Raw genomic sequence first — 288,358 nt, 5'->3', positions numbered from 1 at the left:
GGAATCTCATGCGGCTACGACTCAACTCGGAATCTACTGCGGCTACGACTCAACTCGAAATCTACTGCGGCTACGACTCAACTCGGAATCTACTGCGGCTACGTCTTAACTCGGAATCTACTGCGGCTACGACTCAACTCGGAATCTACTGCGCCTACGTCTTAACGCGGAATCTCCTGCGGCTACAACTCAACTCGGAATCTCCTGCGGCTACGTCTTAACTCGGAATCTCCTGCGGCTACGACTCAACTCGAAATCTACTGCGCCTACGTCTTAACTCGGAATCTCCTGCGGCTACAACTCAACTCGGAATCTCCTGCGGCTACGACTCAACTCGAAATCTACTGCGCCTACGTCTTAACGCGGAATCTCCTGCGGCTACGACTCAACTCGGAATCTCCTGCGGCTACGTCTTAACTCGGAATTTCCTGCGGCTACGACTCAACTCGGAATCTACTGCGCCTACGTCTTAACTCGGAATCTCCTGCGGCTACGACTCAACTCGGAATCTACTGTGGCTACGTCTTAACTCGGAATCTCCTGCGGCTACGACTCAACTCGGAATCTACTGCGGCTACGTCTTAACTCGGAATCTCCTGCGGCTACGACTCAACTCGGAATCTACTGCGCCTACGTCTTAACTCGGAATCTCCTGCGGCTACGACTCAACTCGGAATATCCTGTGGCTACGACTCAACTCGGAATCTACTGCGGCTACGACTCAACTCGGAATCTACTGCGGCTACGACTCAACTAGGAATCAACTGCGGCTACGACTCAACTCGGAATCTACTGCGGCTACGTCTTAACTCGGATTCTACTGCGGCTACGACTCAACTCGGATTCTACTGCGGCTACGACTCAACTCGGAATCTTCTGCGGCTACGACTCAACTCGGAATCTCCTGCGGCTACGACTCAACTCGGAATCTCCTGCAGCTATGTCTTAACTCGGAATCTCCTGCGGCTACGACTCAACTCGGAATCTACTGCGGCTACGTCTTAACTCGGAATCTCCTGCGGCTAGGACTCAACTCGGAATCTACTGCGGCTACGTCTTAACTCGGAATCTCCTGAGGCTAGGACTCAACTCGTAATCTACTGCGGCTACGTCTTAACTCGGAATCTCCTGCGGCTACGTCTCCACTCGGAATCTCCTGCGGCTACGACTCAACTCGGAATCTACTGCGGCTACGTCTTAACTCGGAATCTCCTGCGGCTACGACTCAACTCGGAATCTACTGCGCCTACGTCTTAACTCGGTATCTACTGCGGCTACGACTCAACTCGGTATCTCCTGCGGCTACGACTCAACTCGGAATCTCCTGCGGCTACGTCTTAACTCGGAATCTACTGCGGCTACGACTCAACTCGGAATCTACTGCGGCTACGACTCAACTCGGAATCTCCTGCGGCTACGACTCAACTCGGAATCTCCTGCGGCTACGACTCAACTCGGAATCTACTGCGGCTACGTCTCAACTCGGAATCACCTGCGGCTACGACTCAACTCGGAATCTACTGCGGCTACGACTCAACTCGGAATCTACTGCGGCTACGACTCAACTCGAAATCTACTGCGGCTACGACTCAACTCAGAATCTACTGCGGCTACGTCTTAACTCGGAATGTACTGCGGCTACGACTCAACTCGGAATCTACTGCGCCTACGTCTTAACTCGGAATCTCTTGCGGCTACGACTCAACTCGGAATCTACTGCGGCTACGTCTTAACTCGGAATCTCATGCGGCTACGACTCAACTCGGAATCTACTGCGGCTACGACTCAACTCGGAATCTACTGCGGCTACGACTCAACTCGAAATCTACTGCGGCTACGACTCAACTCGGAATCTACTGCGGCTACGTCTTAACTCGGAATCTACTGCGGCTACGACTCAACTCGGAATCTACTGCGCCTACGTCTTAACGCGGAATCTCCTGCGGCTACGACTCAACTCGGAATCTCCTGCGGCTACGTCTTAACTCGGAATCTCCTGCGGCTACGACTCAACTCGGAATCTACTGCGCCTACGTCTTAACTCGGAATCTCCTGCGGCTACGACTCAACTCGGAATCTACTGTGGCTACGTCTTAACTCGGAATCTTCTGCGGCTACGACTCAACTCAGAATCTACTGCGGCTACGTCTTAACTCGGAATCTACTGCGGCTACGACTCAACTCGGAATCTCCTGCGGCTACGACTCAACTCAAAATCTACTGCAGCTACGACTCAACTCGGAATCAACTGCGGCTACGACTCAACTCGGAATCTCCTGCGGCTACGACTCAACTCGGAATCTCCTGCGGCTACGACTCAACTCGGAATCTACTGCGGCTACGTCTTAACTCGGAATCACCTGCGGCTACGACTCAACTCGGAATCTCCTGCGGCTACGACTCAACTCGGAATCTACAGCAGCTACGACTCAACTCGGAATCAACTGCGGCTACGACTCAACTCGGAATCTACTGCGGCTAAGTCTTAACTCGGAATCTACTGCGGCTACGACTCAACTCAGAATCAACTGCGGCTACGACTCAACTCGGAATCTACTGCGGCTACGACTCAACTCGGAATCTCCTGCGGCTACGACTCAACTCGGAATCTCCTGCGGCTACGACTCAACTCGGAATTTCCTGCGGCTACGTCTCAACTCGGAATCTACTGCAGCTATGTCTTAACTCGGAATCTCCTGCGGCTACGACTCAACTCGGAATCTACTGCGGCTACGTCTTAACTCGGAATCTCCTGCGGCTACAACTCAACTCGGAATCTCCTGCGGCTACGACTCAACTCGAAATCTACTGCGCCTACGTATTAACGCGGAATCTCCTGCGGCTACGACTCAACTCGGAATCTCCTGCGGCTACGTCTTAACTCGGAATTTCCTGCGGCTACGACTCAACTCGGAATCTACTGCGCCTACGTCTTAACTCGGAATCTCCTGCGGCTACGACTCAACTCGGAATCTACTGTGGCTACGTCTTAACTCGGAATCTCCTGCGGCTACGACTCAACTCGGAATCTACTGCGGCTACGTCTTAACTCGGAATCTCCTGCGGCTACGACTCAACTCGGAATCTACTGCGCCTACGTCTTAACTCGGAATCTCCTGCGGCTACGACTCAACTCGGAATCTCCTGCGGCTACGACTCAACTCGGAATCTCCTGCGGCTACGACTCAACTCGGAATCTACTGCGGCTACGACTCAACTAGGAATCAACTGCGGCTACGACTCAACTCGGAATCTACTGCGGCTACGTCTTAACTCGGATTCTACTGCGGCTACGACTCAACTCGGATTCTACTGCGGCTACGACTCAACTCGGAATCTACTGCGGCTACGACTCAACTCGAAATCTACTGCGGCTACGACTCAACTCGGAATCTCCTGCGGCTACGTCTTAACTCGGAATCTACTGCGGCTACGACTCAACTCGGAATCTACTGCGGCTACGACTCAACTCGGAATCTCCTGCGGCTACGACTCCACTCGGAATCTCCTGCGGCTACGACTCAACTCGGAATCTACTGCGGCTACGTCTCAACTCGGAATCACCTGCGGCTACGACTCAACTCAGAATCTACTGCGGCTACGACTCAACTCGGAATCTACTGCGGCTACGACTCAACTCGAAATCTACTGCGGCTACGACTCAACTCAGAATCTACTGCGGCTACGTCTTAACTCGGAATGTACTGCGGCTACGACTCAACTCGGAATCTACTGCGCCTACGTCTTAACTCGGAATCTCTTGCGGCTACGACTCAACTCGGAATCTACTGCGGCTACGTCTTAACTCGGAATCTCATGCGGCTACGACTCAACTCGGAATCTACTGCGGCTACGACTCAACTCGGAATCTACTGCGGCTACGACTCAACTCGAAATCTACTGCGGCTACGACTCAACTCGGAATCTACTGCGGCTACGTCTTAACTCGGAATCTACTGCGGCTACGACTCAACTCGGAATCTACTGCGCCTACGTCTTAACGCGGAATCTCCTGCGGCTACGACTCAACTCGGAATCTCCTGCGGCTACGTCTTAACTCGGAATCTCCTGCGGCTACGACTCAACTCGAAATCTACTGCGCCTACGTCTTAACTCGGAATCTCCTGCGGCTACAACTCAACTCGGAATCTCCTGCGGCTACGACTCAACTCGAAATCTACTGCGCCTACGTCTTAACGCGGAATCTCCTGCGGCTACGACTCAACTCGGAATCTCCTGCGGCTACGTCTTAACTCGGAATTTCCTGCGGCTACGACTCAACTCGGAATCTACTGCGCCTACGTCTTAACTCGGAATCTCCTGCGGCTACAACTCAACTCGGAATCTACTGTGGCTACGTCTTAACTCGGAATCTCCTGCGGCTACGACTCAACTCGGAATCTACTGCGGCTACGTCTTAACTCGGAATCTCCTGCGGCTACGATTCAACTCGGAATCTACTGCGGCTACGTCTTAACTCGGAATCTCCTGCGGCTACGACTCAACTCGGAATCTACTGCGCCTACGTCTTAACTCGGTATCTACTGCGGCTACGACTCAACTCGGTATCTCCTGCGGCTACGACTCAACTCGGAATCTCCTGCGGCTACGTCTTAACTCGGAATCTACTGCGGCTACGACTCAAGTCGGAATCTACTGCGGCTACGACTCAACTCGGAATCTCCTGCGGCTACGACTCAACTCGGAATCTCCTGCGGCTAAGACTCAACTCGGAATCTACTGCGGCTACGTCTCAACTCGGAATCACCTGCGGCTACGACTCAACTCGGAATCTACTGCGGCTACGACTCAACTCGAAATCTACTGCGGCTACGACTCAACTCAGAATCTACTGCGGCTACGTCTTAACTCGGAATGTACTGCGGCTACGACTCAACTCGGAATCTACTGCGCCTACGTCTTAACTCGGAATCTCTTGCGGCTACGACTCAACTCGGAATCTACTGCGGCTACGTCTTAACTCGGAATCTCATGCGGCTACGACTCAACTCGGAATCTACTGCGGCTACGACTCAACTCGGAATCTACTGCGGCTACGACTCAACTCGAAATCTACTGCGGCTACGACTCAACTCGGAATATACTGCGGCTACGTCTTAACTCGGAATCTACTGCGGCTACGACTCAACTCGGAATCTACTGCGCCTACGTCTTAACGCGGAATCTCCTGCGGCTACGACTCAACTCGGAATCTCCTGCGGCTACGTCTTAACTCGGAATCTCCTGCGGCTACGACTCAACTCGAAATCTACTGCGCCTACGTCTTAACTCGGAATCTCCAGCGGCTACAACTCAACTCGGAATCTCCTGCGGCTACGACTCAACTCGAAATCTACTGCGCCTACGTCTTAACGCGGAATCTCCTGCGGCTACGACTCAACTCGGAATCTCCTGCGGCTACGTCTTAACTCGGAATTTCCTGCGGCTACGACTCAACTCGGAATCTACTGCGCCTACGTCTTAACTCGGAATCTCCTGCGGCTACGACTCAACTCGGAATCTACTGTGGCTACGTCTTAACTCGGAATCTCCTGCGGCTACGACTCAACTCGGAATCTACTGCGGCTACGTCTTAACTCGGAATCTCCTGCGGCTACGACTCAACTCGGAATCTACTGCGCCTACGTCTTAACTCGGAATCTCCTGCGGCTACGACTCAACTCGGAATCTCCTGTGGCTACGACTCAACTCGCAATCTCCTGCGGCTACGACTCAACTCGGAATCTACTGCGGCTACGACTCAACTAGGAATCAACTGCGGCTACGACTCAACTCGGAATCTACTGCGGCTACGTCTTAACTCGGATTCTACTGCGGCTACGACTCAACTCGGATTCTACTGCGGCTACGACTCAACTCGGAATCTTCTGCGGCTACGACTCAACTCGGAATCTCCTGCGGCTACGACTCAACTCGGAATCTCCTGCAGCTATGTCTTAACTCGGAATCTCCTGCGGCTACGACTCAACTCGGAATCTACTGCGGCTATGTCTTAACTCGGAATCTCCTGCGGCTAGGACTCAACTCGGAATCTACTGCGGCTACGTCTTAACTCGGAATCTCCTGAGGCTAGGACTCAACTCGTAATCTACTGCGGCTACGTCTTAACTCGGAATCTCCTGCGGCTACGTCTCCACTCGGAATCTCCTGCGGCTACGAATCAACTCGGAATCTACTGCGGCTACGTCTTAACTCGGAATCTCCTGCGGCTACGACTCAACTCGGAATCTACTGCGCCTACGTCTTAACTCGGTATCTACTGCGGCTACGACTCAACTCGGTATCTCCTGCGGCTACGACTCAACTCGGAATCTCCTGCGGCTACGTCTTAACTCGGAATCTACTGCGGCTACGACTCAACTCGGAATCTACTGCGGCTACGACTCAACTCGGAATCTCCTGCGGCTACGACTCAACTCGGAATCTCCTGCGGCTACGACTCAACTCGGAATCTACTGCGGCTACGTCTCAACTCGGAATCACCTGCGGCTACGACTCAACTCGGAATCTACTGCGGCTACGATTCAACTCGGAATCTACTGCGGCTACGACTCAACTCGAAATCTACTGCGGCTACGACTCAACTCAGAATCTACTGCGGCTACGTCTTAACTCGGAATGTACTGCGGCTACGACTCAACTCGGAATCTACTGCGCCTACGTCTTAACTCGGAATCTCTTGCGGCTACGACTCAACTCGGAATCTACTGCGGCTACGTCTTAACTCGGAATCTCATGCGGCTACGACTCAACTCGGAATCTACTGCGGCTACGACTCAACTCGGAATCTACTGCGGCTACGACTCAACTCGAAATCTACTGCGGCTACGACTCAACTCGGAATCTACTGCGGCTACGTCTTAACTCGGAATCTACTGCGGCTACGACTCAACTCGGAATCTACTGCGCCTACGTCTTAACGCGGAATCTCCTGCGGCTACGACTCAACTCGGAATCTCCTGCGGCTACGTCTTAACTCGGAATCTCCTGCGGCTAAGACTCAACTCGGAATCTACTGCGCCTACGTCTTAACTCGGAATCTCCTGCGGCTACGACTCAACTCGGAATCTACTGTGGCTACGTCTTAACTCGGAATCTCCTGCGGCTACGACTCAACTCGGAATCTACTGCGGCTACGTCTTAACTCGGAATCACCTGCGGCTACGACTCAACTCGGAATCTCCTGCGGCTACGACTCAACTCGGAATCTACTGCGGCTACGACTCAACTCGGAATCAACTGCGGCTACGACTCAACTCGGAATCTCCTGCGGCTACGACTCAACTCGGAATCTCCTGCGGCTACGACTCAACTCGGAATCTACTGCGGCTACGTCTTAACTCGGAATCACCTGCGGCTACGACTCAACTCGGAATCTCCTGCGGCTACGACTCAACTCGGAATCTACTGCAGCTACGACTCAACTCGGAATCAACTGCGGCTACGACTCAACTCGGAATCTACTGCGGCTAAGTCTTAACTCGGAATCTACTGCGGCTACGACTCAACTCAGAATCAACTGCGGCTACGACTCAACTCGGAATCTACTGCGGCTACGACTCAACTCGGAATCTCCTGCGGCTACGACTCAACTCGGAATCTCCTGCGGCTACGACTCAACTCGGAATTTCCTGCGGCTACGACTCAACTCGGAATCTACTGCAGCTATGTCTTAACTCGGAATCTCCTGCGGCTACGACTCAACTCGGAATCTACTGCGGCTACGTCTTAACTCGGAATCTCCTGCGGCTACAACTCAACTCGGAATCTCCTGCGGCTACGACTCAACTCGAAATCTACTGCGCCTACGTCTTAACGCGGAATCTCCTGCGGCTACGACTCAACTCGGAATCTCCTGCGGCTACGTCTTAACTCGGAATTTCCTGCGGCTACGACTCAACTCGGAATCTACTGCGCCTACGTCTTAACTCGGAATCTCCTGCGGCTACGACTCAACTCGGAATCTACTGTGGCTACGTCTTAACTCGGAATCTCCTGCGGCTACGACTCAACTCGGAATCTACTGCGGCTACGTCTTAACTCGGAATCTCCTGCGGCTACGACTCAACTCGGAATCTACTGCGCCTACGTCTTAACTCGGAATCTCCTGCGGCTACGACTCAACTCGGAATCTCCTGCGGCTACGACTCAACTCGGAATCTCCTGCGGCTACGACTCAACTCGGAATCTACTGCGGCTACGACTCAACTAGGAATCAACTGCGGCTACGACTCAACTCGGAATCTACTGCGGCTACGTCTTAACTCGGATTCTACTGCGGCTACGACTCAACTCGGATTCTACTGCGGCTACGACTCAACTCGGAATCTTCTGCGGCTACGACTCAACTCGGAATCTCCTGCGGCTACGACTCAACTCGGAATCTCCTGCGGCTACGACTCAACTCGGAATCTCCTGCGGCTACGACTCAACTCGGAATCTCCTGCGGCTACGTCTCAACTCGGAATCACCTGCGGCTACGACTCAACTCGGAATCTACTGCGGCTACGACTCAACTCGGAATCTACTGCGGCTACGACTCAACTCGTAATCTACTGCGGCTACGTCTTAACTCGGAATCTCCTGCGGCTACGTCTCCACTCGGAATCTCCTGCGGCTACGACTCAACTCGGAATCTACTGCGGCTACGTCTTAACTCGGAATCTCCTGCGGCTACGACTCAACTCGGAATCTACTGCGCCTACGTCTTAACTCGGTATCTACTGCGGCTACGACTCAACTCGGTATCTCCTGCGGCTACGACTCAACTCGGAATCTACTGCGGCTACGTCTTAACTCGGAATCTCATGCGGCTACGACTCAACTCGGAATCTACTGCGGCTACGACTCAACTCGGAATCTACTGCGGCTACGACTCAACTCGAAATCTACTGCGGCTACGACTCAACTCGGAATCTACTGCGGCTACGTCTTAACTCGGAATCTACTGCGGCTACGACTCAACTCGGAATCTACTGCGCCTACGTCTTAACGCGGAATCTCCTGCGGCTACGACTCAACTCGGAATCTCCTGCGGCTACGTCTTAACTCGGAATCTCCTGCGGCTACGACTCAACTCGAAATCTACTGCGCCTACGTCTTAACTCGGAATCTCCTGCGGCTACAACTCAACTCGGAATCTCCTGCGGCTACGACTCAACTCGAAATCTACTGCGCCTACGTCTTAACGCGGAATCTCCTGCGGCTACGACTCAACTCGGAATCTCCTGCGGCTACGTCTTAACTCGGAATTTCCTGCGGCTACGACTCAACTCGGAATCTACTGCGCCTACGTCTTAACTCGGAATCTCCTGCGGCTACAACTCAACTCGGAATCTACTGTGGCTACGTCTTAACTCGGAATCTCCTGCGGCTACGACTCAACTCGGAATCTACTGCGGCTACGTCTTAACTCGGAATCTCCTGCGGCTACGATTCAACTCGGAATCTACTGCGGCTACGTCTTAACTCGGAATCTCCTGCGGCTACGACTCAACTCGGAATCTACTGCGCCTACGTCTTAACTCGGTATCTACTGCGGCTACGACTCAACTCGGTATCTCCTGCGGCTACGACTCAACTCGGAATCTCCTGCGGCTACGTCTTAACTCGGAATCTACTGCGGCTACGACTCAAGTCGGAATCTACTGCGGCTACGACTCAACTCGGAATCTCCTGCGGCTACGACTCAACTCGGAATCTCCTGCGGCTACGACTCAACTCGGAATCTACTGCGGCTACGTCTCAACTCGGAATCACCTGCGGCTACGACTCAACTCGGAATCTACTGCGGCTACGACTCAACTCGAAATCTACTGCGGCTACGACTCAACTCAGAATCTACTGCGGCTACGTCTTAACTCGGAATGTACTGCGGCTACGACTCAACTCGGAATCTACTGCGGCTACGACTCAACTCGGAATCTACTGCGGCTACGACTCAACTCGAAATCTACTGCGGCTACGACTCAACTCGGAATATACTGCGGCTACGTCTTAACTCGGAATCTACTGCGGCTACGACTCAACTCGGAATCTACTGCGCCTACGTCTTAACGCGGAATCTCCTGCGGCTACGACTCAACTCGGAATCTCCTGCGGCTACGTCTTAACTCGGAATCTCCTGCGGCTACGACTCAACTCGAAATCTACTGCGCCTACGTCTTAACTCGGAATCTCCAGCGGCTACAACTCAACTCGGAATCTCCTGCGGCTACGACTCAACTCGAAATCTACTGCGCCTACGTCTTAACGCGGAATCTCCTGCGGCTACGACTCAACTCGGAATCTCCTGCGGCTACGTCTTAACTCGGAATTTCCTGCGGCTACGACTCAACTCGGAATCTACTGCGCCTACGTCTTAACTCGGAATCTCCTGCGGCTACGACTCAACTCGGAATCTACTGTGGCTACGTCTTAACTCGGAATCTCCTGCGGCTACGACTCAACTCGGAATCTACTGCGGCTACGTCTTAACTCGGAATCTCCTGCGGCTACGACTCAACTCGGAATCTACTGCGCCTACGTCTTAACTCGGAATCTCCTGCGGCTACGACTCAACTCGGAATCTCCTGTGGCTACGACTCAACTCGCAATCTCCTGCGGCTACGACTCAACTCGGAATCTACTGCGGCTACGACTCAACTAGGAATCAACTGCGGCTACGACTCAACTCGGAATCTACTGCGGCTACGTCTTAACTCGGATTCTACTGCGGCTACGACTCAACTCGGAATCTACTGCGGCTACGACTCAACTCGGAATCTTCTGCGGCTACGACTCAACTCGGAATCTCCTGCGGCTACGACTCAACTCGGAATCTCCTGCAGCTATGTCTTAACTCGGAATCTCCTGCGGCTACGACTCAACTCGGAATCTACTGCGGCTATGTCTTAACTCGGAATCTCCTGCGGCTAGGACTCAACTCGGAATCTACTGCGGCTACGTCTTAACTCGGAATCTCCTGAGGCTAGGACTCAACTCGTAATCTACTGCGGCTACGTCTTAACTCGGAATCTCCTGCGGCTACGTCACCACTCGGAATCTCCTGCGGCTACGAATCAACTCGGAATCTACTGCGGCTACGTCTTAACTCGGAATCTCCTGCGGCTACGACTCAACTCGGAATCTACTGCGCCTACGTCTTAACTCGGTATCTACTGCGGCTACGACTCAACTCGGTATCTCCTGCGGCTACGACTCAACTCGGAATCTCCTGCGGCTACGTCTTAACTCGGAATCTACTGCGGCTACGACTCAACTCGGAATCTACTGCGGCTACGACTCAACTCGGAATCTCCTGCGGCTACGACTCAACTCGGAATCTCCTGCGGCTACGACTCAACTCGGAATCTACTGCGGCTACGTCTCAACTCGGAATCACCTGCGGCTACGACTCAACTCGGAATCTACTGCGGCTACGATTCAACTCGGAATCTACTGCGGCTACGACTCAACTCGAAATCTACTGCGGCTACGACTCAATTCAGAATCTACTGCGGCTACGTCTTAACTCGGAATGTACTGCGGCTACGACTCAACTCGGAATCTACTGCGCCTACGTCTTAACTCGGAATCTCTTGCGGCTACGACTCAACTCGGAATCTACTGCGGCTACGTCTTAACTCGGAATCTCATGCGGCTACGACTCAACTCGGAATCTACTGCGGCTACGACTCAACTCGGAATCTACTGCGGCTACGACTCAACTCGAAATCTACTGCGGCTACGACTCAACTCGGAATCTACTGCGGCTACGTCTTAACTCGGAATCTACTGCGGCTACGACTCAACTCGGAATCTACTGCGCCTACGTCTTAACGCGGAATCTCCTGCGGCTACGACTCAACTCGGAATCTCCTGCGGCTACGTCTTAACTCGGAATCTCCTGCGGCTAAGACTCAACTCGGAATCTACTGCGCCTACGTCTTAACTCGGAATCTCCTGCGGCTACGACTCAACTCGGAATCTACTGTGGCTACGTCTTAACTCGGAATCTCCTGCGGCTACGACTCAACTCGGAATCTACTGCGGCTACGTCTTAACTCGGAATCACCTGCGGCTACGACTCAACTCGGAATCTCCTGCGGCTACGACTCAACTCGGAATCTACTGCGGCTACGACTCAACTCGGAATCAACTGCGGCTACGACTCAACTCGGAATCTCCTGCGGCTACGAATCAACTCGGAATCTCCTGCGGCTACGACTCAACTCGGAATCTACTGCGGCTACGTCTTAACTCGGAATCACCTGCGGCTACGACTCAACTCGGAATCTCCTGCGGCTACGACTCAACTCGGAATCTACTGCAGCTACGACTCAACTCGGAATCAACTGCGGCTACGACTCAACTCGGAATCTACTGCGGCTAAGTCTTAACTCGGAATCTACTGCGGCTACGACTCAACTCAGAATAAACTGCGGCTACGACTCAACTCGGAATCTACTGCGGCTACGACTCAACTCGGAATCTCCTGCGGCTACGACTCAACTCGGAATCTCCTGCGGCTACGACTCAACTCGGAATTTCCTGCGGCTACGTCTCAACTCGGAATCTACTGCAGCTATGTCTTAACTCGGAATCTCCTGCGGCTACGACTCAACTCGGAATCTCCTGCGGCTACGTCTTAACTCGGAATCTCCTGCGGCTACAACTCAACTCGGAATCTCCTGCGGCTACGACTCAACTCGAAATCTACTGCGCCTACGTCTTAACGCGGAATCTCCTGCGGCTACGACTCAACTCGGAATCTCCTGCGGCTACGTCTTAACTCGGAATTTCCTGCGGCTACGACTCAACTCGGAATCTAATGCGCCTACGTCTTAACTCGGAATCTCCTGCGGCTACGACTCAACTCGGAATCTACTGTGGCTACGTCTTAACTCGGAATCTCCTGCGGCTACGACTCAACTCGGAATCTACTGCGGCTACGTCTTAACTCGGAATCTCCTGCGGCTACGACTCAACTCGGAATCTACTGCGCCTACGTCTTAACTCGGAATCTCCTGCGGCTACGACTCAACTCGGAATCTCCTGCGGCTACGACTCAACTCGGAATCTCCTGCGGCTACGACTCAACTCGGAATCTACTGCGGCTACGACTCAACTAGGAATCAACTGCGGCTACGACTCAACTCGGAATCTACTGCGGCTACGTCTTAACTCGGATTCTACTGCGGCTACGACTCAACTCGGATTCTACTGCGGCTACGACTCAACTCGGAATCTTCTGCGGCTACGACTCAACTCGGAATCTCCTGCGGCTACGACTCAACTCGGAATCTCCTGCAGCTATGTCTTAACTCGGAATCTCCTGCGGCTACGACTCAACTTGGAATCTACTGCGGCTACGTCTTAACTCGGAATCTCCTGCGGCTAGGACTCAACTCGGAATCTACTGCGGCTACGTCTTAACTCGGAATCTCCTGAGGCTAGGAATCAACTCGTAATCTACTGCGGCTACGTCTTAACTCGGAATCTCCTGCGGCTACGTCTCCACTCGGAATCTCCTGCGGCTACGACTCAACTTGGAATCTACTGCGGCTACGTCTTAACTCGGAATCTCCTGCGGCTAGGACTCAACTCGGAATCTACTGCGGCTACGTCTTAACTCGGAATCTCCTGAGGCTAGGAATCAACTCGTAATCTACTGCGGCTACGTCTTAACTCGGAATCTCCTGCGGCTACGTCTCCACTCGGAATCTCCTGCGGCTACGACTCAACTCGGAATCTACTGCGGCTACGTCTTAACTCGGAATCTCCTGCGGCTACGACTCAACTCGGAATCTACTGCGCCTACGTCTTAACTCGGTATCTACTGCGGCTACGACTCAACTCGGTATCTCCTGCGGCTACGACTCAACTCGGAATCTCCTGCGCCTACGTCTTAACTCGGAATCTCCTGCGGCTACGACTCAACTCGGAATCTCCTGTGGCTACGACTCAACTCGCAATCTCCTGCGGCTACGACTCAACTCGGAATCTACTGCGGCTACGACTCAACTAGGAATCAACTGCGGCTACGACTCAACTCGGAATCTACTGCGGCTACGTCTTAACTCGGATTCTACTGCGGCTACGACTCAACTCGGAATCTACTGCGGCTACGACTCAACTCGGAATCTTCTGCGGCTACGACTCAACTCGGAATCTCCTGCGGCTACGACTCAACTCGGAATCTCCTGCAGCTATGTCTTAACTCGGAATCTCCTGCGGCTACGACTCAACTCGGAATCTACTGCGGCTATGTCTTAACTCGGAATCTCCTGCGGCTAGGACTCAACTCGGAATCTACTGCGGCTACGTCTTAACTCGGAATCTCCTGAGGCTAGGACTCAACTCGTAATCTACTGCGGCTACGTCTTAACTCGGAATCTCCTGCGGCTACGTCACCACTCGGAATCTCCTGCGGCTACGAATCAACTCGGAATCTACTGCGGCTACGTCTTAACTCGGAATCTCCTGCGGCTACGACTCAACTCGGAATCTACTGCGCCTACGTCTTAACTCGGTATCTACTGCGGCTACGACTCAACTCGGTATCTCCTGCGGCTACGACTCAACTCGGAATCTCCTGCGGCTACGTCTTAACTCGGAATCTACTGCGGCTACGACTCAACTCGGAATCTACTGCGGCTACGACTCAACTCGGAATCTCCTGCGGCTACGACTCAACTCGGAATCTCCTGCGGCTACGACTCAACTCGGAATCTACTGCGGCTACGTCTCAACTCGGAATCACCTGCGGCTACGACTCAACTCGGAATCTACTGCGGCTACGATTCAACTCGGAATCTACTGCGGCTACGACTCAACTCGAAATCTACTGCGGCTACGACTCAACTCAGAATCTACTGCGGCTACGTCTTAACTCGGAATGTACTGCGGCTACGACTCAACTCGGAATCTACTGCGCCTACGTCTTAACTCGGAATCTCTTGCGGCTACGACTCAACTCGGAATCTACTGCGGCTACGTCTTAACTCGGAATCTCATGCGGCTACGACTCAACTCGGAATCTACTGCGGCTACGACTCAACTCGGAATCTACTGCGGCTACGACTCAACTCGAAATCTACTGCGGCTACGACTCAACTCGGAATCTACTGCGGCTACGTCTTAACTCGGAATCTACTGCGGCTACGACTCAACTCGGAATCTACTGCGCCTACGTCTTAACGCGGAATCTCCTGCGGCTACGACTCAACTCGGAATCTCCTGCGGCTACGTCTTAACTCGGAATCTCCTGCGGCTAAGACTCAACTCGGAATCTACTGCGCCTACGTCTTAACTCGGAATCTCCTGCGGCTACGACTCAACTCGGAATCTACTGTGGCTACGTCTTAACTCGGAATCTCCTGCGGCTACGACTCAACTCGGAATCTACTGCGGCTACGTCTTAACTCGGAATCACCTGCGGCTACGACTCAACTCGGAATCTCCTGCGGCTACGACTCAACTCGGAATCTACTGCGGCTACGACTCAACTCGGAATCAACTGCGGCTACGACTCAACTCGGAATCTCCTGCGGCTACGAATCAACTCGGAATCTCCTGCGGCTACGACTCAACTCGGAATCTACTGCGGCTACGTCTTAACTCGGAATCACCTGCGGCTACGACTCAACTCGGAATCTCCTGCGGCTACGACTCAACTCGGAATCTACTGCAGCTACGACTCAACTCGGAATCAACTGCGGCTACGACTCAACTCGGAATCTACTGCGGCTAAGTCTTAACTCGGAATCTACTGCGGCTACGACTCAACTCAGAATAAACTGCGGCTACGACTCAACTCGGAATCTACTGCGGCTACGACTCAACTCGGAATCTCCTGCGGCTACGACTCAACTCGGAATCTCCTGCGGCTACGACTCAACTCGGAATTTCCTGCGGCTACGTCTCAACTCGGAATCTACTGCAGCTATGTCTTAACTCGGAATCTCCTGCGGCTACGACTCAACTCGGAATCTCCTGCGGCTACGTCTTAACTCGGAATCTCCTGCGGCTACAACTCAACTCGGAATCTCCTGCGGCTACGACTCAACTCGAAATCTACTGCGCCTACGTCTTAACGCGGAATCTCCTGCGGCTACGACTCAACTCGGAATCTCCTGCGGCTACGTCTTAACTCGGAATTTCCTGCGGCTACGACTCAACTCGGAATCTAATGCGCCTACGTCTTAACTCGGAATCTCCTGCGGCTACGACTCAACTCGGAATCTACTGTGGCTACGTCTTAACTCGGAATCTCCTGCGGCTACGACTCAACTCGGAATCTACTGCGGCTACGTCTTAACTCGGAATCTCCTGCGGCTACGACTCAACTCGGAATCTACTGCGCCTACGTCTTAACTCGGAATCTCCTGCGGCTACGACTCAACTCGGAATCTCCTGCGGCTACGACTCAACTCGGAATCTCCTGCGGCTACGACTCAACTCGGAATCTACTGCGGCTACGACTCAACTAGGAATCAACTGCGGCTACGACTCAACTCGGAATCTACTGCGGCTACGTCTTAACTCGGATTCTACTGCGGCTACGACTCAACTCGGATTCTACTGCGGCTACGACTCAACTCGGAATCTTCTGCGGCTACGACTCAACTCGGAATCTCCTGCGGCTACGACTCAACTCGGAATCTCCTGCAGCTATGTCTTAACTCGGAATCTCCTGCGGCTACGACTCAACTTGGAATCTACTGCGGCTACGTCTTAACTCGGAATCTCCTGCGGCTAGGACTCAACTCGGAATCTACTGCGGCTACGTCTTAACTCGGAATCTCCTGAGGCTAGGAATCAACTCGTAATCTACTGCGGCTACGTCTTAACTCGGAATCTCCTGCGGCTACGTCTCCACTCGGAATCTCCTGCGGCTACGACTCAACTCGGAATCTACTGCGGCTACGTCTTAACTCGGAATCTCCTGCGGCTACGACTCAACTCGGAATCTACTGCGCCTACGTCTTAACTCGGTATCTACTGCGGCTACGACTCAACTCGGTATCTCCTGCGGCTACGACTCAACTCGGAATCTCCTGCGGCTACGTCTTAACTCGGAATCTACTGCGGCTACGACTCAACTCGGAATCTACTGCGGCTACGACTCAACTCGGAATCTCCTGCGGCTACGACTCAACTCGGAATCTCCTGCGGCTACGACTCAACTCGGAATCTACTGCGGCTACGTCTCAACTCGGAATCACCTGCGGCTACGACTCAACTCGGAATCTACTGCGGCTACGACTCAACTCGGAATCTACTGCGGCTACGACTCAACTCGGAATCTACTGCGGCTACGACTCAACTCGAAATCTACTGCGGCTACGACTCAACTCAGAATCTACTTCGGCTACGTCTTAACTCGGAATGTACTGCGGCTACGACTCAACTCGGAATCTACTGCGCCTACGTCTTAACTCGGAATCTCTTGCGGCTACGACTCAACTCGGAATCTACTGCGGCTACGTCTTAACTCGGAATCTCATGCGGCTATGACTCAACTCGGAATCTACTGCGGCTACGACTCAACTCGGAATCTACTGCGGCTACGACTCAACTCGAAATCTACTGCGGCTACGACTCAACTCGGAATCTACTGCGGCTACGTCTTAACTCGGAATCTACTGCGGCTACGACTCAACTCGGAATCTACTGCGCCTACGTCTTAACGCGGAATCTCCTGCGGCTACGACTCAACTCGGAATCTCCTGCGGCTACGTCTTAACTCGGAATCTCCTGCGGCTACGACTCAACTCGGAATCTACTGCGCCTACGTCTTAACTCGGAATCTCCTGCGGCTACGACTCAACTCGGAATCTACTGTGGCTACGTCTTAACTCGGAATCTCCTGCGGCTACGACTCAACTCGGAATCTACTGCGGCTACGTCTTAACTCGGAATCTCCTGCGGCTACGACTCAACTCGGAATCTACTGCGCCTACGTCTTAACTCGGAATCTCCTGCGGCTACGACTCAAATCGGAATCTCCTGCGGCTACGACTCAACTCGGAATCTCCTGCGGCTACAACTCAACTCGGAATCTCCTGCGGCTACGACTCATCTCGTAATCTACTTCGGCTACGTCTTAACTCGGAATGACCTGCGGCTACGACTCAACTCGGAATCTCCTGCGGCTACGACTCAACTCGGAATCTACTGCGGCTACGACTCAACTAGGAATCAACTGCGGCTACGACTCAACTCGGAATCTACTGCGGCTACGTCTTAACTCGGATTCTACTGCGGCTACGACTCAACTCGGATTCTAGTGCGGCTACGACTCAACTCGGAATCTCCTGCGGCTACGACTCAACTCGGAATCTCCTGCGGCTACGACTCAAATCGGAATCTACTGCAGCTATGTCTTAACTCGGAATCTCCTGCGGCTACGACTCAACTCGGAATCTACTGCGGCTACGTCTTAACTCGGAATCTCCTGCGGCTAGGACTCAACTCGTAATCTACTGCGGCTACGTCTTAACTCGGAATCTCCTGCGGCTACGTCTCCACTCGGAATCTCCTGCGGCTACGACTCAACTCGGAATCTACTGCGGCTACGTCTTAACTCGGAATCTCCTGCGGCTACGACTCAACTCGGAATCTACTGCGCCTACGTCTTAAGTCGGTATCTACTGCGGCTACGACTCAACTCGGTATCTACTGCGGCTACGACTCAACTCGGAATCTCCTGCGGCTACGTCTTAACTCGGAATCTACTGCGGCTACGACTCAACTCGGAATCTACTGCGGCTACGACTCAACTCGGAATCTCCTGCGGCTACGACTCAACTCGGAATCTCCTGCGGCTACGACTCAACTCGGAATCTACTGCGGCTACGTATTAACTCGGAATCACCTGCGGCTACGACTCAACTCGGAATCTACTGCGGCTACGACTCAACTCGGAATCTACTGCGGCTACGAATCAACTCGAAATCTACTGCGGCTACGACTCAACTCAGAATCTACTGCGGCTACGTCTTAACTCGGAATGTACTGCGGCTACGACTCAACTCGGAATCTACTGCGCCTACGTCTTAACTCGGAATCTCCTGCGGCTACGACTCAACTCGGAATCTCATGCGGCTACGTCTTAACTCGGAATCTCATGCGGCTACGACTCAACTCGGAATCTCCTGCGGCTATGACTCAACTCGGAATCTACTGCGGCTACGTCTTAACTCGGAATCACCTGCGGCTACGACTCAACTCGGAATGTACTGCGGCTACGACTCAACTCGGAATCTACTGCGCCTACGTCTTAACTCGGAATCTCCTGCGGCTACGACTCAACTCGGAATCTACTGCGGCTACGTCTTAACTCGGAATCTCCTGCGGCTACGACTCAACTCGGAATCTACTGCGCCTACGTCTTAACTCGGAATCTACTGCGGCTACGTCTTAACTCGGAATCTCCTGCGGCTACGACTCAACTCGGAATCTACTGCGGCTCCGTCTTAACTCGTAATCTCCTGCGGCTACGACTCAACTCGGAACTACTGCGCCGACGTCTTAACTCGGTATCTACTGCGGCTACGACTCAACTCGGAATCTCCTGCGGCTACGTCTTAACTCGGAATCTACTGCGGCTACGACTCAACTCGGAATCTCCTGCAGCTACGACTGAACTCGGAATCTCCTGCGGCTACGACTCAACTCGGAATCTCCTGCGGCTACGACTCAACTCGGAATCTCCTGCGGCTACGACTCAACTCGGAATCTACTGCGACTACGTCTTAACTCGGAATCTACTGCGGCTACGACTCAACTCGGAATCTCCTGCGGCTACGACTCAACTCGGAATCTACTGCAGCTACGACTCAACTCGGAATCAACTGCGGCTACGACTCAACTCGGAATCTCCTGCGGCTACGACTCAACTCGGAATCTCCTGCGGCTACGACTCAACTCGGAATCTACTGCGGCTACGTCTTAACTCGGAATCACCTGCGGCTACGACTCAACTCGGAATCTCCTGCGGCTACGACTCAACTCGGAATCTACTGCAGCTACGACTCAACTCGGAATCAACTGCGGCTACGACTCAACTCGCAATCTACTGCGGCTACGACTCAACTCGGAATCTACTGCGGCTACAAATCAACTCGGAATCTCCTGCGGCTACGACTCAACTCGGAATCTCCTGCGGCTACGTCTTAACTCGGAATCTCCTGATGCTACGACTCAACTCGGAATCTACTGCGGCTACGACTCAACTCGGAATCTACTGCGGCTACGACTCAACTCGGAATCTCCTGCGGCTACGACTCAACTCGGAATCTCCTGCGGCTACGACTCAACTCGGAATCTACTGCGGCTACGACTCAACTAGGTATCAACTGCGGCTACGACTCAACTCGGAATCTACTGCGGCTACGTCTTAAGTCGGATTCTACTGCGGCTACGACTCAACTCGGATTCTACTGCGGCTACGACTCAACTCGGAATCTCCTGCGGCTACGACTCAACTCGGAATCTCCTGCGGCTACGACTCAACTCGGAATCTACTGCAGCTATGTCTTAACTCGGAATCTCCTGCGGCTACGACTCAACTCGGAATCTACTGCGGCTACGTCTTAACTCGGAATCTCCTGCGGCTAGGACTCAACTCGGAATCTACTGCGGCTACGTCTTAACTCGGAATCTCCTGCGGCTAGGACTCAACTCGTAATCTACTGCGGCTACGTCTTAACTCGGAATCTCCTGCGGCTACGTCTCCACTCGGAATCTCCTGCGGCTACGACTCAACTCGGAATCTACTGCGGCTACGTCTTAACTCGGAATCTCCTGCGGCTACGACTCAACTCGGAATCTACTGCGCCTACGTCTTAACTCGGTATCTACTGCGGCTACGACTCAACTCTGTATCTCCTGCGGCTACGACTCAACTCGGAATCTCCTGCGGCTACGTCTTAACTCGGAATCTACTGCGGCTACGACTCAACTCGGAATCTACTGCGGCTACGACTCAACTCGGAATCTCCTGCGGCTACGACTCAACTCGGAATCTCCTGCGGCTACGACTCAACTCAAAATCTACTGCGGCTACGTCTCAACTCGGAATCACCTGCGGCTACGACTCAACTCGGAATCTACTGCGGCTACGACTCAACTCGAAATCTACTGCGGCTACGACTCAACTCAGAATCTACTGCGGCTACGTCTTAACTCGGAATGTACTGCGGCTACGACTCAACTCGGAATCTACTGCGCCTACGTCTTAACTCGGAATCTCCTGCGGCTACGACTCAACTCGGAATCTACTGCGGCTACGTCTTAACTCGGAATCTCATGCGGCTACGACTCAACTCGGAATCTACTGCGGCTACGACTCAACTCGGAATCTACTGAGGCTACGACTCAACTCGAAATCTACTGCGGCTACGACTCAACTCGGAATCTCCTGCGGCTACGTCTTAACTCGGAATCTCCTGCGGCTACGACTCAACTCGGAATCTACTGCGCCTACGTCTTAACTCGGAATCTCCTGCGGCTACGACTCAACTCGGAATCTACTGTGGCTACGTCTTAACTCGGAATCTCCTGCGGCTACGACTCAACTCGGAATCTACTGCGGCTACGTCTTAACTCGGAATCTCCTGCGGCTACGACTCAACTCGGAATCTACTGCGCCTACGTCTTAACTCGGAATCTCCTGCGGCTACGACTCAACTCGGAATCTCCTGCGGCTACGACTCAACTCGGAATCTCCTGCGGCTACAACTCAACTCGGAATCTCCTGCGGCTACGACTCATCTCGTAATCTACTTCGGCTACGTCTTAACTCGGAATCACCTGCGGCTACGACTCAACTCGGAATCTACTGCGCCTACGACTCAACTCGGAATCTACTGCTGCTACGACTCAACTAGGAATCAACTGCGGCTACGACTCAACTCGGAATCTACTGCGGCTACGTCTTAACTCGGATTCTACTGCGGCTACGACTCAACTCGGATTCTACTGCGGCTACGACTCAACTCGGAATCTCCTGCGGCTACGACTCAACTCGGAATCTCCTGCGGCTACGACTCAACTCGGAATCTACTGCAGCTATGTCTTAACTCGGAATCTCCTGCGGCTACGACTCAACTCGGAATCTACTGCGGCTACGTCTTAACTCGGATTCTCCTGCGGCTACGACTCAACTCGGAATCTACTGCGGCTACGTCTTAACTCGGAATCTACTGCGGCTAGGACTCAACTCGTAATCTACTGCGGCTACGTCTTAACTCGGAATCTCCTGCGGTTACGTCTCCACTCGGAATCTCCTGCGGCTACGACTCAACTCGGAATCTACTGCGGCTACGTCTTAACTCGGAATCTCCTGCGGCTACGACTCAACTCGGAATCTACTGCGCCTACGTTATAACTCGGTATCTACTGCGGCTACGACTCAACTCGATATCTACTGCGGCTACGACTCAACTCGGAATCTCCTGCGGCTACGTCTTAACTCGGAATCTACTGCGGCTACGACTCAACTCGGAATCTACTGCGGCTACGACTCACTCGGAATCTCCTGCGGCTACGACTCAACTCGGAATCTCCTGCGGCGACGACTCAACTCGGAATCTACTGCGGCTACGTATTAACTCGGAATCACCTGCGGCTACGACTCAACTCGGAATCTACTGCGGCTACGACTCAACTCGGAATCTACTGCGGCTACGAATCAACTCGAAATCTACTGCGGCTACGACTCAACTCAGAATCTACTGCGGCTACGTCTTAACTCGGAATGACTGCGGCTACGACTCAACTCGGAATCTACTGCGCCTACGTCTTAACTCGGAATCTCCTGCGGCTACGACTCAACTCGGAATCTACTGCGCCTACGTCTTAACTCGGAATCTCATGCGGCTACGACTCGGAATCTACTGTGGCTACGACTCAACTCGAAATCTACTGCAGCTACGACTCAACTCGAAATCTACTGCGGCTACGACTCAACTCGGAATCTACTGCGGCTACGTCTTAACTCGGAATCTACTGCGGCTACGACTCAACTCGGAATCTACTGCGCCTACGTCTTAACTCGGAATCTCCTGCGGCTACGACTCAACTCGGAATCTACTGCGGCTACGTCTTAACTCGGAATCTCATGCGGCTACGACTCAACTCAGAATCTCCTGCGCCTACGTCTTAACTCGGAATCTCCTGCGGCTACGACTCAACTGGGAATCTACTGCGGCTACGACTCAACTCGGAATCTACTGCGGCTACGTCTTAACTCGGAATCACCTGCGGCTATGACTCAACTCGGAATCTCCTGCGGCTACGACTCAACTTGGAATCTACTGCGGCTACGACTCAACTCGGAATCAACTGCGGCTACGACTCAACTCGGAATCTACTGCGGCTACGTCTTAACTCGGAATCTACTGCGGCTACGACTCAGCTCGGAATCTCCTGCGGCTACGACTCAACTCGGAATCTCCTGCGGCTACGACTCAACTCGGAATCTACTGCAGCTATGTCTTAACTCGGAGTCTCCTGCGGCTACGACTCAACTCGGAATCTCCTGCGGCTACGACTCAACTCGGAATTTCCGGCGGCTACGACTCAACTCGGAATCTACTGCAGCTATGTCTTAACTCGGAATCTCCTGCGGCTACGACTCAACTCGGAATCTACTGCGGCTACGTCTTAACTCGGAATCTCCTGCGGCTACGTCTCAACTCGGAATCTCCTGCGGCTACGACTCAACTCGAAATCTACTGCGCTTATGTCTTAACTCGGAATCTCCTGCGGCTACGACTCAACTCGGAATCTCCTGCGGCTACGTCTTAACTCGGAATCTCCTGCGGCTACGACTCAACTCGGAATCTACTGCGCCTATGTCTTAACTCGGAATCTCCTGCGGCTACGACTCAACTCGGAATCTACTGTGGCTACGTCTTAACTCGGAATCTCCTGCGGCTACGACTCAACTCGGAATCTACAACGCCTACGTCTTAACTCGGAATCTCCTGCGGCTACGACTCAACTGGGAATCTACTGCGCCTACGTCTTAACTCGGAATCTCCTGCGGCTACGACTCAACTCGGAATCTCCTGCGGCTACGACTCAACTCGGAATCTACTGCGGCTACGTCTTAACTCAGAATCTCCTGCGGCTACAACTCAACTCGGAATCTCCTGCGGCTACGACTCAACTCGGAATCTCCTGCGGCTACGACTCAACTCGGAATCTCCTGCGGCGACGACTCAACTCGGAATCTACTGCGGCTACGTCTTAACTCGGAATCACCTGCGGCTACGACTCAACTCGGAATCTACTGCGGCTACGAGTCAACTCGGAATCTACTGCGGCTACGAATCAACTCGAAATCTACTGCGGCTACGACTCAACTCAGAATCTACTGCGGCTACGTCTTAACTCGGAATGACTGCGGCTACGACTCAACTCGGAATCTACTGCGCCTACGTCTTAACTCGGAATCTCCTGCGGCTACGACTCAACTCGGAATCTACTGCGCCTACGTCTTAACTCGGAATCTCATGCGGCTACGACTCGGAATCTACTGCGGCTACGACTCAACTCGGAATCTACTGCAGCTACGACTCAACTCGAAATCTACTGCGGCTACGACTCAACTCGGAATCTACTGCGGCTACGTCTTAACTCGGAATCTACTGCGGCTACGACTCAACTCGGAATCTACTGCGCCTACGTCTTAACTCGGAATCTCCTGCGGCTACGACTCAACTCGGAATCTACTGCGGCTACGTCTTAACTCGGAATGTCATGCGGCTACGACTCAACTCAGAATCTCCTGCGCCTACGTCTTAACTCGGAATCTCCTGCGGCTACGACTCAACTGGGAATCTACTGCGGCTACGACTCAACTCGGAATCTACTGCGGCTACGTCTTAACTCGGAATCACCTGCGGCTATGACTCAACTCGGAATCTCCTGCGGCTACGACTCAACTTGGAATCTACTGCGGCTACGACTCAACTCGGAATCAACTGCGGCTACGACTCAAGTCGGAATCTACTGCGGCTACGTCTTAACTCGGAATCTACTGCGGCTACGACTCAGCTCGGAATCTCCTGCGGCTACGACTCAACTCGGAATCTCCTGCGGCTACGACTCAACTCGGAATCTACTGCAGCTATGTCTTAACTCGGAGTCTCCTGCGGCTACGACTCAACTCGGAATCTCCTGCGGCTACGACTCAACTCGGAATTTCCGGCGGCTACGACTCAACTCGGAATCTACTGCAGCTATGTCTTAACTCGGAATCTCCTGCGGCTACGACTCAACTCGGAATCTACTGCGGCTACGTCTTAACTCGGAATCTCCTGCGGCTACGTCTCAACTCGGAATCTCCTGCGGCTACGACTCAACTCGAAATCTACTGCGCTTATGTCTTAACTCGGAATCTCCTGCGGCTACGACTCAACTCGGAATCTCCTGCGGCTACGTCTTAACTCGGAATCTCCTGCGGCTACGACTCAACTCGGAATCTACTGCGCCTATGTCTTAACTCGGAATATCCTGCGGCTACGACTCAACTCGGAATCTACTGTGGCTACGTCTTAACTCGGAATCTCCTGCGGCTACAACTCAACTCGGAATCTACAACGCCTACGTCTTAACTCGGAATCTCCTGCGGCTACGACTCAACTGGGAATCTACTGCGCCTACGTCTTAACTCGGAATCTCCTGCGGCTACGACTCAACTCGGAATCTACTGCGGCTACGTCTTAACTCAGAATCTCCTGCGGCTACGACTCAACTCGGAATCTCCTGCGGCTACGACTCAACTCGGACTCTACTGCGGCTACGACTCAACTCGGAATCTCCTGCGGCTCTGACACAACTCGGAATCTCCTGCGGCTACGACTCAACTCGGAATCTCCTGCGGCTACGACTCAACTCGTAATCTACTGCGGCTACGTCTTAACTCGGAATCTCCTGCGGCTACGTCTCCACTCGGAATCTCCTGTGGCTACGACTCAACTCGGAATCTACTGCGGCTACGTCTTAACTCGGAATCTCCTGCGGCTAAGACTCAACTCGGAATCTACTGCGCCTACGTCTTAACTCGGAATCTCCTGCGGCTACGACTCAACTCGGAATCTCCTGCGGCTACGACTAAACTCGAAATCTACTGCGGCTACGACTCAACTCAGAATCTACTGCGGCTACGTCTTAACTCGGAATGTACTGCGGCTACGACTCAACTCGGAATCTACTGCGCCTACGTCTTAACTCGGAATCTCCTGCGGCTACGACTCAACTCGGAATCTACTGTGGCTACGTCTTAACTCGGAATCTCATGCGGCTACGACTCAACTCGGAATCTACTGCGGCTACGACTCAACTCGGAATCTACTGAGGCTACGACTCAACTCGAAATCTACTGCGGCTACGACTCAACTCGGAATCTACTGCGGCTACGTCTTAACTCGGAATCTACTGCGGCTACGACTCAACTCGGAATCTACTGCGCCTACGTCTTAACGCGGAATCTCCTGCGGCTACGACTCAACTCGGAATCTCCTGCGGCTACATCTTAACTCGGAATCTCCTGCGGCTACGACTCAACTCGGAATCTACTGCGCCTACGTCTTAACTCGGAATCTCCTGCGGCTACGACTCAACTCGGAATCTACTGTGGCTACGTCTTAACTCGGAATCTCCTGCGGCTACGACTCAACTCGGAATCTACTGCGGCTACGTCTTAACTCGGAATCTCCTGCGGCTACGACTCAACTCGGAATCTACTGCGCCTACGTCTTAACTCGGAATCTCCTGCGGCTACGACTCAACTCGGAATCTCCTGCGGCTACGACTCAACTCGGAATCTCCTGCGGCTACAACTCAACTCGGAATCTCCTGCGGCTACGACTCATCTCGTAATCTACTTCGGCTACGTCTTAACTCGGAATCACCTGCGGCTACGACTCAACTCGGAATCTACTGCGGCTAAGTCTTAACTCGGATTCTACTGCGGCTACGACTCAACTCGGATTCTACTGCGGCTACGACTCAACTCGGAATCTCCTGCGGCTACGACTCAACTCGGAATCTACTGCAGCTATGTCTTAACTCGGAATCTCCTGCGGCTACGACTCAACTCGGAATCTACTGCGGCTACGTCTTAACTCGGATTCTCCTGCGGCTACGACTCAACTCGGAATCTACTGCGGCTACGTCTGAACTCGGAATCTCCTGCGGCTAGGACTCAACTCGTAATCTACTGCGGCTACGTCTTAACTCGGAATCTCCTGCGGTTACGTCTCCACTCGGAATCTCCTGCGGCTACGACTCAACTCGGAATCTCCTGCGGCGACGACTCAACTCGGAATCTACTGCGGCTACGTCTTAACTCGGAATCACCTGCGGCTACGACTCAACTCGGAATCTACTGCGGCTACGACTCAACTCGGAATCTACTGCGGCTACGAATCAACTCGAAATCTACTGCGGCTACGACTCAACTCAGAATCTACTGCGGCTACGTCTTAACTCGGAATGACTGCGGCTACGACTCAACTCGGAATCTACTGCGCCTACGTCTTAACTCGGAATCTCCTGCGGCTACGACTCAACTCGGAATCTACTGCGGCTACGTCTTAACTCGGAATCTCATGCGGCTACGACTCGGAATCTACTGCGGCTACGACTCAACTCGGAATCTACTGCAGCTACGACTCAACTCGAAATCTACTGCGGCTACGACTCAACTCGGAATCTACTGCGGCTACGTCTTAACTCGGAATCTACTGCGGCTACGACTCAACTCGGAATCTACTGCGCCTACGTCTTAACTCGGAATCTCCTGCGGCTACGACTCAACTCGGAATCTACTGCGGCTACGTCTTAACTCGGAATGTCATGCGGCTACGACTCAACTCAGAATCTCCTGCGCCTACGTCTTAACTCGGAATCTCCTGCGGCTACGACTCAACTGGGAATCTACTGCGGCTACGACTCAACTCGGAATCTACTGCGGCTACGTCTTAACTCGGAATCACCTGCGGCTATGACTCAACTCGGAATCTCCTGCGGCTACGACTCAACTTGGAATCTACTGCGGCTACGACTCAACTCGGAATCAACTGCGGCTACGACTCAACTCGGAATCTACTGCGGCTACGTCTTAACTCGGAATCTACTGCGGCTACGACTCAGCTCGGAATCTCCTGCGGCTACGACTCAACTCGGAATCTCCTGCGGCTACGACTCAACTCGGAATCTACTGCAGCTATGTCTTAACTCGGAGTCTCCTGCGGCTACGACTCAACTCGGAATCTCCTGCGGCTACGACTCAACTCGGAATTTCCGGCGGCTACGACTCAACTCGGAATCTACTGCAGCTATGTCTTAACTCGGAATCTCCTGCGGCTACGACTCAACTCGGAATCTACTGCGGCTACGTCTTAACTCGGAATCTCCTGCGGCTACGTCTCAACTCGGAATCTCCTGCGGCTACGACTCAACTCGAAATCTACTGCGCTTATGTCTTAACTCGGAATCTCCTGCGGCTACGACTCAACTCGGAATCTCCTGTGGCTACGTCTTAACTCGGAATCTCCTGCGGCTACGACTCAACTCGGAATCTACTGCGCCTATGTCTTAACTCGGAATCTCCTGCGGCTACGACTCAACTCGGAATCTACTGTGGCTACGTCTTAACTCGGAATCTCCCGCGGCTACGACTCAACTCGGAATCTACAACGCCTACGTCTTAACTCGGAATCTCCTGCGGCTACGACTCAACTGGGAATCTACTGCGCCTACGTCTTAACTCGGAATCTCCTGCGGCTACGACTCAACTCGGAATCTCCTGCGGCTACGACTCAACTCGGAATCTACTGCGGCTACGTCTTAACTCAGAATCTCCTGCGGCTACGACTCAACTCGGAATCTCCTGCGGCTACGACTCAACTCGGACTCTACTGCGGCTACGACTCAACTCGGAATCTCCTGCGGCTATGACACAACTCGGAATCTCCTGCGGCTACGACTCAACTCGGAATCTCCTGCGGCTACGACTCAACTCGTAATCTACTGCGGCTACGTCTTAACTCGGAATCTCCTGCGGCTACGTCTCCACTCGGAATCTCCTGTGGCTACGACTCAACTCGGAATCTACTGCGGCTACGTCTTAACTCGGAATCTCCTGCGGCTAAGACTCAACTCGGAATCTACTGCGCCTACGTCTTAACTCGGAATCTCCTGCGGCTACGACTCAACTCGGAATCTCCTGCGGCTACGACTAAACTCGGAATCTCCTGCGGCTACGTCTTAACTCAGAATCTCCTGCGGCTACGACTCAACTCGGAATCTCCTGCAGCTACTACTCAACACGGAATCACCTGCGGCTACGACTCAACTCGGAATCTCCTGCGGCTACGACTCAACTCGGAATCTCCTGCGGCTACGTCTTAACTCGGAATCTCCTGCGGCTACGACTCAACTCGGAATCTACTGCGCCTATGTCTTAACTCGGAATATCCTGCGGCTACGACTCAACTCGGAATCTACTGTGGCTACGTCTTAACTCGGAATCTCCTGCGGCTACAACTCAACTCGGAATCTACAACGCCTACGTCTTAACTCGGAATCTCCTGCGGCTACGACTCAACTGGGAATCTACTGCGCCTACGTCTTAACTCGGAATCTCCTGCGGCTAGGACTCAACTCGTAATCTACTGCGGCTACGTCTTAACTCGGAATCTCCTGCGGTTACGTCTCCACTCGGAATCTCCTGCGGCTACGACTCAACTCGGAATCTCCTGCGGCGACGACTCAACTCGGAATCTACTGCGGCTACGTCTTAACTCGGAATCACCTGCGGCTACGACTCAACTCGGAATCTACTGCGGCTACGACTCAACTCGGAATCTACTGCGGCTACGAATCAACTCGAAATCTACTGCGGCTACGACTCAACTCAGAATCTACTGCGGCTACGTCTTAACTCGGAATGACTGCGGCTACGACTCAACTCGGAATCTACTGCGCCTACGTCTTAACTCGGAATCTCCTGCGGCTACGACTCAACTCGGAATCTACTGCGGCTACGTCTTAACTCGGAATCTCATGCGGCTACGACTCGGAATCTACTGCGGCTACGACTCAACTCGGAATCTACTGCAGCTACGACTCAACTCGAAATCTACTGCGGCTACGACTCAACTCGGAATCTACTGCGGCTACGTCTTAACTCGGAATCTACTGCGGCTACGACTCAACTCGGAATCTACTGCGCCTACGTCTTAACTCGGAATCTCCTGCGGCTACGACTCAACTCGGAATCTACTGCGGCTACGTCTTAACTCGGAATGTCATGCGGCTACGACTCAACTCAGAATCTCCTGCGCCTACGTCTTAACTCGGAATCTCCTGCGGCTACGACTCAACTGGGAATCTACTGCGGCTACGACTCAACTCGGAATCTACTGCGGCTACGTCTTAACTCGGAATCACCTGCGGCTATGACTCAACTCGGAATCTCCTGCGGCTACGACTCAACTTGGAATCTACTGCGGCTACGACTCAACTCGGAATCAACTGCGGCTACGACTCAACTCGGAATCTACTGCGGCTACGTCTTAACTCGGAATCTACTGCGGCTACGACTCAGCTCGGAATCTCCTGCGGCTACGACTCAACTCGGAATCTCCTGCGGCTACGACTCAACTCGGAATCTACTGCAGCTATGTCTTAACTCGGAGTCTCCTGCGGCTACGACTCAACTCGGAATCTCCTGCGGCTACGACTCAACTCGGAATTTCCGGCGGCTACGACTCAACTCGGAATCTACTGCAGCTATGTCTTAACTCGGAATCTCCTGCGGCTACGACTCAACTCGGAATCTACTGCGGCTACGTCTTAACTCGGAATCTCCTGCGGCTACGTCTCAACTCGGAATCTCCTGCGGCTACGACTCAACTCGAAATCTACTGCGCTTATGTCTTAACTCGGAATCTCCTGCGGCTACGACTCAACTCGGAATCTCCTGTGGCTACGTCTTAACTCGGAATCTCCTGCGGCTACGACTCAACTCGGAATCTACTGCGCCTATGTCTTAACTCGGAATCTCCTGCGGCTACGACTCAACTCGGAATCTACTGTGGCTACGTCTTAACTCGGAATCTCCCGCGGCTACGACTCAACTCGGAATCTACAACGCCTACGTCTTAACTCGGAATCTCCTGCGGCTACGACTCAACTGGGAATCTACTGCGCCTACGTCTTAACTCGGAATCTCCTGCGGCTACGACTCAACTCGGAATCTCCTGCGGCTACGACTCAACTCGGAATCTACTGCGGCTACGTCTTAACTCAGAATCTCCTGCGGCTACGACTCAACTCGGAATCTCCTGCGGCTACGACTCAACTCGGACTCTACTGCGGCTACGACTCAACTCGGAATCTCCTGCGGCTATGACACAACTCGGAATCTCCTGCGGCTACGACTCAACTCGGAATCTCCTGCGGCTACGACTCAACTCGTAATCTACTGCGGCTACGTCTTAACTCGGAATCTCCTGCGGCTACGTCTCCACTCGGAATCTCCTGTGGCTACGACTCAACTCGGAATCTACTGCGGCTACGTCTTAACTCGGAATCTCCTGCGGCTAAGACTCAACTCGGAATCTACTGCGCCTACGTCTTAACTCGGAATCTCCTGCGGCTACGACTCAACTCGGAATCTCCTGCGGCTACGACTAAACTCGGAATCTCCTGCGGCTACGTCTTAACTCAGAATCTCCTGCGGCTACGACTCAACTCGGAATCTCCTGCAGCTACTACTCAACACGGAATCACCTGCGGCTACGACTCAACTCGGACTCTACTGCGGCTACGACTCAACTCGGAATCTACTGCGGCTACGTCTTAACTCGGAATCACCTGCGGCTACGACTCAACTCGGAATCTCCTGCGGCTACGACTCAACTCGGAATCTACTGCGGCTACGACTCAACTCGGAATCAACTGCGGCTACGACTCAACTCGGAATCTACAGCGGCTACGTCTTAACTCGGAATCTACTGCGGGTACGACTCAACACGTAATCTACTGCGGCTACGACTCAACTCGGAATCTCCTGCGGCTACGACTCAACTCGGAATCTACTGCAGCTATGTCTTAACTCGGAATCTCCTGCGGCTACGACTCAACTCGGAATCTACTGCGGCTACGTCTTAACTCGGAATCTCCTGCGGCTACAACTCAACTCGGAATCTACTGCGGCTACGTCTTAAATCGGAATCTACTGCGGCTACGACTCATCTCGGAATCTACTGCGCCTACGTCTTAACTCGGAATCTCCTGCGGCTACGACTCAACTCGGACTCTACTGCGGCTACGACTCAACTCGGAATCTACTGCGGCAACGTCTTAACTCGGAATCTCCTGCGGCTACGACTCAACTCGGAATCTCCTGCGGCTACGACTCAACTCGGAATCTACTGCGGCTACGACTCAACTCGAAATCTACTGCGGCTACGACTCAACTCGGAATCTCCTGCGGCTACGACTCAACTCGGAATCTACTGCGCCTACGTCTTAACTCGGAATCTACTGCGGCTACGACTCAACTCGGAATCTACTGCACCTACGTCTTAACTCGGAATCTCCTGCGGCTACGAATCAACTCGGAATCTACTGCGCCTACGTCTTAACTCGGAATCTCCTGCGGCTACGACTCAACTCGGAATCTACTGCGGCTACGACTCAACTCGGAATCTACTGCGGCTACGACTCAACTCGGAATCTCCTGCGGCTACGACTCAACTCGGAATCTCCTGCGGCTACGACTCAACTCGGAATCTACTGCAACTACGACTCAACTCGGAATCAACTGCGGCTACGACTCAACTCGGAATCTACGGCGGCTAAGTCTTAACTCGGAATCTACTGCGGCTACGACTCAACTCAGAATCAACTGCGGCTACGACTCAACTCGGAATCTCCTGCGGCTACGACTCAACTCGGAATCTCCTGCGGCTACGACTCAACTCGGAATTTCCTGCGGCTATGACTCAACTCGGAATCTACTGCAGCTATGTCTTAACTCGGAATCTCCTGCGGCTACGACTCAACTCGTAATCTACTGCAGCTATGTCTTAACTCGGAATCTCCTGCGGCTACGACTCAACTCGGAATCTACTGCGGCTACGTCTTAACTCGGAATCTCCTGCGGCTACAACTCAACTCGGAATCTACTGCGGCTACGTCTTAAATCGGAATCTACTGCGGCTACGTCTTAACTCGGAATCTCCTGCGGCTAAGACTCAACTCGGAATCTACTGCGCCTACGTCTTAACTCGGAATCTCCTGCGGCTACGACTCAACTCGGAATCTCCTGCGGCTACGACTAAACTCGGAATCTCCTGCGGCTACGTCTTAACTCAGAATCTCCTGCGGCTACGACTCAACTCGGAATCTCCTGCAGCTACTACTCAACACGGAATCACCTGCGGCTACGACTCAACTCGGACTCTACTGCGGCTACGACTCAACTCGGAATCTACTGCGGCTACGTCTTAACTCGGAATCACCTGCGGCTACGACTCAACTCGGAATCTCCTGCGGCTACGACTCAACTCGGAATCTACTGCGGCTACGACTCAACTCGGAATCAACTGCGGCTACGACTCAACTCGGAATCTACAGCGGCTACGTCTTAACTCGGAATCTACTGCGGGTACGACTCAACACGTAATCTACTGCGGCTACGACTCAACTCGGAATCTCCTGCGGCTACGACTCAACTCGGAATCTACTGCAGCTATGTCTTAACTCGGAATCTCCTGCGGCTACGACTCAACTCGGAATCTACTGCGGCTACGTCTTAACTCGGAATCTCCTGCGGCTACAACTCAACTCGGAATCTACTGCGGCTACGTCTTAAATCGGAATCTACTGCGGCTACGACTCATCTCGGAATCTACTGCGCCTACGTCTTAACTCGGAATCTCCTGCGGCTACGACTCAACTCGGACTCTACTGCGGCTACGACTCAACTCGGAATCTACTGCGGCAATGTCTTAACTCGGAATCTCCTGCGGCTACGACTCAACTCGGAATCTCCTGCGGCTACGACTCAACTCGGAATCTACTGCGGCTACGACTCAACTCGAAATCTACTGCGGCTACGACTCAACTCGGAATCTCCTGCGGCTACGACTCAACTCGGAATCTACTGCGCCTACGTCTTAACTCGGAATCTACTGCGGCTACGACTCAACTCGGAATCTACTGCACCTACGTCTTAACTCGGAATCTCCTGCGGCTACGAATCAACTCGGAATCTACTGCGCCTACGTCTTAACTCGGAATCTCCTGCGGCTACGACTCAACTCGGAATCTACTGCGGCTACGACTCAACTCGGAATCTACTGCGGCTACGACTCAACTCGCAATCTACTGCGGCTACGACTCAACTCGGAATCTCCTGCGGCTACGACTCAACTCGGAATCTCCTGCGGCTACGACTCAACTCGGAATCTACTGCAACTACGACTCAACTCGGAATCAACTGCGGCTACGACTCAACTCGGAATCTACTGCGGCTAAGTCTTAACTCGGAATCTACTGCGGCTACGACTCAACTCAGAATCAACTGCGGCTACGACTCAACTCGGAATCTACTGCGGCTACGACTCAACTCGGAATCTCCTGCGGCTACGACTCAACTCGGAATCTCCTGCGGCTACGACTCAACTCGGAATTTCCTGCGGCTATGACTCAACTCGGAATCTACTGCAGCTATGTCTTAACTCGGAATCTCCTGCGGCTACGACTCAACTCGGAATCTACTGCGGCTACGTCTTAACTCGGAATCTCCTGCGGCTACAACTCAACTCGGAATCTCCTGCGGCTACGACTCAACTCGAAATCTACTGCGCCTACGTCTTAACGCGGAATCTCCTGCGGCTACGACTCAACTCGGAATCTCCTGCGGCTACGTCTTAACTCGGAATTTCCTGCGGCTACGACTCAACTCGGAATCTACTGCGCCTACGTCTTAACTCGGAATCTCCTGCGGCTACGACTCAACTCGGAATCTACTGTGGCTACGTCTGAACTCGGAATCTCCTGCGGCTACGACTCAACTCGGAATCTACTGCGGCTACGTTTTAACTCGGAATCTCCTGCGGCTACGACTCAACTCGGAATCTACTGCGCCTACGTCTTAACTCGGAATCTCCTGCGGCTACGACTCAACTCGGAATCTCCTGCGGCTACGACTCAACTCGGAATCTCCTGCGGCTACGACTCAACTCGGAATCTACTGCAGCTACTACACAACTAGGAATCAACTGCGGCTACGACTCAACTCGGAATCTACTGCGGCTACGACTCAACTCGGAATCTTCTGCGGCTACGACTCAACTCGGTATCTCCTGCAGCTACGACTCAACTCGGAATCTACTGCAGCTATGTCTTAACTCGGAATCTCCTGCGGCTACGACTCAACTCGGAATCTACTGCGGCTACGTCTTAACTCGGAATCTCCTGCGGCTAGGACTCAACTCGGAATCTACTGCGGCTACGTCTTAACTCGGAATCTCCTGCGGCTAGGACTCAACTCGTAATCTACTGCGGCTACGTCTTAACTCGGAATCTCCTGCGGCTACGTCTCCACTCGGAATCTCCTGCGGCTACGACTCAACTCGGAATCTACTGCGGCTACGTCTTAACTCGGAATCTCCTGCGGCTACGACTCAACTCGGAATCTACTGCGCCTACGTCTTAACTCGGTATCTACTGCGGCTACGACTCAACTCGGTATCTCCTGCGGCTACGACTCAACTCGGAATCTACTGCGGCTACGTCTTAACTCGGAATCTCATGCGGCTACGACTCAACTCGGAATCTACTGCGGCTACGACTCAACTCGGAATCTACTGCGGCTACGACTCAACTCGAAATCTACTGCGGCTACGACTCAACTCGGAATCTACTGCGGCTACGTCTTAACTCGGAATCTACTGCGGCTACGACTCAACTCGGAATCTACTGCGCCTACGTCTTAACGCGGAATCTCCTGCGGCTACGACTCAACTCGGAATCTCCTGCGGCTACATCTTAACTCGGAATCTCCTGCGGCTACGACTCAACTCGGAATCTACTGCGCCTACGTCTTAACTCGGAATCTCCTGCGGCTACGACTCAACTCGGAATCTACTGTGGCTACGTCTTAACTCGGAATCTCCTGCGGCTACGACTCAACTCGGAATCTACTGCGGCTACGTCTTAACTCGGAATCTCCTGCGGCTACGACTCAACTCGGAATCTACTGCGCCTACGTCTTAACTCGGAATCTCCTGCGGCTACGACTCAACTCGGAATCTCCTGCGGCTACGACTCAACTCGGAATCTCCTGCGGCTACAACTCAACTCGGAATCTCCTGCGGCTACGACTCATCTCGTAATCTACTTCGGCTACGTCTTAACTCGGAATCACCTGCGGCTACGACTCAACTCGGACTCTCCTGCGGCTACGACTCAACTCGGAATCTACTGCGGCTACGACTCAACTAGGGATCAACTGCGGCTACGACTCAACTCGGAATCTACTGCGGCTACGTCTTAACTCGGATTCTACTGCGGCTACGACTCAACTCGGATTCTACTGCGGCTACGACTCAACTCGGAATCTCCTGCGGCTACGACTCAACTCGGAATCTCCTGCGGCTACGACTCAACTCGGAATCTACTGCAGCTACGTCTTAACTCGGAATCTCCTGCGGCTACGACTCAACTCGGAATCTGCTGCGGCTACGTCTTAACTCGGAATCTCCTGCGGCTAGGACTCAACTCGGAATCTACTGCGGCTACGTCTTAACTCGGAATCTCCTGCGGCTAGGACTCAACTCGTAATCTACTGCGGCTACGTCTTAACTCGGAATCTCCTGCGGCTACGTCTCCACTCGGAATCTCCTGCGGCTACGACTCAAATCGGAATCTACTGCGGCTACGTCTTAACTCGGAATCTCCTGCGGCTACGACTCAACTCGGAATCTACTGCGCCTACGTCTTAAGTCGGTATCTACTGCGGCTACGACTCAACTCGGTATCTACTGCGGCTACGACTCAACTCGGAATCTCCTGCGGCTACGTCTTAACTCGGAATCTACTGCGGCTATGACTCAACTCGGAATCTACTGCGGCTACGACTCAACTCGGAATCTCCTGCGGCTACGACTCAACTCGGAATCTACTGCGGCTACGTCTTAACTCGGAATCACCTGCGGCTACGACTCAACTCGGAATCTACTGCGGCTACGACTCAACTCGGAATCTACTGCGGCTACGAATCAACTCGAAATCTACTGCGGCTACGACTCAACTCAGAATCTACTGCGGCTACGTCTTAACTCGGAATGTACTGCGGCTACGACTCAACTCGGAATCTACTGCGCCTACGTCTTAACTCGGAATCTCCTGCGGCTACGACTCAACTCGGAATCTACTGCGGCTACGTCTTAACTCGGAATCTCATGCGGCTACGACTCAACTCGGAATCTACTGCGGCTACGACTCAACTCGAAATCTACTGCGGCTACGACTCAACTCGAAATCTACTGCGGCTACGACTCAACTCGGAATGTACTGCGGCTACGTCTTAACTCGGAATCTACTGCGGCTACGACTCAACTCGGAATATACTGCGCCTACGTCTTAACTCGGAATCTCCTGCGGCTACGACTCAACTCGGAATCTACTGCGGCTACGTCTTAACTCGGAATCTCATGCGGCTACGACTCAACTCGGAATCTACTGCGCCTACGTCTTAACTCGGAATCTCCTGCGGCTACGACTCAACTGGGAATCTACTGCGGCTACGACTCAACTCGGAATCTACTGCGGCTACGTCTTAACTCGGAATCACCTGCGGCTATGACTCAACTCGGAATCACCTGCGGCTACGACTCAACTCGGAATCTACTGCGGCTACGACTCAACTCGGAATCAACTGCGGCTACGACTCAACTCGGAATCTCCTGCGGCTACGTCTTAACTCGGAATCTCCTGATGCTACGACTCAACTCGGAATCTACTGCGGCTACGACTCAACTCGGAATCTACTGCGGCTACGACTCAACTCGGAATCTCCTGCGGCTACGACTCAACTCGGAATCTCCTGCGGCTACGACTCAACTCGGAATCTACTGCGGCTACGACTCAACTAGGAATCAACTGCGGCTACGACTCAACTCGGAATCTACTGCGGCTACGTCTTAACTCGGATTCTACTACGGCTACGACTCAACTCGGATTCTACTGCGGCTACGACTCAACTCGGAATCTCCTGCGGCTACGACTCAACTCGGAATCTCCTGCGGCTACGACTCAACTCGGAATCTACTGCAGCTATGTCTTAACTCAGAATCTCCTGCGGCTACGACTATACTCGGAATCTACTGCGGCTACGTCTTAACTCGGAATCTCCTGCGGCTAGGACTCAACTCGGAATCTACTGCGGCTACGTCTTAACTCGGAATCTCCTGCGGCTAGGACTCAACTCGTAATCTACTGCGGCTACGTCTTAACTCGGAATCTCCTGCGGCTACGTCTCCACTCGGAATCTCCTGCGGCTACGACTCAACTCGGAATCTACTGCGGCTACGTCTTAACTCGGAATCTCCTGCGGCTACGACTCAACTCGGAATCTACTGCGCCTACGTCTTAACTCGGTATCTACTGCGGCTACGACTCAACTCTGTATCTCCTGCGGCTACGACTAAACTCGGAATCTCCTGCGGCTACGTCTTAACTCGGAATCTACTGCGGCTACGACTCAACTCAGAATCTCCTGCGGCTACGACTCAACTCGGAATCTCCTGCGGCTACGACTCAACTCGGAATCTCCTGCGGCTACGACTCAACTCAGAATCTACTGCGGCTACGTCTCAACTCGGAATCACCTGCGGCTACGACTCAACTCGGAATCTACTGCGGCTACGACTCAACTCGAAATCTACTGCGGCTACGACTCAACTCAGAATCTACTGCGGCTACGTCTTAACTCGGAATGTACTGCGGCTACAACTCAACTCGGAATCTACTGCGCCTACGTCTTAACTCGGAATCTCCTGCGGCTACGACTCAACTCGGAATCTACTGCGGCTACGTCTTAACTCGGAATCTCATGCGGCTACGACTCAACTCGGAATCTACTGCGGCTACGACTCAACTCGAAATCTACTGCGGCTACGACTCAACTCGGAATCTACTGCGGCTACGTCTTAACTCGGAATCTACTGCGGCTACGACTCAACTCGGAATCTACTGCGCCTACGTCTTAACGCGGAATCTCCTGCGGCTACGACTCAACTCGGAATCTCCTGCGGCTACGTCTTAACTCGGAATCTCCTGCGGCTACGACTCAACTCGGAATCTACTGCGCCTACGTCTAAACTCGGAATCTCCTGCGGCTACGACTCAACTCGGAATCTACTGTGGCTACGTCTTAACTCGGAATCTCCTGCGGCTACGACTCAACTCGGAATCTACTGCGGCTACGTCTTAACTCGGAATCTCCTGCGGCTACGACTCAACTCGGAATCTACTGCGCCTAGGACTTAACTCGGAATCTCCTGCGGCTACGACTCAACTCGGAATCTCCTGCGGCTACGACTCAACTCGGAATCTCCTGCGGCTACAACTCAACTCGGAATCTCCTGCGGCTACGACTCATATCGTAATCTACTTCGGCTACGTCTTAACTCGGAATCACCTGCGGCTACGACTCAACTCGGAATCTCCTGCGGCTACGACTCAACTCGGAATCTACTGCGGCTACGACTCAACTAGGAATCAACTGCGGCTACGACTCAACTCGGAATCTACTGCGGCTACGTCTTAACTCGGAATCTCCTGCGGCTAGGACTCAACTCGGAATCTACTGCGGCTACGTCTTAACTCGGAATCTCCTGCGGCTAGGACTCAACTCGTAATCTACTGCGGCTACGTCTTAACTCGGAATCTCCTGCGGCTACGTCTCCACTCGGAATCTCCTGCGGCTACGACTCAACTCGGAATCTACTGCGGCTACGACTCAACTCGGAATCTACTGCGGCTACGAATCAACTCGAAATCTACTGCGGCTACGACTCAACTCAGAATCTACTGCGGCTACGTCTTAACTCGGAATGTACTGCGGCTACGACTCAACTCGGAATCTACTGCGCCTACGTCTTAACTCGGAATCTCCTGCGGCTACGACTCAACTCGGAATCTACTGCGGCTACGTCTTAACTCGGAATCTCATGCGGCTACGACTCAACTCGGAATCTACTGCGGCTACGACTCAACTCGAAATCTACTGCGGCTACGACTCAACTCGAAATCTACTGCGGCTACGACTCAACTCGGAATCTACTGCGCCTACGTCTTAACTCGGAATCTACTGCGGCTACGACTCAACTCGGAATATACTGCGCCTACGTCTTAACTCGGAATCTCCTGCGGCTACGACTCAACTCGGAATCTACTGCGGCTAAGTCTTAACTCGGAATCTCATGCGGCTACGACTCAACTCGGAATCTACTGCGCCTACGTCTTAACTCGGAATCTCCTGCGGCTACGACTCAACTGGGAATCTACTGCGGCTACGACTCAACTCGGAATCTACTGCGGCTACGTCTTAACTCGGAATCACCTGCGGCTATGACTCAACTCGGAATCTCCTGCGGCTACGACTCAACTCGGAATCTACTGCGGCTACGACTCAACTCGGAATCAACTGCGGCTACGACTCAACTCGGAATCTCCTGCGGCTACGTCTTAACTCGGAATCTCCTGATGCTACGACTCAACTCGGAATCTACTGCGGCTACGACTCAACTCGGAATCTACTGCGGCTACGACTCAACTCGGAATCTCCTGCGGCTACGACTCAACTCGGAATCTCCTGCGGCTACGACTCAACTCGGAATCTACTGCGGCTACGACTCAACTAGGAATCAACTGCGGCTACGACTCAACTCGGAATCTACTGCGGCTACGTCTTAACTCGGATTCTACTACGGCTACGACTCAACTCGGATTCTACTGCGGCTACGACTCAACTCGGAATCTCCTGCGGCTACGACTCAACTCGGAATCTCCTGCGGCTACGACTCAACTCGGAATCTACTGCAGCTATGTCTTAACTCAGAATCTCCTGCGGCTACGACTCAACTCGGAATCTACTGCGACTACGTCTTAACTCGGAATCTCCTGCGGCTAGGACTCAACTCGGAATCTACTGCGGCTACGTCTTAACTCGGAATCTCCTGCGGCTAGGACTCAACTCGTAATCTACTGCGGCTACGTCTTAACTCGGAATCTCCTGCGGCTACGTCTCCACTCGGAATCTCCTGCGGCTACGACTCAACTCGGAATCTACTGCGGCTACGTCTTAACTCGGAATCTCCTGCGGCTACGACTCAACTCGGAATCTACTGCGCCTACGTCTTAACTCGGTATCTACTGCGGCTACGACTCAACTCTGTATCTCCTGCGGCTACGACTAAACTCGGAATCTCCTGCGGCTACGTCTTAACTCGGAATCTCCTGCGGCTACGACTCAACTCGGAATCTCCTGCGGCTACGACTGAACTCGGAATCTCCTGCGGCTACGACTGAACTCGGAATCTCCTGCGGCTACGACTCAACTCAGAATCTACTGCGGCTACGTCTCAACTCGGAATCACCTGCGGCTACGACTCAACTCGGAATCTACTGCGGCTACGACTCAACTCGAAATCTACTGCGGCTACGACTCAACTCAGAATCTACTGCGGCTACGTCTTAACTCGGAATGTACTGCGGCTACAACTCAACTCGGAATCTACTGCGCCTACGTCTTAACTCGGAATCTCCTGCGGCTACGACTCAACTCGGAATCTACTGCGGCTACGTCTTAACTCGGAATCTCATGCGGCTACGACTCAACTCGGAATCTACTGCGGCTACGACTCAACTCGAAATCTACTGCGGCTACGACTCAACTCGGAATCTACTGCGGCTACGTCTTAACTCGGAATCTACTGCGGCTACGACTCAACTCGGAATCTACTGCGCCTACGTCTTAACGCGGAATCTCCTGCGGCTACGACTCAACTCGGAATCTCCTGCGGCTACGTCTTAACTCGGAATCTCCTGCGGCTACGACTCAACTCGGAATCTACTGCGCCTACGTCTAAACTCGGAATCTCCTGCGGCTACGACTCAACTCGGAATCTACTGTGGCTACGTCTTAACTCGGAATCTCCTGCGGCTACGACTCAACTCGGAATCTACTGCGGCTACGTCTTAACTCGGAATCTCCTGCGGCTACGACTCAACTCGGAATCTACTGCGCCTAGGTCTTAACTCGGAATCTCCTGCGGCTACGACTCAACTCGGAATCTCCTGCGGCTACGACTCAACTCGGAATCTCCTGCGGCTACAACTCAACTCGGAATCTCCTGCGGCTACGACTCATATCGTAATCTACTTCGGCTACGTCTTAACTCGGAATCACCTGCGGCTACGACTCAACTCGGAATCTCCTGCGGCTACGACTCAACTCGGAATCTACTGCGGCTACGACTCAACTAGGAATCAACTGCGGCTACGACTCAACTCGGAATCTACTGCGGCTACGTCTTAACTCGGAATCTCCTGCGGCTAGGACTCAACTCGGAATCTACTGCGGCTACGTCTTAACTCGGAATCTCCTGCGGCTAGGACTCAACTCGTAATCTACTGCGGCTACGTCTTAACTCGGAATCTCCTGCGGCTACGTCTCCACTCGGAATCTCCTGCGGCTACGACTCAACTCGGAATCTACTGCGGCTACGTCTTAACTCGGAATCTCCTGCGGCTACGACTCAACTCGGAATCTACTGCGCCTACGTCTTAACTCGGTATCTACTGCGGCTACGACTCAACTCGGTATCTCCTGCGGCTACGACTCAACTCGGAATCTACTGCGGCTACGTCTTAACTCGGAATCTCCTGCGGCTACAACTCAACTCGGAATCTACTGCGGCTACGTCTTAAATCGGAATCTACTGCGGCTACGACTCATCTCGGAATCTACTGCGCCTACGTCTTAACTCGGAATCTCCTGCGGCTACGACTCAACTCGGAATCTCCTGCGGCTACGACTCAACTCGGAATCTACTGCGCCTACGTCTTAACTCGGAATCTACTGCGGCTACGACTCAACTCGGAATCTACTGCACCTACGTCTTAACTCGGAATCTCCTGCGGCTACGAATCAACTCGGAATCTACTGCGCCTACGTCTTAACTCGGAATCTCCTGCGGCTACGACTCAACTCGGAATCTACTGCGGCTACGACTCAACTCGGAATCTACTGCGGCTACGACTCAACTCGGAATCTCCTGCGGCTACGACTCAACTCGGAATCTCCTGCGGCTACGACTCAACTCGGAATCTACTGCAACTACGACTCAACTCGGAATCAACTGCGGCTACGACTCAACTCGGAATCTACTGCGGCTAAGTCTTAACTCGGAATCTACTGCGGCTACGACTCAACTCAGAATCAACTGCGGCTACGACTCAACTCGGAATCTACTGCGGCTACGACTCAACTCGGAATCTCCTGCGGCTACGACTCAACTCGGAATCTCCTGCGGCTACGACTCAACTCGGAATTTCCTGCGGCTACGACTCAACTCGGAATCTACTGCAGCTATGTCTTAACTCGGAATCTCCTGCGGCTACAACTCAACTCGGAATCTCCTGCGGCTACGACTCAACTCGAAATCTACTGCGCCTACGTCTTAACGCGGAATCTCCTGCGGCTACAACTCAACTCGGAATCTCCTGCGGCTACGACTCAACTCGGAATCTACTGCGGCTACGACTCAACTCGGAATTTCCTGCGGCTACGACTCAACTCGGAATCTACTGCAGCTATGTCTTAACTCGGAATCTCCTGCGGCTACAACTCAACTCGGAATCTACTGCGGCTACGACTCAACTCGGAATCTACTGCAGCTACGTCTTAACTCGGAATCTCCTGCGGCTACAACTCAACTCGGAATCTCCTGCGGCTACGACTCAACTCGAAATCTACTGCGCCTACGTCTTAACGCGGAATCTCCTGCGGCTACGACTCAACTCGGAATCTCCTGCGGCTACGTCTTAACTCGGAATTTCCTGCGGCTACGACTCAACTCGGAATCTACTGCGCCTACGTCTTAACTCGGAATCTCCTGCGGCTACGACTCAACTCGGAATCTACTGTGGCTACGTCTGAACTCGGAATCTCCTGCGGCTACGACTCAACTCGGAATCTACTGCGGCTACGTCTTAACTCGGAATCTCCTGCGGCTACGACTCAACTCGGAATCTACTGCGCCTACGTCTTAACTCGGAATCTCCTGCGGCTACGACTCAACTCGGAATCTCCTGCGGCTACGACTCAACTCGGAATCTCCTGCGGCTACGACTCAACTCGGAATCTACTGCAGCTACTACTCAACTAGGAATCAACTGCGGCTACGACTCAACTCGGAATCTACTGCGGCTACGTCTTAACTCGGATTCTACTGCGGCTACGACTCAACTCGGATTCTACTGCGGCTACGACTCAACTCGGAATCTTCTGCGGCTACGACTCAACTCGGTATCTCCTGCGGCTACGACTCAACTCGGAATCTACTGCAGCTATGTCTTAACTCGGAATCTCCTGCGGCTACGACTCAACTCGGAATCTACTGCGGCTACGTCTTAACTCGGAATCTCCTGCGGCTAGGACTCAACTCGGAATCTACTGCGGCTACGTCTTAACTCGGAATCTCCTGCGGCTAGGACTCAACTCGTAATCTACTGCGGCTACGTCTTAACTCGGAATCACCTGCGGCTACGTCTCCACTCGGAATCTCCTGCGGCTACGACTCAACTCGGAATCTACTGCGGCTACGTCTTAACTCGGAATCTCCTGCGGCTACGACTCAACTCGGAATCTACTGCGCCTACGTCTTAACTCGGTATCTACTGCGGCTACGACTCAACTCGGTATCTCCTGCGGCTACGACTCAACTCGGAATCTACTGCGGCTACGTCTTAACTCGGAATCTCATGCGGCTACGACTCAACTTGGAATCTACTGCGGCTACGACTCAACTCTTAATCTACTGCGGCTACGACTCAACTCGAAATCTACTGCGGCTACGACTCAACTCGGAATCTACTGCGGCTACGTCTTAACTCGGAATCTACTGCGGCTACGACTCAACTCGGAATCTACTGCGCCTACGTCTTAACGCGGAATCTCCTGCGGCTACGACTCAACTCGGAATCTCCTGCGGCTACATCTTAACTCGGAATCTCCTGCGGCTACGACTCAACTCGGAATCTACTGCGCCTACGTCTTAACTCGGAATCTCCTGCGGCTACGACTCAACTCGGAATCTACTGTGGCTACGTCTTAACTCGGAATCTCCTGCGGCTACGACTCAACTCGGAATCTACTGCGGCTACGTCTTAACTCGGAATCTCCTGCGGCTACGACTCAACTCGGAATCTATTGCGCCTACGTCTTAACTCGGAATCTCCTGCGGCTACGACTCAACTCGGAATCTCCTGCGGCTACGACTCAACTCGGAATCTCCTGCGGCTACAACTCAACTCGGAATCTCCTGCGGCTACGACTCATCTCGTAATCTACTTCGGCTACGTCTTAACTCGGAATCACCTGCGGCTACGACTCAACTCGGAATCTCCTGCGGCTACGACTCAACTCGGAATCTACTGCGGCTACGACTCAACTAGGGATCAACTGCGGCTACGACTCAACTCGGAATCTACTGCGGCTACGTCTTAACTCGGATTCTACTGCGGCTACGACTCAACTCGGATTCTACTGCGGCTACGACTCAACTCGGAATCTCCTGCGGCTACGACTCAACTCGGAATCTCCTGCGGCTACGACTCAATTCGGAATCTACTGCAGCTATGTCTTAACTCGGAATCTCCTGCGGCTACGACTCAACTCGGAATCTGCTGCGGCTACGTCTTAACTCGGAATCTCCTGCGGCTAGGACTCAACTCGGAATCTACTGCGGCTACGTCTTAACTCGGAATCTCCTGCGGCTAGGACTCAACTCGTAATCTACTGCGGCTACGTCTTAACTCGGAATCTCCTGCGGCTACGTCTCCACTCGGAATCTCCTGCGGCTACGTCTTAACTCGGAATCTCATGCGGCTACGACTCAACTCGGAATCTCCTGCGGCTACGACTCAACTCGGAATCTACTGCGCCTACGTCTTAAGTCGGTATCTACTGCGGCTACGACTCAACTCGGTATCTACTGCGGCTACGACTCAACTCGGAATCTCCTGCGGCTACGTCTTAACTCGGAATCTACTGCGGCTACGACTCAACTCGGAATCTACTGCGGCTACGACTCAACTCGGAATCTCCTGCGGCTACGACTCAACTCGGAATCTACTGCGGCTATGTCTTAACTCGGAATCACCTGCGGCTACGACTCAACTCGGAATCTACTGCGGCTACGACTCAACTCGGAATCTACTGCGGCTACGAATCAACTCGAAATCTACTGCGGCTACGACTCAACTCAGAATCTACTGCGGCTACGTCTTAACTCGGAATGTACTGCGGCTACGACTCAACTCGGAATCTACTGCGCCTACGTCTTAACTCGGAATCTCCTGCGGCTACGACTCAACTCGGAATCTACTGCGGCTACGTCTTAACTCGGAATCTCATGCGGCTACGACTCAACTCGGAATCTACTGCGGCTACGACTCAACTCGAAATCTACTGCGGCTACGACTCAACTCGAAATCTACTGCGGCTACGACTCAACTCGGAATCTACTGCGGCTACGTCTTAACTCGGAATCTACTGCGGCTACGACTCAACTCGGAATATACTGCGCCTACGTCTTAACTCGGAATCTCCTGCGGCTACGACTCAACTCGGAATCTACTGCGGCTACGTCTTAACTCGGAATCTCATGCGGCTACGACTCAACTCGGAATCTACTGCGCCTACGTCTTAACTCGGAATCTCCTGCGGCTACGACTCAACTGGGAATCTACTGCGGCTACGACTCAACTCGGAATCTACTGCGGCTACGTCTTAACTCGGAATCACCTGCGGCTATGACTCAACTCGGAATCTCCTGCGGCTACGACTCAACTCGGAATCTACTGCGGCTACGACTCAACTCGGAATCAACTGCGGCTACGACTCAACTCGGAATCTCCTGCGGCTACGTCTTAACTCGGAATCTCCTGATGCTACGACTCAACTCGGAATCTACTGCGGCTACGACTCAACTCGGAATCTACTGCGGCTACGACTCAACTCGGAATCTCCTGCGGCTACGACTCAACTCGGAATCTCCTGCGGCTACGACTCAACTCGGAATCTACTGCGGCTACGACTCAACTAGGAATCAACTGCGGCTACGACTCAACTCGGAATCTACTGCGGCTACGTCTTAACTCGGATTCTACTGCGGCTACGACTCAACTCGGATTCTACTGCGGCTACGACTCAACTCGGAATCTCCTGCGGCTACGACTCAACTCGGAATCTCCTGCGGCTACGACTCAACTCGGAATCTACTGCAGCTATGTCTTAACTCGGAATCTCCTGCGGCTACGACTCAACTCGGAATCTACTGCGGCTACGTCTTAACTCGGAATCTCCTGCGGCTAGGACTCAACTCGGAATCTACTGCGGCTACGTCTTAACTCGGAATCTCCTGCGGCTAGGACTCAACTCGTAATCTACTGCGGCTACGTCTTAACTCGGAATCTCCTGCGGCTACGTCTCCACTCGGAATCTCCTGCGGCTACGACTCAACTCGGAATCTACTGCGGCTACGTCTTAACTCGGAATCTCCTGCGGCTACGACTCAACTCGGAATCTACTGCGCCTACGTCTTAACTCGGTATCTACTGCGGCTACGACTCAACTCTGTATCTCCTGCGGCTACGACTAAACTCAGAATCTCCTGCGGCTACGTCTTAACTCGGAATCTACTGCGGCTACGACTCAACTCGGAATCTCCTGCGGCTACGACTCAACTCGGAATCTCCTGCGGCTACGACTCAACTCGGAATCTCCTGCGGCTACGACTCAACTCAGAATCTACTGCGGCTACGTCTCAACTCGGAATCACCTGCGGCTACGACTCAACTCGGAATCTACTGCGGCTACGACTCAACTTGAAATCTACTGCGGCTACGACTCAACTCAGAATCTACTGCGGCTACGTCTTAACTCGGAATGTACTGCGGCTACAACTCAACTCGGAATCTACTGCGCCTACGTCTTAACTCGGAATCTCCTGCGGCTACGACTCAACTCGGAATCTACTGCGGCTACGTCTTAACTCGGAATCTCATGCGGCTACGACTCAACTCGGAATCTACTGCGGCTACGACTCAACTCGGAATCTACTGCGGCTACGACTCAACTCGAAATCTACTGCGGCTACGACTCAACTCGGAATCTACTGCGGCTACGTCTTAACTCGGAATCTACTGCGGCTACGACTCAACTCGGAATCTACTGCGCCTACGTCTTAACGCGGAATCTCCTGCGGCTACGACTCAACTCGGAATCTCCTGCGGCTACGTCTTAACTCGGAATCTCCTGCGGCTACGACTCAACTCGGAATCTACTGCGCCTACGTCTAAACTCGGAATCTCCTGCGGCTACGACTCAACTCGGAATCTACTGCGGCTACGTCTTAACTCGGAATCTCCTGCGGCTACGACTCAACTCGGAATCTACTGCGGCTACGTCTTAACTTGGAATCTCCTGCGGCTACGACTCAACTCGGAATCTACTGCGCCTAGGTCTTAACTCGGAATCTCCTGCGGCTACGACTCAACTCGGAATCTCCTGCGGCTACGACTCAACTCGGAATCTCCTGCGGCTACAACTCAACTCGGAATCTCCTGCGGCTACGACTCATATCGTAATCTACTTCGGCTACGTCTTAACTCGGAATCACCTGCGGCTACGACTCAACTCGGAATCTCCTGCGACTACGACTCAACTCGGAATCTACTGCGGCTACGACTCAACTAGGAATCAACTGCGGCTACGACTCAACTCGGAATCTACTGCGGCTACGTCTTAACTCGGAATCTCCTGCGGCTAGGACTCAACTCGGAATCTACTGCGGCTACGTCTTAACTCGGAATCTCCTGCGGCTAGGACTCAACTCGTAATCTACTGCGGCTACGTCTTAACTCGGAATCTCCTGCGGCTACGTCTCCACTCGGAATCTCCTGCGGCTACGACTCAACTCGGAATCTACTGCGGCTACGTCTTAACTCGGAATCTCCTGCGGCTACGACTCAACTCGGAATCTACTGCGCCTACGTCTTAACTCGGTATCTACTGCGGCTACGACTCAACTCGGTATCTCCTGCGGCTACGACTCAACTCGGAATCTACTGCGGCTACGTCTTAACTCGGAATCTCATGCGGCTACGACTCAACTCGGAATCTACTGCGGCTACGACTCAACTCGGAATCTACTGCGGCTACGACTCAACTCGAAATCTACTGCGGCTACGACTCAACTCGGAATCTACTGCGGCTACGTCTTAACTCGGAATCTACTGCGGCTACGACTCAACTCGGAATCTACTGCGCCTACGTCTTAACGCGGAATCTCCTGCGGCTACGACTCAACTCGGAATCTCCTGCGGCAACATCTTAACTCGGAATCTCCTGCGGCTACGACTCAACTCGGAATCTACTGCGCCTACGTCTTAACTCGGAATCTCCTGCGGCTACGACTCAACTCGGAATCTACTGTGGCTACGTCTTAACTCGGAATCTCCTGCGGCTACGACTCAACTCGGAATCTACTGCGGCTACGTCTTAACTCGGAATCTCCTGCGGCTACGACTCAACTCGGAATCTACTGCGCCTACGTCTTAACTCGGACTCTCCTGTGGCTACGACTCAACTCGGAATCTCCTGCGGCTACGACTCAACTCGGAATCTCCTGCGGCTACAACTCAACTCGGAATCTCCTGCGGCTACGACTCATCTCGTAATCTACTTCGGCTACGTCTTAACTCGGAATCACCTGCGGCTACGACTCAACTCGGAATCTCCTGCGGCTACGACTCAACTCGGAATCTACTGCGGCTACGTCTTAACTCGGAATCTCCTGCGGCTACGACTCAACTCGGAATCTATTGCGCCTACGTCTTAACTCGGAATCTCCTGCGGCTACGACTCAACTCGGAATCTCCTGCGGCTACGACTCAACTCGGAATCTCCTGCGGCTACAACTCAACTCGGAATCTCCTGCGGCTACGACTCATCTCGTAATCTACTGCAGCTATGTCTTAACTCGGAATCTCCTGCGGCTACGACTCAACTCGGAATCTACTGCGGCTACGTCTTAACTCGGAATCACCTGCGGCTACGACTCAACTCGGAATCTCCTGCGGCTACGACTCAACTCGGAATCTACTGCGGCTACGACTCAACTAGGAATCAACTGCGGCTACGACTCAACTCGGAATCTACTGCGGCTACGTCTTAACTCGGAATCTCCTGCGGCTACGACTCAACTCGGAATCTACTGCGCCTACGTCTTAACTCGGTATCTACTGCGGCTACGACTCAACTCGGTATCTCCTGCGGCTACGACTCAACTCGGAATCTACTGCGGCTACGTCTTAACTCGGAATCTCATGCGGCTACGACTCAACTCGGAATCTACTGCGGCTACGACTCAACTCGGAATCTACTGCGGCTACGACTCAACTCGAAATCTACTGCGGCTACGACTCAACTCGGAATCTACTGCGGCTACGTCTTAACTCGGAATCTACTGCGGCTACGACTCAACTCGGAATCTACTGCGCCTACGTCTTAACGCGGAATCTCCTGCGGCTACGACTCAACTCGGAATCTCCTGCGGCAACATCTTAACTCGGAATCTCCTGCGGCTACGACTCAACTCGGAATCTACTGCGCCTACGTCTTAACTCGGAATCTCCTGCGGCTACGACTCAACTCGGAATCTACTGTGGCTACGTCTTAACTCGGAATCTCCTGCGGCTACGACTCAACTCGGAATCTACTGCGGCTACGTCTTAACTCGGAATCTCCTGCGGCTACGACTCAACTCGGAATCTACTGCGCCTACGTCTTAACTCGGACTCTCCTGTGGCTACGACTCAACTCGGAATCTCCTGCGGCTACGACTCAACTCGGAATCTCCTGCGGCTACAACTCAACTCGGAATCTCCTGCGGCTACGACTCATCTCGTAATCTACTTCGGCTACGTCTTAACTCGGAATCACCTGCGGCTACGACTCAACTCGGAATCTCCTGCGGCTATGACTCAACTCGGAATCTACTGCGGCTACGTCTTAACTCGGAATCTCCTGCGGCTACGACTCAACTCGGAATCTATTGCGCCTACGTCTTAACTCGGAATCTCCTGCGGCTACGACTCAACTCGGAATCTCTTGCGGCTACGACTCAACTCGGAATCTCCTGCGGCTACAACTCAACTCGGAATCTCCTGCGGCTACGACTCATCTCGTAATCTACTGCAGCTATGTCTTAACTCGGAATCTCCTGCGGCTACGACTCAACTCGGAATCTACTGCGGCTACGTCTTAACTCGGAATCACCTGCGGCTACGACTCAACTCGGAATCTCCTGCGGCTACGACTCAACTCGGAATCTACTGCGGCTACGACTCAACTAGGAATCAACTGCGGCTACGACTCAACTCGGAATCTACTGCGGCTACGTCTTAACTCGGATTCTACTGCGGCTACGACTCAACATCGGATTCTACTGCGGCTACGACTCAACTCGGAATCTCCTGCGGCTACGACTCAACTCGGAATCTCCTGCGGCTACGACTCAACTCGGAATCTACTGCAGCTATGTCTTAACTCGGAATCTCCTGCGGCTACGACTCAACTCGGAATCTACTGCGGCTACGTCTTAACTCGGAATCTCCTGCGGCTAGGACTCAACTCGGAATCTACTACGGCTACGTCTTAACTCGTAATCTCCGGCGGCTAGGACTCAACTCGTAATCTACTGCGGCTACGTCTTAACTCGGAATCTCCTGCGGCTACGTCTCCACTCGGAATCTCCTGCGGCTACGACTCAAATCGGAATCTACTGCGGCTACGTCTTAACTCGGAATCTCCTGCGGATACGACTCAACTCGGAATCTACTGCGGCTACGACTCAACTCGGAATCTCCTCCGGCTACGACTCAACTCGGAATCTACTGCGGCTACGTCTTAACTCGGAATCACCTGCGGCTACGACTCAACTCGGAATCTACTGCGGCTACGACTCAACTCGGAATCTACTGCGGCTACGAATCAACTCGAAATCTACTGCGGCTACGACTCAACTCAGAATCTACTGCGGCTACGTCTTAACTCGGAATGTACTGCGGCTACGACTCAACTCGGAATCTACTGCGCCTACGTCTCAACTCGGAATCTCCTGCGGCTACGACTCAACTCGGAATCTACTGCGGCTACGTCTTTACTCGGAATCTCATGCGGCTACGACTCAACTCGGAATCTACTGCGCCTACGTCTTAACTCGGAATCTCCTGCGGCTACGACTCAACTGGGAATCTACTGCGGCTACGACTCAACTCGGAATCTACTGCGGCTACGTCTTAACTCGGAATCACCTGCGGCTATGACTCAACTCGGAATCTACTGCGGCTACGACTCAACTCGGAATCTACTGCGGCTACGACTCAACTCGGAATCAACTGCGTCTACGACTCAACTCGGAATCTCCTGCGGCTACGTCTTAACTCGGAATCTCCTGATGCTACGACTCAACTCGGAATCTACTGCGGCTACGACTCAACTCGGAATCTACTGCGGCCATGACTCAACTCGGAATCTCCTGCGGCTACGACTCAACTCGGAATCTCCTGCGGCTACGACTCAACTCGGAATCTACTGCGGCTACGACTCAACTAGGAATCAACTGCGGCTACGACTCAACTCGGAATCTACTGCGGCTACGTCTTAACTCGGATTCTACTGCGGCTACGACTCAACTCGGATTCTACTGCGGCTACGACTCAACTCGGAATCTCCTGCGGCTACGACTCAACTCGGAATCTCCTGCAGCTACGACTCAACTCGGAATCTACTGCAGCTATGTCTTAACTCGGAATCTCCTGCGGCTACGACTCAACTCGGAATCTACTGCGGCTACGTCTTAACTCGGAATCTCCTGCGGCTAGGACTCAACTCGTAATCTACTGCGGCTACGTCTTAACTCGGAATCTCCTGCGGCTACGTCTCCACTCGGAATCTCCTGCGGCTACGACTCAACTCGGAATCTACTGCGGCTACGTCTTAACTCGGAATCTCCTGCGGCTACGACTCAACTCGGAATCTACTGCGCCTACGTCTTAACTCGGTATCTACTGCGGCTACGACTCAACTCTGTATCTCCTGCGGCTACGACTAAACTCGGAATCTACTGCGGCTACGTCTTAACTCGGAATCTACGGCGGCTACGACTCAACTCGGAATCTCCTGCGGCTACGACTCAACTCGGAATCTCCTGCGGCTACGACTCAACTCGGAATCTCCTGCGGCTACGACTCAACTCAGAATCTACTGCGGCTACGTCTCAACTCGGAATCACCTGCGGCTACGACTCAACTCGGAATCTACTGCGGCTACGACTCAACTCGAAATCTACTGCGGCTACGACTCAACTCAGAATCTACTGCGGCTACGTCTTAACTCGGAATGTACTGCGGCTACGACTCAACTCGGAATCTACTGCGCCTACGTCTTAACTCGGAATCTCCTGCGGCTACGACTCAACTCGGAATCTACTGCGGCTACGTCTTAACTCGGAATCTCATGCGGCTACGACTCAACTCGGAATCTACTGCGGCTACGACTCAACTCGGAATCTACTGCGGCTACGACTCAACTCGAAATCTACTGCGGCTACGACTCAACTCGGAATCTACTGCGGCTACGTCTTAACTCGGAATCTACTGCGGCTACGACTCAACTCGGAATCTACTGCGGCTACGTCTTAACGCGGAATCTCCTGCGGCTACGACTCAACTCGGAATCTCCTGCGGCTACGTCTTAACTCGGAATCTCCTGCGGCTACGACTCAACTCGGAATCTACTGCGCCTACGTCTTAACTCGGAATCTCCTGCGGCTACGACTCAACTCGGAATCTACTGTGGCTACGTCTTAACTCGGAATCTCCTGCGGCTACGACTCAACTCGGAATCTACTGCGGCTACGTCTTAACTCGGAATCTCCTGCGGCTACGACTCAACTCGGAATCTACTGCGCCTAGGTCTTAACTCGGAATCTCTTGCGGCTACGACTCAACTCGGAATCTCCTGCGGCTACGACTCAACTCGGAATCTCCTGCGGCTACAACTCAACTCGGAATCTCCTGCGGCTACGACTCATCTCGTAATCTACTTCGGCTACGTCTTAACTCGGAATCACCTGCGGCTACGACTCAACTCGGAATCTCCTGCGGCTACGACTCAACTCGGAATCTACTGCGGCTACGACTCAACTAGGAATCAACTGCGGCTACGACTCAACTCGGAATCTACTGCGGCTACGTCTTAACTCGGATTCTACTGCGGCTACGACTCAACTCGGATTCTACTGCGGCTACGACTCAACTCGGAATCTACTGCGCCTACGTCTTAACTCGGAATCTCCTGCGGCTACGACTCAACTCGGAATCTCCTGCGGCTACGACTCAACTCGGAATCTCCTGCGGCTACGACTCAACTCGGAATCTACTGCAGCTATGTCTTAACTCGGAATCTCCTGCGGCTACGACTCAACTCGGAATCTACTGCGGCTACGTCTTAACTCGGATTCTCCTGCGGCTACGACTCAACTCGGAATCTACTGCGGCTACGTCTTAACTCGGAATCTCCTGCGGCTAGGACTCAACTCGTAATCTACTGCGGCTACGTCTTAACTCGGAATCTCCTGCGGTTACGTCTCCACTCGGAATCTCCTGCGGCTACGACTCAACTCGGAATCTACTGCGGCTACGTCTTAACTCGGAATCTCCTGCGGCTACGACTCAACTCGGAATCTACTGCGCCTATGTCTTAACTCAGTATCTACTGCGGCTACGACTCAACTCGATATCTACTGCGGCTACGACTCAACTCGGAATCTCCTGCGGCGACGTCTTAACTCGGAATCTACTGCGGCTACGACTCAACTCGGAATCTACTGCGGCTACGACTCAACTCGGAATCTCCTGCGGCTACGACTCAACTCGGAATCTCCTGCGGCGACGACTCAACTCGGAATCTACTGCGGCTACGTCTTAACTCGGAATCACCTGCGGCTACGACTCAACTCGGAATCTACTGCGGCTACGACTCAACTCGGAATCTACTGCGGCTACGAATCAACTCGAAATCTACTGCGGCTACGACTCAACTCAGAATCTACTGCGGCTACGACTTAACTCGGAATGTACTGCGGCTACGACTCAACTCGGAATCTACTGCGCCTAAGTCTTAACTCGGAATCTCCTGCGGCTACGACTCAACTCGGAATCTACTGCGGCTACGTCTTAACTCGGAATCTCATGCGGCTACGACTCGGAATCTACTGCGGCTACGACTCAACTCGGAATCTACTGCAGCTACGACTCAACTCGAAATCTACTGCGGCTACGACTCAACTCGGAATCTACTGCGGCTACGTCTTAACTCGGAATCTACTGCGGCTACGACTCAACTCGGAATCTACTGCGCCTACGTCTTAACTCGGAATCTCCTGCGGCTACGACTCAACTCGGAATCTACTGCTGCTACGTCTTAACTCGGAATCTCATGCGGCTACGACTCAACTCGGAATCTCCTGCGCCTACGTCTTAACTCGGAATCTCCTGCGGCTACGACTCAACTTGGAATCTACTGCGGCTACGACTCAACTCGGAATCAACTGCGGCTACGACTCAACTCGGAATCTACTGCGGCTACGTCTTAACTCGGAATCTACTGCGGCTACGACTCAACTCGGATTCTACTGCGGCTACGACTCAACTCGGAATCTACTGCGGCTACGACTCAGCTCGGAATCTCCTGCGGCTACGACTCAACTCGGAATCTCCTGCGGCTACGACTCAACTCGGAATCTACTGCAGCTATGTCTTAACTCGGAGTCTCCTGCGGCTACGACTCAACTCGGAATCTCCTGCGGCTACGACTCAACTCGGAATTTCCGGCGGCTACGACTCAACTCGGAATCTACTGCAGCTATGTCTTAACTCGGAATCTCTTGCGGCTACGACTCAACTCGGAATCTACTGCGGCTACGTCTTAACTCGGAATCTCCTGCGGCTACGTCTCAACTCGGAATCTCCTGCGGCTACGACTCAACTCGAAATCTACTGTGCTTATGTCTTAACTCGGAATCTCCTGCGGCTACGACTCAACTCGGAATCTCCTGCGGCTACGTCTTAACTCGGAATCTCCTGCGGCTACGACTCAACTCGGAATCTACTGTGGCTACGTCTTAACTCGGAATCTCCTGCGGCTACGACTCAACTCGGAATCTACAACGCCTACGTCTTAACTCGGAATCTCCTGCGGCTACGACTCAACTGGGAATCTACTGCGCCTACGTCTTAACTCGGAATCTCCTGCGGCTACGACTCAACTCGTAATCTCCTGCGGCTACGACTCAACTCGTAATCTCCTGCGGCTACGTCTTAACTCAGAATCTCCTGCAGCTACGACTCAACTCGGAATCTCCTGCGGCTACGACTCAACTCGGACTCTACTGCGGCTACGACTCAACTCGGAATCTCCTGCGGCTATGACACAACTCGGAATCTCCTGCGGCTACGACTCAACTCGGAATCTCCTGCGGCTACGACTCAACTCGTAATCTACTGCGGCTACGTCTTAACTCGGAATCTCCTGCGGCTACGTCTCCACTCGGAATCTCCTGTGGCTACGACTCAACTCGGAATCTACTGCGGCTACGTCTTAACTCGGAATCTCCTGCGGCTAAGACTCAACTCGGAATCTACTGCGCCTACGTCTTAACTCGGAATCTCCTGCGGCTACGACTCAACTCGGAATCTCCTGCGGCTACGACTAAACTAGGAATCTCCTGCGGCTACGTCTTAACTCAGAATCTCCTGCGGCTACGACTCAACTCGGAATCTCCTGCAGCTACTACTCAACACGGAATCTCCTGCGGCTACGACTCAACTCGGAATTTACTGCGGCTACGTCTTAACTCGGAATCACCTGCGGCTACGACTCAACTCGGACTCTACTGCGGCTACGACTCAACTCGGAATCTACTGCGGCTACGTCTTAACTCGGAATCACCTGCGGCTACGACTCAACTCGGAATCTCCTGCGGCTACGACTCAACTCGGAATCAACTGCGGCTACGACTCAACTCGGAATCTAGAGCGGCTACGTCTTAACTCGGAATCTACTGCGGGTACGACTCAACTCGGAATCTCCTGCGGCTACGACTCAACTCGGAATTTCCTGCGGCTACGACTCAACTCGGAATCTACTGCAGCTATGTCTTAACTCGGAATCTCCTGCGGCTACGACTCAACTCGGAATCTACTGCGGCTACGTCTTAACTCGGAATCTCCTGCGGCTACAACTCAACTCGGAATCTCCTGCGGCTACGACTCAACTCGAAATCTACTGCGCCTACGTCTTAACGCGGAATCTCCTGCGGCTACGACTCAACTCGGAATCTCCTGCGGCTACGTCTTAACTCGGAATTTCCTGCGGCTACGACTCAACTCGGAATCTACTGCGCCTACGTCTTAACTCGGAATCTCCTGCGGCTACGACTCAACTCGGAATCTACTGTGGCTACGTCTTAACTCGGAATCTCCTGCGGCTACGACTCAACTCGGAATCTACTGCGGCTACGTCTTAACTCGGAATCTCCTGCGGCTACGACTCAACTCGGAATCTACTGCGCCTACGTCTTAACTCGGAATCTCCTGCGGCTACGACTCAACTCGGAATCTCCTGCGGCTACGACTCAACTCGGAATCTCCTGCGGCTACGACTCAACTCGGAATCTACTGCGGCTACGACTCAACTAGGAATCAACTGCGGCTACGACTCAACTCGGAATCTACTGCGGCTACGTCTTAACTCGGATTCTACTGCGGCTACGACTCAACTCGGATTCTACTGCGGCTACGACGCAACTCGGAATCTTCTGCGGCTACGACTCAACTCGGTATCTCCTGCGGCTACGACTCAACTCGGAATCTACTGCAGCTATGTCTTAACTCGGAATCTCCTGCGGCTACGACTCAACTCGGAATCTACTGCGCCTACGTCTTAACTTGGAATCTCCTGCGGCTACGACTCAACTCGGAATCTACTGCGGCTACGACTCAACTCGGAATCTACTGCGGCTACGTCTTAACTCGGAATCACCTGCGGCTATGACTCAACTCGGAATCTACTGCGGCTACGACTCAACTCGGAATCTACTGCGGCTACGACTCAACTCGGAATCAACTGCGTCTACGACTCAACTCGGAATCTCCTGCGGCTACGTCTTAACTCGGAATCTCCTGATGCTACGACTCAACTCGGAATCTACTGCGGCTACGACTCAACTCGGAATCTACTGCGGCTACGACTCAACTCGGAATCTCCTGCGGCTACGACTCAACTCGGAATCTCCTGCGGCTAGGACTCAACTCGGAATCTACTGCGGCTACGTCTTAACTCGGAATCTCCTGCGGCTAGGACTCAACTCGTAATCTACTGCGGCTACGTCTTAACTCGGAATCTCCTGCGGCTACGACTCAACTCGGAATCTCCTGCGGCTACGACTCAACTCGGAATCTACTGCGGCTACGACTCAACTCGAAATCTCTTGCGGCTACGACTCAACTCGAAATCTACTGCGGCTACGACTCAACTCGGAATCTACTGCGGCTACGTCTTAAATCGGAATCTCCTGCGGCTACGACTCAACTCGGAATCTACTGCAGCTATGTCTTAACTCGGAATCTCCTGCGGCTACGACTCAACTCGGAATCTACTGCTGCTACGTCTTAACTCGGAATCTCATGCGGCTACGACTCAACTCGGAATCTCCTGCGCCTACGTCTTAACTCGGAATCTCCTGCGGCTACGACTCAACTTGGAATCTACTGCGGCTACGACTCAACTCGGAATCAACTGCGGCTACGACTCAACTCGGAATCTACTGCGGCTACGTCTTAACTCGGAATCTACTGCGGCTACGACTCAACTCGGATTCTACTGCGGCTACGACTCAACTCGGAATCTACTGCGGCTACGACTCAGCTCGGAATCTCCTGCGGCTACGACTCAACTCGGAATCTCCTGCGGCTACGACTCAACTCGGAATCTACTGCAGCTATGTCTTAACTCGGAGTCTCCTGCGGCTACGACTCAACTCGGAATCTCCTGCGGCTACGACTCAACTCGGAATTTCCGGCGGCTACGACTCAACTCGGAATCTACTGCAGCTATGTCTTAACTCGGAATCTCTTGCGGCTACGACTCAACTCGGAATCTACTGCGGCTACGTCTTAACTCGGAATCTCCTGCGGCTACGTCTCAACTCGGAATCTCCTGCGGCTACGACTCAACTCGAAATCTACTGTGCTTATGTCTTAACTCGGAATCTCCTGCGGCTACGACTCAACTCGGAATCTCCTGCGGCTACGTCTTAACTCGGAATCTCCTGCGGCTACGACTCAACTCGGAATCTACTGTGGCTACGTCTTAACTCGGAATCTCCTGCGGCTACGACTCAACTCGGAATCTACAACGCCTACGTCTTAACTCGGAATCTCCTGCGGCTACGACTCAACTGGGAATCTACTGCGCCTACGTCTTAACTCGGAATCTCCTGCGGCTACGACTCAACTCGTAATCTCCTGCGGCTACGACTCAACTCGTAATCTCCTGCGGCTACGTCTTAACTCAGAATCTCCTGCAGCTACGACTCAACTCGGAATCTCCTGCGGCTACGACTCAACTCGGACTCTACTGCGGCTACGACTCAACTCGGAATCTCCTGCGGCTATGACACAACTCGGAATCTCCTGCGGCTACGACTCAACTCGGAATCTCCTGCGGCTACGACTCAACTCGTAATCTACTGCGGCTACGTCTTAACTCGGAATCTCCTGCGGCTACGTCTCCACTCGGAATCTCCTGTGGCTACGACTCAACTCGGAATCTACTGCGGCTACGTCTTAACTCGGAATCTCCTGCGGCTAAGACTCAACTCGGAATCTACTGCGCCTACGTCTTAACTCGGAATCTCCTGCGGCTACGACTCAACTCGGAATCTCCTGCGGCTACGACTAAACTCGGAATCTCCTGCGGCTACGTCTTAACTCAGAATCTCCTGCGGCTACGACTCAACTCGGAATCTCCTGCAGCTACTACTCAACACGGAATCTCCTGCGGCTACGACTCAACTCGGAATTTACTGCGGCTACGTCTTAACTCGGAATCACCTGCGGCTACGACTCAACTCGGACTCTACTGCGGCTACGACTCAACTCGGAATCTACTGCGGCTACGTCTTAACTCGGAATCACCTGCGGCTACGACTCAACTCGGAATCTCCTGCGGCTACGACTCAACTCGGAATCAACTGCGGCTACGACTCAACTCGGAATCTAGAGCGGCTACGTCTTAACTCGGAATCTACTGCGGGTACGACTCAACTCGGAATCTCCTGCGGCTACGACTCAACTCGGAATTTCCTGCGGCTACGACTCAACTCGGAATCTACTGCAGCTATGTCTTAACTCGGAATCTCCTGCGGCTACGACTCAACTCGGAATCTACTGCGGCTACGTCTTAACTCGGAATCTCCTGCGGCTACAACTCAACTCGGAATCTCCTGCGGCTACGACTCAACTCGAAATCTACTGCGCCTACGTCTTAACGCGGAATCTCCTGCGGCTACGACTCAACTCGGAATCTCCTGCGGCTACGTCTTAACTCGGAATTTCCTGCGGCTACGACTCAACTCGGAATCTACTGCGCCTACGTCTTAACTCGGAATCTCCTGCGGCTACGACTCAACTCGGAATCTACTGTGGCTACGTCTTAACTCGGAATCTCCTGCGGCTACGACTCAACTCGGAATCTACTGCGGCTACGTCTTAACTCGGAATCTCCTGCGGCTACGACTCAACTCGGAATCTACTGCGCCTACGTCTTAACTCGGAATCTCCTGCGGCTACGACTCAACTCGGAATCTCCTGCGGCTACGACTCAACTCGGAATCTCCTGCGGCTACGACTCAACTCGGAATCTACTGCGGCTACGACTCAACTAGGAATCAACTGCGGCTACGACTCAACTCGGAATCTACTGCGGCTACGTCTTAACTCGGATTCTACTGCGGCTACGACTCAACTCGGATTCTACTGCGGCTACGACTCAACTCGGAATCTTCTGCGGCTACGACTCAACTCGGTATCTCCTGCGGCTACGACTCAACTCGGAATCTACTGCAGCTATGTCTTAACTCGGAATCTCCTGCGGCTACGACTCAACTCGGAATCTACTGCGCCTACGTCTTAACTCGGAATCTCCTGCGGCTACGACTCAACTCGGAATCTACTGCGGCTACGACTCAACTCGGAATCTACTGCGGCTACGTCTTAACTCGGAATCACCTGCGGCTATGACTCAACTCGGAATCTACTGCGGCTACGACTCAACTCGGAATCTACTGCGGCTACGACTCAACTCGGAATCAACTGCGTCTACGACTCAACTCGGAATCTCCTGCGGCTACGTCTTAACTCGGAATCTCCTGATGCTACGACTCAACTCGGAATCTACTGCGGCTACGACTCAACTCGGAATCTACTGCGGCTACGACTCAACTCGGAATCTCCTGCGGCTACGACTCAACTCGGAATCTCCTGCGGCTAGGACTCAACTCGGAATCTACTGCGGCTACGTCTTAACTCGGAATCTCCTGCGGCTAGGACTCAACTCGTAATCTACTGCGGCTACGTCTTAACTCGGAATCTCCTGCGGCTACGACTCAACTCGGAATCTCCTGCGGCTACGACTCAACTCGGAATCTACTGCGGCTACGACTCAACTCGAAATCTCCTGCGGCTACGACTCAACTCGAAATCTACTGCGGCTACGACTCAACTCGGAATCTACTGCGGCTACGTCTTAAATCGGAATCTACTGCGGCTACGACTCAACTCGGAATCTACTGCGCCTACGTCTTAACTCGGAATCTCCTGCGGCTACGACTCAACTCGGAATCTACTGCGGCTACGTCTTAAATCGGAATCTCATGCGGCTACGACTCAACTCGGAATCTACTGCGCCTACGTCTTAACTCGGAATCTCCTGCGGCTACGACTCAACTCGGAATCTACTGCGGCTACGACTCAACTCGGAATCTACTGCGGCTACGTCTTAACTCGGAATCACCTGCGGCTATGACTCAACTCGGAATCTACTGCGGCTACGACTCAACTCGGAATCTACTGCGGCTACGACTCAACTCGGAATCAACTGCGTCTACGACTCAACTCGGAATCTCCTGCGGCTACGTCTTAACTCGGAATCTCCTGATGCTACGACTCAACTCGGAATCTACTGCGGCTACGACTCAACTCGGAATCTACTGCGGCTACGACTCAACTCGGAATCTCCTGCGGCTACGACTCAACTCGAAATATACTGCGGCTACGACTCAACTCGGAATCTCCTGCGGCTACGTCTTAACTCGGAATTTCCTGCGGCTACGACTCAACTCGGAATCTACTGCGCCTACGTCTTAACTCGGAATCTCCTGCGGCTACGACTCAACTCGGAATCTACTGTGGCTACGTCTTAACTCGGAATCTCCTGCGGCTACGACTCAACTCGGAATCTACTGCGGCTACGTCTTAACTCGGAATCTCCTGCGGCTACGACTCAACTCGGAATCTACTGCGCCTACGTCTTAACTCGGAATCTCCTGCGGCTACGACTCAACTCGGAATCTCCTGCGGCTACGACTCAACTCGGAATCTCCTGCGGCTACGACTCAACTCGGAATCTACTGCGGCTACGACTCAACTAGGAATCAACTGCGGCTACGACTCAACTCGGAATCTACTGCAGCTATGTCTTAACTCGGAATCTCCTGCGGCTACGACTCAACTCGGAATCTACTGCGCCTACGTCTTAACTCGGAATCTCCTGCGGCTACGACTCAACTCGGAATCTACTGCGGCTACGACTCAACTCGGAATCTACTGAGGCTACGTCTTAACTCGGAATCACCTGCGGCTATGACTCAACACGGAATCTACTGCGGCTACGACTCAACTCGGAATCTACTGCGGCTACGACTCAACTCGGAATCAACTGCGTCTACGACTCAACTCGGAATCTCCTGCGGCTACGACTCAACTCGGAATCTCCTGATGCTACGACTCAACTCGGAATCTACTGCGGCTACGACTCAACTCGGAATCTACTGCGGCTACGACTCAACTCGGAATCTCCTGCGGCTACGACTCAACTCGGAATCTCCTGCGGCTAGGACTCAACTCGGAATCTACTGCGGCTACGTCTTAACTCGGAATCTCCTGCGGCTAGGACTCAACTCGTAATCTACTGCGGCTACGTCTTAACTCGGAATCTCCTGCGGCTACGACTCAACTCGGAATCTCCTGCGGCTACGACTCAACTCGGAATCTACTGCGGCTACGACTCAACTCGAAATCTCCTGCGGCTACGACTCAACTCGAAATCTACTGCGGCTACGACTCAACTCGGAATCTACTGCGGCTACGTCTTAAATCGGAATCTACTGCGGCTACGACTCAACTCGGAATCTACTGCGCCTACGTCTTAACTCGGAATCTCCTGCGGCTACGACTCAACTCGGAATCTACTGCGGCTACGTCTTAACTCGGAATCTCATGCGGCTACGACTCAACTCGGAATCTACTGCGCCTACGTCTTAACTCGGAATCTCCTGCGGCTACGACTCAACTGGGAATCTACTGCGGCTACGACTCAACTCGGAATCTACTGCGGCTACGTCTTAACTCGGAATCACCTGCGGCTATGACTCAACTCGGAATCTACTGCGGCTACGACTCAACTCGGAATCTACTGCGGCTACGACTCAACTCGGAATCAACTGCGTCTACGACTCAACTCGGAATCTCCTGCGGCTACGTCTTAACTCCGAATCTCCTGATGCTACGACTCAACTCGGAATATACTGCGGCTACGACTCAACTCGGAATCTACTGCGGCTACGACTCAACTCGGAATCTCCTGCGGCTACGACTCAACTCGGAATCTCCTGCGGCTACGACTCAACTCGGAATCTACTGCGGCTACGACTCAACTAGGAATCAACTGCGGCTACGACTCAACTCGGAATCTACTGCGGCTACGTCTTAACTCGGATTCTACTGCGGCTACGACTCAACTCGGATTCTACTGCGGCTACGACTCAACTCGGAATCTCCTGCGGCTACGACTCAACTCGGAATCTCCTGCGGCTACGACTCAACTCGGAATCTACTGCAGCTATGTCTTAACTCGGAATCTCCTGCGGCTACGACTCAACTCGGAATCTACTGCGGCTACGTCTTAACTCGGAATCTCCTGCGGCTAGGACTCAACTCGTAATCTACTGCGGCTACGTCTTAACTCGGAATCTCCTGCGGCTACGTCTCCACTCGGAATCTCCTGCGGCTACGACTCAACTCGGAATCTACTGCGGCTACGTCTTAACTCGGAATCTCCTGCGGCTACGACTCAACTCGGAATCTACTGCGCCTACGTCTTAACTCGGTATCTACTGCGGCTACGACTCAACTCTGTATCTCCTGCGGCTACGACTAAACTCGGAATCTACTGCGGCTACGTCTTAACTCGGAATCTACTGCGGCTACGACTCAACTCGGAATCTCCTGCGGCTACGACTCAACTCGGAATCTCCTGCGGCTACGACTCAACTCGGAATCTCCTGCGGCTACGACTCAACTCAGAATCTACTGCGGCTACGTCTCAACTCGGAATCACCTGCGGCTACGACTCAACTCGGAATCTACTGCGGCTACGACTCATCTCGAAATCTACTGCGGCTACGACTCAACTCAGAATCTACTGCGGCTACGTCTTAACTCGGAATGTACTGCGGCTACGACTCAACTCGGAATCTACTGCGCCTACGTCTTAACTCGGAATCTCCTGCGGCTACGACTGAACTCGGAATCTACTGCGGCTACGTCTTAACTCGGAATCTCATGCGGCTACGACTCAACTCGGAATCTACTGCGGCTACGACTCAACTCGGAATCTACTGCGGCTACGACTCAACTCGAAATCTACTGCGGCTACGACTCAACTCGGAATCTACTGCGGCTACGTCTTAACTCGGAATCTACTGCGGCTACGACTCAACTCGGAATCTACTGCGGCTACGTCTTAACGCGGAATCTCCTGCGGCTACGACTCAACTCGGAATCTCCTGCGGCTACGTCTTAACTCGGAATCTCCTGCGGCTACGACTCAACTCGGAATCTACTGCGCCTACGTCTTAACTCGGAATCTCCTGCGGCTACGACTCAACTCGGAATCTACTGCTGCTACGACTCAACTCGGAATCTACTGCGGCTACGTCTTAACTCGGAATCACCTGCGGCTATGACTCAACTCGGAATCTACTGCGGCTACGACTCAACTCGGAATCTACTGCGGCTACGACTCAACTCGGAATCAACTGCGTCTACGACTCAACTCGGAATCTCCTGCGGCTACGTCTTAACTCGGAATCTCCTGATGCTACGACTCAACTCGGAATCTACTGCGGCTACGACTCAACTCGGAATCTACTGCGGCTACGACTCAACTCGGAATCTCCTGCGGCTACGACTCAACTCGGAATCTCCTGCGGCTACGACTCAACTCGGAATCTACTGCGGCTACGATTCAACTAGGAATCAACTGCGGCTACGACTCAACTCGGAATCTACTGCGGCTACGTCTTAACTCGGATTCTACTGCGGCTACGACTCAACTCGGATTCTACTGCGGCTACGACTCAACTCGGAATCTACTGCGGCTACGACTCAACTCGGAATCTCCTGCGGCTACGACTCAACTCGGAATCTACTGCGCCTACGTCTTAACTCGGAATCACCTGCGGCTACGACTCAACTCGGAATCTCCTGCGGCTACGACTCAACTCGGAATCAACTGCGGCTACGACTCAACTCGGAATCTAGAGCGGCTACGTCTTAACTCGGAATCTACTGCGGGTACGACTCAACTCGGAATCTCCTGCGGCTACGACTCAACTCGGAATTTCCTGCGGCTACGACTCAACTCGGAATCTACTGCAGCTATGTCTTAACTCGGAATCTCCTGCGGCTACGACTCAACTCGGAATCTACTGCGGCTACGTCTTAACTCGGAATCTCCTGCGGCTACAACTCAACTCGGAATCTCCTGCGGCTACGACTCAACTCGAAATCTACTGCGCCTACGTCTTAACGCGGAATCTCCTGCGGCTACGACTCAACTCGGAATCTCCTGCGGCTACGTCTTAACTCGGAATTTCCTGCGGCTACGACTCAACTCGGAATCTACTGCGCCTACGTCTTAACTCGGAATCTCCTGCGGCTACGACTCAACTCGGAATCTACTGCGGCTACGTCTTAACTCGGAATCTCCTGCGGCTACGAATCAACTCGGAATCTACTGCGCCTACGTCTTAACTCGGAATCTCCTGCGGCTACGACTCAACTCGGAATCTCCTGCGGCTACGACTCAACTCGGAATCTCCTGCGGCTACGACTCAACTCGGAATCTACTGCGGCTACGACTCAACTAGGAATCAACTGCGGCTACGACTCAACTCGGAATCTACTGCGGCTACGTCTTAACTCGGATTCTACTGCGGCTACGACTCAACTCGGATTCTACTGCGGCTACGACTCAACTCGGAATCTTCTGCGGCTACGACTCAACTCGGTATCTCCTGCGGCTACGACTCAACTCGGAATCTACTGCAGCTATGTCTTAACTCGGAATCTCCTGCGGCTACGACTCAACTCGGAATCTACTGCGCCTACGTCTTAACTCGGAATCTCCTGCGGCTACGACTCAACTCGGAATCTACTGCGGCTACGACTCAACTCGGAATCTACTGCGGCTACGTCTTAACTCGGAATCACCTGCGGCTATGACTCAACTCGGAATCTACTGCGGCTACGACTCAACTCGGAATCTACTGCGGCTACGACTCAACTCGGAATCAACTGCGTCTACGACTCAACTCGGAATCTCCTGCGGCTACGTCTTAACTCGGAATCTCCTGATGCTACGACTCAACTCGGAATCTACTGCGGCTACGACTCAACTCGGAATCTACTGCGGCTACGACTCAACTCGGAATCTCCTGCGGCTACGACTCAACTCGGAATCTCCTGCGGCTAGGACTCAACTCGGAATCTACTGCGGCTACGTCTTAACTCGGAATCTCCTGCGGCTAGGACTCAACTCGTAATCTACTGCGGCTACGTCTTAACTCGGAATCTCCTGCGGCTACGACTCAACTCGGAATCTCCTGCGGCTACGACTCAACTCGGAATCTACTGCGGCTACGACTCAACTCGAAATCTCCTGCGGCTACGACTCAACTCAAAATCTACTGCGGCTACGACTCAACTCGGAATCTACTGCGGCTACGTCTTAAATCGGAATCTACTGCGGCTACGACTCAACTCGGAATCTACTGCGCCTACGTCTTAACTCGGAATCTCCTGCGGCTACGACTCAACTCGGAATCTACTGCGGCTACGTCTTAACTCGGAATCTCATGCGGCTACGACTCAACTCGGAATCTACTGCGCCTACGTCTTAACTCGGAATCTCCTGCGGCTACGACTCAACTGGGAATCTACTGCGGCTACGACTCAACTCGGAATCTACTGCGGCTACGTCTTAACTCGGAATCACCTGCGGCTATGACTCAACTCGGAATCTACTGCGGCTACGACTCAACTCGGAATCTACTGCGGCTACGACTCAACTCGGAATCAACTGCGTCTACGACTCAACTCGGAATCTCCTGCGGCTACGTCTTAACTCGGAATCTCCTGATGCTACGACTCAACTCGGAATCTACTGCGGCTACGACTCAACTCGGAATCTACTGCGGCTACGACTCAACTCGGAATTTCCTGCGGCTACGACTCAACTCGGAATCTACTGCAGCTATGTCTTAACTCGGAATCTCCTGCGGCTACGACTCAACTCGGAATCTACTGCGGCTACGTCTTAACTCGGAATCTCCTGCGGCTACAACTCAACTCGGAATCTCCTGCGGCTACGACTCAACTCGAAATCTACTGCGCCTACGTCTTAACGCGGAATCTCCTGCGGCTACGACTCAACTCGGAATCTCCTGCGGCTACGTCTTAACTCGGAATTTCCTGCGGCTACGACTCAACTCGGAATCTACTGCGCCTACGTCTTAACTCGGAATCTCCTGCGGCTACGACTCAACTCGGAATCTACTGCGGCTACGTCTTAACTCGGAATCTCCTGCGGCTACGAATCAACTCGGAATCTACTGCGCCTACGTCTTAACTCGGAATCTCCTGCGGCTACGACTCAACTCGGAATCTCCTGCGGCTACGACTCAACTCGGAATCTCCTGCGGCTACGACTCAACTCGGAATCTACTGCGGCTACGACTCAACTAGGAATCAACTGCGGCTACGACTCAACTCGGAATCTACTGCGGCTACGTCTTAACTCGGATTCTACTGCGGCTACGACTCAACTCGGATTCTACTGCGGCTACGACTCAACTCGGAATCTTCTGCGGCTACGACTCAACTCGGTATCTCCTGCGGCTACGACTCAACTCGGAATCTACTGCAGCTATGTCTTAACTCGGAATCTCCTGCGGCTACGACTCAACTCGGAATCTACTGCGCCTACGTCTTAACTCGGAATCTCCTGCGGCTACGACTCAACTCGGAATCTACTGCGGCTACGACTCAACTCGGAATCTACTGCGGCTACGTCTTAACTCGGAATCACCTGCGGCTATGACTCAACTCGGAATCTACTGCGGCTACGACTCAACTCGGAATCTACTGCGGCTACGACTCAACTCGGAATCAACTGCGTCTACGACTCAACTCGGAATCTCCTGCGGCTACGTCTTAACTCGGAATCTCCTGATGCTACGACTCAACTCGGAATCTACTGCGGCTACGACTCAACTCGGAATCTACTGCGGCTACGACTCAACTCGGAATCTCCTGCGGCTACGACTCAACTCGGAATCTCCTGCGGCTAGGACTCAACTCGGAATCTACTGCGGCTACGTCTTAACTCGGAATCTCCTGCGGCTAGGACTCAACTCGTAATCTACTGCGGCTACGTCTTAACTCGGAATCTCCTGCGGCTACGACTCAACTCGGAATCTCCTGCGGCTACGACTCAACTCGGAATCTACTGCGGCTACGACTCAACTCGAAATCTCCTGCGGCTACGACTCAACTCAAAATCTACTGCGGCTACGACTCAACTCGGAATCTACTGCGGCTACGTCTTAAATCGGAATCTACTGCGGCTACGACTCAACTCGGAATCTACTGCGCCTACGTCTTAACTCGGAATCTCCTGCGGCTACGACTCAACTCGGAATCTACTGCGGCTACGTCTTAACTCGGAATCTCATGCGGCTACGACTCAACTCGGAATCTACTGCGCCTACGTCTTAACTCGGAATCTCCTGCGGCTACGACTCAACTGGGAATCTACTGCGGCTACGACTCAACTCGGAATCTACTGCGGCTACGTCTTAACTCGGAATCACCTGCGGCTATGACTCAACTCGGAATCTACTGCGGCTACGACTCAACTCGGAATCTACTGCGGCTACGACTCAACTCGGAATCAACTGCGTCTACGACTCAACTCGGAATCTCCTGCGGCTACGTCTTAACTCGGAATCTCCTGATGCTACGACTCAACTCGGAATCTACTGCGGCTACGACTCAACTCGGAATCTACTGCGGCTACGACTCAACTCGGAATCTCCTGCGGCTACGACTCAACTCGGAATCTCCTGCGGCTACGACTCAACTCGGAATCTACTGCGGCTACGACTCAACTAGGAATCAACTGCGGCTACGACTCAACTCGGAATCTACTGCGGCTACGTCTTAACTCGGATTCTACTGCGGCTACGACTCAACTCGGATTCTACTGCGGCTACGACTCAACTCGGAATCTCCTGCGGCTACGACTCAACTCGGAATCTCCTGCGGCTACGACTCAACTCGGAATCTACTGCAGCTATGTCTTAACTCGGAATCTCCTGCGGCTACGACTCAACTCGGAATCTACTGCGGCTACGTCTTAACTCGGAATCTCCTGCGGCTAGGACTCAACTCGTAATCTACTGCGGCTACGTCTTAACTCGGAATCTCCTGCGGCTACGTCTCCACTCGGAATCTCCTGCGGCTACGACTCAACTCGGAATCTACTGCGGCTACGTCTTAACTCGGAATCTCCTGCGGCTACGACTCAACTCGGAATCTACTGCGCCTACGTCTTAACTCGGTATCTACTGCGGCTACGACTCAACTCTGTATCTCCTGCGGCTACGACTAAACTCGGAATCTACTGCGGCTACGTCTTAACTCGGAATCTACTGCGGCTACGACTCAACTCGGAATCTCCTGCGGCTACGACTCAACTCGGAATCTCCTGCGGCTACGACTCAACTCGGAATCTCCTGCGGCTACGACTCAACTCAGAATCTACTGCGGCTACGTCTCAACTCGGAATCACCTGCGGCTACGACTCAACTCGGAATCTACTGCGGCTACGACTCAACTCGAAATCTACTGCGGCTACGACTCAACTCAGAATCTACTGCGGCTACGTCTTAACTCGGAATCTCCTGCGGCTACGACTCAACTCGGAATCTACTGCGCCTACGTCTTAACTCGGAATCTCCTGCGGCTACGACTCAACTCGGAATCTACTGCGCCTACGTCTTAACTCGGAATCTCCTGCGGCTACGACTCAACTCGGAATCTACTGCGGCTACGTCTTAACTCGGAATCTCATGCGGCTACGACTCAACTCGGAATCTACTGCGGCTACGACTCAACTCGGAATCTACTGCGGCTACGACTCAACTCGAAATCTACTGCGGCTACGACTCAACTCGGAATCTACTGCGGCTACGTCTTAACTCGGAATCTACTGCGGCTACGACTCAACTCGGAATCTACTGCGGCTACGTCTTAACGCGGAATCTCCTGCGGCTACGACTCAACTCGGAATCTCCTGCGGCTACGTCTTAACTCGGAATCTCCTGCGGCTACGACTCAACTCGGAATCTACTGCGCCTACGTCTTAACTCGGAATCTCCTGCGGCTACGACTCAACTCGGAATCTACTGCGGCTACGACTCAACTCGGAATCTACTGCGGCTACGTCTTAACTCGGAATCACCTGCGGCTATGACTCAACTCGGAATCTACTGCGGCTACGACTCAACTCGGAATCTACTGCGGCTACGACTCAACTCGGAATCAACTGCGTCTACGACTCAACTCGGAATCTCCTGCGGCTACGTCTTAACTCGGAATCTCCTGATGCTACGACTCAACTCGGAATCTACTGCGGCTACGACTCAACTCGGAATCTACTGCGGCTACGACTCAACTCGGAATCTCCTGCGGCTACGACTCAACTCGGAATCTCCTGCGGCTACGACTCAACTCGGAATCTACTGCGGCTACGATTCAACTAGGAATCAACTGCGGCTACGACTCAACTCGGAATCTACTGCGGCTACGTCTTAACTCGGATTCTACTGCGGCTACGACTCAACTCGGATTCTACTGCGGCTACGACTCAACTCGGAATCTCCTGCGGCTACGACTCAACTCGGAATCTCCTGCGGCTACGACTCAACTCGGAATCTACTGCAGCTATGTCTTAACTCGGAATCTCCTGCGGCTACGACTCAAATCGGAATCTACTGCGGCTACGTCTTAACTCGGAATCTCCTGCGGCTACGACTCAACTCGGAATCTACTGCGCCTACGTCTTAAGTCGGTATCTACTGCGGCTACGACTCAACTCGGTATCTACTGCGGCTACGACTCAACTCGGAATCTCCTGCGGCTACGTCTTAACTCGGAATCTACTGCGGCTACGACTCAACTCGGAATCTACTGCGGCTACGACTCAACTCGGAATCTCCTGCGGCTACGACTCAACTCGGAATCTACTGCGGCTACGTCTTAACTCGGAATCACCTGCGGCTACGACTCAACTCGGAATCTACTGCGGCTACGACTCAACTCGGAATCTACTGCGGCTACGAATCAACTCGAAATCTACTGCGGCTACGACTCAACTCAGAATCTACTGCGGCTACGTCTTAACTCGGAATGTACTGCGGCTACGACTCAACTCGGAATCTACTGCGCCTACGTCTTAACTCGGAATCTCCTGCGGCTACGACTCAACTCGGAATCTACTGCGGCTACGTCTTAACTCGGAATCTCATGCGGCTACGACTCAACTCGGAATCTACTGCGGCTACGACTCAACTCGGAATCTACTGCGGCTACGACTCAACTCGAAATCTACTGCGGCTACGACTCAACTCGGAATCTACTGCGGCTACGTCTTAACTCGGAATCTCCTGCGGCTACGACTCAACTCGGAATCTCCTGCGGCTACGTCTTAACTCGGAATCTCATGCGGCTACGACTCAACTCGGAATCTACTGCGCCTACGTCTTAACTCGGAATCTCCTGCGGCTACGACTCAACTAGGAATCTACTGCGGCTACGACTCAACTCGGAATCTACTGCGGCTACGTCTGAACTCGGAATCACCTGCGGCTATGACTCAACTCGGAATCTCCTGAGGGCTACGACTCAACTCGGAATCTACTGCGGCTACGACTCAACTCGGAATCAACTGCGGCTACGACTCAACTCGGAATCTACTGCGGCTACGTCTTAACTCGGAATCTACTGCGGCTACGACTCAACTCGGATTCTACTGCGGCTACGACTCAACTCGGAATCTACTGCGGCTACGACTCAACTCGGAATCTCCTGCGGCTACGACTCAACTCGGAATCTCCTGCGGCTACGACTCAACTCGGAATCTACTGCAGCTATGTCTTAACTCGGAGTCTCCTGCGGCTACGACTCAACTCGGAATCTCCTGCGGCTACGACTCAACTCGGAATTTCCGGCGGCTACGACTCAACTCGGAATCTACTGCACCTATGTCTTAACTCGGAGTCTCCTGCGGCTACGTCTCCACTCGGAATCTCCTGCGGCTACGTCTTAACTCGGAATCTCATGCGGCTACGACTCAACTCGGAATCTACTGCGCCTACGTCTTAACTCGGAATCTCCTGCGGCTACGACTCAACTAGGAATCTACTGCGGCTACGATTCAACTAGGAATCAACTGCGGCTACGACTCAACTCGGAATCTACTGCGGCTACGTCTTAACTCGGATTCTACTGCGGCTACGACTCAACTCGGATTCTACTGCGGCTACGACTCAACTCGGAATCTCCTGCGGCTACGACTCAACTCGGAATCTCCTGCGGCTACGACTCAACTCGGAATCTACTGCAGCTATGTCTTAACTCGGAATCTCCTGCGGCTACGACTCAACTCGGAATCTACTGCGGCTACGTCTTAACTCGGAATCTCCTGCGGCTAGGACTCAACTCGGAATCTACTGCGGCTACGTCTTAACTCGGAATCTCCTGCGGCTAGGACTCAACTCGTAATCTACTGCGGCTACGTCTTAACTCGGAATCTCCTGCGGCTACGTCTTAACTCGGAATCTCCTGCGGCTACGACTCAAATCGGAATCTACTGCGGCTACGTCTTAACTCGGAATCTCCTGCGGCTACGACTCAACTCGGAATCTACTGCGCCTACGTCTTAAGTCGGTATCTACTGCGGCTACGACTCAACTCGGTATCTACTGCGGCTACGACTCAACTCGGAATCTCCTGCGGCTACGTCTTAACTCGGAATCTACTGCGGCTACGACTCAACTCGGAATCTACTGCGGCTACGACTCAACTCGGAATCTCCTGCGGCTACGACTCAACTCGGAATCTACTGCGGCTACGTCTTAACTCGGAATCACCTGCGGCTACGACTCAACTCGGAATCTACTGCGGCTACGACTCAACTCGGAATCTACTGCGGCTACGAATCAACTCGAAATCTACTGCGGCTACGACTCAACTCAGAATCTACTGCGGCTACGTCTTAACTCGGAATGTACTGCGGCTACGACTCAACTCGGAATCTACTGCGCCTACGTCTTAACTCGGAATCTCCTGCGGCTACGACTCAACTCGGAATCTACTGCGGCTACGTCTTAACTCGGAATCTCATGCGGCTACGACTCAACTCGGAATCTACTGCGGCTACGACTCAACTCGGAATCTACTGCGGCTACGACTCAACTCGAAATCTACTGCGGCTACGACTCAACTCGGAATCTACTGCGGCTACGTCTTAACTCGGAATCTCCTGCGGCTACGACTCAACTCGGAATCTCCTGCGGCTACGTCTTAACTCGGAATCTCATGCGGCTACGACTCAACTCGGAATCTACTGCGCCTACGTCTTAACTCGGAATCTCCTGCGGCTACGACTCAACTAGGAATCTACTGCGGCTACGACTCAACTCGGAATCTACTGCGGCTACGTCTGAACTCGGAATCACCTGCGGCTATGACTCAACTCGGAATCTCCTGAGGGCTACGACTCAACTCGGAATCTACTGCGGCTACGACTCAACTCGGAATCAACTGCGGCTACGACTCAACTCGGAATCTACTGCGGCTACGTCTTAACTCGGAATCTACTGCGGCTACGACTCAACTCGGATTCTACTGCGGCTACGACTCAACTCGGAATCTACTGCGGCTACGACTCAACTCGGAATCTCCTGCGGCTACGACTCAACTCGGAATCTCCTGCGGCTACGACTCAACTCGGAATCTACTGCAGCTATGTCTTAACTCGGAGTCTCCTGCGGCTACGACTCAACTCGGAATCTCCTGCGGCTACGACTCAACTCGGAATTTCCGGCGGCTACGACTCAACTCGGAATCTACTGCACCTATGTCTTAACTCGGAGTCTCCTGCGGCTACGTCTCCACTCGGAATCTCCTGCGGCTACGTCTTAACTCGGAATCTCATGCGGCTACGACTCAACTCGGAATCTACTGCGCCTACGTCTTAACTCGGAATCTCCTGCGGCTACGACTCAACTAGGAATCTACTGCGGCTACGACTCAACTCGGAATCTACTGCGGCTACGTCTTAACTCGGAATCACCTGCGGCTATGACTCAACTCGGAATCTCCTGCGGCTACGACTCAACTCGGAATCTACTGCGGCTACGACTCAACTCGGAATCAACTGCGGCTACGACTCAACTCGGAATCTCCTGCGGCTACGTCTTAACTCGGAATCTACTGCGGCTACGACTCAACTCGGATTCTACTGCGGCTACGACTCAACTCGGAATCTACTGCGGCTACGACTCAACTCGGAATCTCCTGCGGCTACGACTCAACTCGGAATCTCCTGCGGCTACGACTCAACTCGGAATCTACTGCAGCTATGTCTTAACTCGGAGTCTCCTGCGGCTACGACTCAACTCGGAATCTACTGCGGCTACGTCTTAACTCGGAATTTCCGGCGGCTACGACTCAACTCGGAATCTACTGCAGCTATGTCTTAACTCGGAGTCTCCTGCGGCTACGTCTCCACTCGGAATCTCCTGCGGCTACGTCTTAACTCGGAATCTACTGCGGCTACGACTCAACTCGGAATCTACTGCGGCTACGACTCAACTCGGAAACTCCTGCGGCTACGACTCAACTCGGAATCTCCTGCGGCTATGACTCAACTCGGAATCTACTGCGGCTACGTCTTAACTCGGAATCACCTGCGGCTACGACTCAACTCGGAATCTCCTGCGGCTACGTCTCAACTCGGAATCTACTGCGGCGACGACTCAACTCGAAATCTACTGCGGCTACGACTCAACTCGGAATCTACTGCGGCTACGTCTTAACTCGGAATCTACTGCGGCTAGGACTCAACTCGGAATCTACTGCGCCTACGTCTTAACTCGGAATCTCCTGCGGCTACGACTCAACTCGGAATCTACTGCGGCTACGTCTTAACTCGGAATCTCCTGCGGCTACGACTCAACTCGGAATCTACTGCGCCTACGTCTTAACTCGGAATCTACTGCGGCTACGTCTTAACTCGGAATCTCCTGCGGCTACGACTCAACTCGGAATCTACTGCGGCTACGTCTTAACTCGTAATCTCCTGCGGCTACGACTCAACTCGGAACTACTGCGCCTACGTCTTAACTCGGTATCTACTGCGGCTACGACTCAACTCGGAATCTCCTGCGGCTACGTCTTAACTCGGAATCTACTGCGGCTACCACTCAACTCGGAATCTCCTGCAGCTACGACTGAACTCGGAATCTCCTGCGGCTACGACTCAACTCGGAATCTCCTGCGGCTACGACTCAACTCGGAATCTCCTGCGGCTACGACTCAACTCGGAATCTACTGCGGCTACGTCTTAACTCGGAATCACCTGCGGCTACGACTCAACTCGGAATCTCCTGCGGCTACGACTCAACTCGGAATCTACTGCAGCTACAACTAAACTCGGAATCAACTGCGGCTAGGACTCAACTCGGAATCTCCTGCGGCTACGACTCAACTCGGAATCTACTGCGGCTACGACTCAACTCGGAATCTACTGCGGCTACGTCTTAACTCGGAATCTACTGCGGCTACGACTCAACTCAGAATCAACTGCGGCTACGACTCAACTCGGAATCTACTGCGGCTACGACTCAACTCGGAATCTCCTGCGGCTACGACTCAACTCGGAATCTCCTCCGGCTACGACTCAACTCGGAATTTCCTGCGGCTACGACTCAACTCGGAATCAACTGCAGCTATGTCTTAACTCGGAGTCTCCTGCGGCTACGACTCAACTCGGAATCTACTGCGGCTACGTCTTAACTCGGAATCTCCTGCGGCTACAACTCAACTCGGAATCTCCTGCGGCTACGACTCAACTCGAAATCTACTGCGCCTACGTCTTAACGCGGAATCTCCTGCGGCTACGACTCAACTCGGAATCTCCTGCGGCTACGTCTTAACTCGGAATTTCCTGCGGCTACGACTCAACTCGGAATCTACTGCAGCTACGTCTTAACTCGGAGTCTCCTGCGGCTACGACTCAACTCGGAATCTACTGCGGCTACGTCTTAACTCGGAATCTCCTGCGGCTACGACTCAACTCGGAATCTACTGCGCCTACGTCTTAACTCGGAATCTCCTGCGGCTACGACTCAACTCGGAATCTCCTGCGGCTACGACTCAACTCGGAATCTCCTGCGGCTACGACTCAACTCGGAATCTACTGCGGCTACGACTCAACTAGGAATCAACTGCGGCTACGACTCAACTCGGAATCTACTGCGGCTACGTCTTAACTCGGATTCTACTGCGGCTACGACTCAACTCGGATTCTACTGCGGCTACGACTCAACTCGGAATCTCCTGATGCTACGACTCAACTCGGAATCTCCTGCGGCTACGACTCAACTCGGAATCTACTGCAGCTATGTCTTAACTCGGAATCTCCTGCGGCTACGACTCAACTCGGAATCTACTGCGGCTACGTCTTAACTCGGAATCTCCTGCGGCTAGGACTCAACTCGGAATCTACTGCGGCTACGTCTTAACTCGGAATCTCCTGCGGCTAGGACTCAACTCGTAATCTACTGCGGCTACGTCTTAACTCGGAATCTCCTGCGGCTACGTCTCCACTCGGAATCTCCTGCGGCTACGACTCAACTCGGAATCTACTGCGGCTACGTCTTAACTCGGAATCTCCTGCGGCTACGACTCAACTCAGAATCTACTGCGCCTACGTCTTAACTCGGTATCTACTGCGGCTACGACTCAACTCGGTATCTCCTGCGGCTACGACTCAACTCGGAATCTCCTGCGGCTACGTCTTAACTCGGAATCTACTGCGGCTACGACTCAACTCGGAATCTACTGCGGCTACGACTCAACTCAGAATCTACTGCGCCTACGTCTTAACTCGGTATCTACTGCGGCTACGACTCAACTCGGTATCTCCTGCGGCTACGACTCAACTCGGAATTTCCTGCGGCTACGACTCAACTCGGAATCTACTGCAGCTACGTCTTAACTCGGAGTCTCCTGCGGCTACGACTCAACTCGGAATCTACTGCGGCTACGTCTTAACTCGGAATCTCCTGCGGCTACGACTCAACTCGGAATCTACTGCGCCTACGTCTTAACTCGGAATCTCCTGCGGCTACGACTCAACTCGGAATCTCCTGCGGCTACGACTCAACTCGGAATCTCCTGCGGCTACGACTCAACTCGGAATCTACTGCGGCTACGACTCAACTAGGAATCAACTGCGGCTACGACTCAACTCGGAATCTACTGCGGCTACGTCTTAACTCGGATTCTACTGCGGCTACGACTCAACTCGGAATCTACTGCGGCTACGACTCAACTCGGAATCTCCTGATGCTACGACTCAACTCGGAATCTCCTGCGGCTACGACTCAACTCGGAATCTACTGCAGCTATGTCTTAACTCGGAATCTCCTGCGGCTACGACTCAACTCGGAATCTACTGCGGCTACGTCTTAACTCGGAATCTCCTGCGGCTAGGACTCAACTCGGAATCTACTGCGGCTACGTCTTAACTCGGAATCTCCTGCGGCTAGGACTCAACTCGTAATCTACTGCGGCTACGTCTTAACTCGGAATCTCCTGCGGCTACGTCTCCACTCGGAATCTCCTGCGGCTACGACTCAACTCGGAATCTACTGCGGCTACGTCTTAACTCGGAATCTCCTGCGGCTACGACTCAACTCAGAATCTACTGCGCCTACGTCTTAACTCGGTATCTACTGCGGCTACGACTCAACTCGGTATCTCCTGCGGCTACGACTCAACTCGGAATCTCCTGCGGCTACGTCTTAACTCGGAATCTACTGCGGCTACGACTCAACTCGGAATCTACTGCGGCTACGACTCAACTCGGAATCTCCTGCGGCTACGACTCAACTCGGAATCTCCTGCGGCTACAACTCAACTCGGAATCTACTGCGGCTACGTCTCAACTCGGAATCAGCTGCGGCTACGACTCAACTCGGAATCTACTGCGGCTACGACTCAACTCGGAATCTACTGCGGCTACGACTCAACTCGAAATCTACTGCGGCTACGACTCAACTCAGAATCTACGGCGGCTACGTCTTAACTCGGAATGTACTGCGGCTACGACTCAACTCGGAATCTACTGCGCCTACGTCTTAACTCGGAATCTCCTGCGGCTACGACTCAACTCGGAATCTACTGCGGCTACGTCTTAACTCGGAATCTCATGCGGCTACGACTCAACTCGGAATCTACTGCGGCTACGACTCAACTCGGAATCTACTGCGGCTACGACTCAACTCGAAATCTACTGCGGCTACGACTCAACTCGGAATCTACTGCGGCTACGTCTTAACTCGGAATCTACTGCGGCTACGACTCAACTCGGAATCTACTGCGCCTACGTCTTAACGCGGAATCTCCTGCGGCTACGACTCAACTCGGAATCTCCTGCGGCTACGTCTTAACTCGGAATCTCCTGCGGCTACGTCTCCACTCGGAATCTCTTGTGGCTACGACTCAACTCGGAATCTCCTGCGGCTACGACTCAACTCGGAATCTACTGTGGCTACGTCTTAACTCGGAATCTCCTGCGGCTACGACTCAACTCGGAATCTACTGCGGCTACGTCTTAACTCGGAATCTCCTGCGGCTACGACTCAACTCGGAATCTACTGCGCCTACGTCTTAACTCGGAATCTCCTGCGGCTACGACTCAACTCGGAATCTCCTGCGGCTACGACTCAACTCGGAATCTCCTGCGGCTACAACTCAACTCGGAATCTCCTGCGGCTACGACTCATCTCGTAATCTACTTCGGCTACGTCTTAACTCGGAATCACCTGCGGCTACGACTCAACTCGGAATCTCCTGCGGCTACGACTCAACTCGGAATCTACTGCGGCTACGACTCAACTAGGAATCAACTGCGGCTACGACTCAACTCGGAATCTACTGCGGCTACGTCTTATATCGGATTCTACTGCGGCTACGACTCAACTCGGATTCTACTGCGGCTACGACTCAACTCGGAATCTCCTGCGGCTACGACTCAACTCGGAATCTCCTGCGGCTACGAGTCAACTCGGAATCTACTGCAGCTATGCCTTAACTCGGAATCTCCTGCGGCTACGACTCAACTCGGAATCTACTGCGGCTACGTCTTAACTCAGAATCTCCTGCGGCTACGACTCAACTCGGAATCTACTGCGGCTACGTCTTAACTCGGAATCTCCTGCGGCTAGGACTCAACTCGTAATCTACTGCGGCTACGTCTTAACTCGGAATCTCCTGCGGTTACGTCTCCACTCGGAATCTCCTGCGGATACGACTCAACTCGGAATCTACTGCGGCTACGTCTTAACTCGGAATCTCCTGCGGCTACGACTCAACTCGGAATCTACTGCGCCTACGTCTTAACTCGGTATCTACTGCGGCTACGACTCAACTCGATATCTACTGCGGCTACGACTCAACTCGGAATCTCCTGCGGCTACGTCTTAACTCGGAATCTACTGCGGCTACGACTCAACTCGGAATCTACTGCGGCTACGACTCAACTCGGAATCTCCTGCGGCTACGACTCAACTCGGAATCTCCTGCGGCTACGACTCAACTCGGAATCTACTGCGGCTACGTCTTAACTCGGAATCACCTGCGGCTACGAATCAACTCGGAATCTACAGCGGCTACGACTCAACTCGGAATCTACTGCGGCTACGAATCAACTCGAAATCTACTGCGGCTACGACTCAACTCAGAATCTACTGCGGCTACGTCTTAACTCGGAATGTACTGCGGCTACGACTCAACTCGGAATCTACTGCGCCTACGTCTTAACTCGGAATCTCCTGCGGCTACGACTCAACTCGGAATCTACTGCGGCTACGTTTTAACTCGGAATCTCATGCGGCTACGACTCGGAATCTACTGCGGCTACGACTCAACTCGGAATCTTCTGCGGCTACGACTCAACTCGAAATCTACTGCGGCTACGACTCAACTCGGAATCTACTGCAGCTACGTCTTAACTCGGAATCTACTGCGGCTACGACTCAACTCGGAATCTACTGCGCCTACGTCTTAACTCGGAATCTCCTGCGGCTATGACTCAACTCGGAATCTACTGCGGCTACGTCTTAACTCGGAATCTCATGCGGCTACGACTCCACTCGGAATCTCCTGCGCCTACGTCTTAACTCGGAATCTCCTGCGGCTACGACTCAACTGGGAATCTACTGCGGCTACGACTCAACTCGGAATCTACTGCGGCTACGTCTTAACTCGGAATCACCTGCGGCTATGACTCAACTCGGAATCTCCTGCGGCTACGACTCAACTCGGAATCTACTGCGGCTACGACTCAACTCGGAATCAACTGCGGCTACGACTCAACTCGGAATCTACTGCGGCTACGTGTTAACTCGGAATCTACTGCGGCTACGACTCAACTCGGATTCTACTGCGGCTACGACTCAACTCGGAATCTACTGCGGCTACGTCTTAACTCGGAATCACCTGCGGCTATGACTCAACTCGGAATCTCCTGCGGCTACGACTCAACTCGGAATCTACTGCAGCTATGTCTTAACTCGGAGTCTCATGCGGCTACGACTCAACTCGGAATCTCCTGCGGCTACGACTCAACTCAGAATTTCCGGCCTCTACGACTCAACTCGGAATCTACTGCAGCTATGTCTTAACTCGGAATCTCCTGCGGCTACGACTCAACTCGGAATCTACTGCGGCTACGTCTTAACTCGGAATCTCCTGCGGCTACGTCTCAACTCGGAATCTCCTGCGGCTACGACTCAACTCGAAATCTACTGCGCCTATGTCTTAACTCGGAATCTCCTGCGGCTACGACTCAACTCGGAATCTCCTGCGGCTACGTCTTAACTCGGAATCTCCTGTGGCTACGACTCAACTCGGAATCTACTGCGCCTATGTCTTAACTCGGAATCTCCTGCGGCTACGACTCAACTCGGAATCTACTGTGGCTACGTCTTAACTCGGAATCTCCTGCGGCTACGACTCAACTCGGAATCTACAACGCCTACGACTTAACTCGGAATCTCCTGCGGCTACGACTCAACTGGGAATCTCCTGCGCCTACGTCTTAACTTGGAATCTCCTGCGGCTACGACTCAACTCGGAATCTCCTGCGGCTACGACTCAACTCGGAATCTACTGCGGCTACGTCTTAACTCAGAATCACCTGCGGCTACGACTCAACTCGGAATCTCCTGCGGCTACGACTCAACTCGGACTCTACTGCGGCTACGACTCAACTCGGAATCTCCTGCGGCTATGACACAACTCGGAATCTCCTGCGGCTACGACTCAACTCGGAATCTCCTGCGGCTACGACTCAACTCGTAATCTACTGCGGCTACGTCTTAACTCGGAATCTCCTGCGGCTACGTCTCCACTCGGAATCTCCTGTGGCTACGACTCAACTCGGAATCTACTGCGGCTACGTCTTTACTTGGAATCACCTGCGGCTATGACTCAACTCGGAATCTCCTGCGGCTACGACTCAACTCGGAATCTACTGCGGCTACGACTCAACTCGTAATCTACTGCGGCTACGACTCAACTCGATATCTACTGCGGCTACGACTCAACTCGGAATCTCCTGCGGCTACGTCTTAACTCGGAATCTACTGCGGCTACGACTCAACTCGGAATCTACTGCGGCTACGACTCAACTCGGAATCTCCTGCGGCTACGACTCAACTCGGAATCTCCTGCGGCTACGACTCAACTCGGAATCTACTGCGGCTACGTCTTAACTCGGAATCACCTGCGGCTACGACTCAACTCGGAATCTACTGCGGCTACGACTCAACTCGGAATCTACTGCGGCTACGAATCAACTCGAAATCTACTGCGGCTACGACTCAACTCAGAATCTACTGCGGCTACGTCTTAACTCGGAATGTACTGCGGCTACGACTCAACTCGGAATCTACTGCGCCTACGTCTTAACTCGGAATCTCCTGCGGCTACGACTCAACTCGGAATCTACTGCGGCTACGTTTTAACTCGGAATCTCATGCGGCTACGACTCGGAATCTACTGCGGCTACGACTCAACTCGGAATCTTCTGCGGCTACGACTCAACTCGAAATCTACTGCGGCTACGACTCAACTCGGAATCTACTGCAGCTACGTCTTAACTCGGAATCTACTGCGGCTACGACTCAACTCGGAATCTACTGCGCCTACGTCTTAACTCGGAATCTCCTGCGGCTACGACTCAACTCGGAATCTACTGCGGCTACGTCTTAACTCGGAATCTCATGCGGCTACGACTCCACTCGGAATCTCCTGCGCCTACGTCTTAACTCGGAATCTCCTGCGGCTACGACTCAACTGGGAATCTACTGCGGCTACGACTCAACTCGGAATCTACTGCGGCTACGTCTTAACTCGGAATCACCTGCGGCTATGACTCAACTCGGAATCTCCTGCGGCTACGACTCAACTCGGAATCTACTGCGGCTACGACTCAACTCGGAATCAACTGCGGCTACGACTCAACTCGGAATCTACTGCGGCTACGTGTTAACTCGGAATCTACTGCGGCTACGACTCAACTCGGATTCTACTGCGGCTACGACTCAACTCGGAATCTACTGCGGCTACGTCTTAACTCGGAATCACCTGCGGCTATGACTCAACTCGGAATCTCCTGCGGCTACGACTCAACTCGGAATCTACTGCAGCTATGTCTTAACTCGGAGTCTCATGCGGCTACGACTCAACTCGGAATCTCCTGCGGCTACGACTCAACTCAGAATTTCCGGCCTCTACGACTCAACTCGGAATCTACTGCAGCTATGTCTTAACTCGGAATCTCCTGCGGCTACGACTCAACTCGGAATCTACTGCGGCTACGTCTTAACTCGGAATCTCCTGCGGCTACGTCTCAACTCGGAATCTCCTGCGGCTACGACTCAACTCGAAATCTACTGCGCCTATGTCTTAACTCGGAATCTCCTGCGGCTACGACTCAACTCGGAATCTCCTGCGGCTACGTCTTAACTCGGAATCTCCTGTGGCTACGACTCAACTCGGAATCTACTGCGCCTATGTCTTAACTCGGAATCTCCTGCGGCTACGACTCAACTCGGAATCTACTGTGGCTACGTCTTAACTCGGAATCTCCTGCGGCTACGACTCAACTCGGAATCTACAACGCCTACGACTTAACTCGGAATCTCCTGCGGCTACGACTCAACTGGGAATCTCCTGCGCCTACGTCTTAACTTGGAATCTCCTGCGGCTACGACTCAACTCGGAATCTCCTGCGGCTACGACTCAACTCGGAATCTACTGCGGCTACGTCTTAACTCAGAATCACCTGCGGCTACGACTCAACTCGGAATCTCCTGCGGCTACGACTCAACTCGGACTCTACTGCGGCTACGACTCAACTCGGAATCTCCTGCGGCTATGACACAACTCGGAATCTCCTGCGGCTACGACTCAACTCGGAATCTCCTGCGGCTACGACTCAACTCGTAATCTACTGCGGCTACGTCTTAACTCGGAATCTCCTGCGGCTACGTCTCCACTCGGAATCTCCTGTGGCTACGACTCAACTCGGAATCTACTGCGGCTACGTCTTTACTTGGAATCACCTGCGGCTATGACTCAACACGGAATCTCCTGCGGCTACGACTCAACTCGGAATCTACTGCGGCTACGACTCAACTCGTAATCTACTGCGGCTACGACTCAACTCGATATCTACTGCGGCTACGACTCAACTCGGAATCTCCTGCGGCTACGTCTTAACTCGGAATCTACTGCGGCTACGACTCAACTCGGAATCTACTGCGGCTACGACTCAACTCGGAATCTCCTGCGGCTACGACTCAACTCGGAATCTCCTGCGGCTACGACTCAACTCGGAATCTACTGCGGCTACGTCTTAACTCGGAATCACCTGCGGCTACGACTCAACTCGGAATCTACTGCGGCTACGACTCAACTCGGAATCTACTGCGGCTACGAATCAACTCGAAATCTACTGCGGCTACGACTCAACTCAGAATCTACTGCGGCTACGTCTTAACTCGGAATGTACTGCGGCTACGACTCAACTCGGAATCTACTGCGCCTACGTCTTAACTCGGAATCTCCTGCGGCTACGACTCAACTCGGAATCTACTGCGGCTACGTTTTAACTCGGAATCTCATGCGGCTACGACTCGGAATCTACTGCGGCTACGACTCAACTCGGAATCTTCTGCGGCTACGACTCAACTCGAAATCTACTGCGGCTACGACTCAACTCGGAATCTACTGCAGCTACGTCTTAACTCGGAATCTACTGCGGCTACGACTCAACTCGGAATCTACTGCGCCTACGTCTTAACTCGGAATCTCCTGCGGCTACGACTCAACTCGGAATCTACTGCGGCTACGTCTTAACTCGGAATCTCATGCGGCTACGACTCCACTCGGAATCTCCTGCGCCTACGTCTTAACTCGGAATCTCCTGCGGCTACGACTCAACTGGGAATCTACTGCGGCTACGACTCAACTCGGAATCTACTGCGGCTACGTCTTAACTCGGAATCACCTGCGGCTATGACTCAACTCGGAATCTCCTGCGGCTACGACTCAACTCGGAATCTACTGCGGCTACGACTCAACTCGGAATCAACTGCGGCTACGACTCAACACGGAATCTACTGCGGCTACGTGTTAACTCGGAATCTACTGCGGCTACGACTCAACTCGGATTCTACTGCGGCTACGACTCAACTCGGAATCTACTGCGGCTACGTCTTAACTCGGAATCACCTGCGGCTATGACTCAACTCGGAATCTCCTGCGGCTACGACTCAACTCGGAATCTACTGCAGCTATGTCTTAACTCGGAGTCTCATGCGGCTACGACTCAACTCGGAATCTCCTGCGGCTACGACTCAACTCAGAATTTCCGGCCTCTACGACTCAACTCGGAATCTACTGCAGCTATGTCTTAACTCGGAATCTCCTGCGGCTACGACTCAACTCGGAATCTACTGCGGCTACGTCTTAACTCGGAATCTCCTGCGGCTACGTCTCAACTCGGAATCTCCTGCGGCTACGACTCAACTCGAAATCTACTGCGCCTATGTCTTAACTCGGAATCTCCTGCGGCTACGACTCAACTCGGAATCTCCTGCGGCTACGTCTTAACTCGGAATCTCCTGTGGCTACGACTCAACTCGGAATCTACTGCGCCTATGTCTTAACTCGGAATCTCCTGCGGCTACGACTCAACTCGGAATCTACTGTGGCTACGTCTTAACTCGGAATCTCCTGCGGCTACGACTCAACTCGGAATCTACAACGCCTACGACTTAACTCGGAATCTCCTGCGGCTACGACTCAACTGGGAATCTCCTGCGCCTACGTCTTAACTCGGAATCTCCTGCGGCTACGACTCAACTCGGAATCTCCTGCGGCTACGACTCAACTCGGAATCTACTGCGGCTACGTCTTAACTCAGAATCACCTGCGGCTACGACTCAACTCGGAATCTCCTGCGGCTACGACTCAACTCGGACTCTACTGCGGCTACGACTCAACTCGGAATCTCCTGCGGCTATGACACAACTCGGAATCTCCTGCGGCTACGACTCAACTCGGAATCTCCTGCGGCTACGACTCAACTCGTAATCTACTGCGGCTACGTCTTAACTCGGAATCTCCTGCGGCTACGTCTCCACTCGGAATCTCCTGTGGCTACGACTCAACTCGGAATCTACTGCGGCTACGTCTTTACTTGGAATCACCTGCGGCTATGACTCAACTCGGAATCTCCTGCGGCTACGACTCAACTCGGAATCTACTGCGGCTACGACTCAACTCGGAATCAACTGCGGCTACGACTCAACTCGGAATCTACTGCGGCTACGTCTTAACTCGGAATCTACTGCGGCTACGACTCAACTCGGATTCTACTGCGGCTACGACTCAACTCGGAATCTACTGCGGCTACGACTCAACTCGGAATCTCCTGCTGCTACGACTCAACTCGGAATCTCCTGCGGCTACGACTCAACTCGGAATCTACTGCAGCTATGTCTTAACTCGGAGTCTCCTGCGGCTACGACTCAACTCGGAATCTCCTGCGGCTACGACTCAACTCAGAATTTCCGGCGGCTACGACTCAACTCGGAATCTACTGCAGCTATGTCTTAACTCGGAATCTCCTGCGGCTACGACTCAACTCGGAATCTACTGCGGCTACGTCTTAACTCGGAATCTCCTGCGGCTACATCTCAACTCGGAATCTCCTGCGGCTACGACTCAACTCGAAATCTACTGCGCCTATGTCTTAACTCGGAATCTCCTGCGGCTACGACTCAACTCGGAATCTCCTGCGGCTACGTCTTAACTCGGAATCTCCTGCGGCTACGACTCAACTCGGAATCTACTGCGGCTACGTCTTAACTCAGAATCTCCTGCGGCTACGACTCAACTCGGAATCTCCTGCGGCTACGACTCAACTCGGACTCTACTGCGGCTACGACTCAACTCGGAATCTCCTGCGGCTATGACACAACTCGGAATCTCCTGCGCCTACGACTCAACTCGGAATCTCCTGCGGCTACGACTCAACTCGTAATCTACTGCGGCTACGTCTTAACTTGGAATCTCCTGCGGCTACGTCTCCACTCGGAATCTCCTGTGGCTACGACTCAACTCGGAATCTACTGCGGCTACGTCTTAACTCGGAATCTCCTGCGGCTAAGACTCAACTCGGAATCTACTGCGCCTACGTCTTAACTCGGAATCTCCTGCGGCTACGACTCAACTCGGAATCTCCTGCGGCTACGACTAAACTCGGAATCTCCTGCGGCTACGTCTTAACTCAGAATCTCCTGCGGCTACGACTCAACTCGGAATCTCCTGCAGCTACTACTCAACACGGAATCTCCTGCGGCTACGACTCAACTCGGAATTTACTGCGGCTACGTCTTAACTCGGAATCACCTGCGGCTACGACTCAACTCGGACTCTACTGCGGCTACGACTCAACTCGGAATCTACTGCGGCTACGTCTTAACTCGGAATCACCTGCGGCTACGACTCAACTCGGAATCTACTGCGGCTACGTCTTAACTCGGAATCTCCTGCGGCTACATCTCAACTCGGAATCTCCTGCGGCTACGACTCAACTCGGAATCTCCTGCGGCTACGTCTTAACTCGGAATCTCCTGCGGCTACGACTCAACTCGGAATCTACTGCGGCTACGTCTTAACTCAGAATCTCCTGCGGCTACGACTCAACTCGGAATCTCCTGCGGCTACGACTCAACTCGGACTCTACTGCGGCTACGACTCAACTCGGAATCTACAACGCCTACGACTTAACTCGGAATCTCCTGCGGCTACGACTCAACTGGGAATCTCCTGCGCCTACGTCTTAACTTGGAATCTCCTGCGGCTACGACTCAACTCGGAATCTCCTGCGGCTACGACTCAACTCGGAATCTACTGCGGCTACGTCTTAACTCAGAATCACCTGCGGCTACGACTCAACTCGGAATCTCCTGCGGCTACGACTCAACTCGGACTCTACTGCGGCTACGACTCAACTCGGAATCTCCTGCGGCTATGACACAACTCGGAATCTCCTGCGGCTACGACTCAACTCGGAATCTCCTGCGGCTACGACTCAACTCGTAATCTACTGCGGCTACGTCTTAACTCGGAATCTCCTGCGGCTACGTCTCCACTCGGAATCTCCTGTGGCTACGACTCAACTCGGAATCTACTGCGGCTACGTCTTTACTTGGAATCACCTGCGGCTATGACTCAACTCGGAATCTCCTGCGGCTACGACTCAACTCGGAATCTACTGCGGCTACGACTCAACTCGTAATCTACTGCGGCTACGACTCAACTCGATATCTACTGCGGCTACGACTCAACTCGGAATCTCCTGCGGCTACGTCTTAACTCGGAATCTACTGCGGCTACGACTCAACTCGGAATCTACTGCGGCTACGACTCAACTCGGAATCTCCTGCGGCTACGACTCAACTCGGAATCTCCTGCGGCTACGACTCAACTCGGAATCTACTGCGGCTACGTCTTAACTCGGAATCACCTGCGGCTACGACTCAACTCGGAATCTACTGCGGCTACGACTCAACTCGGAATCTACTGCGGCTACGAATCAACTCGAAATCTACTGCGGCTACGACTCAACTCAGAATCTACTGCGGCTACGTCTTAACTCGGAATGTACTGCGGCTACGACTCAACTCGGAATCTACTGCGCCTACGTCTTAACTCGGAATCTCCTGCGGCTACGACTCAACTCGGAATCTACTGCGGCTACGTTTTAACTCGGAATCTCATGCGGCTACGACTCGGAATCTACTGCGGCTACGACTCAACTCGGAATCTTCTGCGGCTACGACTCAACTCGAAATCTACTGCGGCTACGACTCAACTCGGAATCTACTGCAGCTACGTCTTAACTCGGAATCTACTGCGGCTACGACTCAACTCGGAATCTACTGCGCCTACGTCTTAACTCGGAATCTCCTGCGGCTACGACTCAACTCGGAATCTACTGCGGCTACGTCTTAACTCGGAATCTCATGCGGCTACGACTCCACTCGGAATCTCCTGCGCCTACGTCTTAACTCGGAATCTCCTGCGGCTACGACTCAACTGGGAATCTACTGCGGCTACGACTCAACTCGGAATCTACTGCGGCTACGTCTTAACTCGGAATCACCTGCGGCTATGACTCAACTCGGAATCTCCTGCGGCTACGACTCAACTCGGAATCTACTGCGGCTACGACTCAACTCGGAATCAACTGCGGCTACGACTCAACTCGGAATCTACTGCGGCTACGTGTTAACTCGGAATCTACTGCGGCTACGACTCAACTCGGATTCTACTGCGGCTACGACTCAACTCGGAATCTACTGCGGCTACGTCTTAACTCGGAATCACCTGCGGCTATGACTCAACTCGGAATCTCCTGCGGCTACGACTCAACTCGGAATCTACTGCAGCTATGTCTTAACTCGGAGTCTCATGCGGCTACGACTCAACTCGGAATCTCCTGCGGCTACGACTCAACTCAGAATTTCCGGCCTCTACGACTCAACTCGGAATCTACTGCAGCTATGTCTTAACTCGGAATCTCCTGCGGCTACGACTCAACTCGGAATCTACTGCGGCTACGTCTTAACTCGGAATCTCCTGCGGCTACGTCTCAACTCGGAATCTCCTGCGGCTACGACTCAACTCGAAATCTACTGCGCCTATGTCTTAACTCGGAATCTCCTGCGGCTATGACTCAACTCGGAATCTCCTGCGGCTACGTCTTAACTCGGAATCTCCTGTGGCTACGACTCAACTCGGAATCTACTGCGCCTATGTCTTAACTCGGAATCTCCTGCGGCTACGACTCAACTCGGAATCTACTGTGGCTACGTCTTAACTCGGAATCTCCTGCGGCTACGACTCAACTCGGAATCTACAACGCCTACGACTTAACTCGGAATCTCCTGCGGCTACGACTCAACTGGGAATCTCCTGCGCCTACGTCTTAACTCGGAATCTCCTGCGGCTACGATTCAACTCGGAATCTCCTGCGGCTACGACTCAACTCGGAATCTACTGCGGCTACGTCTTAACTCAGAATCACCTGCGGCTACGACTCAACTCGGAATCTCCTGCGGCTACGACTCAACTCGGACTCTACTGCGGCTACGACTCAACTCGGAATCTCCTGCGGCTATGACACAACTCGGAATCTCCTGCGGCTACGACTCAACTCGGAATCTCCTGCGGCTACGACTCAACTCGTAATCTACTGCGGCTACGTCTTAACTCGGAATCTCCTGCGGCTACGTCTCCACTCGGAATCTCCTGTGGCTACGACTCAACTCGGAATCTACTGCGGCTACGTCTTTACTTGGAATCACCTGCGGCTATGACTCAACTCGGAATCTCCTGCGGCTACGACTCAACTCGGAATCTACTGCGGCTACGACTCAACTCGGAATCAACTGCGGCTACGACTCAACTCGGAATCTACTGCGGCTACATCTTAACTCGGAATCTACTGCGGCTACGACTCAACTCGGATTCTACTGCGGCTACGACTCAACTCGGAATCTACTGCGGCTACGACTCAACTCGGAATCTCCTGCTGCTACGACTCAACTCGGAATCTCCTGCGGCTACGACTCAACTCGGAATCTACTGCAGCTATGTCTTAACTATGAGTCTCCTGCGGCTACGACTCAACTCGGAATCTCCTGCGGCTACGACTCAACTCAGAATTTCCGGCGGCTACGACTCAACTCGGAATCTACTGCAGCTATGTCTTAACTCGGAATCTCCTGCGGCTACGACTCAACTCGGAATCTACTGCGGCTACGTCTTAACTCGGAATCTCCTGCGGCTACATCTCAACTCGGAATCTACTGCGGCTACGACTCAACTCGAAATCTACTGCGCCTATGTCTTAACTCGGAATCTCCTGCGGCTACGACTCAACTCGGAATCTCCTGCGGCTACGTCTTAACTCGGAATCTCCTGCGGCTACGACTCAACTCGGAATCTACTGCGGCTACGTCTTAACTCAGAATCTCCTGCGGCTACGACTCAACTCGGAATCTCCTGCGGCTACGACTCAACTCGGACTCTACTGCGGCTACGACTCAACTCGGAATCTCCTGCGGCTATGACACAACTCGGAATCTCCTGCGCCTACGACTCAACTCGGAATCTCCTGCGGCTACGACTCAACTCGTAATCTACTGCGGCTACGTCTTAACTTGGAATCTCCTGCGGCTACGTCTCCACTCGGAATCTCCTGTGGCTACGACTCAACTCGGAATCTACTGCGGCTACGTCTTAACTCGGAATCTCCTGCGGCTAAGACTCAACTCGGAATCTACTGCGCCTACGTCTTAACTCGGAATCTCCTGCGGCTACGACTCAACTCGGAATCTCCTGCGGCTACGACTAAACTCGGAATCTCCTGCGGCTACGTCTTAACTCAGAATCTCCTGCGGCTACGACTCAACTCGGAATCTCCTGCAGCTACTACTCAACACGGAATCTCCTGCGGCTACGACTCAACTCGGAATTTACTGCGGCTACGTCTTAACTCGGAATCACCTGCGGCTACGACTCAACTCGGACTCTACTGCGGCTACGACTCAACTCGGAATCTACTGCGGCTACGTCTTAACTCGGAATCACCTGCGGCTACGACTCAACTCGGAATCTCCTGCGGCTACGACTCAACTCGGAATCTACTGCGGCTACGACTCAACTCGGAATCAACTGCGGCTACGACTCAACTCGGAATCTACAGCGGCTACGTCTTAACTCGGAATCTACTGCGGGTACGACTCAACACGTAATCTACTGCGGCTACGACTCAACTCGGAATCTCCTGCGGCTACGACTCAACTCGGAATCTACTGCAGCTATGTCTTAACTCGGAATCTCCTGCGGCTACGACTCAACTCGGAATCTACTGCGGCTACGTCTTAACTCGGAATCTCCTGCGGCTACAACTCAACTCGGAATCTACTGCGGCTACGTCTTAAATCGGAATCTACTGCGGCTACGACTCATCTCGGAATCTACTGCGCCTACGTCTTAACTCGGAATCTCCTGCGGCTACGACTCAACTCGGAATCTCCTGCGGCTACGACTCAACTCGGAATCTACTGCGCCTACGTTTTAACTCGGAATCTACTGCGGCTACGACTCAACTCGGAATCTACTGCGCCTACGTCTTAACTCGGAATCTCCTGCGGCTACGAATCAACTCGGAATCTACTGCGCCTACGTCTTAACTCGGAATCTCCTGCGGCTACGACTCAACTCGGAATCTCCTGCGGCTACGACTCAACTCGGAATCTACTGCGGCTACGACTCAACTAGGAATCAACTGCGGCTACGACTCAACTCGGAATCTACTGCGGCTACGTCTTAACTCGGATTCTACTGCGGCTACGACTCAACTCGGATTCTACTGCGGCTACGACTCAACTCGGAATCTCCTGCGGCTACGACTCAACTCGGAATCTACTGCGGCTACGACTCAACTCGGAATCTACTGCGGCTACGTCTTAACTCTGAATCTCCTGATGCTACGACTCAACTCGGAATCTACTGCGGCTACGTCTTAACTCGGAATCTACTGCGCCTACGTCTTAACTCGGAATCTCCTGATGCTACGACTCAACTCGGAATCTACTGCGGCTACGTCTTAACTCGGAATCTCCTGCGGCTACGACTCAACTCGGAATCTCCTGCGGCTACGACTCAACTCGGAATCTCCTGCGGCTACGACTCAACTCGGAATCTACTGCGGCTACGTCTTAACTCGGAATCTACTGCGGCTACGTCTTAACTCGGAATCTCCTGCGGCTACGACTCAACTCGGAATCTACTGCGGCTACGACTCAACTCGGAATCTACTGCGGCTACGTCTTAACTCGGAATCTACTGCGGCTACGACTCAACTCGGAATCTACTGCGCCTACGTCTTAACTCGGAATCTCCTGCGGCTACGAATCAACTCGGAATCTACTGCGCCTACGTCTTAACTCGGAATCTCCTGCGGCTACGACTCAACTCGGAATCTACTGCGGCTACGACTCAACTCGGAATCTACTGCGGCTACGACTCAACTAGGAATCAACTGCGGCTACGACTCAACTCGGAATCTACTGCGGCTACGTCTTAACTCGGATTCTACTGCGGCTACGACTCAACTCGGATTCTACTGCGGCTACGACTCAACTCGGAATCTCCTGCGGCTACGACTCAACTCGGAATCTCCTGCGGCTACGACTCAACTCGGAATCTCCTGCGGCTACGACTCAACTCGGAATCTACTGCGGCTACGACTCAACTCGGAATCTACTGCGGCTACGTCTTAACTCTGAATCTCCTGATGCTACGACTCAACTCGGAATCTACTGCGGCTACGTCTTAACTCGGAATCTACTGCGCCTACGTCTTAACTCGGAATCTCCTGATGCTACGACTCAACTCGGAATCTACTGCGGCTACGTCTTAACTCGGAATCTCCTGCGGCTACGACTCAACTCGGAATCTCCTGCGGCTACGACTCAACTCGGAATCTCCTGCGGCTACGACTCAACTCGGAATCTACTGCGGCTACGTCTTAACTCGGAATCTACTGCGGCTACGTCTTAACTCGGAATCTCCTGCGGCTACGACTCAACTCGGAATCTCCTGCGGCTACGACTCAACTCGGAATCTACTGCGGCTACGTCTTAACTCGGAATCTCCTGCGGCTACGACTCAACTCGGAATCTCCTGCGGCTACGTCTTAACTCGGAATCTCCTGCGGCTACGACTGAACTCGGAATCTCCTGCGGCTACGACTCAACTCGGAATCTCCTGCGGCTACGACTCAACTCGGAATCTACTGCGGCTACGACTCAACTCGGAATCTACTGCGCCTACGTCTTAACTCGGAATCTCCTGATGCTACGACTCAACTCGGAATCTCCTGCGGCTACGACTCAACTCGGAATCTCCTGTGGCTACGACTCAACTCGGAATCTACTGCGGCTACGACTCAACTCGGAATCTACTGCGCCTACGTCTTAACTCGGAATCTCCTGATGCTACGACTCAACTCGGAATCTACTGCGGCTCTGTCTTAACTCGGAATCTCCTGCGGCTACGACTCAACTTGGAATCTACTGCGGCTACGTCTTAACTCGGAATCTCCTGCGGCTACGACTCAACTCGGAATCTACTGCGGCTACGGCTCAACTCGGAATCTCCTGCGGCTACGTCTTAACTCGGAATCTCCTGCGGCTACGTCTTAACTCGGAATCTCCTGCGGCTACGACTCAACTCGGAATCTACTGCGGCTACGACTCAACTCGGAATCTACTGCGGCTACGTCTTAACTCGGAATCTCCTGCGGCTACGACTCAACTCGGAATCTCCTGCGGCTACGTCTTAACTGAATCTCCTGCGGCTACGACTCAACTCGGAATCTCCTGCGGCTACAACTCAACTCGTAATCTACTGCGGCTACAACTCAACTCGTAATCTACTGCGGCTAAGTCTTAACTCGGAATCTCCTGATGCTACGTCTTAACTCGGAATCTCCTGCGGCTACGACTCAACTCGGAATCTCCTGCGGCTACGACTCAACTCGGAATCTCCTGCGGCTACGACTCAACTCGGAATCTACTGCGGCTACGTCTTAACTCGGAATCTACTGCGGCTACGTCTTATCTCGGAATCTCCTGCGGCTACGACTTAACTCGGAATCTACTGCGGCTACGACTCAACTCGGAATCTACTGCGGCTACGTCTTAACTCGGAATCTCCTGCGGCTACGACTCAACTCGGAATCTCCTGCGGCTACGTCTTAACTCGGAATCTCCTGCGGCTACGACTCAACTCGGAATCTACTGCGCCTACGTCTTAACTCGGAATCTACTGCGCCTACGTCTCAACTCGGAATCTCCTGCGGCTACGACTCAACTCGGAATCTCCTGCGGCTACGACTCAACTCGGAATCTCCAGCGGCTACGACTCAACTCGGAATCTACTGCGGCTACGTCTTAACTCGGAATCTCCTGTGGCTACGTCTTAACTCGGAATCTCCTGCGGCTACGACTCAACTCGGAATCTACTGCGGCTACGATTCAACTCGGAATCTCCTGCGGCTACGACTCAACTCGGAATCTACTGCGGCTATGTCTTAACTCGGAATCTACTGCGGCTAGGTCTTAACTCGGAATCTCCTGAGGCTACGACTCAACTCGGAATCTCCTGCGGCTACGACTCAACTCGGAATCTACTGCGGCTACGTCTTAACTCGGAATCTCCTGCGGCTACGACTCAGCTCGGAATCTCCTGCGGCTACGACTCAACTCGGAATCTACTGCGGCTACGTCTTAACTCGGAATCTCCTGCGGCTACGACTCAACTCGGAATCTCCTGCGGCTACGTCTTAACTCGGAATCTCCTGCGGCTACGACTCAACTCGGAATCTCCTGCGGCTACGACTCAACTCGGAATCTCCTGCGGCTACGACTCAACTCGGAATCTACTGCGGCTACGACTCAACTCGGAATCTACTGCGCCTACGTCTTAACTCGGAATCTCCTGATGCTACGACTCAACTCGGAATCTCCTGCGGCTACGACTCAACTCGGAATCTCCTGTGGCTACGACTCAACTCGGAATCTACTGCGGCTACGACTCAACTCGGAATCTACTGCGCCTACGTCTTAACTCGGAATCTCCTGATGCTACGACTCAACTCGGAATCTACTGCGGCTCTGTCTTAACTCGGAATCTCCTGCGGCTACGACTCAACTTGGAATCTACTGCGGCTACGTCTTAACTCGGAATCTCCTGCGGCTACGACTCAACTCGGAATCTACTGCGGCTACGGCTCAACTCGGAATCTCCTGCGGCTACGTCTTAACTCGGAATCTCCTGCGGCTACGTCTTAACTCGGAATCTCCTGCGGCTACGACTCAACTCGGAATCTACTGCGGCTACGACTCAACTCGGAATCTACTGCGGCTACGTCTTAACTCGGAATCTCCTGCGGCTACGACTCAACTCGGAATCTCCTGCGGCTACGTCTTAACTGAATCTCCTGCGGCTACGACTCAACTCGGAATCTCCTGCGGCTACAACTCAACTCGTAATCTACTGCGGCTACAACTCAACTCGTAATCTACTGCGGCTAAGTCTTAACTCGGAATCTCCTGATGCTACGTCTTAACTCGGAATCTCCTGCGGCTACGACTCAACTCGGAATCTCCTGCGGCTACGACTCAACTCGGAATCTCCTGCGGCTACGACTCAACTCGGAATCTACTGCGGCTACGTCTTAACTCGGAATCTACTGCGGCTACGTCTTATCTCGGAATCTCCTGCGGCTACGACTTAACTCGGAATCTACTGCGGCTACGACTCAACTCGGAATCTACTGCGGCTACGTCTTAACTCGGAATCTCCTGCGGCTACGACTCAACTCGGAATCTCCTGCGGCTACGTCTTAACTCGGAATCTCCTGCGGCTACGACTCAACTCGGAATCTACTGCGCCTACGTCTTAACTCGGAATCTACTGCGCCTACGTCTCAACTCGGAATCTCCTGCGGCTACGACTCAACTCGGAATCTCCTGCGGCTACGACTCAACTCGGAATCTCCAGCGGCTACGACTCAACTCGGAATCTACTGCGGCTACGTCTTAACTCGGAATCTCCTGTGGCTACGTCTTAACTCGGAATCTCCTGCGGCTACGACTCAACTCGGAATCTACTGCGGCTACGATTCAACTCGGAATCTCCTGCGGCTACGACTCAACTCGGAATCTACTGCGGCTATGTCTTAACTCGGAATCTACTGCGGCTAGGTCTTAACTCGGAATCTCCTGAGGCTACGACTCAACTCGGAATCTCCTGCGGCTACGACTCAACTCGGAATCTACTGCGGCTACGTCTTAACTCGGAATCTCCTGCGGCTACGACTCAGCTCGGAATCTACTGCGGCTACGACTCATCTCGGAATCTACTGCGGCTACGTCTTAACTCGGAATCTCCTGATGCTACGACTCAACTCGGAATCTCCTGCGGCTACGTCTTAACTCGGAATCTCCTGCGGCTACGACTCAACTCGGAATCTACTGCGGCTACGACTCAACTCGGAATCTCCTGCGGCTACGTCTTAACTCGGAATCGCCTGATGCTACGACTCAACTCGGAATCTCCTGCGGCTACGTCTTAACTCGGAATCTCCTGATGCTACGACTCAACTCGGAATCTCCTGCGTCTACGTCTTAACTCGGAATCTCCTGATGCTACGACTCAACTCGGAATCTCCTGCGGCTACGACTCAACTCGGAATCAACTGCGGCTACGACTCAACTCGGAATCTCCTGCGGCTGCGTCTTAACTCGGAATCTCCTGATGCTACGACTCAACTCGGAATCTACTGCGGCTACGTCTTAACTCGGAATCTCCTGCGGCTACGACTCAACTCGGAATCTCCTGCGCCTACGACTCAACTCGGAATCTACTGCGCCTATGTCTTAACTCGGAATCTCCTGCGGCTACGACTCAACTCGGAATCTACTGCGGCTACGTCTTAACTCGGAATCTCCTGCGGCTACGACTCAACTCGGAATCTACTGCGCCTACGTCTTAACTCGGAATCTCCTGCGGCTACGACTCAACTCGGAATCTCCTGCGGCTACGACTCAACTCGGAATCTCCTGCGGCTACAACTCAACTCGGAATCTCCTGCGGCTACGACTCATCTCGTAATCTACTTCGGCTACGTCTTAACTCGGAATCACCTGCGGCTACGACTCAACTCGGAATCTCCTGCGGCTACGACTCAACTCGGAATCTACTGCGGCTACGACTTAACTCGGAATCAACTGCGGCTACGACTCAACTCGGAATCTACTGCGGCTACGTCTTAACTCGGATTCTACTGCGGCTACGACTGAACTAGGATTCTACTGCGGCTACGACTCAACTAGGAATCTCCTGCGGCTACGACTCAACTCGGAATCAACTGCGGATACGACTCAACTCGGAATCTACTGCGGCTACGTCTTAACTCGGAATCTACTGCGGCTACGACTCAACTCGGATTCTACTGCGGCTACGACTCAACTCGGAATCTACTGCGGCTACGACTCAACTCGGAATCTCCTGCGGCTACGACTCAACTCGGAATCTCCTGCGGCTACGACTCAACTCGGAATCTACTGCAGCTATGTCTTAACTCGGAGTCTCCTGCGGCTACGACTCAACTCGGAATCTCCTGCGGCTACGACTCAACTCGGAATTTCCGGTGGCTACGACTCAACTCGGAATCTACTGCAGCTATGTCTTAACTCGGAATCTCCTGCGGCTACGACTCAACTCGGAATCTACTGCGGCTACGTCTTAACTCGGAATCTCCTGCGGCTACGTCTCAACTCGGAAACTCCTGCGGCTACGACTCAACTCGAAATCTACTGCGCCTATGTCTTAACTCGGAATCTCCTGCGGCTACGACTCAACTCTGAATCTCCTGCGGCTGCGTCTTAACTCGGAATCTCCTGCGGCTACGACTCAACTCGGAATCTACTGCGCCTATGTCTTAACTCGGAATCTCCTGCGGCTACGACTCAACTCGGAATCTACTGTGGCTACGTCTTAACTCGGAATCTCCTGCGGCTACGACTCAACTCGGAATCTACAACGCCTACGTCTTTACTCGGAATCTCCTGCGGCTACTACTCAACTGGGAATCTACTGCGCCTACGTCTTAACTCGGAATCTCCTGCGGCTACGACTCAACTCGGAATCTCCTGCGGCTACGACTCAACTCGGAATCTACTGCGGCTACGTCTTAACTCAGAATCTCCTGCGGCTACGACTCAACTCGGAATCTCCTGCGGCTACGACTCAACTCGGAATCTACTGCGGCTACGACTCAACTCGGAATCTCCTGCGGCTATGACACAACTCGGAATCTCCTGCGGCTACGACTCAACTCGGAATCTCCTGCGGCTACGACTCAACTCGTAATCTACTGCGGCTACGTCTTAACTCGGAATCTCCTGCGGCTACGTCTCCACTCGGAATCTCCTGTGGCTACGACTCAACTCGGAATCTACTGCGGCTACGTCTTAACTCGGAATCTCCTGCGGCTAAGACTCAACTCGGAATCTACTGCGCCTACGTCTTAACTCGGAATCTCCTGCGGCTACGACTCAACTCGGAATCTCCTGCGGCTACGACTAAACTCGGAATCTCTTGCGGCTACGTCTTAACTCAGAATCTCCTGCGGCTACGACTCAACTCGGAATCTCCTGCAGCTACTACTCAACACGGAATCTCCTGCGGCTACGACTCAACTCGGAATTTACTGCGGCTACGTCTTAACTCGGAATCACCTGCGGCTACGACTCAACTCGGACTCTACTGCGGCTACGACTCAACTCGGAATCTACTGCGGCTACGTCTTAACTCGGAATCACCTGCGGCTACGACTCAACTCGGAATCTCCTGCGGCTACGACTCAACTCGGAATCTACTGCGGCTACGACTCAACTCGGAATCAACTGCGGCTACGACTCCACTCGGAATCTACAGCGGCTACGTCTTAACTCGGAATCTACTGCGGGTACGACTCAACACGTAATCTACTGCGGCTACGACTCAACTCGGAATCTCCTGCGGCTACGACTCAACTCGGAATCTACTGCAGCTATGTCTTAACTCGGAATCTCCTGCCGCTACGACTCAACTCGGAATCTACTGCGGCTACGTCTTAACTCGGAATCTCCTGCGGCTACAACTCAACTCGGAATCTACTACGGCTACGTCTTAAATCGGAATCTACTGCGGCTACGACTCATCTCGGAATCTACTGCGCCTACGTCTTAACTCGGAATCTCCTGCGGCTACGACTCAACTCGGAATCTCCTGCGGCTACGACTCAACTCGGAATCTACTGCGCCTACGTCTTAACTCGGAATCTACTGCGGCTACGACTCAACTCGGAATCTACTGCGCCTACGTCTTAACTCGGAATCTCCTGCGGCTACGAATCAACTCGGAATCTACTGCGCCTACGTCTTAACTCGGAATCTCCTGCGGCTACGACTCAACTCGGAATCTACTGCGGCTACGACTCAACTCGGAATCTACTGCGGCTACGACTCAACTCGGAATCTCCTGCGGCTACGTCTTAACTCGGAATCTCCTGATGCTACGACTCAACTCGGAATCTCCTGCGGCTACGTCTTAACTCGGAATCTCCTGCGGCTACGACTCAACTCGGAATCTCCTGCGGCTACGACTCAACTCGGAATCTCCTGCGGCTACGACTCAACTCGGAATCTACTGCGGCTACGTCTTAACTCGGAATCTCCTGCGGCTACGACTCAACTCGGAATCTACTGCGGCTACGACTCAACTCGGAATCTACTGCGGCTACGTCTTAACTCTGAATCTCCTGATGCTACGACTCAACTCAGAATCTACTGCGGCTACGTCTTAACTCGGAATCTACTGCGCCTACGTCTTAACTCGGAATCTCCTGATGCTACGACTCAACTCGGAATCTACTGCGGCTACGTCTTAACTCGGAATCTCCTGCGGCTACGACTCAACTCGGAATCTCCTGCGGCTACGACTCAACTCGGAATCTCCTGCGGCTACGACTCAACTCGGAATCTACTGCGGCTACGTCTTAACTCGGAATCTCCTGATGCTACGTCTTAACTCGGAATCTCCTGCGGCTATGACTCAACTCGGAATCTACTGCGGCTACGACTCAACTCGGAATCTACTGCGGCTACGTCTTAACTCGGAATCTCCTGCGGCTACGACTCAACTCGGAATCTCCTGCGGCTACGTCTTAACTCGGAAACTCCTGCGGCTACGACTCAACTCAGAATCTCCTGCGGCTACGACTCAACTCGGAATCTCCTGCGGCTACGACTCAACTCGGAATCTACTGCGGCTACGACTCAACTCGGAATCTCCTGATGCTACGACTCAACTCGGAATCTCCTGCGGCTACGACTCAACTCGGAATCTCCTGCGGCTACGACTCAACTCGGAATCTCCTGTGGCTACGACTCAACTCGGAATCTACTGCGGCTACGACTCAACTCGGAATCTACTGCGGCTACGTCTTAACTCGGATTCTACTGCGGCAACGACTCAACTCGGATTCTACTGCGGCTACGACTCAACTCGGAATCTCCTGCGGCTACGACTCAACTCGGAATCTCCTGCGGCTACGACTCAACTCGGAATCTACTGCAGCTATGTCTTAACTCGGAATCTCCTACGGCTACGACTCAACTCGGAATCTACTGCGGCTACGTCTTAACTCGGAATCTCCTGCGGCTACGACTCAACTCGGAATCTACTGCGGCTACGTCTTAACTCGGAATCTCCTGCGGCTAGGACTCAACTCGTAATCTACTGCGGCTACGTCTTAACTCGGAATCTCCTGCGGTTACGTCTCCACTCGGAATCTCCTGCGGCTACGACTCAACTCGGAATCTACTGCGGCTACGTCTTAACTCGGAATCTCCTGCGGCTACGACTCAACTCGGAATCTACTGCGCCTACGTCTTAACTCGGTATCTACTGCGGCTACGACTCAACTCGATATCTACTGCGGCTACGACTCAACTCGGAATCTCCTGCGGCTACGTCTTAACTCGGAATCTACTGCGGCTACGACTCAACTCGGAATCTACTGCGGCTACGACTCAACTCGGAATCTCCTGCGGCTACGACTCAACTCGGAATCTCCTGCGGCTACGACTCAACTCGGAATCTACTGCGGCTACGTCTTAACTCGGAATCACCTGCGGCTACGACTCAACTCGGAATCTACTGCGGCTACGACTCAACTCGGAATCTACTGCGGCTACGAATCAACTCGAAATCTACTGCGGCTACGACTCAACTCAGAATCTACTGCGGCTACGTCTTAACTCGGAATGTACTGCGGCTACGACTCAACTCGGAATCTACTGCGCCTACGTCTTAACTCGGAATCTCCTGCGGCTACGACTCAACTCGGAATCTACTGCGGCTACGTCTTAACTCGGAATCTCATGCGGCTACGACTCGGAATCTACTGCGGCTACGACTCAACTCGGAATCTACTGCGGCTACGACTCAACTCGAAATCTACTGCGGCTACGACTCAACTCGGAATCTACTGCGGCTACGTCTTAACTCGGAATCTACTGCGGCTACGACTCAACTCGGAATCTACTGCGCCTACGTCTTAACTCGGAATCTCCTGCGGCTACGACTCAACTCGGAATCTACTGCGGCTACGTCTTAACTCGGAATCTCATGCGGCTACGACTCAACTCGGAATCTCCTGCGCCTACGTCTTAACTCGGAATCTCCTGCGGCTACGACTCAACTGGGAATCTACTGCGGCTACGACTCAACTCGGAATCTACTGCGGCTACGTCTTAACTCGGAATCACCTGCGGCTATGACTCAACTCGGAATCTCCTGCGGCTACGACTAAACTCGGAATCTACTGCGGCTACGACTCAACTCGGAATCAACTGCGGCTACGACTCAACTCGGAATCTACTGCGGCTACGTCTTAACTCGGAATCTACTGCGGCTACGACTCAACTCGGATTCTACTGCGGCTACGACTCAACTCGGAATCTCCTGCGGCTACGACTCAACTCGGAATCTCCTGCGGCTACGACTCAACTCGGAATCTACTGCAGCTATGTCTTAACTCGGAGTCTCCTGCGGCTACGACTCAACTCGGAATCTCCTGCGGCTACGACTCAACTCGGAATTTCCGGCGGCTACGACTCAACTCGGAATCTACTGCAGCTATGTCTTAACTCGGAATCTCCTGCGGCTACGACTCAACTCGGAATCTACTGCGGCTACGTCTTAACTCGGAATCTCCTGCGGCTACGTCTCAACTCGGAATCTCCTGCGGCTACGACTCAACTCGGAATCTCCTGCGGCTACGTCTTAACTCGGAATCTCCTGCGGCTACGTCTCAACTCGGAATCTCCTGCGGCTACGACTCAACTCGGAATCTCCTGCGGCTAAGTCTTAACTCGGAATCTACTGCGGCTACGACTCAACTCGGAATCTACTGCGGCTACGAATCAACTCGAAATCTACTGCGGCTACGACTCAACTCAGAATCTACTGCGGCTACGTCTTAACTCGGAATGTACTGCGGCTACGACTCAACTCGGAATCTACTGCGCCTACGTCTTAACTCGGAATCTCCTGCGGCTACGACTCAACTCGGAATCTACTGCGGCTACGTCTTAACTCGGAATCTCATGCGGCTACGACTCGGAATCTACTGCGGCTACGACTCAACTCGGAATCTACTGCGGCTACGACTCAACTCGAAATCTACTGCGGCTACGACTCAACTCGGAATCTACTGCGGCTACGTCTTAACTCGGAATCTACTGCGGCTACGACTCAACTCGGAATCTACTGCGCCTACGTCTTAACTCGGAATCTCCTGCGGCTACGACTCAACTCGGAATCTACTGCGGCTACGTCTTAACTCGGAATCTCATGCGGCTACGACTCAACTCGGAATCTCCTGCGCCTACGTCTTAACTCGGAATCTCCTGCGGCTACGACTCAACTGGGAATCTACTGCGGCTACGACTCAACTCGGAATCTACTGCGGCTACGTCTTAACTCGGAATCACCTGCGGCTATGACTCAACTCGGAATCTCCTGCGGCTACGACTAAACTCGGAATCTACTGCGGCTACGACTCAACTCGGAATCAACTGCGGCTACGACTCAACTCGGAATCTACTGCGGCTACGTCTTAACTCGGAATCTACTGCGGCTACGACTCAACTCGGATTCTACTGCGGCTACGACTCAACTCGGAATCTTCTGCGGCTACGACTCAACTCGGAATCTCCTGCGGCTACGACTCAACTCGGAATCTCCTGCGGCTACGACTCAACTCGGAATCTACTGCAGCTATGTCTTAACTCGGAGTCTCCTGCGGCTACGACTCAACTCGGAATCTCCTGCGGCTACGACTCAACTCGGAATTTCCGGCGGCTACGACTCAACTCGGAATCTACTGCAGCTATGTCTTAACACGGAATCTCCTGCGGCTACGACTCAACTCGGAATCTACTGCGGCTACGTCTTAACTCGGAATCTCCTGCGGCTACGTCTCAACTCGGAATCTCCTGCGGCTACGACTCAACTCGGAATCTCCTGCGGCTAAGTCTTAACTCGGAATCTCCTGCGGCTACGACTCAACTCGGAATCTACTGCGCCTATGTCTTAACTCGGAATCTCCTGCGGCTACGACTCAACTCGGAATCTACTGTGGCTACGTCTTAACTCGGAATCTCCTGCGGCTACGACTCAACTCGGAATCTACTGCGCCTACGTCTGAACTCGGAATCTCCTGCGGCTACGACTCAACTCGGAATCTCCTGCGGCTACGACTCAACTCGGAATCTACTGCGGCTACGTCTTAACTCAGAATCTCCTGCGGCTACGACTCAACTCGGAATCTCCTGCGGCTACGACTCAACTCGCAATCTACTGCGGCTACAACTCAACTCGGAATCTCCTGCGGCTACGACTCAACTCGGAATCTCCTGCGGCTACGACTCAACTCGTAATCTACTGCGCCTACGTCTTAACTCGGAATCTCCTGTGGCTACGTCTCCACTCGGAATCTCCTGTGGCTACGACTCAACTCGGAATCTACTGCGGCTACGTCTTAACTCGGAATCTCCTGCGGCTAAAACTCAACTCGGAATCTACTGCGCCTACGTCTTAACTCGGAATCTCCTGCGGCTACGACTCAACTCGGAATCTCCTGCGGCTACGACTAAACTCGGAATCTCCTGCGGCTACGTCTTAACTCAGAATCTCCTGCGGCTACGACTCAACTCGGAATCTCCTGCAGATACTACTCAACACGGAATCTCCTGCGGCTACGACTCAACTCGTAATTTACTGCGGCTACGTCTTAACTCGGAATCACCTGCGGCTACGACTCAACTCGGACTCTACTGCGGCTACGACTCAACTCGGAATCTACTGCGGCTACGTCTTAACTCGGAATCTCCTGCGGCTACGACTCAACTCGGAATCTCCTGCGGCTACGACTCAACTCGGAATCTACTGCGGCTACTACTCAACTCGGAATCAACTGCGGCTACGACTCAACTCGGAATCTACAGCGGCTACGTCTTAACTCGGAATCTACTGCGGGTACGACTCAACACGTAATCTACTGCGGCTACGACTCAACTCGGAATCTCCTGCGGCTACGACTCAACTCGGAATCTACTGCAGCTATGTCTTAACTCGGAATCTCCTGCGGCTACGACTCAACTCGGAATCTACTGCGGCTACGTCTTAAATCGGAATCTCCTGCGGCTACAACTCAACTCGGAATCTACTACGGCTACGTCTTAAATCGGAATCTACTGCGGCTACGACTCATCTCGGAATCTACTGCGCCTACGTCTTAACTCGGAATCTCCTGCGGCTACGACTCAACTCGGAATCTACTGCGGCTACGACTCAACTCGGAATCTCCTGCGGCTACGTCTTAACTCGGAATCTCCTGATGCTACGACTCAACTCGGAATCTCCTGCGGCTACGTCTTAACTCGGAATCTCCTGCGGCTACGACTCAACTCGGAATCTCCTGCGGCTACGACTCAACTCGGAATCTCCTGCGGCTACGACTCAACTCGGAATCTACTGCGGCTACGTCTTAACTCGGAATCTCCTGCGGCTACGACTCAACTCGGAATCTACTGCGGCTACGACTCAACTCGGAATCTACTGCGGCTACGTCTTAACTCTGAATCTCCTGATGCTACGACTCAACTCGGAATCTACTGCGGCTACGTCTTAACTCGGAATCTACTGCGCCTACGTCTTAACTCGGAATCTCCTGATGCTACGACTCAACTCGGAATCTACTGCGGCTACGTCTTAACTCGGAATCTCCTGCGGCTACGACTCAACTCGGAATCTCCTGCGGCTACGACTCAACTCGGAATCTCCTGCGGCTACAACTAAACTCGGAATCTACTGCGGCTACGACTCAACTCGGAATCTACTGCGGCTACGTCTTAACTCGGAATCTCATGCGGCTACGACTCAACTCGGAATCTCCTGCGCCTACGTCTTAACTCGGAATCTCCTGCGGCTACGACTCAACTGGGAATCTACTGCGGCTACGACTCAACTCGGAATCTACTGCGGCTACGTCTTAACTCGGAATCACCTGCGGCTATGACTCAACTCGGAATCTCCTGCGGCTACGACTAAACTCGGAATCTACTGCGGCTACGACTCAACTCGGAATCAACTGCGGCTACGACTCAACTCGGAATCTACTGCGGCTACGTCTTAACTCGGAATCTACTGCGGCTACGACTCAACTCGGATTCTACTGCGGCTACGACTCAACTCGGAATCTCCTGCGGCTACGACTCAACTCGGAATCTCCTGCGGCTACGACTCAACTCGGAATCTACTGCAGCTATGTCTTAACTCGGAGTCTCCTGCGGCTACGACTCAACTCGGAATCTCCTGCGGCTACGACTCAACTCGGAATTTCCAGCGGCTACGACTCAACTCGGAATCTACTGCAGCTATGTCTTAACTCGGAATCTCCTGCGGCTACGACTCAACTCGGAATCTACTGCGGCTACGTCTTAACTCGGAATCTCCTGCGGCTACGTCTCAACTCGGAATCTCCTGCGGCTACGACTCAACTCGGAATCTCCTGCGGCTACGTCTTAACTCGGAATCTCCTGCGGCTACGTCTCAACTCGGAATCTCCTGCGGCTACGACTCAACTCGGAATCTCCTGCGGCTAAGTCTTAACTCGGAATCTACTGCGGCTACGACTCAACTCGGAATCTACTGCGGCTACGAATCAACTCGAAATCTACTGCGGCTACGACTCAACTCAGAATCTACTGCGGCTACGTCTTAACTCGGAATCTCATGCGGCTACGACTCGGAATCTACTGCGGCTACGACTCAACTCGGAATCTACTGCGGCTACGACTCAACTCGAAATCTACTGCGGCTACGACTCAACTCGGAATCTACTGCGGCTACGTCTTAACTCGGAATCTACTGCGGCTACGACTCAACTCGGAATCTACTGCGCCTACGTCTTAACTCGGAATCTCCTGCGGCTACGACTCAACTCGGAATCTACTGCGGCTACGTCTTAACTCGGAATCTCATGCGGCTACGACTCAACTCGGAATCTCCTGCGGCTACGTCTTAACTCGGAATCTCCTGCGGCTACGACTCAACTGGGAATCTACTGCGGCTACGACTCAACTCGGAATCTACTGCGGCTACGTCTTAACTCGGAATCACCTGCGGCTATGACTCAACTCGGAATCTCCTGCGGCTACGACTAAACTCGGAATCTACTGCGGCTACGACTCAACTCGGAATCAACTGCGGCTACGACTCAACTCGGAATCTACTGCGGCTACGTCTTAACTCGGAATCTACTGCGGCTACGACTCAACTCGGATTCTACTGCGGCTACGACTCAACTCGGAATCTTCTGCGGCTACGACTCAACTCGGAATCTCCTGCGGCTACGACTCAACTCGGAATCTCCTGCGGCTACGACTCAACTCGGAATCTACTGCAGCTATGTCTTAACTCGGAGTCTCCTGCGGCTACGACTCAACTCGGAATCTCCTGCGGCTACGACTCAACTCGGAATTTCCGGCGGCTACGACTCAACTCGGAATCTACTGCAGCTATGTCTTAACTCGGAATCTCCTGCGGCTACGACTCAACTCGGAATCTACTGCGGCTACGTCTTAACTCGGAATCTCCTGCGGCTACGTCTCAACTCTGAATCTCCTGCGGCTACGACTCAACTCGGAATCTCCTGCGGCTAAGTCTTAACTCGGAATCTCCTGTGGCTACGACTCAACTCGGAATCTACTGCGCCTATGTCTTAACTCGGAATCTCCTGCGGCTACGACTCAACTCGGAATCTACTGTGGCTACGTCTTAACTCGGAATCTCCTGCGGCTACGACTCAACTCGGAATCTACTGCGCCTACGTCTGAACTCGGAATCTCCTGCGGCTACGACTCAACTCGGAATCTCCTGCGGCTACGACTCAACTCGGAATCTACTGCGGCTACGTCTTAACTCAGAATCTCCTGCGGCTACGACTCAACTCGGAATCTCCTGCGGCTACGACTCAATTCGCAATCTACTGCGGCTACAACTCAACTCGGAATCTCCTGCGGCTACGACTCAACTCGGAATCTCCTGCGGCTACGACTCAACTCGTAATCTACTGCGCCTACGTCTTAACTCGGAATCTCCTGCGGCTACGTCTCCACTCGGAATCTCCTGTGGCTACGACTCAACTCGGAATCTACTGCGGCTACGTCTTAACTCGGAATCTCCTGCGGCTAAGACTCAACTCGGAATCTACTGCGCCTACGTCTTAACTCGGAATCTCCTGCGGCTACGACTCAACTCGGAATCTCCTGCGGCTACGACTAAACTCGGAATCTCCTGCGGCTACGTCTTAACTCGGAATCTCCTGCGGCTACGACTCAACTCGGAATCTCCTGCGGCTACGACTCAACTCGGAATCTCCTGCGGCTACGACTCAACTCGGAATCTACTGCGGCTACGTCTTAACTCGGAATCTCCTGCGGCTACGACTCAACTCGGAATCTACTGCGGCTACGACTCAACTCGGAATCTACTGCGGCTACGTCTTAACTCTGAATCTCCTGATGCTACGACTCAACTCAGAATCTACTGCGGCTACGTCTTAACTCGGAATCTACTGCGCCTACGTCTTAACTCGGAATCTCCTGATGCTACGACTCAACTCGGAATCTACTGCGGCTACGTCTTAACTCGGAATCTCCTGCGGCTACGACTCAACTCGGAATCTCCTGCGGCTACGACTCAACTCGGAATCTCCTGCGGCTACGACTCAACTCGGAATCTACTGCGGCTACGTCTTAACTCGGAATCTCCTGATGCTACGTCTTAACTCGGAATCTCCTGCGGCTATGACTCAACTCGGAATCTACTGCGGCTACGACTCAACTCGGAATCTACTGCGGCTACGTCTTAACTCGGAATCTCCTGCGGCTACGACTCAACTCGGAATCTCCTGCGGCTACGTCTTAACTCGGAAACTCCTGCGGCTACGACTCAACTCGGAATCTCCTGATGCTACGACTCAACTCGGAATCTCCTGCGGCTACGACTCAACTCGGAATCTCCTGCGGCTACGACTCAACTCGGAATCTCCTGTGGCTACGACTCAACTCGGAATCTACTGCGGCTACGACTCAACTCGGAATCTACTGCGGCTACGTCTTAACTCGGATTCTACTGCGGCAACGACTCAACTCGGATTCTACTGCGGCTACGACTCAACTCGGAATCTCCTGCGGCTACGACTCAACTCGGAATCTCCTGCGGCTACGACTCAACTCGGAATCTACTGCAGCTATGTCTTAACTCGGAATCTCCTACGGCTACGACTCAACTCGGAATCTACTGCGGCTACGTCTTAACTCGGAATCTCCTGCGGCTACGACTCAACTCGGAATCTACTGCGGCTACGTCTTAACTCGGAATCTCCTGCGGCTAGGACTCAACTCGTAATCTACTGCGGCTACGTCTTAACTCGGAATCTCCTGCGGTTACGTCTCCACTCGGAATCTCCTGCGGCTACGACTCAACTCGGAATCTACTGCGGCTACGTCTTAACTCGGAATCTCCTGCGGCTACGACTCAACTCGGAATCTACTGCGCCTACGTCTTAACTCGGTATCTACTGCGGCTACGACTCAACTCGATATCTACTGCGGCTACGACTCAACTCGGAATCTCCTGCGGCTACGTCTTAACTCGGAATCTACTGCGGCTACGACTCAACTCGGAATCTACTGCGGCTACGACTCAACTCGGAATCTCCTGCGGCTACGACTCAACTCGGAATCTCCTGCGGCTACGACTCAACTCGGAATCTACTGCGGCTACGTCTTAACTCGGAATCACCTGCGGCTACGACTCAACTCGGAATCTACTGCGGCTACGACTCAACTCGGAATCTACTGCGGCTACGAATCAACTCGAAATCTACTGCGGCTACGACTCAACTCAGAATCTACTGCGGCTACGTCTTAACTCGGAATGTACTGCGGCTACGACTCAACTCGGAATCTACTGCGCCTACGTCTTAACTCGGAATCTCCTGCGGCTACGACTCAACTCGGAATCTACTGCGGCTACGTCTTAACTCGGAATCTCATGCGGCTACGACTCGGAATCTACTGCGGCTACGACTCAACTCGGAATCTACTGCGGCTACGACTCAACTCGAAATCTACTGCGGCTACGACTCAACTCGGAATCTACTGCGGCTACGTCTTAACTCGGAATCTACTGCGGCTACGACTCAACTCGGAATCTACTGCGCCTACGTCTTAACTCGGAATCTCCTGCGGCTACGACTCAACTCGGAATCTACTGCGGCTACGTCTTAACTCGGAATCTCATGCGGCTACGACTCAACTCGGAATCTCCTGCGCCTACGTCTTAACTCGGAATCTCCTGCGGCTACGACTCAACTGGGAATCTACTGCGGCTACGACTCAACTCGGAATCTACTGCGGCTACGTCTTAACTCGGAATCACCTGCGGCTATGACTCAACTCGGAATCTCCTGCGGCTACGACTAAACTCGGAATCTACTGCGGCTACGACTCAACTCGGAATCAACTGCGGCTACGACTCAACTCGGAATCTACTGCGGCTACGTCTTAACTCGGAATCTACTGCGGCTACGACTCAACTCGGATTCTACTGCGGCTACGACTCAACTCGGAATCTCCTGCGGCTACGACTCAACTCGGAATCTCCTGCGGCTACGACTCAACTCGGAATCTACTGCAGCTATGTCTTAACTCGGAGTCTCCTGCGGCTACGACTCAACTCGGAATCTCCTGCGGCTACGACTCAACTCGGAATTTCCGGCGGCTACGACTCAACTCGGAATCTACTGCAGCTATGTCTTAACTCGGAATCTCCTGCGGCTACGACTCAACTCGGAATCTACTGCGGCTACGTCTTAACTCGGAATCTCCTGCGGCTACGTCTCAACTCGGAATCTCCTGCGGCTACGACTCAACTCGGAATCTCCTGCGGCTACGTCTTAACTCGGAATCTCCTGCGGCTACGTCTCAACTCGGAATCTCCTGCGGCTACGACTCAACTCGGAATCTCCTGCGGCTAAGTCTTAACTCGGAATCTACTGCGGCTACGACTCAACTCGGAATCTACTGCGGCTACGAATCAACTCGAAATCTACTGCGGCTACGACTCAACTCAGAATCTACTGCGGCTACGTCTTAACTCGGAATGTACTGCGGCTACGACTCAACTCGGAATCTACTGCGCCTACGTCTTAACTCGGAATCTCCTGCGGCTACGACTCAACTCGGAATCTACTGCGGCTACGTCTTAACTCGGAATCTCATGCGGCTACGACTCGGAATCTACTGCGGCTACGACTCAACTCGGAATCTACTGCGGCTACGACTCAACTCGAAATCTACTGCGGCTACGACTCAACTCGGAATCTACTGCGGCTACGTCTTAACTCGGAATCTACTGCGGCTACGACTCAACTCGGAATCTACTGCGCCTACGTCTTAACTCGGAATCTCCTGCGGCTACGACTCAACTCGGAATCTACTGCGGCTACGTCTTAACTCGGAATCTCATGCGGCTACGACTCAACTCGGAATCTCCTGCGCCTACGTCTTAACTCGGAATCTCCTGCGGCTACGACTCAACTGGGAATCTACTGCGGCTACGACTCAACTCGGAATCTACTGCGGCTACGTCTTAACTCGGAATCACCTGCGGCTATGACTCAACTCGGAATCTCCTGCGGCTACGACTAAACTCGGAATCTACTGCGGCTACGACTCAACTCGGAATCAACTGCGGCTACGACTCAACTCGGAATCTACTGCGGCTACGTCTTAACTCGGAATCTACTGCGGCTACGACTCAACTCGGATTCTACTGCGGCTACGACTCAACTCGGAATCTTCTGCGGCTACGACTCAACTCGGAATCTCCTGCGGCTACGACTCAACTCGGAATCTCCTGCGGCTACGACTCAACTCGGAATCTACTGCAGCTATGTCTTAACTCGGAGTCTCCTGCGGCTACGACTCAACTCGGAATCTCCTGCGGCTACGACTCAACTCGGAATTTCCGGCGGCTACGACTCAACTCGGAATCTACTGCAGCTATGTCTTAACACGGAATCTCCTGCGGCTACGACTCAACTCGGAATCTACTGCGGCTACGTCTTAACTCGGAATCTCCTGCGGCTACGTCTCAACTCGGAATCTCCTGCGGCTACGACTCAACTCGGAATCTCCTGCGGCTAAGTCTTAACTCGGAATCTCCTGCGGCTACGACTCAACTCGGAATCTACTGCGCCTATGTCTTAACTCGGAATCTCCTGCGGCTACGACTCAACTCGGAATCTACTGTGGCTACGTCTTAACTCGGAATCTCCTGCGGCTACGACTCAACTCGGAATCTACTGCGCCTACGTCTGAACTCGGAATCTCCTGCGGCTACGACTCAACTCGGAATCTCCTGCGGCTACGACTCAACTCGGAATCTACTGCGGCTACGTCTTAACTCAGAATCTCCTGCGGCTACGACTCAACTCGGAATCTCCTGCGGCTACGACTCAACTCGCAATCTACTGCGGCTACAACTCAACTCGGAATCTCCTGCGGCTACGACTCAACTCGGAATCTCCTGCGGCTACGACTCAACTCGTAATCTACTGCGCCTACGTCTTAACTCGGAATCTCCTGTGGCTACGTCTCCACTCGGAATCTCCTGTGGCTACGACTCAACTCGGAATCTACTGCGGCTACGTCTTAACTCGGAATCTCCTGCGGCTAAAACTCAACTCGGAATCTACTGCGCCTACGTCTTAACTCGGAATCTCCTGCGGCTACGACTCAACTCGGAATCTCCTGCGGCTACGACTAAACTCGGAATCTCCTGCGGCTACGTCTTAACTCAGAATCTCCTGCGGCTACGACTCAACTCGGAATCTCCTGCAGATACTACTCAACACGGAATCTCCTGCGGCTACGACTCAACTCGTAATTTACTGCGGCTACGTCTTAACTCGGAATCACCTGCGGCTACGACTCAACTCGGACTCTACTGCGGCTACGACTCAACTCGGAATCTACTGCGGCTACGTCTTAACTCGGAATCTCCTGCGGCTACGACTCAACTCGGAATCTCCTGCGGCTACGACTCAACTCGGAATCTACTGCGGCTACTACTCAACTCGGAATCAACTGCGGCTACGACTCAACTCGGAATCTACAGCGGCTACGTCTTAACTCGGAATCTACTGCGGGTACGACTCAACACGTAATCTACTGCGGCTACGACTCAACTCGGAATCTCCTGCGGCTACGACTCAACTCGGAATCTACTGCAGCTATGTCTTAACTCGGAATCTCCTGCGGCTACGACTCAACTCGGAATCTACTGCGGCTACGTCTTAAATCGGAATCTCCTGCGGCTACAACTCAACTCGGAATCTACTACGGCTACGTCTTAAATCGGAATCTACTGCGGCTACGACTCATCTCGGAATCTACTGCGCCTACGTCTTAACTCGGAATCTCCTGCGGCTACGACTCAACTCGGAATCTACTGCGGCTACGACTCAACTCGGAATCTCCTGCGGCTACGTCTTAACTCGGAATCTCCTGATGCTACGACTCAACTCGGAATCTCCTGCGGCTACGTCTTAACTCGGAATCTCCTGCGGCTACGACTCAACTCGGAATCTCCTGCGGCTACGACTCAACTCGGAATCTCCTGCGGCTACGACTCAACTCGGAATCTACTGCGGCTACGTCTTAACTCGGAATCTCCTGCGGCTACGACTCAACTCGGAATCTACTGCGGCTACGACTCAACTCGGAATCTACTGCGGCTACGTCTTAACTCTGAATCTCCTGATGCTACGACTCAACTCGGAATCTACTGCGGCTACGTCTTAACTCGGAATCTACTGCGCCTACGTCTTAACTCGGAATCTCCTGATGCTACGACTCAACTCGGAATCTACTGCGGCTACGTCTTAACTCGGAATCTCCTGCGGCTACGACTCAACTCGGAATCTCCTGCGGCTACGACTCAACTCGGAATCTCCTGCGGCTACAACTAAACTCGGAATCTACTGCGGCTACGACTCAACTCGGAATCTACTGCGGCTACGTCTTAACTCGGAATCTCATGCGGCTACGACTCAACTCGGAATCTCCTGCGCCTACGTCTTAACTCGGAATCTCCTGCGGCTACGACTCAACTGGGAATCTACTGCGGCTACGACTCAACTCGGAATCTACTGCGGCTACGTCTTAACTCGGAATCACCTGCGGCTATGACTCAACTCGGAATCTCCTGCGGCTACGACTAAACTCGGAATCTACTGCGGCTACGACTCAACTCGGAATCAACTGCGGCTACGACTCAACTCGGAATCTACTGCGGCTACGTCTTAACTCGGAATCTACTGCGGCTACGACTCAACTCGGATTCTACTGCGGCTACGACTCAACTCGGAATCTCCTGCGGCTACGACTCAACTCGGAATCTCCTGCGGCTACGACTCAACTCGGAATCTACTGCAGCTATGTCTTAACTCGGAGTCTCCTGCGGCTACGACTCAACTCGGAATCTCCTGCGGCTACGACTCAACTCGGAATTTCCAGCGGCTACGACTCAACTCGGAATCTACTGCAGCTATGTCTTAACTCGGAATCTCCTGCGGCTACGACTCAACTCGGAATCTACTGCGGCTACGTCTTAACTCGGAATCTCCTGCGGCTACGTCTCAACTCGGAATCTCCTGCGGCTACGACTCAACTCGGAATCTCCTGCGGCTACGTCTTAACTCGGAATCTCCTGCGGCTACGTCTCAACTCGGAATCTCCTGCGGCTACGACTCAACTCGGAATCTCCTGCGGCTAAGTCTTAACTCGGAATCTACTGCGGCTACGACTCAACTCGGAATCTACTGCGGCTACGAATCAACTCGAAATCTACTGCGGCTACGACTCAACTCAGAATCTACTGCGGCTACGTCTTAACTCGGAATCTCATGCGGCTACGACTCGGAATCTACTGCGGCTACGACTCAACTCGGAATCTACTGCGGCTACGACTCAACTCGAAATCTACTGCGGCTACGACTCAACTCGGAATCTACTGCGGCTACGTCTTAACTCGGAATCTACTGCGGCTACGACTCAACTCGGAATCTACTGCGCCTACGTCTTAACTCGGAATCTCCTGCGGCTACGACTCAACTCGGAATCTACTGCGGCTACGTCTTAACTCGGAATCTCATGCGGCTACGACTCAACTCGGAATCTCCTGCGGCTACGTCTTAACTCGGAATCTCCTGCGGCTACGACTCAACTGGGAATCTACTGCGGCTACGACTCAACTCGGAATCTACTGCGGCTACGTCTTAACTCGGAATCACCTGCGGCTATGACTCAACTCGGAATCTCCTGCGGCTACGACTAAACTCGGAATCTACTGCGGCTACGACTCAACTCGGAATCAACTGCGGCTACGACTCAACTCGGAATCTACTGCGGCTACGTCTTAACTCGGAATCTACTGCGGCTACGACTCAACTCGGATTCTACTGCGGCTACGACTCAACTCGGAATCTTCTGCGGCTACGACTCAACTCGGAATCTCCTGCGGCTACGACTCAACTCGGAATCTCCTGCGGCTACGACTCAACTCGGAATCTACTGCAGCTATGTCTTAACTCGGAGTCTCCTGCGGCTACGACTCAACTCGGAATCTCCTGCGGCTACGACTCAACTCGGAATTTCCGGCGGCTACGACTCAACTCGGAATCTACTGCAGCTATGTCTTAACTCGGAATCTCCTGCGGCTACGACTCAACTCGGAATCTACTGCGGCTACGTCTTAACTCGGAATCTCCTGCGGCTACGTCTCAACTCTGAATCTCCTGCGGCTACGACTCAACTCGGAATCTCCTGCGGCTAAGTCTTAACTCGGAATCTCCTGTGGCTACGACTCAACTCGGAATCTACTGCGCCTATGTCTTAACTCGGAATCTCCTGCGGCTACGACTCAACTCGGAATCTACTGTGGCTACGTCTTAACTCGGAATCTCCTGCGGCTACGACTCAACTCGGAATCTACTGCGCCTACGTCTGAACTCGGAATCTCCTGCGGCTACGACTCAACTCGGAATCTCCTGCGGCTACGACTCAACTCGGAATCTACTGCGGCTACGTCTTAACTCAGAATCTCCTGCGGCTACGACTCAACTCGGAATCTCCTGCGGCTACGACTCAATTCGCAATCTACTGCGGCTACAACTCAACTCGGAATCTCCTGCGGCTACGACTCAACTCGGAATCTCCTGCGGCTACGACTCAACTCGTAATCTACTGCGCCTACGTCTTAACTCGGAATCTCCTGCGGCTACGTCTCCACTCGGAATCTCCTGTGGCTACGACTCAACTCGGAATCTACTGCGGCTACGTCTTAACTCGGAATCTCCTGCGGCTAAGACTCAACTCGGAATCTACTGCGCCTACGTCTTAACTCGGAATCTCCTGCGGCTACGACTCAACTCGGAATCTCCTGCGGCTACGACTAAACTCGGAATCTCCTGCGGCTACGTCTTAACTCAGAATCTCCTGCGGCTACGACTCAACTCGGAATCTCCTGCAGATACTACTCAACACGGAATCTCCTGCGGCTACGACTCAACTCGGAATTTACTGCGGCTACATCTTAACTCGGAATCACCTGCGGCTACGACTCAACTCGGACTCTACTGCGGCTACGACTCAACTCGGAATCTACTGCGGCTACGTCTTAACTCGGAATCTCCTGCGGCTACGACTCAACTCGGAATCTCCTGCGGCTACGACTCAACTCGGAATCTACTGCGGCTACGACTCAACTCGGAATCAACTGCGGCTACGACTCAACTCGGAATCTACAGCGGCTACGTCTTAACTCGGAATCTACTGCGGGTACGACTCAACACGTAATCTACTGCGGCTACGACTCAACTCGGAATCTCCTGCGGCTACGACTCAACTCGGAATCTACTGCAGCTATGTCTTAACTCGGAATCTCCTGCGGCTACGACTCAACTCGGAATCTACTGCGGCTACGTCTTAACTCGGAATCTCCTGCGGCTACAACTCAACTCGGAATCTACTGCGGCTACGTCTTAAATCGGAATCTACTGCGGCTACGACTCATCTCGGAATCTACTGCGCCTACGTCTTAACTCGGAATCTCCTGCGGCTACGACTCAACTCGGAATCTACTGCGGCTACGACTCAACTCGGAATCTCCTGCGGCTACGTCTTAACTCGGAATCTCCTGATGCTACGACTCAACTCGGAATCTCCTGCGGCTACGTCTTAACTCGGAATCTCCTGCGGCTACGACTCAACTCGGAATCTCCTGCGGCTACGACTCAACTCGGAATCTCCTGTGGCTACGACTCAACTCGGAATCTACTGCGGCTACGTCTTAACTCGGAATCTCCTGCGGCTACGACTCAACTCGGAATCTACTGCGGCTACGACTCAACTCGGAATCTACTGCGGCTACGTCTTAACTCTGAATCTCCTGATGCTACGACTCAACTCGGAATCTACTGCGGCTACGTCTTAACTCGGAATCTACTGCGCCTACGTCTTAACTCGGAATCTCCTGATGCTACGACTCAACTCGGAATCTACTGCGGCTACGTCTTAACTCGGAATCTCCTGCGGCTACGACTCAACTCGGAATCTCCTGCGGCTACGACTCAACTCGGAATCTCCTGCGGCTACAACTAAACTCGGAATCTACTGCGGCTACGACTCAACTCGGAATCTACTGCGCCTGCGTCTTAACTCGGAATCTCCTGATGCTACGACTCAACTCGGAATCTCCTGCGGCTACGTCTTAACTCGGAATCTCCTGCGGCTGCGACTCAACTCGGAATCTCCTGCGGCTACGACTCAACTCGGAATCTCCTGCGGCTACGTCTTAACTCGGAATCTCCTGCGGCTACGACTCAACTCGGAATCTCCTGCGGCTACGTCTTAACTCGGAATCTCCTGATGCTACGACTCAACTCGGAATCTCCAGCGGCTACGACTCAACTCGGAATCTACTGCGGCTACGACTCAACTCGGAATCTACTGCGCCTACGTCTTAACTCGGAATCTCCTGATGCTACGACTCAACTCGGAATCTACTGCGGCTACGTCTTAACTCGGAATCTCCTGCGGCTAGGACTCAACTCGGAATCTCCTGCGGCTACGACTCAACTCGGAATCTCCTGCGGCTACGTCTTAACTCGGAATCTCCTGATGCTACGACTCAACTCGGAATCTACTGCGGCTACGTCTTAACTCGGAATCTCCTGCGGCTACGACTCAACTCGGAATCTACTGCGGCTACGACTCAACTCGGAATCTCCTGATGCTACGACTCAACTCGGAATCTACTGCGGCTACGTCTTAACTCGGAATCTCCTGCGGCTACGACTCAACTCGGAATCTCCTGCGGCTACGACTCAACTCGGAATCTCCTGCGGCTACGTCTTAACTCGGAATCTCCTGATGCTACGACTCAACTCGGAATCTACTGCGGCTACGACTCAACTCGGAATCTCCTGCGGCTACGTCTTAACTCGGAATCTCCTGCGGCTACGACTCAACTCGGAATCTCCTGCGGCTACGTCTTAACTCGGAATCTCCTGATGCTACGACTCAACTCGGAATCTCCAGCGGCTACGACTCAACTCGGAATCTACTGCGGCTACGACTCAACTCGGAATCTACTGCGCCTACGTCTTAACTCGGAATCTCCTGATGCTACGACTCAACTCGGAATCTACTGCGGCTACGTCTTAACTCGGAATCTCCTGCGGCTAGGACTCAACTCGGAATCTCCTGCGGCTACGACTCAACTCGGAATCTCCTGCGGCTACGTCTTAACTCGGAATCTCCTGATGCTACGACTCAACTCGGAATCTACTGCGGCTACGACTCAACTCGGAATCTACTGCGGCTACGACTCAACTCGGAATCTACTGCGCCTACGTCTTAACTCGGAATCTCCTGATGCTACGACTCAACTCGGAATCTACTGCGGCTACGTCTTAACTCGGAATCTCCTGCGGCTAGGACTCAACTCGGAATCTCCTGCGGCTACGACTCAACTCGGAATCTCCTGCGGCTACGACTCAACTCGGAATCTACTGCGGCTACGTCTTAACTCGGAATCTACTGCGGCTACGTCTTAACTCGGAATCTCCTGATGCTACGACTCAACTCGGAATCTACTGCGGCTACGACTCAACTCGGAATCTCCTGCGGCTACGTCTTAACTCGGAATCTCCTGCGGCTACGACTCAACTCGGAATCTCCTGCGGCTACGTCTTAACTCGGAATCTCCTGATGCTACGACTCAACTCGGAATCTACTGCGGCTACGACTCAACTCGGAATCTCCTGCGGCTACGTCTTAACTCGGAATCTCCTGCGGCTACGACTCAACTCGGAATCTCCTGCGGCTACGTCTTAACTCGGAATCTCCTGATGCTACGACTCAACTCGGAATCTCCAGCGGCTACGACTCAACTCGGAATCTACTGCGGCTACGACTCAACTCGGAATCTACTGCGCCTACGTCTTAACTCGGAATCTCCTGATGCTACGACTCAACTCGGAATCTACTGCGGCTACGTCTTAACTCGGAATCTCCTGCGGCTAGGACTCAACTCGGAATCTCCTGCGGCTACGACTCAACTCGGAATCTCCTACGGCTACGTCTTAACTCGGAATCTCCTGATGCTACGACTCAACTCGGAATCTACTGCGGCTACGTCTTAACTCGGAATCTCCTGCGGCTACGACTCAACTCGGAATCTACTGCGGCTACGACTCAACTCGGAATCTCCTGATGCTACGACTCAACTCGGAATCTACTGCGGCTACGTCTTAACTCGGAATCTCCTGCGGCTACGACTCAACTCGGAATCTCCTGCGGCTACGACTCAACTCGGAATCTCCTGCGGCTACGTCTTAACTCGGAATCTCCTGATGCTACGACTCAACTCGGAATCTCCAGCGGCTACGACTCAACTCGGAATCTACTGCGGCTACGACTCAACTCGGAATCTACTGCGCCTACGTCTTAACTCGGAATCTCCTGATGCTACGACTCAACTCGGAATCTACTGCGGCTACGTCTTAACTCGGAATCTCCTGCAGCTAGGACTCAACTCGGAATCTCCTGCGGCTACGACTCAACTCGGAATCTCCTGCGGCTACGTCTTAACTCGGAATCTCCTGATGCTACGACTCAACTCGGAATCTACTGCGGCTACGACTCAACTCGGAATCTACTGCGGCTACGACTCAACTCGGAATCTACTGCGCCTACGTCTTAACTCGGAATCTCCTGATGCTACGACTCAACTCGGAATCTACTGCGGCTACGTCTTAACTCGGAATCTCCTGATGCTACGACTCAACTCGGAATCTCCTGCGGCTACGACTCAACTCGGAATCTCCTGCGGCTACGACTCAACTCGGAATCTACTGCGGCTACGTCTTAACTCGGAATCTACTGCGGCTACGTCTTAACTCGGAATCTCCTGATGCTACGACTCAACTCGGAATCTACTGCGGCTACGACTCAACTCGGATTCTCCTGCGGCTACGTCTTAACTCGGAATCTCCTGCGGCTACGACTCAACTCGGAATCTCCTGCGGCTACGTCTTAACTCGGAATCTCCTGATGCTACGACTCAACTCGGAATCTACTGCGGCTACGACTCAACTCGGAATCTCCTGCGGCTACGTCTTAACTCGGAATCTCCTGCGGCTACGACTCAACTCGGAATCTCCTGCGGCTACGTCTTAACTCGGAATCTCCTGATGCTACGACTCAACTCGGAATCTCCAGCGGCTACGACTCAACTCGGAATCTACTGCGGCTACGACTCAACTCGGAATCTACTGCGCCTACGTCTTAACTCGGAATCTCCTGATGCTACGACTCAACTCGGAATCTACTGCGGCTACGTCTTAACTCGGAATCTCCTGCGGCTAGGACTCAACTCGGAATCTCCTGATGCTACGACTCAACTCGGAATCTCCAGCGGCTACGACTCAACTCGGAATCTACTGCGGCTACGACTCAACTCGGAATCTACTGCGGCTACGACTCAACTCGGAATCTCCTGCGGCTACGTCTTAACTCGGAATCTACTGCGGCTACGTCTTAACTCGGAATCTCCTGCGGCTAGGACTCAACTCGGAATCTCCTGCGGCTACGACTCAACTCGGAATCTCCTGCGGCTACGTCTTAACTCGGAATCTCCTGATGCTACGACTCAACTCGGAATCTACTGCGGCTACGACTCAACTCGGAATCTACTGCGGCTACGACTCAACTCGGAATCTACTGCGCCTACGTCTTAACTCGGAATCTCCTGATGCTACGACTCAACTCGGAATCTACTGCGGCTACGTCTTAACTCGGAATCTCCTGCGGCTAGGACTCAACTCGGAATCTCCTGCGGCTACGACTCAACTCGGAATCTCCTGCGGCTACGTCTTAACTCGGAATCTCCTGCGGCTACGACTCAACTCGGAATCTCCTGCGGCTACGTCTTAACTCGGAATCTCCTGATGCTACGACTCAACTCGGAATCTACTGCGGCTACGGCTCAACTCGGAATCTACTGCGCCTACGTCTTAACTCGGAATCTCCTGATGCTACGACTCAACTCGGAATCTACTGCGGCTACGTCTTAACTCGGAATCTCCTGCGGCTAGGACTCAACTCGGAATCTCCTGCGGCTACGACTCAACTCGGAATCTCCTGCGGCTACGTCTTAACTCGGAATCTCCTGCGGCTACGACTCAACTCGGAATCTCCTGCGGCTACGTCTTAACTCGGAATCTCCTGATGCTACGACTCAACTCGGAATCTACTGCGGCTACGACTCAACTCGGAATCTCCTGCGGCTACGTCTTAACTCGGAATCTACTGCGGCTACGACTCAACTCGGAATCTCCTGCGGCTACGTCTTAACTAGGAATCTCCTGATGCTACGACTCAACTCGGAATCTCCAGCGGCTACGACTCAACTCGGAATCTACTGCGGCTACGACTCAACTCGGAATCTACTGCGCCTACGTCTTAACTCGGAATCTCCTGATGCTACGACTCAACTCGGAATCTACTGCGGCTACGTCTTAACTCGGAATCTCCTGCGGCTAGGACTCAACTCGGAATCTCCTGCGGCTACGACTCAACTCGGAATCTCCTGCGGCTACGTCTTAACTCGGAATCTCCTGATGCTACGACTCAACTCGGAATCTACTGCGGCTACGTCTTAACTCGGAATCTCCTGCGGCTACGACTCAACTCGGAATCTACTGCGGCTACGACTCAACTCGGAATCTCCTGATGCTACGACTCAACTCGGAATCTACTGCGGCTACGTCTTAACTCGGAATCTCCTGCGGCTACGACTCAACTCGGAATCTCCTGCGGCTACGACTCAACTCGGAATCTCCTGCGGCTACGTCTTAACTCGGAATCTCCTGATGCTACGACTCAACTCGGAATCTCCAGCGGCTACGACTCAACTCGGAATCTACTGCGGTTACGACTCAACTCGGAATCTACTGCGCCTACGTCTTAACTCGGAATCTCCTGATGCTACGACTCAACTCGGAATCTACTGCGGCTACGTCTTAACTCGGAATCTCCTGCGGCTAGGACTCAACTCGGAATCTCCTGCGGCTACGACTCAACTCGGAATCTCCTGCGGCTACGTCTTAACTCGGAATCTCCTGATGCTACGACTCAACTCGGAATCTACTGCGGCTACGACTCAACTCGGAATCTACTGCGGCTACGACTCAACTCGGAATCTACTGCGCCTACGTCTTAACTCGGAATCTCCTGATGCTACGACTCAACTCGGAATCTACTGCGGCTACGTCTTAACTCGGAATCTCCTGCGGCTAGGACTCAACTCGGAATCTCCTGCGGCTACGACTCAACTCGGAATCTCCTGCGGCTACGACTCAACTCGGAATCTACTGCGGCTACGTCTTAACTCGGAATCTACTGCGGCTACGTCTTAACTCGGAATCTCCTGATGCTACGACTCAACTCGGAATCTACTGCGGCTACGACTCAACTCGGAATCTCCTGCGGCTACGTCTTAACTCGGAATCTCCTGCGGCTACGACTCAACTCGGAATCTCCTGCGGCTACGTCTTAACTCGGAATCTCCTGATGCTACGACTCAACTCGGAATCTACTGCGGCTACGACTCAACTCGGAATCTCCTGCGGCTACGTCTTAACTCGGAATCTCCTGCGGCTACGACTCAACTCGGAATCTCCTGCGGCTACGTCTTAACTCGGAATCTCCTGATGCTACGACTCAACTCGGAATCTCCAGCGGCTACGACTCAACTCGGAATCTACTGCGGCTACGACTCAACTCGGAATCTACTGCGCCTACGTCTTAACTCGGAATCTCCTGATGCTACGACTCAACTCGGAATCTCCTGCGGCTACGTCTTAACTCGGAATCTCCTGCGGCTAGGACTCAACTCGGAATCTCCTGCGGCTACGACTCAACTCGGAATCTCCTGCGGCTACGTCTTAACTCGGAATCTCCTGATGCTACGACTCAACTCGGAATCTACTGCGGCTACGTCTTAACTCGGAATCTCCTGCGGCTACGACTCAACTCGGAATCTACTGCGGCTACGACTCAACTCGGAATCTACTGCGGCTACGACTCAACTCGGAATCTCCTGATGCTACGACTCAACTCGGAATCTACTGCGGCTACGTCTTAACTCGGAATCTCCTGCGGCTACGACTCAACTCGGAATCTCCTGCGGCTACGACTCAACTCGGAATCTCCTGCGGCTACGTCTTAACTCGGAATCTCCTGATGCTACGACTCAACTCGGAATCTACTGCGGCTACGACTCAACTCGGAATCTCCTGCGGCTACGTCTTAACTCGGAATCTCCTGCGGCTACGACTCAACTCGGAATCTCCTGCGGCTACGTCTTAACTCGGAATCTCCTGATGCTACGACTCAACTCGGAATCTCCAGCGGCTACGACTCAACTCGGAATCTACTGCGGCTACGACTCAACTCGGAATCTACTGCGCCTGCGTCTTAACTCGGAATCTACTGATGCTACGACTCAACTCGGAATCTACTGCGGCTACGTCTTAACTCGGAATCTCCTGATGCTACGACTCAACTCGGAATCTCCAGCGGCTACGACTCAACTCGGAATCTACTGCGGATACGACTCAACTCGGAATCTACTGCGCCTACGTCTTAACTCGGAATCTCCTGATGCTACGACTCAACTCGGAATCTACTGCGGCTACGTCTTAACTCGGAATCTCCTGCGGCTAGGACTCAACTCGGAATCTCCTGCGGCTACGACTCAACTCGGAATCTCCTGCGGCTACGACTCAACTCGGAATCTACTGCGGCTACGTCTTAACTCGGAATCTACTGCGGCTACGTCTTAACTCGGAATCTCCTGCGGCTACGACTCAACTCGGAATCTACTGCGGCTACGACTCAACTCGGAATCTCCTGCGGCTACGACTCAATTCGGAATCTCCTGCGGCTACGACTCAACTCGGAATCTACTGCGGCTACGAATCAACTCGGAATCTACTGCGGCTACGTCTTAACTCGGAATCTCCTGATGCTACGACTCAACTCGGAATCTCCTGCGTCTACGTCTTAGCTCGGAATCTCCTGATGCTACGACTCAACTCGGAATCTCCTGCGGCTACGACTCAACTCGGAATCTACTGCGGCTACGACTCAACTCGGAATCTACTGCGCCTACGTCTTAACTCGGAATCTCCTGATGCTACGACTCAACTCGGAATCTACTGCGGCTACGTCTTAACTCGGAATCTCCTGCGGCTACGTCTTAACTCGGAATCTCCTGATGCTACGACTCAACTCGGAATCTACTGCGGCTACGACTCAACTCGGAATCTCCTGATGCTACGACTCAACTCAGAATCTACTGCGGCTACGACTCAACTCGGAATCTCCTGCGGCTACGACTCAACTCGGAATCTCCTGCGGCTACGTCTTAACTCGGACTCTCCTGCGGCTATGACTCAACTCGGAATCTCCTGCGGCTACGACTCAACTCGGAATCTCCTGCGGCTACGACTCAACTCGGAATCTACTGCGGCTACGTCTTAACTCGGAATCTCCTGCGGCTACGACTCAACTCGGAATCTCCTGCGGCTACGACTCAACTCGGAATCTCCTGCGGATACGACTCAACTCGGAATCTCCTGCGGCTACGAATCAACTCGGAATCTACTGCGCCTACGTCTTAACTCGGAATCTCCTGATGCTACGACTCAACTCGGAATCTCCTGCGTCTACGTCTTAACTCGGAATCTCATGATGCTACGACTCAACTCGGAATCTCCTGCGGCTACGACTCAACTCGGAATCTACTGCGGCTACGACTCAACTCGGAATCTACTGCGCCTACGTCTTAACTCGGAATCTCCTGATGCTACGACTCAACTCGGAATCTACTGCGGCTACGTCTTAACTCGGAATCTCCTGCGGCTACGTCTTAACTCGGAATCTCCTGATGCTACAACTCAACTCAGAATCTACTGCGGCTACAACTCAACTCGGAATCTACTGCGGCTACGACTCAACTCGGAATCTCCTGATGCTACGACTCAACTCGGAATCTCCTGCGGCTACGTCTTAACTCGGAATCTCCTGATGCTACGACTCAACTCGGAATCTACTGCGGCTACGACTCAACTCGGAATCTACTGCGGCTACGACTCAACTCGGAATCTCCTGCGGCTACGTCTTAACTCGGAATCTCCTGCGGCTACGACTCAACTCGGAATCTCCTGCGGCTACGACTCAACTCGGAATCTCCTGCGGCTACGACTCAACTCGGAATCTCCTGCGGCTGCGACTCAACTCGGAATCTACTGCGGCTAATACTTAACTCGGAATCTACTGCGCCTACGTCTTAACTCGGAATCTACTGCGCCTACGTCTCAACTCGGAATCTACTGCGGCTACGTCTTAACTCGGAATCTACTGCGGCTACGTCTTAACTCGGAATCTACTGCGCCTACGTCTCAACTCGGAATCTACTGCGGCTACAACTCAACTCGTAATCTACTGCGGCTAAGTCTTAACTCGGAATCTCCTGCGGCTACGACTCAACTCGGAATCTCCTGCGGCTACGACTCAACTCGGAATCTCCTGCGGCTACGTCTTAACTCGGAATCTCCTGCGGCTACGACTCAACTCGGAATCTCCTGCGGCTACGACTCAACTCGGAATCTCCTGCGGGTACGACTCAACTCGGAATCAACTGCGGCTACGTCTTAACTCGGAATCTACAGCGGCTACGTCTTAACTCGGAATCTCCTGCGGCTACGACTCAACTCGGAATCTCCTGCGGCTACGTCTTAACTCGGAATCTCCTGCGGCTACGACTCAACTCGGAATCTACTGCGCCTACGTCTTAACTCGGAATCTACTGCGCCTACGTCTCAACTCGGAATCTCCTGCGGCTACGACTCAACTCGGAATCTCCTGCGGCTACGACTCAACTCGGAATCTCCTGCGGCTACGTCTCAACTCGGAATCTACTGCGGCTACGTCTTAACTCGGAATCTCCTGCGGCTACGTCTTAACTCAGAATCTCCTGCGGCTACGACTCAACTCGGAATCTACTGCGGCTACGATTAAACTCGGAATCTCCTGCGGCTACGACTCAACTCGGAATCTACTGCGGCTACGTCTTAACTCGGAATCTCCTGCGGCTACGACTCAACTCGGAATCTCCTGCGGCTACGACTCAACTCGGAATCTCCTGCGGCTACGACTCAACTCGGAATCTACTGCGGCTACGACTCAACTCGGAATCTACTGCGCCTACGTCTTAACTCGGAATCTCCTGATGCTACGACTCAACTCGGAATCTACTGCGGCTACGTCTTAACTCGGAATCTCCTGCGGCTACGTCTTAACTCGGAATCTCCTGATGCTACGACTCAACTCGGAATCTACTGCGGCTACAACTCAACTCGGAATCTACTGCGGCTACGACTCAACTCGGAATCTCCTGCGGCTACGACTCAACTCGGAATCTCCTGCGGCTACGTCTTAACTCGGAATCTCCTGATGCTACGACTCAACTCGGAATCTACTGCGGCTACGACTCAACTCGGAATCTACTGCGGCTACGACTCAACTCGGAATCTCCTGCGGCTACGTCTTAACTCGGAATCTCCTGCGGCTACGACTCAACTAGGAATCTCCTGCGGCTACGACTCAACTCGGAATCTCCTGCGGCTACGACTCAACTCGGAATCTCCTGCGGCTGCGACTCAACTCGGAATCTACTGCGGCTAAGACTTAACTCGGAATCTACTGCGCCTACGTCTTAACTCGGAATCTACTGCGCCTACGTCTCAACTCGGAATCTACTGCGGCTACGTCTTAACTCGGAATCTACTGCGGCTACGTCTTAACTCGGAATCTACTGCGCCTACGTCTCAACTCGGAATCTACTGCGGCTACAACTCAACTCGTAATCTACTGCGGCTAAGTCTTAACTCGGAATCTCCTGCGGCTACGACTCAACTCGGAATCTCCTGCGGCTACGACTCAACTCGGAATCTCCTGCGGCTACGTCTTAACTCGGAATCTCCTGCGGCTACGACTCAACTCGGAATCTCCTGCGGCTACGACTCAACTCGGAATCTCCTGCGGGTACGACTCAACTCGGAATCAACTGCGGCTACGTCTTAACTCGGAATCTACAGCGGCTACGTCTTAACTCGGAATCTCCTGCGGCTACGACTCAACTCGGAATCTCCTGCGGCTACGTCTTAACTCGGAATCTCCTGCGGCTACGACTCAACTCGGAATCTACTGCGCCTACGTCTTAACTCGGAATCTACTGCGCCTACGTCTCAACTCGGAATCTCCTGCGGCTACGACTCAACTCGGAATCTCCTGCGGCTACGACTCAACTCGGAATCTACTGCGGCTACGTCTTAACTCGGAATCTCCTGCGGCTACGTCTTAACTCAGAATCTCCTGCGGCTACGACTCAACTCGGAATCTACTGCGGCTACGATTAAACCAGGAATCTCCTGCGGCTACGACTCAACTCGGAATCTACTGCGGCTACGTCTTAACTCGGAATCTCCTGCGGCTACGACTCAACTCGGAATCTCCTGCGGCTACGACTCAACTCGGAATCTCCTGCGGCTACGACTCAACTCGGAATCTACTGCGGCTACGTCTTAACTCGGAATCTCCTGATGCTACGACTCAACTCGGAATCTCCTGCGGCTACGTCTTAACTCGGAATCTCCTGCGGCTACGACTCAACTCGGAATCTACTGCGGCTACGACTCAACTCGGAATCTCCTGCGGCTACGACTCAACTCGGAATATCCTGATGCTACGACTCAACTCGGAATCTCCTGCGGCTACGTCTTAACTCGGAATCTCCTGCGGCTACGACTCAACTCGGAATCTACTGCGGCTACGTCTTAACTCGGAATCTACTGCGGCTACGTCTTAACTCGGAATCTCCTGCGGCTACGACTCAACTCGGAATCTACTGCGGCTACGACTCAATACGGAATCTACTGCGGCTACGTCTTAACTCGGAATCTCCTGCGGCTACGACTCAACTCGGAATCTCCTGCGGCTACGTCTTAACTCGGAATCTCCTGCGGCTACGACTCAACTCGGAATCTCCTGCGGCTACAACTCAACTCGGAATCTACTGCGGCTACGACTCAACTCGGAATCTACTGCGCCTGCGTCTTAACTCGGAATCTCGTGATGATACGACTCAACTCGGAATCTACTGCGGCTACGTCTTAACTCGGAATCTCCTGCGGCTACGACTCAACTCGGAATCTCCTGCGGCTACGACTCAACTCGGAATCTCCTGCGGCTACGTCTTAACTCGGAATCTCCTGATGCTACGACTCAACTCGGAATCTACTGCGGCTACGACTCAACTCGGAATCTCCTGCGGCTACGTCTTAACTCGGAATCTCCTGCGGCTACGACTCAACTCGGAATCTCCTGCGGCTACGTCTTAACTCGGAATCTCCTGATGCTGCGACTCAACTCGGAATCTACTGCGGCTACGTCTTAACTCGGAATCTCCTGCGGCTACGTCTTAACTCGGAATCTCCTGATGCTACGACTCAACTCGGAATCTACTGCGGCTACGACTCAACTCGGAATCTCCTGATGCTACGACTCAACTCGGAATCTCCTGCGGCTACGTCTTAACTCGGAATCTCCTGCAGCTACGACTCAACTCGGAATCTACTGCGGCTACGTCTTAACTCGGAATCTACTGCGGCTACGTCTTAACTCGGAATCTCCTGCGGCTACGACTCAACTCGGAATCTACTGCGGCTACGACTCAACTCGGAATCTACTGCGGCTACGTCTTAACTCGGAATCTCCTGCGGCTACGACTCAACTCGGAATCTCCTGCGTCTACGTCTTAACTCGGAATCTCCTGCGGCTACGACTCAACTCGGAATCTCCTGCGGCTACGACTCAACTCGGAATCTCCTGCGGCTACGACTCAACTCGGAATCGACTGCGGCTACGACTCAACTCGGAATCTACTGCGCCTACGTCTTAACTCGGAATCTCCTGATGCTACGACTCAACTCGGAATCTACTGCGGCTACGTCTTAACTCGGAATCTCCTGCGGCTACGACTCAACTCGGAATCTCCTGCGGCTACGACTCAACTCGGAATCTACTGCGGCTACGACTCAACTCGGAATCTCCTGATGCTACGACTCAACTCGGAGTCTACTGCGGCTACGTCTTAACTCGGAATCTCCTGCGGCTACGACTCAACTCGGAATCTCCTGCGGCTACAACTAAACTCGGAATCTACTGCGGCTACGACTCAACTCGGAATCTACTGCGCCTGCGTCTTAACTCGGAATCTCCTGATGCTACGACTCAACTCGGAATCTACTGCGGCTACGTCTTAACTCGGAATCTCCTGCGGCTACGACTCAACTCGGAATCTCCTGCGGCTACGACTCAACTCGGAATCTCCTGCGGCTACGTCTTAACTCGGAATCTCCTGATGCTACGACTCAACTCGGAATCTACTGCGGCTACGACTCAACTCGGAATCTCCTGCGGCTACGTCTTAACTCGGAATCTCCTGCGGCTACGACTCAACTCGGAATCTCCTGCGGCTACGTCTTAACTCGGAATCTCCTGATGCTACGTCTCAACTCGGAATCTCCAGCGGCTACGACTCAACTCGGAATCTACTGCGGCTACGACTCAACTCGGAATCTACTGCGCCTACGTCTTAACTCGGAATCTCCTGATGCTACGACTCAACTCGGAATCTCCTGCGGCTACGACTCAACTCGGAATCTCCTGCGGCTATGACTCAACTCGGAATCTCCTGCGGCTACGACTCAACTCGGAATCTCCTGCGGCTACGACTCAACTCGGAATCTACTGCGGCTACGTCTTAACTCGGAATCTACTGCGGCTACGTCTTAACTCGGAATCTCCTGCGGCTACGACTCAACTCGGAATCTACTGCGGCTACGACTCAACTCGGAATCTCCTGCGGCTACGACTCAACTCGGAATCTCCTGCGGCTACGACTCAACTCGGAATCTACTGCGGCTACGAATCAACTCGGAAACTACTGCGGCTACGTCTTAACTCGGAATCTCCTGATGCTACGACTCAACTCGGAATCTCCTGCGTGTACGTCTTAACTCGGAATCTCCTGATGCTACGACTCAACTCGGAATCTCCTGCGGCTACGACTCAACTCGGAATCTACTGCGGCTACGACTCAACTCGGAATCTACTGCGCCTACGTCTTAACTCGGAATCTCCTGATGCTACGACTCAACTCGGAATCTACTGCGGCTACGTCTTAACTCGGAATCTCATGCGGCTACGTCTTAACTCGGAATCTCCTGATGCTACGACTCAACTCGGAATCTACTGCGGCTACGACTCAACTCGGAATCTACTGCGGCTACGACTCAACTCGGAATCTCCTGCGGCTACGTCTTAACTCGGAATCTCCTGATGCTACGACTCAACTCGGAATCTCCTGCGGCTACGACTCAACTCGGAATCTACTGCGGCTACGACTCAACTCGGAATCTCCTGCGGCTACGTCTTAACTCGGAATCTCCTGCGGCTACGACTCAACTCGGAATCTCCTGCGGCTACGACTCAACTCGGAATCTCCTGCGGCTACGACTCAACTCGGAATCTCCTGCGGCTACGTCTTAACTCGGAATCTCCTGCGGCTATGACTCAACTCGGAATCTCCTGCGGCTACGACTCAACTCGGAATCTCCTGCGGCTACGACTCAACTCGGAATCTACTGCGGCTACGTCTTAACTCGGAATCTCCTGCGGCTACGACTCAACTCGGAATCTCCTGCGGCTACGACTCAACTCGGAATCTCCTGCGGCTACGACTCAACTCGGAATCTACTGCGCCTACGTCTTAACTCGGAATCTCCTGATGCTACGACTCAACTCGGAATCTCCTGCGTCTACGTCTTAACTCGGAATCTCCTGATGCTACGACTCAACTCGGAATCTCCTGCGGCTACGACTCAACTCGGAATCTACTGCGGCTACGACTCAACTCGGAATCTACTGCGCCTACGTCTTAACTCGGAATCTCCTGATGCTACGACTCAACTCGGAATCTACTGCGGCTACGTCTTAACTCGGAATCTCCTGCGGCTACGTCTTAACTCGGAATCTCCTGATGCTACGACTCAACTCGGAATCTACTGCGGCTACAACTCAACTCGGAATCTACTGCGGCTACGACTCAACTCGGAATCTCCTGCGGCTACGACTCAACTCGGAATCTCCTGCGGCTACGTCTTAACTCGGAATCTCCTGATGCTACGACTCAACTCGGAATCTCCTGCGGCTACGACTCAACTCGGAATCTCCTGCGTCTACGTCTTAACTCGGAATCTCCTGCGGCTACGACTCAACTCGGAATCTCCTGCGGCTACGACTCAACTCGGAATCTCCTGCGGCTACGACTCAACTCGGAATCGACTGCGGCTACGACTCAACTCGGAATCTACTGCGCCTACGTCTTAACTCGGAATCTCCTGATGCTACGACTCAACTCGGAATCTACTGCGGCTACGTCTTAACTCGGAATCTCCTGCGGCTACGACTCAACTCGGAATCTCCTGCGGCTACGACTCAACTCGGAATCTACTGCGGCTACGACTCAACTCGGAATCTCCTGATGCTACGACTCAACTCGGAATCTACTGCGGCTACGTCTTAACTCGGAATCTCCTGCGGCTACGACTCAACTCGGAATCTCCTGCGGCTACAACTAAACTCGGAATCTACTGCGGCTACGACTCAACTCGGAATCTACTGCGCCTGCGTCTTAACTCGGAATCTCCTGATGCTACGACTCAACACGGAATCTACTGCGGCTACGTCTTAACTCGGAATCTCCTGCGGCTACGACTCAACTCGGAATCTCCTGCGGCTACGACTCAACTCGGAATCTCCTGCGGCTACGTCTTAACTCGGAATCTCCTGATGCTACGACTCAACTCGGAATCGACTGCGGCTACGACTCAACTCGGAATCTCCTGCGGCTACGTCTTAACTCGGAATCTCCTGCGGCTACGACTCAACTCGGAATCTCCTGCGGCTACGTCTTAACTCGGAATCTCCTGATGCTACGTCTCAACTCGGAATCTCCAGCGGCTACGACTCAACTCGGAATCTACTGCGGCTACGACTCAACTCGGAATCTACTGCGCCTACGTCTTAACTCGGAATCTCCTGATGCTACGACTCAACTCGGAATCTCCTGCGGCTACGACTCAACTCGGAATCTCCTGCGGCTATGACTCAACTCGGAATCTCCTGCGGCTACGACTCAACTCGGAATCTCCTGATGCTACGACTCAACTCGGAATCTACTGCGGCTACGTCTTAACTCGGAATCTACTGCGGCTACGTCTTAACTCGGAATCTCCTGCGGCTACGACTCAACTCGGAATCTACTGCGGCTACGACTCAACTCGGAATCTCCTGCGGCTATGACTCAACTCGGAATCTCCTGCGGCTACGACTCAACTCGGAATCTACTGCGGCTACGAATCAACTCGGAAACTACTGCGGCTACGTCTTAACTCGGAATCTCCTGATGCTACGACTCAACTCGGAATCTCCTGCGTGTACGTCTTAACTCGGAATCTCCTGATGCTACGACTCAACTCGGAATCTCCTGCGGCTACGACTCAACTCGGAATCTACTGCGGCTACGACTCAACTCGGAATCTACTGCGCCTACGTCTTAACTCGGAATCTCCTGATGCTACGACTCAACTCGGAATCTACTGCGGCTACGTCTTAACTCGGAATCTCCTGCGGCTACGTCTTAACTCGGAATCTCCTGATGCTACGACTCAACTCGGAATCTACTGCGGCTACGACTCAACTCGGAATCTACTGCGGCTACGACTCAACTCGGAATCTCCTGCGGCTACGTCTTAACTTGGAATCTCCTGATGCTACGACTCAACTCGGAATCTCCTGCGGCTACGACTCAACTCGGAATCTACTGCGGCTACGACTCAACTCGGAATCTCCTGCGGCTACGTCTTAACTCGGAATCTCCTGCGGCTACGACTCAACTCGGAATCTCCTGCGGCTACGACTCAACTCGGAATCTCCTGCGGCTACGTCTTAACTCGGAATCTCCTGCGGCTATGACTCAACTCGGAATCTCCTGCGGCTACGACTCAACTCGGAATCTCCTGCGGCTACGACTCAACTCGGAATCTCCTGCGGCTACGTCTTAACTCGGAATCTCCTGCGGCTATGACTCAACTCGGAATCTCCTGCGGCTACGACTCAACTCGGAATCTCCTGCGGCTACGACTCAACTCGGAATCTACTGCGGCTACGTCTTAACTCGGAATCTCCTGCGGCTACGACTCAACTCGGAATCTCCTGCGGCTACGACTCAACTCGGAATCTCCTGCGGCTACGACTCAACTCGGAATCTACTGCGCCTACGTCTTAACTCGGAATCTCCTGATGCTACGACTCAACTCGGAATCTCCTGCGTCTACGTCTTAACTCGGAATCTCCTGATGCTACGACTCAACTCGGAATCTCCTGCGGCTACGACTCAACTCGGAATCTACTGCGGCTACGACTCAACTCGGAATCTACTGCGGCTACGTCTTAACTCGGAATCTCCTGATGCTACGACTCAACTCGGAATCTACTGCGGCTACGTCTTAACTCGGAATCTCCTGCGGCTACGTCTTAACTCGGAATCTCCTGATGCTACGACTCAACTCGGAATCTACTGCGGCTACAACTCAACTCGGAATCTACTGCGGCTACGACTCAACTCGGAATCTCCTGCGGCTACGACTCAACTCGGAATCTCCTGCGGCTACGTCTTAACTCGGAATCTCCTGATGCTACGACTCAACTCGGAATCTACTGCGGCTACGACTCAACTCGGAATATACTGCGGCTACGACTCAACTCGGAATCTCCTGCGGCTACGTCTTAACTCGGAATCTCCTGCGGCTACGACTCAACTCGGAATCTCCTGCGGCTACGACTCAACTCGGAATCTCCTGCGGCTACGACTCAACTCGGAATCTCCTGCGGCTGCGACTCAACTCGGAATCTACTGCGGCTAAGACTTAACTCGGAATCTACTGCGCCTACGTCTTAACTCGGAATCTACTGCGCCTACGTCTCAACTCGGAATCTACTGCGGCTACGTCTTAACTCGGAATCTACTGCGGCTACGTCTTAACTCGGAATCTACTGCGCCTACGTCTTAACTCGGAATCTCCTGCGGCTACGACTCAACTCGGAATCTACTGCGGCTACGTCTTAACTCGGAATCTACTGCGGCTACGTCTTAACTCGGAATCTCCTGCGGCTACGACTCAACTCGGAATCTACTGCGGCTACGTCTTAACTCGGAATCTCCTGCGGCTACGACTCAACTCGGAATCTACTGCGGCTACGTCTTAACTCGGAATCTCCTGCGGCTACGACTCAACTCGGAATCTCCTGCGGCTACGTCTTAACTCGGAATCTCCTGCGGCTACGACTCAACTCGGAATCTCCTGCGGCTACAACTCAACTCGTAATCTACTGCGGCTACAACTCAACTCGTAATCTACTGCGGCTAAGTCTTAACTCGGAATCTACTGCGGCTACGTCTTAACTCGGAATCTCCTGCGGCTACGACTCAACTCGGAATCTCCTGCGGCTACGACTCAACTCGGAATCTCCTGCGGCTACGTCTTAACTCGGAATCTCCTGCGGCTACGACTCAACTCGGAATCTCCTGCGGCTACGACTCAACTCGGAATCTCCTGCGGGTACGACTCAACTCGGAATCTACTGCGGCTACGTCTTAACTCGGAATCTACAGCGGCTACGTCTTAACTCGGAATCTCCTGCGGCTACGACTCAACTCGGAATCTACTGCGCCTACGTCTTAACTCGGAATCTACTGTGCCTACGTCTCAACTCGGAATCTCCTGCGGCTACGACTCAACTCGGAATCTCCTGCGGCTACGACTCAACTCGGAATCTCCTGCGGCTACGACTCAACTCGGAATCTACTGCGGCTACGTCTTAACTCGGAATCTCCTGCGGCTACGTCTTAACTCAGAATCTCCTGCGGCTACGACTCAACTCGGAATCTACTGCGGCTACGATTAAACTCGGAATCTCCTGCGGCTACGACTCAACTCGGAATCCACTGCGGCTACGTCTTAACTCGGAATCTCCTGCGGCTACGACTCAACTCGGAATCTCCTGCGGCTACGACTCAACTCGGAATCTCCTGCGGCTACGACTCAACTCGGAATCTACTGCGGCTACGTCTTAACTCGGAATCTCCTGATGCTACGACTCAACTCGGAATCTCCTGCGGCTACGTCTTAACTCGGAATCTCCTGCGGCTACGACTCAACTCGGAATCTACTGCGGCTACGACTCAACTCGGAATCTCCTGCGGCTACGACTCAACTCGGAATCTCCTGATGCTACGACTCAACTCGGAATCTCCTGCGGCTACGTCTTAACTCGGAATCTCCTGCGGCTACGACTCAACTCGGAATCTACTGCGGCTACGTCTTAACTCGGAATCTACTGCGGCTACGTCTTAACTAGGAATCTCCTGCGGCTACGACTCAACTCGGAATCTACTGCGGCTACGACTCAACTCGGAATCTCCTGCGGCTACGTCTTAACTCGGAATCTCCTGCGGCTACGACTCAACTCGGAATCTCCTGCGGCTACGTCTTAACTCGGAATCTCCTGCGGCTACGACTCAACTCGGAATCTCCTGCGGCTACGACTCAACTCGGAATCTCCTGCGGCTACGACTCAACTCGGAATCTACAGCGGCTAAGACTCAACTCGGAATCTCCTGATGCTACGACTCAACTCGGAATCTACTGCGGCTACGTCTTAACTCGGAATCTCCTGCGGCTACGACTCAACTCGGAATCTCCTGCGGCTACAACTAAACTCGGAATCTACTGCGGCTACGACTCAACTCGGAATCTACTGCGCCTGCGTCTTAACTCGGAATCTCCTGATGCTACGACTCAACACGGAATCTACTGCGGCTACGTCTTAACTCGGAATCTCCTGCGGCTACGACTCAACTCGGAATCTCCTGCGGCTACGACTCAACTCGGAATCTCCTGCGGCTACGTCTTAACTCGGAATCTCCTGATGCTACGACTCAACTCGGAATCGACTGCGGCTACGACTCAACTCGGAATCTCCTGCGGCTACGTCTTAACTCGGAATCTCCTGCGGCTACGACTCAACTCGGAATCTCCTGCGGCTACGTCTTAACTCGGAATCTCCTGATGCTACGTCTCAACTCGGAATCTCCAGCGGCTACGACTCAACTCGGAATCTACTGCGGCTACGACTCAACTCGGAATCTACTGCGCCTACGTCTTAACTCGGAATCTCCTGATGCTACGACTCAACTCGGAATCTCCTGCGGCTACGACTCAACTCGGAATCTCCTGCGGCTATGACTCAACTCGGAATCTCCTGCGGCTACGACTCAACTCGGAATCTCCTGCGGCTACGACTCAACTCGGAATCTACTGCGGCTACGTCTTAACTCGGAATCTACTGCGGCTACGTCTTAACTCGGAATCTCCTGCGGCTACGACTCAACTCGGAATCTACTGCGGCTACGACTCAACTCGGAATCTCCTGCGGCTATGACTCAACTCGGAATCTCCTGCGGCTACGACTCAACTCGGAATCTACTGCGGCTACGAATCAACTCGGAAACTACTGCGGCTACGTCTTAACTCGGAATCTCCTGATGCTACGACTCAACTCGGAATCTCCTGCGTGTACGTCTTAACTCGGAATCTCCTGATGCTACGACTCAACTCGGAATCTCCTGCGGCTACGACTCAACTCGGAATCTACTGCGGCTACGACTCAACTCGGAATCTACTGCGCCTACGTCTTAACTCGGAATCTCCTGATGCTACGACTCAACTCGGAATCTACTGCGGCTACGTCTTAACTCGGAATCTCCTGCGGCTACGTCTTAACTCGGAATCTCCTGATGCTACGACTCAACTCGGAATCTACTGCGGCTACGACTCAACTCGGAATCTACTGCGGCTACGACTCAACTCGGAATCTCCTGCGGCTACGTCTTAACTTGGAATCTCCTGATGCTACGACTCAACTCGGAATCTCCTGCGGCTACGACTCAACTCGGAATCTACTGCGGCTACGACTCAACTCGGAATCTCCTGCGGCTACGTCTTAACTCGGAATCTCCTGCGGCTACGACTCAACTCGGAATCTCCTGCGGCTACGACTCAACTCGGAATCTCCTGCGGCTACGTCTTAACTCGGAATCTCCTGCGGCTATGACTCAACTCGGAATCTCCTGCGGCTACGACTCAACTCGGAATCTCCTGCGGCTACGACTCAACTCGGAATCTCCTGCGGCTACGTCTTAACTCGGAATCTCCTGCGGCTATGACTCAACTCGGAATCTCCTGCGGCTACGACTCAACTCGGAATCTCCTGCGGCTACGACTCAACTCGGAATCTACTGCGGCTACGTCTTAACTCGGAATCTCCTGCGGCTACGACTCAACTCGGAATCTCCTGCGGCTACGACTCAACTCGGAATCTCCTGCGGCTACGACTCAACTCGGAATCTACTGCGCCTACGTCTTAACTCGGAATCTCCTGATGCTACGACTCAACTCGGAATCTCCTGCGTCTACGTCTTAACTCGGAATCTCCTGATGCTACGACTCAACTCGGAATCTCCTGCGGCTACGACTCAACTCGGAATCTACTGCGGCTACGACTCAACTCGGAATCTACTGCGGCTACGTCTTAACTCGGAATCTCCTGATGCTACGACTCAACTCGGAATCTACTGCGGCTACGTCTTAACTCGGAATCTCCTGCGGCTACGTCTTAACTCGGAATCTCCTGATGCTACGACTCAACTCGGAATCTACTGCGGCTACAACTCAACTCGGAATCTACTGCGGCTACGACTCAACTCGGAATCTCCTGCGGCTACGACTCAACTCGGAATCTCCTGCGGCTACGTCTTAACTCGGAATCTCCTGATGCTACGACTCAACTCGGAATCTACTGCGGCTACGACTCAACTCGGAATATACTGCGGCTACGACTCAACTCGGAATCTCCTGCGGCTACGTCTTAACTCGGAATCTCCTGCGGCTACGACTCAACTCGGAATCTCCTGCGGCTACGACTCAACTCGGAATCTCCTGCGGCTACGACTCAACTCGGAATCTCCTGCGGCTGCGACTCAACTCGGAATCTACTGCGGCTAAGACTTAACTCGGAATCTACTGCGCCTACGTCTTAACTCGGAATCTACTGCGCCTACGTCTCAACTCGGAATCTACTGCGGCTACGTCTTAACTCGGAATCTACTGCGGCTACGTCTTAACTCGGAATCTACTGCGCCTACGTCTTAACTCGGAATCTCCTGCGGCTACGACTCAACTCGGAATCTACTGCGGCTACGTCTTAACTCGGAATCTACTGCGGCTACGTCTTAACTCGGAATCTCCTGCGGCTACGACTCAACTCGGAATCTACTGCGGCTACGTCTTAACTCGGAATCTCCTGCGGCTACGACTCAACTCGGAATCTACTGCGGCTACGTCTTAACTCGGAATCTCCTGCGGCTACGACTCAACTCGGAATCTCCTGCGGCTACGTCTTAACTCGGAATCTCCTGCGGCTACGACTCAACTCGGAATCTCCTGCGGCTACAACTCAACTCGTAATCTACTGCGGCTACAACTCAACTCGTAATCTACTGCGGCTAAGTCTTAACTCGGAATCTACTGCGGCTACGTCTTAACTCGGAATCTCCTGCGGCTACGACTCAACTCGGAATCTCCTGCGGCTACGACTCAACTCGGAATCTCCTGCGGCTACGTCTTAACTCGGAATCTCCTGCGGCTACGACTCAACTCGGAATCTCCTGCGGCTACGACTCAACTCGGAATCTCCTGCGGGTACGACTCAACTCGGAATCTACTGCGGCTACGTCTTAACTCGGAATCTACAGCGGCTACGTCTTAACTCGGAATCTCCTGCGGCTACGACTCAACTCGGAATCTACTGCGCCTACGTCTTAACTCGGAATCTACTGTGCCTACGTCTCAACTCGGAATCTCCTGCGGCTACGACTCAACTCGGAATCTCCTGCGGCTACGACTCAACTCGGAATCTCCTGCGGCTACGACTCAACTCGGAATCTACTGCGGCTACGTCTTAACTCGGAATCTCCTGCGGCTACGTCTTAACTCAGAATCTCCTGCGGCTACGACTCAACTCGGAATCTACTGCGGCTACGATTAAACTCGGAATCTCCTGCGGCTACGACTCAACTCGGAATCCACTGCGGCTACGTCTTAACTCGGAATCTCCTGCGGCTACGACTCAACTCGGAATCTCCTGCGGCTACGACTCAACTCGGAATCTCCTGCGGCTACGACTCAACTCGGAATCTACTGCGGCTACGTCTTAACTCGGAATCTCCTGATGCTACGACTCAACTCGGAATCTCCTGCGGCTACGTCTTAACTCGGAATCTCCTGCGGCTACGACTCAACTCGGAATCTACTGCGGCTACGACTCAACTCGGAATCTCCTGCGGCTACGACTCAACTCGGAATCTCCTGATGCTACGACTCAACTCGGAATCTCCTGCGGCTACGTCTTAACTCGGAATCTCCTGCGGCTACGACTCAACTCGGAATCTACTGCGGCTACGTCTTAACTCGGAATCTACTGCGGCTACGTCTTAACTAGGAATCTCCTGCGGCTACGACTCAACTCGGAATCTACTGCGGCTACGACTCAACTCGGAATCTCCTGCGGCTACGTCTTAACTCGGAATCTCCTGCGGCTACGACTCAACTCGGAATCTCCTGCGGCTACGTCTTAACTCGGAATCTCCTGCGGCTACGACTCAACTCGGAATCTCCTGCGGCTACGACTCAACTCGGAATCTCCTGCGGCTACGACTCAACTCGGAATCTACTGCGGCTACGACTCAACTCGGAATCTACTGCGCCTACGTCTTAACTCGGAATCTCCTGATGCTACGACTCAACTCGGAATCTACTGCGGCTACGTCTTAACTCGGAATCTCCTGCGGCTACGACTCAACTCGGAATCTCCTGCGGCTACGACTCAACTCGGAATCTACTGCGGCTACGACTCAACTCGGAATCTCCTGATGCTACGACTCAACTCGGAATCTACTGCGGCTACGTCTTAACTCGGAATCTCCTGCGGCTACGACTCAACTCGGAATCTCCTGCGGCTACAACTCAACTCGGAATCTACTGCTGCTACGACTCAACTCGGAATCTCCTGCGGCTACGACTCAACTCGGAATCTCCTGCGGCTACATCTTAACTCGGAATCTCCTGATGCTACGACTCAACTCGGAATCTACTGCGGCTACGACTCAACTCGGAATCTCCTGCGGCTACGTCTTAACTCGGAATCTCCTGCGGCTACGACTCAACTCGGAATCTCCTGCGGCTACGTCTTAACTCGGAATCTCCTGATGCTGCGACTCAACTCGGAATCTACTGCGGCTACGTCTTAACTCGGAATCTCCTGCGGCTACGTCTTAACTCGGAATCTCCTGATGCTACGACTCAACTCGGAATCTACTGCGGCTACAACTCAACTCGGAATCTACTGCGGCTACGACTCAACTCGGAATCTCCTGCGGCTACGACTCAACTCGGAATCTCCTGCGGCTACGTCTTAACTCGGAATCTCCTGATGCTACGACTCAACTCGGAATCTACTGCGGCTACGACTCAACTCGGAATCTCCTGCGGCTAAGTCTTAACTCGGAATCTCCTGCGGCTATGACTCAACTCGGAATCTCCTGCGGCTACGACTCAACTCGGAATCTCCTGCGGCTACGACTCAACTCGGAATCTCCTGCGGCTGCGACTCAACTCGGGATCTACTGCGGCTAAGACTTAACTTGGAATCTACTGCGCCTACGTCTTAACTCGGAATCTACTGCGCCTACGTCTCAACTCGGAATCTACTGCGGCTACGACTCAACTCGGAATCTCCTGCGGCTACGACTCAACTCGGAATCTACTGCGGCTACGTCTTAACTCGGAATCTCCTGCGGCTACGTCTTAACTCAGAATCTCCTGATGCTACGACTCAACTCGGAATCTACTGCGGCTACGACTCAACTCGGAATCTCCTGCGGCTAAGTCTTAACTCGGAATCTCCTGCGGGTACGACTCAACTCGGAATCTACTGCGGCTACGTCTTAACTCGGAATCTACAGCGGCTACGTCTTAACTCGGAATCTCCTGCGGCTACGACTCAACTCGGAATCTCCTACGGCTACGTCTTAACTCGGAATCTCCTGCGGCTACGACTCAACTCGGAATCTACTGCGCCTACGTCTTAACTCGGAATCTACTGTGCCTACGTCTCAACTCGGAATCTCCTGCGGCTACGACTCAACTCGGAATCTCCTGCGGCTACGACTCAACTCGGAATCTCCTGCGGCTACGACTCAACTCGGAATCTACTGCGGCTACGTCTTAACTCGGAATCTCCTGTGGCTACGTCTTAACTCAGAATCTCCTGCGGCTACGACTCAACTCGGAATCTACTGCGGCTAAGATTAAACTCGGAATCTCCTGCGGCTACGACTCAACTCGGAATCCACTGCGGCTACGTCTTAACTCGGAATCTCCTGCGGCTACGACTCAACTCGGAATCTCCTGCGGCTACGACTCAACTCGGAATCTCCTGCGGCTACGACTCAACTCGGAATCTACTGCGGCTACGTCTTAACTCGGAATCTCCTGATGCTACGACTCAACTCGGAATCTCCTGCGGCTACGTCTTAACTCGGAATCTCCTGCGGCTACGACTCAACTCGGAATCTACTGCGGCTACGACTCAACTCGGAATCTCCTGCAGCTACGACTCAACTCGGAATCTCCTGATGCTACGACTCAACTCGGAATCTCCTGCGGCTACGTCTTAACTCAGAATCTCCTGCGGCTACGACTCAACTCGGAATCTACTGCGGCTACGTCTTAACTCGGAATCTACTGCGGCTACGTCTTAACTCGGAATCTCCTGCGGCTACGACTCAACTCGGAATCTACTGCGGCTACGACTCAACTCGGAATCTCCTGCGGCTACGTCTTAACTCGGAATCTCCTGCGGCTACGACTCAACTCGGAATCTCCTGCGGCTACGTCTTAACTCGGAATCTCCTGCGGCTACGACTCAACTCGGAATCTCCTGCGGCTACGACTCAACTCGGAATCTCCTGCGGCTACGACTCAACTCGGAATCTACTGCGGCTACGACTCAACTCGGAATCTACTGCGCCTACGTCTTAACTCGGAATCTCCTGATGCTACGACTCAACTCGGAATCTACTGCGGCTACGTCTTAACTCGGAATCTCCTGCGGCTACGACTCAACTCGGAATCTCCTGCGGCTACGACTCAACTCGGAATCTACTGCGGCTACGACTCAACTCGGAATCTCCTGATGCTACGACTCAACTCGGAATCTACTGCGGCTACGTCTTAACTCGGAATCTCCTGCGGCTACGACTCAACTCGGAATCTCCTGCGGCTACAACTCAACTCGGAATCTCCTGCGGCTACGACTCAACTCGGAATCTCCTGCGGCTACGACTCAACTCGGAATCTCCTCCGGCTACATCTTAACTCGGAATCTCCTGATGCTACGACTCAACTCGGAATCTACTGCGGCTACGACTCAACTCGGAATCTCCTGCGGCTACGTCTTAACTCGGAATCTCCTGCGGCTACGACTCAACTCGGAATCTCCTGCGGCTACGTCTTAACTCGGAATCTCCTGATGCTGCGACTCAACTCGGAATCTACTGCGGCTACGTCTTAACTCGGTATCTCCTGCGGCTACGTCTTAACTCGGAATCTCCTGATGCTACGACTCAACTCGGAATCTACTGCGGCTACGACTCAACTCGGAATCTCCTGCGGCTACGACTCAACTCGGAATCTCCTGCGGCTACGTCTTAACTCGGAATCTCCTGATGCTACGACTCAACTCGGAATCTACTGCGGCTACGACTCAACTCGGAATCTCCTGCGGCTAAGTCTTAACTCGGAATCTCCTGCGGCTACGACTCAACTCGGAATCTCCTGCGGCTACGACTCAACTCGGAATCTCCTGCGGCTACGACTCAACTCGGAATCTCCTGCGGCTACGACTCAACTCGGAATCTCCTGCGGCTGCGACTCAACTCGGGATCTACTGCGGCTAAGACTTAACTTGGAATCTACTGCGCCTACGTCTTAACTCGGAATCTACTGCGCCTACGTCTCAACTCGGAATCTACTGCGGCTACGTCTTAACTCGGAATCTACTGCGCCTACGTCTTAACTCGGAATCTCCTGCGGCTACGACTCAACTCGGAATCTACTGCGGCTACGTCTTAACTCGGAATCTACTGCGGCTACGTCTTAACTCGGAATCTCCTGCGGCTACGACTCAACTCGGAATCTACTGCGGCTACGTCTTAACTCGGAATCTCCTGCGGCTACGACTCAACTCGGAATCTCCTGCGCCTACGTCTTAACTCGGAATCTACTGCGGCTACGGCTCAACTCGGAATCTCCTGCGGCTACGTCTTAACTCGGAATCTCCTGCGGCTACGTCTTAACTCGGAATCTCCTGCGGCTACGACTCAACTCGGAATCTACTGCGGCTACGACTCAACTCGGAATCTACTGCGGCTACGTCTTAACTCGGAATCTCCTGCGGCTACGACTCAACTCGGAATCTCCTACGGCTACGTCTTAACTCGGAATCTCCTGCGGCTACGACTCAACTCGGAATCTCCTGCGGCTACGTCTCAACTCGTAATCTACTGCGGCTACAACTCAACTCGTAATCTCCTGCGGCTACGACTCAACTCGGAATCTACTGCGGCTACGTCTTAACTCGGAATCTCCTGCGGCTACGACTCAACTCGGAATCTCCTGTGGCTACGACTCAACTCGGAATCTCCTGCGGCTACGTCTTAACTCGGAATCTCCTGCGGCTACGACTCAACTCGGAATCTCCTGCGGCTACGACTCAACTCGGAATCTCCTGCGGGTACGACTCAACTCGGAATCTACTGCGGCTACGTCTTAACTCGGAATCTACAGCAGCTACGTCTTAACTCGGAATCTCCTGCGGCTACGACTCAACTCGGAATCTACTGCGCCTACGACTCAACTCGGAATCTACTGCGGCTACGTCTTAACTCGGAATCTCCTGCGGCTACGACTCAACTCGGAATCTCCTGCGGCTACGTCTTAACTCGGAATCTCCTGCGGCTACGACTCAACTCGGAATCTACTGCGCCTATGTCTTAACTCGGAATCTACTGCGCCTACGTCTCAACTCGTAATCTTTTCCGGCTACGACTCAACTCGGAATCTCCTGCGGCTACGACTCAACTCGGAATTTCCTGCGGCTACGACTCAACTCGGAATCTACTGCGGCTACGTCTTAACTCGGAATCTCCTGCGGCTACGTCTTAACTCAGAATCTCCTGCGGCTACGACTCAACTCGGAATCTACTGCGGCTACGATTAAACTCGGAATCTCCTGCGGCTACGACTCAACTCGGAATCTACTGCGGCTACGTCTTAACTCGGAATCTCCTGCGGCTACGACTCAACTCGGAATCTACTGCGGCTACGTCTTAACTCGGAATCTACTGCGGCTACGTCTTAACTCGGAATCTCCTGTGGCTACGACTCAACTCGGAATCTACTGCGGCTACGTCTTAACTCGGAATCTCCTGCGGCTACGACTCAACTCGGAATCTCCTGCGGCTACGTCTTAACTCGGAATCTCCTGCGGCTACGACTCAACTCGGAATCTCCTGCGGCTACGACTCAACTCGGAATCTACTGCGGCTACGACTCAACTCGGAATCTACTGCGCCTACGTCTTAACTCGGAATCTCCTGATGCTACGACTCAGCTCGGAATCTACTGCGGCTACGTCTTAACTCGGAATCTCCTGCGGCTACGACTCAACTCGGAATCTCCTGCGGCTACGACTCAACTCGGAATCTACTGCGGCTACGACTCAACTCGGAATCTCCTGATGCTACGACTCAACTCGGAATCTACTGCGGCTACGTCTTAACTCGGAATCTCTTGCGGCTACGACTCAACTCGGAATCTCCTGCGGCTACAACTCAACTCGGAATCTACTGCGGCTACGACTCAACTCGGAATCTACTGCGCCTGCGTCTTAACTCGGAATCTCCTGATGATACGACTCAACTCGGAATCTACTGCGGCTACGTCTTAACTCGGAATCTCCTGCGGCTACGACTCAACTCGGAATCTCCTGCGGCTACGACTCAACTCGGAATCTCCTGCGGCTACGTCTTAACTCGGAATCTCCTGATGCTACGACTCAACTCGGAATCTACTGCGGCTACGACTCAACTCGGAATCTCCTGCGGCTACGACTCAACTCGGAATCTCCTGCGGCTACGTCTTAACTCGGAATCTCCTGCGGCTACGACTCAACTCGGAATCTCCTGCGGCTACGTCTTAACTCGGAATCTCCTGATGCTACGACTCAACTCGGAATCTCCTGCGGCTACGACTCAACTCGGAATCTACTGCGGCTACGACTCAACTCGGAATCTACTGCGCCTACGTCTTAACTCGGAATCTCCTGATGCTACGACTCAACTCGGAATCTACTGCGGCTACGTCTTAACTCGGAATCTCCTGCGGCTATGACTCAACTCGGAATCTCCTGCGGCTACGACTCAACTCGGAATCTCCTGCGGCTACGACTCAACTCGGAATCTACTGCGGCTACGTCTTAACTCGGAATCTACTGCGGCTACGTCTTAACTCGGAATCTCCTGCGGCTACGACTCAACTCGGAATCTACTGCGGCTACGACTCAACTCGGAATCTCCTGCGGCTACGACTCAACTCGGAATCTCCTGCGGCTACGACTCAACTCGGAATCTACTGCGGCTACGAATCAACTCGGAATCTACTGCGCCTACGTCTTAACTCGGAATCTCCTGATGCTACGACTCAACTCGGAATCTCCTGCGTCTACGTCTTAACTTGGAATCTCCTGATGCTACGACTCAACTCGGAATCTCCTGCGGCTACGACTCAACTCGGAATCTACTGCGGCTACGATTAAACTCGGAATCTCCTGCGGCTACGACTCAACTCGGAATCTACTGCGGCTACGTCTTAACTCGGAATCTCCTGCGGCTACGACTCAACTCGGAATCTACTGCGGCTACGTCTTAACTCGGAATCTACTGCGGCTACGTCTTAACTCGGAATCTCCTGTGGCTACGACTCAACTCGGAATCTACTGCGGCTACGTCTTAACTCGGAATCTCCTGCGGCTACGACTCAACTCGGAATCTCCTGCGGCTACGTCTTAACTCGGAATCTCCTGCGGCTACGACTCAACTCGGAATCTCCTGCGGCTACGACTCAACTCGGAATCTACTGCGGCTACGACTCAACTCGGAATCTACTGCGCCTACGTCTTAACTCGGAATCTCCTGATGCTACGACTCAGCTCGGAATCTACTGCGGCTACGTCTTAACTCGGAATCTCCTGCGGCTACGACTCAACTCGGAATCTCCTGCGGCTACGACTCAACTCGGAATCTACTGCGGCTACGACTCAACTCGGAATCTCCTGATGCTACGACTCAACTCGGAATCTACTGCGGCTACGTCTTAACTCGGAATCTCTTGCGGCTACGACTCAACTCGGAATCTCCTGCGGCTACAACTCAACTCGGAATCTACTGCGGCTACGACTCAACTCGGAATCTACTGCGCCTGCGTCTTAACTCGGAATCTCCTGATGATACGACTCAACTCGGAATCTACTGCGGCTACGTCTTAACTCGGAATCTCCTGCGGCTACGACTCAACTCGGAATCTCCTGCGGCTACGACTCAACTCGGAATCTCCTGCGGCTACGTCTTAACTCGGAATCTCCTGATGCTACGACTCAACTCGGAATCTACTGCGGCTACGACTCAACTCGGAATCTCCTGCGGCTACGACTCAACTCGGAATCTCCTGCGGCTACGTCTTAACTCGGAATCTCCTGCGGCTACGACTCAACTCGGAATCTCCTGCGGCTACGTCTTAACTCGGAATCTCCTGATGCTACGACTCAACTCGGAATCTCCTGCGGCTACGACTCAACTCGGAATCTACTGCGGCTACGACTCAACTCGGAATCTACTGCGCCTACGTCTTAACTCGGAATCTCCTGATGCTACGACTCAACTCGGAATCTACTGCGGCTACGTCTTAACTCGGAATCTCCTGCGGCTATGACTCAACTCGGAATCTCCTGCGGCTACGACTCAACTCGGAATCTCCTGCGGCTACGACTCAACTCGGAATCTACTGCGGCTACGTCTTAACTCGGAATCTACTGCGGCTACGTCTTAACTCGGAATCTCCTGCGGCTACGACTCAACTCGGAATCTACTGCGGCTACGACTCAACTCGGAATCTCCTGCGGCTACGACTCAACTCGGAATCTCCTGCGGCTACGACTCAACTCGGAATCTACTGCGGCTACGAATCAACTCGGAATCTACTGCGCCTACGTCTTAACTCGGAATCTCCTGATGCTACGACTCAACTCGGAATCTCCTGCGTCTACGTCTTAACTTGGAATCTCCTGATGCTACGACTCAACTCGGAATCTCCTGCGGCTATGACTCAACTCGGAATCTACTGCGGCTACGACTCAACTCGGAATCTACTGCGCCTACGTCTTAACTCGGAATCTACTGATGCTACGACTCAACTCGGAATCTACTGCGGCTACGACTCAACTCGGAATCTCCTGCGGCTACGTCTTAACTCGGAATCTCCTGATGCTACGACTCAACTCGGAATCTACTGCGGCTACGACTCAACTCGGAATCTACTGCGGCTACGACTCAACTCGGAATCTCCTGCGGCTACGACTCAACTCGGAATCTCCTGCGGCTACGTCTTAACTCGGAATTTCCTGATGCTACGACTCAACTCGGAATCTACTGCGGCTACGACTCAACTCGGAATCTACTGCGGCTACGACTCAACTCGGAATCTCCTGCGGCTACGTCTTAACTCGGAATCTCCTGCGGCTACGACTCAACTCGGAATCTCCTGCGGCTACGACTCAACTCGGAATCTCCTGCGGCTACGACTCAACTCGGAATCTCCTGCGGCTACGTCTTAACTCGGAATCTCCTGCGGCTATGACTCAACTCGGAATCTCCTGCGGCTACGACTCAACTCGGAATCTCCTACGGCTACGACTCAACTCGGAATCTACTGCGGCTACGTCTTAACTCGGAATCTACTGCGGCTACGTCTTAACTCGGAATCTCCTGCGGCTACGACTCAACTCGGAATCTACTGCGGCTACGACTAAACTCGGAATCTCCTGCGGCTACGACTGAACTCGGAATCTCCTGCGGCTACGACTCAACTCAAAATCTCCTGCGGTTACGACTCAACTCAGAATCTCCTGCGGCTACGACTCAACTCGGAATCTACTGCGGCTACGACTCAACTCGGAATCTTCTGCGCCTACGTCTTAACTCGGAATCTCCTGATGCTACGACTCAACTCGGAATCTCCTGCGTCTACGTCTTAACTCGGAATCTCCTGATGCTACGACTCAACTCGGAATCTCCTGCGGCTACGACTCAACTCGGAATCTACTGCGGCTACGACTCAACTCGGAATCTACTGCGCCTACGTCTTAACTCGGAATCTCCTGATGCTACGACTCAACTCGGAATCTACTGCGGCTACGTCTTAACTCGGAATCTCCTGCGGCTACGTCTTAACTCGGAATCTCCTGATGCTACGACTCAACTCGGAATCTACTGCGGCTACAACTCAACTCGGAATCTACTGCGGCTACGACTCAACTCGGAATCTCCTGCGGCTACGACTCAAATCGGAATCTCCTGCGGCTACGTCATAACTCGGAATCTCCTGATGCTACGACTCAACTCGGAATCTACTGCGGCTACGACTCAACTCGGAATCTACTGCGGCTACGACTCAACTCGGAATCTCCTGCGGCTACGTCTTAACTCGGAATCTCCTGCGGCTACGACTCAACTCGGAATCTCCTGCAGCTACGACTCAACTCGGAATCTCCTGCGGCTACGACTCAACTCGGAATCTCCTGTGGCTGCGACTCAACTCGGAATCTACTGCGGCTACGACTTAACTCGGAATCTCCTGCGGCTACGATTCAACTCGGAATCTCCTGATGCTACGACTCAACTCGGAATCTCCTGCGGCTACGACTCAACTCGGAATCTACTGCGGCTACGACTCAACTCGGAATCTACTGCGCCTACGTCTTAACTCGGAATCTCCTGATGCTACGACTCAACTCGGAATCTACTGCGGCTACGTCTTAACTCGGAATCTCCTGCGGCTATGACTCAACTCGGAATCTCCTGCGGCTACCACTCAACTCGGAATCTCCTGCGGCTACGACTCAACTCGGAATCTACTGCGGCTACGTCTTAACGCGGAATCTACTGCGGCTACGTCTTAACTCGGAATCTCCTGCGGCTACGACTCAACTCGGAATCTACTGCGGCTACGACTCAACTCGGAATCTCCTGCGGCTACGACTCAACTCGGAATCTCCTGCGGCTACGACTCAACTCGGAATCTACTGCGGCTACGAATCAACTCGGAATCTACTGCGCCTACGTCTTAACTCGGAATCTCCTGATGCTACGACTCAACTCGGAATCTCCTGCGTCTACGTCTTAACTTGGAATCTCCTGATGCTACGACTCAACTCGGAATCTCCTGCGGCTATGACTCAACTCGGAATCTACTGCGGCTACGACTCAACTCGGAATCTACTGCGCCTACGTCTTAACTCGGAATCTACTGATGCTACGACTCAACTCGGAATCTACTGCGGCTACGACTCAACTCGGAATCTCCTGCGGCTACGTCTTAACTCGGAATCTCCTGATGCTACGACTCAACTCGGAATCTACTGCGGCTACGACTCAACTCGGAATCTACTGCGGCTACGACTCAACTCGGAATCTCCTGCGGCTACGACTCAACTCGGAATCTCCTGCGGCTACGTCTTAACTCGGAATTTCCTGATGCTACGACTCAACTCGGAATCTACTGCGGCTACGACTCAACTCGGAATCTACTGCGGCTACGACTCAACTCGGAATCTCCTGCGGCTACGTCTTAACTCGGAATCTCCTGCGGCTACGACTCAACTCGGAATCTCCTGCGGCTACGACTCAACTCGGAATCTCCTGCGGCTACGACTCAACTCGGAATCTCCTGCGGCTACGTCTTAACTCGGAATCTCCTGCGGCTATGACTCAACTCGGAATCTCCTGCGGCTACGACTCAACTCGGAATCTCCTACGGCTACGACTCAACTCGGAATCTACTGCGGCTACGTCTTAACTCGGAATCTACTGCGGCTACGTCTTAACTCGGAATCTCCTGCGGCTACGACTCAACTCGGAATCTACTGCGGCTACGACTAAACTCGGAATCTCCTGCGGCTACGACTGAACTCGGAATCTCCTGCGGCTACGACTCAACTCAAAATCTCCTGCGGTTACGACTCAACTCAGAATCTCCTGCGGCTACGACTCAACTCGGAATCTACTGCGGCTACGACTCAACTCGGAATCTTCTGCGCCTACGTCTTAACTCGGAATCTCCTGATGCTACGACTCAACTCGGAATCTCCTGCGTCTACGTCTTAACTCGGAATCTCCTGATGCTACGACTCAACTCGGAATCTCCTGCGGCTACGACTCAACTTGGAATCTACTGCGGCTACGACTCAACTCGGAATCTACTGCGCCTACGTCTTAACTCGGAATCTCCTGATGCTACGACTCAACTCGGAATCTACTGCGGCTACGTCTTAACTCGGAATCTCCTGCGGCTACGTCTTAACTCGGAATCTCCTGATGCTACGACTCAACTCGGAATCTACTGCGGCTACAACTCAACTCGGAATCTACTGCGGCTACGACTCAACTCGGAATCTCCTGCGGCTACGACTCAAATCGGAATCTCCTGCGGCTACGTCATAACTCGGAATCTCCTGATGCTACGACTCAACTCGGAATCTACTGCGGCTACGACTCAACTCGGAATCTACTGCGGCTACGACTCAACTCGGAATCTCCTGCGGCTACGTCTTAACTCGGAATCTCCTGCGGCTACGACTCAACTCGGAATCTCCTGCAGCTACGACTCAACTCGGAATCTCCTGCGGCTACGACTCAACTCGGAATCTCCTGTGGCTGCGACTCAACTCGGAATCTACTGCGGCTACGACTTAACTCGGAATCTACTGCGCCTACGTCTTAACTCGGAATCTACTGCGCCTACGTCTCAACTCGGAATCTACTGCGGCTACGTCTTAACTCGGAATCTACTGCGGCTACGTCTTAACTCGGAATCTCCTGCGGCTACGACTCAACTCGGAATCTACTGCGGCTACGTCTTAACTCGGAATCTACTGCGGCTACGGCTCAACTCGGAATCTCCTGCGGCTACGTCTTAACTCGGAATCTCCTGTGGCTACGTCTTAACTCGGAATCTCCTGCGGCTACGACTCAACTCGGAATCTACTGCGGCTACGACTCAACTCGGAATCTACTGCGGCTACGTCTTAACTCGGAATCTCCGGCGGCTACGACTCAACTCGGAATCTCCTGCGGCTACGTCTTAACTGAATCTCCTGCGGCTACGACTCAACTCGGAATCTCCTGCGGCTACAACTCAACTCGTAATCTACTGCGGCTACAACTCAACTCGTAATCTACTGCGGCTAAGTCTTAACTCGGAATCTACTGCGGCTACGTCTTAACTCGGAATCTCCTGCGGCTACGACTCAACTCGGAATCTCCTGCGGCTACGACTCAACTCGGAATCTCCTGCGGCTACGTCTTAACTCGGAATCTCATGCGGCTACGACTCAACTCGGAATCTCCTGCGGCTACGACTCAACTCGGAATCTCCTGCGGGTACGACTCAACTCGGAATCTACTGCGGCTACGTCTTAACTCGGAATCTACTGCGGCTACGACTCAACTCGGAATCTCCTGCGGCTACGACTCAACTCGGAATCTCCTGCGGCTACGACTCAACTCGGAATCTCCTTCGGCTACGTCTTAACTCGGAATCTCCTGCGGCTATGACTCAACTCGGAATCTCCTGCGGCTACGACTCAACTCGGAATCTCCTGCGGCTACGACTCAACTCGGAATCTACTGCGGCTACGTCTTAACTCGGAATCTACTGCGCCTACGTCTTAACTCGGAATCTCCTGCGGCTACGACTCAACTCGGAATCTACTGCGGCTACGACTCAACTCGGAATCTCCTGCGGCTACGACTCAACTCGGAATCTCCTGCGGTTACGACTCAACTCGGAATCTCCTGCGGCTACGACTCAACTCGGAATCTACTGCGGCTACGAATCAACTCGGAATCTCCTGCGGCTACGTCTTAACTCGGAATCTCCTGCGGCTACGACTCAACTCGGAATCTCCTGATGCTACGACTCAACTCGGAATCTCCTGCGTCTACGTCTTAACTCGGAATCTCCTGATGCTACGACTCAACTCGGAATCTCCTGCGGCTACGACTCAACTCGGAATCTACTGCGGCTACGACTCAACTCGGAATCTACTGCGCCTACGTCTTAACTCGGAATCTCCTGATGCTACGACTCAACTCGGAATCTACTGCGGCTACGTCTTAACTCGGAATCTCCTGCGGCTACGTCTTAACTCGGAATCTCCTGATGCTACGACTCAACCCGGAATCTACTGCGGCTACAACTCAACTTGGAATCTACTGCGGCTACGACTCAACTCGGAATCTCCTGCGGCTACGACTCAAATCGGAATCTCCTGCGGCTACGTCTTAACTCAGAATCTCCTGATGCTACGACTCAACTCGGAATCTACTGCGGCTACGACTCAACTCGGAATCTACTGCGGCTAAGACTCAACTCGGAATCTCCTGCGGCTACGTCTTAACTCGGAATCTCCTGCGGCTACGACTCAACTCAGAATCTCCTGCGGCTACGACTCAACTCGGAATCTCCTGCGGCTACGTCTTAACTCGGAATCTACTGCGGCTACGTCTTAACTCGGAATCTACTGCGCCTACGTCTTAACTCGGAATCTCCTGCGGCTACGACTCAACTCGGAATCTACTGCGGCTACGTCTTAACTCGGAATCTACTGCGGCTACGTCTTAACTCGGAATCTCCTGCGGCTACGACTCAACTCGGAATCTACTGCGGCTACGTCTTAACTCGGAATCTCCTGCGGCTACGGCTCAACTCGGAATCTCCTGCGGCTACGTCTTAACTCGGAATCTCCTGCGGCTATGTCTTAACTCGGAATCTCCTGCGGCTACGACTCAACTCGGAATCTACTGCGGCTACGACTCAACTCGGAATCTACTGCGGCTACGTCTTAACTCGGAATCTCCTGCGGCTATGTCTTAACTCGGAATCTCCTGCGGCTACGACTCACCTCGGAATCTACTGCGGCTACGACTCAACTCGGAATCTACTGCGGCTACGTCTTAACTCGGAATCTCCTGCGGCTACGACTCAACTCGGAATCTCCTGCGGCTACGTCTTAACTGAATCTCCTGCGGCTACGACTCAACTCGGAATCTCCTGCGGCTACAACTCAACTCGTAATCTACTGCGGCTACAACTCAACTCGTAATCTACTGCGGCTAAGTCTTAACTCGGAATCTACTGCGGCTACGTCTTAACTCGGAATCTCCTGCGGCTACGACTCAACTCGGAATCTCCTGCGGCTACGACTCAACTCGGAATCTCCTGCGGCTACGTCTTAACTCGGAATCTCCTGCGGCTACGACTCAACTCGGAATCTCCTGCGGCTACGACTCAACTCGGAATCTCCTGCGGGTACGACTCAACTCGGAATCTACTGCGGCTACGATTCAACTCGGAATCTCCTGCGGCTACGACTCAACTCGGAATCTACTGCGGCTACGTCTTAACTCGGAATCTACTGCGGCTACGTCTTAACTCGGAATCTCCTGCGGCTACGACTCAACTCGGAATCTCCTGCGGCTACGACTCAACTCGGAATCTACTGCGGCTACGTCTTAACTCGGAATCTCCTGCGGCTACGACTCAACTCGGAATCTACTGCGGCTACGACTCATCTCGGAATCTACTGCGGCTACGTCTTAACTCGGAATCTCCTGCGGCTACGACTCAACTCGGAATCTCCTGCGGCTACGTCTTAACTCGGAATCTCCTGCGGCTACTACTCAACTCGGAATCTCCTGCGGCTACGACTCAACTCGGAATCTCCTGCGGCTACGACTCAACTCGGAATCTACTGCGCCTACGTCTTAACTCGGAATCTCCTGATGCTACGACTCAACTCGGAATCTACTGCGGCTACGACTCAACTCGGAATCTACTGCGGCTACGACTCAACTCGGAATCTCCTGCGGCTACGACTCAACTCGGAATCTCCTGATGCTACGACTCAACTCGGAATCTCCTGCGTCTACGTCTTAACTCGGAATCTCCTGATGCTACGACTCAACTCGGAATCTCCTGCGGCTACGACTCAACTCGGAATCTACTGCGGCTACGACTCAACTCGGAATCTACTGCGCCTACGTCTTAACTCGGAATCTCCTGATGCTACGACTCAACTCGGAATCTACTGCGGCTACGTCTTAACTCGGAATCTCCTGCGGCTACGTCTTAACTCGGAATCTCCTGATGCTACGACTCAACCCGGAATCTACTGCGGCTACAACTCAACTTGGAATCTACTGCGGCTACGACTCAACTCGGAATCTCCTGCGGCTACGACTCAAATCGGAATCTCCTGCGGCTACGTCTTAACTCAGAATCTCCTGATGCTACGACTCAACTCGGAATCTACTGCGGCTACGACTCAACTCGGAATCTACTGCGGCTAAGACTCAACTCGGAATCTCCTGCGGCTACGTCTTAACTCGGAATCTCCTGCGGCTACGACTCAACTCAGAATCTCCTGCGGCTACGACTCAACTCGGAATCTCCTGCGGCTACGTCTTAACTCGGAATCTACTGCGGCTACGTCTTAACTCGGAATCTACTGCGCCTACGTCTTAACTCGGAATCTCCTGCGGCTACGACTCAACTCGGAATCTACTGCGGCTACGTCTTAACTCGGAATCTACTGCGGCTACGTCTTAACTCGGAATCTCCTGCGGCTACGACTCAACTCGGAATCTACTGCGGCTACGTCTTAACTCGGAATCTCCTGCGGCTACGGCTCAACTCGGAATCTCCTGCGGCTACGTCTTAACTCGGAATCTCCTGCGGCTATGTCTTAACTCGGAATCTCCTGCGGCTACGACTCAACTCGGAATCTACTGCGGCTACGACTCAACTCGGAATCTACTGCGGCTACGTCTTAACTCGGAATCTCCTGCGGCTATGTCTTAACTCGGAATCTCCTGCGGCTACGACTCACCTCGGAATCTACTGCGGCTACGACTCAACTCGGAATCTACTGCGGCTACGTCTTAACTCGGAATCTCCTGCGGCTACGACTCAACTCGGAATCTCCTGCGGCTACGTCTTAACTGAATCTCCTGCGGCTACGACTCAACTCGGAATCTCCTGCGGCTACAACTCAACTCGTAATCTACTGCGGCTACAACTCAACTCGTAATCTACTGCGGCTAAGTCTTAACTCGGAATCTACTGCGGCTACGTCTTAACTCGGAATCTCCTGCGGCTACGACTCAACTCGGAATCTCCTGCGGCTACGACTCAACTCGGAATCTCCTGCGGCTACGTCTTAACTCGGAATCTCCTGCGGCTACGACTCAACTCGGAATCTCCTGCGGCTACGACTCAACTCGGAATCTCCTGCGGGTACGACTCAACTCGGAATCTACTGCGGCTACGATTCAACTCGGAATCTCCTGCGGCTACGACTCAACTCGGAATCTACTGCGGCTACGTCTTAACTCGGAATCTACTGCGGCTACGTCTTAACTCGGAATCTCCTGCGGCTACGACTCAACTCGGAATCTCCTGCGGCTACGACTCAACTCGGAATCTACTGCGGCTACGTCTTAACTCGGAATCTCCTGCGGCTACGACTCAACTCGGAATCTACTGCGGCTACGACTCATCTCGGAATCTACTGCGGCTACGTCTTAACTCGGAATCTCCTGCGGCTACGACTCAACTCGGAATCTCCTGCGGCTACGTCTTAACTCGGAATCTCCTGCGGCTACTACTCAACTCGGAATCTCCTGCGGCTACGACTCAACTCGGAATCTCCTGCGGCTACGACTCAACTCGGAATCTACTGCGCCTACGTCTTAACTCGGAATCTCCTGATGCTACGACTCAACTCGGAATCTACTGCGGCTACGACTCAACTCGGAATCTACTGCGGCTACGACTCAACTCGGAATCTCCTGCGGCTACGACTCAACTCGGAATCTCCTGCGGCTACGTCTTAACTTGGAATCTCCTGCGGCTACGACTCAACTCGGAATCTCCTGCGGCTACGTCTTAACTCGGAATCTCCTGCGGCTACGACTCAACTCGGAATCTCCTGCGGCTACGACTCAACTCGGAATCTACTGCGGCTACGTCTTAACTCGGAATCTACTGCGGCTACGTCTTAACTCGGAATCTCCTGCGGCTACGACTCAACTCGGAATCTACTGCGGCTACGACTCAACTCGGAATCTACTGCGGCTACGTCTTAACTCGGAATCTCCTGCGGCTACGACTCAACTCGGAATCTCCTGCGGCTACGTCTTAACTCGGAATCTCCTGCGGCTACGACTCAACTCGGAATCTCCTGCGGCTACGTCTTAACTCGGAATCTCCTGCGGCTACGACTCAACTCGGAATCTACTGCGGCTACGACTCAACTCGGAATCTACTGCGGCTACGTCTTAACTCGGAATCTCCTGCGGCTACGACTCAACTCGGAATCTCCTGCGGCTACGTCTTAACTGAATCTCCTGCGGCTACGACTCAACTCGGAATCTCCTGCGGCTACGACTCAACTCGGAATCTCCTGCGGCTACGACTCAACTCGTAATCTACTGCGGCTACGACTCAACTCGGAATCTCCTGCGGCTACGTCTTAACTGAATCTCCTGCGGCTACGACTCAACTCGGAATCTCCTGCTGCTACGACTCAACTCGTAACCTCCTGCGGCTACGACTCAACTCGGAATCTACTGCGGCTACGACTCAACTCGGAATCTACTGCGGCTACGTCTTAACTTGGAATCTCCTGCGGCTACGACTCAACTCGGAATCTCCTGCGGCTACGTCTTAACTCGGAATCTCCTGCGGCTACGACTCAACTCGGAATCTCCTGCGGCTACGACTCAACTCCGAATCTACTGCGGCTACGTCTTAACTCGGAATCGACTGCGGCTACGTCTTAACTCGGAATCTCCTGCGGCTACAACTCAACTCGGAATCTACTGCGGCTACGACTCAACTCGGAATCTACTGCGGCTACGTCTTAACTCGGAATCTCCTGCGGCTACGACTCAACTCGGAATCTCCTGCGGCTACGTCTTAACTCGGAATCTCCTGCGGCTACGACTCAACTCGGAATCTCCTGCGGCTACGACTCAACTCAGAATCTCCTGCGGCTACGACTCAACTCGGAATCTACTGCGCCTACGTCTTAACTCGGAATCTCCTGATGCTACGACTCAACTCGAAATCTACTGCGGCTACGTCTTAACTCGGAATCTCCTGCGGCTACGACTCAACTCGGAATCTCCTGATGCTACGACTCAACTCGGAATCTACTGCGGCTACGACTCAACTCGGAATCTACTGCGCCTACGTCTTAACTCGGAATCTCCTGATGCTACGACTCAGCTCGGAATCTCCTGCGGCTACGTCTTAACTCGGAATCTCCTGCGGCTACGACTCAACTCGGAATCTACTGCGGCTACGACTCAACTCGGAATCTCCTGCGGCTACGTCTTAACTCGGAATCTCCTGCGGCTACGATTCAACTCGGAATCTCCTGCGGCTACGTCTTAACTCGGAATCTACTGCGGCTACGACTCAACTCGGAATCTCCTGCGGCTACGTCTTAACTCGGAATCTCCTGCGGCTACGTCTTAACTCGGAATCTCCTGCGGCTACGATTCAACTCGGAATCTCCTGCGGCTACGACTCAACTCGGAATCTCCTGCGGCTACGACTCAACTCGGAATCTACTGCGGCTACGTCTTAACTCGGAATCTCCTGCGGCTACGACTCAACTCGGAATCTCCTGCGGCTACGACTCAACTCGGAATCTCCTGCGGCTACGACTCAACTCGGAATCTCCTGCGGCTACGACTTAACTCGGAATCTACTGCGGCTACGTCTTAACTCGGAATCTCCTGCGGCTACGACTCAACTCGGAATCTACTGCGGCTACGACTCAACTCGGAATCTACTGCGGCTACGTCTTAACTCGGAATCTCCTGCGGCTACGACTCAACTCGGAATCTACTGCGGCTACGACTCAAATCGGAATCTACTGCGCCTACGTCTTAACTCGGAATCTCCTGCGGCTACGACTCAACTCGGAATCTACTGCGCCTACGTCTTAACTCGGAATCTCCTGCGGCTACGACTCAACTCGGAATCTCCTGCGGCTACGTCTTAACTCGGAATCTCCTGATGCTACGACTGAACTCGGAATCTACTGCGGCTACGACTCAACTCGGAATCTCCTGCGGCTACGTCTTAACTCGGAATCTCCTGCGGCTACGACTCAACTCGGAATCTCCTGCGGCTACGTCTTAACTCGGAATCTCCTGCGGCTACGACTCAACTCGGAATCTCCTGCGGCTACGACTCAACTCGGAATCTACTGCGCCTACGTCTTAACTCGGAATCTCCTGATGCTACGACTCAACTCGGAATCTCCTGCGGCTACGACTCAACTCGGAATCTCCTGCGGCTACGACTCAACTCGGAATCTACTGGGCCTACGTCTTAACTCAGAATCTCCTGCGGCTACGACTCAACTCGGAATCTCCTGCGGCTACATCTTAACTCGGAATCTCCTACGGCTACGAATCAACTCGGAATCTCCTGCAGGTACGACTCAACTCGGAATCTACTGCGGCTACGACTCAACTCGGAATCTACTGCGGCTACAACTCAACTCGGAATCTCCTGCGGCTACGTCTTAACTCGGAATCTACTGCGGCTACGACTCAACTCGGAATCTCCTGCGGCTACGTCTTAACTCGGAATCTACTGCGGCTACGACTCAACTCGGAATCTCCTGCGGCTACGTCTTAACTCGGAATCTCCTGCGGCTACGTCTTAACTCGGAATCTCCTGCGGCAACGATTCAACTCGGAATCTCCTGCGGCTACGACTCAACTCGGAATCTCCTGCGGCTACGTCTTAACTCGGAATCTCCTGCGGCTACGACTCAACTCGGAATCTCCTGCGGCTACGACTAAACTCGGAATCTCCTGCGGCTACGACTTAACTCGGAATCTACTGCGGCTACGTCTTAGCTCGGAATCTCCTGCGGCTACGACTCAACTCGGAATCTACTGCGGCTACGACTCAACTCGGAATCTCCTGCGGCTACGACTCAACTCGGAATCTCCTGCGGCTACGTCTTAACTTGGAATCTCCTGCGGCTACGACTCAACTCGGAATCTCCTGCGGCTACGTCTTAACTCGGAATCTCCTGCGGCTACGACTCAACTCGGAATCTCCTGCGGCTACGACTCAACTCGGAATCTACTGCGGCTACGTCTTAACTCGGAATCTACTGCGGCTACGTCTTAACTCGGAATCTCCTGCGGCTACGACTCAACTCGGAATCTACTGCGCCTACGTCTTAACTCGGAATCTCCTGCGGCTACGACTCAACTCGGAATCTCCTGCGGCTACGTCTTAACTCGGAATCTCCTGATGCTACGACTGAACTCGGAATCTACTGCGGCTACGACTCAACTCGGAATCTCCTGCGGCTACGTCTTAACTCGGAATCTCCTGCGGCTACGACTCAACTCGGAATCTCCTGCGGCTACGTCTTAACTCGGAATCTCCTGCGGCTACGACTCAACTCGGAATCTCCTGCGGCTACGACTCAACTCGGAATCTACTGCGCCTACGTCTTAACTCGGAATCTCCTGATGCTACGACTCAACTCGGAATCTCCTGCGGCTACGACTCAACTCGGAATCTCCTGCGGCTACGACTCAACTCGGAATCTACTGGGCCTACGTCTTAACTCAGAATCTCCTGCGGCTACGACTCAACTCGGAATCTCCTGCGGCTACATCTTAACTCGGAATCTCCTACGGCTACGAATCAACTCGGAATCTCCTGCAGGTACGACTCAACTCGGAATCTACTGCGGCTACGACTCAACTCGGAATCTACTGCGGCTACAACTCAACTCGGAATCTCCTGCGGCTACGTCTTAACTCGGAATCTACTGCGGCTACGACTCAACTCGGAATCTCCTGCGGCTACGTCTTAACTCGGAATCTACTGCGGCTACGACTCAACTCGGAATCTCCTGCGGCTACGTCTTAACTCGGAATCTCCTGCGGCTACGTCTTAACTCGGAATCTCCTGCGGCAACGATTCAACTCGGAATCTCCTGCGGCTACGACTCAACTCGGAATCTCCTGCGGCTACGTCTTAACTCGGAATCTCCTGCGGCTACGACTCAACTCGGAATCTCCTGCGGCTACGACTAAACTCGGAATCTCCTGCGGCTACGACTTAACTCGGAATCTACTGCGGCTACGTCTTAGCTTGGAATCTCCTGCGGCTACGACTCAACTCGGAATCTACTGCGGCTACGACTCAACTCGGAATCTCCTGCGGCTACGACTCAACTCGGAATCTCCTGCGGCTACGTCTTAACTTGGAATCTCCTGCGGCTACGACTCAACTCGGAATCTCCTGCGGCTACGTCTTAACTCGGAATCTCCTGCGGCTACGACTCAACTCGGAATCTCCTGCGGCTACGACTCAACTCGGAATCTACTGCGGCTACGTCTTAACTCGGAATCTACTGCGGCTACGTCTTAACTCGGAATCTCCTGCGGCTACGACTCAACTCGGAATCTACTGCGGCTACGACTCAACTCGGAATCTACTGCGGCTACGTCTTAACTCGGAATCTCCTGCGGCTACGACTCAACTCGGAATCTCCTGCGGCTACGTCTTAACTGAATCTCCTGCGGCTACGACTCAACTCGGAATCTCCTGCGGCTACAACTCAACTCGTAATCTACTGCGGCTACAACTCAACTCGTAATCTACTGCGGCTAAGTCTTAACTCGGAATCTACTGCGGCTACGTCTTAACTCGGAATCTCCTGCGGCTACGACTCAACTCGGAATCTCCTGCGGCTACGACTCAACTCGGAATCTCCTGCGGCTACGACTCAACTCGGAATCTCCTGCGGGTACGACTCAACTCGGAATCTACTGCGGCTACGATTCAACTCGGAATCTCCTGCGGCTACGACTCAACTCGGAATCTACTGCGGCTACGTCTTAACTCGGAATCTACTGCGGCTACGTCTTAACTCGGAATCTCCTGCGGCTACGACTCAACTCGGAATCTCCTGCGGCTACGACTCAACTCGGAATCTACTGCGGCTACGTCTTAACTCGGAATCTACTGCGGCTACGACTCAACTCGGAATCTACTGCGGCTACGAATCAACTCGGAATCTACTGCGGCTACGTCTTAACTCGGAATCTCCTGATGCTACGACTCAACTCGGAATCTCCTGCGTCTACGTCTTAGCTCGGAATCTCCTGATGCTACGACTCAACTCGGAATCTCCTGCGGCTACGACTCAACTCGGAATCTACTGCGGCTACGACTCAACTCGGAATCTACTGCGCCTACGTCTTAACTCGGAATCTCCTGCGGCTACGTCTTAACTCGGAATCTCCTGATGCTACGACTCAACTCGGAATCTACTGCGGCTACGACTCAACTCGGAATCTCCTGCGGCTACGACTCAACTCGGAATCTCCTGCGGCTACGTCTTAACTCGGAATCTCCTGATGCTACGACTCAACTCGGAATCTCCTGCGGCTACGACTCAACTCGGAATCTACTGCGCCTACGTCTTAACTCGGTATCTACTGCGGCTACGACTCAACTCGGAATCTCCTGCGGCTACGACTCAACTCGGAATCTCCTGCGGCTACGACTCAACTCGGAATCTCCTGCGGGTACGACTCAACTCGGAATCTACTGCGGCTACGATTCAACTCGGAATCTCCTGCGGCTACGACTCAACTCGGAATCTACTGCGGCTACGTCTTAACTCGGAATCTACTGCGGCTACGTCTTAACTCGGAATCTCCTGCGGCTACGACTCAACTCGGAATCTCCTGCGGCTACGACTCAACTTGGAATCTACTGCGGCTACGTCTTAACTCGGAATCTCCTGCGGCTACGACTCAACTCGGAATCTACTGCGGCTACGACTCATCTCGGAATCTACTGCGGCTACGTCTAAACTCGGAATCTCCTGCGGCTACGACTCAACTCGGAATCTCCTGCGGCTACGTCTTAACTCGGAATCTCCTGCGGCTACTACTCAACTCGGAATCTCCTGCGGCTACGACTCAACTCGGAATCTCCTGCGGCTACGACTCAACTCGGAATCTACTGCGCCTACGTCTTAACTCGGAATCTCCTGATGCTACGACTCAACTCGGAATCTACTGCGGCTACGACTCAACTCGGAATCTACTGCGGCTACGACTCAACTCGGAATCTCCTGCGGCTACGACTCAACTCGGAATCTCCTGCGGCTACGTCTTAACTTGGAATCTCCTGCGGCTACGACTCAACTCGGAATCTCCTGCGGCTACGACTCAACTCGGAATCTCCTGCGGCTACGTCTTAACTCGGAATCTCCTGCGGCTACGACTCAACTCGGAATCTCCTGCGGCTACGACTCAACTCGGAATCTACTGCGGCTACGTCTTAACTCGGAATCTACTGCGGCTACGACTCAACTCGGAATCTCCTGCGGCTACGACTCAACTCGGAATCTCCTGCGGCTACGTCTTAACTCGGAATCTCCTGCGGCTACGACTCAACTCGGAATCTCCTGCGGCTACGACTCAACTCGGAATCTACTGCGGCTACGACTCAACTCGGAATCTACTGCGGCTACGTCTTAACTCGGAATCTCCTGCGGCTACGACTCAACTCGGAATCTCCTGCGGCTACGTCTTAACTCGGAATCTCCTGCGGCTACGACTCAACTCGGAATCTCCTGCGGCTACGTCTTAACTCGGAATCTCCTGCGGCTACGACTCAACTCGGAATCTACTGCGGCTACGACTCAACTCGGAATCTACTGCGGCTACGTCTTAACTCGGAATCTCCTGCGGCTACGACTCAACTCGGAATCTCCTGCGGCTACGTCTTAACTGAATCTCCTGCGGCTACGACTCAACTCGGAATCTCCTGCGGCTACGACTCAACTCGGAATCTCCTGCGGCTACGACTCAACTCGTAATCTACTGCGGCTACGACTCAACTCGGAATCTCCTGCGGCTACGTCTTAACTGAATCTCCTGCGGCTACGACTCAACTCGGAATCTCCTGCTGCTACGACTCAACTCGTAACCTCCTGCGGCTACGACTCAACTCGGAATCTACTGCGGCTACGACTCAACTCGGAATCTACTGCGGCTACGTCTTAACTTGGAATCTCCTGCGGCTACGACTCAACTCGGAATCTCCTGCGGCTACGTCTTAACTCGGAATCTCCTGCGGCTACGACTCAACTCGGAATCTCCTGCGGCTACGACTCAACTCCGAATCTACTGCGGCTACGTCTTAACTCGGAATCGACTGCGGCTACGTCTTAACTCGGAATCTCCTGCGGCTACAACTCAACTCGGAATCTACTGCGGCTACGACTCAACTCGGAATCTACTGCGGCTACGTCTTAACTCGGAATCTCCTGCGCCTACGACTCAACTCGGAATCTCCTGCGGCTACGTCTTAACTCGGAATCTCCTGCGGCTACGACTCAACTCGGAATCTCCTGCGGCTACGACTCAACTCGGAATCTCCTGCGGCTACGACTCAACTCGGAATCTACTGCGCCTACGTCTTAACTCGGAATCTCCTGATGCTACGACTCAACTCGAAATCTACTGCGGCTACGTCTTAACTCGGAATCTCCTGCGGCTACGACTCAACTCGGAATCTCCTGATGCTACGACTCAACTCGGAATCTACTGCGGCTACGACTCAACTCGGAATCTACTGCGCCTACGTCTTAACTCGGAATCTCCTGATGCTACGACTCAGCTCGGAATCTCCTGCGGCTACGTCTTAACTCAGAATCTCCTGCGGCTACGACTCAACTCGGAATCTACTGCGGCTACGACTCAACTCGGAATCTACTGCGGCTACGACTCAACTCGGAATCTCCTGCGGCTACGTCTTAACTCGGAATCTCCTGCGGCTACGATTCAACTCGGAATCTCCTGCGGCTACGTCTTAACTCGGAATCTACTGCGGCTACGACTCAACTCGGAATCTCCTGCGGCTACGTCTTAACTCGGAATCTCCTGCGGCTACGTCTTAACTCGGAATCTCCTGCGGCTACGATTCAACTCGGAATCTCCTGCGGCTACGACTCAACTCGGAATCTCCTGCGGCTACGACTCAACTCGGAATCTACTGCGGCTACGTCTTAACTCGGAATCTCCTGCGGCTACGACTCAACTCGGAATCTCCTGCGGCTACGACTCAACTCGGAATCTCCTGCGGCTACGACTCAACTCGGAATCTCCTGCGGCTACGACTTAACTCGGAATCTACTGCGGCTACGTCTTAACTCAGAATCTCCTGCGGCTACGACTCAACTCGGAATCTACTGCGGCTACGACTCAACTCGGAATCTACTGCGGCTACGTCTTAACTCGGAATCTCCTGCGGCTACGACTCAACTCGGAATCTACTGCGGCTACGACTCAACTCGGAATCTACTGCGGCTACGACTCAAATCGGAATCTACTGCGCCTACGTCTTAACTCGGAATCTCCTGCGGCTACGACTCAACTCGGAATCTACTGCGCCTACGTCTTAACTCGGAATCTCCTGCGGCTACGACTCAACTCGGAATCTCCTGCGGCTACGACTCAACTCGGAATCTCCTGCGGCTACGTCTTAACTCGGAATCTCCTGATGCTACGACTGAACTCGGAATCTACTGCGGCTACGACTCAACTCGGAATCTCCTGCGGCTACGTCTTAACTCGGAATCTCCTGCGGCTACGACTTAACTCGGAATCTCCTGCGGCTACGTCTTAACTCGGAATCTCCTGCGGCTACGACTCAACTCGGAATCTCCTGCGGCTACGACTCAACTCGGAATCTACTGCGCCTACGTCTTAACTCGGAATCTCCTGATGCTATGACTCAACTCGGAATCTCCTGCGGCTACGACTCAACTCGGAATCTCCTGCGGCTACGACTCAACTCGGAATCTACTGGGCCTACGTCTTAACTCAGAATCTCCTGCGGCTACGACTCAACTCGGAATCTCCTGCGGCTACATCTTAACTCGGAATCTCCTACGGCTACGAATCAACTCGGAATCTCCTGCAGGTACGACTCAACTCGGAATCTACTGCGGCTACGACTCAACTCGGAATCTACTGCGGCTACAACTCAACTCGGAATCTCCTGCGGCTACGTCTTAACTCGGAATCTACTGCGGCTACGACTCAACTCGGAATCTCCTGCGGCTACGTCTTAACTCGGAATCTACTGCGGCTACGACTCAACTCGGAATCTCCTGCGGCTACGTCTTAACTCGGAATCTCCTGCGGCTACGTCTTAACTCGGAATCTCCTGCGGCTACGATTCAACTCGGAATCTCCTGCGGCTACGACTCAACTCGGAATCTCCTGCGGCTACGTCTTAACTCGGAATCTCCTGCGGCTACGACTCAACTCGGAATCTCCTGCGGCTACGACTAAACTCGGAATCTCCTGCGGCTACGACTTAACTCGGAATCTACTGCGGCTACGTCTTAGCTCGGAATCTCCTGCGGCTACGACTCAACTCGGAATCTACTGCGGCTACGACTCAACTCGGAATCTCCTGCGGCTACGACTCAACTCGGAATCTCCTGCGGCTACGTCTTAACTTGGAATCTCCTGCGGCTACGACTCAACTCGGAATCTCCTGCGGCTACGTCTTAACTCGGAATCTCCTGCGGCTACGACTCAACTCGGAATCTCCTGCGGCTACGACTCAACTCGGAATCTACTGCGGCTACGTCTTAACTCGGAATCTACTGCGGCTACGTCTTAACTCGGAATCTCCTGCGGCTACGACTCAACTCGGAATCTACTGCGGCTACGACTCAACTCGGAATCTACTGCGGCTACGTCTTAACTCGGAATCTCCTGCGGCTACGACTCAACTCGGAATCTCCTGCGGCTACGTCTTAACTCGGAATCTCCTGCGGCTACGACTCAACTTGGAATCTCCTGCGGCTACGTCTTAACTCGGAATCTCCTGCGGCTACGACTCAACTTGGAATCTCCTGCGGCTACGACTCAACTCGGAATCTACTGCGGCTACGACTCAATTCGGAATCTACTGCGGCTACGTCTTAACTCGGAATCTCCTGCGTCTACGACTCAACTCGGAATCTCCTGCGGCTACGTCTTAACTGAATCTCCTGCGGCTACGACTCAACTCGGAATCTCCTGCGGCTACGACTCAACTCGTAATCTACTGCGGCTACGACTCAACTCGGAATCTCCTGCGGCTACGTCTTAACTGAATCTCCTGCGGCTACGACTCAACTCGGAATCTCCTGCGGCTACGACTCAACTCGTAACCTCCTGCGGCTACGACTCAACTCGGAATCTCCTGCGGCTACGACTCAACTCGGAATCTACTGCGGCTACGTCTTAACTTGGAATCTCCTGCGGCTACGACTCAACTCGGAATCTCCTGCGGCTACGACTCAACTCGGAATCTACTGCGGCTACGACTCAACTCGGAATCTACTGCGCCTACGTCTGAACTCGGAATCTCCTGCGGCTACGACTCAACTCGGAATCTACTGCGGCTACGACTCAATTCGGAATCTACTGCGGCTACGTCTTAACTCGGAATCTCCTGCGTCTACGACTCAACTCGGAATCTCCTGCGGCTACGTCTTAACTGAATCTCCTGCGGCTACGACTCAACTCGGAATCTCCTGCGGCTACGACTCAACTCGGAATCTCCTGCGGCTACGACTCAACTCGTAATCTACTGCGGCTACGACTCAACTCGGAATCTCCTGCGGCTACGTCTTAACTGAATCTCCTGCGGCTACGACTCAACTCGGAATCTCCTGCGGCTAAGACTCAACTCGTAACCTCCTGCGGCTACGACTCAACTCGGAATCTACTGCGGCTACGACTCAACTCGGAATCTACTGCGGCTACGTCTTAACTTGGAATCTCCTGCGGCTACGACTCAACTCAGAATCTCCTGCGGCTACGACTCAACTCGGAATCTACTGCGGCTACGACTCAACTCGGAATCTACTGCGCCTACGTCTGAACTCGGAATCTCCTGCGGCTACGACTCAACTCGGAATCTACTGTGACTACGTCTTAATTCGGAATCTCCTGCAGCTACGACTCAACTCGGAATCTACTGCGGCTACGTCTTAACTCGGAATCTCCTGCGGATGCGACTCAACTCGGAATCTACTGTGGCTACGACTCAACTCGGAATCTACTGCGGTTACGTCTTAACTCGGAATCTCCTGCGGCTACGACTCAACTCGGAATCTCCTGCGGCTACGACTCAACTCGGAATCTCCTGCGGCTACGTCTTAACTCGGAATCTCCTGCGGCTACGACTCAACTCGGAATCTCCTGCGGCTACGTCTTAACTCGGAATCTCCTGCGGCTACGACTCAACTCGGAATCTCCTGCGGCTACGACTCAACTCGGAATCTACTGCGCCTACGTCTTAACTCGGAATCTCCTGATGCTACGACTCAACTCGGAATCTCCTGCGGCTACGACTCAACTCGGAATCTACTGGGCCTACGTCTTAACTCAGAATCTCCTGCGGCTACGACTCAACTCGGAATCTCCTGCGGCTACATCTTAACTCGGAATCTCCTACGGCTACGAATCAACTCGGAATCTCCTGCAGGTACGACTCAACTCGGAATCTACTGCGGCTACGACTCAACTCGGAATCTACTGCGGCTACAACTCAACTCGGAATCTCCTGCGGCTACGTCTTAACTCGGAATCTACTGCGGCTACGACTCAACTCGGAATCTCCTGCGGCTACGTCTTAACTCGGAATCTACTGCGGCTACGACTCAACTCGGAATCTCCTGCGGCTACGTCTTAACTCGGAATCTCCTGCGGCTACGTCTTAACTCGGAATCTCCTGCGGCTACGATTCAACTCGGAATCTCCTGCGGCTACGACTCAACTCGGAATCTCCTGCGGCTACGTCTTAACTCGGAATCTCCTGCGGCTACGACTCAACTCGGAATCTCCTGCGGCTACGACTAAACTCGGAATCTCCTGCGGCTACGACTTAACTCGGAATCTACTGCGGCTACGTCTTAGCTCGGAATCTCCTGCGGCTACGACTCAACTCGGAATCTACTGCGGCTACGACTCAACTCGGAATCTCCTGCGGCTACGACTCAACTCGGAATCTCCTGCGGCTACGTCTTAACTTGGAATCTCCTGCGGCTACGACTCAACTCGGAATCTCCTGCGGCTACGTCTTAACTCGGAATCTACTGCGGCTACGTCTTAACTCGGAATCTCCTGCGGCTACGACTCAACTCGGAATCTCCTGCGGCTACGACTCAACTCGGAATCTACTGCGGCTACGTCTTAACTCGGAATCTACTGCGGCTACGTCTTAACTCGGAATCTCCTGCGGCTACGACTCAACTCGGAATCTACTGCTGCTACGACTCAACTCGTAACCTCCTGCGGCTACGACTCAACTCGGAATCTACTGCGGCTACGACTCAACTCGGAATCTACTGCGGCTACGTCTTAACTTGGAATCTCCTGCGGCTACGACTCAACTCGGAATCTCCTGCGGCTACGTCTTAACTCGGAATCTCCTGCGGCTACGACTCAACTCGGAATCTCCTGCGGCTACGACTCAACTCCGAATCTACTGCGGCTACGTCTTAACTCGGAATCGACTGCGGCTACGTCTTAACTCGGAATCTCCTGCGGCTACAACTCAACTCGGAATCTACTGCGGCTACGACTCAACTCGGAATCTACTGCGGCTACGTCTTAACTCGGAATCTCCTGCGGCTACGACTCAACTCGGAATCTCCTGCGGCTACGTCTTAACTCGGAATCTCCTGCGGCTACGACTCAACTCGGAATCTCCTGCGGCTACGACTCAACTCGGAATCTCCTGCGGCTACGACTCAACTCGGAATCTACTGCGCCTACGTCTTAACTCGGAATCTCCTGATGCTACGACTCAACTCGAAATCTACTGCGGCTACGTCTTAACTCGGAATCTCCTGCGGCTACGACTCAACTCGGAATCTCCTGATGCTACGACTCAACTCGGAATCTACTGCGGCTACGACTCAACTCGGAATCTACTGCGCCTACGTCTTAACTCGGAATCTCCTGATGCTACGACTCAGCTCGGAATCTCCTGCGGCTACGTCTTAACTCAGAATCTCCTGCGGCTACGACTCAACTCGGAATCTACTGCGGCTACGACTCAACTCGGAATCTACTGCGGCTACGACTCAACTCGGAATCTCCTGCGGCTACGTCTTAACTCGGAATCTCCTGCGGCTACGATTCAACTCGGAATCTCCTGCGGCTACGTCTTAACTCGGAATCTACTGCGGCTACGACTCAACTCGGAATCTCCTGCGGCTACGTCTTAACTCGGAATCTCCTGCGGCTACGTCTTAACTCGGAATCTCCTGCGGCTACGATTCAACTCGGAATCTCCTGCGGCTACGACTCAACTCGGAATCTCCTGCGGCTACGACTCAACTCGGAATCTACTGCGGCTACGTCTTAACTCGGAATCTCCTGCGGCTACGACTCAACTCGGAATCTCCTGCGGCTACGACTCAACTCGGAATCTCCTGCGGCTACGACTCAACTCGGAATCTCCTGCGGCTACGACTTAACTCGGAATCTACTGCGGCTACGTCTTAACTCGGAATCTCCTGCGGCTACGACTCAACTCGGAATCTACTGCGGCTACGACTCAACTCGGAATCTACTGCGGCTACGTCTTAACTCGGAATCTCCTGCGGCTACGACTCAACTCGGAATCTACTGCGGCTACGACTCAACTCGGAATCTACTGCGGCTACGACTCAAATCGGAATCTACTGCGCCTACGTCTTAACTCGGAATCTCCTGCGGCTACGACTCAACTCGGAATCTACTGCGCCTACGTCTTAACTCGGAATCTCCTGCGGCTACGACTCAACTCGGAATCTCCTGCGGCTACGTCTTAACTCGGAATCTCCTGATGCTACGACTGAACTCGGAATCTACTGCGGCTACGACTCAACTCGGAATCTCCTGCGGCTACGTCTTAACTCGGAATCTCCTGCGGCTACGACTTAACTCGGAATCTCCTGCGGCTACGTCTTAACTCGGAATCTCCTGCGGCTACGACTCAACTCGGAATCTCCTGCGGCTACGACTCAACTCGGAATCTACTGCGCCTACGTCTTAACTCGGAATCTCCTGATGCTATGACTCAACTCGGAATCTCCTGCGGCTACGACTCAACTCGGAATCTCCTGCGGCTACGACTCAACTCGGAATCTACTGGGCCTACGTCTTAACTCAGAATCTCCTGCGGCTACGACTCAACTCGGAATCTCCTGCGGCTACATCTTAACTCGGAATCTCCTACGGCTACGAATCAACTCGGAATCTCCTGCAGGTACGACTCAACTCGGAATCTACTGCGGCTACGACTCAACTCGGAATCTACTGCGGCTACAACTCAACTCGGAATCTCCTGCGGCTACGTCTTAACTCGGAATCTACTGCGGCTACGACTCAACTCGGAATCTCCTGCGGCTACGTCTTAACTCGGAATCTACTGCGGCTACGACTCAACTCGGAATCTCCTGCGGCTACGTCTTAACTCGGAATCTCCTGCGGCTACGTCTTAACTCGGAATCTCCTGCGGCTACGATTCAACTCGGAATCTCCTGCGGCTACGACTCAACTCGGAATCTCCTGCGGCTACGTCTTAACTCGGAATCTCCTGCGGCTACGACTCAACTCGGAATCTCCTGCGGCTACGACTAAACTCGGAATCTCCTGCGGCTACGACTTAACTCGGAATCTACTGCGGCTACGTCTTAGCTCGGAATCTCCTGCGGCTACGACTCAACTCGGAATCTACTGCGGCTACGACTCAACTCGGAATCTCCTGCGGCTACGACTCAACTCGGAATCTCCTGCGGCTACGTCTTAACTTGGAATCTCCTGCGGCTACGACTCAACTCGGAATCTCCTGCGGCTACGTCTTAACTCGGAATCTCCTGCGGCTACGACTCAACTCGGAATCTCCTGCGGCTACGACTCAACTCGGAATCTACTGCGGCTACGTCTTAACTCGGAATCTACTGCGGCTACGTCTTAACTCGGAATCTCCTGCGGCTACGACTCAACTCGGAATCTACTGCGGCTACGACTCAACTCGGAATCTACTGCGGCTACGTCTTAACTCGGAATCTCCTGCGGCTACGACTCAACTCGGAATCTCCTGCGGCTACGTCTTAACTCGGAATCTCCTGCGGCTACGACTCAACTTGGAATCTCCTGCGGCTACGTCTTAACTCGGAATCTCCTGCGGCTACGACTCAACTTGGAATCTCCTGCGGCTACGACTCAACTCGGAATCTACTGCGGCTACGACTCAATTCGGAATCTACTGCGGCTACGTCTTAACTCGGAATCTCCTGCGTCTACGACTCAACTCGGAATCTCCTGCGGCTACGTCTTAACTGAATCTCCTGCGGCTACGACTCAACTCGGAATCTCCTGCGGCTACGACTCAACTCGTAATCTACTGCGGCTACGACTCAACTCGGAATCTCCTGCGGCTACGTCTTAACTGAATCTCCTGCGGCTACGACTCAACTCGGAATCTCCTGCGGCTACGACTCAACTCGTAACCTCCTGCGGCTACGACTCAACTCGGAATCTCCTGCGGCTACGACTCAACTCGGAATCTACTGCGGCTACGTCTTAACTTGGAATCTCCTGCGGCTACGACTCAACTCGGAATCTCCTGCGGCTACGACTCAACTCGGAATCTACTGCGGCTACGACTCAACTCGGAATCTACTGCGCCTACGTCTGAACTCGGAATCTCCTGCGGCTACGACTCAACTCGGAATCTACTGCGGCTACGACTCAATTCGGAATCTACTGCGGCTACGTCTTAACTCGGAATCTCCTGCGTCTACGACTCAACTCGGAATCTCCTGCGGCTACGTCTTAACTGAATCTCCTGCGGCTACGACTCAACTCGGAATCTCCTGCGGCTACGACTCAACTCGGAATCTCCTGCGGCTACGACTCAACTCGTAATCTACTGCGGCTACGACTCAACTCGGAATCTCCTGCGGCTACGTCTTAACTGAATCTCCTGCGGCTACGACTCAACTCGGAATCTCCTGCGGCTAAGACTCAACTCGTAACCTCCTGCGGCTACGACTCAACTCGGAATCTACTGCGGCTACGACTCAACTCGGAATCTACTGCGGCTACGTCTTAACTTGGAATCTCCTGCGGCTACGACTCAACTCAGAATCTCCTGCGGCTACGACTCAACTCGGAATCTACTGCGGCTACGACTCAACTCGGAATCTACTGCGCCTACGTCTGAACTCGGAATCTCCTGCGGCTACGACTCAACTCGGAATCTACTGTGACTACGTCTTAACTCGGAATCTCCTGCAGCTACGACTCAACTCGGAATCTACTGCGGCTACGTCTTAACTCGGAATCTCCTGCGGCTGCGACTCAACTCGGAATCTACTGTGGCTACGACTCAACTCGGAATCTACTGCGGTTACGTCTTAACTCGGAATCTCCTGCGGCTACGACTCAACTCGGAATCTCCTGCGGCTACGACTCAACTCGGAATCTCCTGCGGCTACGTCTTAACTCGGAATCTCCTGCGGCTACGACTCAACTCGGAATCTCCTGCGGCTACGTCTTAACTCGGAATCTCCTGCGGCTACGACTCAACTCGGAATCTCCTGCGGCTACGACTCAACTCGGAATCTACTGCGGCTACGACTCAAATCGGAATCTCCTGATGCTACGACTCAACTCGGAATCTCCTGCGGCTACGACTCAACTCGGAATCTACTGGGCCTACGTCTTAACTCAGAATCTCCTGCGGCTACGACTCAACTCGGAATCTCCTGCGGCTACATCTTAACTCGGAATCTCCTACGGCTACGAATCAACTCGGAATCTCCTGCAGGTACGACTCAACTCGGAATCTACTGCGGCTACGACTCAACTCGGAATCTACTGCGGCTACAACTCGACTCGGAATCTCCTGCGGCTACGTCTTAACTCGGAATCTACTGCGGCTACGACTCAACTCGGAATCTCCTGCGGCTACGTCTTAACTCGGAATCTACTGCGGCTACGACTCAACTCGGAATCTCCTGCGGCTACGTCTTAACTCGGAATCTCCTGCGGCTACATCTTAACTCGGAATCTCCTGCGGCTACGATTCAACTCGGAATCTCCTGCGGCTACGACTCAACTCGGAATCTCCTGCGGCTACGTCTTAACTCGGAATCTCCTGCGGCTACGACTCAACTCGGAATCTCCTGCGGCTACGACTAAACTCGGAATCTCCTGCGGCTACGACTTAACTCGGAATCTACTGCGGCTACGTCTTAGCTCGGAATCTCCTGCGGCTACGACTCAACTCGGAATCTACTGCGGCTACGACTCAACTCGGAATCTCCTGCGGCTACGACTCAACTCGGAATCTCCTGCGGCTACGTCTTAACTTGGAATCTCCTGCGGCTACGACTCAACTCGGAATCTCCTGCGGCTACGTCTTAACTCGGAATCTACTGCGGCTACGTCTTAACTCGGAATCTCCTGCGGCTACGACTCAACTCGGAATCTCCTGCGGCTACGACTCAACTCGGAATCTACTGCAGCTACGTCTTAACTCGGAATCTACTGCGGCTACGTCTTAACTCGGAATCTCCTGCGGCTACGACTCAACTCGGAATCTACTGCGGCTACGACTCAACTCGGAATCTACTGCGGCTACGTCTTAACTCGGAATCTCCTGCGGCTACGACTCAACTCGGAATCTCCTGCGGCTACGTCTTAACTCGGAATCTCCTGCGGCTACGACTCAACTTGGAATCTCCTGCGGCTACGTCTTAACTCGGAATCTCCTGCGGCTACGACTCAACTTGGAATCTCCTGCGGCTACGACTCAACTCGGAATCTACTGCGGCTACGACTCAATTCGGAATCTACTGCGGCTACGTCTTAACTCGGAATCTCCTGCGTCTACGACTCAACTCGGAATCTCCTGCGGCTACGTCTTAACTGAATCTCCTGCGGCTACGACTCATCTCGGAATCTCCTGCGGCTACGACTCAACTCGGAATCTCCTGCGGCTACGACTCAACTCGTAATCTACTGCGGCTGCGACTCAACTCGGAATCTCCTGCGGCTACGTCTTAACTGAATCTCCTGCGGCTACGACTCAACTCGGAATCTCCTGCGGCTACGACTCAACTCGTAACCTCCTGCGGCTACGACTCAACTCGGAATCTACTGCGGCTACGACTCAACTCGGAATCTACTGCGGCTACGTCTTAACTTGGAATCTCCTGCGGCTACGACTGAACTCGGAATCTCCTGCGGCTACGTCTTAACTCGGAATCTCCTGCGGCTACGACTCAACTCGGAATCTCCTGCGGCTACGACTCAACTCGGAATCTCCTGCGGCTACGACTCAACTCCGAATCTACTGCGGCTACGTCTTAACTCGGAATCTACTGCGGCTACGTCTTAACTCGGAATCTCCTGCGGCTACAACTCAACTCGGAATCTACTGCGGCTACGACTCAACTCGGAATCTACTGCGGCTACGTCTTAACTCGGAATCTCCTGCGGCTACGACTCAACTCGGAATCTCCTGCGGCTACGTCTTAACTCGGAATCTCCTGCGGCTACGACTCAACTCGGAATCTCCTGCGGCTACGACTCAACTCGGAATCTCCTGCGGCTACGACTCAACTCGGAATCTACTGCGCCTACGTCTTAACTCGGTATCTCCTGATGCTACGACTCAACTCGAAATCTACTGCGGCTACGTCTTAACTCGGAATCTCCTGCGGCTACGACTCAACTCGGAATCTCCTGATGCTACGACTCAACTCGGAATCTACTGCGGCTACGACTCAACTCGGAATCTACTGCGCCTACGTCTTAACTCGGAATCTCCTGATGCTACGACTCAGCTCGGAATCTCCTGCGGCTACGACTCAACTCGGAATCTCCTGCGGCTACGACTCAACTCGGAATCTCCTGCGGCTACGACTCAACTCGGAATCTACTGCGGCTACGACTCAACTCGGAATCTACTGGGCCTACGTCTTAACTCAGAATCTCCTGCGGCTACGATTCAACTCGGAATCTACTGCGGCTACGACTCAACTCGGAATCTACTGGGCCTACGTCTTAACTCAGAATCTCCTGCGGCTACGACTCAACTCGGAATCTCCTGCGGCTACATCTTAACTCGGAATCTCCTACGGCTACGAATCAACTCGGAATCTCCTGCAGGTACGACTCAACTCGGAATCTACTGCGGCTACGACTCAACTCGGAATCTCCTGCGGCTACGTCTTAACTCGGAATCTCCTGCGGCTACGATTCAACTCGGAATCTCCTGCGGCTACGTCTTAACTCGGAATCTCCTGCGGCTACGACTCAACTCGGAATCTCCTGCGGCTACGTCTTAACTCGGAATCTCCTGCGGCTACGATTCAACTCGGAATCTCCTGCGGCTACGACTCAACTCGGAATCTCCTGCGGCTACGACTCAACTCGGAATCTACTGCGGCTACGTCTTAACTCGGAATCTCCTGCGGCTACGACTCAACTCGGAATCTCCTGCGGCTACGACTCAACTCGGAATCTCCTGCGGCTACGACTCAACTCGGAATCTCCTGCGGCTACGACTTAACTCGGAATCTACTGCGGCTACGTCTTAACTCGGAATCTCCTGCGGCTACGTCTTAACTCGGAATTTCCTGCGGCTACGACTCAACTCGGAATCTCCTGCGGCTACGATTCAACTCGGAATCTACTGCGGCTACGACTCAACTCGGAATCTCCTGCGGCTACGTCTTAACTCGGAATTTCCTGCGGCTACGACTCAACTCGGAATCTCCTGCGGCTACGTCTTAACTCGGAATCTCCTGATGCTACGACTCAACTCGGAATCTACTGCGGCTACGACTCAACTCGGAATCTCCTGCGGCTACGTCTTAACTCGGAATCTCCTGCGGCTACGACTCAACTCGGAATCTCCTGCGGCTACGTCTTAACTCGGAATCTCCTGCGGCTACGACTCAACTCGGAATCTCCTGCGGCTACGACTCAACTCGGAATCTACTGCGCCTACGTCTTAACTCGGAACCTCCTGATGCTACGACTCAACTCGGAATCTCCTGCGGCTACGACTCAACTCGGAATCTCCTGCGGCTACGACTCAACTCGGAATCTACTGGGCCTACGTCTTAACTCAGAATCTCCTGCGGCTACGACTCAACTCGGAATCTCCTGCGGCTACATCTTAACTCGGAATCTCCTACGGCTACGAATCAACTCGGAATCTCCTGCAGGTACGACTCAACTCGGAATCTACTGCGGCTACGACTCAACTCGGAATCTACTGCGGCTACGACTCAACTCGGAATCTCCTGCGGCTACGTCTTAACTCGGAATCTCCTGCGGCTACGACTCAACTCGGAATCTCCTGCGGCTACGTCTTAACTCGGAATCTCCTGCGGCTACGACTCAACTCGGAATCTCCTGCGGCTACGTCTTAACTCGGAATCCCCTGCGGCTACGTCTTAACTCGGAATCTCCTGCGGCTACGATTCAACTCGGAATCTCCTGCAGCTACGACTCAACTCGGAATCTCCTGCGGCTACGACTCAACTCGGAATCTCCTGCGGCTACGTCTTAACTCGGAATCTCCTGCGGCTACGAGTCAACTCGGAATCTCCTGCGGCTACCACTCAACTCGGAATCTTTTGCGGCTACGACTTAACTCGGAATCTACTGCGGCTACGTCTTAACTCGGAATCTCCTGCGGCTACGACTCAACTCGGAATCTACTGCGGCTACGACTCAACTCGGAATCTACTGCGACTACGTCTTAACTCGGAATCTCCTGCGGCTACGACTCAACTCGGAATCTCCTGCGGCTACGACTCAACTCGGAATCTACTGCGGCTACGACTCAAATCGGAATCTACTGCGCCTACGTCTTAACTCGGAATCTCCTGCGGCTACGACTCAACTCGGAATCTACTGCGCCTACGTCTTAACTCGGAATCTCCTGCGGCTACGACTCAACTCGGAATCTCCTGCGGCTACGACTCAACTCGGAATCTCCTGCGGCTACAACTCAACTCGGAATCTCCTGCGGCTACGTCTTAACTCGGAATCTCCTGATGCTACGACTCAACTCGGAATCTACTGCGGCTACGACTCAACTCGGAATCTCCTGCGGCTACGTCTTAACTCGGAATCTCCTGCGGCTACGACTCAACTCGGAATCTCCTGCGGCTACGTCTTAACTCGGAATCTCCTGCGGCTACGACTCAACTCGGAATCTCCTGCGGCTACGACTCAACTCGGAATCTACTGCGGCTACGACTCAACTCGGAATCTTCTGCGGCTACGTCTTAACTCGGAATCTCCTGATGCTACGACTCAACTCGGAATCTCCTGCGGCTACAACTCAACTCGGAATCTCCTGCGGCTACGTCTTAACTCTGAATCTCCTGCGGCTACGACTCAACTTGGAATCTCCTGCGGCTACGTCTTAACTCGGAATCTCCTGCGGCTACGATTCAACTTGGAATCTCCTGCGGCTACGACTCAACTCGTAATCTCCTGCGGCTACGACTCAACTCGGAATCTCCTGCGGCTACGACTCAACTCGGAATCTACTGCGGCTACGACTCAACTCGGAATCTACTGCGGCTACGTCTTAACTCGGAATCTCCTGCGGCTACGACTCAACACGGAATCTCCTGCGGCTACGTCTTAACTCGGAATCTCCTGCGGATACGACTCAACTCGGAATCTCCTGCGGCTACGACTCAACTCGGAATCTACTGCGGCTACGACTCAAATCGGAATCTACTGCGCCTACGTCTTAACTCGGAATCTCCTGCGGCTACGACTCAACTCGGAATGTACTGCGCCTACGTCTTAACTCGGAATCTCCTGCGGCTACGACTCAACTCGGAATCTCCTGCGGCTACGACTCAACTCGGAATCTCCTGCGGCTACAACTCAACTCGGAATCTCCTGCGGCTACGTCTTAACTCGGAATCTCCTGATGCTACGACTCAACTCGGAATCTACTGCGGCTACGACTCAACTCGGAATCTCCTGCGGCTACGTCTTAACTCGGAATCTCCTGCGGCTACGACTCAACTCGGAATCTCCTGCGGCTACGTCTTAACTCGGAATCTCCTGCGGCTACGACTCAACTCGGAATCTACTGCGGCTACGACTCAACTCGGAATCTACTGCGGCTTAGACTCAACTCGGAATCTACTGCGGCTACGTCTTAACTCGGAATCTCCTGATGCTACGACTCAACTCGGAATCTCCTGCGGCTACAACTCAACTCGGAATCTCCTGCGGCTACGTCTTAACTCTGAATCTCCTGCGGCTACGACTCAACTTGGAATCTCCTGCGGCTACGTCTTAACTCGGAATCTCCTGCGGCTACGATTCAACTTGGAATCTCCTGCGGCTACGACTCAACTCGTAATCTCCTGCGGCTACGACTCAACTCGGAATCTCCTGCGGCTACGACTCAACTCGGAATCTACTGCGGCTACGACTCAACTCGGAATCTACTGCGGCTACGTCTTAACTCGGAATCTCCTGCGGCTACGACTCAACACGGAATCTCCTGCGGCTACGTCTTAACTCGGAATCTCCTGCGGATACGACTCAACTCGGAATCTCCTGCGGCTACGACTCAACTCGGAATCTACTGCGGCTACGACTCAAATCGGAATCTACTGCGCCTACGTCTTAACTCGGAATCTCCTGCGGCTACGACTCAACTCGGAATCTACTGCGCCTACGTCTTAACTCGGAATCTCCTGCGGCTACGACTCAACTCGGAATCTCCTGCGGCTACGACTCAACTCGGAATCTCCTGCGGCTACAACTCAACTCGGAATCTCCTGCGGCTACGTCTTAACTCGGAATCTCCTGATGCTATGACTCAACTCGGAATCTACTGCGGCTACGACTCAACTCGGAATCTCCTGCGGCTACGTCTTAACTCGGAATCTCCTGCGGCTACGACTCAACTCGGAATCTCCTGCGGCTACGTCTTAACTCGGAATCTCCTGCGGCTACGACTCAACTCGGAATCTACTGCGGCTACGACTCAACTCGGAATCTACTGCGGCTACGACTCAACTCGGAATCTACTGCGGCTACGTCTTAACTCGGAATCTCCTGATGCTACGACTCAACTCGGAATCTCCTGCGGCTACAACTCAACTCGGAATCTCCTGCGGCTACGTCTTAACTCTGAATCTCCTGCGGCTACGACTCAACTTGGAATCTCCTGCGGCTACGTCTTAACTCGGAATCTCCTGCGGCTACGATTCAACTTGGAATCTCCTGCGGCTACGACTCAACTCGTAATCTCCTGCGGCTACGACTCAACTCGGAATCTCCTGCGGCTACGACTCAACTCGGAATCTACTGCGGCTACGACTCAACTCGGAATCTACTGCGGCTATGTCTTAACTCGGAATCTCCTGCGGCTACGACTCAACACGGAATCTCCTGCGGCTACGTCTTAACTCGGAATCTCCTGCGGATACGACTCAACTCGGAATCTCCTGCGGCTACGACTCAACTCGGAATCTACTGCGCCTACGTCTTAATTCGGAATCTCCTGATGCTACGACTCAACTCGGAATCTCCTGCGGCTACGACTCAACTCGGAATCTCCTGCGGCTACGACTCAACTCGGAATCTACTGGTCCTACGTCTTAACTCAGAATCTCCTGCGGCTACGACTCAACTCGGAATCTCCTGCGGCTACGTCTTAACTCGGAATCTCCTGCGGCTACGACTCAACTCGGAATCTCCTGCGGCTACGTCTTAACTCGGAATCTCCTGCGGCTACGTCTTAACTCGGAATCTCCTGCGGCTACGATTCAACTCGGAATCTCCTGCGGCTACGACTCAACTCGGAATCTCCTGCGGCTACGACTCCACTCGGAATCTACTGCGGCTACGTCTTAACTCGGAATCTCCTGCGGCTACGACTCAACTCGGATTCTCCTGCGGCTACGTCTTAACTCGGAATCTCCTGCGGCTACGACTCAACTCGGAATCTATTGCGGCTACGACTCAACTCGGAATCTACTGCGCCTACGTCTTAACTCGGAATCTCCTGATGCTACGACTCAACTCGGAATCTACTGCGGCTACGACTCAACTCGGAATCTACTGCGGCTACGTCTTAACTCGGAATCTCCTGCGGCTACGACTCAACTCGGATTCTCCTGCGGCTACGTCTTAACTCGGAATCTCCTGCGGCTACGACTCAACTCGGAATCTCCTGCGGCTACGACTCAACTCGGAATCTCCTGATGCTACGACTCAACTCGGAATCTCCTGTGGCTACGACTCAACTCGGAATCTCCTGCGGCTACGACTCAACTCGGAATCTACTGCGGCTACGACTCAACTCGGAATCTAATGCGCCTACGTCTTAACTCAGAATCTCCTGCGGCTACGAGTCAACTCGGAATCTCCTGCGGCTACATCTTAACTCGGAATCTCCTGAGGCTACGAATCAACACGGAATCTCCTGCAGGTACGACTCAACTCGGAATCTACTGCGGCTACGACTCAACTCGGAATCTACTGTGGCTACGACTCAACTCGGAATCTCCTGCGGCTACGTCTTAACTCGGAATCTCCTGCGGCTACAACTCAACTCGGAATCTACTGCGGCTACGACTCAACTCGGAATCTACTGCGGCTACGTCTTAACTCGGAATCTCCTGCGGCTACGACTCAACTCGGAATCTCCTGCGGCTACGTCTTAACTCGGAATCTCCTGCGGCTACGACTCAACTCGGAATCTCCTGCGGCTACGACTCAACTCGGAATCTCCTGCGGCTACGACTCAACTCGGAATCTCCTGCGGCTACGACTCAACTCGGAATCTCCTGCGGCTACGACTCAACTCGGAATCTCCTGCGCCTACGTCTTAACTCGGAATCTCCTGATGCTACGACTCAACTCGGAATCTACTGCGGCTACGTCTTAACTCGGAATCTCCTGCGGCTACGACTCAACTCGGAATCTCCTGCGGCTACGACTCAACTCGGAATCTACTGCAGCTACGACTCAACTCGGAATCTACTGCGCCTACGTCTTAACTCAGAATCTCCTGCGGCTACGACTCAACTCGAAATCTCCTGCGGCTACATCTTAACTCGGAATCTCCTGCGGCTACGAATCAACTCGGAATCTCCTGCAGGTACAACTCAACTCGGAATCTACTGCGGCTACGACTCAACTCGGAATCTACTGCGGCTACGACTCAACTCGGAATCTCCTGCGGCTACGACTCAACTCGGAATCTCCTGCGGCTACGACTCCACTCGGAATCTACTGCGGCTACGTCTTAACTCGGAATCTCCTGCGGCTACGACTCAACTCGGATTCTCCTGCGGCTACGTCTTAACTCGGAATCTCCTGCGGCTACGACTCAACTCGGAATCTATTGCGGCTACGACTCAACTCGGAATCTACTGCGCCTACGTCTTAACTCGGAATCTCCTGATGCTACGACTCAACTCGGAATCTACTGCGGCTACGACTCAACTCGGAATCTACTGCGGCTACGTCTTAACTCGGAATCTCCTGCGGCTACGACTCAACTCGGATTCTCCTGCGGCTACGTCTTAACTCGGAATCTCCTGCGGCTACGACTCAACTCGGAATCTCCTGCGGCTACGACTCAACTCGGAATCTCCTGATGCTACGACTCAACTCGGAATCTCCTGTGGCTACGACTCAACTCGGAATCTCCTGCGGCTACGACTCAACTCGGAATCTACTGCGGCTACGACTCAACTCGGAATCTACTGCGCCTACGTCTTAACTCAGAATCTCCTGCGGCTACGAGTCAACTCGGAATCTCCTGCGGCTACATCTTAACTCGGAATCTCCTGAGGCTACGAATCAACACGGAATCTCCTGCAGGTACGACTCAACTCGGAATCTACTGCGGCTACGACTCAACTCGGAATCTACTGTGGCTACGACTCAACTCGGAATCTCCTGCGGCTACGTCTTAACTCGGAATCTCCTGCGGCTACGATTCAACTCGGAATCTCCTGCGGCTACGTCTTAACTCGGAATCTCCTGCGGCTACGACTCAACTCGGAATCTCCTGCGGCTACGTCTTAACTCGGAATCTCCTGCGGCTACGTCTTAACTCGGAATCTCCTGCGGCTACGATTCAACTCGGAATCTCCTGCGGCTACGACTCAACTCGGAATCTCCTGCAGCTACGACTCAACTCGGAATCTACTGCGGCTACGTCTTAACTCGGAATCTTCTGCGGCTACGACTCAACTCGGAATCTCCTGCGGCTACGTCTTAACTCGGAATCTCTAGCGGCTACGACTCAACTCGGAATCTCCTGCGGCTACGACTTAACTCGGAATCTACTGCGGCTACGTCTTAACTCGGAATCTACTGCGCCTACGTCTCAACTCGGAATCTCCTGCGGCTACGACTCAACTCGGAATCTACTGCGGCTACGTCTTAACTCGGAATCTCCTGCGGCTACGACTCAACTCGGAATCTCCTGCGGCTACGACTCAACTCGGAATCTACTGCGGCTACGACTCAAATCGGAATCTACTGCGCCTACGTCTTAACTCGGAATCTCCTGCGGCTACGACTCAACTCGGAATCTCCTGCGGCTACGTCTTAACTCGGAATCTCCTGTGGCTACGATTCAACTCGGAATCTCCTGCGGCTACGACTCAACTCGGAATCTCCTGCGGCTACGACTCAACTCGGAATCTCCTGCGGCTACGTCTTAACTCGGAATCTCCTGATGCTACGACTCAACTCGGAATCTACTGCGGCTACGACTCAACTCGGAATCTCCTGCGGCTACGACTCAACTCGGAATCTCCTGCGGCTACGTCTTAACTCGGAATCTCCTGCGGCTACGACTCAACTCGGAATCTCCTGCGGCTACGTCTTAACTCGGAATCTCCTGCGGCTACGACTCAACTCGGAATCTCCTGCGGCTACGACTCAACTCGGAATCTCCTGTGGCTACGACTCAACTCCGAATCTACTGCGGCTACGTCTTAACTCGGAATCTACTGCGGCTACGTCTTAACTCGGAATCTCCTGCGGCTACAACTCAACTCGGAATCTACTGCGGCTACGACTCAACTCGGAATCAACTGCGGCTACGTCTTAACTCGGAATCTCCTGCGGCTACGACTCAACTCGGAATCTCCTGCGGCTACGTCTTAACTCGGAATCTTCTGCGGCTACGACTCAACTCGGAATCTCCTGCGGCTACGACTCAACTCGGAATCTCCTGCGGCTACGACTCAACTCGGAATCTCCTGCGGCTACGACTCAACTCGGAATCTCCTGCGCCTACGTCTTAACTCGGAATCTCCTGATGCTACGACTCAACTCGGAATCTACTGCGGCTACGTCTTAACTCGGAATCTCCTGCGGCTACGACTCAACTCGGAATCTCCTGCGGCTACGACTCAACTCGGAATCTCCTGCGGCTACGACTCAACTCGGAATCTACTGCAGCTACGACTCAACTCGGAATCTACTGCGCCTACGTCTTAACTCAGAATCTCCTGCGGCTACGACTCAACTCGGAATCTCCTGCGGCTACATCTTAACTCGGAATCTCCTGCGGCTACGAATCAACTCGGAATCTCCTGCAGGTACAACTCAACTCGGAATCTACTGCGGCTACGACTCAACTCGGAATCTACTGCGGCTACGACTCAACTCGGAATCTCCTGCGGCTACGTCTTAACTCGGAATCTCCTGCGGCTACGATTCAACTCGGAATCTCCTGCGGCTACGTCTTAACTCGGAATCTCCTGCGGCTACGACTCAACTCGGAATCTCCTGCGGCTACGTCTTAACTCGGAATCTCCTGCGGCTACGTCTTAACTCGGAATCTCCTGCGGCTACGATTCAACTCGGAATCTCCTGCGGCTACGACTCAACTCGGAATCTCCTGCGGCTACGACTCCACTCGGAATCTACTGCTGCTACGTCTTAACTCGGAATCTTCTGCGGCTACGACTCAACTCGGAATCTCCTGCGGCTACGTCTTAACTCGGAATCTCCTGCGGCTACGACTCAACTCGGAAACTCCTGCGGCTACGACTTAACTCGGAATCTACTGCGGCTACGTCTTAACTCGGAATCTCCTGCGGCTACGACTCAACTCGGAATCTCCTGCGGCTACGACTCAACTCGGAATCTCCTGCGGCTACGACTCCACTCGGAATCTACTGCTGCTACGTCTTAACTCGGAATCTTCTGCGGCTACGACTCAACTCGGAATCTCCTGCGGCTACGTCTTAACTCGGAATCTACTGCGCCTACGTCTCAACTCGGAATCTCCTGCGGCTACGACTCAACTCGGAATCTACTGCGGCTACGTCTTAACTCGGAATCTCCTGCGGCTACGACTCAACTCGGAATCTCCTGCGGCTACGACTCAACTCGGAATCTACTGCGGCTACGACTCAAATCGGAATCTACTGCGCCTACGTCTTAACTCGGAATCTCCTGCGGCTACGACTCAACTCGGAATCTACTGCGCCTACGTCTTAACTCGGAATCTCCTGCGGCTACATCTTAACTCGGAATCTCCTGCGGCTACGAATCAACTCGGAATCTCCTGCAGGTACAACTCAACTCGGAATCTACTGCGGCTACGACTCAACTCGGAATCTACTGCGGCTACGACTCAACTCGGAATCTCCTGCGGCTACGTCTTAACTCGGAATCTCCTGCGGCTACGATTCAACTCGGAATCTCCTTCGGCTACGTCTTAACTCGGAATCTCCTGCGGCTACGACTCAACTCGGAATCTCCTGCGGCTACGTCTTAACTCGGAATCTCCTGCGGCTACGTCTTAACTCGGAATCTCCTGCGGCTACGATTCAACTCGGAATCTCCTGCGGCTACGACTCAACTCGGAATCTCCTGCGGCTACGACTCCACTCGGAATCTACTGCTGCTACGTCTTAACTCGGAATCTTCTGCGGCTACGACTCAACTCGGAATCTCCTGCGGCTACGTCTTAACTCGGAATCTCCTGCGGCTACGACTCAACTCGGAAACTCCTGCGGCTACGACTTAACTCGGAATCTACTGCGGCTACGTCTTAACTCGGAATCTCCTGCGGCTACGACTCAACTCGGAATCTCCTGCGGCTACGACTCAACTCGGAATCTCCTGCGGCTACGACTCCACTCGGAATCTACTGCTGCTACGTCTTAACTCGGAATCTTCTGCGGCTACGACTCAACTCGGAATCTCCTGCGGCTACGTCTTAACTCGGAATCTACTGCGCCTACGTCTCAACTCGGAATCTCCTGCGGCTACGACTCAACTCGGAATCTACTGCGGCTACGTCTTAACTCGGAATCTCCTGCGGCTACGACTCAACTCGGAATCTCCTGCGGCTACGACTCAACTCGGAATCTACTGCGGCTACGACTCAAATCGGAATCTACTGCGCCTACGTCTTAACTCGGAATCTCCTGCGGCTACGACTCAACTCGGAATCTACTGCGCCTACGTCTTAACTCGGAATCTCCTGCGGCTACGACTCAACTCGGAATCTCCTGCGGCTACGACTCAACTCGGAATCTCCTGCGGCTACGACTCAACTCGGAATCTACTGCGGCTACGACTCAAATCGGAATCTACTGCGCCTACGTCTTAACTCGGAATCTCCTGCGGCTACGACTCAACTCGGAATCTACTGCGCCTACGTCTTAACTCGGAATCTCCTGCGGCTACGACTCAACTCGGAATCTCCTGCGGCTACGACTCAACTCGGAATCTCCTGCGGCTACAACTCAACTCGGAATCTCCTGCGGCTACGTCTTAACTCGGAATCTCCTGATGCTACGACTCAACTCGGAATCTACTGCGGCTACGACTCAACTCGGAATCTCCTGCGGCTACGTCTTAACTCGGAATCTCCTGCGGCTACGACTCAACTCGGAATCTCCTGCGGCTACGTCTTAACTCGGAATCTCCTGCGGCTACGACTCAACTCGGAATCTCCTGCGGCTACGACTCAACTCGGAATCTACTGCGGCTACGACTCAACTCGGAATCTCCTGCGGCTACGTCTTAACTCGGAATCTCCTGATGCTACGACTCAACTCGGAATCTCCTGCGGCTACAACTCAACTCGGAATCTCCTGCGGCTACGTCTTAACTCTGAATCTCCTGCGGCTACGACTCAACTTGGAATCTCCTGCGGCTACGTCTTAACTCGGAATCTCCTGCGGCTACGATTCAACTTGGAATCTCCTGCGGCTACGACTCAACTCGTAATCTCCTGCGGCTACGACTCAACTCGGAATCTCCTGCGGCTACGACTCAACTCGGAATCTACTGCGGCTACGACTCAACTCGGAATCTACTGCGGCTACGTCTTAACTCGGAATCTCCTGCGGCTACGACTCAACACGGAATCTCCTGCGGCTACGTCTTAACTCGGAATCTCCTGCGGATACGACTCAACTCGGAATCTCCTGCGGCTACGACTCAACTCGGAATCTACTGCGGCTACGACTCAAATCGGAATCTACTGCGCCTACGTCTTAACTCGGAATCTCCTGCGGCTACGACTCAACTCGGAATCTACTGCGCCTACGTCTTAACTCGGAATCTCCTGCGGCTAGGACTCAACTCGGAATCTCCTGCGGCTACGACTCAACTCGGAATCTCCTGCGGCTACAACTCAACTCGGAATCTCCTGCGGCTACGTCTTAACTCGGAATCTCCTGATGCTACGACTCAACTCGGAATCTACTGCGGCTACGACTCAACTCGGAATCTCCTGCGGCTACGTCTTAACTCGGAATCTCCTGCGGCTACGACTCAACTCGGAATCTCCTGCGGCTACGTCTTAACTCGGAATCTCCTGCGGCTACGACTCAACTCGGAATCTACTGCGGCTACGACTCAACTCGGAATCTACTGCGGCTACGACTCAACTCGGAATCTACTGCGGCTACGTCTTAACTCGGAATCTCCTGATGCTACGACTCAACTCGGAATCTCCTGCGGCTACAACTCAACTCGGAATCTCCTGCGGCTACGTCTTAACTCTGAATCTCCTGCGGCTACGACTCAACTTGGAATCTCCTGCGGCTACGACTTAACTCGGAATCTCCTGCGGCTACGATTCAACTTGGAATCTCCTGCGGCTACGACTCAACTCGTAATCTCCTGCGGCTACGACTCAACTCGGAATCTCCTGCGGCTACGACTCAACTCGGAATCTACTGGGCCTACGTCTTAACTCAGAATCTCCTGCGGCTACGACTCAACTCGGAATCTCCTGCGGCTACGTCTTAACTCGGAATCTCCTACGGCTACGAATCAACTCGGAATCTCCTGCGGCTACGTCTTAACTCGGAATCTCCTGCGGCTACGACTCAACTCGGAATCTACTGCGGCTACGACTCAACTCGGAATCTACTGCGGCTACGTCTTAACTCGGTATCTCCTGCGGCTACGACTCAACTCGGAATCTCCTGCGGCTACGTCTTAACTCGGAATCTCCTGCGGCTACGACTCAACTCGGAATCTCCTGCGGCTACGACTCAACTCGGAATGTCCTGCGGCTACGACTCAACTCCGAATCTACTGCGGCTACGTCTTAACTCGGAATCTACTGCGGCTACGTCTTAACTCGGAATCTCCTGCGGCTACAACTCAACTCGGAATCTCCTGCGGCTACGTATTAACTCGGAATCTCCTGCGGCTACGACTCAACTCGGAATCTCCTGCGGCTACGTCTTAACTCGGAATCTCCTGCGGCTACGACTCAACTCGGAATCTCCTGCGGCTACGACTCAACTCGGAATCTAATGCGGCTACGACTCAACTCGGAATCTACTGCGGCTACGACTCAACTCGGAATCTACTGCGCCTACGTCTCAACTAGGAATCTCCTGATGCTACGACTCAACTCGGAATCTACTGCGGCTACGTCTTAACTCGGAATCTCCTGCGGCTACGACTCAACTCGGAATCTCCTGCGGCTACGACTCAACTCGGAATCTCCTGCGGCTACGACTCAACTCGGAATCTACTGCGGCTATGACTCAACTCGGAATCTACTGCGCCTACGTCTTAACTCAGAATCTCCTGCGGCTACGACTCAACTCGGAATCTCCTGCGGCTACATCTTAACTCGGAATCTCCTGCGGCTACGAATCAACTCGGAATCTCCTGCAGGTACGACTCAACTCGGAATCTACTGCGGCTACGACTCAACTCGGAAGCTACTGCGGCTACGACTCAACTCGGAATCTCCTGCGGCTACGTCTTAACTCGGAATCTCTTGCGGCTACGATTCAACTCGGAATCTCCTGCGGCTACGTCTTAACTCGGAATCTCCTGCGGCTACGACTCAACTCGGAATCTCCTGCGGCTACGTCTTAACTCGGAATCTCCTGCGGCTACGTCTTAACTCGGAATCTCCTTCGGCTACGATTCAACTCGGAATCTCCTGCGGCTACGACTCAACTCGGAATCTCCTGCGGCTACGACTCAACTCGGAATCTACTGCGGCTACGTCTTAACTCGGAATCTTCTGCGGCTACGACTCAACTTGGAATCTCCTGCGGCTACGTCTTAACTCGGAATCTCCTGCGGCTACGACTCAACTCGGAATCTCCAGCGGCTACGACTTAACTCAGAATCTACTGCGGCTACGTCTTAACTCGGAATCTACTGCGCCTACGTCTCAACTCGGAATCTCCTGCGGCTACGACTCAACTCGGAATCTACTGCGGCTACGTCTTAACTCGGAATCTCCTGCGGCTACGACTCAACTCGGAATCTCCTGCGGCTACGACTCAACTCGGAATCTACTGCGGCTACGACTCAACTCGGAATCTACTGCGCCTACGTCTTAACTCGGAATCTCCTGCGGCTACGACTCAACTCGGAATCTACTGCGCCTACGTCTTAACTCGGAATCTCCTGCGGCTACGACTCAACTCGGAATCTCCTGCGGCTACGACTCAACTCGGAATCTCCTGCGGCTACGTCTTAACTCGGAATCTCCTGATGCTACGACTCATCTCGGAATCTACTGCGGCTACGACTCAACTCGGAATCTCCTGCGGCTACGACTCAACTCGGAATCTCCTGCGGCTACGTCTTAACTCGGAATCTCCTGCGGCTACGACTCAACTCGGAATCTCCTGCGGCTACGTCTTAACTCGGAATCTCCTGCGGCTACGACTCAACTCGGAATCTCCTGCGGCTACGACTCAACACGGAATCTCCTGCGGCTACGTCTTAACTCGGAATCTCCTGCGGATACGACTCAACTCGGAATCTCCTGCGGCTACGTCTTAACTCGGAATCTCCTGCGGCTACGTCTTAACGCGGAATCTCCTGCGGCTACGACTCAACTCGGAATCTACTGCGGCTACGACTCAACTCGGAATCTACTGCGGCTACGTCTTAACTCGGAATCTCCTGCGGCTACGACTCAACTCGGAATCTCCTGCGGCTACGTCTTAACTCGGAATCTCCTGCGGCTACGACTCAACTCGGAATCTCCTGCGGCTACGACTCAACTCCGAATCTACTGCGGCTACGTCTTAACTCGGAATCTCCTGCGGCTACAACTCAACTCGGAATCTACTGCGGCTACGACTCAACTCGGAATCTACTGCGGCTACGTCTTAACTCGGAATCTCCTGCGGCTACGACTCAACTCGGAATCTCCTGCGGCTACGTCTTAACTCGGAATCTCCTGCGGCTACGACTCAACTCGGAATCTCCTGCGGCTACGTCTTAACTCGGAATCTCCTGCGGCTACGACTCAACTCGGAATCTCCTGCGGCTACGACTCAACTCGGAATCTCCTGCGGCTACGACTCAACTCGGAATCTCCTGCGCCTACGTCTTAACTCGGAATCTCCTGATGCTACGACTCAACTCGGAATCTACTGCGGCTACGTCTTAACTCGGAATCTCCTGCGGCTACGACTCAACTCGGAATCTCCTGCGGCTACGACTCAACTCGGAATCTCCTGCGGCTACGACTCAACTCGGAATCTACTGCAGCTACGACTCAACTCGGAATCTACTGCGCCTACGTCTTAACTCAGAATCTCCTGCGGCTACGACTCAACTCGGAATCTCCTGCGGCTACATCTTAACTCGGAATCTCCTGCGGCTACGAATCAACTCGGAATCTCCTGCAGGTACAACTCAACTCGGAATCTACTGCGGCTACGACTCAACTCGGAATCTACTGCGGCTACGACTCAACTCGGAATCTCCTGCGGCTACGTCTTAACTCGGAATCTGCTGCGGCTACGATTCAACTCGGAATCTCCTGCGGCTACGTCTTAACTCGGAATCTCCTGCGGCTACGACTCAACTCGGAATCTCCTGCGGCTACGTCTTAACTCGGAATCTCCTGCGGCTACGTCTTAACTCGGAATCTCCTGCGGCTACGATTCAACTCGGAATCTACTGCGGCTACGTCTCAACTCGGAATCTCCTGCGGCTACGACTCCACTCGGAATCTACTGCGGCTACGTCTTAACTCGGAATCTTCTGCGGCTACGACTCAACTCGGAATCTCCTGCGGCTACGTCTTAACTCGGAATCTCCTGCGGCTACGACTCAACTCGGAAACTCCTGCGGCTACGACTTAACTCGGAATCTCCTGCGGCTACGTCTTAACTCGGAATCTACTGCGCCTACGTCTCAACTCGGAATCTCCTGCGGCTACGACTCAACTCGGAATCTACTGCGGCTACGTCTTAACTCGGAATCTCCTGCGGCTACGACTCAACTCGGAATCTCCTGCGGCTACGACTCAACTCGGAATCTACTGCGGCTACGACTCAAATCGGAATCTACTGCGCCTACGTCTTAACTCGGAATCTCCTGCGGCTACGACTCAACTCGGAATCTACTGCGCCTACGTCTTAACTCGGAATCTCCTGCGGCTACGACTCAACTCGGAATCTCCTGCGGCTACGACTCAACTCGGAATCTCCTGCGGCTACGACTCAACTCGGAATCTCCTGCGGCTACGTCTTAACTCGGAATCTCCTGATGCTACGACTCAACTCGGAAACTACTGCGGCTACGACTCAACTCGGAATCTCCTGCGGCTATGACTCAACTCGGAATCTCCTGCGGCTACAACTCAACTCGGAATCTACTGCGGCTACGTCTTAACTCGGAATCTCCTGCGGCTACGACTCAACTCGGAATCTCCTGCGGCTACGTCTTAACTCGGAATCTCCTGCGGCTACGACTCAACTCGGAATCTCCTGCGGCTACGACTCAACTCGGAATCTCCTGCGGCTACGACTCAACTCGGAATCTACTGCGGCTACGACTCAACTCGGAATATACTGCGCCTACGTCTTAACTCGGAATCTCCTGATGCTACGACTCAACTCGGAATCTACTGCGGCTACGTCTTAACTCGGAATCTCCTGCGGGTACGACTCAACTCGGAATCTCCTGCGGCTACGACTCAACTCGGAATCTCCTGCGGCTACGACTCAACGCAGAATCTACTGCGGCTACGTCTTAACTTGGAATCTACTGCGGCTACGTCTTAACTCGGAATCTCCTTATGCTACGACTCAACTCGGAATCTACTGCGGCTACGACACAACTCGGAATCTACTGCGGCTACGTCTTAACTCGGAATCTCCTGCGGCTACGACTCAACTCGGATTCTCCTGCGGCTACGTCTTAACTCGGAATCTCCTGCGGATACGACTCAACTCGGAATCTATTGCGGCTACGACTCAACTCGGAATCTACTGCGCCTACGTCTTAACTCGGAATCTCCTGATGCTACGACTCAACTCGGAATCTACTGCGGCTACGACTCAACTCGGAATCTACTGCGGCTACGTCTTAACTCGGAATCTCCTGCGGCTACGACTCAACTCGGATTCTCCTGCGGCTACGTCTTAACTCGGAATCTCCTGCGGCTACGACTCAACTCGGAATCTCCTGCGGCTACGACTCAACTCGGAATCTCCTGATGCTACGACTCAACTCGGAATCTCCTGTGGCTACGACTCAACTCGGAATCTCCTGCGGCTACGACTCAACTCGGAATCTACTGCGGCTACGACTCAACTCGGAATCTTCTGCGGCTACGTCTTAACTCGGAATCTCCTGATGCTACGACTCAACTCGGAATCTCCTGCGGCTACAACTCAACTCGGAATCTCCTGCGGCTACGTCTTAACTCTGAATCTCCTGCGGCTACGACTCAACTTGGAATCTCCTGCGGCTACGTCTTAACTCGGAATCTCCTGCGGCTACGATTCAACTTGGAATCTCCTGCGCCTACGTCTTAACTCAGAATCTCCTGCGGCTACGACTCAACTCGGAATCTACTGCGCCTACGTCTTAACTCGGAATCTCCTGCGGCTACGACTCAACTCGGAATCTCCTGCGGCTACGACTCAACTCGGAATCTCCTGCGGCTACGACTCAACTCGGAATCTCCTGCGGCTACGTCTTAACTCGGAATCTTCTGATGCTACGACTCAACTCGGAAACTACTGCGGCTACGACTCAACTCGGAATCTCCTGCGGCTATGACTCAACTCGGAATCTCCTGCGGCTACAACTCAACTCGGAATCTACTGCGGCTACGTCTTAACTCGGAATCTCCTGCGGCTACGACTCAACTCGGAATCTCCTGCGGCTACGACTCAACACGGAATCTCCTGCGGCTACGACTCAACTCGGAATCTACTGCGGCTACGACTCAACTCGGAATATACTGCGCCTACGTCTTAACTCGGAATCTCCTGATGCTACGACTCAACTCGGAATCTACTGCGGCTACGTCTTAACTCGGAATCTCCTGCGGGTACGACTCAACTCGGAATCTCCTGCGGCTACGACTCAACTCGGAATCTCCTGCGGCTACGACTCAACGCAGAATCTACTGCGGCTACGTCTTAACTTGGAATCTACTGCGGCTACGTCTTAACTCGGAATCTCCTTATGCTACGACTCAACTCGGAATCTATTGCGGCTACGACACAACTCGGAATCTACTGCGGCTACGTCTTAACTCGGAATCTCCTGCGGCTACGACTCAACTCGGATTCTCCTGCGGCTACGTCTTAACTCGGAATCTCCTGCGGCTACGACTCAACTCGGAATCTATTGCGGCTACGACTCAACTCGGAATCTACTGCGCCTACGTCTTAACTCGGAATCTCCTGATGCTACGACTCAACTCGGAATCTACTGCGGCTACGACTCAACTCGGAATCTACTGCGGCTACGTCTTAACTCGGAATCTCCTGCGGCTACGACTCAACTCGGATTCTCCTGCGGCTACGTCTTAACTCGGAATCTCCTGCGGCTACGACTCAACTCGGAATCTCCTGCGGCTACGACTCAACTCGGAATCTCCTGATGCTACGACTCAACTCGGAATCTCCTGTGGCTACGACTCAACTCGGAATCTCCTGCGGCTACGACTCAACTCGGAATCTACTGCGGCTACGACTCAACTCGGAATCTCCTGCGGGTACGACTCAACTCGGAATCTACTGCGGCTACGACTCAAATCGGAATCTACTGCGCCTACGTCTTAACTCGGAATCTCCTGCGGCTACGACTCAACTCGGAATCTCCTGCGGCTACGTCTTAACTCGGAATCTCCTGCGGCTACGATTCAACTCGGAATCTCCTGCGGCTACGACTCAACTCGGAATCTCCTGCGGCTACGACTCAACTCGGAATCTCCTGCGGCTACGTCTTAACTCGGAATCTCCTGATGCTACGACTCAACTCGGAATCTACTGCGGCTACGACTCAACTCGGAATCTCCTGCGGCTACGTCTTAACTCGGAATCTCCTGCGGCTACGACTCAACTCGGAATCTCCTGCGGCTACGTCTTAACTCGGAATCTCCTGCGGCTACGACTCAACTCGGAATCTCCTGCGGCTACGACTCAACTCGGAATCTCCTGCGGCTACGACTCAACTCCGAATCTACTGCGGCTACGTCTTAACTCGGAATCTACTGCGGCTACGTCTTAACTCGGAATCTCCTGCGGCTACAACTCAACTCGGAATCTACTGCGGCTACGACTCAACTCGGAATCTACTGCGGCTACGTCTTAACTCGGAATCTCCTGCGGCTACGACTCAACTCGGAATCTCCTGCGGCTACGTCTTAACTCGGAATCTCCTGCGGCTACGACTCAACTCGGAATCTCCTGCGGCTACGACTCAACTCGGAATCTCCTGCGGCTACGACTCAACTCGGAATCTCCTGCGGCTACGACTCAACTCGGAATCTCCTGCGCCTACGTCTTAACTCGGAATCTCCTGATGCTACGACTCAACTCGGAATCTACTGCGGCTACGTCTTAACTCGGAATCTCCTGCGGCTACGACTCAACTCGGAATCTCCTGCGGCTACGACTCAACTCGGAATCTCCTGCGGCTACGACTCAACTCGGAATCTCCTGCAGGTACAACTCAACTCGGAATCTACTGCGGCTACGACTCAACTCGGAATCTACTGCGGCTACGACTCAACTCGGAATCTCCTGCGGCTACGTCTTAACTCGGAATCTCCTGCGGCTACGATTCAACTCGGAATCTCCTGCGGCTACGTCTTAACTCGGAATCTCCTGCGGCTACGACTCAACTCGGAATCTCCTGCGGCTACGTCTTAACTCGGAATCTCCTGCGGCTACGTCTTAACTCGGAATCTCCTGCGGCTACGATTCAACTCGGAATCTCCTGCGGCTACGACTCAACTCGGAATCTCCTGCGGCTACGACTCCACTCGGAATCTACTGCGGCTACGTCTTAACTCGGAATCTTCTGCGGCTACGACTCAACTCGGAATCTCCTGCGGCTACGTCTTAACTCGGAATCTCCTGCGGCTACGACTCAACTCGGAAACTCCTGCGGCTACGACTTAACTCGGAATCTACTGCGGCTACGTCTTAACTCGGAATCTACTGCGCCTACGTCTCAACTCGGAATCTCCTGCGGCTACAACTCAACTCGGAATCTACTGCGGCTACGTCTTAACTCGGAATCTCCTGCGGCTACGACTCAACTCGGAATCTCCTGCGGCTACGACTCAACTCGGAATCTACTGCGGCTACGACTCAAATCGGAATCTACTGCGCCTACGTCTTAACTCGGAATCTCCTGCGGCTACGACTCAACTCGGAATCTACTGCGCCTACGTCTTAACTCGGAATCTCCTGCGGCTACGACTCAACTCGGAATCTCCTGCGGCTACGACTCAACTCGGAATCTCCTGCGGCTACGACTCAACTCGGAATCTCCTGCGGCTACGTCTTAACTCGGAATCTTCTGATGCTACGACTCAACTCGGAAACTACTGCGGCTACGACTCAACTCGGAATCTCCTGCGGCTATGACTCAACTCGGAATCTCCTGCGGCTACAACTCAACTCGGAATCTACTGCGGCTACGTCTTAACTCGGAATCTCCTGCGGCTACGACTCAACTCGGAATCTCCTGCGGCTACGACTCAACACGGAATCTCCTGCGGCTACGACTCAACTCGGAATCTACTGCGGCTACGACTCAACTCGGAATATACTGCGCCTACGTCTTAACTCGGAATCTCCTGATGCTACGACTCAACTCGGAATCTACTGCGGCTACGTCTTAACTCGGAATCTCCTGCGGGTACGACTCAACTCGGAATCTCCTGCGGCTACGACTCAACTCGGAATCTCCTGCGGCTACGACTCAACGCAGAATCTACTGCGGCTACGTCTTAACTTGGAATCTACTGCGGCTACGTCTTAACTCGGAATCTCCTTATGCTACGACTCAACTCGGAATCTATTGCGGCTACGACACAACTCGGAATCTACTGCGGCTACGTCTTAACTCGGAATCTCCTGCGGCTACGACTCAACTCGGATTCTCCTGCGGCTACGTCTTAACTCGGAATCTCCTGCGGCTACGACTCAACTCGGAATCTATTGCGGCTACGACTCAACTCGGAATCTACTGCGCCTACGTCTTAACTCGGAATCTCCTGATGCTACGACTCAACTCGGAATCTACTGCGGCTACGACTCAACTCGGAATCTACTGCGGCTACGTCTTAACTCGGAATCTCCTGCGGCTACGACTCAACTCGGATTCTCCTGCGGCTACGTCTTAACTCGGAATCTCCTGCGGCTACGACTCAACTCGGAATCTCCTGCGGCTACGACTCAACTCGGAATCTCCTGATGCTACGACTCAACTCGGAATCTCCTGTGGCTACGACTCAACTCGGAATCTCCTGCGGCTACGACTCAACTCGGAATCTACTGCGGCTACGACTCAACTCGGAATCTACTGCGCCTACGTCTTAACTCAGAATCTCCTGCGGCTACGAGTCAACTCGGAATCTCCTGCGGCTACATCTTAACTCGGAATCTCCTGAGGCTACGAATCAACACGGAATCTCCTGCAGGTACGACTCAACTCGGAATCTACTGCGGCTACGACTCAACTCGGAATCTACTGTGGCTACGACTCAACTCGGAATCTCCTGCGGCTACGTCTTAACTCGGAATCTCCTGCGGCTACGATTCAACTCGGAATCTCCTGCGGCTACGTCTTAACTCGGAATCTCCTGCGGCTACGACTCAACTCGGAATCTCCTGCGGCTACGTCTTAACTCGGAATCTCCTGCGGCTACGACTTAACTCGGAATCTACTGCGGCTACGTCTTAACTCGGAATCTACTGCGCCTACGTCTCAACTCGGAATCTCCTGCGGCTACGACTCAACTCGGAATCTACTGCGGCTACGTCTTAACTCGGAATCTCCTGCGGCTACGACTCAACTCGGAATCTCCTGCGGCTACGTCTTAACTCGGAATCTCCTGCGGCTACGATTCAACTCGGAATCTCCTGCGGCTACGTCTTAACTCGGAATCTCCTGCGGCTACGACTCAACTCGGAATCTCCTGCGGCTACGTCTTAACTCGGAATCTCCTGATGCTACGACTCAACTCGGAATCTACTGCGGCTACGACTCAACTCGGAATCTCCTGCGGCTACGACTCAACTCGGAATCTCCTGCGGCTACATCTTAACTCGGAATCTCCTGCGGCTACGACTCAACTCGGAATCTCCTGCGGCTACGTCTTAACTCGGAATCTCCTGCGGCTACGACTCAACTCGGAATCTCCTGCGGCTACGACTCAACTCGGAATCTCCTGCGGCTACGACTCAACTCGGAATCTACTGCGCCTACGTCTTAACTCGGAATCTCCTGCGGCTACGACTCAACTCGGAATCTCCTGCGGCTACGACTCAACTCGGAATCTCCTGCGGCTACGTCTTAACTCGGAATCTCCTGATGCTACGACTCAACTCGGAATCTACTGCGGCTACGACTCAACTCGGAATCTCCTGCGGCTACGACTCAACTCGGAATCTCCTGCGGCTACGTCTTAACTCGGAATCTCCTGCGGCTACGACTCAACTCGTAATCTCCTGCGGCTACGTCTTAACTCGGAATCTCCTGCGGCTACGACTCAACTCGGAATCTACTGCGGCTACGTCTTAACTCGGAATCTCTTGCGGCTACGACTCAACTCGGAATCTCCTGCGGCTACGTCTTAACTCGGAATCTTCTGCGGCTACGACTCAACTCGGAATCTCCTGCGGCTACGTCTTAACTCGGAATCTCCTGCGGCTACGTCTCAACTCGGAATCTCCTGCGGCTACGACTCAACTCGGAATCTACTGCGGCTACGTCTTAACTCGGAATCTCCTGCGGCTACGACTCAACTCGGAATCTCCTGCGGCTACGACTCAACTCGGAATCTACTGCGGCTACGACTCAAATCGGAATCTACTGCGCCTACGTCTTAACTCGGAATCTCCTGCGGCTACGACTCAACTCGGAATCTACTGCGGCTACGACTCAACTCGGAGTCTCCTGATGCTACGACTCAACTCGGAATCTACTGCGGCTACGTCTTAACTCGGAATCTCCTGCGGCTACGACTCAACTCGGAATCTCCTGCAGCTACGACTCAACTCGGAATCTCCTGCGGCTACGTCTTAACTCGGAATCTCCTGATGCTACGACTCAACTCGGAATCTACTGCGGCTACGACTCAACTCGGAATCTCCTGCGGCTACGACTCAACTCGGAATCTCCTGCGGCTACGTCTTAACTCGGAATCTCCTGCGGCTACGACTCAACTCGTAATCTCCTGCGGCTACGTCTTAACTCGGAATCTCCTGCGGCTACGACTCAACTCGGAATCTACTGCGGCTACGTCTTAACTCGGAATCTCCTGCGGCTACGACTCAACTCGGAATCTCCTGCGGCTACGTCTTAACTCGGTATCTTCTGCGGCTACGACTCAACTCGGAATCTCCTGCGGCTACGTCTTAACTCGGAATCTCCTGCGGCTACGTCTCAACTCGGAATCTCCTGCGGCTACGACTCAACTCGGAATCTACTGCGGCTACGTCTTAACTCGGAATCTCCTGCGGCTACGACTCAACTCGGAATCTCCTGCGGCTACGACTCAACTCGGAATCTCCTGCGGCTACGACTCAACTCGGAATCTACTGCGCCTACGTCTTAACTCGGAATCTCCTGATGCTACGACTCAACTCGGAATCTACTGCGGCTACGACTCAACTCGGAATCTCCTGCGGCTATGACTCAACTCGGAATCTCCTGCGGCTACAACTCAACTCGGAATCTACAGCGGCTACGTCTTAACTCGGAATCTCCTGCGGCTACGACTCAACTCGGAATCTCCTGCGGCTACGACTCAACTCGGAATCTACTGCGGCTACGTCTTAACTCGGAATCTCCTGCGGCTACGACTCAACTCGGAATCTCCTGCGGCTACGCCTCAACTCGGAATCTACTGCGGCTACGACTCAAATCGGAATCTACTGCGCCTACGTCTTAACTCGGAATCTCCTGCGGCTACGACTCAACTCGGAATCTACTGCGCCTACGTCTTAACTCGGAATCTCCTGCGGCTACGACTCAACTCGGAATCTCCTGCGGCTACGACTCAACTCGGAATCTCCTGCGGCTACGACTCAACTCGGAATCTCCTGCGGCTACGTCTTAACTCGGAATCTCCTGCGGCTACGACTCAACTCGGAATCTACTGCGGCTACGACTCAACTCGGAATCTCCTGCGGCTACGACTCAACTCGGAATCTCCTGCGGCTACGTCTTAACTCGGAATCTCCTGCGGCTACGACTCAACTCGGAATCTCCTGCGGCTACGTCTTAACTCGGAATCTCCTGCGGCTACGACTCAACTCGGAATCTCCTGCGGCTACGACTCAACTCGGAATCTCCTGCGGCTACGACTCAACTCGGAATCTACTGCGCCTACGTCTTAACTCGGAATCTCCTGATGCTACGACTCAACTCGGAATCTACTGCGGCTACGACTCAACTCGGAATCTCCTGCGGCTATGACTCAACTCGGAATCTCCTGCGGCTACAACTCAACTCGGAATCTACTGCGGCTACGTCCTAACTCGGAATCTCCTGCGGCTACGACTCAACTCGGAATCTCCTGCGGCTACGTCTTAACTCGGAATCTCCTGCGGCTACGACTCAACTCGGAATCTCCTGCGGCTACGACTCAACTCGGAATCTCCTGCGGCTACGACTCAACTCGGAATCTCCTGCGGCTACGACTCAACTCGGAATCTCCTGCGGCTACGACTCAACTCGGAATCTACTGCGCTTACGTCTTAACTCGGAATCTCCTGATGCTACGACTCAACTCGGAATCTCCTGCGGCTACGACTCAACTCGGAATCTCCTGCGGCTACAACTCAACTCGGAATCTCCTGCGGGTACGACTCAACTCGGAATCTACTGCGGCTACGACTCAAATCGGAATCTACTGCGCCTACGTCTTAACTCGGAATCTCCTGCGGCTACGACTCAACTCGGAATCTCCTGCGGCTACGTCTTAACTCGGAATCTCCTGCGGCTACGATTCAACTCGGAATCTCCTGCGGCTACGACTCAACTCGGAATCTCCTGCGGCTACGACTCAACTCGGAATCTCCTGCGGCTACGTCTTAACTCGGAATCTCCTGATGCTACGACTCAACTCGGAATCTACTGCGGCTACGACTCAACTCGGAATCTCCTGCGGCTACGTCTTAACTCGGAATCTCCTGCGGCTACGACTCAACTCGGAATCTCCTGCGGCTACGTCTTAACTCGGAATCTCCTGCGGCTACGACTCAACTCGGAATCTCCTGCGGCTACGACTCAACTCGGAATCTCCTGCGGCTACGACTCAACTCCGAATCTACTGCGGCTACGTCTTAACTCGGAATCTACTGCGGCTACGTCTTAACTCGGAATCTCCTGCGGCTACAACTCAACTCGGAATCTACTGCGGCTACGACTCAACTCGGAATCTACTGCGGCTACGTCTTAACTCGGAATCTCCTGCGGCTACGACTCAACTCGGAATCTCCTGCGGCTACGTCTTAACTCGGAATCTCCTGCGGCTACGACTCAACTCGGAATCTCCTGCGGCTACGACTCAACTCGGAATCTCCTGCGGCTACGACTCAACTCGGAATCTCCTGCGGCTACGACTCAACTCGGAATCTCCTGCGGCTACGACTCAACTCGGAATCTCCTGCGCCTACGTCTTAACTCGGAATCTCCTGATGCTACGACTCAACTCGGAATCTACTGCGGCTACGTCTTAACTCGGAATCTCCTGCGGCTACGACTCAACTCGGAATCTCCTGCGGCTACGACTCAACTCGGAATCTCCTGCGGCTACGACTCAACTCGGAATCTCCTGCAGGTACAACTCAACTCGGAATCTACTGCGGCTACGACTCAACTCGGAATCTACTGCGGCTACGACTCAACTCGGAATCTCCTGCGGCTACGTCTTAACTCGGAATCTCCTGCGGCTACGATTCAACTCGGAATCTCCTGCGGCTACGTCTTAACTCGGAATCTCCTGCGGCTACGACTCAACTCGGAATCTCCTGCGGCTACGTCTTAACTCGGAATCTCCTGCGGCTACGTCTTAACTCGGAATCTCCTGCGGCTACGATTCAACTCGGAATCTCCTGCGGCTACGACTCAACTCGGAATCTCCTGCGGCTACGACTCCACTCGGAATCTACTGCGGCTACGTCTTAACTCGGAATCTTCTGCGGCTACGACTCAACTCGGAATCTCCTGCGGCTACGTCTTAACTCGGAATCTCCTGCGGCTACGACTCAACTCGGAAACTCCTGCGGCTACGACTTAACTCGGAATCTACTGCGGCTACGTCTTAACTCGGAATCTACTGCGCCTACGTCTCAACTCGGAATCTCCTGCGGCTACAACTCAACTCGGAATCTACTGCGGCTACGTCTTAACTCGGAATCTCCTGCGGCTACGACTCAACTCGGAATCTCCTGCGGCTACGACTCAACTCGGAATCTACTGCGGCTACGACTCAAATCGGAATCTACTGCGCCTACGTCTTAACTCGGAATCTCCTGCGGCTACGACTCAACTCGGAATCTACTGCGCCTACGTCTTAACTCGGAATCTCCTGCGGCTACGACTCAACTCGGAATCTCCTGCGGCTACGACTCAACTCGGAATCTCCTGCGGCTACGTCTTAACTCGGAATCTTCTGATGCTACGACTCAACTCGGAAACTACTGCGGCTACGACTCAACTCGGAATCTCCTGCGGCTATGACTCAACTCGGAATCTCCTGCGGCTACAACTCAACTCGGAATCTACTGCGGCTACGTCTTAACTCGGAATCTCCTGCGGCTACGACTCAACTCGGAATCTCCTGCGGCTACGACTCAACTCGGAATCTCCTGCGGCTACGACTCAACTCGGAATCTACTGCGGCTACGACTCAACTCGGAATATACTGCGCCTACGTCTTAACTCGGAATCTCCTGATGCTACGACTCAACTCGGAATCTACTGCGGCTACGTCTTAACTCGGAATCTCCTGCGGGTACGACTCAACTCGGAATCTCCTGCGGCTACGACTCAACTCGGAATCTCCTGCGGCTACGACTCAACGCAGAATCTACTGCGGCTACGTCTTAACTTGGAATCTACTGCGGCTACGTCTTAACTCGGAATCTCCTTATGCTACGACTCAACTCGGAATCTATTGCGGCTACGACACAACTCGGAATCTACTGCGGCTACGTCTTAACTCGGAATCTCCTGCGGCTACGACTCAACTCGGATTCTCCTGCGGCTACGTCTTAACTCGGAATCTCCTGCGGCTACGACTCAACTCGGAATCTATTGCGGCTACGACTCAACTCGGAATCTACTGCGCCTACGTCTTAACTCGGAATCTCCTGATGCTACGACTCAACTCGGAATCTACTGCGGCTACGACTCAACTCGGAATCTACTGCGGCTACGTCTTAACTCGGAATCTCCTGCGGCTACGACTCAACTCGGATTCTCCTGCGGCTACGTCTTAACTCGGAATCTCCTGCGGCTACGACTCAACTCGGAATCTCCTGCGGCTACGACTCAACTCGGAATCTCCTGATGCTACGACTCAACTCGGAATCTCCTGTGGCTACGACTCAACTCGGAATCTCCTGCGGCTACGACTCAACTCGGAATCTACTGCGGCTACGACTCAACTCGGAATCTACTGCGCCTACGTCTTAACTCAGAATCTCCTGCGGCTACGAGTCAACTCGGAATCTCCTGCGGCTACATCTTAACTCGGAATCTCCTGAGGCTACGAATCAACACGGAATCTCCTGCAGGTACGACTCAACTCGGAATCTACTGCGGCTACGACTCAACTCGGAATCTACTGTGGCTACGACTCAACTCGGAATCTCCTGCGGCTACGTCTTAACTCGGAATCTCCTGCGGCTACGATTCAACTCGGAATCTCCTGCGGCTACGTCTTAACTCGGAATCTCCTGCGGCTACGACTCAACTCGGAATCTCCTGCGGCTACGTCTTAACTCGGAATCTCCTGCGGCTACGACTTAACTCGGAATCTACTGCGGCTACGTCTTAACTCGGAATCTACTGCGCCTACGTCTCAACTCGGAATCTCCTGCGGCTACGACTCAACTCGGAATCTACTGCGGCTACGTCTTAACTCGGAATCTCCTGCGGCTACGACTCAACTCGGAATCTCCTGCGGCTACGTCTTAACTCGGAATCTCCTGCGGCTACGATTCAACACGGAATCTCCTGCGGCTACGTCTTAACTCGGAATCTCCTGCGGCTACGACTCAACTCGGAATCTCCTGCGGCTACGTCTTAACTCGGAATCTCCTGATGCTACGACTCAACTCGGAATCTACTGCGGCTACGACTCAACTCGGAATCTCCTGCGGCTACGACTCAACTCGGAATCTCCTGCGGCTACATCTTAACTCGGAATCTCCTGCGGCTACGACTCAACTCGGAATCTCCTGCGGCTACGTCTTAACTCGGAATCTCCTGCGGCTACGACTCAACTCGGAATCTCCTGCGGCTACGACTCAACTCGGAATCTCCTGCGGCTACGACTCAACTCGGAATCTACTGCGCCTACGTCTTAACTCGGAATCTCCTGCGGCTACGACTCAACTCGGAATCTCCTGCGGCTACGACTCAACTCGGAATCTCCTGCGGCTACGTCTTAACTCGGAATCTCCTGATGCTACGACTCAACTCGGAATCTACTGCGGCTACGACTCAACTCGGAATCTCCTGCGGCTACGACTCAACTCGGAATCTCCTGCGGCTACGTCTTAACTCGGAATCTCCTGCGGCTACGACTCAACTCGTAATCTCCTGCGGCTACGTCTTAACTCGGAATCTCCTGCGGCTACGACTCAACTCGGAATCTACTGCGGCTACGTCTTAACTCGGAATCTCTTGCGGCTACGACTCAACTCGGAATCTCCTGCGGCTACGTCTTAACTCGGAATCTTCTGCGGCTACGACTCAACTCGGAATCTCCTGCGGCTACGTCTTAACTCGGAATCTCCTGCGGCTACGTCTCAACTCGGAATCTCCTGCGGCTACGACTCAACTCGGAATCTACTGCGGCTACGTCTTAACTCGGAATCTCCTGCGGCTACGACTCAACTCGGAATCTCCTGCGGCTACGACTCAACTCGGAATCTACTGCGGCTACGACTCAAATCGGAATCTACTGCGCCTACGTCTTAACTCGGAATCTCCTGCGGCTACGACTCAACTCGGAATCTACTGCGGCTACGACTCAACTCGGAGTCTCCTGATGCTACGACTCAACTCGGAATCTACTGCGGCTACGTCTTAACTCGGAATCTCCTGCGGCTACGACTCAACTCGGAATCTCCTGCGGCTACGACTCAACTCGGAATCTCCTGCGGCTACGTCTTAACTCGGAATCTCCTGATGCTACGACTCAACTCGGAATCTACTGCGGCTACGACTCAACTCGGAATCTCCTGCGGCTACGACTCAACTCGGAATCTCCTGCGGCTACGTCTTAACTCGGAATCTCCTGCGGCTACGACTCAACTCGTAATCTCCTGCGGCTACGTCTTAACTCGGAATCTCCTGCGGCTACGACTCAACTCGGAATCTACTGCGGCTACGTCTTAACTCGGAATCTCCTGCGGCTACGACTCAACTCGGAATCTCCTGCGGCTACGTCTTAACTCGGTATCTTCTGCGGCTACGACTCAACTCGGAATCTCCTGCGGCTACGTCTTAACTCGGAATCTCCTGCGGCTACGTCTCAACTCGGAATCTCCTGCGGCTACGACTCAACTCGGAATCTACTGCGGCTACGTCTTAACTCGGAATCTCCTGCGGCTACGACTCAACTCGGAATCTCCTGCGGCTACGACTCAACTCGGAATCTACTGCGGCTACGACTCAAATCGGAATCTACTGCGCCTACGTCTTAACTCGGAATCTCCTGCGGCTACGACTCAACTCGGAATCTACTGCGCCTACGTCTTAACTCGGAATCTCCTGCGGCTACGACTCAACTCGGAATCTCCTGCGGCTACGACTCAACTCGGAATCTCCTGCGGCTACGACTCAACTCGGAATCTCCTGCGGCTACGTCTTAACTCGGAATCTCCTGCGGCTACGACTCAACTCGGAATCTACTGCGGCTACGACTCAACTCGGAATCTCCTGCGGCTACGACTCAACTCGGAATCTCCTGCGGCTACGTCTTAACTCGGAATCTCCTGCGGCTACGACTCAACTCGGAATCTCCTGCGGCTACGACTCAACTCGGAATCTCCTGCGGCTACGACTCAACTCGGAATCTACTGCGCCTACGTCTTAACTCGGAATCTCCTGATGCTACGACTCAACTCGGAATCTACTGCGGCTACGACTCAACTCGGAATCTCCTGCGGCTATGACTCAACTCGGAATCTCCTGCGGCTACAACTCAACTCGGAATCTACTGCGGCTACGTCTTAACTCGGAATCTCCTGCGGCTACGACTCAACTCGGAATCTCCTGCGGCTACGACTCAACTCGGAATCTACTGCGGCTACGTCTTAACTCGGAATCTCCTGCGGCTACGACTCAACTCGGAATCTCCTGCGGCTACGCCTCAACTCGGAATCTACTGCGGCTACGACTCAAATCGGAATCTACTGCGCCTACGTCTTAACTCGGAATCTCCTGCGGCTACGACTCAACTCGGAATCTACTGCGCCTACGTCTTAACTCGGAATCTCCTGCGGCTACGACTCAACTCGGAATCTATTGCGGCTACGACTCAACTCGGAATCTACTGCGCCTACGTCTTAACTCGGAATCTCCTGATGCTACGACTCAACTCGGAATCTACTGCGGCTACGACTCAACTCGGAATCTACTGCGGCTACGTCTTAACTCGGAATCTCCTGCGGCTACGACTCAACTCGGATTCTCCTGCGGCTACGTCTTAACTCGGAATCTCCTGCGGCTACGACTCAACTCGGAATCTCCTGCGGCTACGACTCAACTCGGAATCTCCTGATGCTACGACTCAACTCGGAATCTCCTGTGGCTACGACTCAACTCGGAATCTCCTGCGGCTACGACTCAACTCGGAATCTACTGCGGCTACGACTCAACTCGGAATCTACTGCGCCTACGTCTTAACTCAGAATCTCCTGCGGCTACGAGTCAACTCGGAATCTCCTGCGGCTACATCTTAACTCGGAATCTCCTGAGGCTACGAATCAACACGGAATCTCCTGCAGGTACGACTCAACTCGGAATCTACTGCGGCTACGACTCAACTCGGAATCTACTGTGGCTACGACTCAACTCGGAATCTCCTGCGGCTACGTCTTAACTCGGAATCTCCTGCGGCTACGATTCAACTCGGAATCTCCTGCGGCTACGTCTTAACTCGGAATCTCCTGCGGCTACGACTCAACTCGGAATCTCCTGCGGCTACGTCTTAACTCGGAATCTCCTGCGGCTACGACTTAACTCGGAATCTACTGCGGCTACGTCTTAACTCGGAATCTACTGCGCCTACGTCTCAACTCGGAATCTCCTGCGGCTACGACTCAACTCGGAATCTACTGCGGCTACGTCTTAACTCGGAATCTCCTGCGGCTACGACTCAACTCGGAATCTCCTGCGGCTACGTCTTAACTCGGAATCTCCTGCGGCTACGATTCAACACGGAATCTCCTGCGGCTACGTCTTAACTCGGAATCTCCTGCGGCTACGACTCAACTCGGAATCTCCTGCGGCTACGTCTTAACTCGGAATCTCCTGATGCTACGACTCAACTCGGAATCTACTGCGGCTACGACTCAACTCGGAATCTCCTGCGGCTACGACTCAACTCGGAATCTCCTGCGGCTACATCTTAACTCGGAATCTCCTGCGGCTACGACTCAACTCGGAATCTCCTGCGGCTACGTCTTAACTCGGAATCTCCTGCGGCTACGACTCAACTCGGAATCTCCTGCGGCTACGACTCAACTCGGAATCTCCTGCGGCTACGACTCAACTCGGAATCTACTGCGCCTACGTCTTAACTCGGAATCTCCTGCGGCTACGACTCAACTCGGAATCTCCTGCGGCTACGACTCAACTCGGAATCTCCTGCGGCTACGTCTTAACTCGGAATCTCCTGATGCTACGACTCAACTCGGAATCTACTGCGGCTACGACTCAACTCGGAATCTCCTGCGGCTACGACTCAACTCGGAATCTCCTGCGGCTACGTCTTAACTCGGAATCTCCTGCGGCTACGACTCAACTCGTAATCTCCTGCGGCTACGTCTTAACTCGGAATCTCCTGCGGCTACGACTCAACTCGGAATCTACTGCGGCTACGTCTTAACTCGGAATCTCTTGCGGCTACGACTCAACTCGGAATCTCCTGCGGCTACGTCTTAACTCGGAATCTTCTGCGGCTACGACTCAACTCGGAATCTCCTGCGGCTACGTCTTAACTCGGAATCTCCTGCGGCTACGTCTCAACTCGGAATCTCCTGCGGCTACGACTCAACTCGGAATCTACTGCGGCTACGTCTTAACTCGGAATCTCCTGCGGCTACGACTCAACTCGGAATCTCCTGCGGCTACGACTCAACTCGGAATCTACTGCGGCTACGACTCAAATCGGAATCTACTGCGCCTACGTCTTAACTCGGAATCTCCTGCGGCTACGACTCAACTCGGAATCTACTGCGGCTACGACTCAACTCGGAGTCTCCTGATGCTACGACTCAACTCGGAATCTACTGCGGCTACGTCTTAACTCGGAATCTCCTGCGGCTACGACTCAACTCGGAATCTCCTGCGGCTACGACTCAACTCGGAATCTCCTGCGGCTACGTCTTAACTCGGAATCTCCTGATGCTACGACTCAACTCGGAATCTACTGCGGCTACGACTCAACTCGGAATCTCCTGCGGCTACGACTCAACTCGGAATCTCCTGCGGCTACGTCTTAACTCGGAATCTCCTGCGGCTACGACTCAACTCGTAATCTCCTGCGGCTACGTCTTAACTCGGAATCTCCTGCGGCTACGACTCAACTCGGAATCTACTGCGGCTACGTCTTAACTCGGAATCTCCTGCGGCTACGACTCAACTCGGAATCTCCTGCGGCTACGTCTTAACTCGGTATCTTCTGCGGCTACGACTCAACTCGGAATCTCCTGCGGCTACGTCTTAACTCGGAATCTCCTGCGGCTACGTCTCAACTCGGAATCTCCTGCGGCTACGACTCAACTCGGAATCTACTGCGGCTACGTCTTAACTCGGAATCTCCTGCGGCTACGACTCAACTCGGAATCTCCTGCGGCTACGACTCAACTCGGAATCTACTGCGGCTACGACTCAAATCGGAATCTACTGCGCCTACGTCTTAACTCGGAATCTCCTGCGGCTACGACTCAACTCGGAATCTACTGCGCCTACGTCTTAACTCGGAATCTCCTGCGGCTACGACTCAACTCGGAATCTCCTGCGGCTACGACTCAACTCGGAATCTCCTGCGGCTACGACTCAACTCGGAATCTCCTGCGGCTACGTCTTAACTCGGAATCTCCTGCGGCTACGACTCAACTCGGAATCTACTGCGGCTACGACTCAACTCGGAATCTCCTGCGGCTACGACTCAACTCGGAATCTCCTGCGGCTACGTCTTAACTCGGAATCTCCTGCGGCTACGACTCAACTCGGAATCTCCTGCGGCTACGACTCAACTCGGAATCTCCTGCGGCTACGACTCAACTCGGAATCTACTGCGCCTACGTCTTAACTCGGAATCTCCTGATGCTACGACTCAACTCGGAATCTACTGCGGCTACGACTCAACTCGGAATCTCCTGCGGCTATGACTCAACTCGGAATCTCCTGCGGCTACAACTCAACTCGGAATCTACTGCGGCTACGTCTTAACTCGGAATCTCCTGCGGCTACGACTCAACTCGGAATCTCCTGCGGCTACGACTCAACTCGGAATCTACTGCGGCTACGTCTTAACTCGGAATCTCCTGCGGCTACGACTCAACTCGGAATCTCCTGCGGCTACGCCTCAACTCGGAATCTACTGCGGCTACGACTCAAATCGGAATCTACTGCGCCTACGTCTTAACTCGGAATCTCCTGCGGCTACGACTCAACTCGGAATCTACTGCGCCTACGTCTTAACTCGGAATCTCCTGCGGCTACGACTCAACTCGGAATCTCCTGCGGCTACGACTCAACTCGGAATCTCCTGCGGCTACGACTCAACTCGGAATCTCCTGCGGCTACGTCTTAACTCGGAATCTCCTGCGGCTACGACTCAACTCGGAATCTACTGCGGCTACGACTCAACTCGGAATCTCCTGCGGCTACGACTCAACTCGGAATCTCCTGCGGCTACGTCTTAACTCGGAATCTCCTGCGGCTACGACTCAACTCGGAATCTCCTGCGGCTACGTCTTAACTCGGAATCTCCTGCGGCTACGACTCAACTCGGAATCTCCTGCGGCTACGACTCAACTCGGAATCTCCTGCGGCTACGACTCAACTCGGAATCTACTGCGCCTACGTCTTAACTCGGAATCTCCTGATGCTACGACTCAACTCGGAATCTACTGCGGCTACGACTCAACTCGGAATCTCCTGCGGCTATGACTCAACTCGGAATCTCCTGCGGCTACAACTCAACTCGGAATCTACTGCGGCTACGTCCTAACTCGGAATCTCCTGCGGCTACGACTCAACTCGGAATCTCCTGCGGCTACGTCTTAACTCGGAATCTCCTGCGGCTACGACTCAACTCGGAATCTCCTGCGGCTACGACTCAACTCGGAATCTCCTGCGGCTACGACTCAACTCGGAATCTCCTGCGGCTACGACTCAACTCGGAATCTCCTGCGGCTACGACTCAACTCGGAATCTACTGCGCTTACGTCTTAACTCGGAATCTCCTGATGCTACGACTCAACTCGGAATCTCCTGCGGCTACGACTCAACTCGGAATCTCCTGCGGCTACAACTCAACTCGGAATCTCCTGCGGGTACGACTCAACTCGGAATCTACTGCGGCTACGACTCAAATCGGAATCTACTGCGCCTACGTCTTAACTCGGAATCTCCTGCGGCTACGACTCAACTCGGAATCTCCTGCGGCTACGTCTTAACTCGGAATCTCCTGCGGCTACGATTCAACTCGGAATCTCCTGCGGCTACGACTCAACTCGGAATCTCCTGCGGCTACGACTCAACTCGGAATCTCCTGCGGCTACGTCTTAACTCGGAATCTCCTGATGCTACGACTCAACTCGGAATCTACTGCGGCTACGACTCAACTCGGAATCTCCTGCGGCTACGTCTTAACTCGGAATCTCCTGCGGCTACGACTCAACTCGGAATCTCCTGCGGCTACGTCTTAACTCGGAATCTCCTGCGGCTACGACTCAACTCGGAATCTCCTGCGGCTACGACTCAACTCGGAATCTCCTGCGGCTACGACTCAACTCCGAATCTACTGCGGCTACGTCTTAACTCGGAATCTACTGCGGCTACGTCTTAACTCGGAATCTCCTGCGGCTACAACTCAACTCGGAATCTACTGCGGCTACGACTCAACTCGGAATCTACTGCGGCTACGTCTTAACTCGGAATCTCCTGCGGCTACGACTCAACTCGGAATCTCCTGCGGCTACGTCTTAACTCGGAATCTCCTGCGGCTACGACTCAACTCGGAATCTCCTGCGGCTACGACTCAACTCGGAATCTCCTGCGGCTACGACTCAACTCGGAATCTCCTGCGGCTACGACTCAACTCGGAATCTCCTGCGGCTACGACTCAACTCGGAATCTCCTGCGCCTACGTCTTAACTCGGAATCTCCTGATGCTACGACTCAACTCGGAATCTACTGCGGCTACGTCTTAACTCGGAATCTCCTGCGGCTACGACTCAACTCGGAATCTCCTGCGGCTACGACTCAACTCGGAATCTCCTGCGGCTACGACTCAACTCGGAATCTCCTGCAGGTACAACTCAACTCGGAATCTACTGCGGCTACGACTCAACTCGGAATCTACTGCGGCTACGACTCAACTCGGAATCTCCTGCGGCTACGTCTTAACTCGGAATCTCCTGCGGCTACGATTCAACTCGGAATCTCCTGCGGCTACGTCTTAACTCGGAATCTCCTGCGGCTACGACTCAACTCGGAATCTCCTGCGGCTACGTCTTAACTCGGAATCTCCTGCGGCTACGTCTTAACTCGGAATCTCCTGCGGCTACGATTCAACTCGGAATCTCCTGCGGCTACGACTCAACTCGGAATCTCCTGCGGCTACGACTCCACTCGGAATCTACTGCGGCTACGTCTTAACTCGGAATCTTCTGCGGCTACGACTCAACTCGGAATCTCCTGCGGCTACGTCTTAACTCGGAATCTCCTGCGGCTACGACTCAACTCGGAAACTCCTGCGGCTACGACTTAACTCGGAATCTACTGCGGCTACGTCTTAACTCGGAATCTACTGCGCCTACGTCTCAACTCGGAATCTCCTGCGGCTACAACTCAACTCGGAATCTACTGCGGCTACGTCTTAACTCGGAATCTCCTGCGGCTACGACTCAACTCGGAATCTCCTGCGGCTACGACTCAACTCGGAATCTACTGCGGCTACGACTCAAATCGGAATCTACTGCGCCTACGTCTTAACTCGGAATCTCCTGCGGCTACGACTCAACTCGGAATCTACTGCGCCTACGTCTTAACTCGGAATCTCCTGCGGCTACGACTCAACTCGGAATCTCCTGCGGCTACGACTCAACTCGGAATCTCCTGCGGCTACGTCTTAACTCGGAATCTTCTGATGCTACGACTCAACTCGGAAACTACTGCGGCTACGACTCAACTCGGAATCTCCTGCGGCTATGACTCAACTCGGAATCTCCTGCGGCTACAACTCAACTCGGAATCTACTGCGGCTACGTCTTAACTCGGAATCTCCTGCGGCTACGACTCAACTCGGAATCTCCTGCGGCTACGACTCAACTCGGAATCTCCTGCGGCTACGACTCAACTCGGAATCTACTGCGGCTACGACTCAACTCGGAATATACTGCGCCTACGTCTTAACTCGGAATCTCCTGATGCTACGACTCAACTCGGAATCTACTGCGGCTACGTCTTAACTCGGAATCTCCTGCGGGTACGACTCAACTCGGAATCTCCTGCGGCTACGACTCAACTCGGAATCTCCTGCGGCTACGACTCAACGCAGAATCTACTGCGGCTACGTCTTAACTTGGAATCTACTGCGGCTACGTCTTAACTCGGAATCTCCTTATGCTACGACTCAACTCGGAATCTATTGCGGCTACGACACAACTCGGAATCTACTGCGGCTACGTCTTAACTCGGAATCTCCTGCGGCTACGACTCAACTCGGATTCTCCTGCGGCTACGTCTTAACTCGGAATCTCCTGCGGCTACGACTCAACTCGGAATCTATTGCGGCTACGACTCAACTCGGAATCTACTGCGCCTACGTCTTAACTCGGAATCTCCTGATGCTACGACTCAACTCGGAATCTACTGCGGCTACGACTCAACTCGGAATCTACTGCGGCTACGTCTTAACTCGGAATCTCCTGCGGCTACGACTCAACTCGGATTCTCCTGCGGCTACGTCTTAACTCGGAATCTCCTGCGGCTACGACTCAACTCGGAATCTCCTGCGGCTACGACTCAACTCGGAATCTCCTGATGCTACGACTCAACTCGGAATCTCCTGTGGCTACGACTCAACTCGGAATCTCCTGCGGCTACGACTCAACTCGGAATCTACTGCGGCTACGACTCAACTCGGAATCTACTGCGCCTACGTCTTAACTCAGAATCTCCTGCGGCTACGAGTCAACTCGGAATCTCCTGCGGCTACATCTTAACTCGGAATCTCCTGAGGCTACGAATCAACACGGAATCTCCTGCAGGTACGACTCAACTCGGAATCTACTGCGGCTACGACTCAACTCGGAATCTACTGTGGCTACGACTCAACTCGGAATCTCCTGCGGCTACGTCTTAACTCGGAATCTCCTGCGGCTACGATTCAACTCGGAATCTCCTGCGGCTACGTCTTAACTCGGAATCTCCTGCGGCTACGACTCAACTCGGAATCTCCTGCGGCTACGTCTTAACTCGGAATCTCCTGCGGCTACGACTTAACTCGGAATCTACTGCGGCTACGTCTTAACTCGGAATCTACTGCGCCTACGTCTCAACTCGGAATCTCCTGCGGCTACGACTCAACTCGGAATCTACTGCGGCTACGTCTTAACTCGGAATCTCCTGCGGCTACGACTCAACTCGGAATCTCCTGCGGCTACGTCTTAACTCGGAATCTCCTGCGGCTACGATTCAACACGGAATCTCCTGCGGCTACGTCTTAACTCGGAATCTCCTGCGGCTACGACTCAACTCGGAATCTCCTGCGGCTACGTCTTAACTCGGAATCTCCTGATGCTACGACTCAACTCGGAATCTACTGCGGCTACGACTCAACTCGGAATCTCCTGCGGCTACGACTCAACTCGGAATCTCCTGCGGCTACATCTTAACTCGGAATCTCCTGCGGCTACGACTCAACTCGGAATCTCCTGCGGCTACGTCTTAACTCGGAATCTCCTGCGGCTACGACTCAACTCGGAATCTCCTGCGGCTACGACTCAACTCGGAATCTCCTGCGGCTACGACTCAACTCGGAATCTACTGCGCCTACGTCTTAACTCGGAATCTCCTGCGGCTACGACTCAACTCGGAATCTCCTGCGGCTACGACTCAACTCGGAATCTCCTGCGGCTACGTCTTAACTCGGAATCTCCTGATGCTACGACTCAACTCGGAATCTACTGCGGCTACGACTCAACTCGGAATCTCCTGCGGCTACGACTCAACTCGGAATCTCCTGCGGCTACGTCTTAACTCGGAATCTCCTGCGGCTACGACTCAACTCGTAATCTCCTGCGGCTACGTCTTAACTCGGAATCTCCTGCGGCTACGACTCAACTCGGAATCTACTGCGGCTACGTCTTAACTCGGAATCTCTTGCGGCTACGACTCAACTCGGAATCTCCTGCGGCTACGTCTTAACTCGGAATCTTCTGCGGCTACGACTCAACTCGGAATCTCCTGCGGCTACGTCTTAACTCGGAATCTCCTGCGGCTACGTCTCAACTCGGAATCTCCTGCGGCTACGACTCAACTCGGAATCTACTGCGGCTACGTCTTAACTCGGAATCTCCTGCGGCTACGACTCAACTCGGAATCTCCTGCGGCTACGACTCAACTCGGAATCTACTGCGGCTACGACTCAAATCGGAATCTACTGCGCCTACGTCTTAACTCGGAATCTCCTGCGGCTACGACTCAACTCGGAATCTACTGCGGCTACGACTCAACTCGGAGTCTCCTGATGCTACGACTCAACTCGGAATCTACTGCGGCTACGTCTTAACTCGGAATCTCCTGCGGCTACGACTCAACTCGGAATCTCCTGCGGCTACGACTCAACTCGGAATCTCCTGCGGCTACGTCTTAACTCGGAATCTCCTGATGCTACGACTCAACTCGGAATCTACTGCGGCTACGACTCAACTCGGAATCTCCTGCGGCTACGACTCAACTCGGAATCTCCTGCGGCTACGTCTTAACTCGGAATCTCCTGCGGCTACGACTCAACTCGTAATCTCCTGCGGCTACGTCTTAACTCGGAATCTCCTGCGGCTACGACTCAACTCGGAATCTACTGCGGCTACGTCTTAACTCGGAATCTCCTGCGGCTACGACTCAACTCGGAATCTCCTGCGGCTACGTCTTAACTCGGTATCTTCTGCGGCTACGACTCAACTCGGAATCTCCTGCGGCTACGTCTTAACTCGGAATCTCCTGCGGCTACGTCTCAACTCGGAATCTCCTGCGGCTACGACTCAACTCGGAATCTACTGCGGCTACGTCTTAACTCGGAATCTCCTGCGGCTACGACTCAACTCGGAATCTCCTGCGGCTACGACTCAACTCGGAATCTACTGCGGCTACGACTCAAATCGGAATCTACTGCGCCTACGTCTTAACTCGGAATCTCCTGCGGCTACGACTCAACTCGGAATCTACTGCGCCTACGTCTTAACTCGGAATCTCCTGCGGCTACGACTCAACTCGGAATCTCCTGCGGCTACGACTCAACTCGGAATCTCCTGCGGCTACGACTCAACTCGGAATCTCCTGCGGCTACGTCTTAACTCGGAATCTCCTGCGGCTACGACTCAACTCGGAATCTACTGCGGCTACGACTCAACTCGGAATCTCCTGCGGCTACGACTCAACTCGGAATCTCCTGCGGCTACGTCTTAACTCGGAATCTCCTGCGGCTACGACTCAACTCGGAATCTCCTGCGGCTACGACTCAACTCGGAATCTCCTGCGGCTACGACTCAACTCGGAATCTACTGCGCCTACGTCTTAACTCGGAATCTCCTGATGCTACGACTCAACTCGGAATCTACTGCGGCTACGACTCAACTCGGAATCTCCTGCGGCTATGACTCAACTCGGAATCTCCTGCGGCTACAACTCAACTCGGAATCTACTGCGGCTACGTCTTAACTCGGAATCTCCTGCGGCTACGACTCAACTCGGAATCTCCTGCGGCTACGACTCAACTCGGAATCTACTGCGGCTACGTCTTAACTCGGAATCTCCTGCGGCTACGACTCAACTCGGAATCTCCTGCGGCTACGCCTCAACTCGGAATCTACTGCGGCTACGACTCAAATCGGAATCTACTGCGCCTACGTCTTAACTCGGAATCTCCTGCGGCTACGACTCAACTCGGAATCTACTGCGCCTACGTCTTAACTCGGAATCTCCTGCGGCTACGACTCAACTCGGAATCTCCTGCGGCTACGACTCAACTCGGAATCTCCTGCGGCTACGACTCAACTCGGAATCTCCTGCGGCTACGTCTTAACTCGGAATCTCCTGCGGCTACGACTCAATTCGGAATCTACTGCGGCTACGACTCAACTCGGAATCTCCTGCGGCTACGACTCAACTCGGAATCTCCTGCGGCTACGTCTTAACTCGGAATCTCCTGCGGCTACGACTCAACTCGGAATCTCCTGCGGCTACGTCTTAACTCGGAATCTCCTGCGGCTACGACTCAACTCGGAATCTCCTGCGGCTACGACTCAACTCGGAATCTCCTGCGGCTACGACTCAACTCGGAATCTACTGCGCCTACGTCTTAACTCGGAATCTCCTGATGCTACGACTCAACTCGGAATCTACTGCGGCTACGACTCAACTCGGAATCTCCTGCGGCTATGACTCAACTCGGAATCTCCTGCGGCTACAACTCAACTCGGAATCTACTGCGGCTACGTCCTAACTCGGAATCTCCTGCGGCTACGACTCAACTCGGAATCTCCTGCGGCTACGTCTTAACTCGGAATCTCCTGCGGCTACGACTCAACTCGGAATCTCCTGCGGCTACGACTCAACTCGGAATCTCCTGCGGCTACGACTCAACTCGGAATCTCCTGCGGCTACGACTCAACTCGGAATCTACTGCGCTTACGTCTTAACTCGGAATCTCCTGATGCTACGACTCAACTCGGAATCTACTGCGGCTACGACTCAACTCGGAATCTCCTGCGGCTATGACTCAACTCGGAATCTCCTGCGGCTACAACTCAACTCGGAATCTACTGCGGCTACGTCTTAACTCGGAATCTCCTGCGGCTACGACTCAACTCGGAATCTCCTGCGGCTACGTCTTAACTCGGAATCTCCTGCGGCTACGACTCAACTCGGAATCTCCTGCGGCTACGACTCAACTCGGAATCTCCTGCGGCTACGACTCAACTCGGAATCTACTGCGCCTACGTCTTAACTCGGAATCTCCTGATGCTAGGACTCAACTCGGAATCTACTGCGGCTACGTCTTAACTCGGAATCTCCTGCGGGTACGACTCAACTCGGAATCTCCTGCGGCTACGACTCAACTCGGAATCTCCTGCGGCTACGACTCAACGCAGAATCTACTGCGGCTACGTCTTAACTTGGAATCTACTGCGGCTACGTCTTAACTCGGAATCTCCTTATGCTACGACTCAACTCGGAATCTCCTGCGGCTACGACACAACTCGGAATCTACTGCGGCTACGTCTTAACTCGGAATCTCCTGCGGCTACGACTCAACTCGGATTCTCCTGCGGCTACGTCTTAACTCGGAATCTCCTGCGGCTACGACTCAACTCGGAATCTCCTGCGGCTACGACTCAACTCGGAATCTACTGCGGCTACGACTCAACTCGGAATCTACTGCGCCTACGTCTTAACTCGGAATCTCCTGATGCTACGACTCAACTCGGAATCTACTGCGGCTACGACTCATCTCGGAATCTACTGCGGCTACGTCTTAACTCGGAATCTCCTGCGGCTACGTCTTAACTCGGAATCTCCTGCGGCTACGACTCAACTCGGAATCTACTGCGGCTACGTCTTAACTCGGAATCTCCTGCGGCTACGACTCAACTCGGAATCTCCTGCGGCTACGTCTTAACTCGGAATCTTCTGCGGCTACGACTCAACTCGGAATCTCCTGCGGCTACGTCTTAACTCGGAATCTCCTGCGGCTACGTCTCAACTCGGAATCTCCTGCGGCTACGACTCAACTCGGAATCTACTGCGGCTACGTCTTAACTCGGAATCTCCTGCGGCTACGACTCAACTCGGAATCTCCTGCGGCTACGACTCAACTCGGAATCTACTGCGGCTACGACTCAAATCGGAATCTACTGCGCCTACGTCTTAACTCGGAATCTCCTGCGGCTACGACTCAACTCGGAATCTACTGCGGCTACGACTCAACTCGGAGTCTCCTGATGCTACGACTCAACTCGGAATCTACTGCGGCTACGTCTTAACTCGGAATCTCCTGCGGCTACGACTCAACTCGGAATCTCCTGCGGCTACGACTCAACTCGGAATCTCCTGCGGCTACGTCTTAACTCGGAATCTCCTGATGCTACGACTCAACTCGGAATCTACTGCGGCTACGACTCAACTCGGAATCTCCTGCGGCTACGACTCAACTCGGAATCTCCTGCGGCTACGTCTTAACTCGGAATCTCCTGCGGCTACGACTCAACTCGTAATCTCCTGCGGCTACGTCTTAACTCGGAATCTCCTGCGGCTACGACTCAACTCGGAATCTACTGCGGCTACGTCTTAACTCGGAATCTCCTGCGGCTACGACTCAACTCGGAATCTCCTGCGGCTACGTCTTAACTCGGTATCTTCTGCGGCTACGACTCAACTCGGAATCTCCTGCGGCTACGTCTTAACTCGGAATCTCCTGCGGCTACGTCTCAACTCGGAATCTCCTGCGGCTACGACTCAACTCGGAATCTACTGCGGCTACGTCTTAACTCGGAATCTCCTGCGGCTACGACTCAACTCGGAATCTCCTGCGGCTACGACTCAACTCGGAATCTACTGCGGCTACGACTCAAATCGGAATCTACTGCGCCTACGTCTTAACTCGGAATCTCCTGCGGCTACGACTCAACTCGGAATCTACTGCGCCTACGTCTTAACTCGGAATCTCCTGCGGCTACGACTCAACTCGGAATCTCCTGCGGCTACGACTCAACTCGGAATCTCCTGCGGCTACGACTCAACTCGGAATCTCCTGCGGCTACGTCTTAACTCGGAATCTCCTGCGGCTACGACTCAACTCGGAATCTACTGCGGCTACGACTCAACTCGGAATCTCCTGCGGCTACGACTCAACTCGGAATCTCCTGCGGCTACGTCTTAACTCGGAATCTCCTGCGGCTACGACTCAACTCGGAATCTCCTGCGGCTACGACTCAACTCGGAATCTCCTGCGGCTACGACTCAACTCGGAATCTACTGCGCCTACGTCTTAACTCGGAATCTCCTGATGCTACGACTCAACTCGGAATCTACTGCGGCTACGACTCAACTCGGAATCTCCTGCGGCTATGACTCAACTCGGAATCTCCTGCGGCTACAACTCAACTCGGAATCTACTGCGGCTACGTCTTAACTCGGAATCTCCTGCGGCTACGACTCAACTCGGAATCTCCTGCGGCTACGACTCAACTCGGAATCTACTGCGGCTACGTCTTAACTCGGAATCTCCTGCGGCTACGACTCAACTCGGAATCTCCTGCGGCTACGCCTCAACTCGGAATCTACTGCGGCTACGACTCAAATCGGAATCTACTGCGCCTACGTCTTAACTCGGAATCTCCTGCGGCTACGACTCAACTCGGAATCTACTGCGCCTACGTCTTAACTCGGAATCTCCTGCGGCTACGACTCAACTCGGAATCTCCTGCGGCTACGACTCAACTCGGAATCTCCTGCGGCTACGACTCAACTCGGAATCTCCTGCGGCTACGTCTTAACTCGGAATCTCCTGCGGCTACGACTCAACTCGGAATCTACTGCGGCTACGACTCAACTCGGAATCTCCTGCGGCTACGACTCAACTCGGAATCTCCTGCGGCTACGTCTTAACTCGGAATCTCCTGCGGCTACGACTCAACTCGGAATCTCCTGCGGCTACGTCTTAACTCGGAATCTCCTGCGGCTACGACTCAACTCGGAATCTCCTGCGGCTACGACTCAACTCGGAATCTCCTGCGGCTACGACTCAACTCGGAATCTACTGCGCCTACGTCTTAACTCGGAATCTCCTGATGCTACGACTCAACTCGGAATCTACTGCGGCTACGACTCAACTCGGAATCTCCTGCGGCTATGACTCAACTCGGAATCTCCTGCGGCTACAACTCAACTCGGAATCTACTGCGGCTACGTCTTAACTCGGAATCTCCTGCGGCTACGACTCAACTCGGAATCTCCTGCGGCTACGTCTTAACTCGGAATCTCCTGCGGCTACGACTCAACTCGGAATCTCCTGCGGCTACGACTCAACTCGGAATCTCCTGCGGCTACGACTCAACTCGGAATCTACTGCGCCTACGTCTTAACTCGGAATCTCCTGATGCTACGACTCAACTCGGAATCTACTGCGGCTACGTCTTAACTCGGAATCTCCTGCGGGTACGACTCAACTCGGAATCTCCTGCGGCTACGACTCAACTCGGAATCTCCTGCGGCTACGACTCAACGCAGAATCTACTGCGGCTACGTCTTAACTTGGAATCTACTGCGGCTACGTCTTAACTCGGAATCTCCTTATGCTACGACTCAACTCGGAATCTCCTGCGGCTACGACACAACTCGGAATCTACTGCGGCTACGTCTTAACTCGGAATCTCCTGCGGCTACGACTCAACTCGGATTCTCCTGCGGCTACGTCTTAACTCGGAATCTCCTGCGGCTACGACTCAACTCGGAATCTCCTGCGGCTACGACTCAACTCGGAATCTACTGCGGCTACGACTCAACTCGGAATCTACTGCGCCTACGTCTTAACTCGGAATCTCCTGATGCTACGACTCAACTCGGAATCTACTGCGGCTACGACTCATCTCGGAATCTACTGCGGCTACGTCTTAACTCGGAATCTCCTGCGGCTACGACTCAACTCGGATTCTCCTGCGGCTACGACTCAACTCGGAATCTACTGCGGCTACGACTCAACTCGGAATCTACTGCGGCTACGTCTTAACTCGGAATCCTCTGCGGCTACGACTCAACTCGGAATCTCCTGCGGCTACGTCTTAACTCGGAATCTCCTGCGGCTACGACTCAACTCGGAATCTCCTGCGGCTACGACTTAACTCGGAATCTACTGCGGCTACGTCTTAACTCGGAATCTACTGCGCCTACGTCTCAACTCGGAATCTCCTGCGGCTACGACTCAACTCGGAATCTACTGCGGCTACGTCTTAACTCGGAATCTCCTGCGGCTACGACTCAACTCGGAATCTCCTGCGGCTACGACTCAACTCGGAATCTACTGCGGCTACGACTCAAATCGGAATCTACTGCGCCTACGTCTTAACTCGGAATCTCCTGCGGCTACGACTCAACTCGGAATCTCCTGCGGCTACGTCTTAACTCGGAATCTCCTGCGGCTACGATTCAACTCGGAATCTCCTGCGGCTACGACTCAACTCGGAATCTCCTGCGGCTACGACTCAACTCGGAATCTCCTGCGGCTACGTCTTAACTCGGAATCTCCTGATGCTACGACTCAACTCGGAATCTACTGCGGCTACGACTCAACTCGGAATCTCCTGCGGCTACGACTCAACTCGGAATCTCCTGCGGCTACGTCTTAACTCGGAATCTCCTGCGGCTACGACTCAACTCGGAATCTCCTGCGGCTACGTCTTAACTCGGAATCTCCTGCGGCTACGACTCAACTCGGAATCTCCTGCGGCTACGACTCAACTCGGAATCTCCTGCGGCTACGACTCAACTCGGAATCTACTGGGGCTGCGTCTTAACTCGGATTCTCCTGCGGCTACGACTCAACTCGGAATCTACTGCGGCTACGACTCAACTCGGAATCTCCTGCGGCTACGTCTTAACTCGGAATCTCCTGATGCTACGACTCAACTCGGAATCTACTGCGGCTACGACTCAACTCGGAATCTCCTGCGGCTACGACTCAACTCGGAATCTCCTGCGGCTACGTCTTAACTCGGAATCTCCTGCGGCTACGACTCAACTCGTAATCTCCTGCGGCTACGTCTTAACTCGGAATCTCCTGCGGCTACGACTCAACTCGGAATCTACTGCGGCTACGTCTTAACTCGGAATCTCCTGCGGCTACGACTCAACTCGGAATCTCCTGCGGCTACGTCTTAACTCGGAATCTTCTGCGGCTACGACTCAACTCGGAATCTCCTGCGGCTACGACACAACTCGGAATCTCCTGCGGCTACGTCTCAACTCGGAATCTCCTGCGGCTACGACTCAACTCGGAATCTACTGCAGCTACGTCTTAACTCGGAATCTCCTGCGGCTACGACTCAACTCGGAATCTACTGCCGCTACGACTCAAATCGGAATCTACTGCGCCTACGTCTTAACTCGGAATCTCCTGCGGCTACGACTCAACTCGGAATCTACTGCGCCTACGTCTTAACTCGGAATCTCCTGCGGCTACGACTCAACTCGGAATCTCCTGCGGCTACGACTCAACTCGGAATCTCCTGCGGGTACGACTCAACTCGGAATCTCCTGCGGCTACGTCTTAACTCGGAATCTCCTGCGGCTACGACTCAACTCGGAATCTACTGCGGCTACGACTCAACTCGGAATCTCCTGCGGCTACGACTCAACTCGGAATCTCCTGCGGCTACGTCTTAACTCGGAATCTCCTGCGGCTACGACTCAACTCGGAATCTCCTGCGGCTACGTCTTAACTCGGAATCTCCTGCGGCTACGACTCAACTCGGAATCTCCTGCGGCTACGACTCAACTCGGAATCTCCTGCGGCTACGACTCAACTCGGAATCTACTGCGCCTACGTCTTAACTCGGAATCTCCTGATGCTACGACTCAACTCGGAATCTACTGCGGCTACGACTCAACTCGGAATCTCCTGCGGCTATGACTCAACTCGGAATCTCCTGCGGCTACAACTCAACTCGGAATCTACTGCGGCTACATCTTAACTCGGAATCTCCTGCGGCTACGACTCAACTCGGAATCTCCTGCGGCTACGTCTTAACTCGGAATCTCCTGCGGCTACGACTCAACTCGGAATCTCCTGCGGCTACGACTCAACTCGGAATCTCCTGCGGCTACGACTCAACTCGGAATCTACTGCGCCTACGTCTTAACTCGGAATCTCCTGATGCTACGACTCAACTCGGAATCTACTGCGGCTACGACTCAACTCGGAATCTCCTGCGGCTATGACTCAACTCGGAATCTCCTGCGGCTACAACTCAACTCGGAATCTACTGCGGCTACGTCTTAACTCGGAATCTCCTGCGGCTACGACTCAACTCGGAATCTCCTGCGGCTACGTCTTAACTCGGAATCTCCTGCGGCTACGACTCAACTCGGAATCTCCTGCGGCTACGACTCAACTCGGAATCTCCTGCGGCTACGACTCAACTCGGAATCTACTGCGGCTACGACTCAACTCGGAATCTACTGCGCCTACGTCTTAACTCGGAATCTCCTGATGCTACGACTCAACTCGGAATCTACTGCGGCTACGTCTTAACTCGGAATCTCCTGCGGGTACGACTCAACTCGGAATCTCCTGCGGCTACGACTCAACTCGGAATCTCCTGCGGCTACGACTCAACGCAGAATCTACTGCGGCTACGTCTTAACTTGGAATCTACTGCGGCTACGTCTTAACTCGGAATCTCCTTATGCTACGACTCAACTCGGAATCTCCTGCGGCTACGACACAACTCGGAATCTACTGCGGCTACGTCTTAACTCGGAATCTCCTGCGGCTACGACTCAACTCGGATTCTCCTGCGGCTACGTCTTAACTCGGAATCTCCTGCGGCTACGACTCAACTCGGAATCTCCTGCGGCTACGACTCAACTCGGAATCTACTGCGGCTACGACTCAACTCGGAATCTACTGCGCCTACGTCTTAACTCGGAATCTCCTGATGCTACGACTCAACTCAGAATCTACTGCGGCTACGACTCAACTCGGAATCTACTGCGGCTACGTCTTAACTCGGAATCTCCTGCGGCTACGACTCAACTCGGATTCTCCTGCGGCTACGACTCAACTCGGAATCTCCTGCGGCTACGACTCAACTCGGAATCTCCTGCGGCTACGACTCAACTCGGAATCTCCTGTGGCTACGACTCAACTCGGAATCTCCTGCGGCTACGACTCAACTCGGAATCTACTGCGGCTACGACTCAACTCGGAATCTACTGCGCCTACGTCTTAACTCAGAATCTCCTGCGGCTACGACTCAACTCGGAATCTCCTGCGGCTACATCTTAACTCGGAATCTCCTGAGGCTACGAATCAACTCGGAATCTCCTGCAGGTACGACTCAACTCGGAATCTACTGCGGCTACGACTCAACTCGGAATCTACTGTGGCTACGACTCAACTCGGAATCTCCTGCGGCTACGTCTTAACTCGGAATCTCCTGCGGCTACGATTCAACTCGGAATCTCCTGCGGCTACGTCTTAACTCGGAATCTCCTGCGGCTACGACTCAACTCGGAATCTCCTGCGGCTACGTCTTAACTCGGAATCTCCTGCGGCTACGTCTTAACTCGGAATCTCCTGCGGCTACGATTCAACTCGGAATCTCCTGCGGCTACGACTCAACTCGGAATCTCCTGCGGCTACGACTCAACTCGGAATCTACTGCGGCTACGTCTTAACTCGGAATCTTCTGCGGCTACGACTCAACTCGGAATCTCCTGCGGCTACGTCTTAACTCGGAATCTACTGCGGCTACGACTCAACTCGGAATCTCCTGCGGCTACGACTTAACTCGGAATCTACTGCGGCTACGTCTTAACTCGGAATCTACTGCGCCTACGTCTCAACTCGGAATCTCCTGCGGCTACGACTCAACTCGGAATCTACTGCGGCTACGTCTTAACTCGGAATCTCCTGCGGCTACGACTCAACTTGGAATCTCCTGCGGCTACGACTCAACTCGGAATCTACTGCGGCTACGACTCAAATCGGAATCTACTGCGCCTACGTCTTAACTCGGAATCTCCTGCGGCTACGACTCAACTCGGAATCTACTGCGCCTACGTCTTAACTCGGAATCTCCTGCGGCTACGATTCAACTCGGAATCTCCTGCGGCTACGACTCAACTCGGAATCTCCTGCGGCTACGTCTTAACTCGGAATCTCCTGATGCTACGACTCAACTCGGAATCTACTGCGGCTACGACTCAACTCGGAATCTCCTGCGGCTACGACTCAACTCGGAATCTCCTGCGGCTACGTCTTAACTCGGAATCTCCTGCGGCTACGACTCAACTCGGAATCTCCTGCGGCTACGTCTTAACTCGGAATCTCCTGCGGCTACGACTCAACTCGGAATCTCCTGCGGCTACGACTCAACTCGGAATCTCCTGCGGCTACGACTCAACTCGGAATCTACTGCGCCTACGTCTTAACTCGGAATCTCCTGATGCTACGACTCAACTCGGAATCTCCTGCGGCTACGACTCAACTCGGAATCTCCTGCGGCTACGTCTTAACTCGGAATCTCCTGATGCTACGACTCAACTCGGAATCTACTGCGGCTACGACTCAACTCGGAATCTCCTGCGGCTACGACTCAACTCGGAATCTCCTGCGGCTACGTCTTAACTCGGAATCTCCTGCGGCTACGACTCAACTCGGAATCTCCTGCGGCTACGTCTTAACTCGGAATCTCCTGCGGCTACGACTCAACTCGGAATCTCCTGCGGCTACGACTCAACTCGGAATCTACTGCGCCTACGTCTTAACTCGGAATCTCCTGATGCTACGACTCAACTCGGAATCTACTGCGGCTACGACTCAACTCGGAATCTACTGCGGCTACGTCTTAACTCGGAATCTCCTGCGGCTACGACTCAACTCGGAATCTACTGCGGCTACGTCTTAACTCGGAATCTCCTGCGGCTACGACTCAACTCGGAATCTCCTGCGGCTACGTCTTAACTCGGAATCTCCTGCTGCTACGACTCAACTCGGAATCTACTGCGGCTATGACTCAACTCGGAATCTCCTGCGGCTACGACTCAACTCGGAATCTACTGCGGCTACGACTCAACTCGGAATCTACTGCGCCTACGTCTTAACTCGGAATCTCCTGATGCTACGACTCAACTCGGAATCTACTGCGGCTACGTCTTAACTCGGAATCTCCTGCGGGTACGACTCAACTCGGAATCTCCTGCGGCTACGACTCAACTCGGAATCTCCTGATGCTACGACTCAACGCGGAATCTACTGCGGCTACGTCTTAACTTGGAATCTACTGCGGCTACGTCTTAACTCGGAATCTCCTGATGCTACTACTCAACTCGGAATCTACTGCGGCTACGACACAACTCGGAATCTACTGCGGCTACGTCTTAACTCGGAATCTCCTGCGGCTACGACTCAACTCGGATTCTCCTGCGGCTACGTCTTAACTCAGAATCTCCTGCGGCTACGACTCAACTCGGAATCTCCTGCGGCTACGACTCAACTCGGAATCTACTGCGGCTACGACTCAACTCGGAATCTACTGCGCCTACGTCTTAACTCGGAATCTCCTGATGCTACGACTCAACTCGGAATCTTCTGCGGCTACGACTCAACTCGGAATCTACTGCGGCTACGTCTTAACTCGGAATCTCCTGCGGCTACGACTCAACTCGGAATCTCCTGCGGCTACGACTCAACTCGGAATCTACTGCGGCTACGACTCAACTCGGAATCTACTGCGGCTACGACTCAACTCGGAATCTCCTGCGGCTACGTCTTAACTCGGAATCTCCTGCGGCTACGATTCAACTTGGAATCTCCTGCGGCTACGTCTTAACTCGGAATCTCCTGCGGCTACGACTCAACTCGGAATCTACTGCGGCTACGTCTTAACTCGGAATCTCCTGCGGCTACGACTCAACTCGGAATCTCCTGCGGCTACGTCTTAACTCGGAATCTCCTGCGGCTACGACTCAACTCGGAATCTCCTGCGGCTACGACTTAACTCGGAATCTACTGCGGCTACGTCTTAACTCGGAATCTCCTGATGCTACGACTCAACTCGGAATCTACTGCGGCTACGACACAACTCGGAATCTACTGCGGCTACGTCTTAACTCGGAATCTCCTGCGGCTACGACTCAACTCGGAATCTCCTGCGGCTACGACTCAACTCGGAATCTACTGCGGCTACGACTCAAATCGGAATCTACTGCGCCTACGTCTTAACTCGGAATCTCCTGCGGCTACGACTCAACTCGGAATCTACTGCGCCTACGTCTTAACTCGGAATCTCCTGCGGCTACGATTCAACTCGGAATCTCCTGCGGCTACGACTCAACTCGGAATCTCCTGCGGCTACGACTCAACTCGGAATCTCCTGCGGCTACGTCTTAACTCGGAATCTCCTGATGCTACGACTCAACTCGGAATCTACTGCGGCTACGACTCAACTCGGAATCTCCTGCGGCTACGACTCAACTCGGAATCTCCTGCGGCTACGTCTTAACTCGGAATCTCCTGCGGCTACGACTCAACTCGGAATCTACTGCGGCTACGTCTTAACTCGGAATCTCCTGCGGCTACGACTCAACTCGGAATCTCCTGCGGCTACGACTCAACTCGGAATCTCCTGCGGCTACGACTCAACTCGGAATCTACTGCGCCTACGTCTTAACTCGGAATCTCCTGATGCTACGACTCAACTCGGAATCTCCTGCGGCTACGACTCAACTCGGAATCTCCTGCGGCTACGTCTTAACTCGGAATCTCCTGATGCTACGACTCAACTCGGAATCTACTGCGGCTACAACTCAGCTCGGAATCTCCTGCGGCTACGACTCAACTCGGAATCTCCTGCGGCTACGTCTTAACTCGGAATCTCCTGCGGCTACGACTCAACTCGGAATCTCCTGCGGCTACGTCTTCACTCGGAATCTCCTGCGGCTACGACTCAACTCGGAATCTCCTGCGGCTACGACTCAACTCGGAATCTCCTGCGGCTACGACTCAACTCGGAATCTACTGCGCCTACGTCTTAACTCGGAATCTCCTGATGCTACGACTCAACTCGGAATCTACTGCGGCTACGACTCAACTCGGAATCTACTGCGGCTACGTCTTAACTCGGAATCTCCTGCGGCTACGACTCAACTCGGAATCTACTGCGGCTACGTCTTAACTCGGAATCTCCTGCGGCTACGACTCAACTCGGAATCTCCTGCGGCTACGTCTTAACTCGGAATCTCCTGCGGCTACGACTCAACTCGGAATCTCCTGCGGCTACGACTCAACTCGGAATCTCCTGCGGCTACGACTCAACTCGGAATCTACTGCGGCTACGACTCAACTCGGAATCTACTGCGCCTACGTCTTAACTCGGAATCTCCTGATGCTACGACTCAACTCGGAATCTACTGCGGCTACGTCTTAACTCGGAATCTCCTGCGGGTACGACTCAACTCGGAATCTCCTGCGGCTACGACTCAACTCGGAATCTCCTGCGGCTACGACTCAACGCGGAATCTACTGCGGCTACGTCTTAACTTGGAATCTACTGCGGCTACGTCTTAACTCGGAATCTCCTGATGCTACGACTCAACTCGGAATCTACTGCGGCTACGACACAACTCGGAATCTACTGCGGCTACGTCTTAACTCGGAATCTCCTGCGGCTACGACTCAACTCGGATTCTCCTGCGGCTACGTCTTAACTCGGAATCTCCTGCGGCTACGACTCAACTCGGAATCTCCTGCGGCTACGACTCAACTCGGAATCTCCTGCGGCTACGTCTTAACTCGGAATCTCCTGCGGCTACGACTCAACTCGGAATCTCCTGCGGCTACGACTCAACTCGGAATCTCCTGCGGCTACGACTCAACTCGGAATCTACTGCGCCTACGTCTTAACTCGGAATCTCCTGATGCTACGACTCAACTCGGAATCTCCTGCGGCTACGACTCAACTCGGAATCTCCTGCGGCTACGTCTTAACTCGGAATCTCCTGATGCTACGACTCAACTCGGAATCTACTGCGGCTACAACTCAGCTCGGAATCTCCTGCGGCTACGACTCAACTCGGAATCTCCTGCGGCTACGTCTTAACTCGGAATCTCCTGCGGCTACGACTCAACTCGGAATCTCCTGCGGCTACGTCTTCACTCGGAATCTCCTGCGGCTACGACTCAACTCGGAATCTCCTGCGGCTACGACTCAACTCGGAATCTCCTGCGGCTACGACTCAACTCGGAATCTACTGCGCCTACGTCTTAACTCGGAATCTCCTGATGCTACGACTCAACTCGGAATCTACTGCGGCTACGACTCAACTCGGAATCTACTGCGGCTACGTCTTAACTCGGAATCTCCTGCGGCTACGACTCAACTCGGAATCTACTGCGGCTACGTCTTAACTCGGAATCTCCTGCGGCTACGACTCAACTCGGAATCTCCTGCGGCTACGTCTTAACTCGGAATCTCCTGCGGCTACGACTCAACTCGGAATCTCCTGCGGCTACGACTCAACTCGGAATCTCCTGCGGCTACGACTCAACTCGGAATCTACTGCGGCTACGACTCAACTCGGAATCTACTGCGCCTACGTCTTAACTCGGAATCTCCTGATGCTACGACTCAACTCGGAATCTACTGCGGCTACGTCTTAACTCGGAATCTCCTGCGGGTACGACTCAACTCGGAATCTCCTGCGGCTACGACTCAACTCGGAATCTCCTGCGGCTACGACTCAACGCGGAATCTACTGCGGCTACGTCTTAACTTGGAATCTACTGCGGCTACGTCTTAACTCGGAATCTCCTGATGCTACGACTCAACTCGGAATCTACTGCGGCTACGACACAACTCGGAATCTACTGCGGCTACGTCTTAACTCGGAATCTCCTGCGGCTACGACTCAACTCGGATTCTCCTGCGGCTACGTCTTAACTCGGAATCTCCTGCGGCTACGACTCAACTCGGAATCTCCTGCGGCTACGACTCAACTCGGAATCTACTGCGGCTACGACTCAACTCGGAATCTACTGCGCCTACGTCTTAACTCGGAATCTCCTGATGCTACGACTCAACTCGGAATCTTCTGCGGCTACGACTCAACTCGGAATCTACTGCGGCTACGTCTTAACTCGGAATCTCCTGCGGCTACGACTCAACTCGGAATCTCCTGCGGCTACGACTCAACTCGGAATCTACTGCGGCTACGACTCAACTCGGAATCTACTGCGGCTACGACTCAACTCGGAATCTCCTGCGGCTACGTCTTAACTCGGAATCTCCTGCGGCTACGATTCAACTTGGAATCTCCTGCGGCTACGTCTTAACTCGGAATCTCCTGCGGCTACGACTCAACTCGGAATCTACTGCGGCTACGTCTTAACTCGGAATCTCCTGCGGCTACGACTCAACTCGGAATCTCCTGCGGCTACGTCTTAACTCGGAATCTCCTGCGGCTACGACTCAACTCGGAATCTCCTGCGGCTACGACTCAACTCGGAATCTCCTGCGGCTACGACTTAACTCGGAATCTACTGCGGCTACGTCTTAACTCGGAATCTCCTGCGGCTACGACTCAACCATGAATCTACTGCGGCTACGACTCAACTCGGAATCTACTGCGACTACGTCTTAACTCGGAATCTCCTGCGGCTACGACTCAACTCGGAATCTCCTGCGGCTACGACTCAACTCGGAATCTACTGCGGCTACGACTCAAATCGGAATCTACTGCGCCTACGTCTTAACTCGGAATCTCCTGCGGCTACGACTCAACTCGGAATCTACTGCGCCTACGTCTTAACTCGGAATCTCCTGCGGCTACGACTCAACTCGGAATCTCCTGCGGCTACGACTCAACTCGGAATCTCCTGCGGCTACGACTCAACTCGGAATCTCCTGCGGCTACGTCTTAACTCGGAATCTCCTGATGCTACGACTCAACTCGGAATCTACTGCGGCTACGACTCAACTCGGAATCTACTGCGGCTACGACTCAACTCGGAATCTCCTGCGGCTACGTCTTAACTCGGAATCTCCTGCGGCTACGACTCAACTCGGAATCTCCTGCGGCTACGACTTAACTCGGAATCTCCTGCGGCTACGACTCAACTCGGAATCTCCTGCGGCTACGACTCAACTCGGAATCTCCTGCGGCTACGACTCAACTCGGAATCTACTGCGCCTACGTCTTAACTCGGAATCTCCTGATGCTACGACTCAGCTCGGAATCTCTTGCGGCTACAACTCAACTCGGAATCTACTGCGGCTACGTCTTAACTCGTAATCTCCTGCGGCTACGACTCAACTTGGAATCTCCTGCGGCTACGTCTTAACTCGGAATCTCCTGCGGCTACGATTCAACTCGGAATCTCCTGCGGCTACGACTCAACTCGGAATCTCCTGCGGCTACGACTCAACTCGGAATCTACTGCGGCTACGACTCAACTCGGAATCTACTGCGCCTACGTCTTAACTCGGAATCTACTGCGCCTACGTCTTAACTCGGAATCTCCTGCGGCTACGACTCAACTCGGAATCTCCTGCGGCTACGACTCAACTCGGAATCTACTGCGCCTACGTCTTAACTCGGAATCTCCTGCGGCTACGACTCAACTCGGAATCTCCTGCGGCTACGACTCAACTCGGAATCTCCTGCGGCTACGACTCAACTCGGAATCTCCTGCGGCTACGTCTTAACTCGGAATCTCCTGATGCTACGACTCAACTCGGAATCTACTGCGGCTACGACTCAACTCGGAATCTACTGCGGCTACGACTCAACTCGGAATCTCCTGCGGCTACGTCTTAACTCGGAATCTCCTGCGGCTACGACTCAACTCGGAATCTCCTGCGGCTACGTCTTAACACGGAATCTCCTGCGGCTACGACTCAACTCGGAATCTCCTGCGGCTACGACTCAACTCGGAATCTCCTGCGGCTACGACTCAACTCGGAATCTACTGCGCCTACGTCTTAACTCGGAATCTCCTGATGCTACGACTCAACTCGGAATCTCCTGCGGCTACGACTCAACTCGGAATCTACTGCGGCTACGTCTTAACTCGGAATCTCCTGCGGCTACGACTCAACTCGGAATCTCCTGCGGCTACATCTTAACTCGGAATCTCCTGCGGCTACGACTCAACTCGGAATCTCCTGCGGCTACGACTCAACTCGGAATCTACTGCGGCTACGACTCATCTCGGAATCTACTGCGCCTACGTCTTAACTCGGAATCTCCTGATGCTACGACTCAACTCGGAATTTACTGCGGCTACGTCTTAACTCGGAATCTCCTGCGGCTACGACTCAACTCGGAATCTCCTGCGGCTACGACTCAACTCGGAATCTACTGCGCCTACGTCTTAACTCAGAATCTCCTGCGGCTACGACTCAACTCGGAATCTACTGCGGCTACAACTCAACTCGGAATCTCCTGCGGCTACATCTTTACCTGGAATCTCCTGCGGCTACGATTCAACTCGGAATCTCCTGCGGCTACGTCTTAACTCGGAATCTCCTGCGGCTATGACTCAACTCGGAATCTCCTGCGGCTACGTCTTAACTCGGAATCTCCTGCGGCTACGATTCAACTCGGAATCTCCTGCGGCTACGACTCAAGTCGGAATCTTCTGCGGCTACGACTCAACTCGGAATCTCCTGCGGCTACGTCTTAACTCGGAATCTCCTGCGGCTACGACTCAACTCGGAATCTCCTGCGGCTACGACTTAACTCGGAATCTACTGCGGCTACGTCTTAACTCGGAATCTACTGCGCCTACGTCTCAACTCGGAATCTCCTGCGGCTACGACTCAACTCGGAATCTACTGCGGCTACGTCTTAACTCGGAATCTCCTGCGGCTACGACTCAACTCGGAATCTCCTGCGGCTACGACTCAACTCGGAATCTACTGCGGCTACGACTCAAATCGGAATCTACTGCGCCTACGTCTTAACTCGGAATCTCCTGCGGCTACGACTCAACTCGCAATCTACTGCGCCTACGTCTTAACTCGGAATCTCCTGCGGCTACGACTCAACTCGGAATCTCCTGCGGCTACGACTCAACTCGGAATCTCCTGCGGCTACGACTCAACTCGGAATCTCCTGCGGCTACGTCTTAACTCGGAATCTCCTGATGCTACGACTCAACTCGGAATCTACTGCGGCTACGACTCAACTCGGAATCTCCTGCGGCTACGACTCAACTCGGAATCTCCTGCGGCTACGTCTTAACTCGGAATCTCCTGCGGCTACGACTCAACTCGGAATCTCCTGCGGCTACGACTCAACTCGGAATCTACTGCGCCTACGTCTTAACTCGGAATCTACTGATGCTACGACTCAACTCGGAATCTACTGCGGCTACGACTCAACTCGGAATCTCCTGCGGCTATGACTCAACTCGGAATCTCCTGCGGCTACAACTCAACTCGGAATCTACTGCGGCTACGTCTTAACTCGGAATCTCCTGCGGCTACGACTCAACTCGGAATCTCCTGCGGCTACGTCTTAACTCGGAATCTCCTGCGGCTACGACTCAACTCGGAATCTCCTGCGGCTACGACTCAACTCGGAATCTCCTGCGGCTACGACTCAACTCGGAATCTACTGCGGCTACGACTCAACTCAGAATCTACTGCGCCTACGTCTTAACTCGGAATCTCCTGATGCTACGACTCAACTCGGAATCTACTGCGGCTACGTCTTAACTCGGAATCTCCTGCGGGTACGACTCAACTCGGAATCTCCTGCGGCTACGACTCAACTCGGAATCTCCTGCGGCTACGACTCAACTCGGAATCTACTGCGGCTACGTCTTAACTTGGAATCTACTGCGGCTACGTCTTAACTCGGAATCTCCTGATGCTACGACTCAACTCGGAATCTACTGCGGCTACGACACAACTCGGAATCTACTGCGGCTACGTCTTAACTCGGAATCTCCTGCGGCTACGACTCAACTCGGATTCTCCTGCGGCTACGTCTTAACTCGGAATCTCCTGCGGCTACGACTCAACTCGGAATCTCCTGCGGCTACGACTCAACTCGGAATCTACTGCGGCTACGACTCAACTCGGAATCTACTGAGCCTACGTCTTAACTCGGAATCTCCTGATGCTACGACTCAACTCGGAATCTACTGCGGCTACGACTCAACTCGGAATCTCCTGCGGCTACGTCTTAACTCGGAATCTCCTGCGGCTACGACTCAACTCGGAATCTCCTGCGGCTACGACTCAACTCGGAATCTCCTGCGGCTTCGACTCAACTCGGAATCTCCTGCGGCTACGACTCTACTCAGAATCTACTGCGGCTACGTCTTAACTCGGAATCTCCTGCGGCTACGACTCAACTCGGAATCTACTGTGCCTATGTCTTAACTCGGAATCTCCTGATGCTACGACTCAACTCGGAATCTACTGCGGCTACGTCTTAACTCGGAATCTCCTGCGGCTACGACTCAACTCGGAATCTCCTGCGGCTACGACTCAACTCGGAATCTACTGCGGCTACGTCTTAACTCGAAATCTCCTGCGGGTACGACTCAACTCGGAATCTCCTGCGGCTACGACTCAACTCAGAATCTCCTGCGGCTACGTCTTAACTCGGAATCTACTGCGGCTATGTCTTAACTCGGAATCTCCTGCGGCTACGACTCAACTCGGAATCTACTGCGGCTACGACACAACTCGGAATCTACTGCGGCTACGTCTTAACTCGGAATCTCCTGCGGCTACGACTCAACTCGGATTCTCCTGCGGCTAAGTCTTAACTCGGAATCTCCTGCGGCTACGACTCAACTCGGAATCTCCTGCGGCTACGACTCAACTCGGAATCTACGGCTGCTACGACTCACCTCGGAATCTACTGCGCCTACGTCTTAACTCGGAATCTCCAGCGGCTACGACTCAACTCGGAATCTACTGCGCCTACGTCTTAACTCGGAATCTCCTGCGGCTACGACTCAACTCGGAATCTCCTGCGGCTACGACTCAACTCGGAATCTCATGCGGCTACGTCTTAACTCGGAATCTCCTGATGCTACGACTCAACTCGGAATCTACTGCGGCTACGATTCAACTCGGAATCTCCTGCGGCTACGACTCAACTCGGAATCTCCTGCGGCTACGACTCAACTCGGAATCTCCTGCGGCTACGACTCAACTCGGAATCTACTGCGGCTACGTCTTAACTAGGAATCTCCTGCGGCTACGACTCAACTCGGAATCTACTGCGGCTACGACTCAACTCGGAATCTCCTGCGGCTACGACTCAACTCGGAATCTCCTGCGGCTACGACTCAACTCGGAATCTACTGCGCCTACGTCTTAACTCGGAATCTCCTGATGCTACGACTCAACTCGGAATCTCCTGCGGCTACGACTCAACTCGGAATCTCCTGCGGCTATGACTCAACTCGGAATCTCCTGCGGCTACAACTCAACTCGGAATCTACTGCGGCTACGTCTTAACTCGGAATCTCCTGCGGCTACGACTCAACTCGGAATCTCCTGCGGCTACGTCTTAACTCGGAATCTCCTGCGGCTACGACTCAACTCGGAATCTCCTGCGGCTACGACTCAACTCGGAATCTACTGCGGCTACGACTCAACTCGGAATCTCCTGCGGCTACGACTCAACTCGGAATCTACTGCGGCTACGACTCAACTCGGATTCTACTGCGGCTACGAATCAACTCGGAATCTCCTGCGGCTACGACTCAACTCGGAATCTACTGCGCCTACGTCTGAACTCGGAATCTCCTGCGGCTACGACTCAACTCGGAATCTACTGCGGCTACGTCTTAACTCGGAATCTCCTGCGGCTACGACTCAACTCGGAATCTCCTGCGGCTACGTCTTAACTCGGAATCTCCTGATGCTACGACTCAACTCGGAATCTCCTGCGGCTACGTCTTATCTCGGAATCTCCTGCGGCTACGACTCAATTCGGAATCTCCTGCGGCTACGACTCAACTCGGAATCTCCTGCGGCTACGACTCAACTCGGAATCTACTGCGGCTACGTCTTAACTCGGAATCTCCTGCGGCTACGACTCAACTCGGAATCTACTGCGGCTACGACTCAACTCGGAATCTCCTGCGGCTACGACTCAACTCGGAATCTACTGCGGCTACGACTCAACTCGGAATCTACTGCGCCTACGTCTGAACTCGGAATCTCCTGCGGCTACGACTCAACTCGGAATCTACTGCGGCTACGTCTTAACTCGGAATCTCCTGCGGCTACGACTTAACTCGGAATCTACTGCGGCTACGTCTTAATTCGGAATCTCCTGCGGCTACGACTCAACTCGGAATCTCCTGCGGCTACGTCTTAACTCGGAATCTCCTGCGGCTACGACTCAACTCGGAATCTCCTGCGGCTACGACTCAACTCGGAATCTCCTGCGGCTTCGACTCAACTCGGAATCTCCTGCGGCTACGACTCTACTCAGAATCTACTGCGGCTACGTCTTAACTCGGAATCTCCTGCGGCTACGACTCAACTCGGAATCTACTGCGGCTACGACTCAACTCGGAATCTCCTGCGGCTACGACTCAACTCGGAATCTCCTGCGGCTACGTCTTAACTCGGAATCTCCTGATGCTACGACTCAACTCGGAATCTACTGCGGCTACGACTCAACTCGGAATCTACTGCGGCTACGTCTTAACTCGGAATCTCCTGCGCCTACGACTCAACTCGGAATCTCCTGCGGCTACGACTCAACTCGGAATCTACTGCGGCTACGTCTTAACTCGGAATCTCCTGCGGCTACGACTCAACTCGGAATCTCCTGCGGCTACGACTCAACTCGGAATCTCCTGCGGCTACGTCTTAACTCGGAATCTCCTGATGCTACGACTCAACTCGGAATCTACTGCGGCTACGACTCAACTCGGAATCTACTGCGGCTACGTCTTAACTCGGAATCTCCTGATGCTACAACTCAACTCGGAATCTACTGCGGCTACGACTCAACTCGGAATCTCCTGCGGCTACGTCTTAACTCGGAATCTCCTGATGCTACGACTCAACTCGGAATCTCCTGCGGCTACGACTCAACTCGGAATCTCCTGCGGCAACGATTCAACTCGGAATCTACTGCGGCTACGTCTTAACTCGGAATCTCCTGCGGCTACGACTCAACTCGGAATCTCCTGCGGCTACGTCTTAACTCGGAATCTACTGCGGCTACGTCTTAACTCGGAATCTCCTGCGGCTACGACTCAACTCGGAATCTCCTGCGGCTACGACTCAACTCGTAATCTACTGCGGCTACGACTCAACTTGGAATCTACTGCGCCTACGTCTTAACTCGGAATCTCCTGCGGCTACGACTCAACTCGGAATCTACTGCGGCTACGTCTTAACTCGGAATCTCCTGCGGCTACGACTCAACTCGGAATCTACTGCGGCTACGACTCAACTCGGAATCTACTGCGGCTACGACTCAACTCGGAATCTCCTGCGGCTACGTCTTAACTCGGAATCTCCTGCGGCTACGACTCAACTCGGAATCTCCTGCGGCTACGTCTTAACTCGGAATCTCCTGCGGCTACGACTCAACTCGCAATCTCCTGCGGCTACGACTCAACTCGGAATCTACTGCGGCTACGTCTTAACTTGGAATCTCCTGCGGCTACGACTCAACTCGGAATCTACTGCGGCAACGACTCAACTCGGAATCTACTGCGGCTACGTCTTAACTCGGAATCTCCTGCGGCTACGACTCAACTCGGAATCTCCTGCGGCTACGACTCAACTCGGAATCTACTGCGGCTACGACTCAACTCGGAATCTACTGCGCCTACGTCTTAACTCGGAATCTCCTGCGGCTACGACTCAACTCGGAATCTAATGCGGCTACGTCTTAACTCGGAATCTCCTGATGCTACGACTCAACTCGGAATCTACTGCGGCTACGACTCAACTCGGAATCTACTGCGGCTACGTCTTAACTCGGAATCTCCTGCGGCTACGACTCAACTCGGAATCTCCTGCGGCTACGACTTAACTCGGAATCTACTGCGGCTACGACTCAACTTGGAAGCTACTGCGCCTACGTCTTAACTCGGAATCTCCTGCGGCTACGACTCAACTCGGAATCTAATGCGGCTACGTCTTAACTCGGAATCTCCTGCGGCTACGACTCAACTCGGAATCTCCTGCGGCTACGACTCAACTCGGAATCTCCTGCGGCTATGACTCAACTCGGAATCTACTGCGGCTACGTCTTAACTCGGAATCTCCTGATGCTACGACTCAACTCGGAATCTCCTGCGGCTACGACTCAACTCGGAATCTCCTGCGGCTACGTCTTAACTCGGAATCTCCTGATGCTACGACTCAACTCGGAATCTACTGCGGCTACGACTCAACTCGGTATCTCCTGCGGCTACGTCTTAACTCGGAATCTACTGCGGCTACGACTCAACTCGGAATCTCCTGCGGCTACGTCTTAACTCGGAATCTCCTGCGGCTACGACTCAACTCGGAATCTCCTGCGGCTACGACTCAACTCGGAATCTACTGCGGCTACGACTCAACTCGGAATCTACTGCGGCTACGTCTTAACTCGGAATCTCCTGCGGCTACGACTCAACTCGGAATCTCCTGCGGCTACGACTCAACTCGGAATCTCCTGCGGCTACGACTCAACTCGGAATCTACTGCGCCTACGTCTGAACTCGGAATCTCCTGCGGCTACGACTCAACTCGGAATCTCCTGCGGCTACGTCTTAACTCGGAATCTCCTGCGGCTACGACTCAACTCGGAATCTCCTGCGGCTACGACTCAACTCGGAATCTCCTGCGGCTACGACTCGGAATCTACTGCGGCTACGTCTTAACTCGGAATCTCCTGCGGCTACGACTCAACTCGGAATCTCCTGCGGCTACGACTCAACTCGGAATCTCCTGCGGCTACGACTCAACTCGGAATCTACTGCGCCTACGTCTGAACTCGGAATCTCCTGCGGCTACGACTCAACTCGGAATCTCCTGCGGCTACGTCTTAACTCGGAATCTCCTGCGGCTACGACTCAACTCGGAATCTCCTGCGGCTACGTCTTAACTCGGAATCTCCTGCGGCTACGACTCAACTCGGAATCTACTGCGGCTACGTCTTAACTCGGAATCTCCTGCGGCTACGACTCAACTCGGAATCTCCTGCGGCTACGACTCAACTCGGAATCTCCTGCGGCTACGACTCAACTCGGAATCTACTGCGGCTACGTCTTAACTAGGAATCTCCTGCGGCTACGACTCAACTCGGAATCTACTGCGGCTACGACTCAACTCGGAATCTCCTGCGGCTACGACTCAACTCGGAATCTACTGCGGCTACGACTCAACTCGGAATCTCCTGCGCCTACGTCTGAACTCGGAATCTCCTGCGGCTACGACTCAACTCGGAATCTCCTGCGGCTACGACTCAACTCGGAATCTACTGCGGCTACGTCTTAACTCGGAATCTCCTGCGGCTACGACTCAACTCGGAATCTCCTGCGGCTACGTCTTAACTCGGAATCTCCTGCGGCTACGACTCAACTCGGAATCTCCTGCGGCTACGACTCAACTCGGAATCTACTGCGGCTACGACTCAACTCGGAATCTCCTGTGGCTACGAATCAACTCGGAATCTCCTGCGGCTACGACTCAACTCGGAATCTACTGCGGCTACGTCTTAACTCGGAATCTCCTGCGGCTACGACTCAACTCGGAATCTCCTGCGGCTACGACTCAACTCGGAATCTCCTGCGGCTACGTCTTAACTCGGAATCTCCTGATGCTACGACTCAACTCGGAATCTACTGCGGCTACGACTCAACTCGGAATCTACTGCGGTTACGACTCAACTCGGAATCTCCTGCGGCTACGTCTTAACTCGGAATCTCCTGCGGCTACGACTCAACTCGGAATCTCCTGCGGCTACGTCTTAACTCGGAATCTCCTGCGGCTACGACTCAACTCGGAATCTCCTGCGGCTACGACTCAACTCGGAATCTACTGCGGCTACGTCTTAACTCGGAATCTCCTGCGGCTACGACTCAACTCGGAATCTACTGCGGCTACGACTCAACTCGGAATCTACTGCGGCTACGTCTTAACTCGGAATCTCCTGCGGCTACGACTCAACTCGGAATCTACTGCGGCTACGACTCAACTCGGAATCTACTGTGGCTACAACTCAACTCGGAATCTACTGCGCCTACGTCTTAACTCGGAATCTCCTGCGGCTACGACTCAACTCGGAATCTCCTGCGGCTACGACACAACTCGGAATCTCCTGCGGCTACGACTCAACTCGGAATCTCCTGCGGCTACGTCTTAAATCGGAATCTCCTGATGCTACGACTCAACTCGGAATCTACTGCGGCTACGACTCAATTCGGAATCTACTGCGGCTACGTCTTAACTCGGAATCTCCTGATGCTACAACTCAACTCGGAATCTACTGCGGCTACGACTCAACTCGGAATCTCCTGCGGCTACGTCTTAACTCGGAATCTCCTGCGGCTACGACTCAACTCGTAGTCTCCTGCTGCTACGACTCGGAATCTCCTGCGGCTACGACTCAACTCGGAATCTCCTGCGGCTATGACTCAACTCGGAATCTACTGCGGCTAAGTCTTAACTCGGAATCTCCTGATGCTACGACTCAACTCGGAATCTACTGCGGCTACGACTCAACTCTGAATCTACTGCGGCTACGACTCAACTCGGAATCTCCTGCGGCTACGTCTTAACTCGGAATCTCCTACGGCTACGACTCAACTCGGAATCTCCTGCGGCTACGACTCAACTCGGAATCTACTGCGGCTACGACTCAACTCGGAATCTCCTGCGGCTACGTCTTAACTCGGAATCTCCTGATGCTACGACTCAACTCGGAATCTACTGCGGCTACGACTCAACTCGGAATCTCCTGCGGCTACGACTCAACTCGGAATCTCCTGCGGCTACGTCTTAACTCGGAATCTACTGCGGCTACGACTCAACTCGGAATCTCCTGCGGCTACGACTCAACTCGGAATCTACTGCGGCTACGACTCAACTCGGAATCTACTGCGGCTACGTCTTAACTCGGAATCTCCTGCGGCTACGACTCAACTCGGAATCTCCTGCGGCTACGACTCAACTCGGAATCTACTGCGGCTACGACTCAACTCGGAATCTACTGCGCCTATGTCTTAACTCGGAATCTCCTGCAGCTACGACTCAACTCAGAATCTACTGCGGCTACGTTTTAACTCGGAATCTCCTGCGGCTACGACTCAACTCGGAATCTGGTGCGGCTACGTCTTAACTCGGAATCTCCTGATGCTACGACTCAACTCGGAATCTACCGCGGCTACGACTCAACTCGGAATCTACTGCGGCTACGTCATAACTCGGAATCTCCTGATGCTACGACTCAACTCGGAATCTACTGCGGCTACGACTCAACTCGGAATCTACTGCGGCTACGACTCAACTCGGAATCTCCTGCGGCTACGTCTTAACTCGGAATCTCCTGCGGCTACGACTCAACTCGGAATCTCCTGCGGCTACGTCTTAACTCGGAATCTCCTGCGGCTACGACTCAACTCGGAATCTCCTGCGGCTACGACTCAACTCGGAATCTACTGCGGCTACGTCTTAACTCGGAATCTCCTGCGGCTACGACTCAACTTGGAATCTCCTGCGGCTACGACTCAACTCGGAATCTCCTGCGGCTACGACTCAACTCGGAATCTCCTGCGGCTACGTCTTAACTCGGAATCTCCTGCGGCTACGACTCAACTCGGAATCTCCTGCGGCTACGACTCAACTCGGAATCTCCTGCGGCTACGACTCAACTCGGAATCTCCTGCGGCTACGTCTTAACTCGGAATCTCCTGATGCTACGACTCAACTCGGAATCTCCTGCGGCTACGACTTAACTCGGAATCTCCTGCGGCTACGACTCAACTCGGAATCTACTGCGGCTACGACTCAACTCGGAATCTCCTGCGGCTACGACTCAACTCGGAATCTCCTGCGGCTACGTCTTAACTCGGAATCTCCTGATGCTACGACTCAACTCGGAATCTACTGCGGCTACGACTCAACTCGGAATCTACTGCGGTTACGACTCAACTCGGAATCTCCTGCGCCTACGTCTTAACTCGGAATCTCCTGCGGCTACGACTCAACTCGGAATCTCCTGCGGCTACGTCTTAACTCGGAATCTCCTGCGGCTACGACTCAACTCGGAATCTCCTGCGGCTACGACTCAACTCGGAATCTACTGCGGCTACGTCTTAACTCGGAATCTCCTGCGGCTACGACTCAACTCGGAATCTACTGCGGCTACGACTCAACTCGGAATCTACTGCGGCTACGTCTTAACTCGGAATCTCCTGCGGCTACGACTCAACTCGGAATCTACTGCGGCTACGACTCAACTCGGAATCTACTGCGGCTACGTCTTAACTCGGAATCTCCTGCGGCTACGACTCAACTCGGAATCTCCTGCGGCTACGACACAACTCGGAATCTCCTGCGGCTACGACTCAACTCGGAATCTCCTGCGGCTACGTCTTAAATCGGAATCTCCTGATGCTACGACTCAACTCGGAATCTACTGCGGCTACGACTCAATTCGGAATCTACTGCGGCTACGTCTTAACTCGGAATCTCCTGATGCTACGTCTTAACTCGGAATCTCCTGATGCTACGACTCAACTCGGAATCTACTGCGGCTACGACTCAACTCGGAATCTACTGCGGTTACGACTCAACTCGGAATCTCCTGCGCCTACGTCTTAACTCGGAATCTCCTGCGGCTACGACTCAACTCGGAATCTCCTGCGGCTACGTCTTAACTCGGAATCTCCTGCGGCTACGACTCAACTCGGAATCTCCTGCGGCTACGACTCAACTCGGAATCTACTGCAGCTACGTCTTAACTCGGAATCTCCTGCGGCTACGACTCAACTCGGAATCTACTGCGGCTACGACTCAACTCGGAATCTACTGCGGCTACGTCTTAACTCGGAATCTCCTGCGGCTACGACTCAACTCGGAATCTACTGCGGCTACGACTCAACTCGGAATCTACTGCGGCTACGTCTTAACTCGGAATCTCCTGCGGCTACGACTCAACTCGGAATCTCCTGCGGCTACGACACAACTCGGAATCTCCTGCGGCTACGACTCAACTCGGAATCTCCTGCGGCTACGTCTTAAATCGGAATCTCCTGATGCTACGACTCAACTCGGAATCTACTGCGGCTACGACTCAATTCGGAATCTACTGCGGCTACGTCTTAACTCGGAATCTCCTGATGCTACAACTCAACTCGGAATCTACTGCGGCTACGACTCAACTCGGAATCTCCTGCGGCTACGTCTTAACTCGGAATCTCCTGCGGCTACGACTCAACTCGTAGTCTCCTGCTGCTACGACTCGGAATCTCCTGCGGCTACGACTCAACTCGGAATCTCCTGCGGCTACGACTCAACTCGGAATCTACTGCGGCTAAGTCTTAACTCGGAATCTCCTGATGCTACGACTCAACTCGGAATCTACTGCGGCTACGACTCAACTCTGAATCTACTGCGGCTACGACTCAACTCGGAATCTCCTGCGGCTACGTCTTAACTCGGAATCTCCTACGGCTACGACTCAACTCGGAATCTCCTGCGGCTACGACTCAACTCGGAATCTACTGCGGCTACGACTCAACTCGGAATCTCCTGCGGCTACGTCTTAACTCGGAATCTCCTGATGCTACGACTCAACTCGGAATCTACTGCGGCTACGACTCAACTCGGAATCTCCTGCGGCTACGACTCAACTCGGAATCTCCTGCGGCTACGTCTTAACTCGGAATCTACTGCGGCTACGACTCAACTCGGAATCTCCTGCGGCTACGACTCAACTCGGAATCTACTGCGGCTACGACTCAACTCGGAATCTGGTGCGGCTACGTCTTAACTCGGAATCTCCTGCGGCTACGACTCAACTCGGAATCTCCTGCGGCTACGACTCAACTCGGAATCTACTGCGGCTACGACTCAACTCGGAATCTACTGCGCCTATGTCTTAACTCGGAATCTCCTGCAGCTACGACTCAACTCAGAATCTACTGCGGCTACGTCTTAACTCGGAATCTCCTGCGGCTACGACTCAACTCGGAATCTCCTGCGGCTACGACTCAACTCGGAATCTGGTGCGGCTACGACTCAACTCGGAATCTGGTGCGGCTACGTCTTAACTCGGAATCTCCTGATGCTACGACTCAACTCGGAATCTACCGCGGCTACGACTCAACTCGGAATCTACTGCGGCTACGTCATAACTCGGAATCTCCTGATGCTACGACTAAACTCGGAATCTACTGCGGCTACGACTCAACTCGGAATCTACTGCGGCTACGACTCAACTCGGAATCTCCTGCGGCTACGTCTTAACTCGGAATCTCCTGCGGCTACGACTCAACTCGGAATCTCCTGCGGCTACGTCTTAACTCGGAATCTCCTGCGGCTACGACTCAACTCGGAATCTCCTGCTGCTACGACTCAACTCGGAATCTACTGCGGCTACGTCTTAACTCGGAATCTCCTGCGGCTACGACTCAACTTGGAATCTCCTGCGGCTACGACTCAACTCGGAATCTACTGCGGCTACGACTCAACTCGGAATCTCCTGCGGCTACGTCTTAACTCGGAATCTCCTGCGGCTACGACTCAACTCGGAATCTCCTGCGGCTACGACTCAACTCGGAATCTCCTGCGGCTACGTCTTAACTCGGAATCTCCTGATGCTACGACTCAACTCGGAATCTCCTGCGGCTACGACTCAACTCGGAATCTACTGCGGCTACGACTCAACTCGGAATCTCCTGCGGCTACGTCTTAACTCGGAATCTCCTGCGGCTACGACTCAACTCGGAATCTCCTGCGGCTACGTCTTAACTCGGAATCTCCTGCGGCTACGACTCAACTCGGAATCTCCTGCGGCTACGACTCAACTCGGAATCTACTGCGGCTACGTCTTAACTCGGAATCTCCTGCGGCTACGACTCAACTCGGAATCTCCTGCGGCTACGACTCAACTCGGAATCTCCTGCGGCTACGACTCAACTCGGAATCTACTGCGGCTACGACTCAACTCGGAATCTCCTGCGGCTACGACTCAACTCGGAATCTACTGCGGCTACGTCTTAACTCGGAATCTCCTGCGGCTACGACTCAACTCGGAATCTCCTGCGGCTACGTCTTAACTCGGAATCTCCTGATGCTACGACTCAACTCGGAATCTCCTGCGGCTACGTCTTAACTCGGAATCTCCTGCGGCTACGACTCAACTCGGAATCTCCTGCGGCTACGACTCAACTCGGAATCTCCTGCGGCTACGTCTTAACTAGGAATCTCCTGCGGCTACGACTCAACTCGGAATCTACTGCGGCTACGACTCAACTCGGAATCTCCTGCGGCTACGACTCAACTCGGAATCTACTGCGGCTACGACTCAACTCGGAATCTACTGCGCCTACGTCTGAACTCGGAATCTCCTGCGGCTACGACTCAACTCAGAATCTACTGCGGCTACGTCTTAACTCGGAATCTCCTGCGGCTACGACTCAACTCGGAATCTACTGCGGCTACGTCTTAACTCGGAATCTACTGCGGCTACGACTCAACTCGGAATCTACTGCGGCTACGTCTTAACTCGGAATCTCCTGCGGCTACGACTCAACTCGGAATCTCCTGCTGCTACGACTCAACTCGGAATCTCCTGCGGCTACGACTCAACTCGGAATCTCCTGCGGCTACGACTCAACTCGGAATCTCCTGCGGCTACGTCTTAACTCGGAATCTCCTGCGGCTACGACTCAAGTCGGAATCTACTGCGGCTACGACTCAACTCGGAATCTCCTGCGGCTACGACTCAACTCGGAATCTCCTGCGGCTACGTCTTAACTCGGAATCTCCTGATGCTACGACTCAACTCGGAATCTACTGCGGCTACGACTCAACTCGGAATCTCCTGCGGCTACGACTCAACTCGGAATCTACTGCGGCTACGACTCAACTCGGAATCTACTGCGGCTACGTCTTAACTCGGAATCTCCTGCGGCTACGACTCAACTCGGAATCTACTGCGGCTACGACTCAACTCGGAATCTACTGTGGCTACGACTCAACTCGGAATCTACTGCGGCTACGTCTTAACTCGGAATCTCCTGCGGCTACGACTCAACTCGGAATCTCCTGCGGCTACGACACAACTCGGAATCTCCTGCGGCTACGACTCAACTCGGAATCTCCTGCGGCTACGTCTTAACTCGGAATCTCCTGATGCTACGACTCAACTCGGAATCTACTGCGGCTACGACTCAACTCGGAATCTACTGCGGCTACGTCTTAACTCGGAATCTCCTGATGCTACAACTCAACTCGGAATCTACTGCGGCTACGACTCAACTCGGAATCTCCTGCGGCTACGTCTTAACTCGGAATCTCCTGCGGCTACGACTCAACTCGTAATCTCCTGCTGCTACGACTCAACTCGGAATCTCCTGTGGCTACGACTCAACTCGGAATCTCCTGCGGCTACGACTCAACTCGGAATCTACTGCGGCTAAGTCTTAACTCGGAATCTCCTGATGCTACGACTCAACTCGGAATCTACTGCGGCTACGACTCAACTCGGAATCTACTGCGGCTACGACTCAACTCGGAATCTCCTGCGGCTACGTCTTAACTCGGAATCTCCTGCGGCTACGACTCAACTCGGAATCTCCTGCGGCTACGACTCAACTCGGAATCTACTTCGGCTACGACTCAACTCGGAATCTCCTGCGGCTACGTCTTAACTCGGAATCTCCTGATGCTACGACTCAACTCGGAATCTACTGCGGCTACGACTCAACTCGGAATCTCCTGCGGCTACGACTCAACTCGGAATCTCCTGCGGCTACGTCTTAACTCGGAATCTACTGCGGCTACGACTCAACTCGGAATCTCCTGCGGCTACGACTCAACTCGGAATCTACTGCGGCTACGACTCAACTCGGAATCTACTGCAGCTACGTCTTAACTCGGAATCTCCTGCGGCTACGACTCAACTCGGAATCTCCTGCGGCTACGACTCAACTCGGAATCTACTGCGGCTACGACTCAACTCGGAATCTACTGCGCCTATGTCTTATCTCGGAATCTCCTGCAGCTACGACTCAACTCAGAATCTACTGCGGCTACGTCTTAACTCGGAATCTCCTGCGGCTACGACTCAACTCGGAATCTCCTGCGGCTACGACTCAACTCGGAATCTGGTGCGGCTACGACTCAACTCGGAATCTGGTGCGGCTACGTCTTAACTCGGAATCTCCTGATGCTACGACTCAACTCGGAATCTACCGCGGCTACGACTCAACTCGGAATCTACTGCGGCTACGTCTTAACTCGGAATCTCCTGATGCTACGACTCAACTCGGAATCTACTGCGGCTACGACTCAACTCGGAATCTACTGCGGCTACGACTCAACTCGGAATCTCCTGCGGCTACGTCTTAACTCGGAATCTCCTGCGGCTACGACTCAACTCGGAATCTACTGCGGCTACGTCTTAACTCGGAATCTCCTGCGGCTACGACTCAACTCGGAATCTCCTGCGGCTACGACTCAACTCGGAATCTACTGCGGCTACGTCTTAACTCGGAATCTCCTGCGGCTACGACTCAACTCGGAATCTCCTGCGGCTACGACTCAACTCGGAATCTACTGCGGCTACGTCTTAACTCGGAATCTCCTGCGGCTACGACTCAACTCGGAATCTCCTGCGGCTACGACTCAACTCGGAATCTCCTGCGGCTACGACTCAACTCGGAATCTCCTGCGGCTACGACTCAACTCGGAATCTCCTGCGGCTACGTCTTAACTCGGAATCTCCTGATGCTACGACTCAACTCGGAATCTACTGCGGCTACGACTCAACTCGGAATCTCCTGCGGCTACGTCTTAACTCGGAATCTCCTGCGGCTACGACTCAACTCGGAATCTCCTGCGGCTACGTCTTAACTCGGAATCTCCTGCGGCTACGACTCAACTCGGAATCTCCTGCGGCTACGACTCAACTCGGAATCTACTGCGGCTACGTCTTAACTCGGAATCTCCTGCGGCTACGACTCAACTCGGAATCTCCTGCGGCTACGACTCAACTCGGAATCTCCTGCGGCTACGACTCAACTCGGAATCTACTGCGGCTACGACTCAACTCGGAATCTCCTGCGGCTACGACTCAACTCGGAATCTACTGCGGCTACGTCTTAACTCGGAATCTCCTGCGGCTACGACTCAACTCGGAATCTCCTGCGGCTACGTCTTAACTCGGAATCTCCTGATGCTACGACTCAACTCGGAATCTCCTGCGGCTACGTCTTAACTCGGAATCTCCTGCGGCTACGACTCAACTCGGAATCTCCTGCGGCTACGACTCAACTCGGAATCTACTGCGGCTACGTCTTAACTAGGAATCTCCTGCGGCTACGACTCAACTCGGAATCTACTGCGGCTACGACTCAACTCGGAATCTCCTGCGGCTACGACTCAACTCGGAATCTACTGCGGCTACGACTCAACTCGGAATCTCCTGCGGCTACGACTCAACTCGGAATCTACTGCGGCTACGTCTTAACTCGGAATCTCCTGCGGCTACGACTCAACTCGGAATCTCCTGCGGCTACGTCTTAACTCGGAATCTCCTGATGCTACGACTCAACTCGGAATCTCCTGCGGCTACGTCTTAACTCGGAATCTCCTGCGGCTACGACTCAACTCGGAATCTCCTGCGGCTACGACTCAACTCGGAATCTCCTGCGGCTACGTCTTAACTAGGAATCTCCTGCGGCTACGACTCAACTCGGAATCTACTGCGGCTACGACTCAACTCGGAATCTCCTGCGGCTACGACTCAACTCGGAATCTACTGCGGCTACGACTCAACTCGGAATCTACTGCGCCTACGTCTGAACTCGGAATCTCCTGCGGCTACGACTCAACTCGGAATCTACTGCGGCTACGTCTTAACTCGGAATCTCCTGCGGCTACGACTCAACTCGGAATCTACTGCGGCTACGTCTTAACTCGGAATCTCCTGCGGCTACGACTCAACTCGGAATCTCCTGCGGCTACGTCTTAACTCGGAATATCCTGCGGCTACGACTCAACTCGGAATCTCCTGCTGCTACGACTCAACTCGGAATCTCCTGCGGCTACGACTCAACTCGGAATCTCCTGCGGCTACGACTCAACTCGGAATCTACTGCGGCTACGTCTTAACTCGGAATCTCCTGCGGCTACGACTCAAGTCGGAATCTACTGCGGCTACGACTCAACTCGGAATCTCCTGCGGCTACGACTCAACTCGGAATCTCCTGCGGCTACGTCTTAACTCGGAATCTCCTGATGCTACGACTCAACTCGGAATCTACTGCGGCTACGACTCAACTCGGAATCTCCTGCGGCTACGACTCAACTCGGAATCTACTGCGGCTACGACTCAACTCGGAATCTACTGCGGCTACGTCTTAACTCGGAATCTCCTGCGGCTACGACTCAACTCGGAATCTACTGCGGCTACGACTCAACTCGGAATCTCCTGCGGCTACGACTCAACTCGGAATCTACTGCGGCTACGACTCAACTCGGAATCTCCTGCGGCTACGACTCAACTCGGAATTTACTGCGGCTACGTCTTAACTCGGAATCTCCTGCGGCTACGACTCAACTCGGAATCTCCTGCGGCTACGTCTTAACTCGGAATCTCCTGATGCTACGACTCAACTCGGAATCTCCTGCGGCTACGTCTTAACTCGGAATCTCCTGCGGCTACGACTCAACTCGGAAACTCCTGCGGCTACGACTCAACTCGGAATCTCCTGCGGCTACGTCTTAACTAGGAATCTCCTGCGGCTACGACTCAACTCGGAATCTACTGCGGCTACGACTCAACTCGGAATCTCCTGCGGCTACGACTCAACTCGGAATCTACTGCGGCTACGACTCAACTCGGAATCTACTGCGCCTACGTCTGAACTCGGAATCTCCTGCGGCTACGACTCAACTCGGAATCTACTGCGGCTACGTCTTAACTCGGAATCTCCTGCGGCTACGACTCAACTCGGAATCTACTGCGGCTACGTCTTAACTCGGAATCTCCTGCGGCTACGACTCAACTCGGAATCTCCTGTGGCTACGTCTTAACTCGGAATCTCCTGCGGCTACGACTCAACTCGGAATCTCCTGCTGCTACGACTCAACTCGGAATCTCCTGCGGCTACGACTCAACTCGGAATCTCCTGCGGCTACGACTCAACTCGGAATCTACTGCGGCTACGTCTTAACTCGGAATCTCCTGCGGCTACGACTCAAGTCGGAATCTACTGCGGCTACGACTCAACTCGGAATCTCCTGCGGCTACGACTCAACTCGGAATCTCCTGCGGCTACGTCTTAACTCGGAATCTCCTGATGCTACGACTCAACTCGGAATCTACTGCGGCTACGACTCAACTCGGAATCTCCTGCGGCTACGACTCAACTCGGAATCTACTGCGGCTACGACTCAACTCGGAATCTCCTGCGGCTACGACTCAACTCGGAATCTACTGCGGCTACGACTCAACTCGGAATCTCCTGCGGCTACGACTCAACTCGGAATTTACTGCGGCTACGTCTTAACTCGGAATCTCCTGCGGCTACGACTCAACTCGGAATCTCCTGCGGCTACGTCTTAACTCGGAATCTCCTGATGCTACGACTCAACTCGGAATCTCCTGCGGCTACGTCTTAACTCGGAATCTCCTGCGGCTACGACTCAACTCGGAAACTCCTGCGGCTACGACTCAACTCGGAATCTCCTGCGGCTACGTCTTAACTAGGAATCTCCTGCGGCTACGACTCAACTCGGAATCTACTGCGGCTACGACTCAACTCGGAATCTCCTGCGGCTACGACTCAACTCGGAATCTACTGCGGCTACGACTCAACTCGGAATCTACTGCGCCTACGTCTGAACTCGGAATCTCCTGCGGCTACGACTCAACTCGGAATCTACTGCGGCTACGTCTTAACTCGGAATCTCCTGCGGCTACGACTCAACTCGGAATCTACTGCGGCTACGTCTTAACTCGGAATCTCCTGCGGCTACGACTCAACTCGGAATCTCCTGTGGCTACGTCTTAACTCGGAATCTCCTGCGGCTACGACTCAACTCGGAATCTCCTGCTGCTACGACTCAACTCGGAATCTCCTGCGGCTACGACTCAACTCGGAATCTCCTGCGGCTACGACTCAACTCGGAATCTACTGCGGCTACGTCTTAACTCGGAATCTCCTGCGGCTACGACTCAAGTCGGAATCTACTGCGGCTACGACTCAACTCGGAATCTCCTGCGGCTACGACTCAACTCGGAATCTCCTGCGGCTACGTCTTAACTCGGAATCTCCTGATGCTACGACTCAACTCGGAATCTACTGCGGCTACGACTCAACTCGGAATCTCCTGCGGCTACGACTCAACTCGGAATCTACTGCGGCTACGACTCAACTCGGAATCTACTGCGGCTACGTCTTAACTCGGAATCTCCTGCGGCTACGACTCAACTCGGAATCTACTGCGGCTACGACTCAACTCGGAATCTACTGTGGCTACAACTCAACTCAGAATCTACTGCGCCTACGTCTTAACTCGGAATCTCCTGCGGCTACGACTCAACTCGGAATCTCCTGCGGCTACGACACAACTCGGAATCTCCTGCGGCTACGACTCAACTCGGAATCTCCTGCGGCTACGTCTTAACTCGGAATCTCCTGATGCTACGACTCAACTCGGAATCTACTGCGGCTACGACTCAACTCGGAATCTACTGCGGCTACGTCTTAACTCGGAATCTCCTGATGCTACAACTCAACTCGGAATCTACTGCGGCTACGACTCAACTCGGAATCTCCTGCGGCAACGTCTTAACTCGGAATCTCCTGCGGCTACGACTCAACTCGTAATCTCCTGCTGCTACGACTCAACTCGGAATCTCCTGCGGCTACGACTCAACTCGGAATCTCCTGCGGCTACGACTCAACTCGGAATCTACTGCGGCTAAGTCTTAACTCGGAATCTCCTGATGCTACGACTCAACTCGGAATCTACTGCGGCTACGACTCAACTCGGAATCTCCTGCGGCTACGACTCAACTCGGAATCTCCTGCGGCTACGTCTTAACTCGGAATCTCCTGCGGCTACGTCTTAACTCGGAATCTCCTGCGGCTACGACTCAACTCGGAATCTACTGCGGCTACGACTCAACTCGGAATCTCCTGCGGCTACGTCTTAACTCGGAATCTCCTGATGCTACGACTCAACTCGGAATCTACTGCGGCTACGACTCAACTCGGAATCTCCTGCGGCTACGACTCAACTCGGAATCTCCTGCGGCTACGTCTTAACTCGGAATCTCCTGCGGCTACGACTCAACTCGGAATCTCCTGCGGCTACGACTCAACTCGGAATCTACTGCGGCTACGACTCAACTCGGAATCTACTGCGGCTACGTCTTAACTCGGAATCTCCTGATGCTACAACTCAACTCGGAATCTACTGCGGCTACGACTCAACTCGGAATCTCCTGCGGCTACGTCTTAACTCGGAATCTCCTGCGGCTACGACTCAACTCGGAATCTCCTGCTGCTACGACTCAACTCGGAATCTCCTGCGGCTACGACTCAACTCGGAATCTCCTGCGGCTACGTCTTAACTCGGAATCTCCTGCGGCTACGACTCAAGTCGGAATCTACTGCGGCTACGACTCAACTCGGAATCTCCTGCGGCTACGACTCAACTCGGAATCTCCTGCGGCTACGTCTTAACTCGGAATCTCCTGATGCTACGACTCAACTCGGAATCTACTGCGGCTACGACTCAACTCGGAATCTCCTGCGGCTACGACTCAACTCGGAATCTACTGCGGCTACGACTCAACTCGGAATCTACAGCGGCTACGTCTTAACTCGGAATCTCCTGCGGCTACGACTCAACTCGGAATCTACTGCGGCTACGACTCAACTCGGAATCTACTGTGGCTACAACTCAACTCAGAATCTACTGCGCCTACGTCTTAACTCGGAATCTCCTGCGGCTACGACTCAACTCTGAATCTCCTGCGGCTACGACACAACTCGGAATCTCTTGCGGCTACGACTCAACTCGGAATCTCCTGCGGCTACGTCTTAACTCGGAATCTCCTGATGCTACGACTCAACTCGGAATCTACTGCGGCTACGACTGAACTCGGAATCTACTGCGGCTACGTCTTAGCTCGGAATCTCCTGATGCTACAACTCAACTCGGAATCTACTGCGGCTACGACTCAACTCGGAATCTCCTGCGGCTACGTCTTAACTCGGAATCTCCTGCGGCTACGACTCAACTCGTAATCTCCTGCTGCTACGACTCAACTCGGAATCTCCTGCGGCTACGACTCAACTCGGAATCTCCTGCGGCTACGACTCAACTCGGAATCTACTGCGGCTAAGTCTTAACTCGGAATCTCCTGATGCTACGACTCAACTCGGAATCTCCTGCGGCTACGACTCAACTCGGAATCTACTGCGGCTACGACTCAACTCGGAATCTCCTGCGGCTACGTCTTAACTCGGAATCTCCTGCGGCTACGACTCAACTCGGAATCTCCTGCGGCTACGACTCAACTCGGAATCTAATGCGGCTACGACTCAACTCGGAATCTCCTGCGGCTACGTCTTAACTCGGAATCTCCTGATGCTACGACTCAACTCGGAATCTACTGCGGCTACGACTCAACTCGGAATCTCCTGCGGCTACGACTCAACTCGGAATCTCCTGCGGCTACGTCTTAACTCGGAATCTACTGCGGCTACGACTCAACTCGGAATCTCCTGCGGCTACGACTCAACTCGGAATCTACTGCGGCTACGACTCAACTCGGAATCTACTGCGGCTACGTCTTAACTCGGAATCTCCTGCGGCTACGACTCAACTCGGAATCTCCTGCGGCTACGACTCAACTCGGAATCTACTGCGGCTACGACTCAACTCGGAATCTACTGCGCCTATGTCTTAACTCGGAATCTCCTGCAGCTACGACTCAACTCAGAATCTACTGCGGCTACGTCTTAACTCGGAATCTCCTGCGGCTACGACTCAACTCGGAATCTCCTGCGGCTACGACTCAACTCGGAATCTGGTGCGGCTACGACTCAACTCGGAATCTGGTGCGGCTACGTCTTAACTCGGAATCTCCTGATGCTACGACTCAACTCGGAATCTACCGCGGCTACGACTCAACTCGGAATCTACTGCGGCTACGTCTTAACTCGGAATCTCCTGATGCTACGACTCAACTCGGAATCTACTGCGGCTACGACTCAACTCGGAATCTCCTGCGGCTACGTCTTAACTCGGAATCTCCTGCGGCTACGACTCAACTCGGAATCTCCTGCGGCTACGTCTTAACTCGGAATCTCCTGCGGCTACGACTCAACTCGGAATCTCCTGCGGCTACGACTCAACTCGGAATCTACTGCGGCTACGTCTTAACTCGGAATCTCCTGCGGCTACGACTCAACTCGGAATCTCCTGCGGCTACGACTCAACTCGGAATCTACTGCGGCTACGTCTTAACTCGGAATCTCCTGCGGCTACGACTCAACTCGGAATCTGCTGCGGCTACGACTCAACTCGGAATCTCCTGCGGCTACGACTCAACTCGGAATCTCCTGCGGCTACGACTCAACTCGGAATCTCCTGCGGCTACGTCTTAACTCGGAATCTCCTGATGCTACGACTCAACTCGGAATCTACTGCGGCTACGACTCAACTCGGAATCTACTGCGGCTACGACTCAACTCGGAATCTCCTGCGGCTACGTCTTAACTCGGAATCTCCTGCGGCTACGACTCAACTCGGAATCTCCTGCGGCTACGTCTTAACTCGGAATCTCCTGCGGCTACGACTCAACTCGGAATCTCCTGCGGCTACGACTCAACTCGGAATCTACTGCAGCTACGTCTTAACTCGGAATCTCCTGCGCCTACGACTCAACTCGGAATCTCCTGCGGCTACGACTCAACTCGGAATCTCCTGCGGCTACGACTCAACTCGGAATCTACTGCGGCTACGACTCAACTCGGAATCTCCTGCGGCTACGACTCAACTCGGAATCTACTGCGGCTACGTCTTAACTCGGAATCTCCTGCGGCTACGACTCAACTCGGAATCTCCTGCGGCTACGTCTTAACTCGGAATCTCCTGATGCTACGACTCAACTCGGAATCTCCTGCGGCTACGTCTTAACTCGGAATCTCCTGCGGCTACGACTCAACTCGGAATCTCCTGCGGCTACGACTCAACTTGCAATCTCCTGCGGCTACGTCTTAACTCGGAATCTCCTGCGGCTACGACTCAACTCGGAATCTCCTGCTGCTACGACTCAACTCGGAATCTCCTGCGGCTACGACTCAACTCGGAATCTCCTGCGGCTACGTCTTAACTCGGAATCTCCTGCGGCTACGACTCAAGTCGGAATCTACTGCGGCTACGACTCAACTCGGAATCTCCTGCGGCTACGACTCAACTCGGAATCTACTGCGGCTACGTCTTAACTCGGAATCTACTGCGGCTACGTCTTAACTCGGAATCTCCTGCGGCTACGACTCAACTCGGAATCTACTGCGGCTACGACTCAACTCGGAATCTACTGCGGCTACGTCTTAACTCGGAATCTCCTGCGGCTACGACTCAACTCGGAATCTCCTGCGGCTACGACTCAACTCGGAATCTACTGCGGCTACGACTCAACTCGGAATCTACTGCGCCTATGTCTTAACTCGGAATCTCCTGCAGCTACGACTCAACTCAGAATCTACTGCGGCTACGTCTTAACTCGGAATCTCCTGCGGCTACGACTCAACTCGGAATCTCCTGCGGCTACGACTCAACTCGGAATCTGGTGCGGCTACGACTCAACTCGGAATCTGGTGCGGCTACGTCTTAACTCGGAATCTCCTGATGCTACGACTCAACTCGGAATCTACCGCGGCTACGACTCAACTCGGAATCTACTGCGGCTACGTCTTAACTCGGAATCTCCTGATGCTACGACTCAACTCGGAATCTACTGCGGCTACGACTCAACTCGGAATCTCCTGCGGCTACGTCTTAACTCGGAATCTCCTGCGGCTACGACTCAACTCGGAATCTCCTGCGGCTACGTCTTAACTCGGAATCTCCTGCGGCTACGACTCAACTCGGAATCTCCTGCGGCTACGACTCAACTCGGAATCTACTGCGGCTACGTCTTAACTCGGAATCTCCTGCGGCTACGACTCAACTCGGAATCTCCTGCGGCTACGACTCAACTCGTAATCTACTGCGGCTACGTCTTAACTCGGAATCTCCTGCGGCTACGACTCAACTCGGAATCTCCTGCGGCTACGACTCAACTCGGAATCTCCTGCGGCTACGACTCAACTCGGAATCTCCTGCGGCTACGACTCAACTCGGAATCTCCTGCGGCTACGTCTTAACTCGGAATCTCCTGATGCTACGACTCAACTCGGAATCTACTGCGGCTACGACTCAACTCGGAATCTACTGCGGCTACGACTCAACTCGGAATCTCCTGCGGCTACGTCTTAACTCGGAATCTCCTGCGGCTACGACTCAACTCGGAATCTCCTGCGGCTACGTCTTAACTCGGAATCTCCTGCGGCTACGACTCAACTCGGAATCTCCTGCGGCTACGACTCAACTCGGAATCTACTGCAGCTACGTCTTAACTCGGAATCTCCTGCGCCTACGACTCAACTCGGAATCTCCTGCGGCTACGACTCAACTCGGAATCTCCTGCGGCTACGACTCAACTCGGAATCTACTGCGGCTACGACTCAACTCGGAATCTCCTGCGGCTACGACTCAACTCGGAATCTACTGCGGCTACGTCTTAACTCGGAATCTCCTGCGGCTACGACTCAACTCGGAATCTCCTGCGGCTACGTCTTAACTCGGAATCTCCTGATGCTACGACTCAACTCGGAATCTCCTGCGGCTACGTCTTAACTCGGAATCTCCTGCGGCTACGACTCAACTCGGAATCTCCTGCGGCTACGACTCAACTTGCAATCTCCTGCGGCTACGTCTTAACTAGGAATCTCCTGCGGCTACGACTCAACTCGGAATCTACTGCGGCTACGACTCAACTCGGAATCTCCTGCGGCTACGTCTTAACTCGGAATCTACTGCGGCTACGACTCAACTCGGAATCTACTGCGCCTACGTCTGAACTCGGAATCTCCTGCGGCTACGACTCAACTCGGAATCTACTGCGGCTACGTCTTAACTCGGAATCTCCTGCGGCTACGACTCAACTCGGAATCTACTGCGGCTACGTCTTAACTCGGAATCTCCTGCGGCTACGACTCAAATCGGAATCTCCTGCGGCTACGTCTTAACTCGGAATCTCCTGCGGCTACGACTCAACTCGGAATCTCCTGCTGCTACGACTCAACTCGGAATCTCCTGCGGCTACGACTCAACTCGGAATCTCCTGCGGCTACGTCTTAACTCGGAATCTCCTGCGGCTACGACTCAAGTCGGAATCTACTGCGGCTACGACTCAACTCGGAATCTCCTGCGGCTACGACTCAACTCGGAATCTCCTGCGGCTACGTCTTAACTCGGACTCTCCTGATGCTACGACTCAACTCGGAATCTACTGCGGCTACGACTCAACTCGGAATCTCCTGCGGCTACGTCTTAACTCGGAATCTCCTGTGGCTACGACTCAACTCGGAATCTCCTGCGGCTACGTCTTAACTCGGAATCTCCTGCGGCTACGACTCAACTCGGAATCTCCTGCGGCTACGACTCAACTCGGAATCTACTGCGGCTACGTCTTAACTCGGAATCTCCTGCGGCTACGACTCAACTCGGAATCTACTGCGGCTACGACTCAACTCGGAATCTACTGCGGCTACGTCTTAACTCGGAATTTCCTGCGGCTACGACTCAACTCAGAATCTCCTGCGGCTACGACTCAACTCGGAATCTACTGCGGTTACAACTCAACTCGGAATCTACTGCGCCTACGTCTTAACTCGGAATCTCCTGCGGCTACGACTCAACTCGGAATCTCCTGCGGCTACGACTCAACTCGGAATCTACTGCGGCTACGACTCAACTCGGAATCTACTGCGGCTACGTCTTAACTCGGAATCTCCTGCGGCTACGACTCAACTCGGAATCTCCTGCGGCTACGACTCAACTCGGAATCTACTGCGGCTACGACTCAACTCGGAATCTACTGCGCCTATGTCTTAACTCGGAATCTCCTGCAGCTACGACTCAACTCAGAATCTACTGCGGCTACGTCTTAACTCGGAATCTCCTGCGGCTACGACTCAACTCGGAATCTCCTGCGGCTACGACTCAACTCGGAATCTGGTGCGGCTACGACTCAACTCGGAATCTGGTGCGGCTACGTCTTAACTCGGAATCTCCTGATGCTACGACTCAACTCGGAATCTACCGCGGCTACGACTCAACTCGGAATCTACTGCGGCTACGTCTTAACTCGGAATCTTCTGATGCTACGACTCAACTCGGAATCTACTGCGGCTACGACTCAACTCGGAATCTACTGCGGCTACGACTCAACTCGGAATCTCCTGCGGCTACGTCTTAACTCGGAATCTCCTGCGGCTACGACTCAACTCGGAATCTGCTGCGGCTACGTCTTAACTCGGAATCTCCTGCGGCTACGACTCAACTCGGAATCTCCTGCGGCTACGACTCAACTCGGAATCTCCTGCGGCTACGTCTTAACTCGGAATCTCCTGCGGCTACGACTCAACTCGGAATCTCCTGCGGCTACGACTCAACTCGGAATCTCCTGCGGCTACGTCTTAACTCGGAATCTCCTGATGCTACGACTCAACTCGGAATCTCCTGCGGCTACGACTCAACTCGGAATCTACTGCGGCTACGACTCAACTCGGAATCTCCTGCGGCTACGTCTTAACTCGGAATCTCCTGCGGCTACGACTCAACTCGGAATCTCCTGCGGCTACGTCTTAACTCGGAATCTCCTGCGGCTACGACTCAACTCGGAATCTCCTGCGGCTACGACTCAACTCGGAATCTACTGCGGCTACGTCTTAACTCGGAATCTCCTGCGCCTACGACTCAACTCGGAATCTCCTGCGGCTACGACTCAACTCGGAATTTCCTGCGGCTACGACTCAACTCGGAATCTACTGCGGCTACGACTCAACTCGGAATCTCCTGCGGCTACGACTCAACTCGGAATCTACTGCGGCTACGTCTTAACTCGGAATCTCCTGCGGCTACGACTCAACTCGGAATCTCCTGCGGCTACGTCTTAACTCGGAATCTCCTGATGCTACGACTCAACTCGGAATCTCCTGCGGCTACGTCTTAACTCGGAATCTCCTGCGGCTACGACTCAACTCGGAATCTCCTGCGGCTACGACTCAACTCGGAATCTCCTGCGGCTACGACTCAACTCGGAATCTCCTGCGGCTACGTCTCAACTCGGAATCTCCTGCGGCTACGACTCAACTCGGAATCTCCTGCGGCTACGACTCAACTTGGAATCTCCTGCGGCTACGTCTTAACTAGGAATCTCCTGCGGCTACGACTCAACTCGGAATCTACTGCGGCTACGACTCAACTCGGAATCTACTGCGGCTACGACTCAACTCGGAATCTACTGCGCCTACGTCTGAACTCGGAATCTCCTGCGGCTACGACTCAACTCGGAATCTACTGCGGCTACGTCTTAACTCGGAATCTCCTGCGGCTACGACTCAACTCGGAATCTACTGCGGCTACGTCTTAACTCGGAATCTACTGCGGCTACGACTCAACTCGGAATCTCCTGCGGCTACGTCTTAACTCGGAATCTCCTGCGGCTACGACTCAACTCGGAATCTCCTGCTGCTACGACTCAACTCGGAATCTCCTGCGGCTACGACTCAACTCGGAATCTCCTGCGGCTACGTCTTAACTCGGAATCTCCTGCGGCTACGACTCAAGTCGGAATCTACTGCGGCTACGACTCAACTCGGAATCTCCTGCGGCTACGACTCAACTCGGAATCTCCTGCGGCTACGTCTTAACTCGGAATCTCCTGATGCTACGACTCAACTCGGAATCTACTGCGGCTACGACTCAACTCGGAATCTCCTGCGGCTACGTCTTAACTCGGAATCTCCTGTGGCTACGACTCAACTCGGAATCTCCTGCGGCTACGTCTTAACTCGGAATCTCCTGCGGCTACGACTCAACTCGGAATCTCCTGCGGCTACGACTCAACTCGGAATCTACTGCGGCTACGTCTTAACTCGGAATCTCCTGCGGCTACGACTCAACTCGGAATCTACTGCGGCTACGACTCAACTCGGAATCTACTGCGGCTACGTCTTAACTCGGAATTTCCTGCGGCTACGACTCAACTCGGAATCTCCTGCGGCTACGACTCAACTCGGAATCTACTGCGGTTACAACTCAACTCGGAATCTACTGCGCCTACGTCTTAACTCGGAATCTCCTGCGGCTACGACTCAACTCGGAATCTACTGCGGCTACGTCTTAACTCGGAATCTCCTGCGGCTACGACTCAACTCGGAATCTCCTGCGGCTACGACTCAACTCGGAATCTCCTGCGGCTACGTCTTAACTCGGAATCTCCTGATGCTACGACTCAACTCGGAATCTACTGCGGCTACGACTCAACTCGGAATCTACTGCGTCTACGTCTTAACTCGGAATCTCCTGATGCTACAACTCAACTCGGAATCTACTGCGGCTACGACTCAACTCCGAATCTCCTGTGGCTACGTCTTAACTCGGAATCTCCTGCGGCTACGACTCAACTCGGAATCTCCTGCGGCTACGTCTTAACTCGGAATCTCCTGCGGCTACGACTCAACTCGGAATCTCCTGCGGCTACGACTCAACTCGGAATCTCCTGCGGCTACGACTCAACTCGGAATCTCCTGCGGCTACGTCTTAACTCGGAATCTCCTGCGGCTACGACTCAACTCGGAATCTCCTGCGGCTACGACTCAACTCGGAATCTCCTGCGGCTACGTCTTAACTCGGAATCTCCTGCGGCTACGAGTCAACTCGGAATCTCCTGCGGCTACGACTCAACTCGTAATCTACTGCGGCTACGACTCAACTCGGAATCTCCTGCGGCTACGTCTTAACTCGGAATCTCCTGCGGCTACGACTCAACTCGGAATCTCCTGCGGCTACGACTCAACTCGGAATCTACTGCGGCTACGACTCAACTCGGAATCTCCTGCGGCTACGTCTTAACTCGGAATCTCCTGATGCTACGGCTCAACTCGGAATCTACTGCGGCTACGACTCAACTCGGAATCTACTGCGGCTACGACTCAACTCGGAATCTCCTGCGGCTACGTCTTAACTCGGAATCTCCTGATGCTACGACTCAACTCGGAATCTACTGCGGCTACGACTCAACTCGGAATCTACTGCGGCTACGACTCAACTCGGAATCTCCTGCGGCTACGTCTTAACACGGAATCTACTGCGGCTACGTCTTAACTCGGAATCTCCTGCGGCTACGACTCAACTCGGAATCTCCTGCGGCTACGACTCAACTCGGAATCTACTGCGGCTACGACTCAACTCGGAATCTACTGCGGCTACGACTCAACTCGGAATCTCCTGCGGCTACGTCTTAACTCGGAATCTCCTGCGGCTACGACTCAACTCGGAATCTCCTGCGGCTACGTCTTAACTCGGAATCTCCTGCGGCTACGACTCAACTCGGAATCTCCTGCGGCTACGACTCAACTCGGAATCTCCTGCGGCTACGACTCAACTCGGAATCTACTGCGGCTACGTCTTAACTCGGAATCTCCTGCGGCTACGACTCAACTCGGAATCTCCTGCGGCTACGACTCAACTCGGAATCTCCTGCGGCTACGACTCTACTCGGAATCTACTGCGGCTACAACTCAACTCGGAATCTACTGCGGCTACGTCTTAACTCGGAATCTCCTGCGGCTACGACTCAAGTCGGAATCTCCTGCGGCTACGACTCAACTCGGAATCTCCTGCGGCTACGTCTTAACTCGGAATCTCCTGATGCTACGACTCAACTCGGAATCTACTGCGGCTACGACTCAACTCGGAATCTCCTGCGGCTACGTCTTAACTCGGAATCTCCTGATGCTACAACTCAACTCGGAATCTACTGCGGCTACGACTCAACTCCGAATCTCCTGTGGCTACGTCTTAACTCGGAATCTCCTGCGGCTACGACTCAACTCGGAATCTCCTGCGGCTACGTCTTAACTCAGAATCTCCTGCGGCTACGACTCAACTCGGAATCTCCTGCGGCTACGACTCAACTCGGAATCTCCTGTGGCTACGACTCAACTCGGAATCTCCTGCGGCTACGTCTTAACTCGGAATCTCCTGCGGCTACGACTCAACTCGGAATCTCCTGCGGCTACGACTCAACTCGGAATCTACTGCGGCTACGACTCAACTCGGAATCTACTGCGGCTACGTCTTAACTCGGAATCTCCTGCGGCTACGACTCAACTCGGAATCTCCTGCGGCTACGAATCAACTCGGAATCTCCTGCGGCTACGACTCAAGTCGGAATCTACTGCGCCTACGTCTTAACTCGGAATCTCCTGCGGCTACGACTCAACTCGGAATCTACTGCGGCTACGTCTTAACTCGGAATCTCCTGCGGCTACGACTCAACTCGGAATCTCCTGCGGCTACGACTCAACTCGGAATCTCCTGCGGCTACGACTCAACTCGGAATCTGGTGCGGCTACGTCTTAACTCGGAATCTCCTGATGCTACGACTCAACTCGGAATCTACTGCGGCTACGACTCAACTCGGAATCTACTGCAGCTACGACTCAACTCGGAATCTCCTGCGGCTACGTCTTAACTCGGAATCTCCTGCGGCTACGACTCAACTCGGAATCTCCTGCGGCTACGTCTTAACTCGGAATCTCCTGCGGCTACGACTCAACTCGGAATCTCCTGCGGCTACGACTCAACTCGGAATCTCCTGCGGCTACGACTCTACTCGGAATCTACTGCGGCTACGACTCAACTCGGAATCTACTGCGGCTACGTCTTAACTCGGAATCTCCTGCGGCTACGACTCAACTCAGAATCTCCTGCGGCTACGACTCAACTCGGAATCTCCTGCGGCTACGTCTTAACTCGGCATCTCCTGATGCTACGACTCAACTCGGAATCTACTGCGGCTACGACTCAACTCGGAATCTACTGCGGCTACGTCTTAACTCGGAATCTCCTGCGGCTACGACTCAACTCGGAATCTCCTGCGGCTACGACTCAACTCGGAATCTACTGCGGCTACGACTCAACTCGGAATCTCCTGCGGCTACGTCTTAACTCGGAATCTTCTGATGCTACGACTCAACTCGGAATCTTCTGATGCTACGACTCAACTCGGAATCTACTGCGGCTACGACTCAACTCGGAATCTACTGCGGCTACGACTCAACTCGGAATCTCCTGCGGCTACGTCTTAACTCGGAATCTCCTGATGCTACGACTCAATTCGGAATCTCCTGCGGCTACGACTCAACTCGGAATCTACTGCGGCTACGACTCAACTCGGAATCTCCTGCGGCTACGTCTTAACTCGGAATCTACTGCGGCTACGTCTTAACTCGGAATCTCCTGCGGCTACGACTCAACTCGGAATCTACTGCGGCTACGACTCAACTCGGAATCTACTGCGGCTACGACTCAACTCGGAATCTCCTGCGGCTACGTCTTAACTCGGAATCTCCTGCGGCTACGACTCAACTCGGAATCTCCTGCGGCTACGTCTTAACTCGGAATCTCCTGCGGCTACGACTCAACTCGGAATCTCCTGCGGCTACGACTCTACTCGGAATCTACTGCGGCTACGTCTTAACTCGGAATCTCCTGCGGCTACGACTCAACTCGGAATCTCCTGCGGCTACGACTCAACTCGGAATCTCCTGCGGCTACGACTCTACTCGGAATCTACTGCGGCTACAACTCAACTCGGAATCTACTGCGGCTACGTCTTAACTCGGAATCTCCTGCGGCTACGACTCAAGTCGGAATCTCCTGCGGCTACGACTCAACTCGGAGTCTCCTGCGGCTACGTCTTAACTCGGAATCTCCTGATGCTACGACTCAACTCGGAATCTACTGCGGCTACGACTCAACTCGGAATCTACTGCGGATACGTCTTAACTCGGAATCTCCTGATGCTACAACTCAACTCGGAATCTACTGCGGCTACGACTCAACTCCGAATCTCCTGTGGCTACGTCTTAACTCGGAATCTCCTGCGGCTACGACTCAACTCGGAATCTCCTGCGGCTACGTCTTAACTCGGAATCTCCTGCGGCTACGACTCAACTCGGAATCTACTGCGGCTACGACTCAACTCGGAATCTCCTGCGGCTACGTCTTAACTCGGAATCTCCTGCGGCTACGACTCAACTCGTAATCTCCTGCGGCTACGACTCAACTCGGAATCTCCTGCGGCTACGACTCAACTCGGAATCTACTGCGGCTACGACTCAACTCGGAATCTCCTGCGGCTACGTCTTAACTCGGAATCTCCTGATGCTACGACTCAACTCGGAATCTACTGCGGCTACGACTCAACTCGGAATCTACTGCGGCTACGACTCAACTCGGAATCTCCTGCGGCTACGTCTTAACTCGGAATCTCCTGATGCTACGACTCAACTCGGAATCTACTGCGGCTACGACTCAACTCGGAATCTACTGCGGCTACGACTCAACTCGGAATCTCCTGCGGCTACGTCTTAACTCGGAATCTACTGCGGCTACGTCTTAACTCGGAATCTCCTGCGGCTACGACTCAACTCGGAATCTACTGCGGCTACGACTCAACTCGGAATCTACTGCGGCTACGTCTTAACTCGGAATCTCCTGCGGCTACGACTCAACTCGGAATCTCCTGCGGCTACGACTCAACTCGGAATCTCCTGCGGCTACGACTCAACTCGGAATCTCCTGCGGCTACGTCTTAACTCGGAATCTCCTGCGGCTACGACTCAACTCGGAATCTCCTGCGGCTACGACTCAACTCGGAATCTACTGCGGCTACGACTCAACTCGGAATCTCCTGCGGCTACGTCTTAACTCGGAATCTCCTGATGCTACGACTCAACTCGGAATCTACTGCGGCTACGACTCAACTCGGAATCTACTGCGGCTACGACTCAACTCGGAATCTCCTGCGGCTACGTCTTAACTCGGAATCTCCTGATGCTACGACTCAACTCGGAATCTACTGCGGCTACGACTCAACTCGGAATCTACTGCGGCTACGACTCAACTCGGAATCTCCTGCGGCTACGTCTTAACTCGGAATCTACTGCGGCTACGTCTTAACTCGGAATCTCCTGCGGCTACGACTCAACTCGGAATCTACTGCGGCTACAACTCAACTCGGAATCTACTGCGGCTACGTCTTTACTCGGAATCTCCTGCGGCTACGACTCAACTCGGAATCTCCTGCGGCTACGTCTTAACTCGGCATCTCCTGATGCTACGACTCAACTCGGAATCTACTGCGGCTACGACTCAACTCGGAATCTACTGCGGCTACGTCTTAACTCGGAATCTCCTGCGGCTACGACTCAACTCGGAATCTCCTGCGGCTACGACTCAACTCGGAATCTACTGCGGCTACGACTCAACTCGGAATCTCCTGCGGCTACGTCTTAACTCGGAATCTTCTGATGCTACGACTCAACTCGGAATCTTCTGATGCTACGACTCAACTCGGAATCTACTGCGGCTACGACTCAACTCGGAATCTACTGCGGCTACGACTCAACTCGGAATCTCCTGCGGCTACGTCTTAACTCGGAATCTCCTGATGCTACGACTCAATTCGGAATCTCCTGCGGCTACGACTCAACTCGGAATCTACTGCGGCTACGACTCAACTCGGAATCTCCTGCGGCTACGTCTTAACTCGGAATCTACTGCGGCTACGTCTTAACTCGGAATCTCCTGCGGCTACGACTCAACTCGGAATCTACTGCGGCTACGACTCAACTCGGAATCTACTGCGGCTACGACTCAACTCGGAATCTCCTGCGGCTACGTCTTAACTCGGAATCTCCTGCGGCTACGACTCAACTCGGAATCTCCTGCGGCTACGTCTTAACTCGGAATCTCCTGCGGCTACGACTCAACTCGGAATCTCCTGCGGCTACGACTCAACTCGGAATCTACTGCGGCTACGTCTTAACTCGGAATCTCCTGCGGCTACGACTCAACTCGGAATCTCCTGCGGCTACGACTCAACTCGGAATCTCCTGCGGCTACGACTCTACTCGGAATCTACTGCGGCTACAACTCAACTCGGAATCTACTGCGGCTACGTCTTAACTCGGAATCTCCTGCGGCTACGACTCAAGTCGGAATCTCCTGCGGCTACGACTCAACTCGGAGTCTCCTGCGGCTACGTCTTAACTCGGAATCTCCTGATGCTACGACTCAACTCGGAATCTACTGCGGCTACGACTCAACTCGGAATCTACTGCGGCTACGTCTTAACTCGGAATCTCCTGATGCTACAACTCAACTCGGAATCTACTGCGGCTACGACTCAACTCCGAATCTCCTGTGGCTACGTCTTAACTCGGAATCTCCTGCGGCTACGACTCAACTCGGAATCTACTGCGGCTACGTCTTAACTCGGAATCTCCTGCGGCTACGACTCAACTCGGAATCTCCTGCGGCTACGACTCAACTCGGAATCTCCTGCGGCTACGACTCAACTCGGAATCTCCTACGGCTACGACTCAACTCGGAATCTACTGCGGCTACGTCTTAACTCGGAATCTCCTGCGGCTACGAGTCAACTCGGAATCTCCTGCGGCTACGACTCAACTCGGAATCTACTGCGGCTACGACTCAACTCGGAATCTCCTGCGGCTACGTCTTAACTCGGAATCTCCTGCGGCTACGACTCAACTCGGAATCTACTGCGGCTACGACTCAACTCGGAATCTCCTGCGGCTACGTCTTAACTCGGAATCTCCTGCGGCTACGACTCAACTCGTAATCTCCTGCGGCTACGACTCAACTCGGAATCTACTGCGGCTACGTCTTAACTCGGAATCTCCTGCGGCTACGACTCAACTCAGAATCTCCTGCGGCTACGACTCAACTCGGAATCTCCTGCGGCTACGTCTTAACTCGGCATCTCCTGATGCTACGACTCAACTCGGAATCTACTGCGGCTACGACTCAACTCGGAATCTACTGCGGCTACGTCTTAACTCGGAATCTCCTGCGGCTACGACTCAACTCGGAATCTCCTGCGGCTACGACTCAACTCGGAATCTACTGCGGCTACGACTCAACTCGGAATCTCCTGCGGCTACGTCTTAACTCGGAATCTTCTGATGCTACGACTCAACTCGGAATCTTCTGATGCTACGACTCAACTCGGAATCTACTGCGGCTACGACTCAACTCGGAATCTACTGCGGCTACGACTCAACTCGGAATCTCCTGCGGCTACGTCTTAACTCGGAATCTCCTGATGCTACGACTCAATTCGGAATCTCCTGCGGCTACGACTCAACTCGGAATCTACTGCGGCTACGACTCAACTCGGAATCTCCTGCGGCTACGTCTTAACTCGGAATCTACTGCGGCTACGTCTTAACTCGGAATCTCCTGCGGCTACGACTCAACTCGGAATCTACTGCGGCTACGACTCAACTCGGAATCTACTGCGGCTACGACTCAACTCGGAATCTCCTGCGGCTACGTCTTAACTCGGAATCTCCTGCGGCTACGACTCAACTCGGAATCTCCTGCGGCTACGTCTTAACTCGGAATCTCCTGCGGCTACGACTCAACTCGGAATCTCCTGCGGCTACGACTCTACTCGGAATCTACTGCGGCTACGTCTTAACTCGGAATCTCCTGCGGCTACGACTCAACTCGGAATCTCCTGCGGCTACGACTCAACTCGGAATCTCCTGCGGCTACGACTCTACTCGGAATCTACTGCGGCTACAACTCAACTCGGAATCTACTGCGGCTACGTCTTAACTCGGAATCTCCTGCGGCTACGACTCAAGTCGGAATCTCCTGCGGCTACGACTCAACTCGGAGTCTCCTGCGGCTACGTCTTAACTCGGAATCTCCTGATGCTACGACTCAACTCGGAATCTACTGCGGCTACGACTCAACTCGGAATCTACTGCGGCTACGTCTTAACTCGGAATCTCCTGATGCTACAACTCAACTCGGAATCTACTGCGGCTACGACTCAACTCCGAATCTCCTGTGGCTACGTCTTAACTCGGAATCTCCTGCGGCTACGACTCAACTCGGAATCTACTGCGGCTACGTCTTAACTCGGAATCTCCTGCGGCTACGACTCAACTCGGAATCTCCTGCGGCTACGACTCAACTCGGAATCTCCTGTGGCTACGACTCAACTCGGAATCTCCTGCGGCTACGTCTTAACTCGGAATCTCCTGCGGCTACGACTCAACTCGGAATCTCCTGCGGCTACGACTCAACTCGGAATCTCCTACGGCTACGACTCAACTCGGAATCTACTGCGGCTACGTCTTAACTCGGAATCTCCTGCGGCTACGAGTCAACTCGGAATCTCCTGCGGCTACGACTCAACTCGGAATCTACTGCGGCTACGACTCAACTCGGAATCTCCTGCGGCTACGTCTTAACTCGGAATCTCCTGCGGCTACGACTCAACTCGGAATCTACTGCGGCTACGACTCAACTCGGAATCTCCTGCGGCTACGTCTTAACTCGGAATCTCCTGCGGCTACGACTCAACTCGTAATCTCCTGCGGCTACGACTCAACTCGGAATCTCCTGCGGCTACGACTCAACTCGGAATCTACTGCGGCTACGACTCAACTCGGAATCTCCTGCGGCTACGTCTTAACTCGGAATCTCCTGATGCTACGACTCAACTCGGAATCTACTGCGGCTACGACTCAACTCGGAATCTACTGCGGCTACGACTCAACTCGGAATCTCCTGCGGCTACGTCTTAACTCGGAATCTCCTGATGCTACGACTCAACTCGGAATCTACTGCGGCTACGACTCAACTCGGAATCTACTGCGGCTACGACTCAACTCGGAATCTCCTGCGGCTACGTCTTAACTCGGAATCTACTGCGGCTACGTCTTAACTCGGAATCTCCTGCGGCTACGACTCAACTCGGAATCTACTGCGGCTACGACTCAACTCGGAATCTACTGCGGCTACGTCTTAACTCGGAATCTCCTGCGGCTACGACTCAACTCGGAATCTCCTGCGGCTACGACTCAACTCGGAATCTCCTGCGGCTACGTCTTAACTCGGAATCTCCTGCGGCTACGACTCAACTCGGAATCTCCTGCGGCTACGACTCAACTCGGAATCTACTGCGGCTACGACTCAACTCGGAATCTCCTGCGGCTACGTCTTAACTCGGAATCTCCTGATGCTACGACTCAACTCGGAATCTACTGCGGCTACGACTCAACTCGGAATCTACTGCGGCTACGACTCAACTCGGAATCTCCTGCGGCTACGTCTTAACTCGGAATCTCCTGATGCTACGACTCAACTCGGAATCTACTGCGGCTACGACTCAACTCGGAATCTACTGCGGCTACGACTCAACTCGGAATCTCCTGCGGCTACGTCTTAACTCGGAATCTACTGCGGCTACGTCTTAACTCGGAATCTCCTGCGGCTACGACTCAACTCGGAATCTACTGCGGCTACAACTCAACTCGGAATCTACTGCGGCTACGTCTTTACTCGGAATCTCCTGCGGCTACGACTCAACTCGGAATCTCCTGCGGCTACGTCTTAACTCGGCATCTCCTGATGCTACGACTCAACTCGGAATCTACTGCGGCTACGACTCAACTCGGAATCTACTGCGGCTACGTCTTAACTCGGAATCTCCTGCGGCTACGACTCAACTCGGAATCTCCTGCGGCTACGACTCAACTCGGAATCTACTGCGGCTACGACTCAACTCGGAATCTCCTGCGGCTACGTCTTAACTCGGAATCTTCTGATGCTACGACTCAACTCGGAATCTTCTGATGCTACGACTCAACTCGGAATCTACTGCGGCTACGACTCAACTCGGAATCTACTGCGGCTACGACTCAACTCGGAATCTCCTGCGGCTACGTCTTAACTCGGAATCTCCTGATGCTACGACTCAATTCGGAATCTCCTGCGGCTACGACTCAACTCGGAATCTACTGCGGCTACGACTCAACTCGGAATCTCCTGCGGCTACGTCTTAACTCGGAATCTACTGCGGCTACGTCTTAACTCGGAATCTCCTGCGGCTACGACTCAACTCGGAATCTACTGCGGCTACGACTCAACTCGGAATCTACTGCGGCTACGACTCAACTCGGAATCTCCTGCGGCTACGTCTTAACTCGGAATCTCCTGCGGCTACGACTCAACTCGGAATCTCCTGCGGCTACGTCTTAACTCGGAATCTCCTGCGGCTACGACTCAACTCGGAACCTCCTGCGGCTACGACTCAACTCGGAATCTTCTGCGGCTACGTCTTAACTCGGAATCTCCTGCGGCTACGACTCAACTCGGAATCTCCTGCGGCTACGACTCAACTCGGAATCTCCTGCGGCTACGACTCTACTCGGAATCTACTGCGGCTACAACTCAACTCGGAATCTACTGCGGCTACGTCTTAACTCGGAATCTCCTGCGGCTACGACTCAAGTCGGAATCTCCTGCGGCTACGACTCAACTCGGAGTCTCCTGCGGCTACGTCTTAACTCGGAATCTCCTGATGCTACGACTCAACTCGGAATCTACTGCGGCTACGACTCAACTCGGAATCTACTGCGGCTACGTCTTAACTCGGAATCTCCTGATGCTACAACTCAACTCGGAATCTACTGCGGCTACGACTCAACTCCGAATCTCCTGTGGCTACGTCTTAACTCGGAATCTCCTGCGGCTACGACTCAACTCGGAATCTACTGCGGCTACGTCTTAACTCGGAATCTCCTGCGGCTACGACTCAACTCGGAATCTCCTGCGGCTACGACTCAACTCGGAATCTCCTGTGGCTACGACTCAACTCGGAATCTCCTGCGGCTACGTCTTAACTCGGAATCTCCTGCGGCTACGACTCAACTCGGAATCTCCTGCGGCTACGACTCAACTCGGAATCTCCTACGGCTACGACTCAACTCGGAATCTACTGCGGCTACGTCTTAACTCGGAATCTCCTGCGGCTACGAGTCAACTCGGAATCTCCTGCGGCTACGACTCAACTCGGAATCTACTGCGGCTACGACTCAACTCGGAATCTCCTGCGGCTACGTCTTAACTCGGAATCTCCTGCGGCTACGACTCAACTCGGAATCTACTGCGGCTACGACTCAACTCGGAATCTCCTGCGGCTACGTCTTAACTCGGAATCTCCTGCGGCTACGACTCAACTCGTAATCTCCTGCGGCTACGACTCAACTCGGAATCTCCTGCGGCTACGACTCAACTCGGAATCTACTGCGGCTACGACTCAACTCGGAATCTCCTGCGGCTACGTCTTAACTCGGAATCTCCTGATGCTACGACTCAACTCGGAATCTACTGCGGCTACGACTCAACTCGGAATCTACTGCGGCTACGACTCAACTCGGAATCTCCTGCGGCTACGTCTTAACTCGGAATCTCCTGATGCTACGACTCAACTCGGAATCTACTGCGGCTACGACTCAACTCGGAATCTACTGCGGCTACGACTCAACTCGGAATCTCCTGCGGCTACGTCTTAACTCGGAATCTACTGCGGCTACGTCTTAACTCGGAATCTCCTGCGGCTACGACTCAACTCGGAATCTACTGCGGCTACGACTCAACTCGGAATCTACTGCGGCTACGTCTTAACTCGGAATCTCCTGCGGCTACGACTCAACTCGGAATCTCCTGCGGCTACGACTCAACTCGGAATCTCCTGCGGCTACGACTCAACTCGGAATCTCCTGCGGCTACGTCTTAACTCGGAATCTCCTGCGGCTACGACTCAACTCGGAATCTCCTGCGGCTACGACTCAACTCGGAATCTACTGCGGCTACGACTCAACTCGGAATCTCCTGCGGCTACGTCTTAACTCGGAATCTCCTGATGCTACGACTCAACTCGGAATCTACTGCGGCTACGACTCAACTCGGAATCTACTGCGGCTACGACTCAACTCGGAATCTCCTGCGGCTACGTCTTAACTCGGAATCTCCTGATGCTACGACTCAACTCGGAATCTACTGCGGCTACGACTCAACTCGGAATCTACTGCGGCTACGACTCAGCTCGGAATCTCCTGCGGCTACGTCTTAACTCGGAATCTACTGCGGCTACGTCTTAACTCGGAATCTCCTGCGGCTACGACTCAACTCGGAATCTACTGCGGCTACAACTCAACTCGGAATCTACTGCGGCTACGTCTTTACTCGGAATCTCCTGCGGCTACGACTCAACTCGGAATCTCCTGCGGCTACGACTCAACTCGGAATCTACTGCGGCTACGACTCAACTCGGAATCTACTGCGCCTACGTCTTAACTCGGAATCTCCTGCGGCTACGACTCAACTCGGAATCTACTGCGGCTACGTCTTAACTCGGAATCTCCTGCGGCTACGACTCAACTCGGAATCTCCTGCGGCTACGACTCAACTCGGAATCTCCTGCGGCTACGACTCAACTCGGAATCTGGTGCGGCTACGTCTTAACTCGGAATCTCCTGATGCTACGACTCAACTCGGAATCTACTGCGGCTACGACTCAACTCGGAATCTACTGCGGCTACGTCTTAACTCGGAATCTTCTGATGCTACGACTCAACTCGGAATCTACTGCGGCTACGACTCAACTCGGAATCTCCTGCGGCTACGTCTTAACTCGGAATCTCCTGCGGCTACGACTCAACTCGGAATCTCCTGCGGCTACGTCTTAACTCGGAATCTCCTGCGGCTACGACTCAACTCGGAATCTCCTGCGGCTACGACTCAACTCGGAATCTACTGCGGCTACGTCTTAACTCGGAATCTCCTGCGGCTACGACTCAACTCGGAATCTCCTGCGGCTACGACTCAACTCGGAATCTCCTGCGGCTACGACTCAACTCGGAATCTCCTGCGGCTACGACTCAACTCGGAATCTCCTGCGGCTACGTCTTAACTCGGAATCTCCTGCGGCTACGACTCAAGTCGGAATCTACTGCGGCTACGACTCAACTCGGAATCTCCTGCGGCTACGACTCAACTCGGAATCTCCTGCGGCTACGTCTTAACTCGGAATCTCCTGATGCTACGACTCAACTCGAAATCTATTGCGGCTACGACTCAACTCGGAATCTACTGCGGCTACGACTCAACTCGGAATCTACTGCGGCTACGACTCAACTCGGAATCTCCTGCGGCTACGACTCAACTCGGAATCTCCTGCGGCTACGACTCAACTCCGAATCTACTGCGGCTACAACTCAACTCGGAATCTACTGCGCCTACGTCTTAACTCGGAATCTCCTGCGGCTACGACTCAACTCGGAATCTACTGCGGCTACGTCTTAACTCGGAATCTCCTGCGGCTACGACTCAACTCGGAATCTCCTGCGGCTACGTCTTAACTCGGAATCTCCTGATGCTACGACTCAACTCGGAATCTACTGCGGCAACGACTCAACTCGGAATCTACTGCGGCTACGTCTTAACTCGGAATCTCCTGATGCTACAACTCAACTCGGAATCTACTGTGGCTACGACTCAACTCCGAATCTCCTGTGGCTACGTCTTAACTCGGAATCTCCTGCGGCTACGACTCAACTCGGAATCTCCTGCGGCTACGTCTTAACTCGGAATCTCCTGCGGCTACGACTCAACTCAAAATCTCCTGCGGCTACGACTCAACTCGGAATCTCCTGCGGCTACGACTCAACTCGGAATCTCCTGCGGCTACGTCTTAACTCGGAATCTCCTGCGGCTACGACTCAACTCGGAATCTCCTGCGGCTACGACTCAACTCGGAATCTCCTGCGGCTACGACTCAACTCGGAATCTACTGCGGCTACGTCTTAACTCGGAATCTCCTGCGGCTACGAGTCAACTCGGAATCTCCTGCGGCTACGACTCAACTCGGAATCTACTGCGGCTACGACTCAACTCGGAATCTCCTGCGGCTACGTCTTAACACGGAATCTCCTGCGGCTACGACTCAACTCGGAATCTCCTGCGGCTACAACTCACCTCGGAATCTACTGCGGCTACGACTCAACTCGGAATCTCCTGCGGCTACGTCTTAACTCGGAATCTACTGCGGCTACGACTCAACTCGGAATCTCCTGCGGCTACGACTCAACTCGGAATCTACTGCGGCTACGACTCAACTCGGAATCTCCTGCGGCTACGTCTTAACTCGGAATCTCCTGATGCTACGACTCAACTCGGAATCTACTGCGGCTACGACTCAACTCGGAATCTACTGCGGCTACGACTCAACTCGGAATCTCCTGCAGCTACGTCTTAACTCGGAATCTACTGCGGCTACGTCTTAACTCGGAATCTCCTGCGGCTACGACTCAACTCGGAATCTACTGCGGCTACGACTCAACTCGGAATCTACTGCGGCTACGTCTTAACTCGGAATCTCCTGCGGCTACGACTCAACTCGGAATCTCCTGCGGCTACGACTCAACTCGGAATCTACTGCGGCTACGACTCAACTCGGAATCTACTGCGCCTACGTCTTAACTCGGAATCTCCTGCGGCTACGACTCAACTCGGAATCTACTGCGGCTACGTCTTAACTCGGAATCTCCTGCGGCTACGACTCAACTCGGAATCTCCTGCGGCTACGACTCAACTCGGAATCTCCTGCGGCTACGACTCAACTCGGAATCTGGTGCGGCTACGTCTTAACTCGGAATCTCCTGATGCTACGACTCAACTCGGAATCTACTGCGGCTACGACTCAACTCGGAATCTACTGCGGCTACGTCTTAACTCGTAATCTCCTGATGCTACGACTCAACTCGGAATCTCCTGATGCTACGACTCAACTCGGAATCTACTGCGGCTACGACTCAACTCGGAATCTCCTGCGGCTACGTCTTAACTCGGAATCTCCTGCGGCTACGACTCAACTCGGAATCTCCTGCGGCTACGACTCAACTCGGAATCTCCTGCGGCTACGACTCAACTCGGAATCTACTGCGGCTACGACTCAACTCGGAATCTCCTGCGGCTACGACTCAACTCGGAATCTACTGCGGCTACGTCTTAACTCGGAATCTCCTGCGGCTACGACTCAACTCGGAATCTCCTGCGGCTACGTCTTAACTCGGAATCTCCTGATGCTACGACTCAACTCGGAATCTACTGCGGCTACGTCTTAACTCGGAATCTCCTGCGGCTACGACTCAACTCGGAATCTCCTGCGGCTACGACTCAACTCGGAATCTCCTGCGGCTACGTCTTAACTCGGAATCTCCTGCGGCTACGACTCAACTCGGAATCTCCTGCGGCTACGACTCAACTCGGAATCTCCTGCGGCTACGACTCAACTCGGAATCTCCTGCGGCTACGTCTTAACTCGGAATCTCCTGATGCTACGACTCAACTCGGAATCTCCTGCGGCTACGTCTTAACTCGGAATCTCCTGTGGCTACGACTCAACTCGGAATCTCCTGCGGCTACGTCTTAACTCGGAATCTCCTGCGGCTACGACTCAACTCGGAATCTCCTGCGGCTACGACTCAACTCGGAATCTACTGCGGCTACGTCTTAACTCGGAATCTCCTGCGGCTACGACTCAACTCGGAATCTCCTGCGGCTACGACTCAACTCGGAATCTACTGCGGCTACGTCTTAACTCGGAATCTCCTGCGGCTACGAGTCAACTCGGAATCTCCTGCGGCTACGACTCAACTCGTAATCTACTGCGGCTACGACTCAACTCGGAATCTCCTGCGGCTACGACTCAACTCGGAATCTGGTGCGGCTACGTCTTAACTCGGAATCTCCTGATGCTACGACTCAACTCGGAATCTACTGCGGCTACGACTCAACTCGGAATCTACTGCGGCTACGTCTTAACTCGGAATCTTCTGATGCTACGACTCAACTCGGAATCTACTGCGGCTACGACTCAACTCGGAATCTACTGCGGCTACGTCTTAACTCGGAATCTTCTGATGCTACGACTCAACTCGGAATCTACTGCGGCTACGACTCAACTCGGAATCTCCTGCGGCTACGTCTGAACTCGGAATCTCCTGCGGCTACGACTCAACTCGGAATCTCCTGCGGCTACGTCTTAACTCGGAATCACCTGCGGCTACGACTCAACTCGGAATCTCCTGCGGCTACGACTCAACTCGGAATCTACTGCGGCTACGTCTTAACTCGGAATCTCCTGCGGCTACGACTCAACTCGGAATCTCCTGCGGCTACGACTCAACTCGGAATCTCCTGCGGCTACGACTCAACTCAGAATCTCCTGCGGCTACGACTCAACTCGGAATCTCCTGCGGCTTCGATTCAACTCGGAATCTCCTGCGGCTACGACTCAACTCGGAATCTCCTGCGGCTACGTCTTAACTCGGAATCTCCTGCGGCTACGACTCAAGTCGGAATCTCCTGCGGCTACGACTCAACTCGGAATCTCCTGCGGCTACGACTCAACTCGGAATCTCCTGCGGCTACGTCTTAACTCGGAATCTCCTGCGGCTACGACTCAACTCGGAATCTACTGCGGCTACGACTCAACTCGGAATCTACTGCGCCTACGTCTTAACTCGGAATCTCCTGCGGCTACGACTCAACTCGGAATCTACTGCGGCTACGTCTTAACTCGGAATCTCCTGCGGCTACGACTCAACTCGGAATCTCCTGCGGCTACGACTCAACTCGGAATCTGGTGCGGCTACGTCTTAACTCGTAATCTCCTGATGCTACGACTCAACTCGGAATCTACTGCGGCTACGACTCAACTCGGAATCTACTGCGGCTACGTCTTAACTCGGAATCTTCTGATGCTACGACTCAACTCGGAATCCACTGCGGCTACGACTCAACTCGGAATCTACTGCGGCTACGACTCAACTCGGAATCTCCTGCGGCTACGTCTTAACTCGGAATCTCCTGCGGCTACGACTCAACTCGGAATCTCCTGCGGCTACGTCTTAACTCGGAATCTCCTGCGGCTACGACTCAACTCGGAATCTCCTGCGGCTACGACTCAACTCGTAATCTACTGCGGCTACGACTCAACTCGGAATCTCCTGCGGCTACGTCTTAACTCGGAATCTCCTGCGGCTACGACTCAACTCGGAATCTCCTGCGGCTACGACTCAACTCGGAATCTACTGCGGCTACGACTCAACTCGGAATCTCCTGCGGCTACGTCTTAACTCGGAATCTCCTGATGCTACGACTCAACTCGGAATCTCCTGCGGCTACGACTCAACTCGGAATCTCCTGCGGCTACGACTCAACTCGGAATCTCCTGCGGCTACGACTCAACTCGGAATCTGGTGCGGCTACGTCTTAACTCGGAATCTCCTGATGCTACGACTCAACTCGGAATCTACTGCGGCTACGACTCAACTCGGAATCTACTGCGGCTACGTCTTAACTCGGAATCTTCTGATGCTACGACTCAACTCGGAATCTCCTGATGCTACGACTCAACTCGGAATCTACTGCGGCTACGACTCAACTCGGAATCTACTGCGGCTACGACTCAACTCGGAATCTCCTGCGGCTACGTCTTAACTCGGAATCTACTGCGGCTACGTCTTAACTCGGAATCTCCTGCGGCTACGACTCAACTTGGAATCTACTGCGGCTACAACTCAACTCGGAATCTACTGCGGCTACGTCTTAACTCGGAATCTCCTGCGGCTACGACTCAACTCGGAATCTCCTGCGGCTACGACTCAACTCGGAATCTACTGCGGCTACGTCTTAACTCGGAATCTCCTGCGGCTACGACTCAACTCGGAATCTCCTGCGGCTACGACTCAACTCGGAATCTCCTGCGGCTACGACTCAACTCGGAATCTGGTGCGGCTACGTCTTAACTCGGAATCTCCTGATGCTACGACTCAACTCGGAATCTACTGCGGCTACGACTCAACTCGGAATCTACTGCGGCTACGTCTTAACTCGGAATCTCCTGATGCTACGACTCAACTCGGAATCTACTGCGGCTACGACTCAACTCGGAATCTACTGCGGCTACGACTCAACTCGGAATCTCCTGCGGCTACGTCTTAACTCGGAATCTCCTGCGGCTACGACTCAACTCGGAATCTCCTGCGGCTACGACTCAACTCGGAATCTCCTGCGGCTACGACTCAACTCGGAATCTACTGCGGCTACGACTCAACTCGGAATCTCCTGCGGCTACGACTCAACTCGGAATCTACTGCGGCTACGTCTTAACTCGGAATCTCCTGCAACTACGACTCAACTCGGAATCTCCTGCGGCTACGTCTTAACTCGGAATCTCCTGATGCTACGACTCAACTCGGAATCTCCTGCGGCTACGTCTTAACTCGGAATCTCCTGCGGCTACGACTTAACTAGGAATCTCCTGCGGCTACGACTCAACTCGGAATCTCCTGCGGCTACGTCTTAACTAGGAATCTCCTGCGGCTACGACTCAACTCGGAATCTACTGCGGCTACGACTCAACTCGGAATCTACTGCGGCTACGACTCAACTCGGAATCTACTGCGGCTACGACTCAACTCGGAATCTACTGCGCCTACGTCTGAACTCGGAATCTCCTGCGGCTACGACTCAACTCGGAATCTACTGCGGCTACGTCTTAACTCGGAATCTCCTGCGGCTACGACTCAAGTCGGAATCTCCTGCGGCTACGACTCAACTCGGAATCTCCTGCGGCTACGACTCAACTCGGAATCTCCTGCGGCTACGTCTTAACTCGGAATCTCCTGCGGCTACGTCTTAACTCGGAATCTCCTGCGGCTACGACTCAACTCGGAATCTCCTGCGGCTACGACTCAACTCGGAATCTACTGCGGCTACGTCTTAACTCGGAATCTCCTGCGGCTACGAGTCAACTCGGAATCTCCTGCGGCTACGACTCAACTCGTAATCTACTGCGGCTACGACTCAACTCGGAATCTCCTGCGGCTACGTCTTAACTCGGAATCTCCTGCGGCTACGACTCAACTCGGAATCTCCTGCGGCTACGACTCAACTCGGAATCTACTGCGGCTACGACTCAACTCGGAATCTCCTGCGGCTACGTCTTAACTCGGAATCTCCTGATGCTACGACTCAACTCGGAATCTCCTGCGGCTACGACTCAACTCGGAATCTCCTGCGGCTACGACTCAACTCGGAATCTCCTGCGGCTACGACTCAACTCGGAATCTGGTGCGGCTACGTCTTAACTCGGAATCTCCTGATGCTACGACTCAACTCGGAATCTACTGCGGCTACGACTCAACTCGGAATCTACTGCGGCTACGTCTTAACTCGGAATCTTCTGATGCTACGACTCAACTCGGAATCTACTGCGGCTACGACTCAACTCGGAATCTACTGCGGCTACGTCTTAACTCGGAATCTTCTGATGCTACGACTCAACTCGGAATCTACTGCGGCTACGACTCAACTCGGAATCTCCTGCGGCTACGTCTTAACTCGGAATCTCCTGCGGCTACGACTCAACTCGGAATCTCCTGCGGCTACGTCTTAACTCGGAATCACCTGCGGCTACGACTCAACTCGGAATCTCCTGCGGCTACGACTCAACTCGGAATCTACTGCGGCTACGTCTTAACTCGGAATCTCCTGCGGCTACGACTCAACTCGGAATCTCCTGCGGCTACGACTCAACTCAGAATCTCCTGCGGCTACGACTCAACTCGGAATCTCCTGCGGCTTCGACTCAACTCGGAATCTCCTGCGGCTACGACTCAACTCGGAATCTCCTGCGGCTACGTCTTAACTCGGAATCTCCTGCGGCTACGACTCAAGTCGGAATCTCCTGCGGCTACGACTCAACTCGGAATCTCCTGCGGCTACGACTCAACTCGGAATCTCCTGCGGCTACGTCTTAACTCGGAATCTCCTGCGGCTACGACTCAACTCGGAATCTACTGCGGCTACGACTCAACTCGGAATCTACTGCGCCTACGTCTTAACTCGGAATCTCCTGCGGCTACGACTCAACTCGGAATCTACTGCGGCTACGTCTTAACTCGGAATCGACTGCGGCTACGACTCAACTCGGAATCTCCTGCGGCTACGACTCAACTCGGAATCTGGTGCGGCTACGTCTTAACTCGGAATCTCCTGCGGCTACGACTCAACTCGGAATCTACTGCGGCTACGTCTTAACTCGGAATCTCCTGCGGCTACGACTCAACTCGGAATCTCCTGCGGCTACGACTCAACTTGGAATCTGGTGCGGCTACGTCTTAACTCGTAATCTCCTGATGCTACGACTCAACTCGGAATCTACTGCGGCTACGACTCAACTCGGAATCTACTGCGGCTACGTCTTAACTCGGAATCTTCTGATGCTACGACTCAACTCGGAATCCACTGCGGCTACGACTCAACTCGGAATCTACTGCGGCTACGACTCGGAATCTCCTGCGGCTACGACTCAACTCGGAATCTACTGCGGCTACGACTCAACTCGGAATCTCCTGCGGCTACGACTCAACTCGGAATCTACTGCGGCTACGTCTTAACTCGGAATCTCCTGCAACTACGACTCAACTCGGAATCTCCTGCGGCTACGTCTTAACTCGGAATCTCCTGATGCTACGACTCAACTCGGAATCTCCTGCGGCTACGTCTTAACTCGGAATCTCCTGCGGCTACGACTTAACTAGGAATCTCCTGCGGCTACGACTCAACTCGGAATCTCCTGCGGCTACGTCTTAACTAGGAATCTCCTGCGGCTACGACTCAACTCTGAATCTACTGCGGCTACGACTCAACTCGGAATCTACTGCGGCTACGACTCAAGTCGGAATCTCCTGCGGCTACGACTCAACTCGGAATCTCCTGCGGCTACGACTCAACTCGGAATCTCCTGCGGCTACGTCTTAACTCGGAATCTCCTGCGGCTACGTCTTAACTCGGAATCTCCTGCGGCTACGACTCAACTCGGAATCTCCTGCGGCTACGACTCAACTCGGAATCTACTGCGGCTACGTCTTAACTCGGAATCTCCTGCGGCTACGAGTCAACTCGGAATCTCCTGCGGCTACGACTCAACTCGTAATCTACTGCGGCTACGACTCAACTCGGAATCTCCTGCGGCTACGTCTTAACTCGGAATCTCCTGCGGCTACGACTCAACTCGGAATCTCCTGCGGCTACGACTCAACTCGGAATCTACTGCGGCTACGACTCAACTCGGAATCTCCTGCGGCTACGTCTTAACTCGGAATCTCCTGATGCTACGACTCAACTCGGAATCTCCTGCGGCTACGACTCAACTCGGAATCTCCTGCGGCTACGACTCAACTCGGAATCTCCTGCGGCTACGACTCAACTCGGAATCTGGTGCGGCTACGTCTTAACTCGGAATCTCCTGATGCTACGACTCAACTCGGAATCTACTGCGGCTACGACTCAACTCGGAATCTACTGCGGCTACGTCTTAACTCGGAATCTTCTGATGCTACGACTCAACTCGGAATCTACTGCGGCTACGACTCAACTCGGAATCTACTGCGGCTACGTCTTAACTCGGAATCTTCTGATGCTACGACTCAACTCGGAATCTACTGCGGCTACGACTCAACTCGGAATCTCCTGCGGCTACGTCTTAACTAGGAATCTCCTGCGGCTACGACTCAACTCTGAATCTACTGCGGCTACGACTCAACTCGGAATCTACTGCGGCTACGACTCAACTCGGAATCTACTGCGGCTACGACTCAACTCGGAATCTACTGCGCCTACGTCTGAACTCGGAATCTCCTGCGGCTACGACTCAACTCGGAATCTACTGCGGCTACGTCTTAACTCGGAATCTCCTGCGGCTACGACTCAAGTCGGAATCTCCTGCGGCTACGACTCAACTCGGAATCTCCTGCGGCTACGACTCAACTCGGAATCTCCTGCGGCTACGTCTTAACTCGGAATCTCCTGCGGCTACGTCTTAACTCGGAATCTCCTGCGGCTACGACTCAACTCGGAATCTCCTGCGGCTACGACTCAACTCGGAATCTACTGCGGCTACGTCTTAACTCGGAATCTCCTGCGGCTACGAGTCAACTCGGAATCTCCTGCGGCTACGACTCAACTCGTAATCTACTGCGGCTACGACTCAACTCGGAATCTCCTGCGGCTACGTCTTAACTCGGAATCTCCTGCGGCTACGACTCAACTCGGAATCTCCTGCGGCTACGACTCAACTCGGAATCTACTGCGGCTACGACTCAACTCGGAATCTCCTGCGGCTACGTCTTAACTCGGAATCTCCTGATGCTACGACTCAACTCGGAATCTCCTGCGGCTACGACTCAACTCGGAATCTCCTGCGGCTACGACTCAACTCGGAATCTCCTGCGGCTACGACTCAACTCGGAATCTGGTGCGGCTACGTCTTAACTCGGAATCTCCTGATGCTACGACTCAACTCGGAATCTACTGCGGCTACGACTCAACTCGGAATCTACTGCGGCTACGTCTTAACTCGGAATCTTCTGATGCTACGACTCAACTCGGAATCTACTGCGGCTACGACTCAACTCGGAATCTACTGCGGCTACGTCTTAACTCGGAATCTTCTGATGCTACGACTCAACTCGGAATCTACTGCGGCTACGACTCAACTCGGAATCTCCTGCGGCTACGTCTTAACTCGGAATCTCCTGCGGCTACGACTCAACTCGGAATCTCCTGCGGCTACGTCTTAACTCGGAATCACCTGCGGCTACGACTCAACTCGGAATCTCCTGCGGCTACGACTCAACTCGGAATCTACTGCGGCTACGTCTTAACTCGGAATCTCCTGCGGCTACGACTCAACTCGGAATCTCCTGCGGCTACGACTCAACTCAGAATCTCCTGCGGCTACGACTCAACTCGGAATCTCCTGCGGCTTCGACTCAACTCGGAATCTCCTGCGGCTACGACTCAACTCGGAATCTCCTGCGGCTACGTCTTAACTCGGAATCTCCTGCGGCTACGACTCAAGTCGGAATCTCCTGCGGCTACGACTCAACTCGGAATCTCCTGCGGCTACGACTCAACTCGGAATCTCCTGCGGCTACGTCTTAACTCGGAATCTCCTGCGGCTACGACTCAACTCGGAATCTACTGCGGCTACGACTCAACTCGGAATCTACTGCGCCTACGTCTTAACTCGGAATCTCCTGCGGCTACGACTCAACTCGGAATCTACTGCGGCTACGTCTTAACTCGGAATCTCCTGCGGCTACGACTCAACTCGGAATCTCCTGCGGCTACGACTCAACTCGGAATCTGGTGCGGCTACGTCTTAACTCGTAATCTCCTGATGCTACGACTCAACTCGGAATCTACTGCGGCTACGACTCAACTCGGAATCTACTGCGGCTACGTCTTAACTCGGAATCTTCTGATGCTACGACTCAACTCGGAATCCACTGCGGCTACGACTCAACTCGGAATCTACTGCGGCTACGACTCAACTCGGAATCTCCTGCGGCTACGTCTTAACTCGGAATCTCCTGCGGCTACGACTCAACTCGGAATCTCCTGCGGCTACGTCTTAACTCGGAATCTCCTGCGGCTACGACTCAACTCGGAATCTCCTGCGGCTACGACTCAACTCGGAATCTACTGCGGCTACGTCTTAACTCGGAATCTCCTGCGGCTACGACTCAACTCGGAATCTCCTGATGCTACGACTCAACTCGGAATCTCCTGCGGCTACGTCTTAACTCAGAATCTCCTGCGGCTACGACTCAACTCGGAATCTCCTGCGGCTACGACTCAACTCGGAATCTCCTGCGGCTACGTCTTAACTAGGAATCTCCTGCGGCTACGACTCAACTCGGAATCTACTGCGGCTACGACTCAACTCGGAATCTCCTGCGGCTACGACTCAACTCAGAATCTACTGCGGCTACGACTCAACTCGGAATCTACTGCGCCTACGTCTGAACTCGGAATCTCCTGCGGCTACGACTCAACTCGGAATCTACTGCGGCTACGTCTTAACTCGGAATCTCCTGCGGCTACGACTCAAGTCGGAATCTACTGCGGCTACGACTCAACTCGGAATCTCCTGATGCTACGACTCAACTCGGAATCTCCTGCGGCTACGTCTTAACTCGGAATCTCATGTGGCTACGACTCAACTCGGAATCTCCTCCGGCTACGTCTTAACTCGGAATCTCCTGCGGCTACGACTCAACTCGGAATCTCCTGCGGCTACGACTCAACTCGGAATCTACTGCGGCTACGTCTTAACTCGGAATCTCCTGCGGCTACGACTCAACTCGGAATCTCCTGCGGCTACGACTCAACTCGGAATCTCCTGCGGCTACGTCTTAACTCGGAATCTCCTGATGCTACGACTCAACTCGGAATCTACTGCGGCTACGACTCAACTCGGAATCTACTGCGGCTACGTCTTAACTCGGAATCTCCTGATGCTACAACTCCACTCGGAATCTACTGCGGCTACGACTCAACTCCGAATCTCCTGTGGCTACGTCTTAACTCGGAATCTACTGCGGCTACGACTCAACTCGGAATCTCTTGCGGCTACGTCTTAACTCGGAATCTCCTGCGGCTACGACTCAACTCGGAATCTCCTGCGGCTACGACTCAACTCGGAATCTCCTGCGGCTACGTCTCAACTCGGAATCTCCTGCGGCTACGACTCAACTCGGAATCTCCTGCGGCTACGACTCAACTCGGAATCTACTGCGGCTACGACTCAACTCGGAATCTCCTGCGGCTACGAGTCAACTCGGAATCTCCTGCGGCTACGACTCAACTCGTAATCTACTGCGGCTACGACTCAACTCGGAATCTCCTGCGGCTACGTCTTAACTCGGAATCTCCTGCGGCTACGACTCAACTCGGAATCTCCTGCGGCTACGACTCAACTCGGAATCTACTGCGGCTACGACTCAACTCGGAATCTCCTGCGGCTACGTCTTAACTCGGAATCTCCTGATGCTACGACTCAACTCGGAATCTCCTGCGGCTACGACTCAACTCGGAATCTCCTGCAACTACGACTCAACTCGGAATCTCCTGCGGCTACGACTCAACTCGGAATCTGGTGCGGCTACGTCTTAACTCGGAATCTCCTGATGCTACGACTCAACTCGGAATCTACTGCGGCTACGACTCAACTCGGAATCTACTGCGGCTACGTCTTAACTCGGAATCTTCTGATGCTACGACTCAACTCGGAATCTACTGCGGCTACGACTCAACTCGGAATCTACTGCGGCTACGACTCAACTCGGAATCTCCTGCGGCTACGTCTTAACTCGGAATCTCCTGCGGCTACGACTCAACTCGGAATCTCCAGCGGCTACGTCTTAACTCGGAATCACCTGCGGCTACGACTCAACTCGGAATCTCCTGCGGCTACGACTCAACTCGGAATCTACTGCGGCTACGTCTTAACTCGGAATCTCCTGCGGCTACGACTCAACTCGGAATCTCCTGCG

This window comes from Coturnix japonica, chromosome 35 (assembly GCF_054131305.1).
Source record: "Coturnix japonica strain WE chromosome 35, WE-NBRP24, whole genome shotgun sequence".
Taxonomy (NCBI): domain Eukaryota; kingdom Metazoa; phylum Chordata; class Aves; order Galliformes; family Phasianidae; genus Coturnix; species Coturnix japonica.
Note: the sequence above shows the minus strand (reverse complement) of the source record.